Raw genomic sequence first — 267,466 nt, forward strand, 5'->3', positions numbered from 1 at the left:
GTATTTCCGTAGAAGAGACATGCGAAGTCTTTTTTCCAGGCCGAGGTAAGCAAATTTGCTCTTTTTTGTATGATTTCGATTTTCAAATTTAATTTTGATTTTAATTTAAAATTATGATTGTATTGCTACTTACCGGAAAGAGCCCCGATGAGTAGCGAGAAGGAGTTTCAGCAAATATTACTTCTGCAATGAAGCGATGTTTGTCGACTACTTAGAATTCCAGGGTCAAATGCAGTACGGTGTACGAGGTTAGTATAGCATACTAACCTCGTACTAGTGTGAGTGGCCTGCGCCATGCACCCGGCTTGGACCGGGGCACTCGGCACGTAGCCGTTTCGTTGCATCGGTGATTGATTATGCGGATACTGTTTGCTCGGGCCAAATGCAAGGCACAGGCCAGAAATCAAAATTTGTTATGAATCAGTGACAGTGGGTTTGAATTTGTTTATGCAGATTTCAAGTATTGATGGCAGCCGTCTGTTTCGAGGAGTTTTGGCATTTCAAAAAAAAATTAATTTCTCCTCGTACACAGACAGCTCGTGATCGTGTAGACAGCTCAGCTGGCAGCCGTCTGTTTCGAGGAGGTTTTAAACATGTTTAAAAAATCTTGTATTATCACACAACTGTTTTGCAAGATGACTGATGTAGACCCCAATTTCCCTTTCTATATTTTTCTCTTTTTTATAGAGTAGACAGCATTAAAGATGGTGAATTCCAGATCCAGCAACAGCACATCTCCGGATGAAAGTCCAGATGACGGCAGCACAGCCTATCGTGGTTGCGTCTCAAAGAGCATTAACGTAAAACACTACTAGTCTACATTCATTTATTTTTATTTTTTAAATTTCTAGGAAATTAATTATTTTATGATTTTCATGATATCTTGCATTTTGACATATAGGTGCCCTTTTTTGGCTTTGCCCCAAAACAAAAATATGTTCCGCCGCGCCCGAAGATATACAGTATACTAAGATAGAGATGTTCACTGTTTAGAGTGTCTGCAGGAAAGACAGATTATTTGAGAAAGAGATGTAATTGATATAGGGCCAAGCCGGAATATGAATAAGTAGAAATGGACAGCTGAAAGAATTAGCTGAAATTTTTGCTGAGTTAGGGTGACCAATATTGCTCAAAATTTGATATTCCATTTTTAGGTATTATTTGATACATAGAAGCAATGTGTACTAGCAGTTTTGATATATATTACCCTCTTCGTCAGATTCTCACTTTCATAATGAACATGTATGCACTACTCCTCTCCCTTCTGTACATGGAACATTCCAGGAATAATTTCCAAATTGAAGGCCTACATTGCCATTGTTGCATATGAAACATAAAAAAAATTGTAAATGACTTATAAATATCCCCTATACAACAACTAATCCAAATTATTTTTTTATTTCTTAAATTCAATTTTTAAGAGCAATCAGTACCTCAGCTACAAACTGATATATATTTATTTGTTAAACTTCTGCCCAGATAATAATTTAATGGAGAAGAATTGCAGGTGTAGATTTTATAGAATTAAGTAAAGACGGGATTCACTCAGTCATGAGGCAGACAAAGTCCACAGCACTTGCCTATCAATAACTGGGTAGTTTGAAAAACTAGTTTCACGATATTAATGCTTCTTGGCTGTTGAGTTGAGCTGAATGGTCGCATTCGCTGAAGAAGTACAGTTAACATTATGCATATCTTTGCTCAAACAGCAGATCCTGCTAGAATTGACTTCAGGTGGGTGTTTCATAAAGCTCTTCGTAAGTTAAGAGTGACTTTAAGAACGACTGGTGAACCTTTCTTACGCGCTTAACCATCGCCAATTAATATACCAATTATCACAAGAAAGGATCACCAGTCGTTCTTAAAGCCGCTCTTACAAACAGCTTTATGAAACACCCACAAGGACTTTTGCGACCAGATAAATCTGTTTGACTTGATTAACATGTTCGGAATAATCTGATCTCAAAAGTTGTTCGACTTGTGTGATTATTTGACTTATGGAAGGTCAACTTAGGCAGTGTTACCTATATTTTGAATTATTCTTTTTTGTTGTTGTTGCGTTCAAGTACTTTATTAGGTTGTTGATAAATTGAAAACTCCATTAAAAGTCAATTCTATTATCTCTTGCCTTTCAGGTAACGGGTGTATTGCACATCGTTGCTGGAGCTCTGTGTATCGTATTTGGTATTTCTGCCATCATTCTCAAAGCCTTTGTCTCATACCTTGGCATTCCTATTTGGGTAGGGTTGGTGGTAAGTCTACAAAGATAATGAAAATGTGGATTCAGATTTTTTTTAATGATCTGTTGAAAATTGTTTATTTTTTAATTGAATCAAATTTAAATGTACATGTAGGCCTATATGTTGGACATGTAACACTATTCTTTGACATAAAACATCTGGGTCACGTAACACAAAGGGTAGTGATTAATTGTACGCTTGATTTCCACAATTGATTGTACATTGTAGTCAATGGAATCAATCGTAGAAAAATGTTCTACGATCATTGCTAAGCTTTGTGTTACGGGCCCCTGATGTTAGATATCATAGATGATACACAAGCATTTCTAGATTGATTAAGTATTTTAAGTACCGGTAATTTTTTTACACTTTGTGTAGTCAACTCAGGACTGCTTCCACTTAAAAGGATATTTCCCGAATTCTGGAAAATCTAGAAATCCAATTTAACCAATAACAAGTTTCAATATTCATGTTATTTTACAGAATTATTTGCTTCATTATGTAGCACAAAAATGTTCTGCTCAGGCTCCGCACTTGCATAGGTGAGTGTGTCCATATATTAGGTAGTGTGCGTGAACCAAAATAGGTCCTAAATTCTGTGATTTTTGGTCAGTATACCTAGTTCAGGCTCATTGTAGTACTGTACTGTCCAATTTTTTGTTTGAAATCAAACTTAAAGTGGTACTTCAGGCTGAAAATAATATGATTTGAACCAATAAACAAAAAATCAGACTAAAAAAACTGAAAATTTCATCAAAGTCGGACAAGGAATAGCAAAGTTATGACATTTCAAAGATTTGCGCTATTTCGGTAAAACAGTTCTATGTACGTCTTCATGAATATTCAGTGAGCAAACTGATGATCGTATCCCCAATTGTTCTTTTGTGTTTTGTTATATGAAATAATGTTTATTCAAATTTCATCCTTAAGAATCAATAGGCCTAAAATTTGATTGGCAAGTGATTTATTGCATGAGATATTCATTACTGCAACTTATTTTATTATGAAATATTTATGATTTGTTTAATAACACAAGAAAAGGAAAGTGGGGATGTGACATCATCAGCCCACCTTATGAATATTCATGATGCAGTGCATATTACTGTTTAAACAAAATATTGCCAAATTTAAAATTCAATAACTCCATTATTTGTTAACAGATTTTTTGATGTTATTTTCAGGATTTTGCTCGTAGAATTTTACTCTGTTTATTGAGATATAATTATATTCAGCCCGGAGTACCCCTTTAAGAGATTCAGGAAATGCTACTGAATTTGTGGAAATTTGGCAAGATTTCAGGTTCAGGGAATTTGTTTTTGAGCTGGTTCAGGCTTTTTTCAATCCAATCAGTCCCATTATTTTGATTGATATCTAGCCATCCTCCAATTAATTTTTCAGATCTTCATAGTAACTGGTTCATTTGGTGTGGCTAATTACTACAAGCCTGCGAGCAAGAAAATTGTAAGTTCTCCATTTTTCACTCTTGGGCAATTCCATAAAATATGTACATCCAACCCCCTATATGTGGGACCTTCATGAATTTTTTTGTTCTTTCAACAGTCTGTAATGTTCTCTAATTGACCATGACTTGGTCAGTTTATGAAGTAAAGTAAGACTTGAGAAAAATGGGGGTCGGACGTACAAAAAGGTTGTTCATTTTATGGAATTGCCCCGAAGATACCATTATACAATTGAAGCAAATTAATTGCATCCCCCCTTCAATATCTTATAATCACTGCATGCATACACTATTCAGAGTGTGTGTCTGTCGAGTATGAAATCAAATGCTAAAGTTTCACTTCAATTAAATCATATTTAACTTCATTGTCTTTCACATTTTACCAAAATTAGAGATAAAAGAGCAAGATCCATTATTTAAAGAACGAAGTGCATTTTGAATTATTAAAAAAATCTGTAAAAATTGTAAGCAAGCATGATTTTTCATAATCAGTCAGTGAATAGTCCAAAGTTTTAAATTCTCTGGCCCGTATTCTGAAGTCAGTTTTAACTTAGACCATGGTCTAACTCTGTGCTAAAATTATTGGAAGCCAAAAGTGTCAACATTTTTATTAAGTTTTATATTTTTTATGTTTACTGTGCTCTATCCTGATTCATCGATGGTGAAGACAATAATCTATTTATACTTCCTACACCATTATGAATGATTTAAGAGCCAAATGAGGTGAACTATTATACCTCGACTGTTAGGGATTTATGTATCAATTGGCTGTCCATACTTAAACCACAACTTTAAACCTGAGTTTAAGTTAAACCCGACTTCAGAATACGGGCTTCTTTGTCTCAGTTGTATGGGAGTGGCCAGATTTACGTCACACTCACTCTCGGCAGTCACCCTTACCCTATCCCTCCACTTTGCTTGATTCAGTACATCCTCCATCCTCAAACCAACCTTTCTACTCTCCTCTTCCTTGAACCACCCACTTCAGACTAAGAGGCCCATATTCTAAAGTCTGGCTTAACTTGCATTAGGCCATGGGATACATGTAACTCTACTAAAATTATGGGAAGCCAAAAATGTCAAAATTGTGTTTATATTTCATTACTATTATTATTAATATTTATGATTATTATTAGGCAAAATGAAGATGTCTCAGTTGTATGGGAGTTGTCAGATTTACGTCACACTCTTGGCAGCTTGATTAAGTGCATCCTCCATCTTGAAACCAACCTTTCTACTCTCCTCTTCCTTGAACCACCCACTTCAGACTAAGAGGCCCATATTCTAAAGTCTGGCTTAACTTGCATTAGCCCATGGGATAACTCTACTAAAATTATGGGAAGCCAAAAATGTCAAAATTGTGTTTATATTTCATTATTATTATTATTATCATCATTATTATTAGGCAAAATGCAGATAACAGATAACAATTTAGAGAACAAAGAATTAACAGTACACAATAGAAAATAACCAGTAGAATGCCAGGGGCAGAAATTGTTAACTGAATAACTCTTGCAATAAGCCTTCTGCCCCACTTCCAGCGGTTATTAAAGGTCAAGTCCACCACAGCAAAATGTTGATTTGAATAAATAGAGAAATATCAAGCAAGTATAACACTGAAAATTTCATCAAAATCGGATGTAAAATAAGAAAGTTATGACATTTTAAAGTTTCGCTTATTTTTCACAAAACGGTGATATGCACCACTCAGTAACATGCAAATGAGTCGGTCGATGATGTCCATCACTCACTATTTCTTTAGTTTTTTATTGTTTGAATTATACAATATTTCATTTATTACAGATTTGACCATAGGGACCGACTTGACTGAATCATATAGTATTAAACAATGCTAATTCCACATGTTCAGGGAGGAATTAATCACCTTTTCACTTGACAATGAGGAGAAAATTAGAATATTTCATATCTCATATAATAAAATACAAAGAAATAGTGAGTGGATGACGTCATCAGTCTCCTCATTTGCCTACCGACCAGGATGTGCATATAACTGTCTTGTGAAATTAAGCAAAAATTTAAAATGTCATTTACTTCCTTATTTTACATCCGATTTTGATAAAATTTTCAGTGCTATGCTTGTTGGATTTTTCTCTTTTTATTCAAATCAAATTTTTGTTGGGGTGGACTTGTCCTTTAACATAGAATCATATACATACATGATTTAAATATTGAAATTTTATTGTAAAACATTTATGCTTTTTAATTTGTTTCCCCCTGTGCTTTAGTGACGAAGAAAACTATTTTGAGTTAACTATTGTTTTCAGAAAGCTATGAATGACCGGAGTAAGAGATTAGCTGAGAAATCAAACCTATACTGTTAAAGATTTGTGTCATAATTGGATGTCCATAGTTGCACATCTTTAGACCAGAGTTGAAATTAAACCCAAATTCAGAATATGGGCCAAAAGCTCTTCTCAAAACATGGCCATCAATCCTTCAGCAGCATATGCTCAGTTGTGACTACACCGTTATTCTAGAATTCTCTTCTATTTCTCAGAGATGCCATGTCCAAAGACTCGGCTATGTGTGAGATTTTCCATGACTTGGCGTGAGGTCACATGCATTGTACATAATGTGTATGGGGATAGGATGTCATACTTGCGTTAGAAAGAGATTTGGGGGGATGAGCAAGAGTCCCAAAGGCTGGAGTCTCACGCCTTATGCATGAGACTCGGCATGTCTGATTTCTAGTATGTGAAACAAAGAACTACCCTAAATCCTGTAACTATTTGTTTCTTGTCTATATTTTATTGTCCAGATGAAGTACTACATGGTGATGTCCACCGTCTCTTCAGTATTTTCCTTCTCGTTTTTGATAGCATTTGCCATTTTCTTGCATAACGAGGGCGGTTATTGGGAAAGGTTTGAATGCCATCCTATTGCGAGGTCCATCTGCAACAGTCCAGAAGTAAGTATTGGATGAAATGGTTCCCCTCAAATGATGGGTAAAGGACACACATGGGTAATTCAAACCCCCATTCACTCACATGTTAAATCACAGCTCATCAAGAAGTCATCAAAAATCAATCCCTCAATAGATTCTGTTTGAAATTACTGACATTAATCACAATGAACAGTACAGCAAAACCAGATACGATAATCGGTTATTTGTCCAGCTCAAACAAAAGTTGAAGGGCCTGATATAAGACTAACCATAATTTTGGTCAGTTCACAGCAAGAAAAACCACAACTGCAGTGTCAATAATAATAGATAAAAAATAAAATACAAACATGCAGTCTAGCTTCTCCAAAGGCCCTAATTATTAAAGAGTATGAACATAGAATTATTGTAATCATTTATAATTTTGATAAAAAAAATTTTTGTCTATTTTTGATGAATTATTTTTTTAATCAATAAATTCATGTGATCTTTACTTACGCCTGTCCAAAATGCATAACTCATATCTGCCCTATAGTAGTTGTTACACTGTATGGCAAGCCAAAAACAGAAAAGGATTTCTTGATTATTAAAAGGGAATCCAACCCAAATAAAAAGTTGCTTTCAGAGGAAAAAGAACAATCATACAAGTTTATAGGTGAAAGTTTACATAATATCAGACAAAGAATAAGAAATTTATGAATTTTTAAAAGTTTCAAATATTGATAATCACAATACCCATGGATACTTCAAATTAGCCGCATATGTAATGTCATGATGATGTAAGGCAAGGACTACTCTTCCATGTACTCCAATACATAAAATGGCTAAAATGTCATTAAAAAAAAAGTTTTACTTAACCCTAAATAGACTGGGCTATTTTGACACCGAAGAAGACTGGGGGGAGGCTGAATCATCCCCCCTTATGATCGCGATTGTGATTGTCACTCGCGTTACCCATGGTATAATCTACAAAACTATAAGATCAAATTCTGCGAAAATTGTCATTGCTAATAAATTTGTGCTGATTTATGCGTAAAATTGAAATTTTGCTCTAATTAACTAAATAATGCCCCTAAAATGCTTATTTTTGCTTCTGAGACTCTATAGGAATCTGATCAAATGTACTTTAAAGATATCACATTTATTTTCTTACGTATTTTATTGTTTTCTAAATTTCTTTGTTTTTCAATTTTTTGTTTTTATTGTTTTTTCTATGAAAATTGCGGAGACTTGATTTTTACTATAAACAAGATGAAATTAATTGATTTGAATCAGTAAAAGGAAAAATAATGATACATTAAAGAATTTTGGCTGAAAAAAATATTTGCATTGGATCATAACACAAATTCACATCTTTGAGCAATCTGGGTCTGCATGCACTTACAATGTACAAATGTTGCATAATTTTAGAACTGCGTACCCGGGGGTCACAAATTGGGTTTCAAAAGTTGCTTGAGACTTAACCCTAAATAGACTGGGCTATTTCGACGCCTAAGAAGACTAGGGGGGGGGGGGCTGATTCAGCCCCCCTTATGATCTCGGCCGTCGATTGCGCAATCGCGACGAAAATTGGCACGCGCGTTACCCATGGCATTATCTACAAAACCATAATATCAAATTCTGCGAAAATCTCATTTCTCATTTATTATGCTAATTTATGCGTAAAATCATCAGTTTGCTATAATTAACAAAATAATGCCCCTAAAATGCTAATTTTTGTTTCATGTACTCTTTATAGGCATCTGATCAAATTTATTTTTAAAACATGTCAACATCACATTTATTTTCTTATGTATTTTTTTGCTTTCTTAATTTCTTATGTATATCTTTGTTTTTCAACTTGTAGTTTTTTATTGTTTTTTCAATGGAAATTGTCAGGGACTTTGTTTTGACCATAAACGTGATAAAGTTAATTGATTTTAAGCAGAAGCAGTAAAGGAAAAATAATGATACATTTTATGAATTTTGGCTAAAAACACTATTTGCATTGGATTTGTACACAAATTCATGTTTTTTAGCAATTTTGGGTCTGCACTTACAAAATGTTGCATAATTTCGGAACCGCGTACCCGGGGGTCACAATTTTGGTCTCAAAATTTGCGCGAGACTTAAGAGTAAAAAGTCAGCGAGCGACGCGCTCAAAAAATTTCGCGCAGCGGATTTATCGGGAAAAATGTCGGGGGGGGGGGGGCTGAATCAGCCCCCCAGTCTTCTTAGGGTTAAAAGTAAAAAGTCATAAAGAATTTGCGCAGCAGATTTATCAGGAAAAATGTTGAGGGGGCGGATTCAGCCCCCCCAGTCTTATTAGGGTTAAGAAATAGGATTAAATGAGAATATGGCTTGCCATATGTAAGACTTTTTCCCTTTTTTCAGTGAAAATCATGGATTCTGTTGCATATTACCTATTAGTAAAAAGAATGAACATAAATACTTGGATTACATATACATTATTTGTTGCTCTATCTGGAAAGCCTCTGGCAAGCTTTAACCCAACATAGCCTGGGCTATTTTGACATTGCATAGGGTTGAGGCAAAAACAGCCCCCACCTAAGATATCGGCCGTTAATAGCGCAATTACAACAAAAATTGGCACGCATGTCACACATGATGTAATCTCCACAATTGTACCAAAATTGTTAACATATACTGTATTTTTGATTAATTTATTATACTAATTAATGCATAAAATCAGTATTTGGCTGTAAATCCTTAAACATTAACCCCAAAACTGCTAGATTCTGGTCTGGACACTCTTGTTAGGATTCTTAAATTTTCAATTTCTCATGTCTTTTACTGATTTTTAATTTCTTATGTATTTCTTTGTTTTTAAATCTATATTCTTCATTGTTTTTTCTATGGAAATCTTCGGCAAAGCTATTTCTGTCATAAATAACATGAAATCTATTGCTTTTAATCAGTAAAAATGAGTATAATCACACATTTATGAAGTTTGGCTACATACAGGATTTGCATTGGATTTGTACATGAAATCATGTTTTTTTAGCAATTTGGGGTCTGACATGCACTTACAAAATGTTACGTTACTCCGGAACCCCTTACCACGCAGTCAAGCTTAGCTTATAGTGGCAACCCCTGCAACCTTCTAACAATCGATATATATTATTAGAAAATGCAATTATGTTCAATGTTTTGCTTGTCAGTTATACGTATATTATTATTGTATTTTCTTTATTAATGTGTTTATGAAAAAGTGTTGCAGAAACCAATAAATGAAAAATGAAAATGAATGAACTTGGTCTAAAAAAAGTTTGGTCTCATGAAACGTTGCAGCGGGTAGGGTTAAGGCTGTCAAGAGCTACCAGTGACGGATCTAAGGGGGGGGTGGTTAGGGGTTTAAACCCCACCTCGGGCTCCCTAAAAAACAATAATAAAAAAGGAGTGTGGGGTCAAACTCCAACACCTCTTCCGTGTTTACAAGAGTTGCACAAGCAGAACAGTGGCGGATCTACGGGGGGGGGGGGGGGGGGGGGGAGGGTTGGACTCATTACGTCCCAGCTCATCATTATTCGGTCAAACCCCCGTCCTAGCAAAAAGCTAGATCGCCACTGGCACCCAATGAATGTTTTGGTCAAACCTTGAATAAATCAGTAAACAATGTACCAGTTTTCATAGACTTCTATAACTGACATGGCGTAACAAAGCTCCATAACAATTTTGTGTACAAAGTAAATATAAGTATATGAGGCATCAACGAACGCTGTGGAGGCGAGCGACTGCAAATGTTAGACCAAAAAATAGGACCAATCATATTCTTTTAAGCAGTTGGTGCAAATAAAATCAATTGAGCCAAAAACAATGGCCCAAATTCACAAAGGTGGTTTTTAAAACCCTCGGTTGAACCCATGGTTTATGCAGATTTCCTGTATAAATTACACTTATTTACTGCGTTATGTCCAATGCTGATGCACGCTTTTGTCACAGTGTGCCAAATTGACGCCTGTTGCCATGGTTAAGTGCGCTATTTTATTTATGAGTCCACAGTTTGAAGAGTGGACTCATTAATTCAAAACAATGGACTCGTGAATAAAATAGCGTACTTAACCATGGCAACAGGCGTCAATATGGCGCACTGACAAAAGCACGCATCAGCATTGGACATGTTTTAATATACGCGGTAAATAAGCGTAATTTATACAGGAAATCTGCATAAACCATGGGTTCAACAGATGGTTTTAAAAACCACCTTTGTGAATTGGTGCCATTATGTCCAAAGCTTCACAGAAATACTTACGATAGCATTCAACCTGTCAGTAGTGGTAGAAGTATTTTTTTTAAACACTTTTAGAATTATAGCAGGGGTTATTTATTTTCCTTCCTCGTATTGTCTTTCTTTTTTGTTTGTTCTTATGCACAGGCAACAAAAATATTACTTGACAAACAAACTCTAAAAAGTGGATTAAAATAAAATCTCATCATTATATCATTCTTGTATTCAATATTTCTTTCAGTGGACACGGTACCTGATAGATGCAGTCTTGATCTTGATCTTTGTACTAGAGGCTGTCTGCAGCGTGACTTCAGCCTGCCTCAGCTGTTATAAAAATTGTGATTGTTACCGACATGGCCTGGAAATGTGCAAGACATGCAAAATGTGCAATTTGGCCCAACTTTGCAGAAAGTGCCAGGAGGATCCGGGAAATTCAAATATTGTGAGTATGGCCCGTATTTTCAAGTCTGGTTTAACTTAGGGTCTTTTAAAAAATTTGGGAAGCTGAAAATGTTTAAAACGTATTTACGTTGTACATTTTTTATGCTTACTGTGTTGTTTCTAAGTGCTTCAATCCTGAAGATAAGCATTGTGGCCCAGTGGATTAGTCTTCTGACTTTGAAACAGAGGGTCGTGGGTTCGAATCCCAGCCATGGCGTAATTTCCTTCAGCAAGAAATTTATCCACATTGTGCTGCACTCAAACCAGGTGAGGTGCATGGGTACCCGGCAGGATCAATTCCTTGAATGCATGAGCGCTGAAAGGCAGCTCGAGCTAAAGATGGCGCTATATAAATGCCTATTATTATTATGAATATTATAGTTATTATTCCCAGACAGTTAAATGGTTTTCATGGCAAATATGCTGATAAATTGAGTCACTTCTTTTTGAGATATTTGTCATGTTTTGCTGCCCGTAGTTAAACCACTCATTTATACCAGAGTTTAAATTGAATCAGTGTTCAGAATGCGGGCCCCCTGTGTCTGACATATTCTGTTACTTGCACATTTAATAGCTGACGATTGAACATTTGTTGTGTCAATTACAATACAGAATGTTTGACATATTAAGTATATTTATGTGATATATAGATTTTCACGTGCCTAGAATATTCATATATAGAATTACCTAGCATGAAATGAAATGAAATAGTAACATCTTTAAGTAGAATCCTGCTCATTGTGTTTCAAAGCAGCATTTTCACATTGGTTCTGTCGCAAGGAACTATAATTCAATTGCAAGTCTACTTTCGGACCCTAAATCAATCATATGTCTTGTAATCTATTGTACATTATTTTGTAATATATTGTAAATTTGCGATTGATTGCAGACCTGCTCCTTGCAACTAGTAGTGTAATCTCATTTGCTACAGATAAAATTGATCTATTGTAAAATTGCAACAGAATACTTGCAATTTTGTGGATTAACAATATGGTGCGCCATCTATCGGTTGCAGCGAACAGGCCAATATTCGCGGTCGACATTGCACGCAGGCAGCGCACAGTGCTAGTGTGCTGTAATGTGACTGTGATGCTTCTAAAATGAAAACTGTATGGCAAGAATTCACCAAAAACTCTAAATTTCGAACAGAAATAAGTGGTCAAATTTCTCTCCCACCTCATGGACCCTAGTAAACAGCATATCCAGTCGAGCCGCATCGGCCAGCGCTGAATAATCGCATGCATGCATTCACTTTAGAACAAGCGTGCGCAACAGATGTCAACTTTTTCCCATTGTGTGTTACGAATTTCGGCCTGTCCGCTGCAAGCGATAGATTGCACACTGTATTGTGAATCCACCGAATTGATTAAAATATTTTCTTTCACCACCCCCTATGATGAAATGTGGGTATTAGAAATGAGAAGAGACAGCCATAAAATTCCTGATGTTTTCCAGTTTATTTTATGTTATGTCCTGTTTTACTGATGATGTTCACCGTCTTTCAAATATTTTGTAATGTTTTCTTTTAACTTTTTTTAACTTGATAATTTCTAGGTATATTATGCTGTTAATATGGGTGACATGCCAATGATGACACTACCCAATGATAACCAGTCTACTGGCCCCATCTATATTGCAGGTAAAAGTTCAATCTTATATCGGGTGATTGCAATTGATTTAAATTTTAGTGTGGTCTATGGAAAGTTAATATTGCCATAATTTTTAGGTTTATTATGCTGTTAACATGAGAGACACAGCAGTGAAACAAAAAGTACACTGAGAAAGATTACAATCAATTTATTCTTTGAAAGCACTGAGCATCACTGATAAAGTAGTAGCTTATGCTAAAGCCAGGGTAATATCATTTGCCGTTTGTATTCTTTGGCTAGAAGTCGCTATATAAATCATGGTATATTATTATGATTTTTATCATTGTTCACAGGTGAGTCACCTGACTCCTCTGCTCAGCCAGGTCAATTCATGTACCTTTCTCCGAGCCCCCAACAGCAGAATTTCATGGCCTTTCCAGCAGCGGCACCACAGAACCAACCAATACCCAAGTTGCCACCACCCCCGCAGCAACAAGAACAATCCCAGCAACAGCCACAACCATTTGAACATCATCAAGTGCAACAACTACCTGAACAACCCTTACCCCTACAACATCAAGTGCAACAATCACCTCTACAGCATCAGCAACAAGTACTTTTGATACCTCAGACATCAGGTGTTAACCTCCAGCAGGGTGGTGCCCCATCAGGACAGGCCGGCTTCGTCCAGGTCCAAGCCCCAAGGCAGATGCAGCCTCTAGCATTTGCTCCAACCCAGCAACTCCCACAGCTGCAACCAGCCGGAATGGCACCGCAGGTGAGTGGCTCTTCGCAGGTTGGTTTCTTCCAGGTGCGAGGTCCAGGAGGGCAGGTGCAGATGGTCCCAGCCCCTTTCATGTACCCCCAGGTCATGATGGCTCCGGCACCTCGGCAACCTACAGCTGGTGCAGAACAGGTTAGACAGGAACTGGGTCAGCAGGAACCTGTTCAGCAGGAACAGATTCAGCAGGAACTGGTTCAGCAGCCAACAGCACCCTCTAATTCTGCTGAAGCAAATGTTGAGGAAGAGAAGGTGGCTGAATGAGACAGTTGCCCCAAGGGAATCATCCTCAGGGATGTTAGGATGTCAGTTTTTCAGCTAAAGCCTGAATTCACACCTAGGCAACGTAATTTAAGCCCTAGAAAAACAGATGCGTGAGGGTGTGTGTGTGTAAAAAGTGATTCCAAAAAGTGATTCCTTCGAGGTGATTTCCGGGAATTTATGTCAACTTTAAGTGGCATCTTTAATGTCAGGTAAAATTCTCTGTTGATTAGTGCCTATTGAAAAGCAGCTGCTTTCATCTGAAAAATCAAGTAACTGAAATTATAAGTAATCATTTTTGAAATAGTACTTCATGAGATATATATTTTTTTATACTATGTAATTTTATATCTAGGGAACATTTCAGTTCTTTAAAAGTCACATAGCTTAATATCTTCTATTTTTTATGGATTATATCTGTAATTTGGTTATCTGGGCTACATGACACAAAGCATAGCAATTGATCGTAGAAAAAATGGGCACGTCATTGTCTAGTGGTTCTGACTTTCGCCTTTCAAACAGAGGGTTGTAGTTTCAAATCCTAGCCATGGCGTGATTTCCTTCAGCAAGAAATCTATCCACACTGTGCTGCACTCGACCCAGGTGAGGTGAATGGGTACCCGACAGGAATAATTCCTGGAAAGCACGAGCGCTGAAAGGCAGCTTGAGCTTAAGCTGGGGTAATGATAATAATGATAACAATGGGTCTCGGAATAGATTGATTCTAGATAGATGGCGCTATACATATGCCTATTATTATTATTATTATTTACAAATTTTCATGATTGATTGCATTTATGTCAATGTATTATCAATCGTTAAAATCAGTAAATTACTATCAGTCGCTTAGCTTTTTGTTATGAGGACCCAGATTGAACTCATTAATATTTAAGAATATTGAAAATAATATGGGAATCTTTTTATTCAGTACTGTGAGGTAATTTTTAAAGCTCACCCAATGATCACCAATGTCTCATATGTGATGGTTAGTTTCATGCAATTATTCATTATAAAATTGTAATAGTGTTGACCTTGTCTCATTGTTATAGAGAGACAAAATATATAGGCTTTATATTTCGCACACATTTTTTATATTGAGCTTTCAGAACATTATGGCAGTTCACTTTTTTAAGATATTGATTATTTTTTCATTCCTTCATTCTTTCATTTAGTCTTTGTTTCTTTCTCTGCTTTCATTCTTTCTCTTATTCATTAGATCAATCATTCAACCAGTCATTCATTCATTCATTCATCCATTCATTCATTCTTTCATTCACTTATCCATTCATTCATTCAACCAGTCATTCCTCCCTTCATTCATTTCAATTTATTCATCAATTTGTTAACCAATCTCTTTTCTTTGATTGTTTAGTTCACTATATGTTCATACAAACAGGTGAACCTTTGTAAAGTAGTTTTAAAAAATGATTGAGGGAGATTCATGTGTTGCCATGAATAAGATTTTACAAAATGATTTGACCCTGCTGGAACACAAATTAATTATGGTTATAGGATATGCGCTCCCAACTGGGAAAAAAGTTAGATTATAAGAAGTGTTATCAGGGCCCCGTCTTACAAAGAGTTATGATTGATCCAATCAGCCACGACTATGGAAAGCCAGCTACGCCAACATCTTAAATGCATGTTTGTCCAAAATGTTTTCTAGATAAGATGTAGATTCATACATTCTTTGTTTTCTTGAATATTAACTGTGCTTCTCTTCGTTTACAAAGGACATATACTGTAGTTGAGATTGATTGAATCAATCGCAACTGTAAAACGAGACCCACTTATGCGTAGTGTCTTGTTTGTCTTGCAAACAGCTTTGAGAAGCAACTCCCTGGTCATTTTATTCTGTCTTTTGTAGATGATATTTATTCATTCAGCTCATGTTTTATGAGAAAACTTAGCACTAAGCAACTTACCATGATATGTGTCTTGCTCTTAGCATGCATTGCTTTGCCTGCCTGTGTACTTGTTGTTTATTTTATGAAATTTACTTCAATAGCAATCTTAGAATAAACTTTTTTTTTTTGTTATTGTAAGAAATCAAATTGCATACTTTAAAAGATTTTTATGAAATATGTTTCCAGTCAGTTAGGTAGATGACTTGTTTGGGAATATTTATAATGCCATCTCTATTCCTCTGATATTTGCTTTTAAGTGATTGGTTGATATTATTCACTCTTTCAATTATTTGTTTTTATTATTGATAAATATCTATTACATGTATTGATATTGTTTTATTGAAATTTAATATGTAGTCGTAAATTTATTCATTCTGATTGTTCTGATCGATTTTATATTTATAGCCTATATTTTTATGTTCATTTGTATTTATTTATTTTTGTTTATTATTTGTTTATTTATTTATTTGATTCTCCTTTCTGCCCATACATTATACATTTTTACTGATAAGTCATTTGACAGATATGATTTATTTATGGTTTTTATAATTCTGTTTAGGTTTTGTTCAAATCTGTAAACATTTTTATTTTCTGCTGTAACTAGTACCAAAGTTTTTTTAATACTTGTTTAATTTTACTTTATTGTATTCATATCAACTGGATGTGGCCTAAATTCTTTTTATTTCTATTTATGTTGTGCATTACTACTACTAGCATACCATTGGTATGCCAATGGGGTAAAACTTGCAGCATTGTGCAACGAAAAGAGGCCATGCGTTTCCATGCCAACGGACAGGATCCATGATTCTTGTAATCTTGCCATTTTCGTAACTACTGTATAATCCTTTATTTTGAGTGGCTTCTGAGCCCAATTAGCATGAGATTAATTTATTCGGAAAGATATAATATTGAATCATCCACAATAAATCACAAAATATTGGATTAATGAGAAATTCTTGTGTGGAATTATTATTTAAAGGAAAGAACTTCTTGTGTTGAAGTATTATTTTAAGAAAAGAACTTATTGTGTGGAAGTGTTATTTAAAGGAAAGAATGCTTGTGTTTAAGTATTATTTAAAGGAAAGAACTTCTTGTGTGGAAGTATTATTTAAAGGAAATAAATTATTGTGTGGACCATCCCCCTCCCCCACCTCAAATTTAGGGGGGACAGGTCCCCCGCTTCCGCCGCCTATGTGTGGAAGTATCATTTAAAGGAAAGAAATGCTTGTGTGAATATTATTTTAAGGAAAGAAATGCTTGTGTGAATATTATTTTAAGGAAAGAAATGCTTGTGTGGAAGTATCATTTAAAGGAAAGAAATGCTTGTGTGAAAGTATTATTTAAAGGAAAGAAATTCTTGTGTGGAAGTATTATTTAAAGAAAAGAAATGCTTGTGTGAAAGTATTATTTAAAGGAAATAAATGCTTGTGTGAAAGTATTATTTAAAGGAAAGAAATTCTTGTGTGGAAGTATCAGTTACAGGAAATAAATGCTTGTTTGGAAGTATAATTTAAAGGAAAGAAATGCTTGTGTGTAAGTATTATTTAAAGGAAAGAAATTCTTGTGTGGAAGTATCATTTAAAGGAAAGAAATGCTTGCGTGTAAGTATTATTTAAAGGAAAGAAATTCTTGTGTATAAGTATTATTTAAAGAAAAGAAATGCTTGTGTGAAAGTATTATTTAAAGGAAATAAATGCTTGTGTGAAAGTATTATTTAAAGGAAAGAAATTCTTGTGTGGAAGTATAATTTAAAGGAAAGAAATGCTTGTGTGGAAGTATCATTTAAAGGAAAGAAATTCTTGTGTATAAGTAATATTTAAAGGAAAGAAATTCTTGTGTGGAAGTATATTATTTAAAGGAAAGAAAGCTTGTGTGGAAGTATTATTTGAATTAAGAGAAGCAAAGCGACCAACACCGTTTGTATGCCGGTGTGTATGTATCTCTTATTGACTGTGTGTTACAAATGGCCAGTCTTATAGGGGAAGATCACCCTGACAAAAAAAAATATTGCAATAACAGCAGAAAAAAAAAATTTGCGAAGGTTTTAGGAAAATCAATCAAAGGTTATTAGAATTTATTAATTTGTGACATCATAAGCGAAAAGCTTCCTATACAGTGTGAATTTAAAAAAAAATCAAGAAATGTTATTTTCTAAAAAAACAACAACAAAGAATGACGGGTGTTTATTGTACATTCAGTATATCAACAGACAAATAATTTAACACCCGTTCCTGTAAAAAAAGGTGATAGTCATGAAACATGAAATTGCTTGTTTGGAAGTATAATTTAAAGGAAAGAAATGCTTGTGTGGATGTATTATTTAAAGGAAAGAAATGCTTGTGTGGAAGTATTATTTAAAGGAAAGAAATGCTTGTGTGGAAGTATTATTTAAAGGAAAGAAATGTTTGTGTGGAAGTATTTAAAGGAAAGAAATGCTTGTGTGTAAGTATTATTTAAAGGGAAGAACTTCTTGTGTTGAAGGATTATTTAAAGGAAAGAACTTATTGTGTGGAAGTGTTATTTAAAGGAAAGAATACTTGTGTTTAAGTATTATTTAAAGGAAAGAACTTCTTGGGTGGAAGTATTATTTAAAGGAAAGAAATTATTGTGTGGACCATCCCCCTCCCCCCACCTCAAATTTAGGGGGGGACAGGTCCCCCCGTCCCCCCGCTTTCGCCGCCTATGTGTGGAAGTATCATTTAAATGCTTGTGTGTAAGTATTATTTAAAGGAAAGAAATTCTTGTGTGGAAGTATATTATTTAAAGGAAAGAAAGCTTGTGTGGAAGTATTATTTGAATTAAGAGAAGCAAAGCGACCAACACCGTGTGTATGCCGGTGTGTATGTACATGTATCTCTTATTGACTGTGTGCATGTTACAAATGGCCAGTCTTATAGGGGAAGATCACCCTGACAAAAAAAAAATATTGCAATAACAGCAGAAAAAAAAATTTGCGAAGGTTTTAGGAAAATCAATCAAAGGTTATTAGAATTTATTAATTTGTGACATCATAAGCGAAAAGCTTCCTATACAGTGTGAATTAAAAAAAAAATCAAGAAATGTTATTTTCTAAAAAAACAACAACAAAGAATGACGGGTGTTTATTGTACATTCAGTATATCAACAGATAAATAATTTAACACCCGTTCCTGTAAAAAAAAAAAGGTGATAGTCATCATGAAACATGAAATTGTAGCTGCTGCTCGTTTATGACGTCACAAATAATAAAAACTTAAAATTCTAATAGCTTTCTTATTCTTTAATGGAATTTCCTCAAACCTTCACCATTTTTCCCCAATACTTTTTCCTGGTATATTTACGACAAACCTTTCGCCAGCTAAGGGTGAACTTCCCCTAAAACATCCCTTTCGAGATTACTATTGTTGAGATTATACTATGAAGTTAGCCTATGATTTTATTTGCATAAAGAGAGGAAAAGTACCTATTTTGATACGTGGTAACGTGATTGCAATGTGAGTAGTGGTGAGTAGTGAATTAGTATGTTATCATCAAAGTGAGCCGATGCAGTATTACACGACAACAAAATGACTAAAATATATTCTGGGGGGGGGGGGCTAAATTTATCATCAGAACATGTAAAAACAACATGCTATGCTTTAGATGCTACATTTTTATCATAGCCCCTCGGGAAAAGGGACAGACAAAACCCACAAATTCCTGATTATCGAGGAAATGACAAATGAGAGAGCTTTAATTGTCCTTGCCATTTCATAATCATGGACCGACAAAGAGATCGACATCCATCGGTTAATTAATTAATTTACTGACATGCGACTGTCTTTGTCCTGAGAATAAAATGCTTCCCATGTTTTTCTATAGTGCTTTGGTTATATAGCATGGTGCACCTCAAAATGGCCAGGGGTTGAAAGAAGCGGTCTTCGATGAGACATTGATATTGATGGCCGTATGCATAAATTTTTCACAGGGGGGAGGGGGCAGCATGTAGAAACTTTATAAAAAAAACTCGAAAGCGAAGCGATCGAAGTTGTCATTGGGGAGTTTTTGCATTTTGTCATGTGAAATTGAAGGATTTCGTGCATACTTTTGGTGAATTTTGTGAAATTTCAGTAAAAACAGTAATTTTCAAAATTTCTGGGTGGGGAGTGCCCCCCTGCCCCCCCCCCCCCGCTGCGTACAGCCTTGTTGATATTGAACAAATTGCAAAATGCAAAGAAGATGATCCATCACAATAAATATCGCAGAAGATAAATGAAGTCCCAAAGTTAACAATAGAAATGAAATCCATGTCATTTCCAGCTAAATATGCAGAGTTGTAGACTCTAGGTATATTACGTGCACATGCAACAGTAAAAAATGGGGGTTCGTTTGCTTGCTTTCAAACTAAACTGGGTTCCAAAGAAACTGATCAAACTTTATAAGGGCACTGCACAAATTCCACGCAGTAAATAAACAATATTTTTACACAGCTAGGCTAGCATCAATAACAAAAAAACAATTTTGCTTTATAAATGTATTTATTAATTTATACTGAGTTTTATTCCGAGGTTGTCATTTTTTCAATTAATCTACTTATAACGACAATCCTTCTCTTGCAAACTGTTAATGTTATGTTTTTTTATTGGTAGTAGATCATATCATCAGCGGGAATGTGCCGGTAAGCAGGGGATAATCTGAACACAGTGTTTGTATGTGTGTGGCTGAATGAGGTATACGCACACAACTAGTGTTCAGATTATCACCCGCGTACCAGGACATCGCCGGGGATCAGCATCCAACCAAATACATTATATTTATAGGTTTCCAAGGAAGTAACCGTGATGGGGGGAAAAAAAATCACATTATCAGGGGGGGGGGGGGGGTACCATGTTCTTCTTTTTCGGGGAGGGGTTACCTTAATTTGACGTCATATTTTTTAAAAATCTCATTAGAGGTACACTGCCCAGACCTCTCCTATTTGATCATCTACTCATTTTTCTCCCTCTTTAATTGATCTTCCTTTCTCCTCCACTTTTTCACTACTTGGCCAAATCATACGGGCGCCGGGACCCCCGTGGTGCCATTCCCGCCGTTAACTAAAGTCTTTATAAAGCAGGGGTCCTGATGATAACCAGGGGCCCGTTTCACAAAGAGCTGTGATTGATCCGATCAATATCAAGTATGGAAATACATCAATGTCATAATTTTTCGGCAGGAAATTTTTCACAATGCCTGTTTGTAAACAAAAAGAGTATACTGAATTGTCAAGAAAATGGTGAATGTATGAATAAAAATCATATTTAGACAACATTTTGACCAAGCATGCTCAATTATGTTGCTGGCTTCCTTTGTGGTTGATCGGATTAATCGCAAATCTTTGCAAGACGGAGACAGACTTTGTAATATGGTGCAGAGTTAGAATTGTGATGGAATTTTTTTTTTCATTTTGTTGCTCTCGTTGTTGTTTTGGGTGGGTCTGCCTATGTACAGCTGCTGGCAAAAGCATTCCGTGAATTATTATTTTTTTTCCCTGTCATCAATCTACTTACAACAGCATTTGGGGAAAGTCGACGCACATCTCATTTCGCCTGAAGATGGTGCAGGCGGATTTTACAAGTAAAAATAATTCATTTCCCTTCCGTTCTTGGAGGGGGGGGGGGGGGGGGGGGAACCGCCCACCTAATTGCATAAAATGAACAGAAATGTTTTAAAGGGGAGCTGATTAGTTCACACATGAAAATGACATTTCATTGATTTTTTACAATTTGCTATGTAGGAATGCTGCTCGCATTTTATGACGTCACAAATTAAATAATTAAAATTCTTATCACTTTTTAATTCTTTGATGGATTTATCTCAAAACTTCGGCAATATAATTTATTATTTTTCTCTGCTATTTTTACAATAAACTTTTTGTCAGGGGGGACTTTCCCTTTAAACACACTTTTGCACAGTGCACATTTTTGGTACTGTAGAGGGATGGTGTAGGGAGGAATCTAATTCTTCTTCGATCTTCTTCTTCTTTTTGGAACTTCGACAGTAATCCCCCCACCTCTGAGTATGAGCTGAGACTCCCCCCCCCCCCCCCCCCCGTGATGTGCAACTCTTCGGGATCGGAAGATGATGTTTCTGTATCACAGAGGCCGGCACAGAGATAATAATGTGTTTTCGCCCAGCGTCGTACGACGCTATCAACGACGTAGAACGATCTCTTGGTTCGTGCGTCCGTCGCGCTCAACTCTCGCTTGTAAGCAGTTTCGCAAATCGCTGATCGCGGCCGGATCGTTTTGAAGCTTTCAGCTATCAGTGCAGTGTAGTCAGAGTAGAGTACAACATGTGCATATGCACGCGATGGGCGAATGTTTACATCGGCTCAGCTTGCTCACTCTACAAGCGATCTGATTGGCTGTTGACGGCTGTTGACAAATCCTACGTTCTAATGCGGACGCCCGCTAATTTGCGGAAGAACCGTCCGTGATTTGAGCTCAAGATCGCTTGGGCCTCTGTTTCCATGGAAGTTGGCAATTTTTGCACACGACCCTTACGTTCTACGTCGTACGACGCTGGGCGAAAACCAGCTACTATCTTATTTTGAGGGATATTAATTTTATCCACTTCTGCGTTCACGTATATTGAAGCTCCCGAAATTCTGCATTTTTAAGAGCGCCCTCTTTCGTTTCAATTAAGAAAGCAATTAGCAGTGCAGCAGTTCGCGTATCGATGGTGAAGGGAAGCCATACGCCCGGCCTGGCAGATGTTTGTCAACATTATTTTATCTATTTCTCCCGTTCCTCAACCAGGATGATTGATATTTATGTTTGGTAATTTTGCATGGGAATCTGATGTCATGATATCTCCAATAATCCAAGGTAAGTCTCGGAGTATCGAGCTGATGAGAGTGAGACTGAGTGTCACTGAGCTGCCGGGAGTGCCAGAGGCAGAGTGAGAGCACGTACCGTAATAGACAGGAATAACCGTCGTTTCTGGGGATTTATTCAACAATTTCTGACATTTTACTGTAATCCCCATTTACCGACGGTAGGGTGTACGTGTGGGCTCGCATGTGTTCTCATTCCCTCCCTTTTGTCAATTCACAGTCCAAAGTTTGATGTAATTTTACAGTTACACATCGAATTTACAATCTAAGGATGTTTAAACAACAAACTTTTAAACCTTGACATTTCGATGTTGAAATACTTTAAACGATATAGATGAAAAAGGCATGAAAAATATACTTTACCGATGTTTAATTGGGTTGAACACGATAAAAATGGTCAAAATGGCAGCCAAACTATAAAATATTTACAAACGAACGTCAACAATCACGAATGTGATATCGATATTGCTTTCGATATTACGAAACCGAAGATAAACGATACTAGCTATACTAGTACTAGTACTACTACTAGTTATAATCGCGATATATCGATTCGAGACATTAAGTTAATAACGATAATGACGTCATTCAAGATGGCAACTTGCAAGAAAAACCGTCAGGTCAGGTGAAAATGTCTTAGATGACAGATTTCTCAATCATCCAGAGGATTTTTTTCAATAACTCCGGCCCAAGGTATGCAATTACTTAAGTTATTTATATTTCCCTGATAATGGAAACCATGAAACTTTCAATTTTGCTTAAAAAACAGTTTTAAATCGCGATCTATAAAACGCTAGTTCACTATACGTTGGCTGTAGGTACGGGGCCCCATCCCCTTCAGTCTATGTATGGTGAGTGGAGCCAACGTAGTTCAGCGGAACAACCAAAATACAGAGACTGAAGCTTTTGGTCTAGTACCGTAAGGGCACTAGTACGCGGGCCGGAGCCCAGACGCTCAGTGTGCAAACGGGCATTCAGGTGAGAGTACCGTGAAGTTTGGTCAAAATAATTTTGATAATAAATAATTAAAACAGAAATTAAGCACTTACCACGATTGTATGGATGATAGTCTAACGAGTGGCAGTTTCCTGACATCGAGGCACAGACTGGAACCTCAAAAAACGATCAGTTCTGTCGCGGTGGCTCTCCTTCTTTCAAAATTCATAGCAAAATGGCCGTTCGAGAGGGTGTAGGGCGCATGCGCGAATTTGACAAAGTCTATATGCGCTAGTGCTATACTAGCCTCGGTCTCGATCGGCCATTTTGTGTTGAATTCTGAAAGAGGAGAGCTACCGCGACAGAACTGATCGTTTTTTGAGGTTCCAGTCTGTGCCTCGATGTCAGGAAACTGCCACTCGTTAGACTATCATCCATACAATCGTGGTAAGTGCTTAATTTCTGTTTTAATTATTTATTATCAAAATTATTTTGACCAAACTTCACGGTACTCTCACCTGAATGCCCGTTTGCACACTGAGCGTCTGGGCTCCGGCCCGCTACGCGGGCCGGAGCTCTCTGGGTTAGTATTCAACCCGTTTGGAGAGTTTCCTCAAATATATAGAAATATAGAATTTACCTGAATTTCAGACCCATCTTATTTCCAAGAGCAAATGCTGGTTATTCTTTTTCCGTTATTTTTTTATTTAACCAGTTGACTGTGTGCGCGGGCGATCGAATTATACGGCGACGGATTTTGGTACTAGGGCCTAGTATTCAACCCGTCGGCACTAGTATAGTATTCAACCTAGCGATGAAAGATGGCCCTGTCTCTCAATCTGCCCTTGTCCCATCCGACTATGGACTAGACCATTTGAGATGAGATCAAACAGGGAATTAATCAAAGCCAGAGACTTACATAGATCTAGATCTAATTTAGCAATCTAAACCCTTTTGAGATTTGCTATCAATCCTCACTAGGTTGAATACTAGTACCATTCAGTGCAAAAGGCCATCGCCGCATAATTCGATCCTCCGCGCATACAGTCGACAGATTGACAAAGAAAATATCGACAACAGATTACCCTGAAAATAACAAAGGTGTGAAATTAAGATAAATTCCCTATTTCTAAATATTTTGGGGAATATGTCAAAATCTTTGAATTATGCCGGGTTGAATACTAGTACCCATACGGTAATAGCTAATACTAACCTCGCAATACGTGTGAGGGGAGTGAGAGTGGCCTACTAGTGGATCGACATGGTCGACGTCGGCGAGTGACGAGTGTGTATTAATGGTACGGTACCCATTTGTTGTGTGTCCGGACGATCAATTTTAGAAAGTCATTTGGAAAAAAATTACAAGTGAAGTTTCATCAGTTTTTAGTACAAAAATTTTAGGAAAGATACGTTACCGATGAGTTATTCCCCGGGTTATTCCTTATTTATTAAATTTTCTGCCGGAGAGGAAAAAATGGCAGCCGTCAACGAGTTGTGCTTTTAACAGTTAGTTTTATCAAGGCTTTCCGATTAAAATATTTTCGATATCCTGGCCAATCAATGCGAGCGACAAGTTCCGAACGCACGCACATCTACAACTTTTTTACAAGCGCAAAGCAGCGGCACAAATCGCGATATATAGCGACTGGTAAATACGTCTGTAAGGATGATGACGTCATCAAAGATGGCAACTTACGTTGACCAATGAAAGGATCGAAGATGACGATGTTTCGATCATCATTTGAAAGGAATTAGCGGTAACTGCGGTCTAAGGTACGATATCTCATTATCTCTGAATTTTAAACATTTTTTCGTAAATATGGATGTGATTTCTTTTTCATAATGTGACATTTTATGTACCAAAAAATTGATCGGAAAATCGGGTTTCCGCCGAATGTTAGATCTAACGTTACTGCTAATACGTTGTCTGTACGTACGGGCCTCCAAGCTCTTCAGTCTATACTATTGGTGAGTGAGCCAACGCAGTTCAGCGGAACAACCAAAATACAGAGACTGAAGCTTTTGGTCTATACGATACCCAGACTGGAACCTCAAAAAAACGAAAAGTTCTCTCCTACCTAGCCAGGAGGCTTCTAGAGAGTAAAAATCATTTACTAACGTAGGCTTACTCTTATTTAATGAAGCCAGGTCTTTCTTCTCATTTACCTACACGAAGGACCCCAAAACCTGAAACTTTCACCCCCGAAATTTCCTTCTAAAAGATCTAGCCCTAAATCATGTACATGGGATAAAACTTCATTTCCGACATTTCTACGCTCTCGTTGTTATTTTTAAACAAGAATTCATTTTAAAAATGAGAAAAATATTGTGAAAAGACGGAAGAGACTTGCCCGATGTTTACGCCGCCATCTTGTTTCCTATTGTTCTTCGCCAACGTTACAGACGCGTGCGTTGCGTAACGTTGGCGAAGAACAATAGGAAACAAGATGGTATTCTCGGAGGATCTGTTTTCTCACCGATACTACACAGGTAAGCAAATTTTGATTACTTCTTGCTTTTCCGTCAAAATCTTATGAAGTAGTGTCGATATTACATCGTATGCGTGAGTTTGTAGAATCTATCGCTACATGCACAAAGTCAATTGAATTCCAGGTAGTTTCGGAGTGTCGAATGCGCCAGCCAATACGATCGTGTTACTATAACGTATCACTAATCAGAACCGCAATGCATCATGGGATCGAAAAGGGGGCCTTTAGCTAGCTCTGCGCACGTGCAGAGCTAGCTAACGGCCCCCTTTTCGATCCCATGATGCATTGCGATTCTGATTAGCGACAAACCTTTATGATGAACTGAAAAGGGTAACACGAACGTGGTTGGCTGGCGCTTCATATGGCTCAAGCTGCAAAAGAAACATGGCAACGATCGAACGATCTCAGTCACATCATCACTTGAAAAACTTGTATATTTATGGATATTTCGAGGGTAATTGGTGAGATTCAAAATGAGACTTGTGTACTTTTGTGATGAGTTACAATCATGTCTTACACTACGCAATACAAATCAAATGGATATACGTTATACTGGAAAGAAATTTTCGGGTATCAAGTATTGATTTTTCTACCCGAGGCTTCCGGGCGGGACCCGGGTACCCGGGTTTAGCATACTAACCTCGCAATACGTGTGAGTGCACAAAGTCTTGAGCCCAAACTTATGTCACTCGACTCACAGTATTGCGAGGTTAGTATCACTATCAGGTAGGGGGCCCGATAGACCAAAAGCTTCAGTCTCTTGTTATATTGGTTGTTCTGCTGAACTCCATTGGCTCCACTCACCAATTACAGAGACCGAAGTTCTAACTCGATCTGTGCAGGGACTCAATGGCCATATGTTTAATGTATAAAGTTCGGATAAACCAGGCCAGGGAAGTGGGAGTTGCGCGACACGCGACAGCCGAAGTACATGTAAGTCACTGGTTTTTGTCTCATCTGCATAGCAGAGTGAGACTAATAGGCGCCGCTTTTCCGACGGCGGCGGCGTCAACACCAAATCTTAACCGAAGGTTAATTTTTTGAAATGACAGCATAACTTAGAAAGTATATGTACCTAGTTCATGAAACTTGGCCATAAGGTTAATCAAGTATTACTGAACATCCTGCCTGAGTTTCATGTCACATGACCAAGATCAAAGGTCATTTAGGGTCAATGAACTTAGACCATGTTGGGGGAATCAACATCAAAATCTTAACCTAAGGTTAAGTTTTTGAAATGTCATCATAACTTAGAAAATAAATGGACCTAGTTCATGAAACTGGGACATAAGGTTAATAAAGTATTACTGAACATCCTGCATGAGTTTCACGTCACATGACCAAGGTCAAAGGTCATTTAGGGTCAATGAACTTTGGCCATGTTGGAGGTAATTCTTAAATTGCTGTCATAAGTTTAAAAGTTTATGGATCAGTTTATGAATTGTGGGCATAGGGGTAATCAAGTATCACTGACAAATCTTTCAGGGTTCCCAGCCCATCAGGGAAGTCAGGGAAAATTATTTTTCTTTTTTCCAGTCAGGGAAAAATCGGGGAATTTGATATAAAAAATTACCTTAAATCAGGGAAAAATGCCTCAAATAAGGGAAAAATAAGGGAATTTTTAAAGCCCCAAAAGTCAATAGCATGTTAGTCAGTCAGACTCTGTTATATTTTGTTGCATATATCAAAACAATTTGGATGACTGGTTATGGTGGTACACTACTAATTAGTTTTACATTCATTGTTTTTATACTGAAAATACATGTAATTCACTGCAACAACTTAAAAAAACATGCGAAACTGGGAATGGATTTAAATAATTATAAGGGAATTTTAAAACTTTATCAAGGAAAAAAAAGGGATTTTTGTTTTCTTGAAAAGCTGGGAACCCTGACCTTTGGTCACATGATCAAGGTCAAATGTCATTTATTGTCAATGAACGTCGTATCTTATTATATGAATGGTGTTTTTTGTGAATAATTATTTTATAGTAGTTTTCAAAGTCAGCACTGCTGCTATATTGTATCGTGTATAAATGCAGATGAGACTGCCAGAGGCACTCCACTTTTTTTTTTTTTAATTTAATTGGGTGAAAGAAAGAACTGCAGTTGCTTTGCAGCAAACAATTATTTCATGAGAAAGTCTTTTAAATTAAGGTACTTAAATGTCACCATAATACGGTATCACACATGTAGATCTGGTAAAAAATGTCAACTTACATGCATCTTTGTGTAATCATGAAGTCTTAGCTCAAAACCGATAATTCTAATAATCACTAACACAGAAAAGCATATGTGGGACAGTGCATTATTGCTTAGAAAACTAGGGACATTTGATGGAATTCTGTGCCTATTTTGCTCATTTCTCATCAATTACACATTTTCTTCCAGGGTCATTTTATTGGATTCTGTTTGAACTCATTTTGATTCCTTTTTAACAACTGGCATTTACTGTACCTTAAATACTTTTTATCGAAGATTGAATGTAAATAAATGTGAATTGAACCCGGAGGGGCCACTTCCATTGACGAGTGGATACCATGCGTGAACACGGGGTCTTGAAAAGCACCCTGAACACATATTTTCCATATTCTGAGAATGCACCCCTTAACAAGTATTGGCGTGTGAAACCCTACCCTTAACAAGTATTGGAAACAAATACTATTGGCAAGTATTCCCAGAATTGAGCCCCTAAACAAGTACAGCGATGTTTTTTCATACCGGGTATTCTAAAAATGCACCCCTTAACAAGTATTGGAAACAAAACAATACTCTTGGCAAGTATTCCCTGAAATGAACCCCTAAACAAGTACAGCGATATTTATTGTTATGTCACGGGTCCGTCGGTCGTCGGTTTTACCTTTACACACCATTATTTTGGTTTAGTACGGCCCCACCTTCCACACCTCGCGCAAATCGGACTCTAAACACGTAGTGTTGGGACAAAAAGGACATCCTTTATAAAACATTTTGATTTTGTTTTATCATCCCCGCATATTTGACCCTAAACACTTATATTTTTCCGAGCGAAATAGATACCCTTTTTTCAATAATTTTGAGTTTTGACACCCTTATCACGTTACGTAGGTAACGTGCCCTATCTTGAAAAAGACATCCTTTTTACGTGTTTTTTTGGTCGCGCATGGTATCCACTCGTCAATGTAAAGTGCCCCCCCCCCCCCCCCCCGGGAATTGAATTGATTTGGGTGTGACATGTACAGTGTGCAAATGAGTGAGTCATGGATGAGAGCATGGAAGGAGAAAATGTTCTTTTGAAATATGTCACAAGTATAATCGGTGCTTGTCCATGAAAAGCGGGCATTTGGATACCGAATACAAAGTTCTGAGTGGGTTTTAATAAGCCAATACAGAGTGCTAGCATTTTTGGTCAAGAAATAGTATTAAATACTGATTAAATTTTCGTAATCATGAATATTTTGGTCACGTATCATTTTGTTGCCACAATATAACCATTCTTGAATTATTATAATCGCATGATTTTTATAATGTTGTAAAATCGCCCAGCACTTATAATTGAAATTTATTTCACTCTTTTGTCCAGGTCTAAAAAATGGACGATCTTGCATGGAGAACAGAAGATAATTGAATGAGATCCAATTTGAAAGAAAGGGAGAAAAGGACATCCGGATTGCTGTCTTCAAAGTACTACCAGTTAGATATAATTGATTCACTGGAAAGGATAAAAAAGTGTCTCTTAATGCCCAGTTCATCCACTTTGCTTCCTGTCTGTAATGGAATAAGTTGGAAAGGAAACGACTACAAGAATTATGAATATTGTACTTAACTTGACCCACGCCCATTGGAAATGTAATCATAGTCTGGACTTATCAGCATAATTTATGAGGTTTAGTGCGGGTCAGTGTCCAGTTCGAGATGGCAAGTGAATTTGTAGCATGAGTAAGACTACAATACCATCACCCCATTCAGAGTGATTCTTAATCAAATTTAGATAACCCCTGCTGACGGAGGCTAAATTGTGGCGGTGCGGGCACCCATCGCTTTCCAGCGGATTCTATTCAAATTGGGCTGTCCTCTCATCCTTGGAATCCTCGCAAGAAGTTTATTTGAATTTCAGCGATATGGAAGCAAAGGTCTGATATTTAGTGCACGTACATGTATGTACCCAACCTGCCTGGAATACCCTACATGTATCCAATTTATCTCCTATTGCATGAGGATTTTTTAAAAGATGAATAGGCCACGGAGTGCTCAATAAAACGTTGCATTGCTCCATAAACCGGAAATATCTACATCTCACGTTGGAGATCAGCAATTTGTGTTTCATCAATTTGTGCTCGAAAAGGATTGTGTTTTGAGATGGGACAAGCCTGGCTATGATGGGATGAGAGATGTGCATTGCTACTAAACTGAGCTCTCTCTCTCTCTCCTCACTTCAGCTAATGGGTGCTGTGGAGCGTTTGATTAGAGAGATGTAACAATGTGCGGAGAAGGCTGTGATTACCGATGAATGATGACAGCATATCTTGACGATTCAATCCCAAGGGAACGCAGCTATTGCCGTGCATGACATCATCCGAAGAAAGCAATACTTTAATCGTCAGATGAAAATCTTTGGTACCCTAGTGATTACCCGTAGAAATTAGCCATTAATGCAATGCACTTGCATAATTCAGATTTGTACACGTATGGTGAACTAAGCAATGCATAAATTTGCATTTCAGGATTTTTATCAATAAACTTGCTGCAATTGCAAGAGGATGCATCATACAAATAATATTTACTGAAATGACTATTTATCTTGGCCGATGATTAGATGCTCGTTATGGATCCTGATGGTGCTAGAGATAACTTCCTCACCCGTCTCAACAAATCCCTTGAAGTTGGGTGGCAGTGTAAACTCAACCAAGATGGTCGTCTCTACTATTTGAAGTAAGTATTCAATAGCTACACTGTAGTTAATGATAGAAATTTAGATTTTATTTACTTGTTTGAATATTTCTATGAGTGCAGTGTACATGACTACATGTTCTGTGATTTTTTTTCTATTTTCTTTTTTATTCTACACTATAGTGTGTACATGTATGTATAATTATTGAATATTGAAGGTTTTTTTTTTAAGATTGATATTTCAAAAATATGAAATAATGAATTAATATCATTCAATTCAATTTTTCTTTTCAATTCAATTCAAAATGGTCTTTGCGGCAAAAGCGGAATTGCAAAATGTTACATTTCAAACAAATCATCAATAACAAGGTAAAAATAACTTAGTTCTACGAACAAATTTGAATGTAGACATAGTACATAAACATGTATATCATAAATAAATTTAAAATTGATATTCTAAAAATATGAAATAATGAATAATGAATTAATAGCATTGATATTTAAAAAAGAATGAAGTACATGTAATAGATTAATATCATTGATCTTAAAAAAATATGAAATAATGAATTAATATCATCTGAATTTTTTTTTTTGAAATGTGCAGTATACACTCTATTTCATTTTGGTTTGGATAATATTGCATGTTTATGTTTCCATTTGAGAGGCACACATGCAATCAAGATCCACATTTCTTAGTATATTTTGTCCCTGTCTTTGAGAAGTGCTGCACACTGCAACATCATGATTTCAGTGCCCAAACTGCAGTGCAGGATACACTGTACAGTACAATTAAAAAATGAACTTAAATAATGTATGTGTACATATACATGTAGGCCTGCTGGTGAATGTACACCCCCTCCCCCTTGTTAAAAAGATAATAGATCTTTGAGTCGTCTTTATATCATTCAATCGTCTTGATTTAACCTTCAATTCATTTCAGCAAACATTTGAAATAATTTAAGCTTTAATAAGTTCCTGGAATAGCACTTTTCTATTCCATATACATGTACATGTACAAACTGCAGTATTGGTAATATACATGTTTGTGTAGGCCTATATACCAAAGATTTGGCGGTATAGTGTCTGGAAGGGCAGACTACAAATCCCCCTATTCAAGAAGCCCCCACTTGGTGGACCTATTGTTCCAGCCTCAGTTCAAATCACTGAATGGGTGTATTGTGCTTTCATTTGAATGAATACAAAAATGGGAAAGGACAGTGCATACATGTACTAGGAGGGGGCAGATAAAAGAATCCCTGATTTCAGACTGAATGAATGAGTTCTTACTCCTAATAGAATGGCTTCAAATCAGCGCAACCAAAAAGGGATGCCATTGTTGAGCTTTCATACTAAACAAATGAAAATGATTTTGGGGGGGAAGAAGTTTAGAAATTGTCAGAGATGAGTGAAGTAGATAATATCACATCAGTGATAGATGAATGATACATGTTTATCTCAATTGATGACATTCCGTGTGGATATTGTGGTTTTGAACTTTTGAACTTGATTTTTCAGGTCAGTTCGGTGGGTAGGAGGGTAGTAGCAAGATTAAGTCTTTTTTGTGACAAGAGGGACCATATATATTAGAGGGAGGGGGGGATACAATTATGAAATCAAAATGTTTCCTTTCTTTCCATTATTTTCTCGCTTTCTTTCAGTGAAAAGAATGTACATATATACTGAAGGAAAGGCTCTGTTTCAGTGAAGTGATTTATAAATGTCTGTCCCTAGCTAGGCCCATAATTGTTTCAAGGCGTAAACTTTAAATAATGAATTTAGTCCTGAAATTGCATTTTGAAGGTTGTTTAGTAATTCATTAATTCATAGTAGAATCATATAGGTGTAGAGCTCTAATATTCTAATAAAAATTCAATAAACATAGGCAAAACAAAACGGAAAGTATACTTTCATGATCTAAAAAAGCAGATTCATCCATGTAATTTCTATCTGAGTTGACAATTCGAACATCAATTTAAATTAACCTCCACTTCAAGTACTTATGCATGTACGTGTATCTGAAATTACAGTTTAGAAAATCCATTCGTTTACACACACGAAAGTTAATAAGAAATGCAAGAGTAATGAAGCAGTTCAGGATATTTGAGTAATAAAACCAAGAAACCCACATTAAGTACCTTTTTATGTATTGTAATAAGAGTTTGTGTATTAAAACATATTAAGTGGATTATTGCGATTGACTGCCCTTCTGTGGCATTGAATCCACTGATTAATGATGAATGATAGAACATCAATTGTAGGAATAATATATTTTAGAATTATTATTCTTTAATATGGTGATACACATGTCTGTTTTTTTTTAAACTTTGATAACAATTTTAATAATTCTGAAATGGAATACTTTTATGCAGTACCTACTTTTAAATTGGTTTACAGAATGTAAACAATGTAGACATGTGTGCAAATGTGTAGAATTTACATAGAATACATCATACTAACATGTAGTAGGCCTAGATACATTCATGAAGTAACCATGTTGTAATGAATGTTTTCTTTATTTTCCAGTCACAACAATGAAACATCACATTGGATTCCCCCTCGTTCTAATTGGTGTCAGGTTGGGGATCTCCCGTATGGATGGGAGAGCGCTCGTGATAAGAATGGAAAAGAATATTACGTCAAGTAAGTACAGGATGCATTAGTTTCATTTCCTATGATACACGTTTTTTGTTTTTCTTCTAATATTTCTGTGTCATGTGAAATGGCAATGAAAAATGCGTGCATCCAGCATACTGTACATGTACATTCATTTTCATAACAATTAACATTTCTGTTAATATGAATGAATACATGTACATGGGCTATCGTTTAATATTAAAGCCAGTAACCAGAAAAACTTGCTGGTTATTCCTTCATTTCTTTCCGGCTATAATTCCTAGAGATAGAAACCGTGCAAAATCAAGAAGATAACCAATTCTTCTCTGACGTACATGTACCTCCTATGAAAATTTGAAATTGAAATTGCCTGCTTCATAAGTATTTTAAAATACCTCTGAAAATATTTTCAGTCAGTAGTCCACTCATTTGTCAACCTATAGATCAGTCTTTCACTTTTTCAAATGAATAACTGAATAAAATATATACAAAGTAGGGCTGTGTCACGTCTGAAATTTGTCTTTGCAGATTTTGTCGGAAATCAGTATTCCAAAAGATTGATGTCAGAAATTAAAACATGTACATGTGATATAAAAAAATCCTAGATTTTCATGTTCCTAACAATGAAATGAGCTATTATAATTTCTATGTACATGTAGCAAAATTGATTTTCGATAATTTCTGTAACCAAGGATGTCAAACGATTCCAGGATGTTCAAAGTAATGAGCAAAACAAGCATGGCATTCTTTGGGTTTCTACTGTAATCATGATAGAATATCAGTGGTTTTCAGCAACTCTGGTTTCTTCTTTTCTTTATTTCCAGTGTTTAGTTTGTACATAAAGTATGCACATGTGTCAAAACTCATGGTACAGTGTTGTGGTGAATAATCAATAATGACTTTTATCATAAGCCTCTCTTTCTCTAAAAATCCTCTCTCATTGCTGGTTTTATTTCACAAGATTTACAACATTGTACAAGTGTTTAAATGTAAACGTACAACTCAAAAAATCTGATGGGTACAAAGCTTGTTCAGACAGTACCGGGTACTTCATCTTTATGCATGGGGTAAACTGAAGGTAATGAAGACTTTGTTTGCCAGTTCCAATATTTGGGCAGTCACCGTTGGGCGATTTCAGAAGAAAACCCACAACCAGAAAGTACAGTTCTTTTGAAGCCCTACTTTATTTGCTAACTCTTTCCTTAATAAAACTCCATGTTTGAATTAACAACAAATTGTAAAGAGCTGTTTGCAAGTCTACACATCTGTCATTGCCCATCTTGGTTTTCAGTCCCATGATTTTTTGGCAGAAACTAATAAATATATTGTGATTACATGTAGTTGGCTTTAATATAAAATAAGAAATAACCATTCAAATACTTCTAACTTTGTTGCGAACTTCTTCAATTTTATGCACCATAAATAGGCAGGAGGACAACAGTATTTAAGAATAAACAAAATCTGGCTCCGTCCAATGACAAATTAAGTTGTATTTGATACTGTACATCATCATTTATGTGTATGTACATGTATGAAAAATAATGCATGAAGATTTTTTGGATAGTCTTTGGTCAATATAACAGCTGATATCAGTTTTTCGTAACTTGGCAAAATACTGGGTTCTGTCATTTTTGTAGGATTATGTCCAGATTTAGTTCTAGGTTTATATTATAAACAGGTCAAATCAAATAGTTGCTTGTTTTCAGTCAATAAAACACCATTGTTAGAACCTTTCCCTTGCATCAGTAAGCAAATGAAAACTAAAAAGGTGGTTTCAGACCGCCTCGAAGTTTGTCAGTTCCAGGTATTTTCTGATCGGGAAATTTACCCCGATCAGAAAATACCAGGTAATATGGGCAATGTGAAAACAAATTACGCTTAATCTCCCCGAAAGGAAATACCCACTAAATAGTAGGTACTTGTCAGAATTACGAGAACTTTTGCGGGGATTTTTCCAAGGTCGCAGGTATTTTGGCAATGTGAAAGCAATTTACGAGAACTTTTAGCCCAGCGTGTAGTTGGGCGGGGGCGCCGTGGTTGGCTGCTGAACTAGTGATTTTGAATCTCGCGCCTTGCCTGCTTATCAGACCATACTGCGCGTGCTCGTAACTTCAGGAACTTATCTTGAAGGGTATGTTTTGGGCGGTGTGAATGCAGGAATAATTAATGGGTATTTTTTAGCCTATAAAAGTTCTCGTAATTTAACAGGGATTCTTGTGATCGAGGCGGTTTGAAACCACCTAAAGATACAGTGTAACAACTACAGGCATTACCACAAGTATAAAAACTAGTACAAATTTGCGTTCCATTGAACTCTTGAAAACATGGAGATGAGTTGGGGAATATGTGGGGGCAGGGCGGGGCGGGGCGGGGCTTTGATTTGGATGGGGTTTATGTAAGTAGAGTTGCATGTACATGTAGGGTGGAGTTACGATGGGCTGGGTTAGGTGGGGATGGGGTGGCCTTAGTTTTGGTTTAGGTGGGGATGCAGTCGTGTCAGGGTGGGATGGGAAGGGTGGAGTTGGTGTCAGGCTGGGGTGGGGTGGGGTGGTGTTGTGTTGGAAATTCAAGAGCAAAGAATGCACATCTATCATGCAGGCTTACCAGTATCAGCTGTTACACATATGTATATAGGTACTTTTACCGTTCCCTATAGCAGCGAAAAAAATACACGGGAGCGCTGAGCGATATCGCTCCCGTAAGCTTTGAAATCGTGCTCGCAAACCCATTAGAGAGAGCGATCGGGGGAAAAATCGCTCCTTAAAAAACACTGGCTCGTACGTCCGCTGTCTTCCCTTGTGCAGCGTACATAGAGGTGGATAACGACCGCGCGTGTTGTATTTCGCTATGTGCAATACAATGCAATCGCCGCACTCTAATGTCAGCTTCATGTACGGCGCCATATTGGCAGTTCGGGACCTGCACGCGCTGCTGCTGCTGCTGCGAACCGGCTTTAGCTCGAACGCCATTTATCCTTAGTCCCAAAGTAATTACTGTTGGTAAGAACCCTGTCCAATCTTTGCAAAAGTTTCGATGAATTACCAGTGGATATTTTTCCGTTATTCGAATATCGATATTCATTTTCATAGTCCTGGAATTGCATTGCTATTTTTATTTCAATCACAATGTCAGTCCGAACTTGGGTCCTTTTTTGTTTACCCTCGTTGTTTGTGTAGGCCCACGTATAGCGATACGTGTAGTGAAATAGACACTGCGTGCGCATGCATGTGTGTAGCTGCATAGGCGAATGCATTTGAGTTGCACATCGCATCGGTCACCGGATATTTCTCGGAGTTGGTTCATGATTTCTGAATTGTTTGCTTGAACAATTCTGTGAAAAAATAATGAACCATGAGTGAAAAACTGTCGGCTAGACGAACACATAAGTTCAGGTAGGAATATGAGGAACAATTTCCCTGTTAATTGGGACTGTACTATAATTAGTATAGATGTAGACTAGACACTTTTAATAGTAAACTAAAAGAAATAGTACAGATGGCACATTAAACAAATGGCATTATGGCAATCTTTACTTTTGCTGGTTAAAGAAATAGTATGGATGGCAAGTTAAAACACAACAAACAATACTTCAGATTCAACATACATGTGTAAAATGATTTTTTTTTTTTTTTTTAAATGGCTCTAGCAAATAAAAAAATGGCTCTCGGAAATTGAAAAACGGCTCCCATAAATTTGTGACCAGTTAGAAAAATGGCTCCTGCAAAAAAAAAAGATTTGTCCCCTGCCCTATAGTACATGTATGTTGGCCTACACCACACATATATCCTCCATATACATTCAGTAGGCCTCTATACTTCAGAAGCCAAGTCCAAACTTTGTGCAAATGCTAATCCCAAATGCTAATCCCAAGATAATAGAATTAAAAAAGAGGAACTCATACTGAGCTAAGATACATATAGGTCTACTCAGGGAGGCCTATCTCCCTCATTATTAAGATTATTACCCGGGGGGGCCACTTCCATTGACGAGTGGATACCATGCGCGACCACGGGGTCTCGAAAAGCACCCTAAACACGTATTTTCCATGTTCTTTACAAGTATTGGCGTCTGAAACCCCACCCTTAACAAGTATTGGAAACAAAACTATACTCTTGGCAAGTATTCCCTGAAATGAACCCCTAAACAAGTATATTTTATTGTTGTGTCACGGGTACGTCGGTCGTCGGTTTTACCTAATTTACACACCATTTGGTTTAGTAAGGTCCCACCTTCCTCACCTCGCGCAAATCGGGACTCTAAACACGTAGTGTTGGGGCAAAAAGGAAATCCTTTATACAACATTTTAATTTTGTTTTATCATCCCCACAAATGTGACCCTAAACACCTAGCTTTCCTAGCGAAATAGATACCCTTTTTTCATTATTTTTGTGTTTTTGACACCCTTATCACGTTACGTACGTAACGTGCCCTATCTTGAAAAAGACATCCTTTTTACGTGTTTTCTTGGTCGCGCATGGTATCCACTCGTCAATGTAAGTGGCCCCCCCGGGGATTATTACAAGTGTCTTCTTTGTAGGGAGATTAAAACTTTGCACATTATCTTGTGCATGATACTCATTTTAAGTGTAAAGTACAAAAGAGAAATTAACAATAGGCTTTCAATAAAGCGAATTAAAGACAGGATCTACATTGTAGGTGATACATCCCACATATTTTTTGAACTTGAAAGTACATGTTTATAGTTGTGTCTGTGCAAGTTTTTTGTGAAACTAAGATATATTTATAACCCCCCCCAAAAAAAAAAAACGGTGCTAAGATCATTGTGAAGATCATTTGGTACATAACAACAATATGTACATGGACATCTTTTTCACAAGGAAATGTTTTACACTTTCCCTTTATCTGTTGGTTTTTGATAGATTAATGAAGTTCATTTCCTTTGTTGACCTGACCACTACATGAAGGTCATGTTGATTGCAAGATGTTGTATTTTTAAAACATTTTTAAAAATGTATCTAGGTTTTAATTGTTTGGTTTGAAACAAACTCTTGTTATCCACATTGTTTTCTTTGCTCCATGTAATTGTGAAATTGTTCTCATATTGGTCTTGTATATGTTGGCAAATTATATGAATGGTGTGTGAAACAGTAATTATGCTTCTTGGACATGTACACATATGTAGGTGGTACCCTTGGGACTCCATGAAAAAAAAGGTTTTAGGCTTGAAAGACTAATCTCTTGTGTTTGTATACAGACAGAGAAAAGCAAATTGAAAGATTTTTTTGTATGGGACTTTGGATAGTGAGCGATTATCATAATCCACACCCTACTAAATACTTTCATCGATTGTTACACCTCTCCCGGTCTTGAAAGAAAAGAAGAATAGCCTTGCTTGTGTCTGACTTCAAGTGCTAAGCCTGAAACCATAAGATTTCATCTTTTGCAATGTTCACACTTGTGGAGAAATGGATGAAGAATCAATGCAATATATACATAACATGTTTTTATTGGAAGTGTGTGAAAATATACTGTAGCTCACGGGTTTGATGAGATATGCTGGCAGGTTTATGCATAAATTTACGCATTATACATGAACATGTACATGTGCTTTTAACTGCTGTTGGTAATTTTTCCCCCCTATTTTTACCAAAATCTTTTTGCAGCATGTGCATTTTTCTGATCTGAATAATTTGCTGGGTTGCATACATTTTGGGAAACAGGTATTGAATACTGTAGTTCCCTTTAATATACAATCTTGATATCTTTCTGGTGACAATCAAGCTACATAACGTGCACTCGAGTTTTCTTGTGAAAATTGTTGGCACAAAACACAGTTTGTACTTTCCAGCTATAGGGCTCATTCACCTTGAAATGTGCCAGAAAATCCAGGGATTCACACAACATTGGTTCTCATAATACCAAAGCCAGGATACAATATGCCCGCATTATGCTGATTATCTACGATGAGCATATTCTATTCCCCCTTTGTCATCCTCAGAGCTTGTTTGTTCGTTTGATCACAGTACTATTATTAAAAAAATTGAAAAACTGACTGTGGTGAATACCTGCATGTCTCAAAAAGAGCTTATTTTCCCTGGTATTTTGTGGGTTTTATTTCTTAGTTCAAGTTCAGTGTTGCGTTTGGTTCACAGTCGTTGAGCAGCAATGATAAATGTCATGGATCTTGATATTGTATCAACTATTTTCCCTTGTTATTTCATGCATTATGATGGGAAAAATTACAGTTGCATAATGTTTGGCAGTTGTTTTGGGGTAAAAGATTCTATCCAATTCTCGCTACCCCAAATAGGAACGAAAATCTCATAATGCGCGAGATGAGATAATTTTCACTCCGTCGGGTCGTCATCACCACTTCCGGTTCAGAGTTATGCTCGCGCGAGGTTCGCGATACTGAGTTTTCCACCACACTGAAATCGATGCCAATCAGCGTAATATGTACAGATTATAATACTTTTTATCTAATTTGGTCAGTTTTGATTCCATTTGAATTATAAATTTAGAAAAATGTATATTTCACGTGAAAATGTGAAAGAGAGGGTTGTGATCACGAACTTTCCGAGCGAAAGCGACGTTGTGTTGTTGTGCATGACGGCACTGTTGATCTGAATGGCAAAACAGTGCATTGGACTTCCGATCAGGAAGTTGTAATACCGAAAAGCTATCCCATAATGCAATGCGCGTTACAGGGATTTTCCCGGATCTCGGCGAAATCGCTATTTGGGGGAGCGAGAATTCAATGCCTTTAATAATACATGTAGTACTAAAGACAAGCAGAACTTTATGAAAAATAATAGCAAATTTGTGTTCTACAAAGTTTTTATTTCAATATACAAAGTACAAGATACATTACAATTGGAAAGGAAATTACTGGAGGGTTTACATGTAAGTGCAATCTCTTTTATGAAGTGAACACTTGACTTTATCAACAATTTTTTTTCTGCAATATTAAATAAAAGAAAAAAAAGAAGAAATAGTTAAAAAAATAAAATTTTGTCTGGTGCTCTAGTCTATGTACATTCATACGAGGTGTAGTAATTTTTTCTATATTGGTCACAAAAGGGCCGTCTGCACCAGCCCGAGTTTTCAAATTAGCGCGCTATTTCTGATCCGGCAAATTATCCCGATCTGAACAATCGAGAGATTATTTGTAATGGAGACGCAATTATCGCGTTAGTTCGCAGGATTAATCTCGAGATTGCAATCCCAAGTCAACTTGGGATTATTTGCAAAATAGCACGCTATTTTACGAATTATCCCGCTAATTCGCAGGTGCAGACGCACCCGGGATTACTTATTTGCGGCATCTGACCATAAGGCATCAATGCCTCGCTCGAGCAAGAATCGCTCTTCTTGCGATGGTGGAGACGGGGTTTCTTGAATCTCGAGATTAATCTCGAAGAGGGCCGATCGGGCTAAAATCTCTAGATTTAGCAAGCTTGGGCTGGTGCAGCACCGCCTAAAGTTTTGTGTACATGTATGGTAGGGGGTCCTAAAGCTGCGCGGGTCCTAAAGCTACGCACCACTCATCGCGCATGCAGTTTTTATGGCAAATGCGCACTCTGTGTGTGGAACTGTGACTGCAGAGTGACGAACGATTCCTATTCAATTTTTTCAACAGAGGCTGCAGTAAATCTCTAAATGCAGAGAAAATCAACAACTGTTTGGAATTTTGGAGTTATATTCGCTTTAATTTCATTTTATCCTATAATAATATGAATATATTTTAGAAATTGAGGCACAGGAAATACTATTTTTGCATGATAAATCGAGTGCTTAGCTTTAGGACCCCTTCTACATCGGGCGGCGAAATCAAGAGGTGTTCGGAAAACACGGCGGGATTTTCGAATTAGTGAGTTTTGCGATATTTTCTTCTTGGTTAACAATCTTTAGAATGTTTGCCACAAATTAGTGAAAGATAATTTGTTGAAATATCAGAATTGGGATACTTTTTATTGTTTGAAAACAAAGTGCGTAGCTTTAGGTCCCCCCATCATACACAGTGAATGCAACTTTGTGATTCCCAAATGATTATGTAGATGGTAGTGAGAATGCAGTCATTTATAGGCCTACATATCTGTGGCCCTAATCCCTATAATTTCAAGCATTTTTTTTAAATGAAAAGCTTATGAAGAATCACAGTCTTTGCACCTTAATGCAGCCTTGCTTATATTTTCTGTGAAAAATTTGGTGACGTTGAATGTGTTTACATGTACAAAACTTTTATTCCATTTTATATCAATGATCCTTTTTGTTAACAGTGTTTCTTTGAATTTTGTGGATAAATTTCCTTTTGTCAGGTCTGAACTGCTCTTTCTGATCTGAATACGTTTTCTATCAGGTGTGAGATGCCTCTCCACACCGTCTCACCTGCGCTGGGGTGAAGTGACAGCCCATAGTGTTAAAAGTTAAGGTCATCTGGCCAGGGACCCCCCACAGAGTGTCAAAAATTGGTTGCAAATTCATGTAGAACCGCCCTCGGGGAGCCGGTGTCGCACAATCTAAAATGCCTGCATGTTAATCATTCACAGCTACTTGACTAGGGATGGGAGAGAAAGAGATAAAGAGAGCTAGACAGATAGAGAGAACGAGATAGATAAATGTAGAATTAGAGACGGACAGAGAGAGGGCCAGAGTGAGAGAGTGGGAGAGAGAGATATATAGACCCCTTTCTCATTACAATCCTAAAAGTACATGTACCAGTTCAGGAAACCAGTTTGGAAGATCACTTTGCTAGCATTCCTATCTGATTGCCATGGTTTTCGAAACCACTTATAAACCCTATCTTAAGGACGTTCCACAGTTATGTTTGTGCGCATCATGGTCTGCGCATATTCTACACTCTGCGCGCTGACGTCACAATGGATGAACTTGTGATTTAATCAGCTGTAGGTAATGTGAGCTGATTTTTCTCCTTATCTGCACTAACTGCAGATCTGATGTGTTATTTTATGAAGCTAATAAACTGGAAATATTCCATGGACCATTTTTTTTTTATTCCTCTACAATTTCAAAATACTTTTCTCTGTAGTGCTGCAAAGTATGATGAATATGACCCCGAGTATGAATAAATGAAAAAGTGGTTCAGAATTTTTCTTCACATAGATACGAAGCTTTTGGTGCGTTTTGGGGGTGTTTTAAGAAGCACATTTGCTCTAATAAGAGTGCTGATAGTTTGAAAACAAGCACATAAACCCACATTTTTTAATGTTTGCACTTCTTAGGTATACCTTCCTCTACAACTTTGCAAAGTTTGGTGAAAATAAAGTGCATTATTTCTGTTACTTCTCCAGTTTGTTATTGAAATTTGAAATTTTTTAGGTTGAGTATCTTTCTTGCAATTTCTAAGAACGGAGAGTGTTCTTATAGACTTAAATGAGCAAACAATTGACAGCAATATAGATAGATTATCCATCTCACGGATACAATTATTAATCATATTGCAAAATTTGATGAAATTTTCATGGTTTTGACTGAGTAATAGAGCTTTAAACTCAATGTTGTGATCTCGTGAGGTCTTAAAATGCCAAATTCGTTTGGATGTGCAATTCTTAAGAACATCCATTTTGGGTTAAATTTTAAGCTCTATAGCAAAAAATCATGCACATGGACCCATGTTAATTTTTGCATATTCGGAATATTCAGGTGCTAAAGTATATATGTGCAAAGTATGATGAAAACGACATGGATTTTCAATATTTGGGAGCAAGACTGCGGAACCACTCGCATTTTAGACGGTATTAATAGACTTTTGCTTGTTTCCAGCGCATTTTGGGCTGTTTCAAGCCAACTCGCAATACTTTGGACACTGATAATTTGAAAACGAGCACATGGACCCCATAGTTTAAATGTCTTAACTTCTTCAGAATATATTCCTCTACAAATCTATAGAGTATGATGAAAATGACATGGATTTTGAATGTTAGGGAGCAGGACTAAAAATAACCATTCGTATTTTAGACATTTTGGACGGTATTATACTTTTGCCAGTTTTGGGCGCATTATAGACTGTTTCAAGCCAACTCGCAACAGTTTAGACACTAATAGCTTAGAAACGAGCACATGGATCCCATGTTTTTAATATTTTAACGTCATCAGAATATATTCCTCCGTAAATGTAGAGAGTATGATGAAAATGACATTGATTTTGAATGCTAGGGAGCAGAACTACGGAACTATTCGCATTTTAGACGGTATTATTAGACTTTTGCACGTTTTCGGCGCATTTTAGGTGGATTTCAATATTTTCAAGCCAACTCGCAACATTTTGGACACTGATAGTTTAAAAACGAGCACATGGACCCCATATTTTAATATTTTAACGTCATCAGAATATATTCCTCTACAAATCTAGAGAGTAAGATGAAAATGACATGGATTTTGAATGTTTGGGAGCAGAACTACGGAACCATTCGTATTTTAGAAATTTTGGACGGTATTATCAGACTTTTCTTATTTTCGGCGCATTTTGGGCTGTTTCAAGCCAACTCGCAACAGTTTATACACTAGTAGCTTAGAAACGAGCACATGGATCCCATGTTTTTAATATTTTAACGTCATCAGAATATATTCCTCCGTAAATGTAGAGAGTATGATGAAAATGACATGGATTTTGAATGCTAGGGAGCAGAACTACGGAACTATTCGCATTTTAGACGGTATTATTATATAGACTTTTGCACGTTTTCGGCGCACTTTAGGTGGATTTCAATACTTTCAAGCCAACTCGCAACACTTTGGACACTGATATTTTAAAAACAAACACACGGACCCCATATTTTTAATATTTTAATGCCTTTAGAATATATTCCTCTACAAATCTACAGGGGTATGATGAAAATGACATGGATTTTGAATGTTTTGGAGCGAAATATGGAACCATTTGCATTTTAGAGGGTATTAAGAGAATTTTGCATGTTTCGGCGCTTTTTAGGCGATTTTCAAGCCAACTTGCAACACTTGGGACACTCATAGTTAAAAAACGAGCACATGGACCCCATATTTGTAACTTCCCTACACCTTTGGTATGCATTCCTCTACAATTTAGCCGAATTTGATGAAAATGACATGGATTTTGAAAAAAGTGCAGCTTACAAAATACTTTTTTTATTTTTGAGTAGATTCACGTCTTTGAAGATTTTTTTTTTCCGAGTTTTTGCACCATTCTTGCCAAATGAGGGCGCTGCTGACTCCAAATAGATATAGTTTTACTAATTAAAAGACTTTCTCTTACTTTGGTATACACTTTGTTATATATCTTGAAAATTTGATGAAGTTTGATGCGGTATCCAATGAGTAAAGGTGATTTAAACTCATTTGGTGAATTCGTGAGGTCTAAGAGAGGCATAATTCTCTTGATTGCGCAAGATTGCATATCATTCAAATACGGCGACTTTGAAGACCCGTAGAAAAAAAATAAGCACATGAACCTGTGTTATTTTTTGCATTTTCATAATGCATAGATACCAAAGCAACTCTCTGCAAAATTTTGTGAAAATGACATGGACTTCATTTTAACTGTGGAACGTCCTTAACTGAGCTATTTCAGACTAACATAATTATACTGGTCGCATATACGCGCAATCAACGGCCGAGATCTAGGGTGAGGGTTAACCCTAACCCCCTCAGATCTCGGCCGTTGATTGCGCAATCGTCGCAAAAATTTGCATGGCGTAGAGACGGATGTAACTGCAAGACTGTGCGTGGAGTAGCGCGCCCAACATGTGCGAAGATTGCTCTACGAAGAACGGTTGTGTCCTCATCACCTTTCAAAATAGTATAACGAGGCAAAGCGGTCACAAACTGGTTTGAAAGATCGCTTCAGAGACTGCTTTTATAGTTCCCATTACACATTAAACTACATGTAGTATCAACTAAACTGGTTTCATCTAAACTACATGTAGTTTTAAAACTGTAATGAGAATGGGGTCATAGAGAGGGAAAGAGAGAAAGAGGAACAAACGGACACCGACAAACAGGAGTAGGAGAAGTCAGGTGTTTCAGCGTGACATAATTATTTGTTTTAATATAAAGCAGAAAGTTCAAGGCTATACAAATCTCTGTTGAGAACAGTGAGAATGTGCTAATGGACTCTGAAAATCAGTGAAGTGGTGTTCCTCGTTAAAAAGAAGCATTTTCAGAGAAAACAAAATTGTAATTATATGAGAGAAAATGGATGGGTAAGGAGATGAATAGCTTTTAGCGATTAAAGGAAAATGTTGTACTGCTTGATAAGTTTCTGTTTCCAAAGGAATGAGTGGTGCTGAGATGACCTTTTTAAGTACATTGACCCCAAACAACAGAGAAATTGTAGATTTTTATCAAACAAAGGAGGCTTTAAAAACTTTACAGCAATTTCAATGATACCATAAATTGTTTATATTTTTTAAAAATATAAAATCAAGTGAAAATTTTGTTGTGAAAAAAAGAACAACGATTGCAGCGCTAGGATTGGTTTTCATTCTTGAAGGGGGTGAGAGTTGATGTAGGCAGACATCAAAGAGACAAAACTGCAATACAAATTTACAAAATAGCCGCTATGAATTATGTCATTTAAAGTTTGAGTTACATATAGAAAAAAGTTTATATTGATATAAAATGAGAAGTAGGCCTACATTTCATATATATCAAAGAGAGCGAATGATAAAAAAAATGCATACAAATTTACAAAATAGCCAAGTAAATTGCTACTGTTAAAAAAAGGGAGAATAAAAATGTTTACTCTATGAAATAAAAAGTATGCCTATGTTCCAAATACGGAAGAGACAAAAGAAAAAATATAACATACAAAGAAAAAAAAGATAGCTGCTATTATACAGATATTGCCTACCTAGAGTTTGAATATAACATTTCCTCTCCCCGACTGAGTTATATTTTTCCCAAGGGATTATATTTTGCCCGAAGCGTGCAGCGCTGAGGGAAAATATTCTCCCGAGGGAAAAATATAACTTCGGAGGGGAGTTGAAATGTTATTTATTAAAACGATAGACCAGGCAATATCTGTTATATTGTATAGTCTATGTGGATTCGCCATCAGAGATTGCATTCATCATCTGGCTCCAACCCGAAATTCTTGCTACAGCTCTGATCCATCTACGTCATAATAGAAAATATTTTGAAAATGCATCAAGCGCGTTCTTCATGCAATCGACGCGTTAACACTAGCGCGTACATCAAACTACCTGATTACGCAACTTGTAAGCAGCGAGTGACGTCACCTTAGTGAATATAACGCTGCAATTGACAATACAACGCAGTTATATTCACCGAGGTGACGTCAAAACCTAGAATATAACAAATGCGATCCTCGCAGCAATGGTCACGTGTTGGCGTATTGACCTATCACTGATTCGAATCTACATAACCTATGTAATATAAATTGCTATTGAGTTTAATATACAGTAAAAAAAGGAAAAAAAAAAAGCTTATTCTATGGAAAAGTAGGCCTACATGTACATTTCACAAATCAAAGAGACAAAAGGGTATTAAAAAAAACAAATTTACAAAATTATGGCTATAAATTGCTACTGAGTTTATAGAAAAAGAAGAAAAAATATGCTTATTCTGAAATAAGGGAAATTAGGCCCAAATTTCACATAGAAGAGAGATAAAAAATACTAATTTCCAAAATAGATGCTATAAATTGCTATCTAGTTTAGAGTATAGAAAACGAAGGGGAAAATTATTTCTCCCTGTCTGTGGGGTGAAAGAAAGGAAGGGGGGGGGGTGGGAGCAGAGCGAGGGTTCCCTATCCCCATTGAAGAATGGAGAACTTTGACATTTTCAACACAATGGCATTAATGTTCCCTATTCATTGTATGAAAATGAAGGTTTTTGAGCACCGCAGGGTGTTTCTTGAAAACGATTATATGCAGGTACGAAGACCATTATGTACTGAACATCGGCAAGTGTACAGGAAAACTGGAAAATTGGGGTTTGCTGAAATCATGCCTCGTTATAACTTCTTCAAGTGGTATCTCCGGTTGCTCATTGGTTTTCCAATGTCTTTTTTAGGGGGGGATAAAATTAATGTCCTTTTTTGCACCCTTTCAAAATGGCACTCCGGGCGTATGCCTCCTTGTCTCTCACTTCCTCTTGCCCCCCCCCCCCCCTATCCACTCCCCCAACTTATTACACTGTACATGCAGTTTTTGTCATGTTTTGGAGAGTGACAAGTCCTTTGTCCTTAAGAATATGAATAAAAACATAACATACATGTATTTCTCAACTGGTGTATTGTCCTCACACAATGGAAGGTGCAAGGAAAAAGGCACCCAGAATCCTTGGGAAGGTGACTCGCGCAACCCAGGCCTTTTATTTCTTGACACTTTGGAAGTGAGAAAATTCCAAAGTTGACTCCTGTATTCTAGTAGGGCCTGGTATACAGTCTCCTCCACTATCTCCCACTGTTCATTAACATCATTTGACTGTAATTACTCGACAAACGAACCACTGGCACCGCCCATCCTGCTCTAAAACGAAGCTGGATATTCCAGCTGAAAACGTCTTCAAGAACCTCTTAATCAGAAGGAAAGGTGGATAATTGTTTCTTCGTGAGTTGGTTCAGAATCCAATTATGGCTCATTACGGGAACAGGGAATAGGTGTGTCGTTGGATGGACGGGATGGATCTAGTGACCCAGTTATCGGTAGAGACGGAAACTGTCTACTTGCAATGGATTTATATTCTGGAAACATTGTTGTTTGCTCTAATGGTCATCTTGTTTGTAGATTTAAACTGGCAAGTGTGACAATTCTTTGATGATATTTTTTAACACCTCTATTACGGTAAAATTGAGTACACAAAATTCTGCTGCATCTTCTTATCTTCTCTTTTGTCATCCAACCCCCCCTGTCCAATCAGTACAGATACATGTACAACTTTAATAGTCAAATAGTTCATATTCTATTTTCAAGTTCTACTTTCAATTTGGTGTATGATTTGTAATATGATCTGTCACATGGATCTTGTGTGACGACAGAATGTGACATACAATCTGGTACTTGATATTTGAACTTGAATGCATCAAATGAATGTTCATGTACCAGTAATTTTGAATTTGACATTATTTAGTAGATGTAATATTTGCTTTATATGTTTCACCATGCATAACAAAAATAAACTGACAATATAAAAACATTAATAGTGTATTAAACATTGATAATGATACATACATGTAGAATGAACTAAGCATAGACAATGTCTGGAGCACAGAGTCCCTTAAATATTGAACATCTATAGCTATATTAATTTGAACTAAAACATGACTCGAAATAAGCATTCATAAAACAAAACTAAATCAAAACAAAAACTAAAATAATGCTCCTATGGCATGTTAAAATCATTTGCAATATGTTACTATGTACATGTACATACTTTTATCAGAATTGTGAATTCAATCCTGAAATAAATGAGAAGCTTTCAACAAGCTTGTGTATGTGTAATTCAGTGACCCTATTTAATCAGTTCTGTCATAATATTTCTGGAATATTAACCTACCAGGAGAAGTCAGGAAACTACAGTCTGACATTAATTATGTATGGATTTATTGATTTTAATATGCATGTACATGTATGCATCACATACAATTATTATAATAGTATGCATTTATATAGTGCAAAAAACTATTTCTATATATTCTATTGCGCTGAGCTACTGAGATGCCTACTACTAGAATAAATAGGTTTTTGATCATAGCCATATTCAGGGTTTTTTCCAGGGGGGGGGGGGGCAAGATGCATATTTTTTTTAAGGAACTCAAAAGCGAGAAGACAAAACGACCAAGCTTGTCATGGAGCATTTTGCATTTTCTAAAATGAAATTAGAAGGTACTGTGCAATTTTTGTTTGTGCATTTTTTGAAAATATCCAGTAAAATAGTGGAAGTTTTCAAAGTTTCTGGGGAAGGGGTAACTGGTCCACTGCCACCTCACCCCCCCCCCATGTGTTGCCATGTATTGTGCCTATCTTCTCAAACTTTTTATAAGGAGATTTTGTAAGTAGCTCCGAACTAGCCTCAGAAGATATACATGTATTTCACTTTTTCCTCTAATAGCTACGTATGTAGACTGCATTCATCCATTCAAATATTTTATTTCTTGATTGTGGCTTGTGCACTTTTATTATAAATTGACCTATACATGGATTGAATTTGTTTGTTTTTATTTGCACAATTTATGAAAGAGTTTATATAAAAAGCATCAAGAATTTCCACAATACATGGATATATTGTAGGAGATTTAGATTGCTCCTTGGAGATTCTGTACCATTTGTCTTCTCAAACCTGATAAGATGGCATAAAAACTTCATGTTCTTTTATTCAATATATTGAATATTTATTTTCCCTAGCTATTAAAAAGGAGAATGACACCCTTGGAACAGTAGAATATATGAAAACAGAAAAAAAGAATAATATCAATGAAAGTTTTAGAACAATTGGACAAACAATAAAGTTATGAGCATTTGAATTAATGTTGAAATCACAATGCTATGTAGCATTGTTGTTCCATTGCAATTCCGACCGAGATTTGTGATGTCCTAGAAGTACAAGTCTCACCTTTGTACATTGAAAATATACTCGAAAATCCATTTTACTCATTCTAATGATCTATAGTAAAACCCCTTTGCCTGTGGTATGTTTTATAGACCCTGTATTATATGTCCTCCAGTAGAAAGAAATATGGATAGACTTTAAGTTTATAACAGTGGCAGTTTACATGTAAAAATATATAATTTAGAAAAGAAATCTGGGGAGTGGTACAAGTGTGACATCACACATACTGATCCAATTGTAAATGGGAGTTAAGTGGTCTCAACATATTCAAGTAAAGCTCATAACTTTAACTGTATCTGTTCAATTTTTCTAAAACTTTCATTGATTTATGATTATTAAAAAAAAATCACACACAAATATGTTCCCAGGGTTTCATTCTCCTCAATCCAACCAATTCTATTGAATTCAACCAATCATGCCAATAAGAAGTATGTAATTCTTTCCCATTTTGTCATTTTGAACAGTCACAGGACATGCATAACAACAAGAGAAGACCCTTTTGACCTGGAGGAAGCGCCCCCTGAACAGAGGGATGTGGTCCTGGTCAGGGATGCCGCCCTGGGGTTCGGTTTCATCGCGGGCAGCGAGAGGCCGGTCGTCATACGATCCGTCACCGAAGGTAGGTATCTCTCCCATGATATTCACATTTGGTAGTAAATAGAATTGTATCAGGAAGGCGTGGATGGTGTTTTCAGAAATCCACAGACTGTTTTTATGAATAACATGTACTATGTGAAATAATTGGTGACCCCTTTATAGTGCTTTGTGAGATTTCCACCCATTCAAAAGTCAAAAGTTGAAATATACATTAAATCTTCGTAGTTTACAATTTTCATTTACAAACGGCTGATTCATGCCATTCATTTATCAAAATACTCAATTATTTATCAAAAGGAAAACTTTGTAATACTGACATACTCAAGTACATTTATTTTATTCTTTGAACAAGAAAATGGCTTCAAACAATTAAAATTCATAGACACAGAAAACACATAGATACAAAATGGAAGATGAGGGATCTTTACAGTTGCATGGGAGTCAAGAAGATGGCTTTGAAATTAAAATATTTGTTTCAGAATTGTATGCTTGTTTTGCTCAAATGAAAATCAGAGCTGAACTATTAAATGAAAATGTGATTTAGATATATTTTCCCACTGTTAGCCTTGTCAATGGAAATACTGGATGAGAAAGAGGAAAAAACTATATGTACATTTTGTAGAGGACTTTCTCATAAAGTTGTCGGTAGCGTTCTAGGGGAGATTGCAGAGTTTTATCAAAATTGTGCTGTTAAATGAAATGGAAGCTGGCAAGTTTGATTCGATTGGATTATTTGTGGAGTGCCAGGCTTGTCATCCGATGCAAGATTTATGCGTGCACTTTCATGCTAATTGGGCTTGTTCATGATACACCGTCTTATTCTGACAGCTTTCACACGATTGATCCTTTTGTATATATTTATTCTAACCGTGCTGTTGGATAATGTAGATATTGGAAGGAAACAATAGTGTTGAAAAATAAAGCATTTACATTTGCATTATTGATATATGACAAAGGGAGGGGGATGTTTACATTTACATTTACTTAAAATCAAATTAAAGGAAAATAATGATACAAAGTTTTTCTGTTATTATCATCTGTAATTATGCAAGGAAAATAACATTCAAAGAAATGGATTCAGTATCATACACGTACTACATTGCAATGTTCCCCCTTGTATTAAAGAATGATGGGAAAACTTGATTTCTTTGATTGAAGTTTTGAAATGTCTTTGTGAAGGCCAAAATGAACGCGGTAATATGTGAATGATCTCCCTGTTTTAAGTTCATTTTTACACTTGCATAACCACTGAAACACATCCTCCATGATCATTTCAATTTTAATAGTTGAAATTATCCATACCGTTTCAGTTTGCTCATGATATACTGTAAACACTCGTGTGAAAGGTCTCACACTGTTATACCATACTCCCTTGTTATTTTATTCAAAGTCATCGTAGATGAAAAGCCTGCACGTGATGTGTGCATGATTTGAACAATTTATGAAGTCGAGGGCTTACGTGTGCATTACTTTCATCTGACAAAATTTAGCTTATTGAGCATGTGGCTTACATTTCATTTCTAAACTTATTTGCTTGATATCTATCTGTTCATGTTCTTACTGCATGCTTCTTGTATATTAGCTTTTACAGTTTACTGAATTATGAGATTTCTCTATTAAAGAGAAATGTTTCATCTGATACTTTGATGACTCTAAAAGGGATTTTTTTTTTGCTCTATCTTTTACTTTTTATCTTCTTTTACTTTTTTTAAAACTTTACTTTAATTGGTTCCTTGAGCACAATAAGTAACTTTTGTTGGATGATGAGGATGGAGGTGGTGATGATGATGATGATGATCAGCGTGCGACACTGGCACCAGTCCAACGGTCCCTGACCTGTTAAAAATTGCTGTTGGGCTAGTAACTTTTCAGAAATAGCCAGATTTTCTGGTCCGACATATGGCGACATGTATATCGAACTGATATAAATCATATTTTCTTCTATAGAAATGTCTCTGGCATCTTAAAGAATGGCTCTATAAAATTGTGAAATGGCTCTCATGTTGTGTGTACATGTATGTGTACACTGTTTGTAATAAAAGCATGGACAGCAAAATAAATGCAAAGTCTTTTTTAATGTTTTTATTTTGGGGGATCAGCAAATGAGCAAAATTTAGGTTTAGACTGGTCAGTGAAAATTTGAAAAAACTGGGTATCTACTGGTCAGACATGATCAGGTTGGACTGGTAGAAAAAAAGGTTTAATAGTGTGGACTGTGGAGCCGTGTGATGATGATGGTGAATGATAAAGAGGATGATGATAAGGATTATGATGATGATATTGATGATAATGATGGTGATGGTGAATATATTTATTGATGATGATGATGGTGGTGATGATAATGAGGATGATATTGATGATAATGGTGACGATGATATTGATGATGATGAGGATGATGATGATGATGATGATGATATTGATGATGATGATGTTGGTGATGGTGATGATATTGATGATATTAATTGATGATGATGATGATGATGATATTGATGATGATGGTGATGATGGTGATGATGATGATGATATTGATGATGATGATATTGATGATGATGATGATGATGATGGTGATGATGATGATGAGGATGATGATAGTGATGATAATGGTGATGATGATATTGATGATGATGATGATGGTGGTGATGATGATGATGATATTAATTGATGATGATGATGATGATGGTGGTGATGATGATATTGATGATGAGGATGATGATGGTGATGATGATGATGATATTGATGATGATGATGATGATGGTGATGTGATGGTGATGATGATGATGATGAGGATTATGATAGTGATGATAATGGTGATGATGATATTGATGATGATGATGATGGTGATGATGATGATGATGATGAGGATGATGATGATGATGGTGATGGTGATGATGATGATGGTGATGATGTTGATGACGATGATGAATGAATGAATAAAAACAAAAAAAAGCCAAGATATGATGTGACTGATAATTGATTAGTTTCTGGATTACTCTTGAAAAAAAGGTGCTTTTTAATAGCCAATATTGCATTTCAATATACATGTAGGTTTCAGGTACAAGATATGAATTTTATTCTGAAACCCAAACCTGCATTTACATGTATATGGTCTGTAAACAGATATCTTTTAGTTTTACTCTCTTATTGAAATTGCTGCGATAATTCAATGATGTATTTTGCATTGATCATCATTTGTGTGCATATGTGTACAAGGACAAAGAGGTGTGAAACAGAAATTGTGAATATCTAATAGAAACAAAGTGATCATTTCCTTTTCTGACATTGATACCCCTTTCATAAACCCGTCCTCCAATTAGCCGCCTAAGAGTAATGCGGATAATTCAATAAAAATTGCGTTCACAAACTCCGAAAATAATCCGCATTATTTTTACGAGCGCCGTCCTGAAAAAGGCGTATAATCGTCATGACAACTGCACACACCCCCTCCGATGCGGTTGTGTTGGAAAAGGGTGGCCTTGTGACCGCACCATGGCAATTATCCGTATTATTTGAAAATGCGTTCTTAAAGTCAAAATCTGGTCCCGAGATGCCGCTATTATGTGGATAATTGCAGCATCAAAATAATGCGGATAACTCTGGTCCTCCTCCGATTTTACAACCAAATTATGCTGCTATTAGCCGAATAATTGGGTTTATGAAAGGGGTATGAGAGGACTACAATGTAAATTATAATGTGAATGTTATCTCAGTACATCTTTGTTCATGTACATTTGAGGTAGATCCTTTTATCCATGTTTCTTGGTCTGGCCTGTCATTAGATATACAGTGTACAGATATGTACATTGTACAAAGAAAAAAAGTGAGATATATTTGCTGTGAATGTTGTGTTGCATTTTATGTTCATGTGCACGTACAGTATGTGAATATCGTGAAACAAAAAGTATGAACAATGTTTCTTTTCATATTTCAGGAACAATAAGTTACTGTACTTGTATTTTTAATTTGTTTTATCATATTGTAGGAGATTCCTTATGTGTAACTTTTTTGGGTTTCTTTGTTAAATTCAAAATTAATTTCCAGCTACTTGTAATTATGTTTGTAATTTCTGTGTCTGGTTTTTCCCCCACTGGAATTGGGACAGAAAGCCTTGTCAGGTCATCGTCAATAAAGCATAACTATTGTTTTTGTTCCTGTGTTCCAGTGGTTACATATATACATATTGTTTTGAGTTCGAGATGAGGGGTGGTTCAAGGAGGAGGGGATGGCCAAACTAAAAGAAGACAAGGAAGAGGCAAGTGAAGGTGGATCTCGAGTAGGAGGGTTGAATTGAAGATGGAGGATGCACAGAGTGGAGGGAGTGGGTATTAAAAGGCGATTGCTGCAAGTGTGAGGTGCATTCCCCCCTCCCCCCTTGTTCACAGTGACAAAACCAGATTTAAAACTTTTGAATTGATGATGATGCTTTGTACGTTGTCCTGTATTTTTTTTTGTCAATAGATAAAAGTAAAGAATAATAATTATTTTTGACATCATTGATCATTTCTAGGTGGACCCTCAATTGGTAAACTGCTTCCTGGTGATGAGATACTGAAAGTGAATGGAGAGGATGTTAAGAACAGTGATCGTCAGTACATCATTGATAAGATCAGGTGAGAGCATCCATGGTTTAAGAAACATTTTCTTTTAATAATAAAGCGTGAAGGGAGATTGAAACTCTAGGGAAATATCCATTTCAATGAGATGAGAGGACATGATGATGAAAAGAAAGGTCCATCAAAATCAAACATTTAATGATGAAGTTATTGAAGTTCGGAACGTGTTTGTTAGCAGTCCTCATATTGGCGATGTTGCTATTTTTTATTCAGTATGGGAGTTTAGTTGTGCACTATGTTAAATAGTAAATAAAATATGTTTTCTCCATTATCTCTAGATTCTACTTGTCTTCTTGTGAATTTACCATATTAGTTGTGTGAAATGCATTTACCCTCTGAAATATCTTTGAGCTATTAAAGGAGGCAAGCTGTACCGTGAGAGAAAGAATTTAAAGAAAATCTAAAATTTGAGAGTTATTCATTTTACTAAGTACTACAATTTACCTGCTACTGTGAAGCAACATTGTCAATTTGAGGATTGTAATGGACTTACTTCTCTCTATCCTAGTTATTTTCATTTTAATTCATATTTCCCTCAGGGTTTCATTTGTACATTCAATAGTGATACTTTATTGGAAAAAGGGCAGGGTATATATTTTTTTTCAGATATGAATTCGATCATATGCTCTCCTTCATTTCCAAAGGTCAGACCTTGCATTCGTCCTCATAGATCATCTTGATTAATGTGTTCGAGATCAATGTAGGCCTGTGTGATTAGGTATCAATGTATTGATTATGTCGGCATGTGGAAAAAATATGGTATGCATAAATTTACTCGCCGATGTGGAGGTTTCACATCATATAATGGCTCTGTGCATTAATTCGGTTCTTTTGTTGGGCGGAATCAACAGGTGATCGAGACTTTATAGAGAGCATTCAATCCTTGATGTGCTCCCGGCAGAAATAATCGGCTCGCACAATTTCATTTGTTCTGTTCCTTATGCAAGGAATCTGCATCCTGGGCATCGTGGGTATTATGAAATCTCTTAAATTACCATGGCAACCATTGATTTCAGTAACAAGGAGTAGTCGGTAATGAATCAGCATTGTACCTTTTAATGATGTACATTGCTGGGTGTCACAATATCTTTTAAAGGTTAATTGCTCCTTGCTGCCTTTTCTTGCAGTGCGGATTTGCAAAATGAAAGTCACAATGTATGTGTGATTTGTGTGGTATTCACTTGGTCTTCATGCTGATTATGTGGAAATATTGGTGGTGATTTTTTACCTGATTGCTAAGAAAGCATGAATACTTGTAAGCAAGCAACCAGAGGACCGACGGCTTAAGGTCCTCTCCGAAGGACCTGGTACTGAGGATTAATGCCTTTAATACCAAAGGGCACTAGCGCACCAAGTGAGAATCGAACCCGGGTCACCGGAATACGAGTCCCCCGCTCTACCGACTGAGCTATCGCGCCTCCTGATTGTCTAAATTCTCAGATCATAAACACCATTATTGCATTGAAAAACCCACTTGGTCTACTTTCAATTGGTCCAGTTACCTCCTAATCCAACCATTACTTTATAGTGTGATATTCATTTTGGCTATTCCAAGTCTATTTCCCAGTTGGTCTAATTTCCACTTTACTTTTTTTTTCATTTTGTTTATGATTTGGTTTATAAACAGATCTAATCGGGGGAGATATGGGTACATAGCATAACTCGAAATCAGACAAAATGGTAGATAGGCTGATTCGCAATTACGGTAGTAGTGGTTTAGTAGACATACTAGTTGTAGATGAAGTAGGATTAGTTCATACTCTATAGGGGATGAGAGAATGGAAAGTACACCATGTCCAAATTATCATTATCAATGTTATCTCACGTAATCTACATGTTGTACATGTATATACAACACATGTATGTTCTTAATTACCGAGTTTACATGTGATCGGCTTTTGCATCGGCTCGCGGTTCTGATCCAGCGTTGTATTTATTATGACGTATATTGTTGGTGCTCGTATCATTTCAGGTTTTTGCCACGCGAGCCGATTCTGTAAACGCGGTGCAAGATAAACCAAAATCCAATTCTGCATCGGCTTTTGGTTCTGAACCAAAAGCCGATCACATGTAAACACGGTAAATATTTGCTTGTGGAACATCAAAGCACCGTATCAAAATGTTACTTTTTTACCACCAAGTTCATCAGTATCAATGCCAGGTAGTGTTGTTATCGGTAAGAAAATTCTCTGTCGATATATCGCTAAAAATATCTTACCGATGTCAATAACTGTGGACAAAAGAACATAATCAATATGCATTTTTTATGCATTGATAAAATATTAGCGATGTCACAATACTCGTGTTGGTTAAAATTTGTATCTGCCATTGTACCAAGAATGCTTTAAGATCCGCGTTCATCGAATGTAAATGATTACATAACATCTTTTAACAAACATATTTAGCATAGGGTCTAAATACATCCTCACCTCTCATGTTATTAGCATTATTTTAGGGTTGGATAAAGTTTTATCAATAATTTGGGGGCTTTTTGGACATTGTTCTGAGCAGTCAATGACTTTCGCCTATCTGCCATTTTGATATCGTGCTGTACATCTTCAAACATAGAGGGCAGCAAGCAACACGCAGTTGTGTGCTGCCTTCTATGTTGTATGTTAGTTCGTACTTGTTTTTTGTCGCTAAAATTGAGCTTCCCCTTTTGAATGTTTTCGATACAATCGAGTGGATTCGAGTGCAGTCAAGATGTTTGGATTGTCATGATTATAGCAAAGTGAGATCATGTTTTGTGGCTAGTAAGTAAGTATTCGTATGTTGTTCAGATTTTGGAGTAATTTCTGTTGCCGTTCTTCGTTTTTTGGGGAAAAATACATTTTCCATGATTTTCCGTTTGGAAAGACACTTTCAAAAGGCCGTTTCCGTGAATTCTGTATGTTTTCCGCAATCGCGGAAAATCACTGTCATGTCCCTACATAATAGCGGGTATTAATGACAGCGAGAAAAAGATTATCAATATTGCTATTAAAGTGGCAAAAAACATGCGATTATCGACAAGACTAGCGATAAAGAGGTTTTCAATAACAGCACTAATGCCAGGAGATTATTCCCTTGTTTTCTGACCTTCTTTTGAAATAGATTTTTCTTGCCTTTTTCATATTTTATTGAGTATCGGAAAAGGTCAAATTTGATATGATGATGGGAAGGTTGTCTGTGAATCTTAACACCACTTTATTCTTGCCTTTAAGTCAAAAGAGAGTGAATTGATAATAGAAAGCTTTCACAGAGTATTCTAATCTTCCAATTTAAAATAAGCCCCCCTAAAAAAAAAACCAATCGTTTGGGAGTACACCTAATGTACAGTAACATTTTCTAAAGTAGGGTTGACCAGTCTGTTTGTTTTGATTTATTTTTTCATACACACATTTATAGACAGACATAGGGACAGTGATTTTCCGTTTTACTGGTAAATAAAACGGAATTTTCCGTTTGGTTCTTGTACTTTTCATGTAAAAATTCAACGAATTCGCCTTTGCAAAACGGAATTCAGGTTTTTGCTGTGTACACTTTCAGTGACAAAACAGAATTTCCATTTTTAGATCGAGTTGAAACGGAATTGCAGATTTTCAGAAACGGAAAAGACCATTTTTTGAAATGGAAAATCACTGTCTCTACAGACAGACAGATTAGATAGATAGATAGATAAATGGTATCTATTAAAATTCTCCACATATTGCAGTTTAATAACATACTGTGAATTACAAAGTTAAAAATACAAATTTACATTTCATTGATTACGTTTTACAATACCATGTTCAAGTGTGCAAAGTAGATAATAATACTGTATACTGGTACTGTATACCATTGATCTTGTGATACAATTAAAACTATTAAAATACCATTCATACATAATTGTATATTGTCAGGATCAAGAAAGATTTGTGGAAAGGAGAAGGCAAGGAAAGAGTTCAGAGTTAGAGAAGTTAGATAGAAAAAAGAAAAAAACAAACATTTGTGAGGGTAAGATTGATCCTGACAAGAACATGTGACAAATACATAAAAAGAAAGGGCAAGTACTTTACAAGCAATTGACATGACAAATAATCCTAACAGTAATATACAATACAAAAAGCATAATCATTTTAAGGGTTTTTATTGTACAAACGGATCAGATCAGGGATTGGGCTGTCCCACATATGTTTAGTTTTACGTCTTTGTTTGTATATCTTTCTTGTCTTTCGTAAATTTATTGTTTGCAATCATTGAGGAATGAAATGTTCAAACTGAACTGTATATAATGATGTCTTTTTGAAGAAGGCAACACTCAGATCATTTCAACGTTTTTCTAATTTTTGTAATTTTGACAGAGTAAGAGCAGTAGTGTAACAATCATAATCATTTCTAAAGATAATTCTTAAGGCACGTTTTTGAATTCTTTCTAAACATAGTCTTTGGGCAATTGTGAGACCTCCGCTCCAAACTGGAGCAGCATATTCAAGTATTGGGCGAATATACATGTAGCAAAGGAAAAATTGTAACTAAATCCTCACAAGAAAGACTGTATTTTATTATAAAAGTGCGGAGCATATATAGTTTTGCATTTGCTCTCTTTTCAATGTCAGAAATATGTGCTTCCCACTTTAAATCATTCTGGATTGTAACACCAAGTAATTTCACTTGGGTCACAAGTACACAATTATCAAGGTTAAGTGGATAGTGGTTAACTGGATCTTTAGAGTCTAAACAGATGTCCATTTTGATACACTTTTTAGGATTTAATTGCATTTTATTGGATTCAGCCCATTTAGACAGGCATGTTACTGCTTCTTGCATGTTTGATTTACACCATGAAAATGATATTAATATATCTGAAGCTATAGCTACAGAAGTATTTTTATGTCTTCTGCAGCTACATTTTAAGTATTTTCAGTGTAACCAAACAATTTTTTTTAGGGGGGGGGGGGCTTCACTTACATGGCATTTTATTTATGGCACAGAGGCATGATGGTTGGACCATTTATCACGTTGATGAAATTGTTAGTGTGAGGAGGAGACGAAACCTGATTCTTGTCTTGGTACATCTTTCCAGCTGATCTGTAATGCCAGAGTTCCGCGAAGTAAAGCAAGCTACTGAAAACAAGGTTTTGGTGAAGGAGTTGTCAGGAAGTTTTTCAAGCCAAGGTCACATAAACTCCCATGATGGACCATTAATTTTTTTTTCTCATGGTGGCCCATTTTAATATAGACAAAATATTGGATTTGTTTGCATAAATGCTTGAAATTTCCCTTTGACTGAGACTCAGCATTCAGTCTGTTGCCTGCTGTGAGGGAGACCTCGTGCTTCAAAGAATTCTTGTTATCGGAACATTCACAGAAAATACATGTACTCTCACTACTCCACTTTCTTTCGAGGGGTTAGTCCTGAGACGAAAAAAGAAGAAGAAAGATTTGACTTTGTGTGCAAATAATATCTATATGGTACATCTTCTTTTTTTTTACACAGTCACATGTTCTCCATAAACATAGTTTGCCAAATCTCTCCACTGCTCAGGTGTGAATTGCCGGCCATAAGAACATTAAGATTGTTTGAACAATGACTTGGGTTTTATGCACAATTTGATTCTGCATTTTTATTCTAACATCTTGTCATACTAATGGAAAAAAAAGATACATCTCCTTCCAGCACTTGTCTGAAGAAGCTCTTTATCTTTCTGCACCCTCATAGATTGAAATTGGATGTGTTTATATTGCTCTGGGAGAAAAGAGTTAACCATCCCTTGTGTCTTTAATGCTGTTAAAATGTCTGTTTCTCCCTCTTTTCATCCCCCACAGATACTCAACGGATGAAATTGCTCTTTCTGTTATTCAGCCCTACATCGACAAAACGGGCCTGAAGTCATCGTTCCTGAGCGCTACCAAGAAGCAGAAGCTGAAAGCCAAGCCCCCTCGTGTACGATTTGCTGACAATGTCAACACGTTTCCTTCCAGTACGGTAAGTGCTTTGTATCACATTGAGATATCTTCATGAATCTTGAGAAAAATCCAATCAGTCTTTGTATCACGAGTACACTCTGACTAGTGTGCAAATGTACAGACCTTTTGCTTTTGGTTTTGCTTAGTGCATAATGCAGAGTCTGAAGTAGTGAGACTAAACTCACCCATGTTCTGTGACTGCTTCTGCACAAACAGAGTTTGGAGTCTAGTCTTCATCCTTGACATGTATGGTATAATTTGTTAAAGTGTTTGATAGCAGTCTGTGATTAGAGACTAACACTCTGGCTCCAAGGTCCCTCTAATGGATCATCTCTCCTCACTTTACTTCAGCGCTAAGCTCATGGGAGCATTTCATGAAATCAAATAGTAGTGCCATTTCCACTGACAACTGTTATAATCTACTGAAACCCTTGCATCTGATGGGCTGAGTGCAAGTTAGACAGTGAAAATCAGTGACTAATGTCATCATGAAATGCTCTCCTGAATTCATTAATTTGTCACTGTCTTCGATTGAAGATGTTATGAGTTGGTTTGTGCCTGGGTATTTCTTGTCACCAGACTCCTCAAGTATCCTATTTTTCATCATAGATGTAACACATGAGTTGCAATTATGATGTTCTTGTGATTGTATGCAAATACATTTTTCATTTGTAATATCACATCTTGCAAACAGTCATACAATATACACTTAACATAGATACACTATAGGCACAGCTTGATTATGTTGCGGTGTGGAAGTTATCCATCCACTGTGGTAAATATTTCTTCTTTCAACTTCTTGTTTTTCATCTTGTCAGCTTTTCTTATTTCTTTTTGATTGTCACCTTTCAGTTTTAAAAGAGGGAAACGCCTACAGTACTTTCATTTTGGTTAATGAAAACACTTTTCTGCGAAAAGGGGGTCAATTAAAATGTTGATCACTTCTCTAGCTAGGCCTTCCCTTTTCTAAGTGGCATCTAGGTAGTAATAACAGAAGCACTGTATCTGTAAAGTGATATGAAGAGACATCGTTCTCTCAGATGTGGTGAACAGCATATTATGTAAAAGCAGAATAATTTATAATACATGTATCTATCCTGGCTTGTTGCTGTTGATAATAGGATCTATTTTGTTAAGAATATTACATCAAAAAGTATTAAGGATTCAATGTCGGTTTTAAGAAAAAAATAAGCCTTTATCTATTGCACGTCAACCTTTGATCAAATGTCTAGGATCTGTTCATTAAATATGACATTGTTGCTCTGGGATCACATTGAAATATGTTTTCACAGGAAGAGAGGAGCTTTTGTATCCTTGCTTTGATAGATATGGGTTGTTTTGTTGAATGTTTGCTGGGGATTGGCAATGAGAATCTATTTGTTATGGATCTTAAGGACAGAATACTGAGAATAGACCATTGTTATGGTGAGCTTGATGGGAAATTTATATTTGTTTAGCTACTGTAGCATGAAAATATTTTCATAAATTAAAACAGGCTTCAAGGACAAATTCTATTTCATGAATGTCTTAATATGAATTTAATGTTTACACCAAAACATATTTTGAATAATTTCAGTATTTCTCTCTTCAAGGCATGATAAAACTGTATTGTTGAGTGCTCTTTAATATTAAAACTGTTTGTCTCATCGTTATGCAGTAACTAAGCATTCTTGGAATGTGTTATCAACTCAAATAAATTCACATCAAATAAGTTTAAATTTGTTACTTTTAGTATGATTTTGGTTGATAAATGATTTCCTTTTGATTTTTGCTAACTGCTGAACTGCATCTCTCTTTGTCTGTCTGTGTCTCTCTCTCTCTCTCTTTCTCTCTGTCTCTCTTTGAGCTCAAACCGCCATTTGATTTCTCACTTTCACAGCGTTACACTTAGTACAATATAAGATTCATAAGGAAATTGTTTTTTATCTCATAAAATATCTGTAATTGAAGATGATATCAGGAGTATTCATTGACCATCCTACTTCTTGTGCCTTTAAAGGGAAGTCCAACCTGTACCGAATTGAATTGATTTATTGTCAAATGAATGGAAAATCGGTGCTTACTGGTGATAACAAAATACAAGTACAAATAAAATAAACAAATAATGACAAAAATATCCAATCATAACAGCAAAACATCTTATCATATCACGTAAAATAGATTTCAGGTTTACTTTATAATAGGCCTACATTTTTTTTTAATTATGACAGCACAAAATTTAAATATTCAAGTGTACATGTACATGTATTAAATACATACTTGTAAATTAATCATTCTTATCTGTGAACTGTTCATTCCTAGTGTTATTAGTACATGTACTATGGCTTCCCTTCATGTATACAAAGGCCCATTATTTTTTTGATATAAAGGGGTTTTGCCATTGTACCATAGAGCTATTACATTGAATGACTAAATCTCAAAAAAGTTGAGGGCTCAAAATGTCTGCAAAATAGTAATTTGTTTATTTTGTGAATTGATACAACCCTGTACATGACTAAGAGTGGCCATGCCACTTTTTCACAGTTCTATGTATATGTACGTGTAACTCTCAAATTAAAATCAATTTATGTAGTGCTACATGTACATGTATGTGATTAGAAATTTGACAGGTTTACATTTCTGAACTGTCCTTTTCTAGAGTTGCTGTCTGTTTAACTTCGGGTATCAGATTTCCCTTTCATAGTGTATAAATGTGACGTTAATGAGATGATTTATATAACACTGGCAGATCCAGGGGGGGAGGGGGCACAGCCGTCCCGTGCTCCCCCTCTTTTGAGAAGCAATATTAAAATTTGTAATGTAAAAATGCCATTTAACAGAAGTGTGCCCCCCTTTTTTTGCTTGTCAAATTTTTCCTCGGACAAATGTGCCCTCTCCCCTTTTGGAAAATCCTGGATCCGCCCCTGATTTATAATATTCTCTTTTTGTGTGTCTTCAATTCTGTGAGTGTCTGTTGTTATTTTATTTTATGTGGTCTCATTAAGTTTCACATCCTTGTACATGTACATGCAGGTCAAGTTCAAAACAATGTTTGTTCCAGCCTATTTTGGGTGGTGACACAACATTTCCTCCGCCGACAATTGCTCCTGGCTTTATTTTGTCTATTAAAGATACAGGGTTAGGGTTAGTGTTGAAATAGGATCTTAAATGTTAATAGGTTTAGGGTTAGCCTCTTGTCGAGGCCCTGGCGGCTGCATCCCGAGCGAAGCGAGGGATTTCCTAATTCGCGAAGGCTGGTGCGAGCCAGAGCCTCTTGACATCTGAGCTGAATTATATTCATAAGGAACGTCTTCCTAATGAATATATGTATGAGTCATGATATTACTGGTCACCTATAGTAAACCAATAAAATGTCAAAGCTGTTTCGTCCGGGGTTCAGAATACTAATAGTAGTCCACTATTCTGCAGGGGATTCATTTAATTGCGGGACACTAAAGGGGATATAACCAGCAAAATGCTACAAGTAGTGGTACTACTTCTACTACTACTGGCCGTAACAGACCCATCACCGCCCCGAAACTTCCCGGGAGATACTGGTCAGCCGCTGGTCAGACTCGAGTCAAGGGGAAGCAACTCTGCTCCAGCATTCCCTCACTGCACAGCGGAGATCGATAATCGACGCATAGTGGAATCGCATGAAATATTACATTTTTCCCATATCCTGTGGGTAGATTTACAAAAACATCTCGTCCTTTCAGTGCAGATTGAATTTCATCGACTTGCAAATCCTTAAATCGGTCAATATTCAGCAATTTAGAGGCATATTCAATGCTCTTTGATATTTCGTCGTCACTCTTCGCCAAGAATCCACGGGTCGCCATTCAAGATGAGCTCATGAATATTCAATATGATGTCACAGTGGCCCGCGCTCTCATTGGATGATTTTCACCGACCAGTTCTTGGTTGGAAACAAAAACAAAAGAAAGTCGGTGAAATTCGGCTCAGATGTCAAGAGGCCCTGTCTCGCGGCGCTCTGCTTCGCTATATCCCTTGCAAAGCCATGTTCGCTCGGAAAGCAGCCGACAGGGCCTCGACAAGAGGCTAGTTTAGGGTTAGGTTTAGGATAGGGTATACATGTAGTTTTAAATCCAGGGTTGCAGTTGGTCATTCCATTTAAATACGTGGAATTTGATCAGAGCAATTGTCACCGGAGCAAATATCATGGTTCCATTTTGAGCACTCTTGATCAAAAGTTGGGAATCATGATCATACATGTACAATGCATTTCGGTAGAATGTTTCTAATAATTCAAATACTGTACGGACCTTGTCAAGGAATAACTTAAAAACAGACAGAGTACAAGATAGAAGAATACCCCATGAATTGTCTGTATAAGCTGTCACCCTGGACGATTTTAGCCAGAGTATGCCAACATATGTTTGGCAAGCTGTTAATACCATATATCAATTAATCCTATTTCTAGTTTATCAAGAAATCACTTTGTGTTTTTAGCAAATGGCAATTCTTTTTTATATTGATATCAAGAAATATCTAGATAGAAATGGCTAATCATGTATCATGTCGGCATACATACACAACAGGTATAAAACAGAAACTTGGCATGATTTTGCTGGATAGTATGTTGTCTAAATTTGTCCCAGTGTGATAGTCCCTTCTGAAGGTATTTCTTGATGTGTTCAAGTCAGGCAATAGATTATTATTCATTTATATATTTATCTGTTTATTTATTGATTGATTGATTGAATCATTCATTTATCCATCCATCCATCCATTCATTTGATTGTTTATTGTTAGTATTTATTTTATTTCATTCTAATTTTTTTTTTTGGGGGGGGTCGTCTTTTCACAACCAACTGCATCAACGTTGGATAAGCTTTAACATTGCAGTGAGTGGGGATTTTCGGGGGATCTTTTTTTATTTATTTTTATTTATTTATTAATTTCGGTGGCAAAATCATTTGAGCCCTTGAGTTATTTTTTTTTCCCTGATGCAAGTACAGGCAATTGAATTTCAATGGCATTTTCTTTGACCCTGTACTATGTCTGCTCTTTAAAGATTCCTGATATATTTTTATATCTGAGAAAGATCTTCATACATGTACATGTGCAATTATGGGATCACTGCACCTTTCAGGTGCTCCATGGCATGCTTCCATTCATGCTGGAGATACAGTTCCCGACGTTCGGATCATTATTCATGCCTGGGAAATCAATGCCTTTCAAGAGGTTACCCTTATTTATCTATCTTATTTCTCTTATAGCCAAAGATGCCGCCCAGTCTGGTGTACTTACCAAATGTCCTCAAGGTGTACCTAGAGAATGGCCAAACCAAATCGTTCAAGTATGATGACTCCACGACTGTTAAGGTATGATTGTAATTTAAAAAAGATTTACGGTGTGATTAAAGAGAGAATTCGTAATATAATTAAAGAGAATTCACAATGTGATTATTAGAAAAGAATTCATAAGCTAGTTCAAATTAATTAAAGAGAATTCTACTTTAAATGTCCTCAAGTTTTATCGAGAGAATGGACAAACCAAATCGTTCAAGTATGATGACTCCACGACTGTTAAGGTATGATTGTAATTAAAAAGAGGTTTACGGTGTGATTAAAGAGATAATTCGATATGATTATTAAAAGAGAATTCACAATGTGATTAAAAGGAATTCATGGTGTAATAAAAAAAAAATCATAGTGCACTTACAGAGAATTCACTATCAAATTATAAGGAAATCTACTTACCAAACTTCCTTTAAGGTTTATAAATCTAAAAAATGGCCAGCCCAAATAGTTCAAGTATGATGACTCCACAACTGTTAAGGATATGTTTCTAATCAAAGAGATGTCACAGTGTGATTGAAGAGAATCATAACTGAAGATAATTCACAAAGAAATTAAAGGGAATTCATGATTTTATTTAAAATAATTCACTTTACGATTAAAGAGAATAAACAATCAAATTAAAGAGAATTCAGATAGTGTTTTTAAAGAGAGTCCATGTTGTAATTAAAAAGGAAATAGAAAAGACACCTGAATTTGGATAAAGTCATGTCACTGGTCTCTTGAATATTTCCTGTTTTCTTTCTTGTTTGATGATACCATACAGGAGGTGCTGGTCAATCTGAAGGAGAAGCTGGGACTCAAAAGCCTGGAATACTTCTCATTGGTCGTCGAGGATGTGCGAGTTTTGTCACAACATAAATTCATTATCCTTCAAGAACATGAGGCCCTCAGACAGGTTTGTCCTTATAATTGACTTGTTCATAATTAGCCTATTTAAAAAAAAATGAGCTGAAATATCCACAGATACAATTATATACAGTGCGTATCAAAAAAAGTCCTGTAAAATTATACATTTATAATATCCTGAAGATTTTTCCACATTTTAACATTGGTACAGACCCATTTAAGCAAATGACGATATAACTGTCGAAAAATATTTCCGCTTGAGTGAGCACCACTTACTTTTGAAAAGTTAGTGAAAAATGATTTGCGCAGAACTTTGAAATAGTTATGCGAATAAAAGTAGACCTTAATCATGTTAATCATGAAGAACACGTGGAATTTAGCTAGTAAAATTGATTTGAAGATATCTTTTACCTTTTTAAATTTGTTTCCTTGCCCAAAACACTTCGAAGAGTGCATTGCGCCCCACCCCACTCCCCACGCACCGAGGCCATCGTGACGATATTTGCTTTACACTGAGCTGTCATTTACATGAAATGGCTTAGGCTTGATTTTCATTTTGTTAAAGGACAAGTCCACCCCAACAAAAAGTTGATTTGAAAAAAAGGAGAAAAATCCAACAAGCAAAACACTGAAAACTTCATCAAAATCGGATGTAAAATAAGAAAGTTATGACATTTCAAAGTTTCGCTTAATTTCACAAAACAGTTATATGTACATCCTGGTCGTTATGCAAATTAGCAGACTGATGACGTCACCCACTCACTATTTCTTTTGTATTTTATTATATAAAATATGAAATATTCTTATTTTCTCCTCCTTGTCAAATGAAACAAAATTGCATTTCTCCCTGAACATGTAGAATTACCATTATTTTAACAGTTTATGGTTAAGTTAAGTTGGTCCTTATTGTCATATCTGTAAAAATTGAAATATTGTATAATTCAAACAATAAAAAACAAAAGAAATAGCGAGTGATGGACATCTTCGACTCTCTCATTTGCATATTGCTGAGTTGTGCATTTAACTGTTTTGTGAAATATAAGCAAAACTTAAAAATGTCATAGCTTTCTTCTGTTACATCCGATTTCGATGAAATTTGCAGCATTATGTTTGTTTGATTTTACTCTATCGATTCAAATCAACAATTTTCTGGGGTGGACTTGACCTTTAATCATTGTCAAGCTTGGAAAAAGTGTGGAGAAACAATAATTAAATGAAAAACGAAATGTAAACCCACTTTAAATGATAAAAACTTAGTGAAAAAATGCTGTAAATGTCTGATATAAACTTTTGTTCAGATTCAGGTATGTCCTCAGATCCAGCTGGCACAAAAAGGGTAAAGGTTGTGCTAACTAAGTGTTGAAATTTCAATTGGGTGGCAAAATTGTAACAAAATGCTTGAATGTATCCGTTTTATTTCATTTGACTAAAATTGCAAGGGAAATGTATGAGAAATGTTTCGCAGGGTAAGTTTGATTTCGCCCTTTCCCCTTGACACAGCGTGAAAACAAGCATTTCTGCGCAAACAGATTTCTGCGAGCTTTACAAAAATGGACAGTGCTCACTCAAGTGTAACATTCTGTCAAAACTTTTACTTTCATTGGATAGATGAGACCCAAACCCAAGAATATATGTGAAAAAATTACCCACATGTTGTATATTTTTTAATTCCCAGGGCTTTTTCAAAGTGTAAACTTTTTTTTGATATGCACTGTATAATGATATAATTAGATTTAATTATTTCATTAAATGAAATAATACACAAGTAATTAGCTTATATCAAAGAGCAACTCTTCCGCTATATACTGTCAAAGTGCATAATACTAAAGTGAAACCCAATTAAACAGTAGAAACAAGAATTATTTTAAAGCCTGATTGTAGGTTTGGGTAAATCCCCTAAAAGTGAATGTCACCATTCAAATTCATTACAATTCCATTAGAAATGGAAGTGTATACACCTTAAACATTCATGATGTGGAGGATATGAAATAAAAATGTGTCTTACAAGTTAATTATTGTGAGTTTACCTGAAAATTAATTTCCTCATCCCAATGGGCGTCCTTGATGCCATAATTACACTAAGATTGGTCTGTTATTTGTGGAAATGTCATGGCATAGTGGTTTTGACTCTCGCTCTTCAAGTTGAAGGTGGTGGGTTATGGGTCGGAATCCTATAGATTTTAGGCTTTAATTCCTTAAGACAATGTGAATGGGTACTACCTGGTAGGATTTATTCTTTGAATGCTTCAGCGCCTTCAGCTCGGTTACAGCCAGGGTAATACTTGTTTGATCAATACCGAGTTTTAAGCTCAGTATGATATATTCATATGTAGTAGCTGTCCTATATAAATGGATCGATTAGTATGATTATAACTTTGATTACACTCTGTTATGACCAGATTGCAGAGAGACCGGGTAGTCAGAACTGGAAGTGCCACCTCAGGATAACCTACATTCCTTGTGATGCCTATGATCTGCTCAATGAAGATACCCAGGCCTTTGAATACTTCTACCAGCAGGTAAAGTCCATTTGAATTCTACATCAGTGGGGGCAGGAATGGGGTTGGGGGTGTTGAAGCCTGGAGGGAGGGGGGGAGGGAGGGATGGGCAAAGAGACCGGGTAGTCAGAACTGGAAGGATCACCTACATTCCCTGTTATGCATAACAGGGTTCCCAGCCGATCAGGGAAATCGGGGAAAATTATTTTACTTTTTTCCAATCAGGGAAAAAAATCAAGGACTTTAATAAAAAATAACTAAAATCAGGGGAAAATGCCTCAGATGAGGGAAATCAGGGAATTTTGATCAGCCCAAAAGTTGAAAGCACCGTAGTCAGTCAGCCTCTGTTATATTTCAAAACAACATCCATTGAATGATTGGTTATCATTGTACTAATTAGTTTTACATTATTATTTTTATACTGAAAATACATTCAATTCACTGCAACAACTTAGAAAACATGCGAAACTGGAAATGGGTTTAAATAATTATCAGGGAATTTTCAGACTTCATCAGGGAATTTTGTTTTCTTGAAAAGCTGAGAACCTGGGGGCCGTTTCATAAAGCTGTTCGTAAGTTAAGAGCGACTTTAAGAACGACTGGTGAACCTTTCTTACGCGCTTAAACCATAGCCAATGAATATACCATTTACCACAAGAAAGGATCACCAGTCGTTCTTAAAGTCGCTCTTAACTTACGAACAGCTTTATGAAACACCCACCTGGCATAAGATCTTCTCATCAAAGATGCACAGGCCTTTGAATACTTCTACCAACAGGTAAAGTCCATTCTAATTCTACATCAGTGGGGCTAGGGAGTTGGGTTGGGGTTGTTGAAGCCTGGAGGGAGGGGGGGGGGGGTGGGATGGGGCAAAAAGACTGGGTAATCAGAACTGGAAGGATCACCTACATTCCATGTGATGCCTATGATCTTCTTAATGAAGATACCCAGGCCTTGGAATACTTCTACCAACAGGTAAGGTCCATTTGAATTCTATATCAGTGGAGGTGAGAATGGGGTCGGGGGCGATGGAGCCTTGTAGTAAGGGTACGGGGCAGAGGAACCAGGTAGTCAGAACTGGAAGTGGCACTTGGGTATCATTTTCATGTACGTATATGTACCTTGTGATCTTCTCAATGTAGATACCCAGGCCTTTGAATACTTCTACCAACAGGTAAGGTTCGTTTGAATTCTACATCAGTGGAGGTGAGAATGGGGTTGGGGGTGTTGAAGCCTGTAGGTGGGGGGTGGGGATGGGGCAAAAAGACCAGGTAATCAGAACTGGAAGGATCACCTACATTCCCTGTTATGCTTATGATCTTCTCAATAAAGATACCCAGGCCTTGGAATACTTCTACCAACAGGTAAGGTCCATTTCCCGGGGGGGGGGGGGGGGGGGCACTCCCATTGACGAGTGGATACCATGCGCGACCAAGGGGTCTCGAAAAGCACCCTAAACACTTATTTTCCATATTCTGAAAATGCACCCCTTAACAAGTATTGGTGTGTGAAACCCTACCCTTAACAAGTATTGGAAATAAAACAATACTATTGGCAAGTTTTCCCTGAATTGAACCACTAAACAAGTACAGCGATATTTCAATTGTTATGTCACGGACGTCGGTCGTCGGTTTTACCTTTACCTAAAATGGGTTTAATACAGCCCCACCTCCCACACCTTGCGCAAATCGTACTCTAAACATGTACTGTTGACTCTTATGGCAAAAAGTACATCCTTTATAAAACATTTTAGTCTTGATTTTTTATACCCTTGCAAATTTGACCCTAAACACGTAGCTTTCCTAGCGAAAATAGATACCCTTTTTTCATTATTTTAGTGTTTTTGACACCCTTATTACGTTACGTACGTAACGTGCCCTATCTTGAAAAAGACATCCTTTTTACGTGTTTTTGGGGTCGCGCATGGTATCCACTCGTCAATGTAAGTGGCCCCCCCCCCCCTGGGTCTATTTGAATTCTACGTCAGTGGGGCTTGGGTATTGGGTCGGGGGCAGTGGAGCCTTGTAGTAAGGGTACGGGGCAGAGGAACCAGGTAGTCAGAACTGGAAGTGGCACTTGGGTATCATTTTCATGTACGTACATGTACCTTGTGATCTTCTCAATGAAGATACCCAGGCCTTTGAATACTTCTACCAGCAGGTAAAGACCATTTTAATTCTATATTAGTGGGGGCGGGGCAATGTGAGGATAAGAATGGCGATGGCCAATGGTGTTGAAGTCTCAAGTGGGGATGGACCGATTGGAAAGGGGTCCAATGGTGATGAAGTCGGTGGGGGGGGGGGGGCTGGGGTGGGGATGGCTAGAAATTAGGCAGGGGTAGGGGGGTGTGACCCGTCTGAAATTACCATGATATCTGTGAGCATGTGAACATCTCTTTATTTTTTTTTTACTTTATTTTTTTTTCTGTTGGGGAGGGGGGGGGGTTGGTTTCATAAATAGCACTGTCCATAGATGCAAGCAAGAAAAAAGTAATAAAGCAATGTTTAGATGAGTGTGGAATCAGCAAAAGCAATACCATAAGAATTTCAAATAATCCATCAATTGATCTACATATACAGTAATGTTCATGTATATCAAACCATAAAATACTTGCAATTCATTAGTGATGTGAGAGGAAGCACTTCACTTCAAAGACAGTTGTATATATGATATTATTTAAAATGATTGCAAATGTCTATTAATTAAAAGAAGAGTGTTCTTAATGTCTCATTAAATCTTTGGGCCCCTGGTAGAAAAGTGGTATACGTGCATTTTAGATCTGTTACCAGCACTTGAAGTTGCACAATGATTGTTGCAATAGCAATGTGTAAAAGTCCTAGAGATGCAAAGATAGGTAATTTAGTAATCTGAAGATTTTCCAAGGTTTGAATTTTTCCTTTTAAAAAAAGACAAAGAAAGATTGTTTCAGAAAACACTTATGTGAAAGATGCTATCTAATTTGATATGTATTTATACATGTATATGGGTACAGTTTGTAATTAAAATCCTGTAAGTGAAAAATTTTGTCTCAAATTATTGGTTATTTTACAGTTACTTTTACTCTTAAAAAATACTTCTGAAGGTTGGAATGGGATGGAAATATTCACATCCAATCCTCGTATAAGTAGCTTTGAATGATAATGGTTAAATATGTTATTTATGATGATCAGAGTACGAACAGCTTTTATTAAGAAACACAATATAAAAGAGAGGGGATGCTCAATCTGATTTAGCAATCAAATCCAATTTTCACAAACAGTCAATCAGAAACTACATTAGATGGACATGAACTTTCGCTACACTTCTGTCAGATTTGAATTTTTGAATTCTAGTAATTCACATCGATTGAACGTTTGCCAAAGCTTTAGACGAACCCTAATACGTGATGTGCATGTACAGTACATTAACTTCACTGAAGTGGGGTTTTCCCTTAACGATAGCAGGGGTTTTCCCCTCCTGTTGACTAACCAAGGCTCCCTCAAGTGGGTTGATGTCCTCTGACTATATGATGAAGATTCTGTGGTATTTTAGAGTGATTAAGAAGATCAATGATAAAGCCATAGGGTAGGATGAAGCCTCATTCAGGTATGTCACCAAGTTTAGCAATATTTGGCGATGTTCAGGCATGTTCAGACTAATTGTACTACTTACGCTTATGATCGTGGAATATAGTATGCTTTAAGTCTCAATTAAGGGTCCAAAGTTGCATGGACAGGCTCATGAAAACATATTATGATGTTATAATGATCCATGATGATGTCATAATCATTACATTATGATGTCATTATACCATGAAATGATTGACGATCGTCATCATTCATTCTGTGTTCAACAAATGGAAAGTAAGTCATGATCAAATCTGAACTTGCTTTTAGTAATACTATCCCACAAAGTTTCAACGGAAACATATGTCTTCATCAGGCGGTCGTATAGGTAGATGCTGGGTTTTTGAGACATCTCTGTTTTTTGCTTTTTGTTCTAATTTGAGCTAACATTTAGAAACATTTCGATTGGCCCAAAGTTTTTTTCACCTAGCGAACAAACAATGCTTGCCTCTCCACAATGAATTTTTTTAGCCTCTCTTGAAAAATTCGACTTCACTTTATCTCTTAGCTTGTTCTCGACGCCATGTGTGAACGAACCTTAACTTCTCTTTTTCTTTCCTTTTCAGTGCTGCAATGATGTCATTGAGGAGAGGTATTCCTCAGAGATGAAACCAGAGATGGCGATGCGGCTAGCTTCCCTTCATATTCACCAGCATTACTTAGCCAGCAAGCAATCCACCAAAGTCAATCTCAAAGTCATTGAGTAAGTTTTGAAAATTGAAGGGATTTTCCCACCGGCTTCTTGAGATGTAATTATAAGCAGCCAAATTATAATGGTGTTCTTTAAAGGTAAAAGAAAGTAGTTGAAGCAAACAATTATTTCATGAGAAAGTCTTTGAAATAAAGGTTAATTGTCACCATACTATCATAGATCTGGTACATTAATATAAACTTATCTTCGTAAATTCATTAATCTTGGCTCAAAACTGATAATTCGGATGATCACTAACACAGAAAAGCATATGTGGGACAGTGTATTAATATTGCTTGGAAAAATACCAGACTTTCGACGGAATTCCATGTGTTTTATTGCTAATTTCTCAGCAATTACACATCGTCTTTCAGGGCCATTTGGCACATATTTTTTTATTTATAGATGCAAACACTTCGTAATTTTATTGGATTCTGTTCGTTACCACCACTGGTATTTATCTTTAATACATGTATATTGCAATTCAGTATTATTTCCTAATCCTCATCATCGTCATCCTCCCCTTCATACCCCCAATCACCCCCACTATTAATTTGTGAGAATTTAAGGGATTTACTCAATAGACTTGACTGAATTATTTGCTAAGAAGCAGCTAAATAAAAACATTGTTTGATATATCACGTTTCACCTGTGTTATATCTGAATCCTCTCCATCGTCATTTTCCTTTATCATAACCCCTCTCCCCATATTTCCCCCTGACTTGTTCAGAGGAAAAGACATGGTTTCTTTCCTTGATACTTTTGTATGTTTAAGGTTTTTTTTTTTTTTTTTTTGGGGGGGTCAAAAATTGAGAGAGAAAATGTGAGATTTTTATCATCTCAGATATTCCATCCTCTCTTTGTAACTTGCAGGAAAGAAGACGGCCTTGATATATTTCTACCCAGGAACATTCTATCTCAATGGAAAGCCAAAGAACTCAGGAAGATGATCTCACAGTACATGAAGCAGAACCAAAACCTAACTGCCCCGGGACAGAAGGTAAGATGTAATATTAATATTCCACTTGTATGTAGCATTTGATATGTCAGAGTGACTTCTCTATGGGCTTGTATTACCAGGTACTGGGATCTTGACATGCCCGCACACAATGTATGCACTTTTTCTAATCCCTTGTGAGAAATTCAACAAAAGTTTCAAGACTCGATAGCTAGGTATTCTGCATAAGTAGGCTTTGGCATCCTACCGGGTACCCATTTAACACCTGGGTGGAGAGTTATAAATTGTGGATTGACGCATTACATCAAACCCTCATTGCAGAGGCGACCGCACTAGCTAAGGGCTTTGGTGCTGTCGTATACCCCGATAACAAAATCCTTGTTGGAGGAACCAAGATATTTCATTCCCAAGTGCTATCAACCCTGAATCGCCCGATAATCCCTCTTATGTAACGTTTCTCCTCCGCAGGCATAAGCCCTCGGGTTAGACTATAAACAACAGTTGCAATAGTACTTACATGTAAGAGCAGCTCTGCCTGTAGTAGGCCTTTTGGAATTAAGTCATTGTTTTCATAGGCATATTGTATTTTGAAATTCAATGATTTTTGTTTTCAATTTCGAACGAAGAAAATCTGCCCCGAAATAAAGAAACTATTAAACAGAAATAAAAATGACTGCATGCAATGGCGAGCGAGTTTGCTCAAATCGACGCGCTGCATATGTAATTGCGGTTTAGTTTTTTTCGGACCCATCGAGGTCAAGAAACACATATTTAGATACTTCAATAACTGGCCCGGGGTGATTTAGGTTTTCCATGGTTCGTAACAGGGGTTTGCCTTCTTTAACGATGGTTTTTCCTCATTCGACTCATAGGTATTGCTCAAATGCAATTTACGACAAATATGTATTTGGATTCACACAACTGCTTTCATGATCATAAGCCAATCAATACCGAGAGTGTCACCAAAATTGCCAGTGAATGACGAATCGCCAAAGCTCCTTTCTAAGACAGAGCTCACAAGTATAGTCCAATGAAAGATTTCTTCGTGTAGTGTGGTGTCCGTGGGAATATGAATATTGTAATAAATATCTTTACTAGCCTGCATCCGTTTATTGCAAGAGAGATTTACCGATTGCCATTGTTTGAGAATTTTGTTCGGAAGTTGAGGTGTGATTCCTGGACCTTTTTCGTTTATCTTTGCATTAATTGCTAATAATCAGCTACTGGTATGAACTGTTTACTAGTAGAAGTTGTCACATGATTGGCAAATTAGTTATCAAATCTTGCAATTGTAATTCTCATTGTGAACCAGAAGTTCCCGGATGTAGCACACAGTGTGAATTAGAAATTATACTTCTTGTTCAGTGATGCGCAACCCAACAACTACTTGTACCAGCGCTAGTCTAGTCGCATCCGCTTTCTCTTCTTACATTTCGAGGAGGAATCATGGTAAAACTTGCTATTTGTAATAACCTTCTTGCTGTATTTTATTCTTATCTTCAAGCTACAATACATGTAAGTTACTGGGTCAGCGTGAACTACATCCGGGAATTTATGGTTATTGTCAATTGATAATAAGCTGTATGAAATGAGACCTAGGTATAACACAGGAAGCAACATATTGACCTGTATTTATATCATTGTCGATACATATCGTAGCCGATGTGGATAACTGAAAACATTCATGAAAGATTCAAAGGAGTGCCTTGCATGTGCTTGTTTATGATTATATATCATTGTGGGATTTTAAAGTTGTCATGTTCGTTTCTAACCACAGCATCTGACGGAATTGCAGGCCAAACTACACTACCTCAAGATCTTTGGAACTCTTAAATCAGTCGGGACCAGGACATTCCACACAACTTTACTGGTAGGTTGTGATCTGAGATTTTGAAATTCTCTCTTTACCCTAATTTTGCTCATAATGGTCATGTATGAAAGGCTTTTTTTTTTTTTTTTTACTGAATAAAATTCAAATTATCACCTCGCATTTATTCTAACAATGCAGGATTTTCCTGATATAAACCAGCAGTCCGATGCTACCGTGATCATAGGACCGCACTGTGACATCAGCCTGCTGGCGAAGACCGGTGATCGGGCCCCGGTCCTGGAATTCAATCAAGTGACCCGGATTCTTCTGACCGTGGAGTGCGGGACCGAGGAAGGGGTTCACAGACTGGAGCTGCATCAGAAAAGTGGACAGGTAAAATTATTCATTCCAAAAGTAGATGACAATAGTTCAGAAATTGCTGGGATTTGAAGACACAAGCAGTGTGCATGAGAGCAATTATTCTGACTCTTGTCTTTTAATCAGAATGTTTTGTATTTGAAACCCAGTGCTAATTACCTCCAACAATAAATTTATCCAAAGTATGTTTCACTCAACCTAGATGAGGTCAATGGATACCTGGCAGAATTCCTTTCCTTGAAAAGTTTGCATGTTGGAAAGGCTGCTGTGCTAAAACTGGGTAATTTCTTAGAGCCTTCAGGAAGCGCATATATCGTGATGTACTATACAAGAACTGTATCATCATTATTATCATTCACATACAGTAGTTATGGCACTTAAACCCATGAAGAACTGATGAGATTTTCAATTTTGCACTATGCACACTCTTGCAGTGTGCTGCCGGCTTGAATGTTCGTAGCATCTCTAATAGTCAGAACAGCTATGTTATTTGAATTATTTTACTAAAAAATAGCCATAATAAATACTACCAGAATCGGTCTTCCATGGAGCTTTTCATGGAAATTTTGTTTCGCTATTACTACTGGTCTTGTCTTGAACATTGAATTAACATGAATGATATTTCAAAAGTAAACTTGGCGCAATGTATTAAGTCTGCCACCAGACTGAATTTTGTTACTATTTTACTGATTGCACCTACAGTGTTGACTTATTCGCTGTATTACATTTTTCTAACCATATTTGTGATGATATGTATAGAGCACAATAATAATAATAATGATATTGATGCACCTGCTTCTAAGCGCTGCATTCTATTAGCCTAGCTTTAGCACACAGCACCAGGTGCTCAAGCATTCTAGGGATTCCTCCCTAATGGGTACCCAACACTACCACCTGGATGGAGAGTGGCAATTGCAAATAAATGCTTTGCCAAAGAACACAAGTGCTGTACACTACAACAGATGGAGATTTAGGTAGACTTACTGTTTATCATCAATGTTATTTTTTTTTGTAGTATCATGTTTAATGATGCATGCATGCTTTGAATTGTCGTTTTTACAGCCTATTGTGTTCCTGATGCCAAGCGAAGATGCCCAACAGATGGCATCCTTTATCAACGGCTACTATAGGCTATTGGTGAACAGGAATAGAACCCTGCTGACAGAAACTAGTATATGGCTGCCCCCTGCAAAAGCAGAAGGTAATTTTACATCTGAACTCCTTGAATATTACCTTGATGAGAAATTTGTACATGTAGTGCTTTTGAATTACAGTGCACTGCAGATTGATCTTGTTATTAATCAGTGAACTATGTAATCCCAATTCGTTCATTTGTTTCTCAATGAAAATGTGGAGAGAACTTTTTCTTTACACTGCACTACAAAATGAATTATTTTGCGATCATTGAAAGCAGTAAAAAAAATTTGCACAAAGCAAATGATTTCATAATCCTTATTATTTATTTATTATTTATTATTTGTCTTTTCTTCCACAAAGCTCCTCCATACTATGGGAAACACCACGTATCTATCGCCAGATGGAACTACCCTGATGACATTGTGTCAGAGGTCGTAACGGAAGAGACCGATAACGTTGATTCATCTGAGTTTGAGAAGGCACCGAAGAGAAGGAAAACGAAAGAAGGGGAGCAGTGGGTTGACCTTTCAGCAGGACCCCCTGCATATGAAGCTGATCCAAACTATAATAGAAAGTAAGTTTTGGGGAGGAGGAGGGGGATGCAGATGTGGATGTAAACAATGATGGTGAAGGTGATGGTGATGATGATGGTGATGATGATGATGATGATGATGAGGATGAGGATGATGATGGCAATGATGATGAGGTTGATGATGATGATGGTGATGATGATGGTGATGATTGATGATGATGATGATGATGAGGTTGATGATGATGATGATGATGATGATGATGGTGATGATTGATGATGATGATGATGATGAGGTTGATGATGATGATGATGAGGTTGATGATGATGATGGTAATGATTGATGGTGGTGGTGGTGGTGGTGATGATGATGATGATGATGATGATGATGATGATGATGATGATGATGATGAATAAGAAGAGCGTGAAAAGGAAAGAGAAGGTATGGGAGAGGAGGATGAGTAGGAGAGGGAAGCAGAGGAGGATGAAGACAATTACGATGATCCTCACATTGCTAGTGGTGCGTCGATGATTGGTAGGGGGAAGAGGCGGAGGAGGAAGGAAAGAGGGAGGATGGTTGCTATTATTGTAGTAAATAATGCAGCTGCTGCTGCTGATGATGGCTATCATTTCAAATGTACATATAGCAGTGATATAAACAAGTCTAAAGCATAATAAATATGCCAATCCTCATTTCCTCTAACTATGCTCAACTAACAATTATGTCTAACTAATCATATTATGTCCACCTGATAACAGGCGCAGTGATTATCCCACCCCCCTCCTTCCTAACCAAGTGGTAAGAGTCTTAACCAGTATTATTTAGACTGTCTTCTTGTTTTCTTTCTCCTTTGTATTTCCAGCTTGACCAAGAGTGATCGACTTCAAAACATACCTGAATCTGCAGAGGAACATGATAATGATGAAAATGCTGGTGAAACTGTTCATGCGGAAGATGAGACAGATACGGCAGAGCCTGAGGTATCGCCATCCGCGCTGGACGACTCCTCTCCTCTTTCAGAAGACAGCCAGTTCTCTGAGGAGAAGGCCGACAGCGAAAAAGAGGAGGAGATTCTGTCCCTCTTGAGTAGTGGAACCTCAAGTCCCGAGAGTGATGGTAGCCTCTCTATCTCTAGTGGTGCTTCTGCAATTGACAGTAACAGGAAAAATGAAACAAAACCAAAAAAGTTTGGGAATGCCAAGAAGAGAGACAGGTCGCTCACAGAAGGAATCAGTAAAAAGATCTTTAGATCGATCACCGGCATGAAGTTCAATGTGAAAGACACTGTGGCATCCAATGACTCTGAAAATGTAACTGCCACTGAAGTGAAATTTATTAGCTCATCTCCTAGCCCGGATAGAAGTCTGGAAAGTGAAAGCGATTCATTGCATTCTGTTGAAGATAATCCTATGATGGAAGAAGGTAACGAGGAAAGGCCAAACTCCAGATTAAGAGCAAGGGATTCCATTTTGATACAGCACCGGAAGATTAGTCCCAGGTTGCAAAGACGTAGGGATAGTGAAGATAGTCAAGGGTCTTCTGAGGACACAGTGGATCACTCTAAGAGCTTTGACAGTGACATTATTGATTTGACAAACATTGGCGATTTTGATTTTGATTCAGACCTTTCACCCTCAAAGAGTTATGATGCCTATGAAGATGTCTTTTTGGATGATGTGGACTCAAGTGGAGTCCATAAAGTGGAGTTCCACGTCGGTTCTGAGGCTGATGATATATCTCCTAGTGTTGAAGATGACAGTGACTTGCTACCCTTGGGAAATGAAAGCGATGTCGAACTGGACTTACCAGGATTCAATGATGATGATGGTGATGAAGTTGAGAAGGAAGGGAGTGAGATGGATGATCAGAGAGCAGATAAGCAGGAAGAGGAGGGAGATGATGAAGATGATATACCAGTATCAGTCATAGATACAAGCTCTCCAGAATCTTTGTTAACATCACCAATGGAAACCTCTGATGAAGCACATGGCATGCAGATAGCAGCCCTGGTGGCACTAAATGCCAGTCTTGAAGAACCTAAGGAGTCGCTCCAAGCATCGGCAAGGAGTCCTGATAACGAATGCGAGTCAGACTCTGGAAATGAGACGATTTCTTCGGAGATTGACACAAATAATACAGAGCATGCCAGCATTTTCCAGTCACCTAGAGACTATGCACCATTTGATACTCCATCAAGTTTGAATCATTCAGTAGTTTTAGTGGAGCCTGAATTGAACAGTACTATTTCCCTCAAGGATGAGGAGACCCATGAGCAGTACGGTTGTGCAGCGGGCTGTGCAACTAGCTCAGATACTGAAAGTACTTCGACCCTGCACGGTAGCAGTCCAAACCTTAGTGCTATTGATGTTCATTTGGGAGAGGACAGGGCCCCTTCAGTACAGCATCAGAGCATTGATGATGTCCTCCCTTCACTTGCAGCAACGGAAACAAGTGCAGGGATAGGGGGCTATGTGGACGACATTGAGGCGCTCATCGCTACTTTAGTTGTGCAACCTCCCCCGCTTATGGATAGTGGAGAGATTGATGAAGAACTTCTTCAGGCTATCCTCCCACCTCCACCATTAGAAGGGTTCGATGAAGGTACTATAGATAATGTGTTACCAAAGATGAGTCTGGGAGACAGTATTGATGAAGGTGACAAGAGCAAGATAGACATGCTCACAGACAAGTCAAATGAAGGTGTTGCTCAAGAAGTAGAAGCCCCCGGGGAACTCGCAACTTTACTGGGTTTGTTAAAAATGCCTTCATCAGATGAACAGGATGCACCAGAAGTACTTGATACCAGTGTTCAATCCAACGCAGAGATAAACCTGAGCTTATCACTTCCTGATTTGAAAGACTCTGAACAAATAGAGGAAGGGGATATTGTCCTTCCAAGCAATGGATATGATAATGACCAGGACAAAGGCCTTGAGTCAGATATAGGAGACCTTGAGGAAGAAGCTGGTCTTAAAGAACTCTTAGAGCTCACCTTGTCAAATGCCTTGAGTGATATTCATCGTACAGAACAAGGCAAGTCTGTTGAAGAAGAGACTCCTGAAGATCTGACCCATTTGGAATTCGATAATGGTGAGGATTTAACGAATGAGATTGGGAACTGTAATGAAGCCGAAGAAAGTGAAGATGATGTTACTCCAAGGCTTGCTTGCTCAAGTCTAGATCATGCTGGAAGTGATGAGGATGAAGAGGTTCAATATGATAGTTACGGGTGTTTGAGAGGCCATGGTTCTCCAGAGCACAAGGTTGCAAGCATCCTAGATGCTATAATTTCCAACGGCATATCTCCAAGTGCATCAAGCTCATCAAACCTATCGACCCCTAGTTATGACAGACCGTTGAATTCTCCTCTCGACTTGGACTCAAAGCCTCGCGGTATTCAACAGAGCAAGCTGCAGGGGAGTGTGGACAGTGGATTCCACCAGCCAGACCAAGACCAGATTTCAGTGACCTCCCCATCTGAAACATCTTTAGCTGGTGTAGAAAACCATTTCTCTGGAGTCTTAGATGCTCAAAGTACAGCCAATGTTAACACAGGAAATGGGCCTGAAGTTCAGGCATGCCTAGAAAGTATTATATCAATGGTGGATGAAAGTGAACCACAGAAGCCTGCAGTCAGACCAAAGATAATGGGTGGCAAGCCGAGTGTACCTCCCAAACCGCCTAAACCTGCAAGGCCCAAGGATCTTCAACTCAAGCTGAAGAATCCTGCTCCTCAGCCACCCCAGCCACCTCCTCGGAGGCGGTACAAAGCTCCAAGTATTGCAGCCAAAGCTTCCAGGTTTGAAAGCACCAATATATATACATCTCATGTGAAAAGGAGTCCTGAAAGATTTGCCACTCTCCCAAAGTCCTTCGCCATTCCACCAGAAACAAACGTTGATATTGATCATTCTGTACAACCAGATGTGACAAGACTTCAATCTGATGGCGACACTTGTAATGTTGAAGTCAATGGGGATGTGCCAGAAATCCAGAAGAGTGGCAAACCTGTGACACGCAGTCATACTTTTTCAGAGTCTTCTCCGACAAAGGATTCTGGTAAACTGGTTCCACATCGAAAAGCCCCTCCGGCTCCCCTACCCAAACCAAAGATAACTGCAACTGCATCAACTGCTACTTCGGAGAAATCTTCTCCCCGATTTTCCAAAAGGAGTTCATCTGCAACTAACTCACCATCATTAAACAAGAGGCAGTCTTTCACAGGTTCATTGTCTAAATTATTTACACCAAATAAAAGTAAAACCTGGGGGCAGTTCAAAGATGCACTCCCATTCAAGCAAGGTTCATTCAAGGGAAATTCCGGCAGTAGTCGCTCCAAATCAAAGTCTAGGAAACCACTGAAGGCTCTTTGGCCATCAGCTACATGTGACAACCCAGGGGATATTGGTAATACGATGAAGGAAGTGTCAGATAATGATAGCAACACAGAGAAAGTTGGTCGGGGCATCTTTCAGAGGTCTGAGTCAGTGGAGTTCTGCACAAAACCAGATTACAGCTTGGAAGTACGAGCCAGGTCTTTCTCAATGAACATGATGAAAAGCAATAGCGAGGATTCAACTTCGGAGTCTGATATGGAAACTCCAAAGGGATCGCCTGACCTCAGACAGGGTGGTACCCTAAAGGGACGTCCATCATCTTTGATAAGCCTGACTGACAGCTACCCTCCACCTTTCTACCATCCCAGGAGACCGCCTCCACCTAGACCCTCCAATCCTCCCGTCCTCAAGGCAGCAAGTCTGAGCAAACTTTCAACCAAAATGTACATCCAGACTGGACCGATCTCACCAATACCAGCTTCCTCTCCTGTTACATCCCCCGAGCCTGTACCGAGTCCTGATAGCTGCTGTGATACAGACACTGAAGTCTCGTCTCCAACACCACCTCCCCTGCCAATGACAAACCCTCCAGACTTCCCCAAAGCGGAAGAGAACAGTTCAGACGTTGATAATCAGTACTGCAATGGGAATAACAATGAGAACTTTATAATGGATATCGAAAGCAGAGACTACTCTGGGGAACTGGCCATCAGCCGGGCCATTCAGGACATTGAACTTCTTGCTGATGACATGAGGGACAGCATCTCCAGAGTGGAGTGTCAGCCAAATGCACGGCAGTTCCGACAGTCAAAGGACAGCCTGTTGTCAGAGGTGCGGGAGTTCACCAGCAACACCAAAATGGTGGTGAGTGCAGCAGGTCAGCCGGGACAGCAGCTCAAGGACTGTACCAACAGCAGCATGCACACCTTGGCTAGGCTATGCTCCGCTACTCAGGCCTCCATGGACGTGATGTCTTCGCCTTCCCAAGCAAAGAACCTTGGCAAAAAGGTAAGGTTTGGTTTCAGATCGACACCTGTACCCTATCCAAATCCCCCAAATGGACTACTGACTTCATTCCTCTTCCTTTCCATGACTTCATTAACCCCTCGAGTCTTTTAGATTTTGTACAAATAGCTAGTAGAATTCAAACTTCTGTATGTGGCCATTCCTACACATAAACCTAAATAATAAATGATATCATCTTGTGAACATGCTGATTAAGTAACAAATCATGAAAGTTCCCCCGAATAAATCAACCTACCAACATCTTATTCAGGTTAATCGATTTAAGTTCAAATTTTAATGGGTCCATAGAAAGCAATGCAGAACATTTCACAAGGCTTTGTGACTAAACAATCACAAAATTTTTTACTTCCTGGAATATAAGTGTTCCTATATACAAAGTGCTATAAAGTCTTTGAAATGAATAGTTGTAAATTTTTATCTTAAATGTAAATTGTGAAATCACGGTCTTTTCCAAAATGACAGAACATTTAATGTATTTTGTGAGTATTCATAATGATCATGTCAGTTTTGAAATTGGGTAACCATGACTCAAAATCTAGAACGAAGTCCCAAATGCTCTTCTGTACTGCCAAAAAGTAAGTTACGACTGATTTGCAGTGTTCTGCTTCATTTAATTTCACCTCTCTCTGCAATTTGGCTCCTTATCAAGGCACAAACTTAAGAATATTTTCCACTTGTTTTTTTTTTTTTTTTTTTTTTGGGGGGGAGGGCCTTACCGCTAGATCTACGCTTTAATAATAATTCATGCACATCTAGGCCCATTAGAGCCACCATACTCTTCTCAGATTTGAGTTTAAAGATTATTTATATTTGAATTAGTCAATCATTTGATTTTAGTTAGGTGTGCCCCTGTTGTAATTTACAAGTCTAAGCAAAGTAGCAGACAGTAATATGTCCAGCAGTTATTTAGTATTTTTCCTCAACCACACAGCTTAATTGAAAGAATCTGGGAGTATCATCGCACAGTGGAACAGCATTTAGATTTTTTTTACCCAAGGGAGCCAAGGAAATTTTAGAAAATTTCAACCTTATGCTGTAAATGGTGGGATTGCTATTATGGATTAAAGGGTCATTCGATCTCAACCATAACAGGAATGAGGGCACAGAGCTGCCAGTTGTACTGAATTTCAGTAATTAGTATGCAGATTTCTGTATTACTAAAATACTGATTTTCGGCTTTAGGAATACTGAAATGTTCTCGCTCAGGTTGGCAGCTCTGGGGGCAGCACAGTGGTCTTTACCCCAACATTTTACACCATTTGTATGGAATGCGCCAAGATGATGATATAAAATATTCATGAAATCTTGTCACTCTTTAAATTCCATAATTTTGTCCTTTTTAGGTAAATATAAAAATGTCACACTTTTCTTCCCTCCATCTCAATTTGATTTATTGACCTCAATTTATAGGCAGGTTTCTCCTGTAGATTTATTATTGTTTTGATTCATATATATATATTTTGCATATCGATTTAATTACTTCAAACCTACAGCTCTGAAAGGATTCTTAGAATTCAAACATGTGAAAAGGTAAACCTTATCAGTGATTAGTCATCAATAATAAAATAAAATATATATCTGTTGCTTATGCAGCATGAGCACAAAGCAAAAATTGCTAATTGTTGAATGAATACACAAGATCCTCAAAAGATAAAAACATTTTGCCATTTGTTATGTGGAATGCTCATTCACAAATCATGCATATTATTTCAATCACTTTGTAACATTCTAAATGTTCGATAAGCATGCACTTTTATTTTAAGATAAATCTGCATTTAAATAGTGCTGTCACATAATGTCATAATGAATTATACACGTGTAGCATTATCACGGCATAGTGAAAGGTTATTGTATTTTGTTTTGGACTTGAAGTTTGTGGGGTGTTGATATTGTTTTTAAGCCCAAAGCCTGAATGAATTCATGTCATGTTAAATACTTCACATTGTAGTTTCATCGTGTTTGTCGAGTAATCTATTTTCATTGGCCTGTATTCGGAAGTCGGGTTTAACTTAGACCATGGTCTAACTCTGTGCTAAAAGTATGGGAAGCCAAACGTTTCAAAATTTTGTTTGCAGGGAATGCTTCTCATGTTAACTGTGCTCTTCACTAATTATTAATGGTGAAGACTATTGTCATACTTATCCTTCCCAGGCAGTTGATAATGTTTTGGGAGTCAAATGAGCTGATACATTGAACCTCTACTGTTATAGATTTATGTCACAACTGGCTTTCCATAGTTAAACCACAACTTAAAACCAGAGTTTAAATTTAACCGGACTTCAGAATAAGGGCCATTGATATTACGTCCAGAGTTCATTTGACCTTGCATCCAGATAAATATAGAAATACATCTTATATATCAGTAGAGATTTTCTTATTTTAGCTGTTCACATTGTTTTTAGTTTCAATTTCAATGGGAGTTGTATAATGTTGATTTCTTGAGTTTGTAGTGAGCATTTACAGAAATGAGTAATTTCATATATGTTTATGTCAATGTGGTATCGCAAAATTGAGTTTAAAATCATATTTCTTTTTTTATATTTACAATGCCTTCATTCAGTCAATCAAAGCAATCAATAACAAAATCAATCAATCAATCTACATAATACCAATCAATCATTCGATCGAATCGATCCATCCATACATCCATTTATTATAAAAGCACCAACATTAGGTATTATTCATTGGGTCATAGGCATTATTCAAGCACATTCCAATTTATAAGTTCTCCATTCCATTCTCAACTTCCCTGTTAATAAGTTAGCTAGGAAGAAGCAGTAAAATTGCTCCTGCCTGACGATGGGCCTTTTCACACGATAATCTTGAATCATCATTGTATTGATGATTCCAATTCGTCTTTAGAATCATCGTACCATTGGTGACTTGTCAATCAAACCCAATCAAAGCACTGCATCGCAAAAAGAAACTACGATGAGTGCATGACAATTATATTATCTACGGAAGTGCTTGAAAGGTCACTTACGCTCCGCCCCTCAAAAGATGATTTAGAGGTCAACCCTTTCATACGTAAAATCCGTACTGTAATTGGAGTGAAACTTAACTGGAATTCACCTCCGTAGTAGAATTTGAATTTGTAATTGTGATTAGCGTTTCTGATTCTAGTTTGGTTTTACACGTGCTAAAAATTTGTCATTAGAATTATTTTTCACTGGAATCATTCAAATTACTGTACGATTTTGATACCGTGTGAAAAGGTGGTATGACAATGCTTTTAAAACAGACTTCGCATGAAAATTGTGCTTTGGGTTATGTGACATGATTGCATGAATATAAATGACTCTTGAATGATGAATTGATGAGTTGCGCTTGTTAAGAAATCAATTTTTAGTGGAAACTGATGTTGTTGACTCATGGAATATCCAGGACCGTCCATCTCCAATAAAGGGGAAAATAAAGTCCATATGCTAAGGAAATGTTAATTCGCCATTTATAACACTGGGTTGATGTAAAGTAGGTCACTTCCACTCTTCTTTTTTCATTGAGTATATTTCCAGGAATAAATGGAGAGTACACATATAGTTGATTTAATGTATCCTTTTAGTTTTGTTTTTGTTTAGATATGCTCTTTTTAAAAATATGCACCAGTTAGTTTGTTTTTTTCTTATTTTTTTAATTGATTTTATTTAATGTAATTTAATATTAATATTAAAAAAAAACAATTTATTCATTACTTTCATTTTTGTTTTATCCATCCATCCATCATTTTTTAAAAATTTGTTTATTTATTCATTTATTTATTTATCTATCTATTTTTTTTTTTATTTTTTTTTTTTTGGGGGGGGGGACAATTCACACCAAAATGATAGTGGAAACTATGTGTGGTTGAGTGGTCTGAAGCACCTGAGTGTCTAAGGTTTGAGGTTCATTTCCCAGCACTGCACTATTGCCCTTTAACTCTATAAGAGCCGGCTTATTTGGACCCCTCTCACTGCCAGGGGGGGGGGGATGGGGGAGAGCGGCGTGGTTGAAACATTTTGCGTGGGGGTTAAGAAGCCATGTTATCCCTATTGTTCTTTTATTGCACACGGACATGTAAAGGCATGTAAGCTATCAATCTTGCACATTATTATGACAGCATGCATTCTAATGAGATGACTTCATTTCTGCTTGCAGGTGGAAGACGTGGCCAGGAATTTTGCCGCTACCCTTGCAGCAGCCAGCGAGGCTCATGGGAAGCCTCTGAGTGATCCCAGGATGCAACAGCTGCTCCGAAAAGCCCAGACGATGGCCGCTCTGCTATCCGCCCTCATGAGAAGTCTGCGAATGCTTCAACACTGACAGCAGCACAAGTGGGGGAGTGTTTTCATGAAAAGTTTGTCAGTGATTTTCACCGACTAATTTGCTCTTAGCCAATCAGATTCAAGGATTTGCAGTAGATTTTTCCATGAAATGCTCCCCCCCCCTCCCCCCCCCCGATGTTGTTGGAAATCTCTGTTGCATCATGGACCTATTATCCATGGTGGCATCAAAATTTAATTCTGTATAATCTCCCATGTCTGATAATTTCATTTGTCCTAGAAAAGTTGGATTATAAAAGATTATCATCCAACATTTCTATTTTTAAAGAGAATGGTTTTTATGAGCAGTTGTTCTTTGAGAAAGGTGCTGTTTCTTTTATTTCGTTTTTTTTTTTTCACCCTTAACATTTCTTTCTTTTAAAAGAAAATCTGTATTCACATTACTGAGTCACTTTTATTCAGATTATTATTTGGATGCAGATTAATTTTGATATTATGAGTCCTATTCTTACAAATGTGTTTTAAAGTAGATGGTCTTTTAAAGAAATGGTCTTTATGAACAGCTGTTCTTTCAAAATTGGTGCTTTTGCCTCTTATTTCTGATTGCATTTTTTTTTTACTTCACAGTGTATCTTTCTTTTAAAAGAAATTCCTTTTTCAGAATACTACGTCACTGTTATTCAGTATATGATTTGGGTGCTGGCTTTTGTTTTTTTATAACTATTATCTTTTAGATCATGTTTTACAATAACTTCAAGTTAATGATCTTCTTGGTCATTGGCTGTTTATTCAGTCACAAAACATTGTGTACAGAAATAGATTTAGAGTTTTTATTTTTGACGTGTAAGGTTTGTGTAGATAAAGGATAAAACATATTTTGAATATCGAGAAAAATCATTGAGATTCCTAGTAAACAGTTACCCAGCGCTGGACGCTTTTCAAGCATACTTCAATTCCGATTTGCACGATTCAAGTTAGCATTTCTTATTTGTTGAGCAAATAAGACCTAGACATGGCGTCCCCTATACGAGGCAAGATATTCTATCATTGTTTAGTGATCAGCCTCAACAGGGCAAGCACTCGTATGGGACGTATGACATTGTCCCATGTATTTATTTTCTCGTAAGTTGACTGGCAGGTTTTACTTGTTTAGTCTACTCTGCAGCCACCTCTTAAGAGTGATAGAGGCTGGGTAGAATGGTTAAGCTTGATAGGGTAATTTATTGTCACTGGAAGTTCATGATTTGAAATGGATTTGGAATGCAAAGGCATTACCAGTGAAATCTTTGCGATAATGGTTACAAACACCCTTATTTTCAGATGAAAAATGAAAGGTCACAAGAAAGGATAAGTTAAAATACTTAAGTTTAGTAAAAGGAAATCCAGTGTCCGGGGTAATAATATATCTGTAGAGTGCTTAGAAACTTTTTTTCCAATGTGATAAGTGCTATGTAAAAACTGAAAATTCTTTTCATTATCATTAATATAGTAGAAACGTAAATATAAAAACAATCATGTTTACAATTAGAATGCTTTCAAATGATTAAGTATATTGCAGTCAAGGCAGCATACACTAATGCCCTTTGACCTCTGACCTGGTATCAGTGGTTTAGAATCACTAATGATGGTCGTGAGGTAGAGATGTTTCCTACTGAATATTAGGTCATTGGTTCAATACTGCGATGGTGCGCTGACCGATATCGAAACGCCTTAGAAAAGGAATGTTTACAATTTAGAATAGTTTCAAATAATTATATTTATTGAGATCCAGACGGCATAGGTTTGCGCCCTCACCTGTACGGAAAAGAAACTCGGTGTCAGAGCAACGTTTTGTCTACATTCATGATGGATGAAACAAAATTGCTCGTAAATTAAGTCACTTCTTGAAAATGCTGCTTTGGTAATATGTTGCATCAAGACGATAAATTTGGCAAATAGGTTTTTAATCAAATTTAGATAAAAAGATTAGTCAGAAGAAGCCATTGTTCTCCTATTTTTCCTATTGTCATGTGTCATGTGCTGGATTTTTCATAACTGTTGAAGAAAAAATCACATTTTTTTTCTCACAAGATATTTATTTCATTATAATGGGTCAACATGCAGACATATCAATATCATAGTGATAATTCTAACATTTCAAATAAGTCATAATGTTTTTCTATCAACTTAAAAAAAATAGACAGTATATCATATAAATAGGAGAAATTGTAGCTAGACATATCTTTCATTCAAGTTACAGATCGCACTTTATTTGTGTACCTTGACTTTCATTCTTGTTTTGTTGCATGCATTCTTTGATGTGATAAATTTATTCCTTCAAAATTTCTATGTGGCATTTTCACCTTGGAAAATTATTTTCTCTCTTCAAAGTTCAGCACCTTGGATACTGTATTTATCATCAATGTGTGTTTTTTTTTGCCCCCCATATTTGCATGCCTTCATTTCAGAAATCATAAGACACATAATATAGTTCATTGTTAGTTTTATTTGAATTTATTAGTTCTCATTAAATATATTGAATTTTATTATGTAACATATTGCAGAGCCAAAGCCTTACTTTATTTGAATTCCCTGTGAATATGTTTTTGATTGATTTTTACCCAATAGGCTGCGAGTTATTTGCTTCTAGGCTGCTTTTCAAACACTTACGTGCAAGATTTCCTATGTACATTTACCCATAAAAAGTGCAAGTCTTTTTCTATTTATTTCTAGAAATGTAGAGCTTATTTTTATATGTTAATTTCTCTTTTTATAATCATCTTTTCAGATTGTTTAGAATGATCTGGATGTTTGTGATTAGCAAGCGCATACCAAATTATTTAAAGGGGAAACTTACCCTGGCAAGACTATTCATTATGAGGTTCAGATGGTTTTCAAAAAATAATGTAAGCTTTAAGTGTGCACAAATGTTATGTTTCTTACAAAATACAGAATTTGGAATCATCATGAACATGCATTTTTTTATCAAAACCAAAACTGAACAAGTTTTGCATATGTACATGCATTTCTATTCAAAATCAAAATGGAATAGTTTTGCATACAAATGTAATATATTGAAGCCATGGTCACATCATTCATTACTCTGTAAAAGAGATGCATTCAGCCATGTCATTTATTTATGTTTTCAGGGGTGCTAGTTTTGGTGAGTGTTTTTACAGCATTTGTTTAATTTTTAATGCATGATCATGTATTACATTACTACTAAATAATGTGTGATTACAGAGTTTTGAAATGTAACTGACCAAATCTGGCCAAATTGACCCATTCTTGTATGAAATACCATGAATTCAAAATGACCGAATGAAATAAAAGATTAATAAGAGTGAGTACTTTTTTTCTTTTAGATAGGGTTGTTATATACTCCTAGCTTTATAGTTTTATCTTGGTGTTACTGGTTTATGATTTGAAAAATACACTTTGAATTATGTACAATGACTTCAGTTGCAACTTTTATTTTGAACGATATTATGTTTTAGTCCTAACGGCTGAAACAAAGCATGGTTTGGCTTGCTCAAATGCAATATTCTTTTTTTATTATCTTAAAATATTTTGGTGGATCAGCAAATGAATTTCCTCAATTTTTGTAAAATCCTCCATTTGGGGGATGTCTGCTATTATTTAGATTTCTGTAAATTGGAATATTGAATATCAGAGATGAGTCGTAAATATGAATTTCAGTTATTGTACAAATCAAATATTATGCCTGTATAAATTTGCTGTGATATGTTAATGTTGTGTTTGCTCAAATTGTATTCTGTATTTAGATTTGCATTGTGTCTTATCTGTAAATTTTGTTTGAGTGTATCCAGCAAAAGGCTGAAATTTTTTGTTCTGTTAATGATAAAGTGATTATTATGTTGTTGGAATTCAAAATGAAATATTACGTCAAGATGAAATATTGCTGATATGGCATGTGTTGTTGCATGGGGTAAGGTCACAAATTTGATACTTAATGCATTGCAATTGACCTTTCTTTATAATTCTCCCCCTCGAGCACAACATTTAATTCAGATTTCATGGTGCATTGGGTTAAATTTAGGTTGAGGTATGTCAATACACATTAGCATTGGCTTCAGGGTTAAGAATAATTCTATTTTAAGAAATTATCCTAGGAGTATTTTTTAATACCAGAACAACCATTTTTTCTGAATAAAGTCCAAGAATATATACTCTATTGCCAATCATAGGGGGGGGGGGTTATCAGGGGGAATGGTGCTCAAATTTTTACCCCCTAGTTTTGGTCAAATCCTTTCAATTTAAACTCCCTAGATTGTTATAGATTGGCAAGTGTGAACAGATATGGAGAGTGCCAGAAAGAAGGTCCAGCTTGCCAAATCGAAATCCTATCCAGTCATTGATAGTCAGGGCTTAGATTGTATTCCATGCAATCAAGCTGGCTTGTTGTGTAAATGTGAAATCAAATGCATTCTGTGTGAATTCTGCATAAATTCTCGTCCGTTGATAAAAGCTGTAATTCATGGAAACTTTGAGAGGCTTTTTGGATTACATCATTAACATCAAAATTTATTCATGTACAAACATATAGACAGATTTATCCTTTCAGATATGTGAGTGTTGGCATTTCTGTTGTACTCACATATACATAAATTAAACCAAAATGAGAAGATAAACGACATTGATGAAAATATCCTTATATAATATCATCTCCATTTACATTAATCACTTCCAGTATTCCTAACACATCGGCCTGAAAGAAAGAAAAAAGTAAATTTATCATATAAATCTAATAAATTAATTATTTCCCCCTCTGTCTCTTTGCTTTAATATAGGCCGTTCTGATGAGAAGGGGGATATTCCAGGGATAACCCCATTGCCATTCCTTTTTTCCACAGAGTATGCTAGAGTTTCACTCGGATGGTGTGGTATCTTTCTTAAAAACATTCTTTTAGAGCGAAAGCTCAACATTGTAAAATGGCATAGTAGGTGTGTAAAATATATTTTTATATGAGAAGGTTCATGCTGTACAAATAGTATGCTAGGTTCCTGGTTAAAACTGTGTGATACAATATAAATATCAAGAGAAATTCAAGTTCTTTTGTGTTCAAATGGGTCTTTCTTGTACTACTACATTTAAGCATTGTAAGCTATCTTGTGATAGACAGTGTTTGTAAATTGCAGATTATGTGTGTATAAGATACATGTATACTTATTTAATGTTTTGTTGCTTGTGTGCCTTCGGTAATATTGTATGTATAGAGGCTATTCCGTCCAGGGTTTGTGCTGTAACATTTTTAGACAAAAAATTGAAGATATTCAGAAGGAATTGTAGTCGGATTTAGGAGAGTATTGCATAATTTTGTAGCAAATAGTGTCGTTGTCACAGTGATCATGGCTATTCAGTCTGTCATCATGTGGCTACTTGTTTCACTTGTAGATTAATTTTGTGTTTGCTATGATGAAGATTTAATATGTTGGAGAACAGAGTTTTTAGGCTGTAGAGTATAGCTAGAATGAAGTATTTTCACTTATGTGTGGTAATCAAATGCTCACCAGCTAGCATATGTGATACTGTAAAACTATAATGGCCATTATTCTTTATGTCACATTCCTATATGATACCATAAAAATTTGTGTTAATTAATATCCGTAATTAAGGAAGGAAGTCTGCCACAAGGCAGTTTAAGATTTGAAACCAAATTTTGTCGACATTCCAAGATCACATCGAAACTTGCTATCATTAATTCTTACTTTTCATTTTCAAAATCATTATTGAACAGTTACTAACAAAACTTCTATGGCTAAGTGTGTTTTTTCCAAATATTTTTACATTTTTAAGCAGTGGTTTTGATCCTCAAATTTTGCAAAGCCTGCTATGATATGTATATAATTTAAGCAGAGAAAATCATGTTGAAGTAAACAAGTCTTTTTTATATAATAAATGGTAAAATCATCTCAAGGTGGTATCTGTTAAATGACTTTGCACTGTTAGTTTGTGATATGGTATGTGATATGAAAATATGAGTGAGACGTTTGGAAGTGAACTTGTATATAGGGTGTTGCATTGCACGTGCTTCATAGTATGGCGCACTGAGAAAGGGGGAGGAGAAAGAGAGATAGAGGGTAGGAAGAGGAGGCGACGGAATGAGGGGGGGGGGGGGTGAAAGAGAGATAAAACGGGGTTGAGAGAGGGAAAGAGATAGGGGATGAGAGGGGAGGGATTGTCTTAAAAATCAATATACATTAATGTCGACCCGTCTCAACACGTCACTCTTGCCCCTCATTCTCCACTTTTTTTTCCATACTCATAAAGTCGCTTCAGGAAAATTCAATCATCAGCAGTTATTCCTTAGTTGTAACATGGACCTACTACACATGGTTGTAACAAAAGCTGAGCTCATATATCGAAATATTAGCCGCCATTATGTGTCCTTTCTCAAATAACCCAAGTTCATTCAATAAAATATATCCAAAGTACAATATTGACACTTTGCACTAGATGTCCGTCAATAATTCCGTCTTAAACATCCCTGAATAAATGCACATTATTTACCCCTCCACCGTGTCTACAACTGAACGACATTTTGATAAAAGGCGATCATGTCACACGACAAACAATCAAAATAACTGACGACTCCATGACAACGACCAAGCTTTGCTGGTTTTCATATGTTGCTGATACACTATATCATTACATTATCACACACCAGAGTTTCATATCAAGCTTCATTAATCGACAGTATAATCATGATAATTGGACCTACATTTCCATATTTCACGTAATGCTATATATTTCTAAATGGACTTCTTCTTGATAAAGGTAAGGAAAGTATTTGCTATTCATAAGTTTGGAAATTTCCTTTAACCAGCATCAATGAAAAGATTGAATGTCAAACTTACCCCCAAAAATTGTAAATTACAAATGAAATTGAGAGAAATTGCGATATCGGAAATTCTAGCTTTGTAAGGCGGCACAATACATGAATGAAGTGGATCCGATTCTGCTTAATTAATCAAGTTGTTTCAACGGAAATGCATTTGTATGATATTCACACCAGATAAAGTAGTAATTGTACATTCTGTTCAACCCTTGATGAAACTGTCGAAAATTTATTGTTTATATGACATCTGCAGGATCTGGTTCGGAAAGTATAGGGAGACCTAGAAGAGAATGTTTAAAAGCTGCAAGCTTGTATTACAATTAATTTTAAAACTGTTCTTTTTTAATTACATCTGAGTATAATAAAACTTTAAATACACTTATTATTTTGGTAAGATTTGCGAACTATAGAAATTAAATTGGTTCTTGCCTCATGCCATCCTCATCAAGGTAAGGGATTATTCTTTTGTGAAAACTTTAAAAAAAAATATTTTGAAAGATACAGGTCAAACTTTATCAATCTTCTCGACTAATGCCGTATATTGGTAATGTTGTTTTGGAATCTTTATCTGGTTCTCTATTTACACATTTTGTTATTATATTTCATTAACAAGAATATTCCTTTTTCTTGTTTCTTTATTTGCTACAATATTATTTATTTACTTTATATATCTAGTATTTGTCTATTTCTGGTATTTATTCATTTATTGATATATTTATTAATCTATTATTTTTTTTTTTTGGGGGGGGTTGGATGTGAGTGTTTGGTTCCCCCTTTAATTTCCTTTAGGCATAAATTATAACATAACTTACATACATTGGCGGTGGAAGCCAAACATTTTAGGGGGGGACCACAAAAAAATTTTGACAGGCAAAAAAAAAAAAAAAAAAGTTATCAACAAAAATTTAGGGGGGGGTTCGTCCCCCCACCTAAAATTTAGGGGGGACACGTCCCCCCCCCCCCGCTTCCGCCGCCTATGCTTACATACCTCTCTATCATGTCTATGTTTAATGGCTATATTAGACGTTTTAGAGAACATCTTTTACCCCTGGTTTTCTTTGGTCATTATTTTCAGATGCTTCTCCTTCAAATAAAGTGGATGGAAGGCTGTTTGATTCACGTATCCAACAAAACAATATAGGAAAGTAAATTAATATGGTGACGTTTTGTTCCTCGTTTTGCCGAGTTCTGTTCAGGTCGTGCCAAAAATGACTCATGCAAGTCGTAAGTGGACCTATAGGTATTCCTCGAATAGGATGTTAAACTGAGTGTCTACAGGTTTCTTAATCAAGAAGTTTGATAAGACCCTAGCGACCCCCCCCCCCTTCCAAGCAACAAGGTGAAGAAGCATCGACAGGAAATTTTCAATGTGAAAGTGTCGCGTGATCTTAATCAAAAAGTGGAATAAATAGATTGGACGTCCTCTTTTCTGGGCAATAAGGTGAAACAAGTATCGACGGTGAATTCGTAGTACGAGAGTGTCACATGATCTTTCCAATAAGCTTGAATGATTGAAATCATTTTACAGGGAAGATAAATCAAAACATGGAAACCAATCGTTGAAAATGAAGTTTGAAAGCAGTGTACATCTGTAGAGAATGGTCCTTTCAAAAGACAGTTCGAATGGTTTCGATCATGTCAGGGATAGTGCCAAGTTTACGCACGCACCCGGGTCATGTTGGTGATACGATGGAACTTCTTGCGTTTGTAGACCTGGCTTCGAACGACATCAAGTTGGCCCTTGACAGGCCGACAAGGTCAAAGAGGAAAGTCAACCACCGGAAGTATCTCAATAAACATATCACCTGTCAAGTGGAAGATGGCAAGAAAGAGAAAAGGCAAGATATTGACCTGCACAACACGGTAGATGGTGTAGATGTTTGTAAGACTACGAAGACAAGTACCCCTGCCCCAAAAGCAGCTCCATCATCTCCATATTCCCATATCACCACCAGAGCTGTTCAGTGTAAAACACGTCAAAGACAAACGCTGAGGTCCGGACCGCAAATTCGGTCTCTTGCTGCGCTCTTCGATGTGAAAGTGTTGGATAAACGAAGCTCAAGCGCTGGCGAACGGACAGGAAAGGATTCACAGGATCGCCGCAAGGTTCCCCTTTGCTCTCGAAACTTACCATCGTCATTTTTCTCAGAGCCGAAACCGAGAATCTCGACGTCCGACTCTTCAGACATGAGTGGCATTCAAATATGCGATGGCCCAGTAGGATCGGGGCCGTCTTGCTCGCTGTCGCCGTCATCGTCGTCGCTGTCGTCGACGTCGGAAACATCTGCAGCGCTCGACTGGCTCCTCCCGACGACGGACTTTCATGAGATGATTGACTACTGGCCCGACGCCGTCAATGAAGGTAGTGAAGGGTCAGACGTAGCCGGGGGAGATGAGCGGGTGTTTGCAGATTGCCAAAGGCAACCAACTTACCATTCTAACTCTTCTACTGCAACTATGGAGGTATCTCCTGTTACTTCAACCAATTTATTTTCTGAGAATCGGCCTTATTTTGATGACGGTTATGGCACGTACTACCCTTGTCATCATCATCATCCTCCTCCTCATCGGCAACCCCATCTTGACATTCCCCAATCCGTATCCGACCCAATGTTGCGATGTCAGTACCAAGACCGTGGTACTATCCCGACTGTGCCTTTGGATTCCCTTGGTACCCATCTGCCTACAAACAATAACTTCATCAGACATGACTTTAATAGCGCACCCTTGCCGACATTTCCAGAGGCATTCGCACCTCAAGTAAGCCCGATCGAACATTGGTCCAATCGATCTAATTGTTCTTCTACCAAGCCATTGATTCCTTTTGATCATAGTAATCTTTCAGGTTTAACCTTAGATTCCATCTACACGTCATTATAGAATGTTTTGGCACTCATCTGTCGAAATAAACTTTAGGAAATACTGCATCGTATGCGAAATTGATATTTTTGCCATTCATCATGGGTGCCTAGATCAAGTAAATGCAAATCATAAGTCAATGGCCCGTATTTTAGGTAAACCACGACTGTGATTTTAAGCATAAATTTAATTTTGTAGGACTGATTAATGCAAATTATAAATCATGTACTACATATTAGGGAGTTTTCGAAGGATCCAAGAACAGAGAAAATGCACTGACTGTCAAATGCCCGTCATGACAAAAAACTCCAAACAAAAACAAAACAGAAGTCTTTGTCGAAAATTGGTGAATCAAATTAGCAGTATAGTCCTTGATTCTTAATGAACGACATGTTTGCAATTTATCTTCAGCTCTGAAACTTATAGGACAAACCTGCTGTTCCATTTCACCAATTTTCGACAAAAACCTTTACTTTGTTCTTGAATCCTCCGTACGTAGCCGCTGCATGGCGAAAACTCCCTATTTCTTTTTTGACACAAACGTTAAATTGTTGAATTAATCCCTAGAATCCAAGTTTCAATTATAAAAAAGGGAAAATACAAATCAAATTTGCTTCTACTAATGTAATATTGACCACGTACTGTAAAAACTGACACCAGTTGGTGTTAATAGTGGACCACACCTTGAGGTGTTAAAATTATACCCTAGAGATTGAACATAAGAGTGTAAATGTAACAACCAAATGTGTTATAATAACACCTATAGGTCTTAAACTAACACTGCCAATTTAACACCGGTGTAAAATAACTGGTGTGGTCCTCTATGTACACCGGTTAACACCACAGTTTTTGCTGTGCGATAATAATCACATACTTGATGACGCGTTTGCATATTGTGAATGGAGAATTATAGGCCTATTGGAACTTCGAATGTTCTGGGGGGCGTTTGGACTATTTGGACATTTTAACCAACAATTACAATAGAAACAGTGCTTCTCAGCAAATAAAAAATCAAGGAAAGCTGTCTGATCTGACAACCTGTCGGACGAAAAAAAAAATGTCGAAAGGCTTTCTTTAGGATTTTCATAAAGGCATGGGAAATATCTAGGAACAGCATTATGACCCCACTCTACATCATTCCTGTTCTATCGCATTCGATGTTCAATTATGATCCTTCAGAGCCCATTGAGAAAGCATTATGTGCGTGCTTATGTCACCTTCTCATTTGGAATATAAACATCCATTCAAATATAATTGTGCAAATGAAACGTAAGTGTATGTTTTCAATGAGACATGGGTGTCGATTTGTGTTCATGGTTGGGGTGATGACAATAGCATACTTTTTTCCGTTGGGGGGGGGGGGAGAGACGCGTAAACATTTCCAATGAAACTGGAAAGCGAGTGAGCGAAGTGACCGAGCTTGCCATTTGGGTGCTTTAGCATTTTCTAAAGTGAAATTGAAGGATTTCATGCTTTTTCATTTATAGTTAATTTTGTGAATATTTTCAGTTAAACATGTTAATCTTTTTTTTTTTTTGGGGGGGGGGTATTTATTTATTTATTCAGTTTTATTTAAAAACAGGGTAGTCCTTTCAGAGCCCAAAGGCCTGCTTTACAAAAGAGCCCTGTAGACATAGAAAGATTTACAAAATAAATGAAATACAATCAATATAAAGTAAAATACAGTACACAATCAAAATTACATGACATATCAATGCTATCACATTAAATGAATCAAAACAAAAATTAAAAACCTAGATTAAAATCAAAAGACAGTTTAAAAGACGAAGAAAATCATAGAAATAAAGGAAATTACTTCAAAAACATGTGACTAAAATTCAACTAAGTAAAATTAATAAATAAGTTATAAAATTGACAATTTAAAAGACAATGAAAATTATTAATATAAAATGGCATAAAGCAGATAGCACACAAGGAGAAAAAAAAACAAGTATCACTAGTACAAAAACAAAAAGGAAAAAGTCACGATAACATCAAAACAAAAACAAAATAAATTAACCTCATGGCAAAAGACATTATAAATAGGACCAGTGCATGAGTTAAAACAATAAAGAGAGTGGCCTGATTTTATTTTTAAACATTTGGAGTGAAGTTGCCGTGCGTATATGAGTCGGTAGATTATTATAGATATTTGGGGCGATGTAAGATCGCTTTTTAAATTCTGTCCTAGGTTTCGGAATAGATAATGGATTTAGGGTGGAATGACGAGTAACATAAAAGAGTGGTCGTTTACAGGCAAAATTATTGAGTATTTTGAATACGAAAATAGAGTAGTGGTAGTTGATTCGAGTTTCTTGGGCAACAAATTTTCAGTACTTTCCAAGAATGTTGTATTTTGATTTGACATTTTTGGATTTTGTTGCGATAAAATTCCCTTTTCAACTTCGTGTTTAAAATATTCACTTTATTTCGGAAATACTTATATTTTCCACAAAGTTCATTGATTTCCTGACCTGTTTTTATTGATTTCTTCAGTTTGTCAAACTTTCTTTTATAACAATCATGGTCCCTCGACTCTTGACTTTCCAATATAGTTTATTCCGCTTCTGTGTCAGGCTTTCATTTATATAAATATGCTTTGACTTACTCGATGACTTTCGCAGGTTGAATCTAGCCTTGTAGATGGAGTCTCTCTTCCGATAGTTCGTGAATTTTACGATGACGTCCCGATGTTGTTTGCGAGACTTCTTTCCTTTGTTGTTTGGGTTCCCGAGTCGGTGGCATCTGTCGACGTCGCTTTCATTGATGGTTACACCGAGGTCCTCTTTACATATGTTCACTATTTTCCTCTCCACGTCCTCGTCTTGCATCTCGTTGATACCGGCAAAGATTAGGCAGTTTCTTCGAGAGTACTGCTCTGCTTCGTCCATGGCGTCCTCGACGACATCTACTCGTTTTTCCAGCAACGCCATTTTGTCGTTGGCGTTGTCGATGTGAAATTTCAACGACTCTCTCACTTCCGATCTCAGAGATTCACATATCTCATCCTCTAACTGCCCCTCTGACCCCCCCCCCCCCCCCCCCGGCTGCGTATGGCCATGGGATGACTGACCCAACTTTTGTTCCCTGTGAGGGATTTTTTGTTAGTTTGAGGGGGAACTGCAATTGCGTAATGAGTCTAACATTTTTCGAGGGCCAGACATGACGCAATAGGCCAACTTTAATAATAATAATTAAAAAAAGCCTGCGAGCAAACAAAATTTTTGACCTTTTAATGCAAAAATCTGATTTTGTAACAGATTTTGACATAATATCTAAAGTCCTTAAGATTACAGTTTTATGTACAAGTTAGCTTTATTTATACAACGAGACTATGTACTATACGTACTTGTACGAGATCAATGCGAACGCGAAGCGCGAGCTGTTTTTTTTTTATTATTGACCTGAAAATGAGTCATTTTGAGAATTTTTGGTCGGTTTTCAGGGTTATTACTCTTTTATGGAGTCTTTTAAGGCCCTGTCACATCGTTCCATGCAAGCCTTGCGGGTGAGTTGCGGGCAGATATTTTCCAGCACGCAACAAAATTTCTGCGGGCAAACATGAATTTTCACAAGTTCTGCGTGCGATCTACTGTCGACTTGCGTGCATTGCGTGTGACCTGCGGGCGAGGCACGTGCAAGCTTCCATGTAAGTTGCGGGCGACATACGTGCCCTGCGTGTTATCTACTGCCAACCTGCGTGTTATCTACCGCCAACCTGATTGTAAGATGCGTGCAAGGTGCAAGCATTGGGCAATCATCATTTTTCAAGTAATTCCTACGAGTAAACATGCCTCGTGCTGAGACCATTGCCGATCGAATCGATACCGACCGCGAGGTCGACGACTCGGAGGCCACAGACAGGGGAGTCGTGAGACCTTTTCCAGTGGGGGTCGAGGAGGGGGCGGGAGGGGTGGAGCACGGAAATAAAAGGAAGAAGGGCCATTGGAAAGTTCTTATTATGCTTATTTTCAGAACTAGCGCGAAAATCGACCGCTCAAGTTTTTACATCATTTCGATCCAAGCCAAAAAGTTTTGAGCATGTTCAGAACTTTTCTGCGGGCAACTCAGACTTGCGTGCTTCTCTGCGGGCAACATGCGTGTGAGATGCTTTCCAGATACTGTCAATGCGGGCGACCTGCGGGTAGCAAAAGTAGTTACCCGCAAGTCGCCCGCAAGGCTTGCACGGAACGATGTGACAGGGCCTTTAAATTTTAATTCTCATTCCTGTTATATGTTCTCCATCTACTTTACATCATAAATTGGGATAAAGAATACTGACATACAAATTAAGTGACATTCAAAAGGGTGGTAAAATAAACGGGGCACGTATACACACCAAGCGCTTGGTTGTGGGGAGGGGTAAATTTTAAAAAGATAATATCATATATTAAAAATATTACCATGTTATTCTATTTCATCCTGGATTTGTAAAAAAAATCTCTATCTATCTGCTTCTAATGATATTTGAAGGAATGTTTTCATACAATAACAATATACATTAGTAAATTCAGAGAGAAAAAAATTGGCCATGATGCGTATATACGACAATCAATGTTACCATTGATAACACACGCCATTCCCTCACCTGGAATGAGAAGATATATCCCCCACCCCATGAATGAGCCCCTTATCATTATTATTTACTACGATGATAGTAATAATAATAATGATACTACTACTATGAACATACTTGTTATATGATTCATTATATTAAAATATATTCGACCTTAAATTATGGGGGGGGGGAGGGTGATAACACAGGCCACCCCCACCTGAAATATCGGGGGGGGGGGTATACACCCCCCCCCCTCGATCGACACCCATGCAATGAGACGACATGCTAAATATTTTTTGTTGCAAGGGGGGTATTTTACACTTCGTCAAACCCGTGCCAAATCCATAAACACATGTGTACTTTATGCATACGAAGGAGCCCCCAAAATTTTGCAATCTTATCCATCATTGCCTCTTTTCAGAGAATTTGGCAACGCTCAATATGTGCCTCAACACCTCTAATTTATATAGAACTATGTAATTGAATCCCTTCAAAGGACGCTTGGTCGCTTTGCTCTCTCTGCATGTATTCTTGATCATTAACGATTTTTGTTTTTGTTGGCCCTATAATGGAAAAAAAAATCGTACCTCTATGTTTCTTGTGCCATTTTCCTGGATTGAAGTATCATCACTATAACTTCACCCACAAAGGTATATTTCAGCAGTAAGAGTAAGAGGGGGCGGGGTAGGGAAGCTGTATTCCATCGTCATTTTCAACGAACGCAATAAAAGTAAAATTATCATTGATTCTGAAACCAGGGAGTTACAAAACTAGAAAAGAGAAACTCACGAGAAGGGTCAGGTGTTTGATATTTTCACATCTGAATAATTTCTAGTGACATCTGACTATAGAAAACAGATATTTATGACTACAATGCAGTAAGAAATGTGACGAGACAATGAGTTGCAAACATCTGACTATACTCATGTAGTCATATTAACTAAATTTTTTTTTAGAGGGAAGGTCTTGCCTGAAATGCCCCTAACATGTCTTATTCATGTTATTTCCTAGAAAGTTCTCCATTTGCTATAATCATTTTATTAACCCCCCCCCCCCAAAAAAAAGGAGAAAATATATGTATGATAGTGGCTCCTATCAGTAACGCAATGATCCTATAAGAAAGTGAGGGGCATGCGGAGTGTGTGACAAAATTTCTTAAACGTCCCCAGTGAGAGAAGCCGATCATATCTTACTTTTCCCCCCCAAAATCCCTCCTTTTTTACCCTTTTCCTTTTCTTAAACGTGGCACTTTTTCTTTTCTACCCCCCCTTTTTTTTTGGGGGGGGGGGGCATTGGTCTCCCCTCAAGCCCTCCATCTGTACGTCAGGGGTATCTACAATATTGCTTATCTGTTTAGTTTTACAGCTGTTAAGTTTTTCTAGAAACCTGTTAAACTTTTATTTGGTATTATGTGTGATGAAGCTTAACTTGATAGGGGTCTCGACGGTTGGATTGACACTTCTTATGAATCAAATTATAATTTATTTACTCACTTTACCGTCACCAGGGGTTATTCGGTTTGTCGTTTTTGATGACTAAGGAATGAATGTTTTCCTTCCCCCTCTTAATGAACTTCATGTGTCGTTCCTCTCTTTAACCCATTGGCCACTGGATTCTGTAAATTCCCATAGGCTTTTGTAAAGGATCTATGCGGGTCCAGTTGGAAACGGATTAAGCCAATCTCTTAAAGCATCAACGCCAAATAATTGCGGATTTGATAAATCGACCTCAACTGGATCCATGCGTGGAAGAAGTTGGCATGCCCCGTTATTATCCCCAATAAGTGATCTACGAAGATGTTGCAAAAATTATTTTTCGGGAGGAGGAACGTTATTTCAAAGCCACCGCGAGAGAAACGCGCCTGAGCGATATCCTAGACTAAAATAGACATGGCCTGATGGTTTGGGTCAAGTAAAAAGTTCAAAGTCACCGGCCGCCCGGATCCATGTTAGATTAGACCAATTAAATCTTTATGATCTTTATCATCATCAGCTTGATACTTAAGAATGGCTGCTGGTGATTTATCTTCGCCACCATCAACCTTTTTATTGACCGTGTCGTTATAGCAGGGACCCAACATGCTGATAATAGCAGAGGTGTCGATCCTGGGGGGGGGGGGCAGGGGGGGGGGGCGATCGCCCCACCAATGAAAATATTGGGGGGGGGGGGGCAAACATATCGTTTTGCCCCCCCCCCCAATAATTCCGCATGTGCAAAAATAAAATAAGATTGTAATGTTACATAGAAATCAGCAAGCGAGATTGAGATACACAACTCGTTCTTCATTTAAAATCGCGTGCTCAAAATGTCCGTTTTTCCAATTGGAATGTAAAAATTTTCAGCTCGCGCTTCGCGCTCGCATGCTATCTTGAGCAAAAACCCATACTTTTCATGATTAAATAGGTGAATAGAATGTCCCGTTTTCAGTTCTAAACCTCAAAAGAACTCCTGCTTCGATTTGCAATAATCTTTTGTTGGATATACATGTATATCTTGTTCTTTTATTAAAAACGTCCATTAAGCTGTCATTTTTTAAAGATCGAAATATCAAAATTTTCGGCTCGCGGTTCGCATGATATCTTGAGCTAAAACCCATACTTTTGGGGATCGAGTGTTTCATGAAGGTTATTTTAAGTGATATTTCATCGACAAATCTACTCTTGGTCAATCAGATATGAAGTTTTTTTTTTTAAATAAATAATAACAGTTATGAATGAAAACTGACATTGTTTCTCTTAATGCTCGGCTGAACAACATAAACAATGTTCTATTAATTATTGAACCATCAAGCCCAAACAGCCAACCATGCATTCTATGAAGTTTGCTTTGAAGAAATTATTTGACTCTGAAAGAACTCCTCGTGATATTCATGTCAATGATCCATGCAAGTATGAAATTACTATAAACAAATTATAACACATGTCATTGGAAAATTATCCTCTTTTCACTTTTTAATTATTTTTTTTTTGCAGACAATAAGGACCATAAATCTATGGATGCAAAAAAGATGCGATCAGGATAGTGCGTTCATGGTTGTTTTAAATTTGACCGCAAGTGGCCCGCGCTTGACGGTTGATTCAATTAGGCATGACCCTACTGTTTTAGGGAGCAAGAGGATAGAGGGTAGCCCCGTTCGGTGGCGTTCAGGAAACCCTGGGATTAGGTCCAGGTCCTCTTTAGATCTCTATCGGACGGACGTTAGGTCCTAGAGCTCTGCTGGACAGTCTGTACATAATTTCTCTCATACACGCTTATATACCATTTCTCTTGCTTTCTTTATTTTTCTCTCCTTCTCCTCCAAATCGCTCACTCTTTTTCTTCTCTTTCAGTGTATGCTTTCATTCTCTTATCTTTCTCATATCAACTCGCCCTGTAACTATGGTAACCAATATTTATTATTATTATTATTATTCCACATCTCCTATCTTACTAATTTTTCGAAAAACCCTTTCTATCTTCCCATTGTGTATCAGCTCCATCTCTCTCCATTTTGTATATAAGATCATGAGCATTATAAAGTAGCACTCTCTCTCTCTCTCTCTCTCTCCTTCTTTCTGTCCCCCTGACAGAAGTCTTTTTATTTTTTCTAATTTTGGGGAGTAATCCCCCCCCTCCCATTTTAAGTAAGGACGTCTTTTTCATGTAAAAAAAAAATCAAACCACTTCATATGCCACAATCTCGATTGTGAAATCTCATGGTTCATGTCGTGTGATCTGATGGGTCATGTGGTCTAGCGGCTAGAGCATCGGATGGTGCGAGTTCGAATCCTTGCTTTGCCATTGTCTCCACATTTATTGGAAAAAAAAGGCCCGAGAGTAGTTTCCGTCATCTATATAAAATCAGTCACCAAGACTGATTAACTTAGAGTAAAATGTAATCGACTCATACAGGATTAACAGAACCAGATTAAATTTGGTATCCATTATATTCCCATTTTGATCACCCCCTCTCACTAGTCTTTACTCAAATCTTTATCATAATGCCCAGTACCACACTCCTAATTTGATTAACCTCCATTTTCAATTTCCATGGGTCTGAGAACAATCTTTAAAGAGTTCAAAGTAGCTTTGAGTAGATGCCTTGTAACAGGTGTATATATTTAAATGGGAAGAGGGTATGTTGTTAGATTTCTAAACAACTCCAGAGTTGGCGAAAATATGAGCCGACAAACTATTGATTAAAAATCAAATTAATTTTACATTCCATTCTTGTTTACCCAACATTTGGTCGAGTCATATGTTAACCGACTTATAAATTGGTAAAAACATTTCTTGGAGTTGTAGAGGCAGGCTTCCTTTACCCAATATTTGATTAGTGAGATACGTATCATGTTCATGATTACAATGACTACAAAAATAGGTGAAATTCTTACAAAATCAGCAAACACATGGCGCTCGCATTAGATGACTATGGTGAGATATGCGTGCTCTTTGTGAAATCCTAAAAATAGTCCTTAAAATTTCCCTGTTTTGGGTCAATGTATACAAAAATATACAAAACTTTCAGCTCGCGCTAGCAATGTTTGTTTAATTATACAGGTACGTATCATGATTACAAAATATTGCTGATATTGTCCCTTTTTTAGCACTGAATATCAACAATTTTCAGCTCGCGCTCGTATTATTTGATCGGTGAGATACAATATCGGTTTAATGGCACAGTCCTTAAAATGTCTCCATTAGATCAGTAGGCCTATACCTGGAAATTAAGGGCGCTTCGTGCTCCCACTAAGTGACTCAAAATTGTTGCTGGTGCCCCCCATGCCGTGACCCACGGTGCGCCACTGGCTGTTCCTTTAACATAATCACCCTTATTTATACACGTGCATCGATACGCACTCCCTGGTTTCACTGAGTGGCATGCATGGCCGTACGCAGCAAGACAGGGGGGGGGGGGGGGGCAGGGGGCAGTTGCTCCCCAGATAATTTGATCATTTTTTTACTGGAATTTTTTACCAAAAGTCAAATGTTTGCATGAACTCCTTGAATTTCACTTTATACAAAAGTGCCCCCAAGAAAAACTCTGGCGCCTCGCTCCCCCACTTTTTAGTTTCTTTAAAAAAAATTATGCGCTTTGTAACCCACGATTTTTTTTGCGTACAGCCATTATCACTAAAATAACATTGTGATATTGTACCCCCACCCCATTACAAAATAAAGAAAATGAATATGAGTCTTGATTGCCGAATTATCCAATAAGAAGTTCATTTTATGATTACGAATGACCATCAAATTATGACGAAAAACTGTTGTATTGTTTTAGAATAAACAAAACAAAACAAAACCTTGGAGATTAAAGTATCAGCGAGCAGGGATTTTCCCCCACCCTTGCATAAGTATATAGGGGCGCGACAGCAGTTTACAAGCGAAGATGTCTGCATATCTAACCGCAAACTGGGATATAATAAGAGAGAAGTCAAAACGAAATAGACCTACTTATATAGCAATGATCATACTTGCTGATAACACCGAGGTGCGATCTAATAGGAAATGATACAAATCGCTCTTAACGACTGTTTGTACAACAGATGCATTATTTCGTATAATTGCTTTAGATATCGACGGAAAGAAAGGCGGCTGATTTTTAATGACATACAGCTTTCTTGAACACGCTGAAGTTGTTGAATAAATGATATTAACCTAAGATCTTGTCTGGGATGGTAATGTGTCGAAGAAAATGTCTGCAACGATGAGAAATATGAAGTCATTAACCCCTCTGAGTCCTCAACACACTTTGTTGACAGTGTGCTTATTGAAAATTATCAATAATGATTCCCCGATTACAAATCATTTAATTGATTTGAAATTTAAACCTATTTTACTACCCGTCGGAATTGGGGTGATTATTTTGCAAATGTAAAGGTAATCTGAACTTCTGCAACGTAGCAGAAATAAGACAAATTGTCTCCCCGTTCGACAGACTGTTTGAAAATGCATTACATTCTGTCAAGACCCCATCTGTACGCCACTGATATACACACTTAATGTTGGGCAACATACTGTCCACTGTGTTTGGTAATGTATGTTGGCTAAATATATATATATATATATATATATAAAAACAAAGGAAGAGGGCCCCTTGCACAACGTGTATTGCAGCGCGTCATGTTCTACGTATAGGCGTAAATAAATCAAGCATTAACGCTAGACGTAGCTTCCAAGTATCTCTTTTATTGCGAGCTTTCGGCCAGGAGGGCCTTCATCAGGCCTATAATGCATTGAAACAAACAAAATAGAACAAAACCATACAAATAAGATCGTAATAACAACAAAGTAAATAATGTGTAACAAAGGGTACAGAACAGAACTGTAACCCTTCTGTTCTGTACTCAACCCCCTCTGTTGTTATTTTTTGTTATCTTAGTGTAATCCTTCTGTTCTGTACCCTTTGTTATATATATATATATATATATATATATATATTCTGGGCAATTATTATCCTATAATATTGAGCAAATTTATTACCCAATAATTTTTTTTTTATGACTCAATTTGGGCAGATTTTAACCAATAGTTATGTGGACAGCCTTGTTGCCCAGGGTTGGTTAAAAGTTGGGCATTTTTGCCCAACTATTTTAAGAGTGAAGTGATACACCCTAAAAATTTTTTTCTCAAAATAACAAATATGCAACCCCAAAATATTGGCCAATTAACGGAGTGCTTGTATAGACTCTAACATTTTTACCAATCGATTTTAAAAGTGTATTCAAATATTTGTACTGACCTTCCATGATTGTTGTGATGATTTTGTAATGTGTAACAAATGTATTTCTGCTTCTATTATTTCATAAATGACATGAAATGAAAAAAGAGAAAAAAACTCAAATCAATGATTATTTTCTTTAAATGCTTGTTACTCATATATTGCCAATAATAGTGTCAAAAGTATAACTCTTGTTACATCGGGCCAACCCCAAAAGCCAACCCGTAGTAAAATTTTTGTTTCACTTTGTTGAAATTCTTGTAATTTTGTATTTCGCAATTCATCCGAAATCTTAATATGACATATTGATTGCCGGGACACTAACTAATCCTATCTGTACATAAATACGTACAGGGTCTTCTATTTATTGTAACATGTCTATAGGGCGGATAGTCCTTAAGACAATTACGCTTGGAAACAAAATATTAGACGAAAATTGACACTTAATGGAAAGAAAGATACTCCACGCCTTTACGACAGTACGTTTCTGATGATTGTGCAGTATGGAACATGATTATTTTAGAAAGATTATTATGTATTGTGAGGTAATGGGGATTGAGCTATCAAGTGTCGAGTTGAGATTAAAGATATACCCATGCTAGAAGCTACGGGTTTGTAATCGCCGGACACAGCGCACTACATCCATCAACGCCCCCGTCAGTCACCGCAGGCAACTCATCACCATCACACCTTCTTATCCTTAACGGAAGCAATGGCGTAACGACAAGCGGGGGGGGGGGGGGGGGGTGGGGGGGGGGGCACGGAGATCAGCCCCAACAAATTTACCAAATAAAAACGATGTTTTTAGTGTTTTCTCTTGTAGATTAATAAAAACTGAAACATCTTTACGTTTTACAACGAGCAATCAGGAAAAATAATTAAGTAAAAAGGAAAAGTAAAGTTAGAATTAAAATCAAAAGTAAAGTAAAAGTGAAAGTGAAAGTAGAAAAATAGAGATAAAAGTAAAACTAACAGTAAGAAGAAATTAAAAGTAAAAAGAAAACTGCATCTAAGATAAATTAAAAGTAAATATAAATAAAGTAATAGTAAAAGAAAGGGTAAAAAGCAGAAGTAAAAATTGAAAGCAAAGTAATATAAAGGATAAAAGTAGAATTAAAAATTAAGAGTAAATGTAATATAAAGCATACAAGTAGAATTTAAAATCAAAAGTAAAAGCAGAAATAAAATTAAAAGTAAAGGATAAAGTATAAAGGAACGGAAAGCAAAGCAAACTAATGGTAGATAAGTAAAATTGGTAGAATGTGTAAAACTTAAAGTGAGGTAATTGCCAAAAAATAAAAATATTTAAGGGTGAAAGTTGAAATAAAAGTGAACAAGAGAACAAGGAAAAACTCACAAGCACCCCTCAACGAGCCTGCACATATTGTATTTTTCGTAAAGAAGGAGTGGGGGGGGGGGGCTACAGAATCGCCATTTGGTATGGGCAAAACCCCTTCATTATACATATTGTTCGAATCAATCTAAATATTGTAATCGAACATGACAAATTTACTAAAATTATTGTTCTTAACAAATATGATCTCCTACCAAATTAATGTAACATTCACAATCGTCATAAGCAGAATGCTTTAAAAAACGACAGTTATAATTTGCAGTACATAGCACGTAATTATATGTATATATATATTTTTTTACATTTAAACATAAATTAAATCGGCTGATTAAAGTTTAGCTTGAATGTAATTTCATTCCCATATTCTGTGCTTAAAATATAACATTATAAGTATTACAGGGTGTGACAAGAATGTCAAAACATAGATGTATTAATTTGGCAAATAAGCTTGTCATTTGGTTATTCTCGCAAAACAAATACATTTACGTTGAGTCACAACGTGGCAGCTGGCACACTTCATATTTTTGGGTAATGAAACACCTTAGTGCATTAATTCTGATTGAACGTAACGGATCCAAGTGCGCATGAAGAGCGAAGTATTGAGGGACCAACTATATGGAATTATGTTTGCCACTTGAAGAAAAAATGATTCTGAAATAATAAACGTTTACAATACGACACAAGTTTGACGCTGACCCGCCAGGACATGATCTGGCCAACCTAAAGAGGAGACAGAATTTGGAGCTGATTAGACTGCGTTCAGAAGCATCCCTAAGTATCAATAAGATATATAAGATTACCAGCGTGATCCTGCAATGAGGACAATGTAGATATACATTTAGGCCGAATTTATTGAGAGTTGATTTACTCAAAACTTGCGACCAAAGTGAGATTAGTCTGCAGATTCAAACCCTTACACGGATGGAGACGGAACAAATCCTATTTTTTCTGCAGACGTTTTTCAACCTTTCATGATTCTGCATCAATGTGAAGCATGCAATACAAGACTAGTGGGATTGTATCGTTAGTTTGAGTTTTGTACTCTGGTATATATACTGCCCTCAACCGTGAGCCATACGAAATCGTCCATCGAATCAATTCCAGACTTGTTATCAACGAGAACGGGTGCACAGTGGTTTACCCTCAGATAAATGTTCTATAAATACGGTTTGCATACAATCACGACAATGTTCAAGTGTATTTGATCAACGTTTTTAGCTCAGGATTTCTAAATTAAGGACAAAATGTTTGGATGAACTTGATATATTATTTTGTTTTTAATCGTCTCGTCAATCTTTCTTTTGCGATTGTGCTCATATTTTGGGATATTTGTCTACCCGTATTTAGACTGAAAGTGGAGTGATCAAAGAAAAATATCTTCTGCTGGTTTAACTTTAGATCTTGTACTTTGGAATTGCTGATATTTTTCTTTTATCAGAGACAGATTAATTGGATAACAATGCTGATATATAAATCTGATCAGGCCTACATCGATTCGGAGTTTCGAGTCGACGACCGAGCCCGGCTAGAAGTAGGAGAAATCCCCACCGTCTCTGACGCCGTTTGCCTCCACTGCCGGAAAAGCAAGAGGAAATTCCGAAAAGTTTTTTCTTATCTGCGCTCTCACCTGAAGTGGAAGAGGGGGAAGCAGACATCTTCTTCGATGCCGATGTCGACGACGGCGACGGATATGGGCGATAAGAAAGTTGTCCTCTTCGATCTCGGGGGTGTGATCGTTACCCCACCCCAAAGGGCGCTCTTGAAGTACTGCGAGGAAGCTGGACTGCCCAGGTAAACGATTGGGAAGATCCTCATTTCTAAATTGGAAAGGAAAATGTGATAGGGGCTGGATGGGGGAACTTAGAGCAAGTTAAGGGGAGGGGGGGGGGCTGAAGTGATGGAGGGTGCAGTTGCGTACGTGAAAAACTACTTCAGGAGGGGGTAAAACTATTCTGACAACTAACAAACAGAAAAGATATCATCGAATTTCTGTTGTCGGGGGGGGGGGGTGGAGACACTCTGCTTCTTGCTTTGGAAAGGGGATTAGATTAGTAATGTCAGATATTGGCCCACTGATGTGGAAGATCTATAGCTAAACACCAATATTGAATGTAGAAATGAAAAGTTAGCAACGGGGATGATGAGATGTGAAGGGGGGGGGGGGTGCTGCTGCTTAGAATCGCAAGTACTTTAAGGGAGCAATCTCTTTGCCGCCTGCCAAATGAAAAGTGATATAAATAAAGATATTAAAAACACTAACTATCCTATTAAAAGTATGCTCTTAATTCTTTCGAATAAATACATGGAATCAATATGTTAATTTCGTAAAACTGCACAAGTATATTGGCCCCATCCATGCATGTTTTTCCTGGTCGGCTATATTTAAGCCACTGGCCTTTATAATCATCATGATCATAATAACATTCTTTTAGTATAGAAGTCATTCCGTAAGATGACCAATAACTTGTCCCAACCACATCAAACCATATACAGCATGTACGCATGGAATAACATGATATTCGCTTCTCCTTCTCATGGCTTGATGGTATTTCGTAAATTCAAGAAGTTATTGTTTTATTGTTTTTATTATCATAGTTTTTATTATCCAAGGTTTCATCTAGTAATAATAGATGAATAGTGGTAGTCATAAATGACCATTCAATGACCGCGATGAATCTAGCGCGAGTTTCGTGCACAATTCTTGCTGGTATTTTATGTAAGCGAAACAATTTTACGATTGAAAGTATGTAATAAGTCATTATTTTTGATATCCTAGAAATTGAGAACTTACAGTCAAATACTGACTGAAAAGTATTGTGTAGATAAATTCAATACTTAAAATGCCCCTATTTGCATGTAGTTTATACTCTGTAGATAATGGGCAATGATGCTCAAGCGTTATTTAGCTGTTAAGTTTCTGCTTTTTAAAGGCAATGTTGTGTATCTACTCTAAAGATTAAGTTCTTCCAAATATCAGATGGAAAAAGAAAATCAGTCTACATTTTAGTAGTGTTTCACTTTTGGGGGAATGTTTAACACTTTCAAAAGTTGGAAGCAAAATTTACGTAAATTGATCTCTCGGTATAATATATTTTTCAAGATGATTTTTTTCCCGTCATTTTAGTACTTCATGCCTCGTATAATTGATAGAACATACATAATATACCTTGCTCGATCCTCGGTAAATGTTGAAGAATTGAAAGATTCAATTAAAAAAAATATCTCATGCATTCGATAAATCAGATTATCGACGGTGTCTTTATACAAGACGTATTAAGTATGATAGGTTAACAGAACGGTGCAAAAGATCAAAGTAAATTACATTTGCAATCATAATTGCAAAAATTAGATACATCAGAACAAAAACAATATATATATATACATAAAAATCATACATAAATGAAGATACGTCCCCCACCCGACATCTTGTGTTTTTTTTTTAAGCGCTGAATATAGTCCGACTCCAAGTAAAAGTAGCGAAAGTTAACCATCGGGGTCTGTTGCCTAAAAGAAAAATATATTTATACGAAAATTAACAAGATAATGTGCAATTAGGTCTTCCGTTACAAATTCTGGATACATTTTATTCCATTGTATTGTTTAAACATTCATTAACAGTGAACTTTTGAGGAAGTCCTCCTTCAGGCTCTCATTTAATAATAATAATAATGATAATAGCTTGATTTATAAAGCGCTTTTTGCCTGAGGATACAAAGCGCTGCTATTATTACCCCGGCTCTTAGTGCATGCATGCAAGGAATTACTCCTGCCGGGTACCCATTCACCTCACCTGGGTCGAGTGCAGCACAGTGTGAATAAATTTCTTGCTGAAGGAAAATACGGCAATGGCTGGGATTCGAACCCACGACTCTCTGATTCAAAGGCGAGAGTCAGAACCATTAGACCACGGCGCACCCATAAATGTACACATTGACAATGTGTACAGAGTAAAAACGCTGTTTATTTTTTTAATACAAAATCGTTTACTACACATGCTATAATGATCATTACAGTATAGTTGTTAAAACAGTTTAAACAAATGTTTAAAATCTTATTAAGTTAATTTTTCAATATTTAATTCTCAATAAATTAAGCATGGTTAAAAATGTTAAACAACAACTTAACTGTACAAGCCTACCTGGGAGGAGGGTGACTAATATAAGAATATGAATAAATGTAATGTAAAATATATCAAATTTATGGCGGGATTCGAACCGAAGACCTCGTGATTCGCACAGTCGGGTTACACGGTACCTATCAGCAAATTTTATGGCTGCGGGCGGGTGTGTGTGGGTGGGGAGTGTTGGGGGGGGGGCTTTGTCTGTCCAAGATTTTAAATATGAAAAGAACTACACCAACACCCCACGACATCTATTCCTGAGAGTCAATTGAAAATAGGAAGACATGGTATAGAATAGTTGGGACATGGTGGAGGGGTGAAGAAAATTACTGACCCGAAAATAAGGTGTGCTTATAATATCCATACCTCTATGGGCGGAAGACTATAGGCGCCACCACGCATGTTCAAAGAAAAAAAAGCAGACAGAAATGAAGGACGAAGGTTCATGAATAAAATGCGTAAGGGGGAAAGAAAGAAAGAAAGAAAGAAAGAAAGAAAGAAAGAAAGAAAGAAAGAAAGAAAGAAAGAAAGAAAGAAAGAAAGAAAGAAAGAAAGAAAGAAAGAAAGAAAGAAAGAAAGAAAGAAAGAAAGAAAGAAAGAAAGAAAGAAAGAAAGAAAGAAAGAAAGAAAGAAAGAAAGAAAGAAAGAAAGAAAGAAAGAAAGAAAGAAAGAAAGAAAGAGAGATAGTGGGAAAAAGAAGGGTGAGAAGAGGGGGGAGAAGAGGGAGGGAGGGGGGCAAACAAAAAAGAAGAAAACAGAAGAAGAAAGCGAAAGAGAAGGGGTGGGGAGGTGAAAGTGGTAAGAGAGAGAGAGAGGGGGGGGGGGGAAGGGGAGAGGGTGATGGCGGTGGGAGGGGGCAAGCCTAGGCGTAAGGGCATATGAGGACAGTGGTTCACAACTTCAAATTCCTAAGAGTGGTGGGTAAATAAATAAAAAAAGTGGGAAAATATCCCAGATGAATGCGGCTATGCATGTTGGCCTAGAACTGGTTTTTAGTGTTACCACGTGTCGCTACTCGTTGCACATACACTTGCCATACCTTTAAGGTACAGGTTGGCGCGGTGAAAGATCGAAGATGAACTACTTTAACTTTATTCCATTCCCCTGGTAATTGAGTACATCATTATGCATTTATCTGGCATTCAAAATCCTGTACCTAGCCACATTTGCCATTTGTCATGTATTAAACTACTTCCAACTTCATATTTATGTCATTCCATTCATGACATTCAAATGAAGAATTGAACATTTGTTTGACAGCACACCTATCCATGACCGCGACCCAGATAAATGTTCCATGTTCTGGATAACGTAACTTCCGTATAACGATGCTGTATGGTGTCTGTAACGTATCAGGTCCAAGTTTTCTTTTTGCCTGGAGTTATAGAATTTTGAGTGACCCAGACTTACTTTTTATACTAAAGAAAGTTGTGATTGCTATGTATCACAATATACCAAGAGCATTGTGATGGTTTTTTGTGTGTTTGATGTGATTTATGTAACGTGTATCTAAATATATATATCTTTAAAAAATGTCATAAGAACGTTGATATTTAATTCTTAACTTCAAATATTTGAAATTTATTTTTTCTGTTCAAATTAGTTCATATTAAGTGCCAAAAGTATTAATTCTTGATCTGTGTACAGATATAGGAAGTTGATCTACTTTAGTTTAGATTCTCAATTTATTCCATGGCGTAACATACCTTTCGCATTTGTGCCGTCTTTCCTTTTGTTATAATCTGATAATTCTTTAATCTACATGTGACTTGTCAAGTTTTAGTTGTGTTATTTCGAAAACAAAATATGTATAATGGTTAACCTCGTCAGTTATTGTCCGTGACAAAAAGGACTAAAGAAAAAATGAACCTTTAGAATTATATCGTTTTATCCCTCTACATGTCGGTCGCACTGTATGATAAAAGATATTAACGAGGAGATTAAATGATCAACATAGATTAGCGAAGGTCCGAGGGCCAAAAGTACCCACTTCGTTGTCAATTCTGAATGGCACTCTTGTAAGCTCTACATTTTGATATATATAGTTCTTTGTCGCGGATAGGAATTGAAAGAAAAGTGAAATACACATGATTAAGTTTTAGGGGAGTTTTTTTTATGTAAGTCTTTAAATAAAGATTAAAAGAGCTTTTAACCAGAGAGAAAATAAGATAGGAGTGGATTAGAAAAAAATGAAAACAGACTAAATTAAACAAAACGAAGTTGGAAAATTGTCACCTGTTTTGATTCTCCTTAATATCTCCATGGACCTATAGGTCCATGATATCTCTAAACCTACACGCCGCATTGAAAAATTGTTCCGAAACAATAATCTTCTAAATTTAGAAGTCACAAGCACGGGAGTTCCGATAGATTTATGATATCCACAAGACATTTTTATGATAGCATCTAGGTATTTTTTCTCTCCATTTCTCTTCCTCCCATAAGTCTTTTATTTTTATCATTTTTTATTGATTTAACATAAATTTCATGGGAGGTAGAATATAGGGTCCTTTATAAGGTAAACTGCCACTTATCAGGTATCAAGCCGGAGTTGCCGGTTCCTTAACTTAACTATGAAAGAGGAGGCTCTCAAATACGTTTCCATAGCAACCTATATGACAACAAAACAAATCAGGAGACAAAACAGAGCAGAAATATATAGATTTCAATGATAATGTGACAGACTTCAAGCATGGTGAGGCTGAGGCAAATAAATGAATGAAAGTTCTCGCAATTCAAGTTCTCGTTAACAAAATACACGATTACCTAGCTGCTAAAATTATGTTGCATTAGAGTCTTCTGTAATTTCTTTTTAAGAGTAAGATTTTTGCGCTATAAGTAATGAGACTAGGTTTAAAGACTAGGCTCTTGCATTCATTCCAAAGCAATGTATAGTTATTACGAACCATTGTTCTTTGTGAAAACATAATTATATCTTGTATAATACTATGTCCAGTTAATCTGTTAATGGTCAAGACGCTGACCACTATCACACCTTGATCATCTGTATACTGAAAAATACTAAAGTTGCTCGTCCCATACACACTTGTTTATCACTGCCAGTGCTATAGTAATATTATTTATGCTATCGGTACACTATAGAATAAAGTATGATTACAAATCTTGTTTACCGACATAATCGTGAGCTTCAAAGATTGACGTCATAATAAGTCATACTGCTCGTAACTTGGTAGCTATTCTATTTCAAAAGATAAACAAAATCAAGATCATTACATTAAATATAGTTATACATCACTTCACGAAGAATACAGACAGATAGCTAAGTTCGCCATGCATCCAATCATACAATAATCATCGCCATTATCTCTTCGCTAATTTTAGCTGCTAAAATCGACAAATCAAGTACTGTCAATGATATCATGAAGTGATATATACCCCTACTGTATTGTTCTCCTTCCTGTATTAATCACTGATTTTTCAAAAGATTAACAACTCCGAGGGGCTTCTTGTTAACTTTATCGACTTCCTAAAATCTCCCCTTTCCTCTCACGTTTCTCATACATCCCTAACATAGCATTCATCACATAAGATTCAATAGATGAATTTCGTTTCCCGCCAACTTGAAGCCAAAAAAACCGCGCACGTGAACGGGATGCGCAGATGGATAGAGAGTGTTTTACTCGCCCGGAGCATAATTTTTGGATAATTGTTTTTCGCGCTCCCTGGGAATATTTCCAAACAGGATTACTGGGAGGGGTGAATGGATGAAATCATATTCGTCATATCAGTTTCCTCTGAGGTCTCTTTCGTCGTAGTCCCCAGATATTGGAAGACGCGCTGGCTTTCAACAGTTCTTGTCGGTTTTGAATGGTTTCGTAAAGGCTAAAGGATCCACTCAACAAACTCAACCACCAACCAACTGCGATTCGATTTGAATTATTGACAAGTACTTTTACATTCAAAATAATAAAAGTGAGAAGATTATAATCAATTATTTAACTAGAATAAACGGTCACTCGGCACCAACACTAAATAGTCTGGATTCTAGTAAAATTAAATATAATCCCTTTTTTCAGAAATCGTCGTCTTTTCATACGATTTTGATTACAATTATAATCTCTGCTTATCAAATTGACACCGTCCTTGCACCTGTATTTTCAATAAACTTGTGTTAAGCTTCTGTTGTCAATATGATGGGATTATCATTACGCTCGTTGTACTGGGAAGTTATTATACCATTGTACTGACATGATTCAATAAATTATTTATGGCAATCCCAAGCATTGATCGAAAATGAATATGATAATGTGAAAGTTAACGAAATATGAAAAGGGGAAACCAATGTGTCTGTTTATACACCCACCTTTAAATGTGTGAATGTACACTGTCGCAAAAGTTTCGTCTGTAAACCGATGGGATTTAATTTGAGGTTTAAGTGTTAGATATTGAGAAGGGTTTTTTATCACTGTTTCATTTTTATTATTTTTTCTCATTTTGTTTCACTCGTTTAGCTTGTTTCCATTTTTCCTACTCCCTCTCATATTTTACCAATAGCTGTTCTTCGTCTCCCTTTCTCCCCATCCCTCTTTTATCGTGTACTGTATGATCAGTATCCTGTGACATAAAAATATACAATGCGATTTAATCGTAACTCAAAGCATGGCAAGTTACAATCAGTTGACATCAATGATGGTAAATTGCCAATTCGCCCACTGCCAACTCGTCCACTCACCACATGGTCTACCTCATTTAGTCTAATGCCATTCCGTCCATCAACATTTCGTCTAACAACCATTTGGTCCAATAACCATTTGGTCCAATCATCATTTCGTCTAATCACCATTTCGTCTATTACCGTTTTGTCTGATAACCAGTTGGTCTAATACCCACTTTGTTTTCATTCATTTTGCAAAATTAACACTTTATTTGATTAGACCAAATTGTATATGGACTAAATGGCTATTGGACCAACTGGTTATTAGACGGGATGGCATTAGACTAAATCAAAGATCATCAGACCATGTGGTGAGTAGACGAACTGATGATAGACAAAATGGTAGAAGACGCGTTGGCAATTGGATGAATTGGCATTAAACATTGGAAATAAACATCAATGAATATATCCCTCATCATGTTTCGTCCTCATTCCCCTCTCCCTCTATATCTTTATCCTTTTTTTTTCTCGATCTCCTTTTCAACATCATCTGTTTATATGTACCTCTCTGTTTGTTATTCTCTTCGAAATTTTCTGTGTCTGTTTGATCTCTACATCTCTTCATTTTCCATCTCTCCCAATATTCTCTCGATTTCCCTGTATTTTACATGTTTTACTAAATATAACCACGTGATGTGAAATTGGTGTCACGTGTTTGCTTTACGGCATCAAACAAACAAACTATGAACTGTTTTTTATTATAAAAAAAAGAGGTTTTGTTTTCGATTTTTTTTTTGGCGACACTCCCCCTCAAGAAATCCAAAAAACTAACACCACCATTATACATGCCATGTGCTTGCTAATAATGATCGTCCAAGCCCACATTCATTATACGTGAGTCGAAAAGAGTTTGTCTCGTCACAACAGTGAATGGGACTTTGAGATAAACTTGTAAATAAACCACGGTATGACACCCCCCTCCCCCAAATTACGATTTTTGGCAAACCGATTCGATTTAATTCATAAAGGAAACACAAGTATCCATTCAGATCAATAATATCCGTCACGTTCTAACATCATTGAGAGACGCAGGATTAATCAATTTTAAACTTCTGCATGCTTGTCCGTCTATAATTTTATTGAAGACCTGTTCGTTTTCAGGGGGGGGGGGTGGTGGGCCCGGGAGGGGGGAGGGTGGGTGGCCATTTCATGCCTGTAAATCATTTAATTCAATTCCTCGTTTATCTATACAATTCCCGACATTCAAGGATTACCATAGAAACAAAACAATAATTCAACAGAAACAGAGCACAGCAATAACAGGACAAAACAAATTATCGAATCCAACATAATCATGATAATATAGGTGGCTATGACATACTATATATCATAATCATTCATGGGGACGGGGGTCGGGAGATCATAGGGGTCAGATAATTCAGTAACTATTCAGTAATTATCAAATATTTCATTTAAATATAGTTATTTTGAAATAGGTAAACCTAAACGCAGTGATTATTTTATTCAACTTTGCTTTCTGTACTAATTGAACTTACACTGTGAATTTAACACCAAATGGAAAATAACTGGTGTGGTGCTCTATGTACTCCGGTTTACACCTAGACAACTTTTGCTGAGTGAGCGTGCTCTCGTTATTTAAATAATACATTAATCCTAATTCAATGGGAGTTAACAAAATTCAATTTGTCAGTAATTGGATCAGCTATACGACGCCCTTATCATGCTTATAAAAAGAAGTTCAAACCTGCCCTTTTTTAATCTCCGGTCACTATAGTAACCAGGGCCCCGTCTTACAAAGAGTTGCGATTGATCTGATCAACCTCAACTATAGAAAGCCAGCAAAGCCCACATCTTAAATGCATGTTAGTTCAAAATGTTTTGCAGATATGATGTCTAATATAGAATTAATCGTTTTCTTGACAGTTTGGTGTGTTCGCCTGTGTTTACCGAGGACATTTTGCAAATTTCCTGTAGACAAATATGACACTGATGAATTTCCATAGAGTTACGATTAATTGGATCAATCGCAACTGTCTGTTAGACAGGCCCTGATTTTTTTTTTCTGTGTCTCGCAGCAAGGGTGTTCTAAAGGGTCGAATATTTTGCTGAGTAAGAGATCTTATTTTTATTGACACATGAATATTGAACTATAAATGGCACTGAAGAAGTCGCAAAAAATCTTTATCTAATATTCTCATTCTTTATTGACATATATATGAATATTAAACTAAAATGGCACTTAGTCTGGGTTATAATTGAGCAAGGTGCCACTCGGAGGAGGAGAAATTTTCATTTAGTGCTCCTTTTTTACGCTCAATATGATATATGAGGTAAACAGGCTGTATCATGATAATTAATCCGTGAGGGCGCTTTTTTCAAAATGTCCGCCAAATTTTCAGAAAATTTGAATTTTCGTACATAGATTTTGACATAAACAATCAATTGCCACAAAATTAGTGTTATATAAAAGACAAATAAATTCCCTACAATTTGGTACTATTTATAGGGTAATAAGTAGGTCATTTGACTGAGATTTTAAGTAGAAAACTGAATTTTTTTAAAATAATTTTTTCCCAAAATTGAAAATTTTGGAAATGCATGATTTTACATAATACTAAGAAAAAATGAAGCAATTACCTTGAAATATATCAGAAAACTTCATTGATATACTGTTATCATGTTGATGAAAGGACAACTCTGTATCATTCTTTTTAGCAAATTTATAAGATGTCAAACGTGAATACTCAAATTTCAGGAATTTCCGCATTTCCGGAAACTAATATGTATAATTACAATAGCAATCATTGTTGCAATGATGATTCAAGATTCACGTGTGAAAAGGCCCTAAGTCTACGGAAATGCATACAAAAAGCGACATTCTGAAATTATAATTATTACCCGGACTAACTGAAGATGATGTGTAATATGTTAATGAGGATATCCGAAAAATTTGTCAAATTAGATTTGATCAACCAAATATACAAACAAATATAATGGATATCATAATTTCATATTTTTCTTTTCATTTGAAGTACTGGTTGTCATTTGTGTAAAGAGCTGCACCAATATTGCTAGTTTATAAGAGTTATATAGATATGAAATTGCTACCATTCATTATGTCGGTGACAAACAAAAATTGGAATTAATATATATTGAATTATGAATTTAGCCTATAACCCCCCTCCCCCCTCACGCACGTACGCCAATATACGAGCGAATTATTCTGTCATCACGGTCATGCGGCCAGTTTGTACGATAGGAATGAAGGCATTAATTTGGTGGTCAAGTTTCTGACGTTCATGGTTGTTTTTAATTCTAACACCTGCTTTCTTATTGGCTTCAATACAAGAATACTGTTCTTTTGATGATGATGGGTCATCGCAAATGGACGCTGTAATCAATAAAACTTGTATAACCAGCCTGTCTAAGATTATGATATAAGTTATTCCATATTTCAATGGGTCGTGATCTGTAGGCAGACCTTATCCCTTATCTTGATGGTCATACTTCGGACTTTTGTTTCAATCTGCTGGTATTTGGTTTTATTTTTTTAAATTATACCACATCATACTCTCTCGAGGCCGAGCCTCCGAGGATAAGGGTTATTCAAATTTGAACTTTGTGTTACAAAACAAGCGTTAGTCTTAATACGCGTTGAAGAATTTCTATATAGATAATTAATAAAATTTGCCCGATATTCATGTTATCAAGCGGGATCCCCTCGAGATACTTTATATTTTAAATCTTTCAATAGGAAGAGAGAATTTTGACAAATTGATCAATGAAACTTGTATGAATGGTGATCTATTACACCAGTAGCATAATGAGTCAAATATTTTCAGGGACGACACATGGCATATGGAGCAACATTTCTAAAAAGATGAGCTGCGTGAAAACGAAGCGAGCGAGCGAAAAAAAATAATTTATAATGCGAAAATATTACTTTGATAGATATCTAAATAACAAAAATAAATAAAACATCTCACCCTTTTTCCTTTCTCGTCTTTCTTTTTCTCCCTTTTTCTTAGTCGTGAAAATTTTGTGAGTCAATGCCCAAGCAGCCCTTCTGTAAGCCAGTAATCTACACTCTCAGGACAATCCAGTCAAATTTGAATAAGCCCCTATCTTCCAATTTATTCATAAAAACTTGACCGAAGTTAAGACAAAATGTACTACGTTTTAACTAAAAAAATGACTAGATTATTGAGGTGTTAGCCCATCTGAAGATTAGACCAAGCGGTTATATACCAAGAGTGCCCCCTCTGAAGTGCCCCCTCTAACGAAATAAATTTAACAAAAAAAAAGTTATTTGGGAGTTTAAATCTTTTAAGATTTTGGACAATATTATTCCATTGACGTTGCAATGTGAGAACTGTTTTGTAGCTATTAACCCCCCCCCATCACTTCATGTCCATCTCCATCTAACTTACCCCCTTACATTCTATTTGAATAATAATATATTAATATTTAAGATGGTTAAAACGAGATGTTTTAGGTCATTATAATGGTTGGTTGTATTATAGTTGTTACTTTCTTTCTATACCTGTTTAAACTTTGTTTTTATCACCAAGGAAACTCTTAACTTTGAGATGGATCAAACAGAGTTAGGTTTCCTGCACAGCAAAATACAGTTAGTGGTTCAGAAACTCGTGGACCACAATCGGGTTTATATCAGGAAAGTTATACCCCGCTCCTAGGGGTTGAATCTTATTATGATGAAGTGAGATTCGAATCTCTCTAGACATGCTAGATCCGCTTAGCAACCACCTCGCGACTGATAGGGTACATAACATGTACCACGTGATGCCTTTAATAAATGAACACAGTGAATAGAGGTAGGGGGGATGGGTCGAGGTAACACAAATTTCAGTAAAGACCCTAAATGTAAAACTTCACTATCACATGCACTCGGTGCACTGCAAAAACACTGGTGTTAATTTAACACCCGCCCGGAATTAAGTCCACACCAGAGAAGTGTTAAACAACACTAGTTTGGTTTTGGTCTAACACCAGATAGATGTAAACTTATACAACACCAAAAACAGCATCGGTTTGATTGCAAACTGGTGTTGTTTCAATAGTTCTCTGGTGTGGACATAATAAATTCCGGTGTTATATCGACACCAGAGTTTTGCAGTGTGGCGATCCCGGGTCTTTTTGGGAGCCATAAGAAACATTTTTAGTGGATAATGCTGTGCATATACGCAACTGGAGACATCTTTTCTCTCTCTTTTTTTGCTTGTCAAAAGTTTTCTGAACAAAAATGCCCCCCGCGGCTGTGAGAGGGGTCCAAATAACCCGGCTCTTTTAGGGTTAAGAGTATTTATGTTTGAGCCATACAATTATGTCATGATCGTTTTCAAAGTTATCATTTTATTTAGGGTAAGCATACACTCTGAAATAACTTTCCAAAAAAACATTTTTAAATCATGAGCTTGTGACCCTCTTACAAAACTGTTTCAAACATTATTGTGAATATGATTCATATGAAAGGCATTTATTTTTATTCATGATATTAATTAATACTGGATTTAGCTGCTTATAACGACAATCAGAAGAAAATTGATAAATGGCATAAGACGAATCTTCGAATATTTATTTTTTATTAGAATATAATATCATTTGGATTCCAAATGTTTAGTGCATTAAGGTACAAGGTTGGCCAATCTATACCCTTACATGGCCAAAATGCTTTATTCTAAAGATATAACATAGGCCTATTAAAACGCAATGTTCAAAACCCGTCTGAGTGTGGGTGGAATAAACCTACTTGAATCGTAATACCGACGTATTTTGGCCCCACAACGGTCGTTCAAATTGTTAAATGTTCAAAAGAAAACAACTTTATACTCACAATCACTCAAATTACCCGAAACATCAATTAAATCTATAAATCTAGCATTTTTATCTTGATAATGGATCATCATACCCCACCAATCATGAAAGTACTTCACTAAAATCTATACGGTTCTGTTGTATTTGGGCCTTTTAATGACTAAGAGTCACACCGGATAAAATTCCCTTGAGTTAACAACAATAACAGGTAGTAAATGTCGTGATAAACAACCACAGGTTACATACTGGTCTTCGCTGAACACCAAACACTGAAACATATATTATATTATTTCATAATTTTAGTTGAGACACCTGCGCCTGCTGCCTTGCTCAGGCTTAAATTGCTCCCCCAGCGTACCTTTTCCCCTTCCTATAATCATGATAGTAAATCAGCGCGATGCAAACACTCTAAAAATTTGAATGAAGAAAATAACATTGGCTGAATTGATACAGTTACACCAATGTAACCGACCCCAAACCGACCGATAGTCATTGATAGGCTAATAGCGTAATAGATTTGATCGGTCTGGAGCCGGTTTCGCCGGTGTGGCTGTAACCGTATGACGGATAATAACAGTGATTGAAACCGAACTTCGGAAGGCAGAATATTATTTGTTAAAATGTCTGCATCATATCTGCGGAATCAAAATCAGACGGATTTCGAAACGAGATGTGACCGGCAACCCAAACTATTTATTGTTCCTCTTCATAAAAAAAAGGTAATTCGTTCAAAAATTCGGTACGTGCACCTGTCGAAATGTGGCTTGTTTTATTATGATGGCATATACAACATAATTCTTGTTGCCAGTCAAGTTTGCGGAGAGAACGATTAATTCATTGGAGATGTTATTAAGTTGTTTGAAATTCAGTAGGGCAGTTATCTGACACAAGTTTGAACGGAAACATAACGACGCCAAACAAAGCATGTTATAATATTTAGTATCACAAAAGCAATAGAACACTAGATAGCAATTCGACTTAACAACTTATTCGCCATACTCGGTTCATATTGAACACTTTTTTCGTACGTATTTATGGTTCAATAATTAGACTTTCTTTCTTATAAGATTTAGTAGTATGATAATGATTTCTTAGTTCGAAAAAAAACTTTTTTCTCAAACTTACATACCGACTACGCCTATATTATTTCTTTTTTTTTAAGAATGGACTGTAGTCGCATGCTAGCCCAGGGTCGGATCGGAGTTGTCAAAATGTCAATGCATTATAAGATTTGCACATTCTAAATGGTTCAAAGGCACATTCATGCCAAGACGTAATCTTCCACACACTCATAAAAAAAGAAAAAAAAAATCAGCGGATTCAGTAGCATCAGACTCGGGACTATCCCACAGCCTCTAGGGTTTAAACATATTCTTACAAATTGCCGCCTAAAGTGCCTTCAAGTTATCTCCTAAGGTCTATAATTAGGACGGAAATTAGGACGATCCCAAACTTTCACTTTTCACGATGCGCTCCTGATCGTGTATAATCTTGAGCGAATGTGACATTTATGTGACTGGTTGTGACACAATTCGTACAAAACAAACAGTTTTCAATTTCCGGTGACTCAAGAGTCAAGATGAACGGTGCTTGTCCGAGCTTCTCGGCACATGAACCCATATGATCCGTCAAAATTCAAACCTCTTCCAAATGTTGGATTTTTTTTTAATGATGTATAATAAGAGTTTAAATGCATGAAAGGTTTGTATACATGTTGTATTCAATTCAATAAAATTATTGAGGTGACGATCTTATTTTTACCCCCCGATGGTGACTCAGTATAGTATGTTATATGGTTTATGTTATGACTTGTATGATCATGATAATATTGTAGTCCGGTGGGGGGGGGGTGGCATTGCTCTATGGTTACTTATAGATTTGATTTTACCTTTTCAATTCACCCGCTATGCTTTGAAGTGTCTGTTTATGACATTTTTTTGAACTGATATTAATATCTATTTTTTTTCTCAAGTTGCAATATATGATGCAGGGTTTTGTACTCATGTGTGGCTGCACCTATAATACATGGGAATTGTAGTGTGTTATGTTACCAAATATTGCTGTGTTACCAAATAAGATATAAATAATATATATTCATCAGATAAGAATAATAAATATTGATAAGAATGTTTAAGGCCATGTACATACGATTACAAAGAAACAACTTCATGCCTTTAAAGCGTTAAAAGGTCAATGGTGTTTTTGTACAAGAGCTTACTAAAACCTACTGAATTTGGCGTATCTCCAGTTTGGAGAACTTGTTCTCATTATTTCCACTATATAATGTGGATTTAATCATTACTATTCCCCCTTGGACTTTTCACTAATATCCGCTGTCCGAAATGTCGTAATGCCACATGCATTTCCAATTTGGTTCTGTGCTTATTGTCTCCTGGTCTTTCCTCGGATGTGTTCAAGGGGTAGATCGTACACAATCCCACCCTGTAAATGATTCCGTCAATTCGTATCTCACATAGAAGTTTAAAGAGTCACAATGTAATTATCAATGATTATATACAATCCACACTAATGGAGTGTTGCAAGAAACATGCAATCAATTGCAAGTCCATTTCAGGGCTCCGTCTTACAAAGAGCTTCGATTGATCTGATCAATCTCAACTATGGAAAGCCAGCAAAGTCAACATCTAAAATGCATGTTTATTTCAGATTATTTTCTAGATATGATGCATGTTACATAAATTCATTGTTTTCTTGTCAATTTGGGGTGTTCGCCTTTGCTTACAAAGGACAGTTGGCAAATTTCATGTAGAAAAAACGTATAACACCGATGGATTTCCATAGAGTTACGATTGATTGGATAAATCATAACTCTTTGCATGTAAGACGGGGCCCTGGTCTCAAAATCAATCATACTTCTTACCATTAATTGCAAATTCGCAATTGATTGCTGGTCTGTTTCTTTTATCGATAACTATTAACTGATTTGCTCTGACTAGTTAAAATTGCTCTATCACTGGTAAATCTGCAACTGAAATTTGTAATTGATTGCAAATATTTTCTGGCAACACCCCCAAAGGTTAATTCACGCAATTTCTAAAGATGCCCCCCCAAAAAAAAAAAAAAAAAAAAAATCTACGGGTGCTCTTGCCTTTGATACTCACATGACGCCGATGTGGGAAACACGAAAAGTGATTTTTATCAGGAATACCTAGAAAAGTTTTTCTATCTTATTCGAATAATCGAAGTGATACGGTACATTATGAAAAGAAAGGCCCAATCGTTCCTAGAAATCTTAAGACTTTGTAGGATATAAGCCAATTTCAGATTAAGATTTATACAAAATAAAATACAATCCAATTGATACACATGATACACTTTTAAATACTTTGAACAACATAGCATGTAAAGCGTTCCTTGAAATTAAGATGGGATACTCAGCAATGGGGAAAAGGGCAATACTTGAAAATTTGTTCTAATATTTTTTTCAAATCAATCTAACGAACGCTACTACAACCATTTTGATCAAAATTTAGGGGAAAAGGCAATGAAAATCATATAGACAAACTCCAATTCTGGTTGATAAATTTATAAAAATCAATCAACTTATTGTTTAATATCTATTAGAATTTTAGTTGATGTTACTCATTTTTATCTAGTATTCACCAAATGATTTTTTACCTTGAACAATTCGTTTAAAGATTTTGATCTACCCTCATTTTCAGAGTTACTTTGTTTCGATTTAGAGGGAAAACTGTTCGGGAATAAAATTCGATACATTGATGCATATTATCATGCATAAATCAATTTGTGATTTATTGAGGAGTCTTGTCAAATTTAAGAAACAAGGTCCAGGTTCAGTGTCCGAAGCAAAGGTATATGCGATGCACCGTGGCATACATTACTGTCCAGACAAAGGTCTTTTTTGACATATTCATTCAATTCGCTGTAACTACTACCGTTTTCTGGAAAATAATTGGATCCACTATTATCAAGGTTTGAAGCTCCTTGGTATTATCATTCGAATAAAAGTCTATTTAATTTTGTTTATTCGTTTATTGCAAAACTACAATGCGTGAAGGTTTTATGTCAATTTTATCTAAGTTTTGGATCTGCTTTAACATAGAAAATTATCTGTACTTTCAGTGAATTGTCATGAAATGCCGCAGATTCCCATTCATTTGTAATATGATAAACCATATTTTTCCCTGCCATTCATTGATCTTATCAAGATTGGACAGTATTATCCGGTTATTTAATTGCGATAATTTTCGAGGACATATTTTGTCGGTCAGAGGTATTAATGGATGAAAAAAATAATCCCGAGCTCAAAGATTGTTAGTGTATGTGTTTACATGTGCGTGAAATATCTTTTGATACTGTTTGGTGTATGGAGAATGGGGCGAGCTGAGGCGAAAATGCCATTACAAAAGACAAATTAATCAAATTTTATGTCTTTTGTCAATAGACAAATCTTTGGTCTTTCAATTTCCTTTTATATCATTGGTAAATTAATTGAAAATCTAAAAAAAAAAAACATTTTTGGGGATATACATATATCTATAGGCGTAGTGCAGCAGTCGCAAAAATGTATAAGCAAAAATTGAAAGTGCAAAGAGTGACAAAAAATTGATCATAGGATTATATTTATGTCAAATAGGTGTCAACATGTCAGTTTTAAAATGACTGAAAGCAAAAGATTGATTGATAAACGTTCCTTTAGTTTTGGAGATTATCCAAGTTGTACCTTGCCAGTGCATTTATAGACTCTGCGGATGTTTTCTTGCTCTAATCCATTTGCACCGGACATTTTTAATGCAAGCCTGTGAGTAGAAAGATAATACCCTTTTTACACAGGATTTTCTTAGCCCCGGACTATCGCTAACCCCGTACTATCCTTAACCCCGTACTATTTTTTTTCCTTTTCACACATGCCAAATTGTTTTTGCTAACCCCGGATAAGGATTGCTTGCTTTTCACACACGAAACTCGCTAACCCCGGACTAGTGGTAGCTCATTCACTCGTACATTTTTACACACGCTAAAATGTCCTTAACCCCGTACTATAGGTGGGGCTAAACTGCCATTTAGCCCCACCTATAGTACGGGGTTAAGCTTAGCCCACTTTCGTTTTACACTAGCGATCTTAACCCCGTACTATCGCTCTTAGCACCGCAATTGCTGGGATAACCCTGCTTTTCTGCAGGGCCAAATAATCCCGTACTAAAGGTGGGGTTAGCCCACTTTGCAAAAATGCTGTGTAAAAAGAAAGTGGGCTAAGCTTAACCCCGTACTATAGGTGGGGCTAAATGGCAATTTAGCCCCACCTATAGTACGGGGTTAAGGAAATTTTAGCCTGTGTAAAAAGGGTATTTGACTACTTAACTTTGTACTCTTCAGAAATGAGAAATGATGTAATGGACATGATAGAATAAAATGAATTGACAGAAGATACTAAAAGGAACAAGGGGAGAAGAACATACGAAGGAAGAAGGAGACGGATAAAGGAGAGTTGGTGGTCATGAAGTAGAAGAAGAAGGGTCTTTTCGAGGGAGACAAAAGAGAGATGGGGGGGGGGACATCTCCCCATTTTTTTTTTAATTAGAGGGGGCATCATCATTCGCCCCCTCCACTTTTGGGGTCAAACCTATACCTGAAAACTTGAAAAACACTCTCAACTTGTTGTTTTGTTCACTTTGAATTCGGGAAAAGCTCACAAAATGTCATCTTGACATTAAATCGCGCTTGTTGGCTATTTTGTTGGCACAGTGCGTTGATAAAGCATATTTTTCGATGGCAACAAATCAATATAGTGATTTTCTTTCTTCGTCTCTTTCATTGTGACGAGGACATTACAATAATGATTATCATAATTGTACATTCTTATTGCGCAATTTCTATATGTATGTCATGTATGCACTCAACTGCGCATTACAATACTTAAAAACGTGAAATAGTAATAAGATAAGTTAACAAAAAGTAGCCTACCAAGCCTACGATAGGAAGAAGGGAGAGGTGATACCAGACTTTAAAATATATTTAAGCACTGCTTTGCCCTCATTCTCTTAATTTCCCCGTTGTTTTACCAAAAGGCCGTCTCCGTGTTTTCACGGTTGAAGAACGTGGGTTGGATTTTGAGGAGTGATGTGGAAATTTTGTGGGCCGTCCCACCACTTATGCCATTTCCGCGCCAATTACGGAACCGGCATGAGTAGTCGAAATCCTCAATTTCATCGATCAATGTACAAGGACTTGTAGTGAGTGAATGGCTTATGGGAGGGGACTTGGGGGAGGGGCGTAGGGGATATTTCGAACTAACGGCTGAAAGTTCAACATCATTTTTACTCCATTGAAAATGTACTAAATAACGATTTTTCCCGAATCCCCATGCATAACTCTAAAACATTTTCACCATATTAACCTTCACTTTTTTGACTATTTTTTTATTACATTCAGAATTATTTTTCGCATACCCTTTTTTTCTGCAATGCATAGTCAATTCCCCGAAATATTCACATATGGCTTTGCCATTAATATTCGTGCCAGTTCTACCTGTTGTTCATGTTCAAGTTTTATTTTTCATTTCCACCATTAACATTATAAACAAATACAAATCAAACATACATAAACAAATACAAATTAAAAAACATTTGTAAAATAGTTTTATCAAAATCTCGTCTGGAAGTGAGGAGATCCACTAAAAAAACATTGCTCGGAGAGCGTGGATCCCCTAAGATAATATATATCAAACAATGAAAAAATGGGGACTCGTTCGCATGTGTACAGAAATGGGGAAAACAAATTGATGAGTACTGGCGAGAAATAATAATAAGATAACAGATATACGGGACGATACTAAAAACGCAAAAGAAAACAAAGACATGACGAAGAATAGAGGGGAGAGAGAAGGAATAAAGTACTGAAGGGGAGCGAGAGAGGAAGAGATTAGTACGGAGGGGGGAGAGGGAGAGAGACACACACACGTTCACAGATGGATATGTAGAGAGAAATGGGGAGAAGGGGAGAGAGAGCGGGGGGAACAAGAACGAAAGTGCAAACGTGGATCAAAGAATGTGACTTGACAGCGTGCTTAGACGTAACTAAAAATATACAAACTAATTAATTACTTTGGTAAGACAGTAACATAAATATTTTTAGTTTTCTCTTAAAGGAGTGGATGGTGGGGACCTGTTGAATATCTATATGGAGGGAAGAGCAAAACGAGTTCTTAGCATAGGTAGATGAAAGTTATCTGGTAGGATACCTATGATAATTGTTAATCTGAAAAAAAAAACATATCATGAAATGCAGAAGGAATCATATTGTTCTTATACATATACATAATTACTGTCCTAGCTGAAATTGGTATCAGTCTTGATTTTTTAAAATTTTATAATCAAGGAAAAGCGGATCAGTGTGAGAACGGGGATGTGAGAATGAAATAATACGAAGGGCTTTCTTTTGTAATTATGATAATATTGGCGTGTATTGCCCCAAACAAGGATCCCATAGTATGGTAATAATAAGAGAAGAATATAATGTAAGTAGAGAAGTAACAGGAATAAATGTTTTTAAGCTATTTATGATACCTATATTACGAGATATTGTCTTACAAATATTATCAATATGGCATTTCCAGGAAGAGAGTTTGTTTTTATGAACAGAATGATGAATGTTGGATGTTGCATGGTATTGTGCCACTTCTTTGAAATTGAGAATATTTTTTTTCATATACAAATAAGAATAAATCGAGTAGAATCAAAATGGGAGATATGGTTGAAAGTTTAAGAGCTGATTTCGATATTAAAATTTCCAATTGTTTTCTTAAACATATTTGCCGATGGATGGCAGAAAAATAACAACAAGCCGATGAAAATTCTTCAACAGAAGAAATGGGGCGGACAAGGGATTTTTTTGCAAGGGATGTGAGGGAATGGAAGAAAAGGGGATGGGGATTCGTTGAGTTACCGATTGAAAAATAACGTTTATTAATAAAAGAAGAATAAGCTTTGTTTAATCAATTTTAAGTAGACCGACCGTGGGGGTCCTGTCTCAAGTCAAGACTGAACACAGAAAGAGAGAGAGAGAATAAAAAGAAAAGGGATAATCAGAAACTAGACTTGTCTGAGGTTGTAATGATCAATTCTAATGTCATGATTGTTATTGATGGAGAGTAGTTTTTATTTTATTGTCAAGTTGTCAGTCGATCTCATCACAAACCCGCATGGTTCGCGACGGTCTTTTTGTAATACCTTGAGTCGAGCGCAGCGGTGGCTTTAGGGGTAACGAAACACAAAATGCAAACTAATCGTCACCAATAACAGAAAATCCACCAAGTCATTGTGTTTAACTTACGAGACAATTTACTTATCAATCACTTGTCATGTGTCATAGATACAGAAAATCAGCATCTTTTTGTGAACGATATATCAGAGTGATATCATTCTCAAGTCAACGCCATTTTGGGGGGCTACAGTCACCCCAATGAAACCGACCGATGGAATGTCATTGGAAACATGCTGGAAATAACCCGATAGCTTCGATCGGTTTGGAGTGGTTTTGCAGGTGTAACTGAGCAATAGATTTGCATAAGCAAGCTTTGAAGACAATGCATGAGGGTGTTGCCAGCTCGAGGAAATATTCGGCTGCAAGGCTGCATGGTCTCCCCCATCGGGCACTCGGTTCCTATTCATCGTCTCCGAGGGACCTTTCTTTATACTCCCAGGCATGCCAGGTAGGTGTTTCATAAAGCTGTTCGTCAGTTACAAGCGACTTTACGAACGACTGGTGATCATTTCATGTGGTAAATTATACATACCAGATTTTCATTAGTGTTGATTTAGTTCCTATCACCAGTCGTTCATAAAGTCACTCGTAATTAAGTTACGAACAGCTTTATCAAACACCTATCTGGTAGAATCCTGGCCAGGTTTCCGTCATAGAACTAACTATCATGACTACTATGTTTGATTGCATTGACTATAATAATTCTGCAGACAACGGTATAACAGTAATGTACGCGCACTCAATCGCCAAGTTTTGTGTTACAAGGCGCCGGGAATTTGATTAATTTTCTTAAGTTTGAATATGTTTCAAACAAGAATATTGCGTTGAAGTTCAAATGGAAATAATCTCAACAATGAATGACGGATAAACAAATTGTAGGAACGTTTTTAAACGGAAAAGAACAAAATCATACAAACATAAACACAAACAAGAAATAAACAAAAACACAAACACAAACAAAAATCGATATGGGAAACAAACAAAAGTTAAGGTAAAAGAAAAAAAATCAAGGCAGAGACCAGACAATGGTTCTCCAAAATAAGGTCTTAATCATTCAAATTGACACTAATCAAAACGCTAGTGTCCTATCATGTATTTTGCAGGACAATTGGGACTCATAAACAACATTCACGGAGCCTTACTATAATAACCATAAATCCACTCTTTCATCTTCTTCCGGGTCCGAGACCCGGGTCTGAGAGCGGGAATTTTTACATGGTGACACCACATTTATGCTATTGTGTGTCAATGTAATAAAAATGAATGAGTCAAATGTAATTATAAAATGATGATGACGACATATTAAGACATGTGATGACACATGCTTTTTTTTAATGTATAAATCAAAGCAGTGACATCAATCTTATAAATTTCGGTGCATGATTTATGTACCTGCTTTTCACTTACACCAAGGAGTTACCAGCATGCTGGTAACTCCTTGCTTACACCCTAATTACAGATATTTATTGGTGAACGACCTTTACCTTTTCATTATGGGGGGCCCGTGGGGGGGGTCGGGTATGGTATGATTAATGTCATACTGAGAGATGTTTTACGACAAAGCATGTAGGGGACATGTTTGTCATCACGCACGTGTGTTGCAGCGTGGCGCGGGGCTTTACAAACACGTGTGTCACCATGCATGAGTTAATTGGCTCTGTGCTTTTTCACATGGCGATGATGGGTCATCTGAACTGTAGTGACCCGAATCAATTAGAGTATGATGCATCCTCATGTCTGCAGCTGACCAAGGTGACAGGACCCTGGGCCTGGAGGTCATTGATTAGCAACAGGTCTTCAGAGTCCTAGGCACCTGCGCTGGGTCTCGAATCCCCACCCTTCTCATATTTTTTTCATCCCGGGTAACCACTTTAGCTCATATGATTTGTTCTTCCAACGTTCCCCTGCAACCACTGGCAGACGTCTTCTGGAACGCAGATAATCTAATGTCAAAAGCCCTTCAGGACAAAGCAGTCTTTGTCGAAAATCGGTCAATAAAAACAGTAGTGTCGTCCTGGAATCTGGACAAACGACATAATTATTTGCAATTTATCATCCAGTCAGAATCTTAAGGCGATCTGCTTTCCCGGTCCACCAACTTTCGACAAAAACCTCTAAACTGTCCATTGTGATTTGACTTGCACTTTCAAGAGATTTACCATGATGCAGAATCCGTTCCCGTTGCGATTGCGAAGACTGTCTAATTAAACTTCTTCATTTTTATATGGCGGGCATCTGACAAGAAGGCAGGATGTATGAGTCGGCCGGATATCGAACCCACGACCTCCCATTCATGAAGCGGACGCTCTACCACTGAGCCACTGCACCTCTCTGTCATATCAAGGAGTTAACTCCTTGGTCATATCCAGTGCATCTACCGCTCCCTACCCAGGTGTCAAAATGGATGTCTCGGCGCATGGTCGCCGCGAAAAACAGGAATCTTGGATGAACATGGTTCCAGAATTTTCGCACTGTGACGCAGAATCAATCCTAGCACGCAGCAAATGCTTTGAAAATGCAAGTAAAAATCACATTTTAAACCTGGGAGGCCTTTGTCGAAAATTGATGAATCTGACTCGGAACAGCACTTTCGTCCAACGTTTCAGAGCTGACGAAAAATTGCAAATATATTGTTTGTCCAGAGTCACGGACGAAACTGCTGTTTCGATTCACCGACCTTCGACAAAGACTCCATTGTTATGAAGGGCATTCGACAATAGATTTTATCCCATCCCAAGGGAGTGGGAAATGCCTAGGCGTTGTTTGAAATAAAGACTGAATCCGATTGCAAGTAACCACAGACTGCACTCAGGGATATCCTTCGGCATGTTCAGATTTCGATGCCCAGACAAATTTAATACTTTTTAGGTAAACCATATTTGATGATATATGAGCTGTTGCAGTCTCCTCTTTGTGCCATAAACATCGCTTTATGTCAAGATTAACATTCCCAAAGGGTCACTCTAATTAATGGCACTTGTATTAATAAGGGAAAAATGCATTTTGGGTCATGTTGGATGACTAATGTCTACAGAAACAGAAGGGTCAAAGCGGATTTACTGCGCACTAAACCATCTTCCATCTACCATTGTGCAATGGAAAGGTTTAAAAGACCCCTGAGGATGGGGTATATTGATGATTATACTCATATTTTGCGTAAACAACAGATTATCATTTTTTCAAGTTATTCATCCTGTAACTAACGAGATCTAGTTAGCTCCTTCGTCTATTTTCTCGGCGTCACTGTTCAAAAAAAAAAAAAAACATTATTGGGTAGGACATTTAACAATTATTTCGAGGGGAGTCTAACTTGGAAGCCGAAAGGTCGATTTGTTTTCGAATTCGTTCGAAAATAAGCGACGTAGCAAAATGGATTTATCCTTACTTTTCATCTTTATATTGGGATATGTTATGGCGATGATTGTTGTTTGGCTTATATGGTTAGAAACTAGGCGGTGGTGGAGGGTCTGAATTATCGAAAACATCCTTTCATATCATGACAGTTGTAGTCTTGATCATGTTGATGCTCTAAATGCTCTGATATTGATACGTTGTTCCAAATAGCTCGAATTTGTACGGGCTTGTTGGTCGGAATGGTCGTAAACATAGATCGTAATGTATAGTTGTTGACTCTATGATAAGCGGGTTACACTTCTTTTTGATGTCGTAAGAGACCGGGGCGAACACGAATGGGAGGTCGTATTGACAACGTATTGGGTATGATTACGTATATTTAGGACTTTTTGCGTCTTCTTACAGTCGTAATGTTCGCATGTTGATACGCTGTTCGATATAACTAAGATTTGAACGGGCTGTTGGTCGTAATGGTCGTATACACCGATCGTGTCACTTAGCATTGTATCGTAATATTCAACGTGTAATATAATCATTATTTCGTTAGTCTGATAGCAGGGTCACTCACCGACATGTCGTCGTGATTCGACCAATATGTCGATATCATTTTCTATAACTTTTCAGTTACAGGAGCAAGCTGGCCTCTGGAATATCATCATAATTGCATTTTGGCGCATACTTTTCGCTTTATTTCATCACCTTAATGAGTGAAAAGGAAGGAGGTTTATTCAGCCAATATCCGTTATAGTGATAGAGAATCAAAGCTGTATGCTCTTCCCAAGGCCGTGTCAGTCTGGATAATGAGTATTAAAAACATCAATATCGCAGCAGTGTGACCCTGGATGAATAATCTATGATGAGACTCTTCTGGCATTTTCTTTCTTTCTTTTTATTAAAGAAAAGGGATAACCAATGTGTGTGATGTTGCCTTGAACTGATACACATAATGGCTAAGAGTCATGACAAATCACAGTAGATTGCTTACTGTTCTGGTTTGATGATATCATTCTCCTTAGCCTCTCAATCTTTGTTTGATATCATATTCTCAAAAACAAACAAACAAACAAACAAAGAGCCAGCAAAACAGTTCATATTCCTGCATTTTGTTTGAAAATGTTAATACTTTTGTACAAACATTTTTTTTAACAACCTAGTCCTCCGTCATGTCTTTCAGAAACCTGGGCCCCGTCTTACAAAGAGTTGCGATTGATCCGATCAAAAAACAACTATGGAAAGCAATCAGCGCAAACATCTAAAATACACGACAATGTTTGTTCAAAATGTTTTCTAAATAAAATATGATGTATACCCTTACATCCATCATTGTCATGACAATAATTTGTGCTTTCTCTTTGTTTACCAAGGACATTGTGCATTTTTTAATTAGAATAAATTATTGCATTGATGGACTTTCACAGTTGAGGTTGATTAGATTAATCTTAACTTTTTGTAAGACGGGTCCTTAGAACCATACGTTTTTTCAATATATTTGGAATGGGGATATTTGATGGATGGTTGCTGATTTGTCTTGCCCATAACTGCATGAGCGTGGTATCAACAGATATTGCCATCGATAATCTAAATGAATTATTGGTTGCGGCTGACAATAAGTATTTTGGGAAAGAGGGAGAGAGAGAGAGAGAGGGAGACCTCAATATTATTTGGCGAATGATTTATTGTTCGTTTTCCCTTTTCGCCATTTTTTATGAATTGATTATTTTATCATAAAGCCTATCCTTGATTTTGGTAAATCCACCCAAAAGTGCATGTACTACTCGACTTTTTCATTACTAGATATATTTATTGCATGACCCCCAAAACGGTTGTGGTACGAAGGGTGTAAAAATTATAGTTACCGATTTTAAATCAGAATTTAATTTGACCATAGATATTTGTGAAAGGAGATACCTCAAAATTTTTTATCAAATGCTTTAATGTACGTCTTCATTTCATCAGGGTTTTTTTGCCACGAATTGGTCTTTCATCTTAAAACGCCGTCCGGGAACAACGAGGGAAAGGGTCAAATCAAAGAGCGGGAAGACCCTACTTTACTCAGTTTCGTTTTCGACAATTCGGGTCGATGGGGCCGAAATTTAAGCATTACAACAAGAAAGTAGAGAAAATGTTGATTACATTTCATATGATATTTCGATAAACATGATAAAAGGAATTCGCTTCTGGTTTCCATACAGTGTGGCACTGACAACTGAGTGGTCAGCGCCAGCGACACTGACCGCTGAGTAATACTGAGTATTCGGGCCACATGGACGTGAGGGCGCCCCGCGCGCCTCGCTGCGTCCTTGCATCGCTATCTGATTGTGTGGTCGTGTCATCATCACCCATGTATAATCTTGAAATAATGTCGGGGACACCCCAAACCCCACGGGCCGTGAGGGTTAAATAACCTGACGTTGCATATAATTTTAATTTTTCATCCTATGACTGTGCATGACCTAGGACGTTGGGGATGATATGTAACCCCCAAACTTTCCACATAGAAATCAAAAGCCCTGTTAAAAGAATATATAGAGCATCACCGATAGAGGGCGTTGAATTACCTCTTAGGAAATATACACATTTAAACATTATAAAAGAAAAGATAACAGAATACCTGTGACTGCACATTTTAATAATTTTAATATCAGAATATGCAATATTATTCACACGGTTGTACCTTTACCAAATTTTCAGAGAGTAGTAACTCTCTTTCAATGCATTCATTAGAATGGACAATTCTAAAACATTCTTCGAGTTTCATTCGAAACTTGACATGATAACATTAATTTGATATTTATTTCCTTCATAATCAATGAAATTTGAGAGTAACATTTATGGCATTGCATATGAATTTCACAAACCTCATTTTTTTTCTTACTTTATCTTCAGGAATTTCATCTTTAACGTGATATCGCAAGGTCGGGCAAACAACACATTCGGTCGCCTTGAGACGGGGGAACTCACAGTTACTCAGGTAAACACGGACATAGAACACTTCATTGTTAAAAATACAAATATATACAGTTTGTTACAGGGGACCCGGATATTTTTAAATGGAGACGGGGAGGGGGGTTGATCATGCAAAAAAAATACAATCAGATGGTTATTTTAACGTTTTTCGTACACGTCTATTGAAAAAAAGTGGCGAGCCCTGCGTTCATTGCTCAACTATTAATTCTTTATATTTTTTTCTTGTACTTTGTGATTGCTTAAACGCATAAGATTGGACAGTGCCCCTGTAAGTGAAAAGGAATATGAGGGGAAATTTTTTGCCAGTAAGTAGGACAATTTTTCGTCTATAATTGTTGAAAAGTGAAAAATACCTACATTTTCGGTCATGTATTCTGTCAAATATTAGTGATTTCCTTAAAAGAAAATTGTAAAAAATTACCACACTCTTGATTTGTTTTCATTAAAGAAATAACTATCATTAATTGTCTCTGGTTAATATATTGTCTATTTTAAAAACCCAGACTAACGATGGCAATTACTTGAAACCTATACCGCTGCTTAACGATATTTTTGTTTCGCCTGAACGAAGTTTGGCAGAAACCAAGTAATCTCTTTTCCGGTTAGTCTGTTGCACTGTTGGTCTGTCAGTCTGTTACAAAAATTTTAAGTTTTTGTTCAACTTGTTCCCATCTCTTTATTTCTGCACCAATTATGTTCACACTTGGTACATATGATTCTTGGGTAATATTACCTGTGTGTCCATGAGAATGATGGGGTCAAAGGTCATCTAGGGGTCAAAATGTCAAATGATATGAGATTACGTCCATCCTTTTTTGATATTTTTATTCAACTTGCTCTCATTTCTTTATTTCTGCATCAATTGTGTTTGTACTTGGTACAGATTAATGATCCTTTGGTAATACTACATGTGTGGTGTTCAGGATGATGGGGGCAAAGGTCATCTAATGCTCAAAAGGTCAAATTTTTGTTCACTTTGTTCTCATTCCTTTATTTCTGCATCAATTGTGTTTACACTTGGTACAAAATCCTTGGTTAATATCACATGGGTGTGTTCATAAGGGTGATAAGGTCAAAGGTGATCTAGGGGGTCAAAAGATCGTATTGCATATTTTATTGATCGCGAAATCAGGCGAGACTCGTGGTTGACGAACCAACCTGTTTTTTTTAATCTACCAAATAAAATTGTCAAGTCGTACGCCGATATTGATCGACACGTACAACATTTCATTGCGTGCTACTATGAAGCAGTTTACTCATAATCTTTTAGTTTTCCTAAATCCATGACATTAATGTGACTCTATGATAAAGCCTAAAAGGGATTCCGTGTTACCCCCTTCGGGAGGAAGAGCTGGTATAGTTTCGGTTGCTCCAAACTCCTCTGCCTAGACCTACAATAGGAACCGAATAAGTATGTGTCAAAATGCAACATGGGTAAATCGGATAACCAAAAGGGGAGGAAGAAATGAATAATTTACACCAAAAAAAAAACATAATCATTTAATAGTCAAAGAAAGGTTTTATTCTCGATGGAGGGAGGTTAATTAATTTCCAACATCCTGAAACACACAACGTCGGTGAGATATGCACGGGCCTTTATTTAAAGAAGAAAATGCACTGAATATTAAAAAAGCTATTGACACATTAAAAGAATCGACCACCTTGGAACAAAACTCTGGCAAGAAAATATAAGGACACTCCAAAATGAATTCTAAAGTAAGCTAGTTTACGATGGAGGGTAACATTTTATAGCAAATTACTCTATTTAGTCCAAGTTTAGCCGAATTATTTGTTTTTGACCTTGCTTTCTCTCCCATCTACTTTCTCCTAGTTTGCGACCGAGTTCGAGCAGGAATGCAGGCGGGTAGCCGAGGAGCAGGGTTTGGTGATACCGGATAGGTTCAGTGCAACCGAGATGATCCACTTCAAAGATCCGGATCTTATTCCGGAGATGCTCAACGCTGTAGCCGTACTCAAAGAACACGGTACGATATCAGGCAATATTTTGTGTTATAATATGGTGATATGGATCCTAATTAAATAATTGGCTGAAAATCATCATGTGACAAATCATTTATTTTCAGCTGACAGGAAAATTTGCTAATGACTGGTAGTTCTATTGACCAGTATTTTTTTTTTAATGAGGGAGGTTTATAAAAGAACAAGGATGCACATCACTATCTTATTATAAATAAATGATATGGATCCTAATCACATGATTGACTGAATCTTATCACGTGACAAGGCATTTTAATATTTTAAGCTAACATGCGATATTGCTAATGACTTTTACTAATGTCCAGTTCTGTTGCCCGGTCGGGGTTTATTAAAAACAAGGATACACATTACCATCTAACACACACCATTTTGCTTTGGCACATACACTTTTTACCTTAAGAATTAAGAGTACCTCGTTTGTATAATTCTTACTAATAACCTCGATGTTATGTGCTATTCAAAATTCAAATTCAAATTCAAATTTGAATTTAAACCCACACCAAACACTAAAGGGAGATTGATACATTATATTGGACGTTCATTGAATAGGAGAAAATTTATTTCTCGTTATAAATCGGGGGTAACTTGTTTTGCACAATAGATAAACTATAGGACCAACTCGACAACCCCATAATGAGGCATAACAACAGCAACAACAGATTAGCAGTCATACTAAGCCCAAAATAACCCTAATGTCAATGTATTCAATGCATGCATATACCCTAGTAATTAATTTGTCAGGTCTTGTCAAATAAATGTCAAATTTGAACAGATCTGAACCGAGCGCGCGGAGGCAAATATTACAGGAAAGGGTATATTTTAGGACAGGAGGAAACGAGCATACCAGAGCTTGTTGCTATAACCATGATAACAGTAAAGTTATAGACCATTCCATAGGCTACAGTGACTACGCATTTTATTTGTTCATTTCGTTTGCAGGTACTCTGTAATTACCGTAGGAAATACATGATTGGACATAACCTTCAACACTTTTTTCCTTGTAAAAACACCTCTTAATTTCATGACAACTCCAATTTAAATTGACGTTTCGCTGGCTTGGATCTCGGATTAGTGTCCTCTGCATCTGTGCAGTGCGTTGTAGGGCGAATTTTATTTGATTGTATATGAAAGACAGACCCCCCGCGAAATGGTTTGTGTTTCATATATTTTATGCTGAATAAAATGATATTATTGAACATTATCATAGATAACTCTGAGATATACCACGTAAAAGAGGCAATGTCATTGCAATTCTACATCACTACGTAGTGCCGAAATTTAGAGCAGTTTACAGCACATAAAAGGATTGATTTTAACATTTGGAATTAAACAAAAAAACGTTTGTTTTTTTTTACTGGAAGGTGTACTTTTTATTTTCGTTCTATGGCGTTTTTAATAGACAGTAAACATAAAAATATTTTTGACTGAGTTTCAAAATTGATTGGAAAGTGGAGGGTCGTCTTACAAACGCCCATAACTTGATCAACAAAATCGCTCATATCAATTCGCACCTTATAAGCCTATACAACTTTTGCACTGTCTCTGAATACATACACAGGATTTCTTTCAAACTATTCAAACGTTCAAATTGAAGTTATTTCCTTTCCATTCTGTATGATAATCTAAAATACATTTCAAATAGAATTTAAAGGTTTCGTTATAATTCAACCCTATTTCTGAAATCACATTATATTGAAATTAAATCATGGAACTGCTGCTGAAAAAAAAATATTTGCTAATCCTGAAATGGTACGAACTTTCATTCTGCTTGGCTTCTTAAAAACACATACAGCGGGAAATTTAAGCGGTTTTTAGAAAGGATGATTTCCTGATAAGAACATCCAATTATCTGGACTAAAAATAAAGTTAACCCTATTTGAACTATTAACTGGATGACGTAGTTGAGTCCGCGGGAGGTTAATTTGATTACGTATTTCTTTCTTATGATGTCATACGTTCCATCTTCGACCATTGCGTTTCTGCTTTCGTCACTCCAGAAACAAAAAAATCGTTATCATATACTATCGAGATGCAAATCTCAAAGAAAGGAAAAAGGACTCTCTCTGTCATCTGTCATCGAGATTGTATCGAATCAAATTAGAATCTTGACGCAAGATTTCATTATAGTGCAATGTGGAGGGATAAATTCTGCTTTTACGTCATTTGATCTTTTCAATTATCACTCATTATCAATTGAAATCATTAAGGAAATTATTGAATTGAAATCGTTTTAAAACACTTTTGAATGTATAACAAACTGTTAAAGATAAGTTGTTTGAAGAAGACGGTTTATCCAGTTTATCTAGGATTAAGCTACTTTAAAGATTTTGATTGGCACTCCCGGCACATCCCGGGGCGATGCCAAAGCTGTTTGATATGGGGGAGGCGTGTGTAGGGGGGGGGGCGACCCTAAAAAGAATTATATCTCAATTAAATTAACAGCGGTGACAAATTTTGATAATTTCCTCTCTTTGATATAATTTTTTTTCTTACTTCTATTTTCCTCCATTCTTTAAACTCTTCACTATATACTGTCATGCTACGGTATATTCTTAAAAAGAGAAAAGAATCGGTATTATGTTATGCCCCAGGAAAATTATTGGATTATTTTTCCCATTTCCATTGTGTCCCTGATCGGTAAATCACTGAAAATTGAAGAAAGGTTGTTTTTGTTGATACTGCTCACTTTGTTTTACGACCCACCACTATCAGTACATCTTAATAAACACCTATTCTTACATCGACGATAGTTCAAATAGGGTGGAGCAATGATTACCAGTCATTTGAAGCAATACATTCCCTAACGTGTCAGCATTTCCATGATTTTTCGAACATTTGATGACTCAGTTGACAAAAGCGTCACGCCTTCTCTGGCGCTTGAACACTTGGCGGTTTCATTACCCTAAATTCCAAATAAAACGTCTAAGGGCACTAATTAACAATCCCTTGGTAGTTCCTTAATACGACAACCGACGCGCATAGTATACCTTGTTAATAATCTCTTAGTAACACCTGAACACCAACAAAAATACACCAATTATCAGAATGAGTTCTCACTTTTTTAGGAGTGCATGTTGAAATTATTGAGGTTAGGTTCAGATGACTCTGGCTCGGGTTAATTAGGGGTTCTCTAATTCGAGACCCAGCTGTATGGAGGTTGTTGTCAGTAATGATTAATGAAGCACGGCTTCTTCTTCTGATACTATATTTGTTGGTATTCATATTTCAGATACTGATTAAAAAAATAGATCTTCGGTCAAGAAAACTGCTAGATTTATATACAAATTACGCCTATAGCTATACTATAGTAGCGAATACAGCCAATTCCACACTCAATTGCACGGATAAATTTCATGCATGAGCGCGCTCGTTTGGATCGGGTTTGGACACGAAATTACGAAGGGATCACAGTGTATTCACAGTGTGGAACACAAAAGTGAAATCACCTTCACACTGTAAATCTGAACATTTCAACAGTGTGAATCGCATATTCACATCGTCGACCATGTGAGCACACTCTGAACAGTCACACTGGCGAGGTGTCCACAGTGTGAAAACGTCTCCACACTGTGAAATATGAGCATTTTAACAGTGGGAATAATAATTTTCACATAGTCCACAGTGTAAACACAATGTGATTATACTGTGTGACACTGTTTTTTCCAGCGGGGATAGTTTAGTATTTTTGTGTGTTTGCCAGTTAGTCGTAAAAATATAAGTAAGTGAAACTGCTGAAGGTTTTATTTTGTTGTTAGACTTTTCCTGTGATAACTTCACATCAGTAGACCTAATAATCGACCTTTTCTCATTCATAAACCACGCAACCAGTGACTTTAATAAGCAGACGACATTTTACAACGCATCACCACAATATCGATTAAGATATGTATCGACTTTATCGATAGTTTTAATATTTCATATTCCACAATTCATTATAAATACATTATAAACGAATAAATTAAAATTGATCAATTTAAACAGATGGTATTTTGAATATTATTATGCAATTATTATCATATTATTATTCATGATTCATGGTTAACTGTAAAGACATCAAACTAAAGATCTTGCAATATAAACAAGGAAATCTTATTATTATGTGCCGTTTTTTTCTCTTTCAACAGGTATTAAGACATGCGCCCTCACAAACAATTACATTGATAATACGTCGAACCGAGCTTATGCAGCAGGCGGATTAACCGCGTTTACCCTCTACTTTGACGAATTTGTGGAATCGTGTCGGTTAGGTGTCCGAAAACCGGACCCGAGCATATTTCAGGAGGCCCTGTCGAGACTTGGCGCCGAAGCAAACCAGGTATGCAATATATATATATATACATATATACCTAAAATTCCCCGCTGCCCCTATTTTTCTGTGTGTGTGTGGCGTGTGTGTCTCTCTCTCTTTCTTTATCTATTTGTCTATGTGTCTTTCTGACTCATCCTTCCTCTCCCCCTGGTTTAAAAAAAAAAATCACCTCTCGTCCTACTTTACTTTTACCGCTTTCTTCTACTTCTTTGCATCTCTCCTTCTCTCTGTATTAATCGTAAGCACTTATATTTCTTTGTAGTATTCTTCATAAAAGAAGAAGTGCCCGGTAAAAAAAGATGTGATTGAAACTTTATTTAGCGAGTAATTATTTAGGGAATTCGAGAAATCACGATTTTCCTTCTCAAACGTGGATTTAAAAAGCATTTACATTGAAACTAAGTCAAATGTATTGTATCTAAATGAATGATTATTCCTCTTTATTTGGGAATGGGTATTTTCTCAATACATATAAACAAAACAAATGTCTCTAGTCTATGAAATACGAAATCTAGATTAGGCTTGGTTTGCGCTTTATTTCTCCGATTACTCCGATTTCAGCATTCAGATGTCGGTCAAATGTATAAACCTACATGTGTTAACCATAACGCATACAAGATGTATGACCTACAAGTTCAATCGAGCCGAATGTAATGAATACTTGTTTCAAAGATCAAATGACGACACCTATAAGTGACCATAATAAAGTGTAAATCACCTCGTACACTGTGTTGCCAATTTAGTGTCACTGGAAAAGAGAAAAGGATTCCCATAGGTATTTCGTGAGAAGTATTTCAAGTGACAGTTGTCCTATTTCAGTCGTTTCTGATAAAATATAGTCCAAATAGATTTATAGAAAGAACAATGTGTAATTTTGTTCTATTCACATAATTTTGTAAAGGAGATATTTTTTAAGACTGGACGGTCCTGACCAGGCGATTTGGGAGAGGACGAGTAAGGTCAAATTGGCCACGCCCTGTCAGAGATGCTGTTGCCATGGGTACCCCGCCACCAAATACTCTTAAATCTGAGGCATGCTTGTTATTATATAATGTTCACGAATTTCTCCTTTTAGCAGTCCATATGAATTCAAGCTCTAAATCTTTATAGAAGTCAAATATCCCTCAACTTTACATTAATCACTTATTCATTTTCTGTCTTCTACGAAAAAAAGTACATTATTGTCACGATGAGCGATAAGGATTCTGGTAATTCTGATAATAGGGTGAGAAATAGGATTTTTCCCCCCCAGAAATCCGAGTATTTGGATTTGATATTAGGCTAAATAATTTGGTTCTTCTATTATTCGAAAATATCTAAATACAAGCGGAAAATATCAACATTGTTGATGAGTAAACTAGAAGTTTCATAATATCACGAAAAAATAATAAGCAGATATATACAGCATAATACGCAAAAAGTGTATATAGTGAACTGTGTACGTCAAACACGCATTGAATATACAGTATAGCCTATAAGGCGGCCTACCTGTCAACATTGTTATAGCGTACAAATTTGTTTTATTTACGTACATGTAAAACCTGACAAACACACAATCTACTAGTACAAAAATTTCATGAACATATCAACTACGGACAGGGATAATGTACAATATTATTTTCGAAGTTGTGACACCTCCCTTCTGACTCTTGAAAAGCTAAACATGCTCAAGGAGTATCAAATTCAAACCACTTTTAATATTTATTGGCATGAGAGGAAACAGAACTAGATTGTTAACTCAATGTTTGTTTTGGCAGCCTTTGTTAGCATATTACTTATATTACTATTTCTGATTATGTTTCAGATAGCAGCTTCGTTTTCGTCTCGTAACTACTAGTGATATAGACATAGCAGGGAAAGTAATTCTGCACTTTTTGGGGCACTTTCAAATGAAAATCAGCGTTTTATGAAGAATAATCAGAGCCCCGTCTATGACATAATTTTTTCTTTGGGAAGTTTACACAAAGACCTGTGAAAACAAAAAGAAGCATACTTGATTATCAAGAAAACTGTGAATGTATGAATTTACATCATATCTAAAAAAAAAACTGAACAAAAATTATTTTAATTGACGTTGCTGGCTTTCCAGCAATGAAGAAAAGGGCGAGATTATGTTTCAGATAGCAGCTTCGTTTTCGTCTCGTAACTACTAGTGATATAGACATAGCAGGGAAAGTAATTCTGCACTTTTTGGGGCACTTTCAAATGAAAATCAGCGTTTTATGAAGAATAATCAGAGCCCCGTCTATGACATAATTTTTTCTTTGGGAAGTTTACACAAAGACCTGTGAAAACAAAAAGAAGCATACTTGATTATCAAGAAAACTGTGAATGTATGAATTTACATCATATCTAAAAAAAAAACTGAACAAAAATTATTTTAATTGACGTTGCTGGCTTTCCAGCAATGAAGAAAAGGGCGAGATGGAAAAAGTAAGGGAGAAAGAAGGGAAAAAAAGGGGGAAGAAGAGAAAGAGAAAAATAAATTAAAAAAACAAAAGAAAGGAAGGAAGAAAGAAAGAAAGAAAGAAAGGAAGAAAGAAAGAAAGAGAGAAAGAAAGAAATGGACATTGTTTTTTCGCCTTTGATTGAATTTCAATATTATTCTTATTACTATAGGCTGTTTTCTTGGACGATTCTGAAGTGAACACTAAGGCAGCCGAAGCTCTGGGGATGTCCACCATCTTGGTCGATGAATCGAAAAGTGCTCTAGAACAGCTCAAAATCATGACTGGAATTGATGTGAGTTTACAAAGCGTTATAGCGTTATTCACAATTATATTTATCGATAATTAAGGATACATGGGCGTGTAGGCGCTCAAAAGGGTGTGTGTGTGTGGTGGGGTGGATTAAAGGAAAAGTCCATCAACAAAAAGTTGATTCCAATAAAACGAGAAAAGACATTTTAAAGTTTCGCTTAATTTCACAAAACAGTTATATTAACATCCTTGTCAGTATGCAAATGATGAGACTGATGAGATCACTCACTATTTCTTTTTGTATTTTATTATGTGAAATATGAAATTTTCCAGTTTTCTCCCTGTTGTCAAGTGAAACAACGATTAATTCCTCCCTGAACGTGTGCAATTAGCATTGTTTAATACTATATTGTTCAATCAAGTTGGTCCATATTTTCCAATCTGTAAAAAATTAAATATTGTATAATTCAAACAATTAAAAACAAAAGAAATAGTGAGTGATGGACATCATCAACTGTCTCATTAGCATGTCACTGAGTTGTGCATATCACTGTTTTGTGAAAAATAAGCGAAACTTTAAAATGTCATAACTTTCTTATTTTACCTCCGATTTTGATGAAATTTTCAGCACAATGCATGTTTGATTTTTCTCTATTTATGCAAGTCAACATTTTTGTGGGGTGGACTTGACCTTTAAGTGATGGGTGTATGGGCGCGTGTGTGTGAGTTTGGGTTTGTGTGAGGGGATAATGTGAGAGTTTCGGGGTGTATGCGTGGGTGTGCTTGAGGGCAAATGAGGGTGTGTGTGACGCCGAAGGATGAATATATGTGTATAGTTATCTAGTATAGTTATCTAGCGTCATATACACTCTGGAGGATGGGGTGCTGGTTTGGCGCTTTGGGTGCTTGTGGAGTGCATTGCTGCCCTTTTGGAGAACTATTTGTTTTTTCTTAGTGAAATTTTAACTTGAATCAAGATGCCGTCGCTATTTAGGTTCCTATATAGAGTGTTGAATTGTCACTTTGTCATCAGAGTGTGGAAACTGCTGTTTTAAATATTTATATGTATTTTGCATCGTGATATTGTAACTTTATATGTTTTTTAACCTTGTTAAATCAGGACATTGATGTAAAACAGCAATTCAGTTGATCTTTTTATCCTGTATAAATATTTTCTAATAAATAAATAAATAAATATATTTATATATATATATATGAGAGAGGGCATAACGATGCGTGTCTGCGTGAGGATGAGTGCGATCATGGTGTGTGTGTGTGTGTGTGTGGTTGATTGTGTGAGGGAATATATTAGGGTATGTGTATGAGTGTGCGTAAGGGTGTGTGCGTGAGGGTTAACGAGGGTGGGTGTGTGCGTGTGACGATTAGTTAGGTTAGTGTGTAAGGGTGTGTGTGGTGCTTAGGGTGAATGGGGTGCGTGGGTATGTGTATGAGTACATGTATATTAATGCTCGGATTGTCGATCTGTAAACTTAAACATAATGTATGATCTATGACATTGTATTAACGTATAGCCACAGTCACAACAGACGAAACCGATTTTAAAACCGTCCGATGATGCGCCATTCGAAATAACTGTGTAATTCTCATCCAAAGCACACATTATTTGTTTAAAACTACCAATAATTTGATAAAACTTTAACCAATTGTTGTGTGGAAAGTATGCCTGTCCAACATTAAGAGCGAAGGCGTGACAGTCACATAACTCGTATTCAATCGCCAGAACAAAATAGATATGTATCTAACATGTCACTGACACATACAAAGAGGGGAAAACCCCTAAATCATGTTGACCTCTCCCAGCTGTCTGGCACTTTGGCGACCATGTCAATATCAATCGTCATTTTCTTTTCCCCAGGTCTTCAAGCAAGCCGGACCTATCACCGTTGATCCCGAAGAAGTCACACACAGTTACGTCACAACGAGGGTAAGACCGGCCATTAATGCTATGACAAAGCACATTCTCGTAAAATAGTGTTACAGAAAGATCGATCTAAGCCTGGGGAGTGTTGCATGGAGGGCCTTGTCAGTGATGATTAGCTCTGAGCCAATCAGATGCAAGGTTTTCAGTAGCTTATCACGGCGCCAGAGGAAAAAAATCGCTGGCTATATGTCTCATGAAATCCACCCCGGGTTAGAAGGGTTATTCAGCTAATAAAAAAATATTGTTCAGCTTAGCCATCTCAATAATTCATTGTTTTTTGTCATGTTTATGAGAATGATGAAGAAAACATGTATCAAGCTATTTCCTACCATGATTCATGACGCCTAGGCAAACGGATAAAGATCAACATTAATAAGAATAGACTAATCCTTGTTGGCCTACATAGTTTTTTTTAGAAACATGAGACGATAATCCGTGGGACCTGTTTGCGCTAAAAATTACAATCAAACGCAAACCCTTAAATCAAACTCATCTTAATTTTCAACAAACCAGGGGCGCGTGTTACAGTGAGCTGAGCTTGATTTTATACATAGATGGGATTAAACACAACTCATTGTGAGATGCGTCCCTATGCAGAAATAAATGCCAGTAAGCCATATCTATCTGAATGTGTTTCCTCTCATTTATTATTCTTAAAATCAATAGAAGATTAAAACCCCAAATCGTTGTCATCTTGATCACGGGCGAGGTCATATACTTGGTATCAGAATGATAGCAACATTCTTTTAGGTTTAATCGTTAATCTCAAAATATACATCAAGCTGGAACGTATACAAAATATTGCTTTGGATTTAAATAAATCATTTATTTTGTTCGGACCCTTCTCACTCTGCATAACACAGGGTCTGGCTTTCATTATTAACATCTATTACCATCCAAGATATTATCACCCAATATCGTGTTACACATCTAGTTAACCAGATTGATTTTTCTTTTTTTTTTTACATTGTTTTAATAAACCTCTCTGGGGTGATAATTCTGACTAATGAAATAAAACATTATATATTCGTTTCCGGGCGAGATAAAGATCGGTCCATTTTTATGCAGTTTTCTCGGAGGGAAACCGCATCCTCTTAAGCGGTTGAACGTGAACTTTTAGCCCAGTAAACTTGGGGTCTTTACTTGTCCCCAGAGACGACACATTTTTCTTTATTCACAGTGCTTATTATTATTTATATTATCGCTATGCAGTAGCTGTTTTAATATAATTATCACTGGTTAAAAGGCAAGTCAGTTTGACCCCCTACATAGAGATTATTGAGATCGAGAAAAATATATTTGTTTTTGTTTCTTTGTCACAATATCAAATAGTTCGTCATCAGTTACCAACTGCTATTCCCCTATATGGTGCATAATTATCCAACTAACTAGTTATACGGCATGAAAATATATGATTCACATAATTATTAATCATGAAAATGGTTTTATCTTTTCGTTTCAAACAATTTCAGTCGCTGTCATTATGAGATTCTTACAAGCGCAAACTTTTTCGATCCAATATAAAAGAAGATAATGGTAGGTCATTGGCCTAATTGAAAAAAAAAAAGGTTTAAGGGTTCGGTCGCCTCTATGTTAATCAATTTGTCCGATTTTTCTAGAAAATACGACCTGAAGTATCAGTGTTACCTTTATTCTCTTGAAATCAGTCATTTTATGTCACTTTGTTTAAATCTTTGAATTATTTCTGTTTTAATTCACATCTCTTTATGAGATTAAAACATCGTTATAAACAGACGATTAAGCTTCAAACGACTTTCGTCGTTCCTAAAATCGGACTCGGACAGTAATTCGATTAGATAGAGAGGTTTAAGAGGAAGGAAACAATCAAATCAGAATGGGAAAGGTTGATGGACATTAAATGTCTAGTTTAATAGGGTAGGTAAACCCTTGATATATGACAGACGGATTGGGATAACTGAGAGAAGCTTGAATAGTTAAAAAAAAAGGTGAATCGACCGCACGACCCAGAACGTTCAAGAAATATTGGTACATACATTGCAAACTAATCTTCTATGCGAAAACATTAAGGTTTGTGATTTGATGAATATCTGTCAATATCTGGTCAGGTGGTATCGATATATTTTCTGTGTTTTTCATATTTGTGAGTAGTTATTAGTTATAATTATGAACATCATTTATCCCACCATAATAAACAACTATTTATGATCCAATAGCCCTTGAGAACAGAAGGGTAACGTTACCTGTTGTGGTGTACATTAACTGTATTGATGAAGGTCAATACATTATGTGGTCAAGGTGGTTACAAATTATACAGTGTTCATCTCATCAAAATGTGCAAGTATACACGCGATCAGTTTACAAACTTACAATATTAATATATTACAACGTCTTTATTTACTAGATAAACTAATGGCCTAGTATTTATCAAGGGCCATGAAATGTGGTTTTGCTTTTTCATGCCATGCCACACGTGCTCCCATGTTCAACCCTTTCAATCAGTGATTGTCCAACTCTTATGTAACTCGTAATTATCATGTTAATGATAAGGGTCGGCAGTCGGTGATTGAGTGAAATTGAAACAAAGCCGAAGAAGGGTCAGAAAACCCTGTGCGTAATTTATAGCGTATCTGAGATTATGAATCACGTGTATCATCATGTGGCGATACTGTTCTTTGACATGTTGATTGCTCATCATTACATTGGTCGATCGGGCGCCAATACGGGGCATGCAGCTGAAAATACAGCTGTTTGGGCATCTCCAGAGACTTTTTAATTAAAAAAATTAGACGCTAACGTAATCGGCAGGATTTGGCTCAAATAACATTTTGCTAGTCATTATACTAGTTCTGCAATAAATCAAAGGAGAGAGAGAGGAGAGACTGAGATGTTAAAAAATAGAGAGTGAGACATGGAGGGGGAGGGAAGAGAATTGGACTTATTAATATTCAAATAATCACGTGATAATTGTCGTTGAGGAAAAATGTGAGCAATTATTAATTCTTTCATAGCTTCTTTAAAGATTGTCGTGAAAGTTGAAACGATAGAAAATACTGCGTATGATGTTGGCAATTGGGAGTTTACCATTACCAGTCTATAGTCGAGAAATATATTTATTCGAATGATGTGACTATATCATGGATATGAAACGCATGGTCAAAATAAAAAAAATTGACCCTGATATTCAAATAGAAGAGGATTTGACGAATGACAAAATAATTACCATGTCTGCAGCGGTGCCCGTGTTTAAAGTGGTGATAAGTAGAGAAAAGCAGCTTCTGATGTATTTTGGTGAAAATTCAGGCCTTGTCGATAATACACAAAGAATCCACCGGGATAGAAATTTACAATAAAGTTCTTAATATCACACTCCGCATGCTCCGTGCAAAACCCTAATAGCAACATAAGTTCATTTTTATAGACGTCAAGTTTTTATTCTCTCACTTTATCTCATATTTTGTGTTGTTTTTTCAGAGTAAAGTTCGGTTTCATTTCGCTGAGCTTGGAAACGGGCCTCCTGTGCTTCTGTGCCACGACTTTGAAGAAGACTGGGAGGCATGGCGAAGTCAGGTAACTTTGATGAAATAATCCAGATGATAGTAATCCAGATTAAACAAGTCAAAACCAGACATACATAAAAGCAGCACCAGATTCAACTAGTTCAAACCAGTTCAAACAAAACATACCTATAATCAACACCAGATTTATCAGATTAAACCAAACCAGTTCAAACCAGAACAAACTGCACCAAACCAGGCATTTATACCGAAACAACAACACCAGATTAAACCAGTTCAAACATTTTCAAGCCAAACAATACCAGACCAAACCAGTCATCTATTTACACCTAATCAATACCATATCAAACCCGTTCAATCGTGTTCGAGCCAGACAAAACCGGACCAAACCATGCATCTACTTATGCTGTAATCAACACCAGATTAAACCAGTTCGAACCAGTTCAAGCCAGACCTAACCAGACCATTAGTCTTAAGAATTACACAACAGTAGTTTAAACCAAATCAGACAATAATTTCAAGACGTCGCAGTAATCAAATAATTGGTAACATTTTGAGTACAAATAAAATAAATATCAATCTTTTCATTTTGGCAACATTTAATATACTTTTAGGCCTGCCGCAATATAGATATTACTCGCAATGTAATGAGGAATATTGAGGTACACTGTGCGAGCTTATTCAGATTGTTCCAAACCGTTCTCATTCAGAGGTTTCTCAGCATCTTGGAATTGTATAACCCCATGTTATTCCAAGGTTAAGATTAAGTTTAAAGATCTGTGCCGGTCATTGAAACACAAATCTGTGAAAACTCAATCGAACTAACCAAGGGTTTGCAGCTAAAAAAAACCTGGAATTTCTGAATAAAATTGCCGGCGGTCCTGGGCATATAGCATCGACAGAGCTTGATCCTCAGGCTGAGTTAGAAATCAGAGAGGATATGCAATTTGAACTTGGGAGAAACAATTACCGGAAAAGTGGTTTCTTCTCTACGTCATATTTAAGAACTTAACAGCGAGACTTCGAATCTGTAAGATATGGAACACAGATAAGGTTTAGATGATAACCATATTTCACCACGGGTGTTGACATATCGAGAAAAAATAATGGGGTTTGTGGTAGGAAAGTGCTTCTCAGTGCCATTAAGCAGGGTTCTTGCTTACTATTCAAAAAATGATAACCATTTAATTCTTGAGGGCCCCCTTTTTTTTGGGGGGGTGTATAGCAAACATTTCCTCTCGATAAGCCCTTCACTATGGTTTATTCTGAATTGACCAATGTATTAAACTAAACTTTATTTTTTAGCGTCAATGACTTCAGATCTGTTTCATTTTAAATGTAATGGATCGTTTCATTTTCATTTCAGTTTGAGAGGGCATTTGCTGCCTTTAACATTATTCATTCAACTTTTCAGTTTAGCATTATTGGCACACTTTGGGTATCTTTACCACCCCAAATTTGTGTAACAGTTCTGAAAAAGGAGGGAATTGGTTTAGATGATACAAAATATTAGTTGATAGACAGAGATAGATAGATAGATGGATAGAAAGGGTTCTAGATGGATATACCATTCTACCTCCATGGATAGACAAACAGATAGGTAGAATATGATGAGAAGAGAGATATGAGGGTAGATATATATATATATATATATACATGTATATATATATATTTTTTTTTATATATATACAATTTAGATGAGCAAGGACCTAAACATTGCGTGGGTGCTTCAGTGAGTAATATATTGGCGAAGAAGCTCAAAAAGCATTGAAGCTAGCCATTATGCCATTATGTCTTTTACATCTTCAGATACCTGAAGAAGGCCCAACTAAATGGCCAAAAGCTTGTACTAATAAAAGTTGAAGAAATCCAGGCTACGTCTCTAGCTTCAATGCTTTTTGAGCTTCTTCGCCAATATATATATATATATATATATATATATATATAACCTATATGTGTGTGTGTTTTATATATAGAGAGAGAGAGGGGGGAGGGGGAGAGGGAGAGACCGAGAGGACCATATACGATGGACAGATGGAGAGAAACCAAGAAGTTCGAGAGAGATGAAAAATAATTCTTCTTTTGTGTTCGACTGTTATTAGTGCATTTTAAATAAAATTTCATCCTATTTTTTTTAATCTCGGCAATCACAGATGCCAGAACTCGCCATAGCAGGGTTTCGAGCCATTGCCTTGGATTTGAAAGGATTTGGAGAAAGCAGCAAGCCATCGGGTGGGTATATCTATAAAAAAATAGAACTCAATAGGGATAGACAGATAAAAATAGATAGATAGATAGGTGCTTAATAAGCCACAAACAAACAAAAAGTAATAATTAAAACCGAATTCATAGATATTCAAAGAGACGCGTAAAGAGGAAAATATTTTTAAAAGAGATAATTGAAGAAAAAAAATAGTATAATATACAGAGTGACCTTTCTGCGTAGTCCTCATTAATGACATGCGATTGTGTTTTAATGAATTACATGTGTTTATAGTGTTATGATATGAAATATGATATGAAGTATTTCTTTAATTTTGAATAGCGATCCATTTTTTCTTTACCTTTTCAGATGCAGAGCAGTACACATTGAAAATCTTATGTCGGGTAAGTTTTCACTGTATTGTTGTAAACATTTTTTTAACGGTATGATGGTATTCCCCAATGTCCCATTCTGGGGCCCGTTCTCTTCGTCATCAAAATTACAGTCTCATCTGAAGCAAATAAATATGCCTCCATCAAAGTTTTTTTAAAAGAAAATTCTCTGAATTTTGATGACGTCTATATGGTTCCTGTTTTAAAACTTATTTTATCACCAATGTCTGAAAAGGAGTTGGGGCTATATTGCTGTCCGTCAACCAAGCTTGAGAGCTAATCGAAACTAGCCACGGAAACTGGCGTCACACCAATACTCTTCTATTCTGAAAATTCTGTTGACATGTTGACAAGCATTATCGTTGCCAAACTTAAGTGACCGGTAGCCATTTTCTCTTTTGTAAAAGACCTCGCGCGTTAACATATGCGGGTATATAAATAAAAATTTATGGGGGGGGGAATAAATTTATGGAAAAAAGTCTGAGAGCGAGAGATAGATAAATAGGGAGAGAGTGAGTGAGAGAGGGAGAGAAAGAGAGGGAGAGAGCGAGAAAAAAAGACAGAAAGAGAGAAAGCAAGAAAGAGGATGGAGTGGAGGTGGTGGGGATTTGATTTGATTTGATTTGATTTGAATTTATTTACCAATATAAAAACAATACATATAAAATTACAACAAAATATAATACATGATAAAAATAACATTGGATGGATCGCCCTACTCAGCTGAGCCATTACAGCACAACTGTTCTGCCGAGGGGTCCAGATATATTAAATAAACATGAAATTCATATTACAAAAATAAATTCATTAACAAATTTGTGTAACATAAAGGCAATATCAGCTAAAGGGAGAAAGAACAGCGACCCCACCCCATCCCACCCTACAGTAAAAATCGAGTACCTAACCCCTCCCACCACCCACCCAAAAGTGCCCAAAGTTATATGTTTGAACTTTGGTTTAAAGGGAAATAGTTTTCAGGATTTGGTCATTAAGTGTCCTATTGAATGTATTATAATTGGGAGATAATTTTATAGAAGGAGGTAAAGAATTAAATTGCGAGGCCCCACGGTATGAAAACATTCGACGACACGATTCAGTACGTGGCTTTGGTAAAGATAAGTTTCCACTTGAGCGTAAGGAATAGTTGTAATAAATAGTATTAAAATAATCTTTTAAGTAAGGGGCACTGAGATCATGAATTATTTTGAAAACCATGGAGTTTATATGTTTTTGTCGACGACATTCCAAAGATTCCCAATTTAATATTTGGTGAATATTACAGTTCGATATATGTTTGAATGGACTTATCCCAAGTATTATTCTTCCAGCTCTGTTTTGCAACTTTTGCAATTGTGTAACACATTTTTTGTTACTAGAATCGTACACTACATCAGCATAGTCAAAAATAGGAAGAATAATTGATTGGTAGATACATTTCAAGCTATCCTTATTAAAACTGTGTCGAAGACGGCCCAAAAAACTTACGAGTTTGCTTACCTTTTCAGTCAAGTATTCAATATGTTTGTCCCATTTTAACTGCTGATCAATAACCACTCCAAGATATTTAGCACTTTCTTTCGATTGAATTAACTTTCCCTGTATACTTATTTGAAGTGGGGAACACTTATTTAACATAGTGCGGGATCCAATCAACAAACATTCTGTTTTATCAAAGTTTAAACTCAACTTATTAGAACACATCCATTTATAAATATGGTTTAAATGTGTGTTCAGTATATCTTCGATATTTCTAACATTTTTATGGGAAAAATAAAGGACAGTATCATCTGCGTAAAGATGGATAGTACATCGATCGACATTTTCTATGATGTCGTTAATATATATAGTAAAGAGCAGTGGCCCTAAGATTGAGCCCTGAGGCACACCGTATCATTATTTATGTACCGAATGCATTATTTCGAAATATGATTATATTTTCTTGACAAACCGAATGATTTACTTGTGTTTTCCCTAACATGGCATCGGGTAACAATTTGGCCTAGATGCAAACTTCACGTACTCTTATTTTACATAGGGTTCATTGGGTATACTATACAGTATGGAGTTACCGTCCATTGGCAAAGATTAATAAAATACCGAATTACTACAGGACCCCGGAAACTGAATAACCTTAAACCTTATTCATATCTGTCGTGGATATGTGGACAGGTAGAAGGGGTGGTGGGAATGTGCATTTATGTGTTGAGGTTGTAAGAGAAAAAAAAGTGGACAGAAGGAGAAAGGGAGAGCAGAATGACAGACAGACAGACATATACAGACAGACATACATCATTATGAACTCTCTCCTTGCCAGTGTCCATGTGATCAATGATATATCAATGATATTTCATTGATACAGACGCCATAAATATTAACGACAATTTTTTATTTGTTTTCACCGCAGGATATATCCGAGTTCTTGGATGCGCTGGTAAGAAACATTACATTTGTTTTCAAGACATTGCCGTTTGTATTTCTTCCTGCCCTCACCAAGCTTGCCCGTTTTTACGTAACAGGCCATGAAATCACATTGTATCGCATGTTGTCACATGTTAACCATGAGGTTGTGTTTCAGTGGTTACTGGTCATGCTGGTAGCAATTAGAATAAATGGCTATCATCCTTGCATGATCTCTTGTCTAAAACAGAAAACAGCGTAGTTCATCTTTTACAGGGACTCTGTGACATTGTTTTTAATCTGCTGACCATTGTATGTCAGACCATGGACCTACTAGCAAAGGTCCATGGTCAGATCAAGAAGTCGTTAAACCTCCTTGATCAGGTACATGTATATTATTTCAAGAGACCAAAGATGTGTAACCCAATTCTAAGAGCAAAGAGATAAATATCATTTTTGTTAAAGAAAGTTTGAAAATTACTTGAAATCAGTGTGTCGAATGAAATAATGAGTGGAAACCATTTTTCTAAAAATGTTCTAATGAAAGTATCAAGATACTTTCAAAGCTTCCCTCTTATCACGATTGTGTAACATTGTATATATGCCGTGAATATTGTACACATGTATAATGAAATATATTATCTTTCAACTAATAGTATTACGAAAGTCTGTATTGAGTATTGAAACTAGAACATATTTTTGACATGAAGAATTTGAAATATTCAAAGAAATAGTAACCACTCTTTTTTATGCACACACTGCATGTAAAGCACGGTGAAGTTTTTTTCACATATCTTTATATGGGGCATTTTAGTGAAATATTGAAATATATCTTTTAAATAGGCGTAGCTTAACAGTTAAATGAAAGAAAATCACATTCCAGAAGATTACTGTCAAAGTTGTAAGAATGTATCGCTTAATCCATTCATTTTGCACAGTGCTCTTCGCGTTAATCTGTCTGATTTGTAGACGTTAAATACGCCAGTAAAAGTATTATCAAACATTATACAGGGATCTTCCCTTTTTTTTCGTTGGGCAGCGCGGGAGGGGTGGGGGTCAATATGGAACTATATCATCAGATCATGAAGATTAATATTTCATCTACATTCTACGTTTCTTTGGCCACATTTTTAGACAAGTAAAAGTCTAAAGTATCAGTAAGAAGGTAAAAAGGATTACGTTCGTCCGACTAATCTCGTGTTAATCCCCCATCTTTGCCCCAAAGGGAATCGCCCAGGTCACCCTCATCGGTCAAGGCATGGGGGCGGCATTCGCTTGGACATTCGCAAACCACAACACAGATAGAGTTCGGTGAGTATATTATATTCCGCGCTTTCAGCTCATGCTTTTTGGGAAATAAATTGGGGACAGTTTTATGTATGTAAAATTCATATGGACATTGTGTTAAAAACATATCAAAATCAAAATCAGTATGAATATCACAGCAATATCCAGTTGATATAATAAATACATTCGTCTATTATCAATATATCACTGGCGAACAGATAGGGGCCTTGGGGCCATCCCCCCAAAAAAAGTTTTCACGAACAAGAGAAAAAGGGGAGAAAGTAAGGAAAAGGAGAGGGAATGGATGATATGCTAGTATGATATAATTTCCTGTCAAAATACATCACAACGGTAGATTATGTTATTAAAAGGATTTTTTGCTCACTCGCTTCGCTAACTCGTAGTTTTATAGACATTTTGCCACGTACGCGATGTCCGGCCCCTTACGTTTTGGCTCATTACACTACTGATGGATAAAGTTAGGTATTTGTGAATTTTCGTTTAAAAAAATAGTATAGGTTTTCAGCACTGACCAAATTGTCAATTCCTCTTGATCATTAAAATCCTTTGTTTTGATTGGCTGAGAAGCCGTGAAGGAGTGAACAATTGCTTACAACATGTGTAAGCACCATTAACATGTCCCATTTAGATTAACCATGGACCTATAGGTCCATGGATTAACCCCCTCCCCCGAACCATGGACCTATTACGAAATAATAGGTCCATGCCCGAACCATGGCACTGGGAAGTGGGGGTGCTGAAGCTGCATGTTTTAGTCACCTTAGGCGCGGCAGCACCCCTTGAAAATCTGGTATATAGGTATGCTGAATAGCACAAATTTAACCAAATCCCCTTCATTTTGTTATTCCTTTTTTTTTGGCTTGTCAAATTTAAATCAGCACTCCCTTATAAGTCGTTCCCAGGGCCTCTCACAAGCCCTAGCATTAATTTCCCAGCAGATAGCTCAAATGAAAAGGTTTGCAAGTCTCGGTTTCACTTTTTATCTTAGACTAAAGTTGTATGTGAACAGTAAATACAATGTATTTAAACGAACGTCTTTATTTTGATGGGCCCCATTCATTTTTTGCATCAACCGGTTACAGGAAAACCAAACTCCAATTTATTATTTTTTTGAATTTTTATTCTAGATTCAAGATTCCTATTTATTCAGATTTATTATTAATTTATATATTAATACAAACCCCATACATGCTTTTATTCACCTTACCAAAGCACATTTTTAAAATTTGTAAATATGTATACAAAAAAAGAAATAGAAATGCTAAGAATTTGATTCTTGTCACGTTGATGAGAACTGTCGGAGATTAAGACAAATAACAAAAGTCGAAAATTCCCGTGGATTACACAATCATGTCAGAAATTTTAGCTATCGGCAATGACTTTCAAAATCATGACTTTAAACTTTATGCATGTTATGTGGACCACATTGTAAATAAAAGCCCCTTACTTCACGTACTTATATACTTTCGTCATCCTAAAGTAAATATTTATAAATCATAGCTTACAAAGATTTCATTCTTGCCGCTTAAATGATGATAATTCTCTTAGATCGTAGAATATAACAGAAAAGGAAAGACTGCGTGGTATTACGTATGTCACAGATTTTAACTGGAAGAGTAATAGGATTAACAAAAAGATCTTTTCTAAAGTTTTTAAATCTTTATATTTGGAAGACATTGTGAATTCTAAACCCCCCTGTGTGGTTTCGTTTGCGTCGAAAATGAAACATGGGAACAAAAAGGGGAGTTTATCCATCATAAAATGGGATAAATGTGCTTTGATTCCATCTATGCAATACAACACAAAAATATTTCATACGTCTTTGACATGTGCATTTCATTTATTTACATCAAATCTCCAAGGCCTGTTATTTTTTTTTATCCCGGCGAGACTGGATATATTTCGAGTAATGCAAACCTACAGCTATCCGTATAGCCTATATGTCTTTTTAAATCCTGATATTGAAATAATTACGCCACAGATTTGTGTCGCCTTTGGAGGCTTTTGAACCTCCTCATCACGCACGATCCTCTTACGATCAAAAGCAATGTTTGAGTTATGCTACAGTGAGTACAGTTACACCAAAGAAACTGACACCAAACCGATAGATAGTATATCATTGGAAATAACGTTATAGCTTTGATCGGCCTGGCGCGGGTTTCCCTGATGTGACTGGGGCACTATCAATGTAGGCCTTCAGTGACTGCTAGCACTGAAAGGCGATTGGTATAATATATTCCTCTGTGTGAAAGGCTTTGGAAGTGGTACTTCAATTAATTTTAGAGACAAGTACAATTTGTACGACCTCGGAAAGTCCCTAGGAAAAAAAAAATTAAGAGTGTTAAATTTTGATTGTTGATCCCCCACCCCGCCCACCTCCATCCAATGCTGTAGAGGCAGTAGAGCTGCACAGAGATATGATAAATGTTGAATTTAATTTTTGTTGTTGATTATTACGTTGTAGAGCCGTTGCCGGAATCAACACATCTCCCTCTATCGTCCTTCCCGAAACATTGTGCGGTGGCCAAATCAAGAGAATGGGGTCTCTTCGTGATTTCATCAGATTTCGCCAATCAGTAAGTACAAAAAATATACACAAATAACGATGATAATTATAAGGAGTAAAAGAGATAGAAAATATAGGATAATTGTTAAAAAGTAGTTAGACAGACACGTATACATAAAGAGTTAGATATATGGATGGATAGATAGATAGATAGATAGATAGATAGATAGATAGATAGATAGATAGATAGATAGATAGATAGATAGATAGATAGATAGATAGATAGATAGATAGATAGATAGATAGATAGATATATAGATAGATAGATAGATAGAGAGATAGAGAGATTTTAAGTCATACATTGTGCCAAATGACATGTTTCCTTTATCATATACCTCGTCATGAGGGAATATTTGGAGGGAAACTGTAGATCGTACATGCATGCATCCAACTGTTATTTTTGTTATTCCAGGTAAAAGACAACAACAACAACAATCAAGATGTGGAGATGGAACAATTCTACAGAATAGCCACCTACCATTCTAGCGATGATACTGTAAGTTATATTCTCAAAGAAATTCTTTTCTTCGTCATATTCACACATTATTTATAATATTTCATCATTTTACTCTTCTTCTTCTTCCTTTTCTTCTTCGTCTCCCCCTCCTCCTCCTTCATCTTTTTTTTTTTTTCTTCTTCTCTTTCTTCTCCTTCTTGATCTTCTTCTTCTTATTAGTATTATTATTATTACTATTATTATTATTATTATTGTTGTTGTTGTTATCAATATTTCTATAGTTATTATTATTTCCCACTTACTATCAATGATTTTTTTTTCATTCATGTATACTCCTCTCACATTTGCAAGCCTCGAATATACAAGTATTCTCTGGAGAAATAATAGATAAAATAATAAAATCTTTTAATGTATAGTGATATAACGGCTACATAACAATAATTTTATCGAAATGCGAACAATAATATCTAATTAAAAACATTGTTATTTATTTCATCATCTAACTAGAATTATTTTGGTTACTTATTTTATTTGGCTCAGAATCCGACCAACTTAAAGAGAGAGCATTGCCATCTTGGTATTGAAATTACAGGTAAGGAAAACGTATTTAAAGTCAGTGGACCGTATTTGTGGTCGCCCGAGTATATTTACAACTGGAAGGCAAAATATATTCATTCGAGCCAACACTTTTTTTTTTTATATAGCTGATTGACAAAATGTAAATGTATGAATACAATTGTCCATCTAACACTGATTCTGTGGGGGGTAATTACTAACCTTTCTTTTCCCAAATTGGAAAGAAATATCACCAAGTTTGGAACTATATTTGAATGGCGGAAGGATTAGGGCTATTTAACTGTTTCGGGTGATGAATTTGATCCCTCAGGAGATGTATTCATAAATGCCGATTTATTTTTAAAATGAGCGAGTCGAGGGACCCTCTTCTGGTCAGAATGATATGGATTGTCAGATATATATCCTATCCACTGGTTGTAGACATTTGACCCCAAATTCCATCCTTATTTTATGATTATATTTTAAGTGCCACTTTAACACACGAGACGTTGGGAAATGTTTTAGGCTCGTGAAACCCTGTGGTGTGACTATGGAATACCAAATGTTAAAAAATCATTTACAGTCAATGTTCAACACAACTGAAATACACAGCTATAGCAATTATGACTACAACAGTTTCCTGCACAATACATTTTAATTCTCAATTTAAACTACACACGTATCATCCAATGTCGTATAGAATGTACAAATGAATAACGAATAAAACAATGAATGTAAAAACATGTAATTTGTGTATATCGAAAAAAGCGTAAAATCCAGAAAGCAGGTGCTTATGTCGGGATACGCCTGAACAAAATGAATGTAGTAAATAGATGCAATATAAAGTAAAAAAAATGGACATGCTTGGCTTACATAATAAAACAGCTTTTCTTGTTTATAGGGTTTAAATTTCTTTGTACAGTAAGTAGAGTTTTTCGGCCTCATTTACCAAATTATACAAGCATAGATAATAGCTTCATCAAATAATGGCAAAAATTAACCGTAAATACATAGATTTTTTTTAAAAATATGAACAAAGTAGAACAAGGGCGAGGCTTAAGTATGAAATGAGAAAAGTGGAACTAATAAGAAACGCAAAACACACCTTCCCCGTTTATCAAGATTGGAGATATATAGAACTTGTTACAAAGCATCGTTCAATAAAATCGTTTTTTTCTTTTCTTGATTAAGCACCGCTTCTCCTAATTAATGAAAAGTTTTACCGTTTCTTTTTTTTATTCCTTCAAGATCTAGACCTGTCAACGAGGACATCGATGTCCATGAACTGTCTCTGTTTCGAAGCAGAAAAACGAGCCAAGAAATTTTGTAGTTATCACCAGAGCATTAAAGCAAAATCTCAACCAAGGTAAGTTGCACATCCCTTAAAAAAACATCTATTGTTGGCGAGGAGTTTTTCGAAGTGTTTTTGCACGTATTGTTTAGTCTGAATAGATATACAATGCATAAACACAATAAGATATTAAAAGTCGATTACAATGTAATCTTTTTAATAGAAGAACGACAAAAGAATTAGACATTAATACAATGTTGTAAGCAAAAACTATCGCAATGAAATCAAAATGCAGAGGACAACTATTATAAGCAACAAAAAACAAAAAAACAAATAAAAAAATGCTTGAGCCATAGCAGCCAAATAGGGATGGACAACACAAAAGCTAATTACTTGGGTCTGTACAGTTAAAAAAAGGGCACGTTGTGTAAGCCTGTCACTGTAGCAAGAAGTTATTTAATCTTTTTGCTAATTGTTAAAACTTTTAAACAACTTGATTAAAAAGATTAAACAGTTGTTTAAAAGGTTTAAACAGTAGATTAAAAAAGTTTAAACAGTAGTTGTTAGAGTGACGGGCTTAAACAACATGCTTATTTTTTCAAACAGCGTTTTTACAGTGTAAGAAAAATTGTGACGTCACAAATCATCAGTGCGGGGATAAAACGTAAACAAATATCAACGTACAAATTAGTTTTATACAGATAACTGCACAAATAAGACATAAACGATGAATGCATGACGTCATGCATGTTCGAGGGTGAGTGGCGACCTAGGAGGATGGACGAATTGTACTCGTTTTGGTAAAGGAAACAAAATCACGTAATACGACAACCTTGAGACTAATCTAATATTGTTCATGTTGTTAATTAGTGTTTCGGCATACGCCCATGTTTTTTTTTCCAATAACACTCCTCTTGATTTGGGGATATCTATTATACTATAGATCTAATGATTTGCTTGTAAAATTATGACGTGCATCACAAGTCGAACGGACATCCATAATCCGCGCTTTTGTAAGCCAATGAACATATTGGATGTTACCAGGTCAAAAGGTTGTCCCAGGGTATTTAGAGATGTCGGGAAGTCGAGAGGGGGGGCGAGGTCAAACTAACCTAAGGGCGTCGTCATAGTCCCACTGCCCGTGTTTCTTTTCTTTTATACTCTCCTTCTCTCTTTATTCACTTTTATCCAGCTGTCTCTATCCTCCTTCTTTTCTTCCTACCTTTTTCATAACTTGAAAATTTATGAGGGTGGGGTCCCTCCCTGCCCCACCCCCTCTTGTGCCGCCCCGACAACGTGTAGTTCCTATGCAGGGATTCATTGATTCCATGTTTTGTTTTTCTTCATACAAACAAAACCAGGGTCCCGTTTCATGACGACTTCACAAAAGCACAATTTCTATACCAAATTTACTATCAGCCAATCAAATTGAATGCTTTCAGTAGCTTTTAACTATCATTGCAAAATTTTTGTTATAACAATTTTTATTCCATCAAAACTGCTTCCATGCAGTCAGGACAAATATCTGATGAAGGTGTTTTCACCTTTAGTTTCGAATCACTTGTATAATCAATGCCATTTCCATTTTTTACGATCGCCAGGGGAGCTAATTGGTTCAGGAACAACACGGCCAATTGGGAGTGGAACCGGCGACTTTACGGCCGAATGGTAAGATCAGAAACACGATTAATATACCCAGGGAGTGTTGCATGAAAGTTTTTGTTAGTGATTTTCACTGAAGAGTGTGCTCTCAGCCAATCAAATGCAAGGATTCGCAGTAGCTTGGTGATAAGTACTGACAAAACTCTTTCATGAAAACGCTCTCCAGATATGAGGATTAATACAAGAGTGTGAAGCAAAGTTTATGCATAGAAATATGATCAATAAGATGTGGGGATGACAGCACACCTCCTTAAAAAACCCACATGCAGAATAAATTGAGGGAGGTGAGAAAAATAATTATTTAACACACCCATCGTAGGATGGGCAGTGGAGGTGAGGGGGGCAGGATATTACCCCTCCTTACTCCCAAACAATCCTAATAGGCGCATACAAGCAGGGGGAAATCGTCACCAAGCAAAGAACAAATAATTATTTGTATGTTTGCCTGGTTACAACCGCAATCCAATCTAGGGACGTTGAAAGAGGTTTTGGCTAATTTGACTCTGATTTGTCTCATAGACAGGTTGTAAAAATTAAATCTTTATACAATTTTGCGTTAAAGCGGGTTGCTTATTCATTCATTAACGTTATTCATTACTTCATCTTTTCATTTTTTAATTGATTAATCAATTAATTAGTCATTTCATTCATTAATTCATCCATTCATTTTGTTATTTCATTGGTTTTCTGTTTTTATTTTATTCTATTTTTTCTATCTTTATTTCTTTCTTCATCTTTCTCTTCCTTCCTTTCTTTCTTTATTGCCTATTCGTTTATCAATGAATCGATTACTTAATAAAATATACATTTATTAGAATAATGTATTCATTGTGCATTTATTTATTACTTCACGTATTCATTAATTCGTTTGTTTATTGGTTCATGACTGTGTGTATTTACTAATTTTTTTTTTAATTCCTATCTGCACTCCGGTGTTGATTTAGTACCAGCCCAGAATCCATATATGTCCACACCAGAGAAGTATTGAAACAACACCAGTTTGGAATCAAACCGATGCTGTTTTAATACTAATTGGTGTTGTATAAACACCTATATGGTGTTAGACCAAAACGAAATTGGTGTTGTTTAACACTTCTCTGGTGTTGACATATATAGATTCCGTGCTGGTGTTATATCAACACCAGAGTTTTTGCAGTGTGTCTGCCATTTCTAGAAGTGCTTTTTCGCTGTTTGATTTATATTTTTTTACTTTCCTCCATGATCGATGATGTTGTCTTTCCATCATTTAATTTCAATTCAACCCTATTTTGTTCTTCAATGATAATAACAATTCATCAAGCTTTTTTTTAACTGTTTTTTTTTTTATGGATTCACTGAGAAGCTCAAATCACAGTTTTTTAAGTGATTACTCCAAATATTATCCTTTTATTTATAATAGTTATGAAATATTTAAATACAAATAGTACAAAGGCCAGGTCCTTTTGAACTTGAGTTTCATACCCAGGTCAAGTTTAAGGGGGGGGGGGAATAAACACACATGCGTGTACATGTCTGCAAAAAAAAAATAATAAAAAGCCTGAATAAGCAGGACTTTCTTGGATATTAAGACTTAATGTCACCCATGAGATTGAACAGATTTCATCTAATAATTTCCTTTTGGAAATTGCTAATTTATGTTATACGAGTCGCCTGGGTCATGTGGGTGGTCGGCTGGCATGTCACACGTACGGTATAGCCACACTGGGAAACCGATTCCATACCGATCAAATCTATCACGTTATTACCAAAGGCATACTATCGATCGGTTTGATATCGGTATCGTTTGTGTGACTGTCGATAGCCTATACAACTACAGGATCTGAGCTGTTCAATAAAATTATATGCCACGAGAAATGGTTCGCTCACTCTGTATCTATTTTGTTTACACACTGCAAAACTCCGGTGTTGATTTAACACGAGCTCGGAATCTATATAATATGTCCACACCAGAGAAGTATTGAAACGACACCAGTTTGGAATCAAACCGATGCTGTTTTAATACTAATTGGTGTTGTATAAACACCTATCTGGTGTTAGACCAACACAAAACTGGTGTTGTTTAACACTTCTCTGGTGTGGACATATAAATTCCAGGCTGGTGTTAAATCAACACCGGAGTTTTTACAGTGTATTTTCCATGTTATTATATTTATCATGTTAAACACCGCATGACACATCGTTACACACAATTACACTGAATCGGTTACAAAGTATAGGATGTTACGATTACATTTTGCTCCGATGACAATTGCTCCGATGGAAAATCTGCACGATAAGAAAAAACATAAAATCTAACCTCCATTCCTCCAAAACTAATAAACACAAATTCTTTACATTTTTCTGAACCCCAAAACTCCATTACAATCCTAACTCTAACCCTATGCCCTCTGATATTAAGACTGGAGCAAAATGTCGAAGGAGTAAATGTCGTGACACCCATCCTAAATTCTGTCATATAAATATTCCGGATGTCAATCAGATTCAAATAGACTTTAATATCAAGCGATTTTTCTCTTAACTTTTCATTTTCATATCAGCTCATCATTCCATCTTTGGTCGTGACATCAGGTCAAGGGTCACCAAAGAATATCCCGGACGTCAGTGAACTACAGAAATGGGTGAGTCAGAGATTTATGAAAAATCTTAATTCTCATTGAAAAAAATAGTCATAAAAACGCCTTTTTATCAAGAATCTATTGAGATTTATTATGTTCTGATAAAAATATACATAATTATGAGGCGCCGAATGTACCAATATTATATAGAACAATTATTTGTTATATAATCATTATTTATTAAATAATAACTATTATTTATATATAATTTACATTTTATTTGTAAATAACTACTATTATATAAAATATCATTTCTAATTATTTATATATAATTCCAAGTAATACTTCATTATTTGTAAATAATAATAGTTCGACATTCCATTATTTATAAATAATGATTATTTGTTTTTCATTATTTATAAATAATGATTATTTGTTTTTCATTATTTATAAATAATGATTATTTGTTTTTCATTATTTATAAATAATGATTATTTGTTTTTCATTATTTACAAATAATGATTATTTGTTTTTCATTATTTATAAATAATGATTATTTGTTTTTCATTATTTATAAATAATGATTATTTGTTTTTCATTATTTACAAATAATGATTATTTGTTTTTCATTATTTATAAATAATTTGTTGAGTTTTCCATTATTTATAAATAATGATTATTTGTTAAATAATGAAAACGTCTACTTCATTATTTATAAATAATTTTTTCGAGCGCACCATTATTCTCATTATTTATAAATAATCATTATTTAATGTTCGAGTTTTCCATTATTTATAAATAAAGATTATTTGTTAAATAATGAAATATCTACTTCATTATTTATAAATAATAATTTTGTTTCAATATCCCATTATTTATAAATAATCATTATTTATAAACAATTTTTACAGTTTGCCATTATATACAAATAATCATTATTTATATACAAATAACCATTATTTATTAAATAATGCCATTATTTATTAAATAATGCCATTATTTATTAAATAATGGAAAACTCGCTATAACATGCAAATGTGGGACCGCCCATGATATGAATATTCATGATGTGATTTCCTTTTTCGTGATTTTTCTTCACAAATTTTTGTCCATTTCCTCTTCATAATGACATTTCTTGAAGCAATTTTCTAGGGATATGGTCTGATTGTAATATTCTTCATTTTCTATATAACTTCGTCTTCGTAGAAATATCAAAAAGTGTAATTTTATACGATTTTTCCTACAGTTCACAATCCCCATAGGCGCGCGTGTATCGTAGGGACAACCGGTGAATCGACGGGGTGCTCTTCATCGAAATACTACGTTGGTTGGTCCCCGGAAGTGGCGGGCGGAATTTAGCCCGAATCCTCGATGGAAGTCGATCAAGTGCATATGAGCTGAGAGAGTGAAATATCAGTGTACTTGTACAGGCCCTTCTACTTTTTATAAATATTTCTTGTTGCTTTTTTTGTTAAGTTAATTTTTCCTGGTGTAGAGATACCGGTAAGTTTCAGTTCTAATAATGCACTTCAAATACATTTTGGAGTGTCTGTTTGAGGCGTTGCGCGTTTGGGGCGATTTCACCCTGGCCCCAAAATGCTCGCAATTAACGACAATACGGGGGCATGATGACCCCTAAATTTTTAAAAACTTATTTTTCTATTGAAAATTATCACAAAATTCACCAAAAGTGTGCACGAAAGCCTTCGTATTTCACTTTTAAAACGAAAAAAAGTGCCCAAAATGACAAGCTTGGTCGCTTCGCTGTGTCGCTTTCAACTTGAGAACATTTACGCGTCTGCTTCCCCCCCCCCCTCCTCCGAAAGAAATTCTGTATACGGCCATGCTCTAAAGAGCCTGGCACATTGATTTATGTATACTTCATTTTCATTATTTTTATCTCATTATCATCATGGCCTTACGCAGAATTTTTTCCAGGGGGGCCGGGGCCGGAGCATGACACGCGTAAACTTTCTCCAAAAAATCTTGAAAGCGAGACAGCCACGGGACCAAGCCAAAATGACAAGCTTGGTCGCTTCGCTGTCTCGCTTTCAACTTGAGAACGTTTACGCGCGTCTGCCCCCACCCCCGAAAGAAATTCTGTGAACGGCCATGCTCAAAAGAGCATATGGCACATTGATTTATATGTACTTTTCATTTTCATTATTTTTATCACATTATCATCATGGCTAGCTTACACAGAATTTTTACCGGGGGGGGGGGGGGGGGAGCATACAGCTAGGACGCGCGTAAAGTTTCTCAAAAAAATCTTGAAAGCGAGACAGCGACGCGACCAGAATTTCTTTCGGGGGGTGGGGGCAGACGCGCGTAAACGTTCTCAAGTTGAAAGCGAGACGGCGAAGCGACCAAGCTTGTCATTTTGGCTTGGTCCCATGGCTGTCTCGCTTTCAAGATTTTTTTGAGAAAGTTTACGCGCGTCATGCTCCGGCCCCGGCCCCCCTGGAAAAAATTATGCGCAAGGCCATGATGATAATGAGATAAAAATAATGAAAATGAAGTATACATAAATCAATGTGCCAGGCTCTTTAGAGCATGGCCGTATACAGAATTTCTTTCGGAGGAGGGGGGGGGGGGAAGCAGACGCGTAAATGTTCTCAAGTTGAAAGCGACACAGCGAAGCGACCAAGCTTGTCATTTTGGGCACTTTTTTTCGTTTTAAAAGTGAAATACGAAGGCTTTCGTGCACACTTTTGGTGAATTTTGTGATAATTTTCAATAGAAAAATAAGTTTTTAAAAATTTAGGGGTCATCATGCCCCCGTATTGTCGTTGCGAGCATTTTGGGGCCAGGGTGAAATCGCCCCAAACGCGCAACGCCTCAAACAGACACTCCAAAATGTATTTGAAGTGCATTATTAGAACTGAAACTTACCGGTATCTCTACACCAGGAAAAATTAACTTAACAAAAAAAGCAACAAGAAATATTTATAAAAAGTAGAAGGGCCTGTACAAGTACACTGATATTTCACTCTCTCAGCTCATATGCACTTGATCGACTTCCATCGAGGATTCGGGCTAAATTCCGCCCGCCACTTCCGGGGACCAACCAACGTAGTATTTCGATGAAGAGCACCCCGTCGATTCACCGGTTGTCCCTACGATACACGCGCGCCTATGGGGATTGTGAACTGTAGGAAAAATCGTATAAAATTACACTTTTTGATATTTCTACGAAGACGAAGTTATATAGAAAATGAAGAATATTACAATCAGACCATATCCCTAGAAAATTGCTTCAAGAAATGTCATTATGAAGAGGAAATGGACAAAAATTTGTGAAGAAAAATCACGAAAAAGGAAATCGCATCATGAATATTCATATCATGGGCGGTCCCACATTTGCATGTTATAGCGAGTTTTCCATTATTTAATAAATAATGGCATTATTTAATAAATAATGGCATTATTTAATAAATAATGGTTATTTGTATATAAATAATGATTATTTGTATATAATGGCAAACTGTAAAAATTGTTTATAAATAATGATTATTTATAAATAATGGGATATTGAAACAAAATTATTATTTATAAATAATGAAGTAGATATTTCATTATTTAACAAATAATCTTTATTTATAAATAATGGAAAACTCGAACATTAAATAATGATTATTTATAAATAATGAGAATAATGGTGCGCTCGAAAAAATTATTTATAAATAATGAAGTAGACGTTTTCATTATTTAACAAATAATCATTATTTATAAATAATGGAAAACTCAACAAATTATTTATAAATAATGAAAAACAAATAATCATTATTTGTAAATAATGAAAAACAAATAATCATTATTTATAAATAATGAAAAACAAATAATCATTATTTATAAATAATGAAAAACAAATAATCATTATTTGTAAATAATGAAAAACAAATAATCATTATTTATAAATAATGAAAAACAAATAATCATTATTTATAAATAATGAAAAACAAATAATCATTATTTATAAATAATGAAAAACAAATAATCATTATTTATAAATAATGGAATGTCGAACTATTATTATTTACAAATAATGAAGTATTACTTGGAATTATATATAAATAATTAGAAATGATATTTTATATAATAGTAGTTATTTACAAATAAAATGTAAATTATATATAAATAATAGTTATTATTTAATAAATAATGATTATATAACAAATAATTGTTCTATATAATATTGGTACATTCGGCGCCTCATACATAATCACAGTTTTATCATTAACGTTTCATTTTGGTCAACAAATAATAAGGAAATTGCGAAATACAGTGCATTTCGATAACACTGGAAATTGATGTACCGCAAGTCGTCTCAATTAAAAGAAACATGGGAATTAAAAGAAACAAAAAATTGTAAAGATAATAAATTGGTACCCGGGAGGATACGAAATCATTCAAATTAAAAATTCAAATTGTTTTATACTCTCAGTAAAACCTTTACATTAAAACAAAAATACAAAGTTAAAATACATGTATTACATATCGGTGTACAAGACAGTCTAAAAATTGCATTGTGGTTCAGGATCGTACTAAGGGGTAGCAGCCAAAAAGGAAAAAAATCCTTATATTTAGGCCGACCCATTAATAAATATAATACTTTTCATTCTATTTTTTTGTCCCTTCCACAGGTCCCCGACATTGAACATAGCCATATTTCAGGCTGCGAGATCAAAACAGTCCCAGAACGGTAAGACCAGCTCGAATACAATAGTATATTATGTCAGTTCAGTTGTTTTATCAAAAGTACAAATATTATAATTATGATTTTGGTAGTGATATACCAATGTGCCCGCTATATTCATGATATTGGTCTTGTGGCATATAATGGTTCACCAGATGTATTCCACGAGTTGGGGAATATTGCAAAAATTGGACCTAACGATTGGAATATATTTGGTCTCCGTTGAAGAAAAGCAATTCGGTTTTTGATGATCATTTATCATTAGATCGTGCAATATGGCTCGGTATTGCACAACAAATTCTGTCCGTAAGCCTACATTGGTATATAAAATTTTGGTACAAACGGCGACTCACAGAAATTGTCAGATACGGCGAATCTTGCAACATGCTCTGATAATGCACAGGCAAATCATGAAAAACGTAACAATGCACTGCTAAAAGAACCTATATTTGGAGATACTGATTACTGAAGAATATTAAATATTAACGATATTAAATTTTGTGACAGGCTTTGAGGAAAGGTTGAGGAACTAGCAAAGCCTGATTGAGATTTTACTTAGCAAATTGTCATCTTGGGAAAAATACTTAATTCATAAGGAAACCTACAAACAGAGTTTTCACTGATTAACAAAACAGAGGGATTCTTGTTATTACACGAGGCAGAAATTGAATGTTCAAAGTGATAATGATTTGAATTTGATTAAAATTAAATGGTTAATTGATTTGATTCAATTTTAGATCAAATAATTAATGTCAACATGATCTGGAAGATACGTACATGCACATTTCTTGTAAATTTATGAAGGTGTATCAAACATTTTGGATATTGATATATAATTTCGATGTAAACTAATTTTTGCCACCCTTTTTTGTCACCAGATCCTCAGAACTTAACCGAATTCTTCGTAAATGGCTCTTTACGAATCACGCAGGCGAACATACACCTCTAATGCCAATGTCAGTTGACTGACATTCCCGACAGTAACCACAAGATGGCGTCCTTCAAATGAAGGAGAAAAAAACTATTGACCAATTTGGCATGGAATATTAAATTGCCATAAACAATGAACCAGAGAATGTCTTTGGATTGAAAGAAATTACGAGAGACCTACCTCATCTTGAAGGATAATTGATTTGGAGAAAAATATCAGATTCAGTCGTTGCCTCAAGATGGCGCCCTACTCAAAGTGGAGATCAAACTATTGACCAATCAGGCATGGAATATTAAACTCTATGCAGAGTTTCCCCGACTCACCCGAGAATGTCTCTGGATTGGAGGAAATAACAGAGAGCCAAGTCATGTCGAGGGTCAACTCATTCTTAGGGAAACGATCAGATTTAATTGTCGTCATAAGATGGCGCCCTACTCATCAAGGGGAACAAAGTCCATTGACCACTTTGGCATGGAATATCAAAATACCATAGTCATGGTTTTCTGATCCTTTAGAGTAAATCTTTTGATCGAAAGAAATTAAAAAGAGCTTGGATGATAATATATTTTGAGGAAACGATCAGGCTCAGTCGTTGCAAAAAGATGGCGCCCTGACCATAGAGATGGGTAAAATACCCTCGCGCTATTGGCCGTTTTGGCATGGAATATCAACATGATCAAAATGCCACAGACATGGTTTCCTGATCCGTGAATATCTTTTGATTGAAAGAAATTACCAAAAGATCAATGGTCTCGAATCTGAATAGGCCTACATCAAACCGGAAATGGAACAAATCAGAAGAGGATCAAACCGGAAGCGGATCAAACTGGAAGCGGATCAAACCGGAAGTGGATCAAACCGGAAGTGGATCAAACCGTGTGAATTCAAACTAGGAGCGGATTTAACACAAAATTGTGAAGGAAATTTTTTCTTGATAACTTTTCTGAGTACAAAGCTCGACCCAATCTGATGATAGTGTGTATTGTATAACGAAGTGTCATGATGTTAGAAAGGGAGAGAAAAGGTATATTCCTGAATCTCCTTCATATAATGAACGTCTTGTAGGTTCAGAACAGGGTAGGCCTTTATTTTAGGGGAGCCTTTGTAAAGAAAATGTGTCAAAAATAGTAAATCTTACATGTCCGAGAAATGCAGAAAAGCCTATGACATCGGACATTGTGATTTAAAACTAATATAGAAATTGTAAATTGTAAAATAAAATACTTTTGTCAAGTCGTTTGTAAATTTTTTCGATATGAATATTCTGAATTGCAAAATTCTATTTTTTTTTATAGGCAGAGTATATTAATAATATCACTTCGAAAGAGATGCCCTTTAGAGCAGAGGGGGTTATCTTACAGAGTGAGACTTAAAAGAGGAAAGACGCTTGATGATCACCCATGACGCTTTTTGCTTATTGAGATGGTTGGCAACCATTACTGCATTAATTGTGATTAATACTAACTTAATGCAATCTGTACATGTCTGTATAATATGTATAATTATCAGTACATAATAAAAAATAATGATGTATGAATTGTGTATATGTATATTCTCAGGAAAATGTGATTGATTTCATAATTTTTTTGTGATATAACAATAACAACATCCGTCTAGCAAAAGTGATTATTTTAAAATGTTATTTCTTTACGTTAGACGTAGACGCATAAATCCTATCGCCTTAGGCCATTTTGGCCTCAGAGATCTTACTCAGGGCTTAACAAAAATAACCAAAAACAATTATCCTGATTTTTGTACGAATCAACATTCAGAGTAAAAGTGGAATTTATTCACACGTCCGTTTCTTCCTTGGTTTAATAAACTTTAAATGATCTGTATAACTGCAGAGAACCAAACAGGAGATATTGATATTTTGTCTCTTTTCTAATGGCACATCGCCCTCTACGGTTGAAGTAAGCAAATGCAGTAAACCCCTTTAATCCTCCATGAATACTTCGCAGTTCCCAATATATTAAATGATAAAAAAAATTGAACTTGGCTTGGAAACAAATTCGTTTCTGACAGAATTTTCAAGCATAATCCACCCTCAAATTTCAAAAGTTGATTTTTGGCTAAACAGATCGTAAAATTAAGCCACTGCCCCTTTATTCGATTCTAATTTGAAATGGACATTTTTAACTTCCTTTTCAATAAATTTTCTCTCTGTTATATCGAAAATGCACATATTTCTGCTAGACAGTATTATAATATATACATTATGTAAATCTGCTTTTAACCAGGGATATTATGATTATTCCATAAATTTCTGTCGATTCAGAGAAAGTTTTTATTTCATGTAAATGTTTTCATTCTACTCATATAACCATGATAACGCTCTATCCAAGCGAGTCTCGGAACACTATTTAATATTGCAAATTGTTTGTATATTTTGTGTAACACAATACTAACAAATTTAGTCGGAATTTATATGCGTTTTACATATTGCAAATCTATTTTCTTATAAACTTTCAAAGCGAGTTGAATTCAATATATATTTATACAAATCAGACGCGCACATCCCCCCTTTTTTTTTTTGGGGGGGGGGGGGTTGGGGGCAGGACATTTCGGTTGACTTATTTTTCCAGTTTGTTGATCAAACTAGAACCAAATTCAATGAAAAAAAATCTGTTCTGTTTCGATAGAGGGCGCTACATGAGATCATTTACTCAACACTCATCTGCAAAAGAGATAATTTTTTATTCTGTTCAGGGGAAAATGATCATCTTTTACAAAGTCTGCTTTATTTGTCGATTGATTATACATTTTTTTCTCTGCTCTCACATTGTTATGTAAAAGAAATTGGGCAGTTATATTTACTTTGTAATAATTCTGAAAATTTGTCTGTAATCTCGTTGATATGAATATATTTCTCTGTTTCATTTACATGCACAAAACATTGATTTATATAAATCGATTTGAAAGAGGAAGAAAATAAAATATTATTTAAAAAATCCTTTTCTTGCGAAGTCGCTAGTTATTTTTTCGCGCACTATAGCTTGTCATTTTTATACTTTACAGTTGTAGTATTTTTTTTTTTCATTTTTGACATTATCTCTTTTATCTTGCTTATTTTATGTTAACCGTTTGTGGAATATCAGTATTACTGCAGAAAAAATGTTTGGTTTGATCAACATTTTAAGAATTGTTTGGTTGCTGTGAAGTGTGAACAGTATCTGTACATATAAACTTGTGATTTCGATTAAAGTATAGTTTGTTTAGTGATTTATGGATTTAAATGTACAACATCGACTAAACTAATAAATTGTGAATTTAATAAAAATGAAAGTAGTAGTATGTTCAGTTGATTGTTATTGAATCGTTTATTATTGTTATTGGTGTGCATGTCTCATGAGTATTTAGAAATCTAAATGTCGGTTCCACCTCAACAAGTATAGATTTGAATAAATTGACTAAACTGATTTCACATAAAGGAGAATGAAAACCTTGAAACAAGTTAGCTTGTGTCAAATAATTATACATCACTTATAAAGATACAAGTTCTGTGATGTCACACAAGTCATGTACAACCCCCTCCCCCATTAGACAATGAAAATATACCTCAAAACATGACTATTGCTCATTCTAATAATATGACAAACAATATGAAATCATGAAGTTATGAAACATCAATTACATCATGTACATGCAATCTCATGAGAAGAACATGTGGGCCCGTAACACAAAGGTTAGCTGTTAATCACTAATTTGAAAGGACGGTTCCGATTGGTTCCTAATCAGTCTACAGAGCAAAATTGGAATTCAACGACGATCTTGATAGGCCATTTCATTTAGCAATAATCTCTAAATTTTGTGCTATACGGAGCCATGGACTTTTGATAGAACTTGGATGCAATAATATTTAATGGCATTACATAATTTCTTTTTATGAACACGAGGAGGCGCCCTTCGATAAAGAAGAATGAAAAGGCAATAGGAGAGATAAGTCAAAAAAATCATATAATGTTTTTCTTTTTCAGATGGGGGGGGGGGGTGGGCTGGTAGCACTGAGAGAACCTTGATTCTGGTCCAATGATGGTAGGGGAGAGCCCGCTCCCGGAACTGGGCCCACCTGCCAACCTCGCCCCCATGAGAGATGATCATGTTCTCAAGTTCGAACGAGACGAGTGATACCACATGCTTCGTGGCACCTCCAAAAGTTTATTGCACCCGGAGTCATAGTCGTTAAAGGGCATTTTCACCGTAAATTCGTCTTGATTTTAATTAAAAAGAAAATGAATAAATGTATTCATGAATAAAATGAATGAATAAATAAATTAATTTTTAAAAATAGAATAGACACCAATTAAAATAGACAAAAGTGTTAAAAGTAGTTATTACATTAAATAGAAACAGATTGTCGCCTTACCTCTATCAGTTAGCTTTGAATTTTGCACAATGCATTCCGATAGATGAATATGATCATCAGATACATTGATGTGGGGGGGGGGGGGGCTAATGAAGTGTCAACGCTCTGGCATATAGAACTAAGATCATGATATACAATTCTGTCAAAATCCTGATGTTCACTCTAATTGAAAGAAGTTACAGTGACCTACATTTTAACCACAACATTGGGAATGTTTCCAAAAAGCAGCGTAAATAAGATAAAAGGTAAGATGGTGTGATGTCGACACAATTATGTTCTATTACGAATTGTCGCCAGACTTGAATATTGATAAAATTTTGTTTGTGCACGTCCTGTCGGTGCAAAAGGCACATTTATATTTCATCTTATTTGAGTATTTTGGAAGGGAATCAAAATGATTTGGTATCTCTTGCCCATTGCATGCAGATACCTGCCAAAACAAATCGATGCGGATTTGAAATCACTCAAAATTTACATGATTGATGGCACATTAGCTCATGATTCTCGATATAAGGTATCGCCAAATGAGAAAATTTTCATTACAAAATCAAATTAAAAACATATGTTTTAAGGAAGGATTTGTTCATTTCTGAATATTGACTAAAAGCCACCTTGTACCTTACAATTGGTCTGTGACTCGATATTGGAATAGAACGTAGTCAATTTGATTCTAATATTGAGACATGGAATAGCTTACTGTGAAGTGTTCTTAGTCATCGTACAAATACCTATGTTCAAATATGTGACAATGCTATAATCCTAATTAGAATAAAAGCGAATTACGTCATAGCTATCGTACGATTGGCTATATACAATTTTAAACTGATTTGGCCTTTACTCCAAAATAAAGGTTTGCAATTATCCAAAATTGTTATATTAGTATACCTTCGGTTAATGTTGGCCTGAAATAAAGATACTTTTCATTCACGTTGTCACAAAATGAGCAAAGTGCAATTTGTTCTAAAATCGGATCGCGGATCAGTCGTAAGGTGTGTGGTGGCCTTTATGTCGCGCCAGATTGTAAATTGCTCAAGGCATTTTTCAAGAAATCTTAGAGGAAATTTAAAAGAATTGAACTGAAAAGTTTATAGGTGTGTTTGAATATTTGGTGATTGGTTCATGTTAAGGCTCAAGCTGCATATAACATGTATTATACCACGACGTAATTCATGTTCATCCGTTCACTGATTTGTTGTAAGTTTGTAAGCGCTGCTCTATCTCGGAGAGTACGTGGATGATTCATTGCTAAGTAATAATCCCAAACGGTTGGGTCATTCAAATTTTAATCCACCTGTGAGACTTCTGATAAACGTGAAGACGAAACGCAAGGAAGCAAGGGGAAGAGGAGGGAAGGGGGAAGGGGGGCTCGAGACAGATAGAAAATTTTGTGGCGAGGCAGCTAGAAAAACGGCGTCTAAGGGGGGTCAACTAAAAAAAGAGAAAACGATGTAGATGAAGACTAGTTGAAACAGAAAGAGAGAAAGAGAGAGAGAGAGAGAAAAAGGGAGGTGCATGGAGCGAGACAGACAGAGCTTTAGGGAGGGGGAGAGAGGGGCGTGTGCCTATAAGAGGAATTGCAATTTCTAGAGGAAGGTTGGGGTAAATGCATCAGGGGAAAAAAGAAGTTAGGCCTACATTTAGATATTACAATAATAATATTCACGAATTGTGTTATAGGACCCCTAATGATAACGGTGAAAATATTTTAAAACAATGGCAGGAAATAGAGGGGCATATGAGGCCCCCATAATCAATGAATAGACGGAGGGCCGAAAGATGGCAGAATGGGCTTTGGAGAGGGGAAAGGGGTGATGGTATAAGGGTGTAAAAAATGTAGGTCGTCATCGGGAGGAAAAGGGAGATTAATTCGACCATGACCGCGTTGACCGTCAGCAAGAAAGCAGGTCGCGGGTACGTGGCTATCATTGCGGTTACTGTCAGGCAACTGACCAAATTTGCCGTGTGACCGATGCTGTCTGAGGCCTTCTTATCATGTAGTGACTTTGAACACGGTCTTCGTAAAAAGAAAAGGTTTACCCCCAAATTTGGAAGAAATTGGAACAAAGAAGTTTCAAATTTTATTACAATATAATTTATAATGAAAAAGTTTAATAAAATCACGATGAATGAAGTGAAGATATTAGCAACTAATCGGGTGACTCTGATCTTCGAAACTGTTTAGACTATTGAAACTATATCCCCCTGAGTATTATTGTGAAAACAGAATATAGTCAATGGTTAATGATACTTTTTTGTACTTGAAAAACCCCCGTTATATATATATACATGCAAAATAAAGCAAAATTGTGAGAAAAACCAGTCAATAGTACAGGCGCTAAATCTAATCATATCTATAAGAATGCTTTGCAACTGCTCGGTTATGCTGAGACCAGAGTCTAAGTTATTTGCAGTAGAAAATTGAAAATGTAATTGGCCAATTTGCATCTCACAGAAAAAAATGCTATTGAGGTAATGATATAGATGAGTGAATTATCAAAAGAAATTGAAAATCGTAAATTATCTTTTAATCCTAAATAGACTGGGCTATTTTGATGCCTAACTGAGAAGACGGGGGAAGGGGGGCTGATTCAGCCCCCTCCTTATTTTTTACTTTTATTTTTAAACAAGTGCACACCTAGTTACCAATAATGCACATAGTATTTCCATTTATTTGAAAGCAGGATAAATGAGCAATGCAGATTAAATGCCTTGCTCATGGGCATAGGTGCCGCGGCCGGGGATCGAACCCCGGACTTTACATGTATAGCCAGGCGCCTTAGACCACTCGGCCACGGCACCACCTTTATGATCTCGGCCGTCGATCGCGCTATCGCGACGAAAATTGGCACGCGCGTTTCCCATGCATTATCCACAAAACTATAAGATCAAATTTTATGAAAAAATCTCATTGCTAATTGTTTATGCTAATTTATGCGTAAAATCAAAAGTTTGCTCTAATTAACTAAATAATGCCCCTAAAATGGTAATTTTGGTTCACAGACTCTTGATAGGAATCTGACCAAATGATTTTTTTTAATTCAACATCACATTTGTTTTCTTATGCATGTTATTGTTTTCTAAATTTCTTATGTATTTCTTTGTTTTTCGACTTTTTGTTTTCTACTGTTTTTTCAATGGAAATTGTCGGAGACTTTATTTTGACCATAATTAAGATGAAATTAGTTGATTTTAGTCAGTAAAAGGAAAAATAATGATCCATTTATAAATTTTGGCTAAAAACACTATTTGCGTTGGATTTGTACATGAATTCACGTTTTTGAGCAATTTTGGGTCTGCATGCACTTACGAAATGTTACTAAATAATAGTAATAATAACGATAACGAGTTTTAAGGGGTACTCCGGGCAAAGAAAAAAATTGTATGATTTGAAAACATAATGAAAAATGGAACTAACAAAACAGTTAAAATTTTGTCGAAATCAGGCAAGGAATAAATTTATGAAATTTCAAAGCTTTCCCCATGAATTTATGCAATGAGCAAGCTGATGATATCATATCCCCACTTATTATTTTGTATTTGATTACATTAAAATATATTTATTCGAATTTTGTCCAACAAGAATGAAAAAAAAATGGATTGATAAAATGATTCAATGGATTGATAAAATGATTATATTGCTGGAACATAATTGTTACAATGGAGAAACATGAGATACACATGTATGAAAATATGAAATAATAATGATTTTATGTAATAACACAGGAAAGTGGGGGACATTACACAATCAGCCACCTAGTTCATATTCATGACGACGTGCATCTAAATGATTTCACAGAAAAATAGCTTAACTTTTAAATTCAATAACTATGAGATTTTGACAAAATTTTCAGCTTTTCGTTCAGCGAATCCTGCTCTATTTATCAACATATAATTCTTTTCAGCCCGGAGTACCATTTAATGGACATGTAAATCCTTTTGACTAAATCCAGAACATCTTTATTATCAAATGTGCAGGGCTGGATGTGAAACATTGCATAATCCATCAAAGACAATAACTCTATATCCGTTATATATTATCAATGAATTATTTAGTCGATGGTAAATTTATAATGCAAGAAAGGGGGAGATGTGGGCGGATTTCATAAACTATAAAGATAAGGAAGATGACTATCAAACCTTTTTTGATAGATAATTTCCTTAGCGATGTCTGCCAGACCACAACATACTACAAAACAAATATCTGGCTTGCGTATCGTACGTCCAAATTTCTCTGAAACGTTGGGAATAAGCCCGATGCAATACGATGCAAACCTTACGCAATGCCTTAATGTAATGACCGAAAAATTCATTGCCAACTTGTTTTTTTTTAGAGAAATTTTGCGCAAAGCGTTCCAATATCCTGGCTACCGGCATGTTTCAATGAGTGGCTAATGTATTTCGGAAACCATTGGGGGAGGAACGGGGGCCTCCATCAAAGAGGGGAGGCAACCACCATTTTCCCACACTCTTTCTCATTAATTAGGACAAGCCCGGCAAAGCCATACCCATCGCCAGTGCGATTCTTAAAAACAAAAAAGGCGGGCCGGGAAATTGCCCTATTTATTGCAAATAAAACGAACTTACTTCGTTCATGAGAACAATCTGTCATTAGGAAGAATTCCTGCTTCATTTCAATTCCAAAATGGTTATGAAAATAAGTTAATGATTCCCAAACGGGCATAAACGGGAAAGGGGGGTGCACCCATCCCTCCTTTTCTTATTGTTTTGTGGTGTCATTGGCATTTGATAGCCTAGAGGTGGCCCCCCTTAGTCGGAAATGAGATAATTTGTCGTGCCGAATTCGGTCAGCTTGCGGAAGGCTGGTAATATACAGCGCGGATAGCCTCATCAGCGCGTCTTCACTCGCTTCCTGCACCGTGTGACACGGGGCTTCGCTTCGGGACTAGAGGGGCTCTGGGCTGTGAATACATTTATTATGGTGCCTTGCTATTCATTTCAAAATTGTTAACTTATAGATAATCATAATAAACACTGATTTGACTGACTTTCGTTTAGATATATTTTGCGACTATCAAAATGGATGTGTTGTGTTGGGAAGGAGAAAAATAAATTAAACAGAATGGTGAAAGTTTGAAAGAAATCAGACAAGCAATAAGAAAGTTATAGCTGCTTTAAAATTGAGATCACTAATACTATGTAGATTTCAAATTGGCAACTGAGTAAGTAAATTATGACAAGGGGCAAGGACAACTTTCCCATAGGCCATGTACTTTATTATCAGGGATTTGTGGTTTTCTCCTAAGTACCCATTCCCCTGGGGCAGTAATCTAAATATAACCCAGGTAGTATATTGTTTTATGTCCTCATGAAAGAAAAATATAATTTGAAATAAAACTTTTGGGAAAAATGACATTGTAGCCATAATATGTATTGGAGTACATGGAAGAGTAGTCCTTGCCTTACATCACTATGACATCCCATATGCGGCCAATTTGAAGTCTCCATGGGTATAGTGATTACCAATATTTACAACATTAAAAAATTCATAACTTTCTTGTTTTTTGTCCAATATTGTTCAAACTTTCACCAATCAACTTGTCTAATTTTTCTTTTCCTTATAAAAACAAGTTTTTGTTTGGGTTGGATTCCCCTTTAAGTCCTAATGAAACGATGATGATTACGAAGACACCAATGCCAATCATTTCAATGTTAATAAGGACATGATTATGACAGTGATATTGTAAGTCTTAATGTAGCAATAATGTTAATGATAGAGATTACCAAGATACCAATAGCAATGACTACGATGGTATGATTATGACAATGATATTGGCAGCAATGAACAATGATGATGACAGTCACCATCAGGATTACCGTAATCATAATATCCTTCATCATCATCGTTTTGTCATCGGAGTCAAATTATCATCATTTTCAGTAAAACATCATGCTGATATGACTGCATGTACTAACAAAAATCATGATTGTAAATCAACACGATCAATGCAAATGTTTGGAAAGTAAAAATACTGAGTTTGAAGAGATAGAGGTTGGAGATTGTGTCACGATCATTAATAAACTGATGGGTCTTAAAAGATAGTGAGGATAACAACATGATGTTCAATTGGTATGGTAAAGAAGAGGTCTACCAAAACAAATAGTTAATTTGAATGAAGTAAAATTATAAAAATGAAAATCTATTCAAAGTTCAATGTAAAAGAGGACAGTTTCACACTAGAAACCAAAATGTTATATGAGCGATTGAAAGTTTGGAGTTTTCCGAATCATGCAAATTACTGTTGCATTTACCACTTAAATGGCTTGATCGAAGTAATCCAACACTTAAATGATTGAGATATATGCAAATTTGAATATTACATTTGGAAAAGTTTGACACTATTCCAACCTTCCAATCGCTCGTATAAAAATTCAAACAATTCATGTTTTAGCGGGACTGTGTGACATTTTAAAAGATCGCTTAGTTTTCACAAAATAGTTAATATGCATGCATATTGTAATGATTCCATGAATAATTGTTGATTTCACTCTATATGTATATATAATGTATTCTGTTTTTACTTTATTATATGTTACATACATTGAATTGCTATAATGTTGAGTTTGTTAAACTGCAGGGCGCCTTTGGAAAGCAGTTTTGCATAACTGAACAGGCCTACCCTGCAGTATAAAATAAAGAAAACCAATAAATAGATAAATCACAGTGATATACAAATTAATATAATAATTTTCCTCTTTTATCTATCGCTTTGACGTGTCGTGTGGTCCAGTGGTTACAGCATTGGACTCATAATCGCAAGGTGGTGAGTTCGAATCCCAACTCTGCCATTGTCGCCACTTTGATAAAAAGGCCCGAGAGTGATATATGTCGTCTATAACATCAGCCACTTTGACTGATTAACCTAGACGTAAAATGTTTCCTAGGTAATTGGTTATATACCAGCTTGGCGTTTACCAGGAAAATGCTGTCCTGCCGAGTTCCTGCGGGAGTACTGTTAGCATAAACAGAAACAGAAATAGAAAACTTAATACGACTGACGAAGTCTCTCAGCGATTTACAGATGAATCAGGAAGTCGATGATGTCATACACTCAATATTTCTTTTGTATTTTGATCATATGAAATAAAACAAATATTTCAAGCCTTGCAGATAATTATGGCAATGAGGAAACGGTTCATTGACTCATAATGTAAAATGTCATAACTATCTCATATTACAACAGATTTTGATGAACTATTTAGCGTTCAGCGTTCCATACTTCTTTGAGTTTTTTTCTTTTCATTCTTCTTCCTTGTGGTGGCCTTTCCCTTTCAATGCTCTGTGATGGAAATTGCTATCTAAATTAAAAAATCTTTCAAAACCATACGAACAAACAACAATTAAACATTGAGGCAAACATGTAACTAAAGTTGAGATTGGAATTTTGATTTCTTTTCAGTTGGATGGTTCGAAATCTATTAACACTTTTTACAAGGTGTTTCAAGAGCAAACAAAAAATATATATTTCATGATTTATTTAAACATTTTTCTATCACTACGATTCTTTAAAATGTGCCCCTTAATATATTGAGTCCCAATTTAGGGGGATGCATGATTTAATCATGGCTATTTAATTACAAATGATACAACCAATTAATCAGATTTGTTGAAGGACTATTGAAAATCATTGCCAAGAAAATAGCGTACTATTGCTAAATTGGCATGCAAAACATGTTAAGTTCTAATAATATCCCGTACTTCATGACATTTAGTATGACTAGAAAGCATATTGTCTATATCTCAGCGTTAATTTCAACATCAGGTGCTTGATATTGGTTCAGATAATTAATCATGTCCAGTCCTCTATTTGTCACAGAATACCCATCTTGAAGATTGAGAATGTATACACACATATTGCATTCACCTTGTTTGGGACACGGGAACATGGAAGAGAAGTTTTGTCTACTCTTTGGGAAAAAATGTATCAAGTCAGTGAGGAAATCGTATAATTATGTAGTTGTTACATCCTTCTCGCATAAAATCAGATATCTTAGACCATGTAGACCCTACAGCACAAATATAACTAGCCAGTCCTTTGGATAAGATGTTAATAGTGCAATGGTCTTGGTTACCTTCGTTTTTTTTATCGGATTGATTGTACAGTTTTATAAAAGGGGGAGGGGCATTTTGCTATAACCAAGTGAACTATCCGTCGGTAAAATAAAAATCAAATATTCATCTTTGAATCGTATTCGGAATATTTTTTTATCTTGATGTTGACATTAATGAAAAAAAGAAGATTATTATTGGATATGATATCGCTAACAGAAGCACAAAACTTGTTAATTTAATCCTTAATTATGCTCAATTTACTGTATATAAGAATTATGTCAAAGAATGTCAACGATGCAATGGCAATATACGTCTGCTCAAACTTAAATTGAACAGATAAAATAAATAAGGGCATTCATAAAAATACTGTTTCGATTTCGAAACTTGACCTGTCAACTATACATCTGTCATCTGTCACAGATCATCCGCACTGTGTCATTGTTGCATTATAAATCTAGGAAATTTTCAATAATGATATCAATGCTGGCTTTTTAGATCCAATCCAGTTTATAAATGTGGAGTGTCTAGGGCGGCGGAACGAATTTTCGTGGGGGGGGGGGGGGCAAAAAGGGCACTTATATGTCAAAATGGTCCAAACGGATACTTTCCCTATGAGATCATCATCTGCGTGAAGTAGTTGAGTGTTTGTTGTATTTAAGTTGAGCAAAGCCTTTCCGAATTGGTTTCTGATGATTAATATATATCATCCAAAGGACTGGCTAGTTACCATCGCACCCAATTTCTTGAAATATATACATGTATATTCAAGCTTTATTTTATCCGCGTAGCGAGCGAGCGAGTTGGTCAAAAATATCCAACTTTTAACCAACCCTATAGGCAACATACTGTCCACACAACTATTGGTCCAAATTGGGTAATAAAAACTAATAATTGGGTAATGAATTTGCTCAATTGGATAATAATTGCCCAAAATATATATATATATTTACCAACACAGTGAGCAGTATGTTGCCCAACATTTTAAGTGTGTAGGGGTTCGATGCGACTATAAAAATACTACATTTTAAAGATATAACAAAATACTCTCTCAATATTTATTCTTAACGTTGACACTCCCCAGGGAGTGGAGGATGTGCACACATTGTGTGCGGGAATGACTGATTGAATCCGATGACCGGGGTAATAATATATCTGTAAAGCGCTTAGACACGTCGTTCCGATGTATTTGCGCTATATAAAAAACGGATTATTATTATTATTATTATTAAAATGCATATACCCTAAATAGTATTTTTAAAATTGTAAAATTATGGAAAGTGTCTAACAAAAACCCACAAGCCCATTAAACTCTTTTCCCTTTCTTACCGGAAATGTGACAACGTTTGCACCTGTTAATAGGCTATACCGATTAGAAACAAAAATGTTTGAAGACTTCGACCAAATGCCCACGGTCTATGTCATGAGTTGACATTCATTTTCGCAATCTAATTTCTGAAACTGGCAGTTGAGGCACGAAATGCCAATTATCGTTTCCTTTCCGAATATTCAGATTTGTCTCTGAGAGTATCAATATTATGCTATAGGCCTTTCCTATATGAGGTACATTTAGGGATATACCGTAGTTCATAGTATGATTATGATGATGGTCATAATACAAAAGCATATAAATAAACGCATGTGGTGTAAGGGTCGGCGCTGCAACCCCCAACCCCCTTCGACATATTAAAACCTGCCTTTTATTGCCAACTTCTTTCCAATTCCACCGAAATTGCGCAACAGATTCTTTGTTATTATTATTACGCAAAACATCCTCACTATCAGCTCGGTCGCATCGCTTCCTCGCCTACTCCTTCTTGTCCATCCATTTTGCCCCCTATGTTCCTGCAACGACCATGAACGTATGGAAAGGATTTCACGGCCGAAGGATGATTGTTTAGTTATAACAACCCTTTTTGTATTTCAATGATATGTTTCTATGCATCTTATCGAAATATTGAGGTGCACGTGAAAATGAAAATATCTCGTTATTGTCCTTCAAGAATGCAAATCTCTTTTACCGCATTGAGAATTTTTTTAATGGCTATACGACGTATGAATATACGTTTGGATCATGGAGCTATAGCTACATGGATATATGACGTATGGATAATAGGATATGTGGATATATGACGCATGAATATACGACGTACGGGTATAAGACCTATGCATAAGCGTTGTATGGATACTGGACGTATAGACGTAGGGCTTTTTGATATAAGACATTTTGGATATAGGACGTATAGATACAGAACATATACGGATATAAGACGTATGGATATAGGAGTAGGACGCATTGATATAGGAAATATGGGCACTGGACGTATGGATATACGTCGTATGGGCATAGGGCGTATGGATATAGGACGTTTGGGTACAACGTTAGGACATATGAATATACGTCGTATGGGTACAAGGTATATGACGTATGGCTATATAGAATTGTTTTGCGTCTTGAAAGGTTTTACTCAAATTCGTCGTTTGGAATATTGACAGGACACTGCGTCAGTCATTTCGTGTGTGATCGCAAATACGTATCGTATCATAAGTGATATTAAGTCCCAAATGTGCCTTAGTCATTTCGTGTATGATCGCAAATACGTATAGTATCATTGGTGATATTAAGTCTCAAATGGATATAAACAAGTAGGTTTAAAAGTGGCAAGTATGGTATAGTTTGTAAACACGAAAAATATGAAATAGTTCACATTAATCTCAATGAAATGAATCCATTAATCAGTCAGCCGATCAGTATTTTTTTGTATTGATTTTGTCGCTGTTCTTTTTTCCACAAGGATTTTCATCAGCATGTCAGTGTCACCCCAGCCTGCCTTCCTATCTTATGTTTTCTTTCCATTCTTACCACTTCCCTCTCCTTTTCAAATTCAAGTTTACCTTTCTTTCCCCCCTTTTTGACACCGATGTAAGTTTATGTTTCTAGCTCCGATAATGCCACTATACCGCAAAACACATGTCCCATAACAAACGGAGATGCACGATGAAGGATAGATTTGGATCACGTCCAATCCAGATATCAGACGGACTGATATGAAAAATCGAGACAAATCACAACTTTCTATCTAAAATGTAAAATATGTGAGCTTACGCAACTGAAGTTAGTTGTCTTCCCTTGTTTTGATCAACCAATTAGGGTGGGGGTAAACTTGTTTTAACCCAAAAAGGACTGGGCTATTTGAGATGTATTGAGGACTGGGGGGCATGATGCCCCCCCCCCCTTCTGATCTCGGCCGCCTTTCGTGCGATCGCGCCGAAATTTGGCACGCACATTCTTTACCACATAAACTACAAGCCAGCATTAAAAAAAAAATCAGAAAATTATTATTTTTGATTAATTATGAATGAAATATGCAAATCTATTCGTGAAAAACATTATTTGCATATTTAACACCCAATTTCACTTCAAATTTTCTTTTTTTTCCAGATGTAATCTTTTTAATCTAATATAAGGTTTCCACAAAGAAAAGTTGCAAAAGCCAGTTTTCCTTATGTATTTCTTTGTTTTTAGAATTTCTTATGTATATCCTTGTTTCTTATTGTTTTTTTCAATGGAAATTATTACAGACCATTTAACAATTAAATTAAACCCTGAATTAATTAAGGAGACTAATTAGAACGAAAAATAATCACCCTTTTATCAATTTCATCTCCCATAGACTTTGTACACAAAGTATAAAAATGAGCCATTTTCGGCATGACATGGTTTCGTAAAAAGTCATGTGGCGTCGTGTACCCGTATGTCACGAATTTGGTCTCAAACGTTGCGCGAGACTTAAAAAAAAGTCGTAAAATTTTGCGGCGCTTTTATTTTGCGTTTCGGAAATATCACGCGAAGCGATGAGGGGGGAGGCATCATGGCCCACCAGTCCTTTTAGGAGTAAGGGCCCGATATTGTAGTTAATAACAATTTTCGTATAAGATATACGTCGTTTATTGATACATGTATTTCATTTTTATATACATGATATAAAAAGTTAATGAATATTCGTAAGATTAAAGAATGTAAATTTTACAATAACTGTAACACAAAATGCAGAATTGATTTTTTTTTTATACTAAATTTCATGATAGTACACTTGCTTTTGTCGTGTCTTGTTTGTATCGTTGACGACTTAATGGACAATGTGATAACGGAAATCATAAACTTAAATTAAATAAAATAGCTTGATATATAACAAAATATGATTCAACTGATCCGGTTGCATGTTTAATTTTGTGCACATTATTGTTACTGATATTGTACTTAAATGCACTAAATTATATTACCTACCAATATAACAACCAACCTAATATTCTTTCTCTTTTATGAACAAGGGTTCAAGCCGGTGTGTTAAACACTGAGGCAACGCAACATTCTCCTTCATGCTTTCATTTTATAAACATCATTAAGCAAAAAAAATATTAAAAGAATCCAGCTATTCTAGTTCATGGTTTGATAACGACAGTTAGTGTGTTTCCCCTTAAATGATTCAAGATAGACATGATTCTTGATATTTGTTTTAAGTCAGGAAATCTTTTCCACAACATGATCTAGACGAAGTAAAAAAATAAATTAAGCAAGTATGGAAACAATAACGTCAGGCATGGTATCTCATGTTTCATCAAAGTTATTTGAAAATGCTCACGAAATTTTGATAAATTCATAGATATGTGAAAATAATAGATAGGATAACTCTCTGGAGCAAAAAAGACCATTAATGTGTGGCAACGGTCGAGAAGGAGATTGCATGTGTTGGAAGATTGTAAGCGCTTGCATCATGGAAACATCATGGGTATGATGTATGTTCTTGCAGAAGGATTTCCAATCTGTATTTCATGTGAAGTTTACTTTCGAAAACAAAGTCTGTTCCCAAGTGAGCCCTTTGAAAACAACTTGAAGCTTTAGGTATAGCAAGCAGTTGCGACTTCCTCCCAGCGCAGCGCAGGAAGGTGAGTCGGCACGGCGCTTCCCCTTCAGACGGCTTGAACACCTACCCACGCACCCCCACCGATTATTCTATACACGCACATTATCCACCCACTTACTCCCCAGCGCAGCGTGATTCTATGTACCGTACGTGCATACTCGACAGTCGTATACTCGTAGACACGGTTGAAAAACAAAACGGCAGTGCCTGTTACATTTTACATGCCTAACATTGCATATGATGACAATATCTTGAAAATTATGAATCCATATGTCAAGTCCAACCCATTAGAAAGAAACAAATGTGTATAGGCCAATATAGCACTGGCCTTTTCATCATAAACGGATGTAAAGTATTGAAAATAATCTATAACATTTTAAAACTTTGTTAAAACTGCGTATCAAAAGGTTTTTATTCTTAACATTCATCCTTATTAAATTTGTGGTCCTGATATTGGTAGTCATGTCAATAAGTTGTAAATATTGTGATTCTTGATGATTCATAATAAAAACATATATTTATTAATGCATAATGGATGTGCAAATGAGCGATTCGGTGGCCGCCTACAAATGGTTATTCTGCATTTTATCAGCTTTTGACATATCAAATACTTGATTTTTTTGTAGATTTTATGACAAGTTGTTGAGTGATTCCTCATTATTACAAAAGTGGATCAATATATTTATGGAGCAATAAGATTATATTTTCTTTTTATATTAAAGGAGGAAAACTGGAATTCTTAGTGAAAAACTGACTTATTTCGTATTTCATATGAGAAAATTCAATTTTTAGTCGTAAAGCATGTAAGATCTATCGGTTTTCCTTGTATTAAATCATTGTTGTAGAACTCCACGTCTTAAATACTAATCATGCTAATGATAAGAGGAAGGGAAATTGTTAATTTGAATTTTAAATTGTACGGCGATGATATGTCATATGGTCAATGGACTGATGTTTGTTTCTTTAAATTTACTAAATTGCCAATGATAACAAACCTATTTGTGGTTTTTATACATTCATTCCTTCACCAAATACATGCAGTTAAATTAATAACAATTTACAAAAAAAATTACTTTAAAATCCGTTTCTACCACGTTTACATATTCGGCATCAGTTGTTTGTTCTACAAGACTCTATCAATAACTCAACCGTAAGGTTTTCCTCTTTACATGTTAGTCAACATATGGATAGCATTTGTTAAAATCTGTCAATTTTTGTTTGGAACATTAGTGTTAGTCTTTGGCACGCGGACCTTTTGAAATTAAAGTCGCGATGGAATGATTAAAACTAAATGAGGTAGTATGGGCTATCATGAATGCTTTACAACATATTGAGCACACAAAAATGCAATTTATTGTAATTGGATAGAATATTTCCTTTTTTTAATTCATCTTTTTAATGTATTGGTATACATAAAACTATTAACAGACGCCTTCTGATAAAGTCAAGCAAAACTTGGCTCTGAGATGAAATTAAACAATTATGAGAGATGATAAAAAGGGTGTGGCAGGGAATTTTCGAAGGGGAGGTGGTATCTTCAGACCACTTTTCGACAGTACAAAATTTCCACTAAAATAGCCTGGTGTAACTCTAACATACAACTCTTAAAAAAAGGATTAATGTGTGAATATATCAGTGCAATGTTATTGAAGAGCCCAATTAATATCCCCCCTCTTAATGACACAGTCATACCAAGGTAACAGAAGGTAACAGACTCCAGACCGATCAAAGCTAAAACGTTAATTCGAATGCCATATTATCAGTCGAATTGGAATCGCCTTTGTAAATGTGACTGTGCAGCATTAAATATGACAGGATCCTACATGGTTCTGTACCATATGCTTCAAATATGAGACGCCCCTGAAAAAATGATATGCTGCGCCTTATCTTCCCTCTCCCCACTCCCTCCCATGCCAAAGCTATGTAGGCCCATAGATGTGCTGCGCTAATTACAGGCACAAAGGGAAGAGGTGCCAAACACCATCTAATGAATACTTCCTAACTGGTGGTGTCTATAAATTGCTGTCTCACCCTCGAATATTCCCCATTTTCTAACTTGAGGTGCATTAGTTCCAGTCTTTCTAAGCGCCCCGGCGAGGACATACCCCGAATTGAAATTATCTGTATCTTGGAGCGTGCCCACTGGGACATCAAAACACCAATCATACCTCGATTTATTATGTAAGTACTTCTTCGTTTGATTTCTTAACTTTGAGAGCTTGCTTCTTCATAATAGCAAAAAATACACGCTTAGAAATGTTAGAACCTTCGTTTGTCCCGTATTTCGAACCTTTTAAGGTTCTTCAAAGAGGCAAATGTGGTCTAATCAGTCCTTTAGAACAATTCCTGGTTCTACAAGGATTATGATTAGGGTTCTCTTTTTAAGCTTTGGGGATCTTGATAATGAAATTAGTCAATTGCACCCCAGAGGTTGCATAATAAAACTTAAATAATTCCTCGTCGAATCTAAAACTGCTCTAAAGGACTAAATAAAATCTCGCAAGGTTCCAAATAAAGGACAAAAAAAGATTTAAACTTTTTAAATAAGATTGTATATGCGTTTTACCATGGACCTCTTAATTTCATGGTTTTACAGTGTGAAGTGCTCCTTGGAGAAATTTTAAGAACTAAAGATTGTTTAACTTTGCAGTTGAGACAAATCCACGGAAATTGTCGAAGATTTACGTGTAGTGTTTCTTATTGCAGTGGTCAAGAAAAATCTAACGAGAATAAAAACGTAGATTGCAACTGTCCAAAAAGAGGAAACCAAGGGAGCAAAGGGGGGGGGGGGGGGGGAGGTAGCAGTCCGACAGAAATGGAAATAGTATTGCGTAATATACATTATTTTGATGTTGGTAATGAAAAGCGACAAGCGAGGCCCTCCTTTCCGGTTGCCATCTCAAAAAAGATTAACAAATAATTTGACAGGAATTAATTCAAATAATTAAGTTAATCCTACATCATGTTGAGTGTTGTATAGGAGATATGCTTTTAAATTACATTGGCGCCACGATTCTGACAAACGTCAATACCTATATAGTTCCCACTGCCACGATTTGCGCCACGATTGAAAGGATGTTCTTAATCGTGGAGTACTCGTAGTGATCGTATCATATTGTATGAGGTCGGTCGTGGCAATGGTATTGATCGTAGTTTTTTTTTTCTAATTGTCGCGATCCGTAATACCTAGTTTCCACTATCACGATTTGCGCCATGATTGAAACGGTGATCTTAATTTTGGAGTAGACCTAGTGATCGTATCAAATCGTATCATATCATATCGGATTAGTCATGGCAATCGTATTGATCGTAGAAATATTCTGAATAGTTCAACAATTTTCGCGATCAGTCACGAAAGGCCAATCATGGCGCTCGTAAAGGATTTCATGACGGTGAGAACGAGGTATCAAGCACAACCCAAAGTGGGGTGGGGTAGTGATATTTATAAGTTTAAACTTAGTGATGAGAAACCAAATAAATTGGTATCAGAATTCGATGAATGGATATATTGGTTGGAGGTGCAAAAAAAATACACTGCATGATATTTGTTTTCTAGAAATTTCCGATCAGTCTCCAATTGTTTGTTCGAGAGAAGTTACATTAAATGAGTTACCATCTCTGGATAGTTATATTTGATTTAGCATCTTCAGGGGCATAATGAGACAATTTTTCGGGGGATGCGTGTTGGACATGAAAACTTGCAAATGAACGAAGCGATCAGTGAGGGAAAAAGTGTTTTATTTTATTAGTAATTAATTAAAATACATATTGGTTGTAAAAAGTATAATCGGTCAGATTTATGAGGACATCATGTGAAAAGTTTGATGTTGAAAATGCTGAAAGGGTCAGGGGTAGCAACCCCCATCGTCCAGCACTATACACAATCACGCATGTGGTACATTTTTCTTATGTACATTTGTATGTGCTTTAATATTGTAATATAGTGACATTGTAATTAACAATTCCGTTGATTTTCTTATGAAAATAATCAATCTTTGAAACACACAGCGAATTATGAATATCACGCGCCAAGTAAGAACCATATCGTTATCATTGATATGGCGAATTCAGGATTTACGGGGTGGGGGAACAATGTCCGCCGACCAAACTAATAATCAACAGAAAGATTCCGGAAAATATGGGCACATGCCCACTTGTAAATACTGAAAACAATTATTTTTTAGACATTGAATATTTTAAGTTACCGGTGTGATTTCTGTAAATAGTTCTACCGTTTCCCGATGGGTGACGAAATTTTGATGACACGAATGTTATCTGTGCCTTTGACACGTCATCCCGCACTAAGCCTGTGTGTTAAGTGACTAATATAAAATTAAAATATGCATGCATGAATTATGCACACACACACCCTCACACTGGATGGCTGGCCGTGACGTGTCAATGAAGGATTCAAGTTTTTATCTCTCCGATTTCCAAATATGGCTATGAGTTCCTCTTGGCTTTAAGCCACCGCATCAGTCGGTTCCAGTTCGGTCGCTTAACCGATTAATGTCGAATGATATTCGGAGGGATGGGGTGAGATGGGAACACTATTATGGCCTTCATAAAAACAAACAGATTTGTTGACTTATTGCTCAAGATAAAATGATAAATCAGAATTCCTTACAAGTGGGCAAATGGTAGAAGGAATCTAGAATTCCCCAAGGGTCGTGATATGTTGGGCAGGGATGACCGCCACTTCAAATTTTCAAGAAGTGAAACAAAAAGAGAAAAAAAAATGATAAGAAAATAGAATAGAGATTAAAAAAAGCATCAAAGAGAGAAGTTTGGGAGCATATAGTCATCTTGCGCCCCCTCCACATCACAATAAAATATCCTGCTGCCGCCCCTTGATAGGCCTATATAAATCATATGCCAAAGATATCAGCAAAATGGATGCCCTTCTGCATTATCAATATGTAACGATAGCTTCATTATAATATGGAAACATAGAGTACTAATTCATTTATATCTATATAAGAATAGTTTGTTCATTTTAAATAAAGACTTTATTATTAATTCATGAAATTAATTAACTTTTTTTTTAATAGATTGTGACAAAAAATTTGTATTCGAAGTCATCAAGACGGAATTTGACGAATTTTATGCTAAATTGGTTGAAATTGATCTCCATGCATGTACTTTATTCTTTATTAAGTCTTATAAATGCATTAAATTTATTATTCGGCGTTTCCAAGTTAAGCTAGTTACCATAATAAAAAAAACAAGTGGGAGTCTTAAACTTTAATGCATTTCCTATTGCGATTTTCACCCTGCTTGGCAACCTTTTCAAGAAGTGTAAAAACGTTTCATTGTGTTGTCAAAACCAATGCAAATCTGTTTACAAACAAATAAAGTAAGATAATCCAGTAGGGTACTTAAGATAGGAGGTAAGATGTCGTTAATTTGATGCACTAAAATCCCTGAGTGGCAAAATAATGACCTTCATTCAAATTGAATAACGATTTTGACCTTCTGGTCGGAAAACTCTTGACGTCCGTGACTTTCAACATTACTTATAGACACCTGTAAATCATGTTTAAAACCTGTGTAAAATTGCAAACGACAGCTAGACTCCATGCCTGCTCGAGGCTTGCTTGAAGTCCCCCGACCCGTTTTAAAGACCCCTTCCTATCATTACTAATCATAGTTTCTTCTTCCCTTTCTTCCTGCCAATTGCACTAGTGGGGATGCTCTGGCAATGTCGATACTCGATTTGCACGTAATCACAATAATATAGTCTAAACACGTACAGATGACTGATTAACTATTTAACATCTTGGATGGAATCGGTAAGCCCTCAAACTGAACTAGTACGCATAAAATTTTTATTATTTTTCTGCTAATATTAAAATGAATTTTGTTTGGATTGCCAAATTTTCACTTATATCTCTCAAAATCCTTAATCTAACTGAAGACGCCATTATAATAAAAAATGAAATGAAATAAAATGAAATAAAAATGAGATAAATAAATTAATAAATAAAAAATAAGATATGAATGCAAATAGGAATAACAATAAAATAACGGATTGAAATAAATGAAAACTTGAAATAATAATAAACAAATGAATACAAAATAAAAAAAGACCAAATCATAATACATATTTCGTTTTGTAAACCCAGCTAAGTGATCTGGTAATGGGACGGAAGTCTGAAAAGAGTTAAGATAAGAAAAAGCAAAAGAACAACAAAAAACTATGCTCATGAAAACGACGCACCCAAACACAAAACGCATTTCGTATACTTGTTATCCGTGCCAAAAAGTGACGAATAGACTTTGGTGAATGTATGAGCGCTAAATATCAAGTTCCTCCATTTGGAGACGGAAACATTGATTTACTGGCTGTGGATGTCAAGGTTTTCCGCCAGTGAGGGGTGAGTCGCTTTGGGGGGGGGGGGGAGGCCATTAACACATTATTTCCAAGTTCACCCGATTTATGGTGTATCATTTGTATTTCCGCTCCGACAGCCTCCCACATCCGGTGTTTCGTTGAAACGCTTTAGTCATATAGGCTAGAGTTCGCATAAGTCCGCCAAAATTTCAACCTGCTAGAAACAGAACCCTCAATAATTATGATAGTCCTATATTCGTCAAATCGAGCATCTTATGATTATCAACACACAACAAATTCAATTTGAATTATTCATGAAAAGTTTTTTTTTATTATGGTGTCAAATTATGTTACAAAGGTTAAGCATGGAAAATGACAATGAATTATTTTTTGTCAATTGATATGATAAAGTTAAAAAGACATATGCCAGTCAAAATTAGCCTTTCGCATTTACATTAATTGAGTCTTTCACAAGTGTCTATTCTTTATAATGCTTTCTTAACGATCGGAAAATGAGGAAATGTATTCAACAAACTAGTTCCTACCCCTGAAGCGATATTGTAACTCATTCTTCGGATCTTTCGTCACTCAAGAATTGAGGAATCGAATGTGTAACTTCTAAAATGAAGTCTTTTTCCATTCTGAAAGATATCTCAGTCTTCAAGAAACTGGAACTGAATACATATAATTTTGTCACGTGCTTGCACAGTACAATATTGGTATGTAACCTTTGAATTATGTGTTGTACATTATCAAAACACACAATCTACCTCTAAAAAATCAGCCTTCCAAACCGACATTGTAGAACACTCCTTGCATAATTCTCCAGTCATATCAACGGTATCGATTTCAAATCGACCGATAGTATGTCATCAGAAATAACGTAATCAATTTTGTCGGTCTGGGATCGGTTTCGCTGTGTGACTCTATCCTTATCTTTTTATCAGTCTCCTTAACCCATAACCGATCCATAACGTTACCCATCCCATTGGTATTCATGACCCTTGAAGGAACCAAACACCGGAAGAATGTTGTTTGGTCCCTTCCTTGGAAGACAAAGGGGTTATCACTCCTAGATCCCCAGGCATCCAAGACCGAAGGGAAGGGTGTCACCTACAGGAGAACCATCAAGGTTCCTGTAACACAATGCTCTGCAACCAATCGCCAAAACGACAATGACCAATCCGCTTCATCGTTGCCTTCGCGGTTTGTTCAAAACACATCCCATAAGCCAATCAGAATTAGCCTTTCACATTTACGATTGATTGAAAAGTTCTGTGCTACTGGGGCCAGTATACATCGGGTTAGTCATCGAGTGCATGCTTCCTGTTCTTCCTGGATCGCAATAGTTTGGAAGGGGGTACCGCGAAGTCAGGACCGCGCACAGGTTGTATTAGATCGAAATCTTTTCCCCCACTTGATCATTCATAGGCGCGGCCATCAATAGGAATACTACGGCTATATGTTCTCTTCTTGTAGGTTTATATATCTTCAATCAGCTCTGGTATTGACTGGGTTCTTTTGCTTTGGGTGACGCATTGCTTATCAGTCCTAACATCTAGGATTTACTAAACAACTTGGCTTCGCACTCTTTTCATTTTGGGTCGACTTTTATTGAAGTCCAGAAGATCTTCGATTCGAAGGTTTAAGAATGCTTTTATACTGATGTTTTGCTTCTGTGGACGTTGATGGGCAAACCTCTAAAGGCCATCTTTGATCTTTACACCTGATAGGAACCCGAATGCTGTTGTTGATCGAGGCTCTACAGAGCGATTACTTTGAACTTGGAGAAATTTCTAGATTTTCTAAAACGGTAGTGAATACGTCAAAACACAGATGTGTACCAGAATATTCAAATTCTTGTTTCCCATTTGTATCGTTGGTTAAGTTTGATTTATAGTCTGACAAATTAATATTTGCATATCTGCTGCTTGGACCAATGTCTCCTTTGTAGAATCCAGTGATGGACTCCTTTTAATTAAACATTAAACGCAATTTATATTTCTGCCTCTTGTCATGACTTGCATATTTATTCTTTTTGAATTCCACAGAACTTGTGAAGTCCACAACATACCAGGTTTCAAGATGACTAAGGAAGAAGCTGCAACCGAAGAGACCAAGACAGAAACCAAGACAGAGGCCGCCCCAGAAGCCCCGTAAGTTACAACTAATATATTCCGTTCATTCTCTTTTGGTATCCCCATGGTTCTTACATTAGGCCTGTATTATCATAATCTATATCCACGCACTTCATGGCTCTAGCAACATCATTTTTTAATGGATATTGAATAAGTTAAGTAGAAGGATTGCTACGTTCCGTATTGCTCTAATGTTATTGTTTATGGAATCTGTCGTCTTAGAACTATTACACTTCGATAATAGACATGACATAATCATCTGCTTGTTGTTAACTACATATGTGCTCATTAGGTTATGGAAAATTATTTTTATTTATTATGAAAAAGGTTGTTCAACGCTAATACAGACGAAAATCGAAAACTTGTAGAATGCTTAACATGTTTTACAAAAGCTTATTTTCATCTTTAGTTGTTCTTTCTGTGGAACTTAATCAAATAGATTTTTTTTTTATCATAACCTTTTTACTTAACCAACGCTTATGACATATGAAACATGTGAAGAAACCAACAATTTCTCACTGACTCTCATTCCCCATTTGCCTAAAAAAAGACATCATCACATTCTTCCCCTCCTCTGTGTGTAAGTGACTCGATCAGTTCCTTCAATGTTTCTTGTGCCGCATCATACTTATTAGGAATATCCTCCCGTAAGTTGGCGTAGACCCTGATGCGATAATGCATGTTTCCTTCCTATCAAGTCAACTCGACTGATCGCCAGTCAAATCTCGTTAAAGTCTCGTTTCTATGTCTCTTCCGGTAAAGAGGTTCACGTCCAATCAGTCATGTCAATGACGAAAGCAAAGGCCACGGCTCGTTCCCTAATTTCTAATCTTTTCAAGAAAAAAATGAGAAAAGGATTGATGTTACCTCATGACGTTATCCGACTTTGCCTAGCAGGAATCAATAAAATTGAAGAGCCCAAACTTTTTCAGTCCTAATCACCAATAAATATTATCAATTTTTTTTTATTTTCAAAAATATTCATGAGGACCTTCATGAATTTTCATTTCACTTACAACAGTAACAATATACGCAATACAACATTACATTTCTACATTTCCTATTTTTTGTCAACAAAATGCTTATTATTTAAGTCATTATTGAGATGATGCCTGCAATCCAAGTGTTCCACCTAAATTTGTGTTTTCATTTCAAAATTAATTTGTTAAATATATGCAATTTGCCGCCATCTAAAACCCCACAAGATGTACAGATTAGTTGCACAAATTAATTCATTCTGAATTGGTTGACAGAGACGTGGGACTAGTTGAAATTTGTCAAATGAGGGGTATTTACAGAGCGACCAAAATTAGAACAGAAACGGAAACGCGCAGACGTCAAGGACCACGCCCTACAGCGATCATTCACCACGCCTCCTCACTCTAAGATCCCGAAAAACATGAAGCTTATGCGTCATGAGGCTTTGGAATTTGATGATAAACCGTATTGCTCACTTATTCTCTGGAAAAGGAACTTCGAGGGGAGAATTCGTATTTATTTTCCTTTGGTTTTCAAAAGTTGAACAGTATCATCATGGTTGTTTGTCTTCCTTGTCACAGACCAAAGACGGAACCTGAGAGCAAGGTCGAAGAAGGACAGGCAAGCGGAGAGGGCGCTGCCGAAGAAGGAAAGGATGGTGAATCAAAACTAGAGGGAAAGACTAGCTCGACGTCAACGAGGAAGAAGAAGTGGTTGCCATGGCAGAGAAGAGAAGGAAACAGTGTTAAGGGAGCAGGTACGGGAGCCGAGCCTGCAAACAGTTCAGGTAGTTGTATTCCCCCTATCCCATCTTCTTTGTGTGTGTACATCTTTGGTTTATTTTTTACATGATTTTTATGTCGTTTTGATACCCTGAATCAAATCTAACTTAATCTATTGGTTAAACTTAGTAATTGTTGTTTAACAACACATAGTATTTTTATAGACTCTCGCAAACAGCTAAAATGCATACAATACAAAAGAGAAGTGGAATTAATTATATTGATTCCTCCAAATAAAAGAGATTCACACTACGTTCATTCTCATAATATAGTTTCGCACAGACAAGCTTGGTTTTTCCAATTAGAATGATTAGATTTTTTCTGTAGCCTATTTGTTATTGGTAAAATAGAAGGGGCAGAGTTTAGGTATTGATAATATGAAATAGAATGTGTAACATATATCGATAAAAAAATCATAGCACCAGTAAAGAGTGTGGAGCACTGTTTGAATTGCAGGAGATCTTTAACGATAAATAAGACAAGAGGAAAAGACACCAGGATGAAGGTGCGTTAGAAACCCTGAAGGAAGAACGTAGCGTTAGCAATAACTTTAGCCCCACCAACGTGGCAGGTGCTTCCCTTATAACAATCCCCCTGGCGACACTGTCAGCTCCGGCATGGCCCCACCAATTAGAGCCACCCACTATCCTGTGTGCGCAGCTGTCAAAGTTGGCCACATCAGTCCTTGGTTTCATATCCGACACCTTGATCTTCCCCAGTCATTCTGTTGTGCCCCTTTGACGATTCAACTATAATCTTGGGACTGGAACTAGGTCTGAGGACCACCCTTTTCGCACAATAAGTCACACAGCTCCAGTTCTTACACCTACATGCAACCTCCCTTGCAAAATTATCATAACTATGAAAAGTTTGTAACGAGCATAGTCAATACCAACTTATAATTATGTATGCAGTTAGATTTGGATGGCGCTTCACCCCCCCAAAAAAAAAAAAAAATACGACCATGAAAAAGAAGGAGAAAAAGAAAGAGGGAAGGGTGGAATACTATTTTATTTTTATATTATGTCAAAATCTATCACAAATCTGGATTTTTGTAATCGCACGCAACTTAAAAAAGAAAATTCCCGATACGCCATATCTGGCCCCTCAGTTTTTTTGGGCTCATTACACCACTGAGTATATTGAAATTGTTTAGGTTTCCTCCAGGACTTCGTTCGTTGTTCTCGCCGGAAATACTGTTTTTCTGGGGGCGTTGACGAACGTAAAGGCAATATAACTATTACAAAAATCTCTCACCTTCTCATGTGCCTTCCGCAGAGGAGAGGCAGCCCACCGAGGCCGAGGTCGACGCCGAGCTCCAGAAGCGAGTTCAAGACCTGGAACAGCAGAAGGCTGATATGCAGAGGAGACTCGGGCTACTCAGGAAGATCTGTGACTTGTCGAAGGAGGTCGGTGACATGAAGGGCGAGATTGATTCAATCAAGGTCAATGTTGTGAGGCCGGACGAGGTAGAGACCAAAGTACCGGACGAAGGTCAGTGAGATGGTAAATACCCATTTGCTTTTGCTTCTTAGATTCCTTATTAAGTTACTTATTTATTAGTTCACCATGTGTTCGGGGGAGCTTTTCATGGAACAGGTAGTCAGCGATTTTCACTGAGAACTGTTACAAGCTACAGCAATTCTTGCAACTGATTGGCTCAGAACAAGCTCGTCAGTGAGAATCAATGACAAAATGCATCAAGAAAAACTCCCGCAATCCCGTTTGTCCATCCACTCCATTTCGTCACAAGTTTGTCCTACCTATTGTTTTCATGTAAATTGTCAGTCTATCAGGGTTACCATTAACCTTCACTTGAAATACTTCTATTTTCAATTAATGGACCAGTTTACTAAATGTTTATATTCATGGTGTTTTTAGCCTTGGGGCCAACAGTAACCAACTGGGTCCAGATTCATTAAGCATGAATAGGTCTATGTAGTTTTCACCTAATTACATTGACTACAATACACAATTGGGTGATGATTCTACATTTTTGTATGAATTTGGGCCCGGTATTCCAGTAACATTCTGTTAAAGATTAAACTCTAGCAATTGACATACTGTATGCAGACATTGACAATTCTTGCTATGTCTGAAGTCAATATAGAATTATAGTTGCAGTTGGCGGAATCGATCCAATTTCAATCTAATTCTTTTAATCAAAAAAATATATTATTATTGTGCTATTTGTTGGCTGGATTAGGATTTAATGCACATTAGTTTGAGACGTCATGACTTGCAATTAGGCCTACTTCAAATGCACAGACAGAAGTGATACAAATATAATTATTTGATTCAATTAATTAACTAAAATTTATCATGATGTTTGAAGTCAGGTCTGTAGTCCTATTGTTGAAAACGTGATGTAGCATTTTCATTTCCAACGAACACAACCCAAATTAGAAGCATGGTTTTTGTTCTTCTGACCCATATCCACCACCTTCATTATTTGCAAATTTATCCATAAACTAAAACATTTTCCATAGTCCTAGTCCTCTTAGTGCACAATTATTTTATTCTTTTAATACTTATATCAGATTCATTCTGATATGCGTTTGTAAAATCTGAAGTATTTGATGGCTAAATCAGAAGAATTAGAATCTCAAGCTAACTCAGATTTGGCCTTCGATGGCTCCGAAACTGAACAACTTGTTATTGTCAAAGTATTGTTATCAACCGTCCTTTTGTAATTTCTATTTTTGAAACAGCCGAAATAATTCATATAACGTAAAGTGGAATAACGATGGGGAGTATTATGTTAACAGGAAGAAGAGATTATATTTGTATCCTTCGAGGCCTGGTTTACATTGAAATTGCAAAAGACTATAATGCAAGAACAAATTGGAAATCTTGACTTTGAAAAACACAGCTCTTTCTATTTGCGAGTCGGGCTAATTCCTTGATAAGAATTTCATGATCATATGCCAAAATGGAATAATTATTATTAAGACAACAGAAGGGGATCACACCTTGATTTCAGAAATAAACATTATTTAAAAAATGTTCATCCTTAATCGTTTCCACTTAAGAAAATCCGTTGTCCTTTTCTGGCGCCACACAGATCATATAACTATATGTATCTATTATTGAATCACTTTTATCATCAATCATCATCAATATTATCATCCTTTAGAAACTTATCAGCAGTCTCATGCCGCACACCCTTGCACGTAATAATTTTTTCTTTGGTACATCTTGAGTTTGATTGCCCTTTAAGACTCATTTAATTTTTAGGGGTACTTAAGAAGAAAATCGGATTTCGGACCTTATGGATCATTTATTTCAGCTTTGGAAACCTTTAACCTTCTTTACAGGAAAAGGATTCAAGTTCAGTTGATTTTCACCAGGTTATACACACGTTACTAGAAGGGTAAACCCTTAAGGGCGTTTTGTGTGTTCTTTTTTGCCCCTAGGGGTGGTAGGAAAACGTCTGTTTCTCGACATCCCTTAATAAGTGGCTGACTCATGTCCGCCCCAACACACCCGATGACCTAGGGCAAAGACACTCCGCACGCAACCCCCTCGAAGCAAAACAACTTTACTCTTTTAGAAACTCTAAGTTTTAAACTTATGAGTTTTATCTTAGCTTACGGCCGATCAAAATGCATTTGTATTCGGCCTTGCAGGATACTTATAGGGCATTTAAAGTTACAAAATTCATGGGGTTGTCATGGCTTTGGTATTTGACTACGTGGTTTCTTAAAGAAATAATAAGTTTGGAGATTTACGATCCACCCTTAATGTGAGAAAGAATCGAAATGATCATGATATACATCGAATTGAATTGTCAAAAATATTAGATAACCAAATCATTTCAGTGATTAAAGAGTGAAATGTCACGAACACATTTAGGAATGGCGATAAACGTTATCGATGATTAACGCGTTTGTGGAATGAATTTGAATTTGTGACGGGGAATGTGAATAGAATGTTGCGAGCGTCTTATAACAAGTTCTCAATTAATTTATATTTTGGTTGTGTGTTACAGGTAATGGGACAACCAAGCCGTTTGCGTTTCAACAGTAACTGATGAAACAACCAGATAGGCAAAGAGAATTAGACTAAAACTGAACTCAAAACAAGAAATATAGATTTATATTCGGCATGTCTTCAGTATGTAAGGCAATATGTTGATGATCAGGTCTTCATGTTGCTTGGAGGGATTAATGTTCTCAAGGGGGCCATGACCACGTGCAGAATGCGTCATCATACATCCATCGACGGATCAGATCATACTCGGTTTAATCTCCGTCCTGCGTACATTGCAGAGATAACGGAAAATCAACCGAACTGTCTTCCATGAATGAAAAACAACCTACACCAGCATCTTTCGACAGCTAACAGTTCAACCTGAGATCGTTGCGAAGACCCCGTGAAGCCTTCCTATCCTTTATATCCAAGATAATCTCTTAATGTCTCGACCGCAGCCACGAATGTCAATTTCAACAAGCAACAAGCAGCAAAGTGCAATGTTTCAGCAAGATCGCAATAATCGTTTCAGAACTATCCCCTTCAATCCCGAGTATAGAATGGCGATATGCATGATGAGTGTGGCAAGTGTACAACGGTTGCAAGAACTTTCCGGATGCCTATATCGCACAGAACGAGAGCGCCTATATTATCGTATCAATCTGTCTTTCTATAGATGATAGTTCAATCTATTCTTTCTGTCGTCGTCTGTTTCGCATTATATAGGTATTGAGGTAGTTTTGATGAGTAGTTTAGTAACTCGTATCGACCGTCGAATGGCCTAGTTAAAGCAGCAGTCCTCTCAGTTGGGTCTTCAAAAATCGTTTGAGGTTTCTATGACATCGGCGACGCAATAAAGGAAATACATGCACTTGATGTCATATCGACAGTGTTTAGTCAATTAACGTGGGGTAATCGGTTTAAAAACGCTGTTAGTTTCTTGTATAATTCTTTGTGGAATGACACTTATTTTCACGTGATTTGGTAATGATGGATCTTAAAGCTGCTGTAAGCCTGCCATAAAAAGCATAAATTTACGTCCTTTTTGTATAATAGCGATTTTTGTATAACGTTTCTTAGGGAGATATTAGTCCCTTATATTATGTTCACATAGCCAGCGTATGGATGCATGAGTTATATTTAGAAGGGAAAACTTTTGATTAGTACAAAGCTGCAGAAATATAGATAATCATTTGTTGTGGGTGTAATCTTGTATTTTAAGTATGTATTGACAAATGATTAGGATAAAGATCAAATGAAAAGTTTTGACATACAAACTCCTTTAAACAATCCGCTGGACATCTAATTCGGTGAAGATCTCATTGATGTAACGCAGTCAACAAGATTTGTGTGAACTTCGGGATGTTCACCGACTTAGATATGCAGCTGTGTCGTGAAAGCGATCGACCCCTGGTCTGACCACTCTAAAAGCCTTCTCTCTACAACGATGCAGAAAGCTAACAAAGCCGGGCAAAAGTGCAATATTATGGACTGAAACATCGAAACCATGCTAAGTATTCACTCTATTGATAGAAATAGTGTTTAGAAATAGCTATAAGAATATAATTATATACATTTCGGTGCGCATGTTAAGTATATGCACACACATATTATGTATATCATATATTTGTATTATAATATTTGTCACGTTAATTGTAACGCACCCTTTCTAATCTTGTACAGAGCTCACTATATATAAAGGACCCTTTTTCAATTTTCACAAAAAATGATTTTTTTTTTCTTAGAATGGGATTTCGCTTGCTATGCCATTCAAAATGACGTCCAGTATTTAAATGGCGCAGGTAAATGTGACATCTGCCATGTCTGTTCAGCGCATGTTCACCAGATCAAAATGTTTGGACACCACTTTGTTACTACATGGCAATACGAGTCCCAAGAGTATTTAAGTTATTCAAATTTATGTTCGCGTTCATGATGATGTAGTATAAGGTATATATAGTATTGCTCATTGTATTCATTTCTTTCTGTTTCGTTGATACCTAATAAATTGTTTACTTTATTTCAGTTATATGCATGACACCAATTTTCCTTCTTAAAATGTAAAACAATATATTATTGATAAGGAGTAGACCGGAACACTATACTGCCGTACTTTGGCAAAAGGAAGCAAGTTATAAAAGTATAATTTGTTGTAAATGAGGAATGTGTGTTCGTCATTTACATAGGCGTTGATGCAATTAAACAGCATTATTTCTTCAATATCTTTCCACAGAACAATCACTTCTTCCCAAAATTTTGCCTGAACGTGCAACATACAAAGGGTGTTTCAGAAACACCAATAACTCAAATTTGACTGATGTGTCACTTGCTTCCTTTTGCCACAGTTGGGCAGTATAGTGGAGCAGTGGGGGCATCATAGGCCTACATTTTTGGACTCAAGCATGGAAAGCCTAAGGGCCGTTTCCGTTTCGTTAGCAGATCTGACAGGAAAAAAAAAACATCAGTGAGTGTCCCTTCTTTGCATGCGAGCGCACGCATTCCACCTTGGTGATTTTCATGACATAATTCAGACAAAAAGCGTGGATTCCCTTAAAGACCCAGACCGAAGCTAAATGTGATGTTGGAATGGAAACTCTTTAAGCTACAGAAAAAAATATTTTGTGCATATTAATCGGTTTGATTCACAAAACCTCAAATTAACGTCATGGTCTTAAGGCCGGTGAAAATCACAACAGAACCTATTTTCGAAGTCCCGTTCGAAGGCCGGTAATTGGGGCTATTCTTTGGCAAAATTCTCATCTGGCAAGACGTAAAAATGCATAAACCTTGCAGTATTCGGTAGTTATATTTTCGATTGGTATGTGATTTGTCAAATTCATTTTGAGGTCCGGTCTCTTCACAAGTTCTTTCTTGGTATTAATGATTCAATTCTTGATAATTAAATTCATTATATCGAACACTGGCGTAGACAGGTCTTCATACCGGTGGGGGTGTCATTATCGGCCAGCTGCACTTATGATTTTATAGTTACGAATGTGTGTGTGTAGGGGGGTGTGGTTGTACATCGGAGGACAGAATACATAATGATGTATCTGTGCCTTACATTGTATTCCGTTGATTTTCCGTCCTCGGAGTGCAAAATGAAGGGTGTGGGTAGGGGAGTGGGTGTGAGTGTACACGTGTGTATTTTTGGTGAGGGTGCTCATGTGTGTGTGTGTGTGTGTTTGCGTGTTGGTGCATTTCACCAGGGAAAATTTAAGATTACGATCGTATTAAACCAGACAAGAAAATAAGACAAAATACTTATGACTATATAGGCCAATATGTCTTTATTCTTGCATGGCTCTTTTTTGGCTAGAAATAAAATTATGCAATTTGATGAACAATCTGGCCAAGTATTTTTGTTGGGGATTTGATTTGTTCGCCATAAAACTAGACTCCGTTCTTGTTCAGAATGGCGGCACATGTATAACCTCCGTACACTAATATTATGGTTTAAAGCATCCACTTTCTCCTCCATTTCCCATCGTAGCTCCTTGGCCAACTGGTTTCAATAGGGAAATTGGAACAACTGATTCCAATTGAAACCAGTTGCCAATTGGTTCCAGTTAAATTAAATTAATTAGAATTTGTACTAACTATTGCTCATGCCAAGAAAGAAGCAGTGTTATATGTCTAGTAATACCAATGTAAAGGGCATTGATAAAATAGAGTTTCATATGTATATATTTATATGAAAGATCTTCAAATGAATGTATTTGTATTTGATGTCATTTGGTAACAGTTAGTGGTGTACTAATTATCTTATAATATGTTTTAATTATAATCTAAAAAATTTATGAATATGGTTTTCACTGCTAAGCATTCTAAACACTTATCTGAAACAAGTATGGTACTTGAAATGGAAAAGAATTAAATAGATACATTGTAAATGATGATGAATCACATAAAACATTAATCTGTGCACATTGACAGATAATATGCAAATTAACTGGTTTCAATTGGAATCAGTTGGGTAACTGGAAAATTTAACCAATTGGAAGTCATTTCCAGTTACCCAACTGGTTTCAGTTTTATTTCCAGTTACCCAACTGGTTCCAATTATAATAAATTTCCAGTTACTCACCTTTCCAGTTAGAAGTCACCTCCAGTTACCCAATTGGTTCCAGTTAGGATTTCCAGATACCTAACTGGTTCCAGTTAAGATTTCCAGTTACCCAACTGGTTCCAGTTAGGATTTCCAGTTACCCAACTGGTTTCAATTGGTTTCAACTGGAAATTGTTGTATTCCAGTTAAAACCAATTGAAACCAGTTGGAAATTCAACTAGTTTCGATTTGATTTTGGTCCTGGGTTACTTTATCAAAATTAATTTTCTGCTTTTGAGAACTTCTTGGATGTTCAGGGATGACAGCAAAGTAATTTCATCCTGAGACTTGTAGGACAGATCCCACCTATCCAAATCCTTTTTGATTCACGACCCTTCATTGGTCCTGGGCCATTGAATCATTATTTTGGGTGTATTGTTGAGTAGAAACCTCATGTGGCTCAAATTCGTTCATATCCCATAAGTAAATTTTAAGTGTGTCCCTTCTCGCCTCCCGATTTTTGTTTCACGTTTCTGAGGCCGCCCGTATCCATGGGGGGGGGGGGTGCCAATGATATTCCATTCATTTTAGCAAGATATTATTCAGTTGCCAAGGACCTACTCTCGTTGTCATAATTGACCAACACCAAGGGGATGAATTACACAATCTTGAACGTTGTAACTAATATCATCTCAACAAGATGAACGCAGTCTGGGGCCCGTTTCATAAAGAGTTACAACTGTTGTAACTTTCCCATTATGGCAACTACCATGCATGGTAACCTTGATTTTGATTGGCTGCTGAGCCATGTTGCCATGGTTGTTGTCATTGTCATAATGGCAAAGTTACAACAGTTGTAAGTCCTTTTTGAAACGGGCCCCTGATCTTAGAGTTTCAAGAAAGCATGTGATTTTCAGTAACGCCTTCCTCTCGTTCTACGCAGTAGTACGTTGATGAGCTATAGTACCATTGACGAAAAACTCGGGACTCGGTGCTAAAGTTTAAAGGTGATCGAACATCCGCCTCCATGTATTTCTCTGTAATCATGACAATTTTTGGGGGTAATCAGTAATGATCTTCCTTCTTCTGATAACAAAAAATGTCGTTAAACAATTAAGTGCTAAATGTAAAAATTCCCTTTGTTAGACCAATTCAATCATTCAAATTGTCAAATTTCTTTTTTATTTCATCAGATTGTATGTGGAAACAAGTGAGGATGTCTTATTGGCTAGAGATAATGTCAAAATTTCTCTAAGTGTATCTGATCATCCCCTCCTCCTCTTCTTCTTCTCCCCCTTTTCTCCTTCTTTTTACTTTTTTCTTATTTTTTTCTCTTCTTCTTCATTTCATTTATTTTCTTCGCTTTTCAGGGGTTCGCTTACTACAGCTTTTCCCCCCTCATAATTTGGCAAAGTCCCCATTTTCTTTGAACATGTATAGGCCAAATTTTTATAGATTCTGTACTGACATAACGTGCTTAGTTTATTTTTCAATTTAGGCCTACATTGCAGATGACTTGGTTCATGTCTTGTGTCCCCAGAGAATGGTTGCTACCGAGCCTGATCCTCCTCTTCCTCCCACGGCTCCGGCCCAGCTCTTTGTCCTCACCCCCCCCCCCCCCCTGCTTCATCTACTTCTCCCTCCCCGTCTCCTCCTCCTCCTCTTCTTCTTCTTCACCATCCCCACTGCCCTCCTCCTTCTTCTCCCCGTTTACATCCTCCCCAATGAAGAGATCCTTGACGATAAGGCATGTTAGGAGTCCGGCATCGTAGATGATGCCACAAACGTTGCATATGAAATTCCAGCTACTGAGGTTGGGATGCCTTTCTGGATTTAACCGGGGAATAATCATTTAAAAACACGTTTATTTAACGATTCATTACTTAACCTATAGTATCTTGAAATACTGGATGTTTTATCTATGTTCCTTGCCATGTTCTATCCAATCTAAATGAATTTCTTGAGTTCACCCCTCCCCCATCTTGTCCGTTATATTTTCTAAACATCGTTTACAATAGGGAGTTTTCGATTCCATGGCGCACGACGGATTCAAGAACTTCGAAAATATTATTTATTGTCAAATGCCCTTCAAGACAATGAACAACCAAAAAGTCTTTTTCGAAAATTGGTAAATTAAAACAGCAGTTTCGTCCTGGACTCTTGACAAATGACATAATTTGCAATACTTCGACAGCTCCGAAACTTAGGAAGAGCTGCTCATCAATTTTCGACAAAGACCTCCCAGCTGTTCATTGTCATTTGACTGACATTTTTAGTACATTTACTGTGTTTTTTAATCCATCCGTCGTTCGTCGTGCAACCTACTAACAATATCACGGTGATCATCATCATCACCACTACCATTTTAAAGGCCACCATCACCAATATCATCGTCATTGGGTGATTTCAAGTTCAGTGCTGCCCTTTTGGTGTTGGTGTTAGGTCAATTTTTACACGAGTATAACACCAAACATAAAATGGTCCTGAAAAGTCACTCACTAGTTTGTGAGATGTCCATAATGTGATCTGGATCAGTTTTACAAACACAGAATAGATTTTGGAGCTAGGGGAAGCAATCCAACTTTCAACACTAACACCAACACAAATGCCAACACCAGACTTGAAATCGCCCATTATCAGTGTACGCTTATCGATAATCAACCTCCTCCCCCTCTTCCACACACCTTCTGGAGGATGACCTCCCGCTCCTTCTTGGACGACCACGGCACTCTCCTCATCGACGTGCGTATATTTCCGTGTCCCCATTAGAGCATCGTGGACCGTCTGGGGGCCAGCCCGGTAAGCACCGAGGAAGGGGTTCCGGAGGAAGGTCCAGAGCTGCGAGATGAAATACATAGCAGCAATCTCATCGACGGATACGGCAACTCTGACCCGCGCCCTGATGTTTTCGCGTCGTCGTCTCGTGATGGCATTTCCTGGCTGGCTACTAGGAGTTCTGATGCTAACCTCATCTAGGGTGTAAAAAGTTTTTAAAGTTTGGTTAAAAGCAAAGTTCAATATACAGCCTATACATAGCCAATACAGCCAATATACAGCCATTTACAGCCTATTACGAGAAATCGCTTTACAGAGAAGGATATCTTTTAAAATCTAAGTTGGATATGAAACAACTACGCAATCGGACTTAGAGAGAAGATAGTACGCCTAAAGTGAAGGTAGAAGGCACCATGAAGAAAAGAGGCAAAGACAATGAGAGTGAAATGGAGAGAGGGCCCCCAGCTTTGAACGTCGGTGCCTTAACCACTAGACCACAGAGACGGGTTAGTGGCTAGGGCAGATCGGATCAATCGGATCGGGGTCGCTTTAGCCACTAATCTGTCTCTGTGGTCTAGTGGTTAAGGCACCGGCGTTCAAAGCTGGGAGCCCGGGTTCGATTCCCGGCAGAGACATTTTTTCGGCATCACCAATTTTTCAAAAGGGTAGATAGTTCTGGGGAACCTTGATTTAAGCTACGCTTACCATTGTTCTCTTCATCCATTTCTTTCACACATTTCTTTCACGCCCTCAAGACCTCTTTTCACCAGGACAATTACATATTTTATTCGCATTATACCCACAGGCCTCCAACTTCATTGCACTCCCGGTCTCGGTACGCTCACACCTGAACTTCGCAAACGATGGAACCAGACCTTACATGGAGCTTCAGTTCGACTAAGTAACATCCTCTCTGAACAGTGTATTGCTTCTCTTGATTCTTTTTCAGCTGACATCAGTAGCCTGGAAGACGAACTACGTTCTTGCTGTACCCAAACCCAATGGCTTCAGTATAATGATGAAAATGAATCTGATCTATCTAAACACAGGTCTCTCATCACTGAACGCAGGAACAAGAAAATAGGCAACCTCACAAAGAAGCGACAACGGTCAAACAGATTTAGACGACATACCAACAACAATGATGCATCCCCCCATTTGGTTGTTAATCTCTCATCCTCCCCTCTCTCCCAAGCAGAAACCTCTCTTCTCTCTAAAGGTCTCAAGTTTTGCCCCACGCCACCAGAAGTTGAACAGATAGCTCTCAGCCAAGACCTCTCTACATTTTATCGCAGGATACGCCTCAAAGAGTTCTTTTTAGATGCACCCCCTTCTGATCCCGAGCCCTTCTACAAGAAAAGCACATGGATTCCACCTAAGAATAGAGTTCCTTCCCTTGAAACTTACATCCAAGCTGTCTCATCCCAAGTTCGCTCCACAGATCACCCTCGACACCAGAGCACATGACAACCTTCCTCGAGAAGAACGCCAGGCTCTCTCATCACTCAAAAACAAGTCCGACATCATCATCAATCCTGCAGACAAAGGATCAGCCGTCGTTGTTATGGACCGCCAGCAGTACATCGATGAAGCCATGAAACATCTCAATAATCGATCTCACTATGCACTCCTCGATTCTGACCCTACTTGTAATTTCTCCCTACAGATACAATCGACACTGAATGACATGAAAGAACGCAAGCATCTCTCTGAGAAGGCCCACAAATTTCTCTCCCCTACTAATGCTAAACCTGCCCGCTTCTATCTCCTCCCGAAGATCCACAAACCTGGCAACCCCGGTCGACCCATCCTCTCAGGAAATGGTTCCTCAACAGAGAACACCTCCCTTTTTGTTGATTACCACATTAAGCCCCTTGTCTCACGTGCACCCTCTTACATCCACGACACTCCAGACTTTCTCAGGAAACTAAATGACATCAAGGACCAGATACCCGAGACTGCGATCATCGGCACTTTCGATGTTTCTTCACTTTACACCAGCATTCCCCACGACGAAGGTATCCAAGCATCATGTGAAGCCTTGGCCGCCAGTGGCCATTCCAGTCCCCCCATATGCGATATCAAATCTCTGATGTCTCATGTACTAACAAAAAACAACTTCACATTCATGGGCAAGCACTACCTACAGATATTCGGTCCAGCAATGGGCACCCGGATGGCTCCTTCATTCGCCTGTCTCTTCATGACCAAGCTGGAACAGCAGATGTTAGATTCAGCCCCCTGTCGCCCATGGATTTGGTGGCGTTACATAGACGACATTTTCTTCATCTGGACCAGGGATGAAGACAGCCTCCATACATTCATTGACCACATCAATTCCTTCCACAGGACCATCAAATTCACTTCTGATTTCTCCCAACAGGAAACCCACTTCCTTGATGTTACAGTCCAGAAAAAGTCTAATGGTATCACCACTACCCTATACTCTAAACCCACAGATACCCACCAGTACCTCCACTCATCCAGCTGCCACCCACGTCACTGCAAAACCGGCATCGCTTACAGTCAAGCCCTCAGACTTCGCCGTATCTGCTCCGAGGACCCTGATTTTTCCTTCCATGCCAGGAATTTGCAGAAACATCTCTGTGCCAGGGGCCACGGGGCCAGGGCAGTCCAACTGGCAATTAACAAAGTTCGTTCTCTCCCCAGATCTGAAGTTCTTAAACCAAAAAGTGACAAGGAGACCACCAACAGAATACCGCTTGTGACCACCTTCCATCCCAATCTACCCCCTCTCCGCAAAATCCTGTGTGATAACCACCACATTTTACACACTTCTGATCGTCTCCAACAGGCCGTTCCCGATACTCCCCTTCTAGCATACCGACGCCCACCGAATCTCAGGGACCTCATTGTTCGTGCTGAAGTGCCCTCCCTCACTAACCATTCTTCTCCCATACAGCATGGCACCTTCAAATGCACCAGCAACAGGTGCATCATATGTGAAATACACCTTCACGAGGGCGATACTTTCACCAGCAACTCTACCAGCCTGTCTCACCAAATCAAGGGCAACATCACATGCACTACCACTAATGTTGTATATCTCATCACTTGCAGAGTTTGTAGGGTACAATACATAGGGGAAACCAAGACCACACTCAAGAAACGATTCTACGGGCACAGATCCACCGTCAACACAGCAAAGCTGGACACTCCAGTTGGCCGCCATTTTAACCTCCCCAACCACTCCATCACTGACATGATGCTACAGGGCATCGAATCTTTAGGTACCCGTCCTGACTCAGTCCGTACTAGCAGGGAGAAGCTCTGGATGAGACGACTTCGCACCACCCAACCTCATGGCCTGAACATCCAAGAGGGGAACGACTGATTATTCTTTCCTATCCACTTTCAATTTATATATACATATCATTTTTCCCCTCAGCTCTTTTGAATAGTTACAATACATTATAGTTTCTTCCTCTACTTTCCTCCCATATCTCATACAAGCTCAGCTCCAATTTTTCCTCCCTTATTCAGGCGATATAATAATTATTATATGTATATATATTTGTTTTTTCTCCACTCACCTCTTTTAAATTTACCTTATTTGCTTATTTACATGTATACTATGGTTTCTTCATAATACACCCCCTCTCTTCTATATTTGCTTTTACCTTTTTAGGCAATTTGCTTCCTCTTTTTCACATATACAGTTTTTTTTTTTTTTTTTTTTTTTCTTCCCTACTATATATAGTCTTATATTTTTTCCCGTCACACCTAGCGGATTACAATATCAGTTACACCATATGAGTATTTATATTTTTTCATATACATTTCTTTTTTGGATATATTTATATACATATCACTTATAGATACATATTTACACTTACCTTCTTCTCTTAGTTTGTTTATTGCTTTATCATATATACTTATATGTCTTTTGCACATTATCAGTTGTTCCCCATTCTTTTCCTTTTTTTTCCCCCACTCTTATGCACCAGTTTATTATGCCTTTCTTTGTAACCTGTTTGACCCACCTCTCACTAATTCTCTTGTTATTCATCCCATTATCACTGTTTTGTTCCAGATCCTGTTTGATGTTGCCTGCCTCATTATCTTAATCCCTCTTGGCTTGAGGTCTTTTACTGGCCTTACTTACACTAACTTCCCTTTGTGTCTGCCTACTCCTTTTCTTTCATCCCCTTCACTAACCTGATTGGTCTTCTCTACTCACTAATGCCCCTTTTGTCTCCTTGTTTCTAGTGTTGCTGTAGCTTGTTTGTGGTCTATATATTATGGTTGTTCCACTTTATATGTTTGTCATTTTGCCTCCGACGAAGATTCTGCTAGGATCGAAAGCTTAGGCCCCTTTTTGACTTTCTAATTTACTCCATTGGCTCTCTTTTATTAGATAAGCAGTTTTCAGCAGCTTCTTTTTGCCACAATATTTAAATAAAAGAGTTGCCAAATCTGTTGTACATCATGTATAACCTCACACACATATATATATATTTATGACTTATAAGAAAGAGACACATATCTCACCAACAAATGAATGCGAGCGCGAAGCGCGAGCTCAATTTTTTTAGTTTACTGACCTGAAAACAGGAAAAAGGTACCGTCCTGTTTGTAGTAACTCATGAGGAGGATACATATCTCACTACACAGATAATGCGAGTGCCGAGAGCGAGCTGAAATTTCTTTATATTCTGTCCTGAGAGTTTGATATTCTAAGCATTTTTGGTAACAATGATTAAGATGGGTATCTAAAAGAACAATAGATGCGAGCGCGAAGCGCGAGCTGAACATTTTGATATTTCGATCTGAAAAAAATGACAGTTAAATGGACGTTTTTGATTAAGAACAAGGTATATATCCAACAAAAGATTATTGCAAATCGAAGCGGGAGTTCTTTTGAGGTTTAGAACTGAAAACGGGACATTCTATTCACCTAAGTATTTAATCATGAAAAGTATGGGTTTTTTGCTATAGAAATGATACGAGCGCGAAGCGCGAGCTGAAAATTTTTATATTCCTATCTGAAAAGCGGACATTTTGAGCACGATTTTAAACAAAGAACGAGTTGTGTATCTCAATCTCACTTGCTGATTTCTGTGTAACATGCGGAATTATTGGGGGGGGGGGGGCAAAACGATATGTTTGCCCCCAAAAAATATTTTCATTGGTGGGGATCGACGCCTCTGCTATGACAAATCTATTACAATTAGAGGGTTAGCATTGATATATTCCTTGAACAATATACCTGAAGGTATTCATTTCGTCTACTCATGGAAAAAATTGAATAACCATTAAAATTTAAAATTCATTAATATTATACTACCGGCTCTAAAGAAAAAAAAAATGTTATTCTCTACCCTTTCTTATTCGTGTCAATTTTTCACATCAGTCACTTTTAATGATTATGGGCATCACATTAGACACATAAAAGGGGATATAGATCTGAATATCTCTGCTGCTGAAATAATAATATAAATAAGTCAGGATGTTTCCCGTCCTACATGTACCGTTTTGCTCTTGGAGAAGCATTTTCGGATTCCTGTCCAACAGAAGCAGGAATCGGTGGCATCGGGGTGATCCTCAGACTCCCCCAAAGTTGAAGAATGGTTTTTGGATCTAGCACAACCCATAATTTTGAAAGCAAGCAAAATAATTCTGAAAGAATGTGCGAATTTCGCTCAATAACTACGTACCAAATCGGTATGTCGCAAGAGAAATGATCTCAATAAGTGTACACGCAGCATAGTGATTGGTTGCCACAGCTTCAGATCTGACAACTTGGAGGACAAAAATGATGATGAAACACTCCTCAGGTTTGGATGTGCGCGCATCCCTCCTTTTATTTACCGTGTTTACACTTAATCGGCTTTTGCATCGGGGCCGTTTCATAAAGAGTTACAACTGTTGTAACTTTGGCATTATGGCAACTTCCATGGAAAAAGGGCTCAGCAGCCAATTAAAATCAAGGTTACCATGGTAGTTGTCATAATGACAAAGTTAACAGTTGTAACTCTTTATGAAACGAGCCCCTGGTCAGTATGCAAATGAGGGGACTGATGACATTACCCAGTCACTATTTCTTTTGTGTTTCATTGTATGATATATGAAATATTTGAATTGTCTCATTATGCAACAAATAGTAATAATAATAATTAACATTATTTGTATATATAGCGCTTATCACAAAACATGTCTCTAACCGCTTAGGAAAAAAATAGAAAGAGGGAAGGAATTTCAGGGAAATAAAGTAATTGTATTATAGTTCACATTAGACTATAGACAGTTGAGGGGCTTCCCATGCGAAGGGAAAGGCTATTTAACAAAAAAAGTAGGTATTTAACATGGATTTGGGATTTGAATTTCTCTGTTGAATCTGCTTGTTTTATACTTTGTGGTAGATTGTTCCAGAGATGAGGGGATGCGGAAAAAAAAAGATCGTGAACCATAAGACTGGGTATAGGTGACAGAAACTATTATTCCTCTTTGAACATCATATGGAATTACCATTGTTTTAATATTTTGTGGTTCAGCCAGATTGGTTATTATTGTCAAATTTATTAAAATTGAAATATCGTATAATTCCAGAAAAAAAAGGAATAGTGAATGAGGACATCATCGACTCTCTCATTTGCATATCCCCCAGATGTGCATATAACTGTTTGTTGTAACCTAAAATATAGCATATCATAACTTTCTCATTTTACATCCGATTTTGATTATTAAAAAAAAAAAATCAGCGTTGTGCTTGCTTGATTTTTCTCTATCGATTCAAATCAACATTTTTTTTTTTTGGGGGGGTGGACTTGACCTTCAATGTAGGCAGTGAATCTTGTTAAAAAAACTATATAGATAAATAAAACAATGTGTATCATACTGCAAAATGCCTACAGGAAATTGAAATACAGCATTTCAACTATTTTCTGTATAATTATTTATTATTTATGAAAGGGTTGATTTTCCTATTCAATAATGGACTTTTCATTAAATCGGTCATGGTCCATCGTTCTCTTCTTTTGCTTCATGTGTATAATATTTGTTTTCAATTTGGGAAAATACACGAATACAACGGACACTGTACTAAGTGCACCCACACACACATGTATTAAATTGAATTCAGAATTTATTGGTATAAATAAGCTATAATGCATTCTCTTTTAATAGAGAATTTTCACTTATCATCATTTAACAGTCAATATAAAATTTGTAAACATTGCAATTCATTTTTTTATGATGGCAACATCAGGCACAAAGAACAATATAATAAAAAATTATATTTTCATATGAGTATCAGCAAAATACATGCATGACTGAGTGGAAATGCATGGTGGGACTAATTTTACTTCCTATACAACTCAAGTACCGATAAGCCGAAAAATACATAATTCATTAGCATCATTTTTATCTCTTCATAATATATAGATTTATATTTATTCCAAGTTTTCAGATAGCAAAGTGATTATCATGAAAGCTCCAACTATCGCCCATATACTTCTCAATAACGCACTCTTTAAGAAAATACAGCCATTTCAGCGTAGAAAGAATAAAAATGGAATGGTACAAATCCAGAGGAACAGAAATGTTTGGTGTTCACTCTCATTTCTGACTTCACAAACGTGATCTGAATAATCGAGTAAACTTATGGGACATTTAAAAGTACAATCATATGAATTTGTCACGTTTGCTATTCGACCAATAAAAATATTTAGTGCATTTCCTGGAAGTATTTCCATGTTGAACTGTATGACACATAAAATTTGATAAATTACTTTACAGAAATTCGTATAAAAGTTCCTTACCTATTTTCTCAGTATTATAAGTTAATAGGGGGCGCTGTTACATTTCATGGGGGAGTTCAACTTAACCGAATTTATCTATGGCAAATAACGTACATAAATCTATATACAGTCGGAAACGAATAAACAATGAAATCATGAAAGGGGTACTTTATGCTGAAAATATAGATAGGTCTAATATTTAGTTTCATTAGTAGAAAAGCTATTGCATTTCAAAGTTAAGAATATTTAAAAAACACACACACAACATATGCATGCCCTTGTGAAAATACTGGCTGACAATAAAACGTCCCCACTTTCCCTTTTCTTATTCTATTACATGAAACCATATTTTCATTTCATATTTTCATAATGAGCGTAAAATATATATCACTGTTAATGAAATAAAACCCTGCATGCATGCTATTCACTCACTTTGCTTACGATAGCCAGCTTGCCCATGCATCCCTTCTATTTGCACTTGATTATATTCAAATCAATTCAATTAAATTATTTTATTTCATTTCCATTATATAAATCAATAGATAAATTACATCAAATAACAATAATAACAAATAATTAGGCAATTAATACATGAGCATATAACAAGAAAGAAAAAAAGGAAAAGAGTAAAAAGGTAAAGATCAGACGGAACTGTCACACAAGGCTTCCATCGTGAATGATACCTTTCTTACGCGCTTAACCATCGCCAATCATGAATGAATATACCATTTACCACAAGAAATGATCACCAGTCGTTCTTAAAGTCGCTCTTAACTTACGAACAGCTTTATGAAACACCCACCGGGTATAGAGAAAGAAAGAAGTGAGGAGTAAGAAAGGAGGATAAAACATAAAAGACAACGATACGGAGAACAAGATAAAAAGATAAGGAAAATATATATACAGTGGTGCTCAAAAGTTAGTGAACCCCATCAGAAAATAAACATATTTAAAGTGTGCAAGTTCTGCCATGTTTTAGATATTTAATTGTCAAGTCAGGTGATAGAATATTACATTCAATAAAGTTTGTTTCTCTGTGCTCACCGAACATTGTATTTTTGTTGTTGTCTATACATTCAACTCTCAACACGAACATGATGAAGGAGTGCATTTTATTGTGGGGTTCACTAACCTTTGAGCACAACTGTATATGAATTATGTCTATTTTCCATTATCATTATCTTATTTTGCGTGATGTTAACGTTATTGTGAATGGGATTTAACAATAAATGCAGAAGCTCTACTGCTAAACAGTTTCACAGTGATGACCTTACACAAACAATGCTACTTTTATATTGGTGGAGTATATAGTTATTATTTGCTGACAAAATAGAGAATTGAACTGCACCGAATACCAGTCAATAAATAGAATAGCAAGTAGAATTTAGATGAACTTTCAGGAATGACACTAATAGGGAGTTTTTCCCCTGCGACGTATTGGGGATTCAAGGACACAATAAATGTATTGAAAATGCCCATCAAATGACAGGTCTTTGTCGAAAATCGGAAAACCGGAATAGGAGTTTTAGAGCTGAAAAAATGCAAATAGTTATGTCGTTTGTCCAAAGTCAAGGACTAAACAGCTGTTCTGATTCACCAATTGAGGACGAATAATTCTTGGTTGTTCTTTGTCATGAAGAACATCTGGCAACGCATTTTATCTGTTCTTGAGTCCTTCGTAAGTCGCTGTGTGAAATTTCTGTGTTGATTTACTGACAGAGGTTGACCCAAATTTAATGACACCGTGATGTTTGCCTATATATTGACTTGAAATGGAGATCGAGCATTAATCATATTAATAGGGAACCGCCAGCTGCGCGTGTCCAGTCGATGGACTTGATACAAGTGAGAAAGAAATTTGAGCCTCATGCATTTGGCTTTTGAGGCTCTTCGTTAATAATAATAATAATTAGACTTTTATATCGCGCCAAATCCACTCTGTAGAGTGCTCAAGGCGTTCTCTTGTGCTTATTGTTCTAAAAGTGGACACCATATACTGGCGTACATGGGCATTTAAAATGTACCCATAATTAAGAATTCCCTTTATATATACCCTTTACTAAAATTTGTAATATTTTCATCCACCTATAATGCTTTGAATATCATATTTCCACGAATGTGTAAAAGATATAGGCCTATAAACCTTTACATGTCAGTATAGGCCTACATTTTCAAAACATACCCTTTCCCACTGATTTTGGCAATTTCGATACCGTTTTTTACCATGCTCATTATTCTGCGTGTATCGCTCCACCGCGGTGCACTGTTTTGATATTTCAAAAGGGCAAAAATCTAGAGGTGATCGGAAAGTGAAGTTCGATTTATGATTTTTTTTTAAATTATTATCAATTGGTATTGATATTGCTTTTTCAATTAAAATTATCAAGTTTGTGAATGAACACATGCCGATTTTTAATTCACAGGTATTCAAAAAAGTAGTTAAAGGCCCAATCTCGGTCGCCTTTAGCTTCGGCCTCCCTCGCCTGCCTTGCTTCGCACATTTTCACCGCTGTGAAGCATTTTATGAAGTCTTTACCGAGAGCATCGCAGATTGTGTCATCGTTGGTCAAAGCAGTGAGGGCGTCCTCCATATTTGTTGGGAAGTTAGCTGTCTTTGGCAGAATGTCGGCTTCTTTATAGGCATTACCAGTGACATGTGGTGGAGGTTTGAGCTTGTTGACGATGCCATCCACACCAGCTGCAACTGTTGCAGCCAGGGATAGGTATGGGTTGCATCCTGCTGCCCCAGCGCGATGTTCAATGTACGTTCCATCTGGACCGTTTATTTGTACACGGAGATCACACGTACGGTTGTCGAAACCCCAGGTAGCGTTGACTGGAGCAAATGTATGTGGTACGACCCTGGAGAGACAGTTGACGGTTGGAGCCATAAGAACTTCGATTGCTGGAGCATGAGCCAAGATTCCTGCGATCCAGTATTGACCTATTTCAGAAATGGACAATGGATCGTGTGCATCGTAAAGGAGAGGTACCTTCTCGTCGTTGTCCCAGAGAGAATGATTAAAATGACCGGATGAACCAGATTTGTTGGGATAAGGCTTTGTCATGAAAGAGGCCATGTAGCCATTGAGGATGGCAATTTCTTTGATAGACGTTTTGTAGGTGTGGGCGGTATCAGCAGCACGTATTCCAAAGGCAGGTTTGTAGGAGATCTCGAGTTGACCCGGTCCGTACTCATTCTCTACATGCTCAAGATCTACACCAACCTTGGGAAGATACTCCATGAACTTGACAAGGAGGTCATGGTATGGAGTATCGCGAATTGCAGAATGCACGTTTTTATCCTCGTTTAGCGGTTTCTTCGTTTTCTTATCAACCACGTAGAATTCATGTTCGTGGGCCGAGAGGAGAGATATACCAAGTTTTCTCAGTTTCTCCAACTGCCTGCGAGCTACAACTCTTGGATGCCCTCCTACTTCAGACCCTTTCCAGGTTGGTTCGATCAGGATTCGACCTGTGTTTCAGAACAATAATGAAAAATATCACATCAGCATTGAATTCATATTCAAGAGACGTTGTTTCTAAATCAACTAATTAGGATCCAATGAAAAATATAAATCGAAAAAGAATCAAAATATACGGTAATGACTTGAGCATTCAATCGACCAATGACGTGATTCAGTGCCGCTGGTGCCGCCCTCACTCATTCACGAACCTAAATATAATATTTCCCCTTCTTGCGCTACGAAGCTTGTTTTGTTCGCAACCTTCCGGATTTGAAATTACTTGCCCGACTCTTGGCATTAGTCAGATAAAATAGATGCGCCTAAATACCAAGAATAATTTTATTTCAAGATTCAAGAAATTCACTTCATTTTCATCCTTATACATCAAATAAATGTACAAATCAAATGATTAAAATCATCTACATAAGAATTATTAAAAATATACAATAATGTATATACAAAATAAACAAAAGGGGTCCCAGGATACTTCCTTGTGGAATACCGTCAAAAAACAAAATGGGCCAACAAACATAGAGGGCAGCAACAAAATATTGGCGCCTTCTAGCTTTAATAGTTTAATAACAAAAATGTAAATTGTTATATATAAAAAGAATTGTAAGAGCAATTACATTCATTTATTTAGTTATTTCCTCTTTAAGGATATTCATAGCATAGAATGATTAAGAATATTCCAGAATGCCTACACCTATTTAAAGGCTGAGGAATGTTGTTATTTCTGAATAGAATAAGGCAGACAATAGAGCTTCCTAGTAGCAGTAAAAAGAACAGTAGGCTTAGCTATGTTGTTTACATTTGTTAATTTCACTGAGGGCATTCAAGAGGCTTCTAAATTTAGACTGCTTTAGAAATGGGCAGAATGTTCTTTTTGTAGACAATACTAGAAACTCTAGAATAGTGAATAATTTGTATATAAGCTGGCAGTTTCTTCAAAGATATCAGATAACATCACATCAGATCAGAATTCAGAGTTTCACGCCAGACTTTATGTCAGAGCATAGCTTATTTCCACCTGGAATATTGATCTTCTGTGGAATTATTTGCACGTCATCAATTAACTGTTTGCAGTTACTTTGGGAAAGGTATTCTCAGTTCTCATCAAGATCGTCAACCTAATTTAATGCATGCTTTTCAACCCATGGATTGCTGAAATTGACTGTTAATCATCATCAACATCGTCTTCACGGTCATTTCAACTTGTAACAGTGACTCTTGTTATTCATCGTGCTTCAACATCAATTTAATCATCGCCAGCATTGTGGACATTAATTGAAGGAACCTTTGCCAGCCAACCTGGATATTATCTTTTGGAATAAATTCAGAACTGTCACTTCAAGAGATGTAAGATAAATATTTATTTATGTTTTGTTAGTTTATGGTTGTTATATTTCCTGTAATAAAAGAAAAGGAAATCAAATTTAAAAGTAAATGTTTATTGTTATTTGTTGCAGTATCGTAACAAAATCATTGTTTGTTTATCTATTTTTCTATCTATCAATATTCAATTATACTTTATATCGCTTTATATTTATTCCGTAAAACACAAGATTACTATTAAACACGGTTTATATCAAAGTCCTGGGGGTGATTAAAAAAAACAAATCGTAATTGAAAAAGAGTCTGTCAAAGGTGCAGTAAAGAAGAGGACATTTTTGGCCTACATTCTTCGTCTAGGCAATACTAAAATATATATTGCTCGATACGCCGAAATTTGACAAATTCCTCATAATTATATAGGCTTAGGTACAAATCTTGCCGTGCAATATCGTGATGCATTGTACACAGTAGCGTACCGTGACTCGGAGGAGACAAAGCATTGGGGGGGCAAAGCATTGTTCACAGACAATGCACTGCCCCCCCAGTGCTTTGTCTCCTGCGGTTCACGGTACGCTACTGATTGTACAGTCAAATAATTATGCTCTTCAAAATATTACCTGTGCGTTCCAACCATGGAAGAACCTGAAAGGTTTCAAATATAGGAAACATGACAGCATCACCATAACCTATTTCCTCTGCATATCCAGTATCTGATACGAGTTCATTCATCTGGATATCAACGGATAGATGAGTGAGAGAGAAATTGAGTCCCTTGGTTACTTTTTCCTTAAAGTGTTTAGCCAGAACAAGCTTGGATCTTGCGATGCCATTGGTGTCCGTCTGCTCGAAGCGGATAGCCAAGAGGTTTGCCTCTTTGATAATGGCAAGGATTTTATCCAGATTCATTCCTGATGCAGGGGATGATTCCTACCTGTTAAAATGCAGGAATGGAAAGAATGACAATCGAAATTTAGTAACGGAACCTGGATGTATAATGATCGAGGGGCAGTTTTAACGAAATCATGGTTTGCGCGCGCGACGACGCTATATTATACCGTCGCGATTATCAGACGGAATATAGAACAAGTCAGTGTTACTTGTAAGAAGGAAGGGAAAGGGGAAAGGATAAATAAAAGACGAAAGAGCCAAAGGGAAATAGATCTCGAGGAAAGGGGAAGGATCAAGAGGGAAGGAAAATATAATAAAGGGTGTATATTCTTACATGCCAAGACCTTTAAGTTGAAAAACACAAAGAAATTGCGGAAGACTTGATAAAACTATGATCGTATTCGGGGGGGGGGGGCTAACCAGTCCGCCACTTTCTGGTTACATAAAGTATAGAATGTCCAACTTTGGGTCGAAGGATACAGAATTTTCAGCTTGCGCTTCGCGCTCGCATAAAATTTTTGTTAGATACTCATCATGTTCATGATTACCAAAAATGCTTACTCGAATGTCCAATTTTTAAAACAGAATATAAAAAAATTTCAGCTCACGCTTTTCGCTCGCATCAATTGTTTAGATAGACAATCATCCTGTTCATGGTCACAAAATGTGCTGAGAATGACAAGTTTTCGGTCGGAATATGAAAAAATGTTCAGCTCGCGTTTCGCGCTCGCAACTATTGCTAAGTAGATGTCCATCCTGTTCATGGTTACCAAAAGTGCTTAGAATGTCAAAATTTAAGGTGAGAATCTCAATTTTTTCAGCTCGCGCAATTGTTTAAATAGATACCCATCCTGTTCAAGGTTACAAAAATTGCTTAGAATGTCCAGTTTCGGATCGGAAATTCAGAAATTGTCAGCTCGCGCTTCGCGATCACATAAAATGCTGAGATAGATAAAGTGACGATCCTGTTCATGGTTAGATAAAGTGCTTAGAATGTCCAACTTTGGCTCGGAATATCAATAATTTTAAGCTCGCGCTCGCATAAAACGAGTTAGATACCCATCTCATTGTTGATCACCAAAAGTACTTATAGATTTTCCAAATTTAAGGTCAGAATATCAACTTTTTCAGCTCGCGTTTCGCGCTCGCATCAATATTGTTTAGATATACGTGTACCCATGATGTTCACGGTTGCAAAAAAAGTGCTTAGAATGTCCGATCGGGAATCATATAGATAAAACGAGTTAGATACCCATCTCATTGTTGATCACCAAAAGTACTTATAGATTTTCCAAATTTAAGGTCAGAATATCAACTTTTTCAGCTCGCGTTTCGCGCTCGCATCAATATTGTTTAGATATACCTGTACCCATGATGTTCACGGTTGCAAAAGAGTGCTTAGAATGTCCGATCGGGAAACATATAGATGAAAATTTCCCCTTCCCCTATTGGCAAAAGCTGGATCCGCCCCTGGTAAAGAAATTACAGCTCCCTCACACATAATTTTAGTAGGGCCTACCACTCTGATGAAAAGTTAAATCAAACTAGTCGCATTTATTTTCTATTAAAAAAGTAGTATTACAGCATATTCATAAATATTTGTTTCATTCTTCGATCGTCTTTTTTCACGTGATTATGAAATGAGATAATTCAACATGCATTTAAGGCGCCAAAACTCTAAACAAATATTGGGTAAAAATGCTCCATGTGAGGGTAATTATGCGTCCAACCAACATTAGGCATTTTTATTCATCCAGTGTGATGAAAATTTTGCCCATTCTAAAGTAATTACTGCTTATTTTTTAACCTTACTGGACAATATGTTTCCCGCATTGGGTAAAATACTGCCCTTAATTTGTTGGACACATAATTACCCTCGTGCTGGTTAAAATTTTTACATAATATTTTTTACAGGGTATGATTGCATGGCCAGGGGCGCCATTTTCCGAATAATTCACAGGGGCGCCAAAATTAGGTCGGGTCCCCCGGGGCGCTACATCCTGGAGATGCGCCTACCAACAAACACAATGTTGTTTTAAAAAAACACAGTATTTATTTATTTATTTATTAAACAATTTTTCAATAGGGTGCCCTTTCAGCAAAAGCTGGTATCAAAACGGGCCCTAAAAGCATAAAAACAAAACATGTATATACAAGTGATAAAAACATACAAGGTAAAAACATTATATAAATCATACATAAAGAACACAGAAGGCATGCAAAATTCGAGTCATTAAAATATTTGTAACACAGGAACCATTGACATTTTAACATTTGCTGGTCATTATATATGATTTGAGTTCTTTTTTTAAAACTGGAAAGGGTGGGTAGGGATTTTAAATGAAGGGGCAAGGAATTGAACATTGATATTGAGGAAATAATGAAGTATTCAGTAATTGCAATTTGGGACATCGAGTTGTAGATTGGAGGCAGATCTTGTATTTAAGTTATGTATTTTGGATACTAATTTAAAGTTATCATTAAAGAAATCGGAAGAAAAATTATTCAAACTCTTAAAATTTTATATAAATATACATCGAAAATACATTACTATTTGGGGATAGGAGAACCATTCAAGTTTCTTGAATAACTGATCAGACGGGGTGAGGACGTTAGCTTTGAGTATTATTCTGGCAGCAACGTTTCTGAAGTTTTATTATTTGATTCGTTTGTGTGATAAATCGTAAACCCCATACTTCACAACAATAGTCAATCTGAATTTGGATTAGACAGTTATAGATTAGTTTTGCCGTGGTAACATCAATGAATGGATTAGCCCTTTTCAGTATAGCGAGAGCAGCACATACTCTTTTTTACTAACGTGTTCTACATGATCATGCCAAAGAAGTTTATCGTCTATTATGACACCTAAACACTTAGTACAGTGAACCTTCTTTATTACTTTACCATCAAACGTAATAGAAATATCTGAATCTGATTTATTATATTTGTTCATTCTTTGTCTTGACCCCAGTATTCATTGAGAATTAACTTATCTAATTTTAACCATTGCTTTAAAGCATTTACATCAGTATGAAGTGAAAAGCGACAACGTGACTGCCGTTTGGTCCACGGATATGAAGATTGCTGTTCGAGTGAAACAGACTAATGGAATATCTCCATTAGACATGTTAAAAAGAAAAAAGTGTCGTTTCAATTCCAAATTCAATTAATCTAAATCACATCAGACTATTGATACATAACATAAGTGAACAGAAAAGTGCACTAGGCCAACCATTGACAACTCTCCAACTCACCATTTGCCTTCAAAACGCACAGTACAGGACACAGGTCAATTATCTGTTCCTCTGTGTGTCAAAGAAGTGTGACCGGATGTTAATATCACACTGGGGGCACAAATAAATACATACATACATTACATAAATACAAACATAAATACAACAGAAATTAGAAATGATACAGATATTCACGATTGCCTAAAGATATTCCTGCAAGGTTAGTCATGGGTTATTCATGCCCTCAATCTCCCCTCTTTCACCAGGAACCAACCAATCGCCAGGATAACACCCCCTCCCCCCCCCCCCCAGTCCCGGGGGCCAGTCAAATATATTGCTGTACACGCGCGTGACAAAAAAAAAAACGCGTATAAAAGGGCGTTTTTCAGCTTTGGACGCGGGCCGCGCGTGCACTCGTTAAGGGTATCAAAAACACCGATTTTCAAAAAAGGGGTAGTTTTGAAATACTGGGGTGGTATTCTGAGATCCATTTTATCTCAGATAAAATAAAATATTTTATCTCCGTTAAAATCAGTGAGATAAAATACCCTTAAAATCTCTCCGAATTGGTATTCTGAGAACAATTTTATCTCCATTTTATCTCTGTAAGACACACCTACTTTTTAATCAATGTCCAATTAGAAACGCGCTTTTATAGCTCTCTCATATCACTCAACCAATGGAAATCCATTCCGCTAGGAGGTGTGGCGAAGGAGTGAGATTGCGTCAATTTATTGACTTCAATACGCTTGCACTATACGCCTGCGCGTCTTTACATAGATTTCTTTTTAACAAAAATGGCAATACTCTCATCTTTTTTTCGAAGTCTATATCGCATCTTTTCAAGCATCATTTCAAAGACGATATTAGTCGAGAAAAGTCTTATGAAATACTTCCTGATTGTACAGGAATAACGTTAAGGTGTTGTTCTCAATAAATATATAATTTTTCTTCATTTTCATGTCACCATTTGGAGTAAATTCACCTAGAAAGAATGATGAAATCAACGTCGCGGAGATAAAATAGCCCCGACCCTCTTTTAAGTTTATTCTATTTTTTCTTCAAAGTAACGTGGGCGCAAGCACATCATTCGCGTTGCAATGGCCAGATACGCGATGGGTATGTCTACGCAGGCATTGTTCTGTTGCGTATCATCTATAGATACGCAAGATAAAATTTATATGCAAGATAAAATTGAAAATTTTATCTGAGAGATAAAATGTCATCTCAGAATACCAATTTCATTTTAAGAGATAAAATAAAATATTTTAAAGATAAAATGACCTCAGAATACCGCCCCTGGTCAATCGCAGGGTCAAACGTATTTAGGGTATGTTTTTTTCCGAAGCTTTTCCCCCGGGGTCATATTCTGGCGACAACTTGTTTAGGGACTTATTTTTCAAACAGAGAAAAACTCGTTTAGCGGGTGTTTGGAAATAATTTGGCCACGCGTGTGACGTGTGTACAGCAATAATTTTGACTGCCCCCCCCCCCCCGGGCCCCGAGTGCTATCTCTGACTGAGTTATGAACAAACTAAAAAAAATCATCACTTATGAAATTACATTTAATGTTTTTTGTTTCCCATAGCAAACCCAGCAATCAAATTCAGTCACTTCCAGGTATCTACAGAGTTTCCTTCTTGGAACTTTTTTCTTAAAAAAAAAACATATCTCTTACTACCCTTGATATAATTATTTCGTAAAGTTTCTTTCAATGGACTGAATTACATTCTGAACGGCCTGAACTTTCCTTTGTATGTATAGTCTTTGCATTGTTTTATCCTTCTGTTCGGTTGTTCGTTTTTTTTTTTTTTTTTTACCTCGGGGATTTACATACAAAGACATTCTTCTGCACATGGGTTTCCTGCATGCCATCAACTGCCGAATAGCTCTGCATACGGGAGGATAAAAAAAATTGTGTCCGCCTTTGCCCCACTCCGGGTTAAAAAATCCTAGTGCCATATACCACTGTCCATAGGTTTGTATACAGAAAATAACTGGATGACTTTTTTGTTTTCCAAATTATTCATTTTGTTTCCTTTCACTTTTTATTACATAAAGATATCACAATGACATTCAGCTTTTGACTATATATTTTTTGTAAAAATTTTCGGCTTATTTGGTGCAGATTCTATCTCTACATGTATTCAGAATGATGTGTTACAGTATTTTAAGAAGAACAATTTAGGCCATATAAGAGCCAAACAAAGACATTATCATAAATCCTAGAGCTGCAGGCCTCTATCCATTTTATTATAGCACTGAATAATCATTGCCTCCTTTGTATGTTGTCACAATGTTTTACTTATGTATGTTTTTCATGTTTTTATTGAGAGTGTAAATAAATTGAATTGAATTGACGGGCTTTTACACTCCGATTTTTTTTCCTTTCCATTTTGCGACTCGGCGACACGGTCTACACAGGCTGGCGCCATATTCAATTTTCAACGTACCTCAGTCTTGACTGATGTTCAACGACCTATTAATCCTTTTTGTGACATTTGATTAGCATTTATTTTTCCTGGAATGAACGAGGTTAATTAAGAGGTGAGCGACTATGTATGATTTATTAACAGTTGCCTTATCATGTAATTGTCAACGCTCTATGAGTGACCGTGCGTGTGACTACTGACTGACTCGTTGACATTGACTGAGCCTGAGCTAACCCGGCCCAGCCCCAGGCCCAGGGTCAGGGAGCTCCGGCCCGCTTCGCTTCGCGCGCCGGAGCCCAGGCGGGGCCGATTGCACGAATGGGTCTTTGCAAGAACCGTCTTTCGTGTCGCCCATAGACCTTATCGCAAATAGATTCACGCAAAGCAAAGGATCATGGGATCGAAAAGGGAGCAATACTATTACTATTTACTACTAGCGCTGCTATTGTCCGGATGCGACCATGCGAACGCAAGCAGCCGACAATAAAGTGTACGATTTCCATAAAAAGGCATAACTTAAGCCTAAGGACCATAGGCATAGGCATAGACATAGTGTAGGAAAGGATGGGGGGGTCGAGTGTCCCAACACTTTATATTTTTGAAGCCTTCTTTTTTGTCTTTGGATTACACACTACACAGGGCTCCACACTAACCCATTTTTTCTACTGGTCCAACCTATTCATGTCGGACCAGTAGATACCCAGTTTTTCAAATTTTTACTGGTCCGAACCTAAAATCTACTGGTCCCCCAAAATAAAGAAAACATTTAAAAAACTAAAGAAGGAAAGGAAGGAAGGAAAAAAGAAGGAACGAAAATAAAGAAAGAAAGAAAAGAAAAAAAGAAATGAAGGAAAGAAATGAAGCAAGCAATACAGAAAGAAAGAACAAATCCAGTAAGTAGTAAAGGAAAGAAAGAAGGTCAAAATAAAGAAAGAGAGGAAGGAAGGATTGAAAGAAGGAAGAAAGGAATTAAGGAAGAAATAAAGGAAAGGTAAAATGATAGATAGAAGGAAAGAAATAAAGGAAGGGAAGGAAAGAAGCAAGCAATATAAAAAAAAGAGAAAAGAATAGATGAAAGGAAGAAAAAAGAAAGACTGAGAGACAAAGAAAGGAAGGAATGAAATAATAAAGGAGAGAAAGGAAGCAAGCAGTCAAAAAAAGAAAGGAAAGGTAAAAGGATAGATTTAACAAAGGGAAAAAGGAAAGAACAAGACATATATAAGAAAGGAATGAATGTAAGAAAGAGAGAAAGGGTTGGAAGAAGGAAGAAATAAAAAACAAGAAAGGGTAAATAAATGATGGATGGAAGGAAGAAAGAAACAAAGAAAGTAACAAAGAATGAAGGAAAGAAAAGGGTAAAAAGAAGGAAAGAAAGGAATGAGAGAAGAGATGAATATAGGATGGATGGACTCAAGAATTAAAGAAAGAAAAATATCAAAAAGAAAGAAAGGAAGGAAGGAAGAGAAAAAAGAAATATAAAAATATATTTTTGAAAGGAAAGAAAGAACAAATTAAAGAAAAAAGGGAAATTAAAAAAGTAAGACAGTAACAAAAAAAATGAAAGAAAAGAGGGAAGAAACAAAGAAAGATTGAAAAGAAAGAAGGAAAGAAAGATAGGAAGAAAACAGAGGAAGAAAGCTAAAACTATCATCAAATAATTTATCAGTTTCTTTTTGGCTCAATTAAAATAACTACGAAAGAAAGTCAGAAACCAAGTGTATCAACACACACATAAATGCATATGTGGGGCTATTATGTATTCAGAAGATATCACCCGAAACCCGATCTGTTTGAACAAAAAAAGGAGTGAAAATTTCTCCTTTTACTGCTTACAAATGACAGAGTTACTCAAATTTTTAGGAAATATGGACATTATAAGAGCCTTTCATGAGTATGAACCGTGAATTTTTACAGTTCTGTGAGAAATTTCTGCCAGAGTTTAGCCAAGCTTCGTTCGCGCAGCCAGTAGAGAATTTACCACGTGGGTTGTGTGGCTGGCTACATGTACACTGTATGCTACTCTAGTGTGTGTATTCTGTGTGTGAATGACAGATTTTAACGGGGGGAAATAGTTTGCAGTGAATTTGACAATTTCTGGAAAAGTTATTGGCCCAACAGTGGATTTTATTAGTGGTCATGTCGGACCCTTAAATATTGCTATTTTTTTAAAAATTACTGGCCCGAAAATGATATTTTTTACTGGTCATGTCGGACCAGTAAATCTTCCTATTTCTGAAAATCTACTGGCCCAACAGTGATTTTTACCGGTCTGGGACCGTCGGACCGCCGCTAGTGTCGAGCCCTGGATTACACTAAAAATACAAATTCAATAGTTGTTTGTAATCATCTTCTATTTTCTCTATAATATTTCCTGATATTTTTTACTAAAAATTGATAAAACTTCCCTTGTAAATTTTTCCAAATGACTTTCTTAATCTTATTTCTTAGTTTCTAAAATTGATCGTCCGGACACACAACAACTGAATATATACTACTACATGTACGATCGACGCCCGCCATGCCCGCAGCCAACATTTTGCTAACTTCCAGTATGTAAACGCCTCGTCATATTTGTTCCAGAGTCTAACATCACTTTTCTTAATTATGGGTGGCAGATATTGATGGGCTGTCCATAGCTGCAAGAATTACCACAGATTTTATGAAGAAAAAGGCAATTTTGTTTCATTTTCGCGCACTGTGTGTATTCTAAGCTTTGCCTTTGCAGCTGTGACTGTGCAAAGTGCGGTTGTCTGCACATACTGCGGGCGCTCTCAGCCCATGCCAGGGACAGTGTACGTCGGCGAGGCAATGGAGGAAAGTCCCGGAATTCCAAGGAAAACAAAATGATGATCAATAAAACAAACTTGATTACTTTATTCTAGTATATGTTAGTAATATATCAATCGATTGTCAAGAATACATGTTTCATATAATTATCTCAATCATGATTTTATTCAGATATTATAACCGAGCTGTGTTTTCTTTTTCTCTTCACAGATACATAATTATTGCATGTAATTCAGGATCATGGCCGTTTTTTTTATTAGTGGCCTAGCTGGTCCCAAGATTTTATAATACTGCAAAGACAAAAAAATGAAAAATATAAAAAATGTGAGAATAGATGAAAGCATAATGAGAGCAAAATAAAGTTAAAAAAATGAAATGAGGAAGGTGATCTGTGAGAGAAGTAATTAGTGACTGAATGCGATGAAATTAATTGAAGATGCAAATGTTGAAATGATATTTGTTTTTTAATACTAAATAGGTTCATTATTGCGGACTGAAATAATCGCTAGAGGGTATTCATTTGTCTCGTAATCTACTTTGGTCAACAAGGAAATTTGTGATCACTCTCGCAAAAAGTGTTCACTAGCTTTCTAGGAAATTCGTGATCACTCTCGCAAAAACACTAGCTTACAAGTTCACAAGCTTTCGAGTGCCGCTGCAACTCTTTATCAAGTGACAAAAATTATCTGATAACGTAGTCTATTTATACCAATCCCCAGGACCGTACGCACGAACGCGGGAACAATAGGTTGGCACTGATCCGTTGTGTGATTGGTCGGGCGTTTCACCAATCAGTGCGTCGATGTACGGTGCGGCCGGTGTTTATATATGCAAATAAGCCTGAGGTATAATATGCAAATACGCCGCGAGTGGGATGTCTGGTTGCGAACCATCCGACAGCACAATACCCTCTATTCCGTTCCCAGCCCCGAGCGAGGGACCGCTCAGCTAGTCAACCCCCACCCACGGGAAACTAGCGAGCCCGCCAATTTTGTCGTATTTGCATATTGCCGACTCGCGGCGTATTTGCATATACCTCAGTCTTATTTGCATACGGATCACCGGCCGCACCGTACATCGACGCACTGATTGGTGAACGCCCGACCAATCACACAACGGATCAATGCCAACCTATTGTTCCCGCGTTCGTGCGTACGGTCCTGGGGATTGGTATAAATAGACTACGTTATCAGATAATTTTCTTCACTTGATAAAGAGTTGCAGCGGCACTCGAAAGCTCGTGAACTTGTCAGCTAGTGAACACTTTTTGCGAGAGTGATCACAAATTTCCTAGAAAGCTAGTGAACACCCCCCTACCTCCCTGATAACCCCCCCCCCCCCTATTTTGTAATGATCAAACTCAAAAGTCCGATTTGCAAAGGACTATATTTCCCCCAAAATAACAAAAACTAGCTAAATTTACTAGTTGTGGGTCATTCCATCTGGATTCACCCAGTGGTTGCACCCGACCCTCTCAGTTTTTGTTGTAAATTGGTACAAATTTGGTATTTGTTGTAAAGAGGCAGCGAAAAGGATACCTGCTGGTTAGCTAGATACAATATTATCTGTCCAATTGATCATCCATCTCTAGCATCATCATTATAAAGAATGTATCCAATGCTGATGCTTCAAGGATCTCAAGGGTGTTTTCACTTTGGGGGAGTACAGCTGACTAGAAAGCAGGACATTGCAGTTCCCAGCAGTTTTCTAATAATGAGTTATTACCGGTATATATTGCCCAACATAAAAATGCCTAAACAGATACCTATTCATGAGCATAAATGTTTAATATTTCATTTGTTAACTGATGAGCTTAATTTCTTTTCATCTGTTTGCATACTGTAACTTAAGATTGGAAGAAATCATATATCATAGGACTGGTAAACACTTTACTAACATGAATATCAGTATGTGGGACCAGAGTGAAATTTCAGATCAGATACTTGGTATCTTTGGAAGAGTTTTAAAAGGTGAAGGAATAAAATATCATCATTGGTTTTAACATATTTTATCAATATTATACTCATAATTAACATACACGAAAATCAAGTTAAAAAATTATTTGTCCGGGAGTCAAACTCAAGGTCAAAGTTTAGGTCAAAGGTCATGACCTTTTGAATCGCTGTAATACATTATTTGATGCATGTGTTGGATTCCTCTCTGAATTTCCTTTTGAATGGTACCAGTTTCGTGAAAATTGGTCAACACGTTACGACGCAATGGCCATTGAAAGTCGAAGGTCACGCCCATTTTTGTCAAAACAAGGAGAAAAGGGCGGGCCGTAGCGCGAGAACCGACGGACCGATTTGATTAATTTGTTTTGTTTTGTGCTTGGGCCATGGGGAATTTAATGTGTACCAAATTACAACGAATTCTGAGAGGGTCGGGTGCAAAATTGCACATTCATTGGGTGAATTGGCATGGAATAAAATATAATATATCATGGCCTACATTATGATTCTCATCAATATTCTGTAATGGAAAAATAGCCTCAGGCTTTCTTCGGATCGCCGACGTTCTCTTCTAAAGTTGATCGGCATTGACTCGCAATCACCATGCTCACTTTTCCCACAAAATCTACCCAAATTTAGCCCCAGAAAACATGGAAAATACGGTGAGCTTCGAGTTCATACTTCCACTGTGCAATCATGATACAAAGATTGTTCTATAAATCCACATTCAAGTATCCAAAATAATTTCAATACGAAGAAATCAGACTATTAAAAAAGCCTGGATTTTGAGTGACACTACACAAAACACATGGCGTTGTATGGCTTCCCGAAAGCCGATTCTGCGTTTGCTCCCTTTTCATTCCCGTGATCCTTTGCGGTGACATACGCCCTCACGCGACGAACGCTATTTGCGATAAGGTCTATTTATTAATTATGATGCACCATGTGATGTGAAACACATTTTCTTCCCTGCAAACTTTTTTTATTCATCCGTTAAAGTGAACAAGATCTTACAAAATGATGTGATATCAATTATCATGAAATTGTATTTGTATAAAAATTGATTTAAATTAAGGTCTATAGACTATGCTTGCTAGCTAACAAATTTCATTTGTTTATCATACATTTCAGAAATATCCCGCATACAGCGCATCATAAAAGATGGGCGACACAAAAGACATTCCTTGGAAAGACCCTTTCGTGCAATCGGCCCCAGGACTCGTCCGTGTAATTAGGCAGAGTGTACTCTCCAAAAATGGGTAGAGTCTATTCTAGCCTTGACATGCTTGAGGACTCCATGATCATATTTTTTAATGATTTTGATATTGTCATTTGATCACGGAGCCTTGAACCCCCTCCCATATTATAAGAGACACAGTTAATAAAAAGATAGAAATCACGTAAAATGAGAGGTTTCTTACCAGACCGATCTCGTGTAGATCCCTCGATCCATTCGTATACACCGCACATACAATAGGCTTGACCCTTGAACCGCTTCGTTATGACGTACATGTACGTAGCTTCGATAAGCAATGTTACAAAATGCCGTTTTGAAGAGCAATTAATAGATAAAAATTATTATTTAACAAATAATAACATTTATAACTTACTTGATTATAATTATTATAAATAATTATTGTTACAATAATGATGATTATATCATTAAGTTTTAAATTTTAAAATTAATTAAGTTTCAAATTGGGGGTATTTGTTGAATTACCATCATATCTCCGTAAGTCAGTGTATTGGTCTAGTTCATAAAACGTTTACATAAGAGTCACCAAGTATCACTGAACATCTTGTGCGAGTTTCAGGTCACATGACCAAATTCCAAGGTCACTTAAGGTCATTGAACTTTGGCCATTTTAGAGGTAATTATTAGATTGCTGTCATAACCTTCAAATTTTATAGATATAGTGTATAAAATGTCAATGAACGTAGTATTGTATCATTATATGAATGGTGTTTTTTGTTAGTAATTATTTTATAGTAGTTTCCAAAGTCAGCACTGCTGCTATATTGAATCGCGTGATGCAGGTGAGACAGCCAGAGGCATTCCACTTGTTAACCTTTTTATTAACATATTTTTTGCACCTTCATATGCATCAGGCGTATGATTTACGTGATCTTCAAAGATGGATCTTTGAAGACATATGTCTCTTATATGTATATGGGAGCTGGTTCAAGGCTGCGTGATCAAATGACAAAATCAAAATCATAAAAAATATGATCACGGAGTCCTCAAGGCTAGGTAGAATCACTCTAGGCAACACCCCTATACTTACCTGTGTTGAGAAACTGGGACTCCACTCACATGCATTTGGGCCGCCCTAACTTAGAACTAAACATTAATATCACAAATTTTTTTTATTCGCTTGGTTAATAAACCCTACTGAATAAATTAATAATGTTTAATCGGTACTCACCGGTTCTTTTGTTGAATTATCTGCAAATTTCCCACGTTTTTGTCCCAATTCTCGTGACAAGCCTTGTCGCGATCGCGGTAGACAGCTATACGTCCATGTTTATTTATAATTGTTTTAATGACGCGGAGAAATCGTTCTAAAGGCCTTTTGGCCTGTGCTCAAGGCGTTCTTTCTGTTTTTTTTATATTGAAGATAGATCGAAATCACACACTCTTCCAAATGATTCCGACCTATATAGAATTAGGGCCGTCGCTAAATAAAGGGGAGGCGCAACATCCCCTCCCACTACTCTGGGTATTGTCGGTGAATGTGCGTGGTCGTGGGGGGCCGGGGGATGAGGAAAAGCGGTGAGAGCAGAAAAAAAATATAAGGGAAATGAGGATAGAAAAAAGGGTAGAGAAAGAAGAAAAGAGAACAAAAAAGAGTAAGAAAAAAAAAGGAAAATAAAAGGGAGGAGAAAAGTGGTGGGGTAGGCGAGATTTTATATGTGTAGGTAAAGGCGGATCCAGGGGGGTTTAGGCATTTTAGGAGTCAAAGGGTAGGCCCTATCAAAATTTTATGCTCGCATAAATCGGTTGATTTCATATCCATTTTGTTCTTGATTGCAAAAATTGCTTAGAAATAGAATATCAAATTATCAGGACAGATGTATTTTTTCAGCTTGCACGTAGAGCTGGCATTATTTGATCGGTTCACAGCTTCACAGCAATATATCAAACATTTCGGCCCGCATGAATTATAGATACTCACTATATTGTTTAATGGATACATGTAGGTCTAGATCAGGTGAAATTACCGCTATCACACTGATACTGTTTTGAAAGTTAAAGGGGAAGTTCACCGTGATAAAAAGATTGTTGTGAAAATAAATAAAGAAAAATCATTTTAAAATATCGGTGAAGGTTTTATTTGAAAAATTGGAAAATTTTGAATGCTTGATTTGTGCCCGGGATTTGTGACGTCATAAACGAGCATGCAGTTGCTCTATATTTTATGTGATATAAAATGCCTAAAATTACCATTTTTAATGGTCCGTCATGACTCACCTTTTTCTTTTTAGAACAGGTATGAAGTTATCTATTGATATACTGAAGGTACAATAAAAGTCATTATCATGTACAGTGTATTTTTAGAAAATGACATTTCATTTACTTTTTTACCATAATTATATCCGATATGAAGGAAAGCTGCTCGCATAGGCCTACGCCGTCACAAATAAAAAAAACTTCAAATGTTCACCTTTTTTTAAAGGTCAAGTCCACCCCAGAAAAAAGTTTATTTGAATAAATAGAGAAAAATTAAACTAGCAAAACCCTGAAAATTTCATCAAAATCGGATGTAAAATAAGAAAGTTATGACACTTTATTATTATAACACAAGTTATTCACAAAACAGTGATATGCACAACTAAAATGAGAAAGTCGATGGTGTCCCTTACTATTAAACTATTTCTTTTGTTTTTTATTGTTTGAATTATACAATATTTCATTGTTTATAGATTTGACAATATAAGGACCAACTTGACTGAATCATATAGTATTAAAGTACACACCCAAAGAATCAAAAGTATTTTATAATGACTTTTTGTGGTCATCATTGTAAAGGGGAAGTATTACTAATCAGATATATAACTTCACTTTTTAAAATAGTGATTAGAGTTTGCAGAAATCAGCTCTCAAAAATGACTTATTTTCATGGCATATTTCTGCCTTTAACAGTCCTTCGCCGAGCTCCAGCTGAGTGACGTCACACCAAGAGCAGTGAGCAGCTGAGCTGACAGCAGCCCATTGAAGACGATCTTTCCAATCAGCGTTTTTTGCTCTTGAATTGTTTATTCCTCACAAGATTGGTCTTAGTATATAGATAAAAGTTTGAATTTTCTGAACAGTAAAATTAAATGCGCATTTAACATATTTTGGTAACCGATATTTAGCTTAGAAACAGATAATTTTTTTAAAGAAATATATGTGAATAAACAAAGCATATTTTCACTTAGAAATCACACTTGTGTCACATTGATATTATAATCAATAAAAAGCATAGATATTCTTCTTCACGACTGAACAAAAATTATGAAATTTCATTACGTAGCAAAGTCAAGGAACCCTAAAAAACACGGCAATATCCATCGCGAAATGATTGAAATTGCAGTTGAATTGCCGGAGCAGTATGAGGCAACAGCGGCGAATGGACTTTGTTTCATATACCATTAAAAACCCGGAAATGAGAGGCAAAGGGTCTGTGGCCAAACCTGTAAGGCCTTTGTTTTGATGAGTGCGGGGACCCTGGTTCGAACCTTTGACTCTGGGATTTTTTTAAAATTATTATATTCCTACCCAGCTCTTTTTATTTTCATGTGAGATTTTATTCAGACCTGCATTTATTTTATTAAATCTTACTTCTTAATTGCTGCTTTTGATTTTCAAGTTCTTGATTAGATTCTACACTTATTTGGGCAGGGATGGGAGGGGTAGAGGATGAGTTAAAAGTCAAGTCCACATCAACTAAAAATTATTTGAATAGAGTAATTTCCCTTGTTTTTTGTTTTTTTTACTCAAAACAGTTATATACACAAAACAATGATATGCAAATTAGAGTTATGTCACATCACATTCATTTCAATTTTTTTGGCATTTTATTATTTAAATTTGAATCAAAGTTTTTATGAAATTTTCTGCAATATTTTATTATTTTTCTTTAAATTCAAATGAATTTTGGTTGGGTTGACTTCTCCTTTACTCTTCACATGGATTGCATAGCGATATTTATCCAGAAACAAAATTGTCTTAAAATATGGAAACCAGTAATTGGACACATGTTCACTTTCCTTTCATCCAGGCCACTTCCTCACATCCACCAGGCTTACCGTCTTATAACAAACATGATGAACCATCACACAACTGCAAACAACATTCACAGTGCTTCACAATAAATATTTCACTTTTGTTCATACATGCAATGAATATCATGGAAAACAAATAAAAGGCGTACCCATATTCAAATATCGTTTAAAAGGACAAATGTATTATATCTTTCGAGAAAAAATTGTGACATTATATACACGACACTTAACTTTCAGCAATCAGCATGTTATAGAACTGATACAGAGTTGCTAACAAAATATAACTATGGGGCATTGCAAGAAACTTATGTTCAAAGCGTAAGTCTCAAATTCAAATTCAAGCGTAATAAGGTCGAGTTGCACGTGCAATTCAACTAAATGTTTGTGTTTAATCAAAGGACTTACCCTTGATTTGGGACGTGTGATTGAGTAGAAAATTTCTCACAAAATGCCCTAGTTACATAAAAATTGTTCTTTCGTTTTAAATTGTGTGTTCTTATTTTTGACAAGCTGTATTCCTGTCCAATTCAATATTATAGTCCTCTCCCAAACTGCTCTAAGTTGATGTTTCCAAGATCAATGAAGATAAATTTCCTCCTCCAGGAAAGCAGAGTGAAGAAAAAATGACCACATGTCCATATCAGAATCTCCCAGATTGAAGTAGTAAGCAGAGACCATAGTCAGCAAGTGTGCAGATCTGTATGTAGGAGAGAGAAAAAAAGAGAAATAGTCTAAATCAAAGTATGAATTTTATTATGTTGATGATTAAGAAGGACTACAAGAAATACTGTCTGCAACAGCCTCAATATTTTTGAACAAATTGGTTAATAAATGTACTACAGGCTACGGTAGGAAGTATGTACACTAGTAGGAAGCCTACCAGACATTTTTAGTTTGACTTTATTAATCAGTTTATATTCTAGTTTTGGTGCACAGATTATCATCATCATCTGATACAGGAATAAGTCGGTGCAGTGGCATGTAATTCCCGGTCGACGACAAATAATAGTAGGTTTAGACTGAAAAGTTCCACTCAGAGCACCAGTGCTCTACCTCAAGTGATGCTCGTGTAAGCTCCACTCCACTTCACTATCACTTGAGCTGTGCTCTCTGGGTCATTACAAAGAGTGCATTTATCATCATTGTTGAAAGAAACACCAGACTCTAATTTCGGTCAGGAATCAGGGTAACCACTGCAGTGCTGAAATTTTGTCTGGCTTCATGACATCGAGGAGGCGCGATAGCTCAGTCGGTAGAGCGGGGGAATCGTATTCTGGTGACCTGGGTTCGATTCACACTTGGTGCGCTAGTGCCCTTTGGTAAGGCATTAATCCTCATTACCAGGTCCTTCGGAGAGGACCTTAAGCCGTCGGTCCTCTGGTTGCTTGCTTACAAGCATTCATGCTTTCTTAGCAATCAGGTAAAAAAATCCCCACCAATCAATCAATCAATCAATCAAATCAATCAATCAATAATTCCAAGAAATAAAAATAGCTTAATTAAACATTCCTCTGAAACGGCAGATTTTTCAGTCTAACCATAGAGCTATAGCTCTATGGTCTAACCAAGCCAAGCCATTGCCTGGCCAGTTTATTTAGAAATCTGACTGAAGAAAAAATCTGCCGCAAAACCTTCTTAAAAGACTTTACGTAGTCATGCCATTGATGGTATTGGAAGTACAGCATGAAATAATGCATGATTCTAAAATTATATTAGATCTGTATCTGTCATCTAACCTGAATGCATCGTCAGTCAGACGCCAGAACAAGTACAATTTCCAAACATGCTTACCTATGACGCCTTTTGTGGATGGATCAAACAGCAACATCGGCTCCCCTGCAGTCCCGGCCCAGCGGCAAGTAGTGAATGGCCCGCTACAGCTTCCAAGAGTTTTTCAATAAACACTGACTCACTCACTCACTCAGTCAGTCACTGACTGACTGGAGCAACACAACGACGCCTGTCCAGTGGACAAAATTGGTCTTAACAGTTCCCAATTCATTAAAAACGGGCGAGGTAACACAGTTCTGGTTCACTTTTGGTCTGAAGTTGTTGAAAACAGAAATCGGATACCACATTACATGAAGAAAACGGTAAATTCGGAAGATATTGAACAGGTCAGTAAGGTGAGGCACAGAGGGATGATGAGCTCGTTGATTGTGTGACGTCATTATTCTCGACTGTTTTCTAGTGCGCGAATTTCGGTCTGGGGGGCTGAGAAGGGTCTCTAATAATTTCATTTCTTGCATTTCCACGACATCTATAAGACTTTTTAGTGACATATTTGTGTATAAAAAGACAAGACCTTTCCATCCATATATAATTTGTCTATAATCATCACTTTCGTGAATTTTCTTTGTGTGTGTACTTTAAACAATGCTCATTCCACATGTTCAGGGAGGAATTAATCGTTGTTTCACTTGACAATGAGGAGAAAAATAGAATATTCCCTATTTCATATAATAAAATACAAAAGAAATAGTGAGTGGATGAAGTCAGTTCATTTGCATACCCACCAGGATGTTCATATAACTGTTTTGTGAAATTAAGCAAAACTTTAAAATGTCATAACTTTCTTATTTTCAATCCGATTTTGATGAAATTTTCAGTGTTACGCTTGTTGGATTTTTCTCATTTTATTCATGTCAACTTTTTGTTGGGGTGGACTTGACCTTTAACTATTTTTTTTGGTGGGAGTTGATTTTCCTCAAACGCCTACCAAAAAATTTTTTATTATTTATTTTTTCTGCTTTTTTCATAATAAACTTTAAATGAATTCAACCTTGCACTACTTAATTTTTTCAAAGACAAAATAACAAATATATCATATTTTTTCTTTATAAATAGAGTACAAAGGTGTTAAAATCTTCTTTTTCACCCAAAAGCCAGGGGAATTATATGCGTCACATGTCTGATAATTTATTTCTTGCTTGTTTCATCAAATTTTACAGATTCAGACTAGACCGTCACTAGAAAGTCTTCCTTTGCTTCAGTGACTGTGACACCTGCATCACACCAACTCAGCTCAACCTCATCCTCGAACTCAACGAGAAATTTCTAGCTCATCTCAACTTAATTGAGATAAGAAAAAAGGTGAGCAATAATAACATAACACATGCATTCATGACATTACTGCCAGGTTTTTATTAGATTAAGGAAAGAAAAGTACTTTGTTGTTTATTTCGCCTTCGTGATAAGCTAAATGGAAAAGTTACAAATCAAACCCAGTTACAGTACATGTACATCATTATTTATTTTTTATCAATTTAATTTTGCTTTAATTCATGCAGGCCTATGCTTGACATTTTGAGGAAAATTCCCCCAGTGACATTTGCGGAAGCTCCGTCAGATCAGCTCAACTCACCTGCGGCGGAATCACTGATATTTAAGTCAATTTACATTGTGCTTGTACATGTATGCCAATGCCAACCAGACTTAAACGTGGTGAGCAAGCCATAATGGAAAAGGAATATACCTCCCCCCCCAAAAAAAAAAAATGATAATAATAAAAAAACAATAAAAAAAACAATGGAATATTTCTAATGATCTATTGTCTAAAGTTGTAAGTGCATGTTCTGATTGACCTATAAATCATTGCAGCTATGTACATTCATGAGTTCATGATATTTTCAGCTCAAGAACTTAATAGATATTATAAAACTCTATTTTCATGCTTTATTCTGTCTTCATATTGAAGTATGATATACATGTACAAGATATTACTAATTTTTTGCAATTGATTCATAAATTCATTTTTGCGTTAATTCAGGCTACGCACCAGATTTTAATTTGCTTTCTACGGTACTCCAATCACCCTTGTCTACTGCAGCAACTCTCAGCTCAGCTCACTAGCTCCCTAACACTAACAGATGATCAAGAATTCAAGCTTTTGTAACTATGAACAGATCAAATGAAGGTGAGCAAAAAAATAATAGAAAAATGGGATAAAATTCTTTTAACTTTCTATGTTATGTTCTGATTGACAAAGACACCGTTTCAACCCTGAATTCATATTCAGCTCCGAGTCAGCCTAGTCAAAGAACTGATACAAATTCATGATTTTTTTCTGTCTTAAATGGAGACTGAATGGAAATGCAATTTACTATGACTTAATTACTTTATATTAAATATATTTTTGCTCAAATCAGCCTAACGCCCATCGATTTGGATGCCTCTACCACCAGTGCCAATTACCCTGGCCCATCACCTCCACCACATTACTGCGGCAGCTCCGGCCATCAGATCAGGGCACCGTAGCATGAAGCTAATCAATCGATCATAGGGCTAATTTTTGTCTTGCCTGCATAGCAGAGCGAGACTACGCCGCTTTTCAGACGGCGGCAACAATGAAATCTTTACTAAGGTTAAGTATTTGAAATGTCATGACTTTTGAATGTATATGGATCTACAGAAGCGGATCTAGAGGGGGGGTTGGGGGGGTTGCAACCCCCCAAAAAAAAAAATCCGGGGACCATTTTTTAAAATCTTATCTTTTTTTTTAAACTTGTAATTTTATTTTATTCTATTTCTATGTATTTATTTTTCAAAAATTTTCCCTACTGTGGGAGGGGGGACACCCCCCTCCCACACCCTCCCCCCTCGCTCGCTCCGCTCGCTTGGACTCGGTCGCTACGCTCCCTCGCATACCACCCCAACCCCCCCCCCTTTATAAAAAGCTGGATCCGCCCCTGATCTATATGGATCTAGTTCAAGAAACTAGGACATGAGAGCAATCAAGTATCACTGATCGCCTTAAGTGAGTTTCAGGTCACATGATTATTGTCAAAGGTCGTTTAGGGTCAATGAACTTTAACCATGTTCGATTATTTGTTAAAAATGCCTTCATAACATTGAAACTTTATGGATCTAGACTACACTATGAAACTTGGACATGTAAAGGGTAATCAAATATCATTTTACACAAGTCTTAGGTCATGCGGTCAAGGTCAAAGGTCAATAAACCTTTTATTATCATAAGAATGTTGTTTTTGTCAACAATTATTCATCTTAGTTGTTTTAAAATTCAGCACTGCTGTTATATGGATTGTGTAATGCAGGCAAGACTGCCAGAGGCATTCCACTTGTTATGATTAATCATACATAATATTCAATGCAATCATTCATAGAAATCAGCCCCATTATCAATTGCTAAGGTTTGTGTTATGGGCCCTGATCATCAGCTCAGCTCACCTGTAAAGCTCAGACGCGTAGCAACCAGATCGATCAGAACAAGTCAAGGTAAGCAAAAATTATAAATATGAAAATATTATATCCGTTGCTTGTGTTTAAAAAGCTACATACATTTAGGCGCCAATCAGTTGGAGAATTGAGTTGAACTATTTAATCGACCAATTAAATAATATATTCCAATATAATTATACATGGCTCTGTCCCTGTAGTGGCTCTGTCTTCTTCCCATCTAACTTAGCCAGTGTGATATGCAGCTAAGGAAAGGCTGTATTAAGTCATATTTGATGAGCTTTGACCCCAAAAATAAACAAATAATATATTTTCTCTCAGACATTAAAAGTTTGTTCCTAATTCGGCTTCATAGTTAAGCTTTTGGTAGCTTTTAAAAGTGCTGAAATTGTACGAAAAGTTACTGTCAGGTAAGGTGTCATGTTGGCATCTATTTTATTTAATGATAGTCTTCAATTTGTCAATCTCATGTGTAGGCCTTCCCATGCGTAGTCAGTTAATATACACAGCAGATCAAGTAAATTTACTGTGAATATCACAAAGCATAAACTTTTGTCAGGTAGGTGATCTTTCAAATGTATTAAACTGAAGAAATTATTTTTAGTGTGGTATTGTGCAGGTACCACATTATCATAAAATTGTGCAGTTACCACATTTGTTTTGGTTTAAGATTTTTGTTTTTGATGCTGTTTTTAATTAATGAGGCCACTCTTCAAACAGTGGACTAATTAATAAAATAGCATACTTAACCATGGCAACAGGCGTGAATTTAGCGCACTGTGACAAAAGCGTGCATCAGCATTGGAAGTTTTTAATATACGTGGTAAATAAGCGTAATTTATACAGGAAATTTGCATAAACCGTGTGTTCAACCAATGGTTTTAACAATCACCCTTGTGAATTCGGGCCAATATGTTTTTAAACTTCTTTTTGCAATGTAGGCATAGTTATAATCTTATACAATCTTTTTTGTTTTGACAGGATGTCTCCATGAAGAGGATCAGATCAAGAATGTCAACAAATGAAAGTCTGAATGTGGTTTCAAATGAAAGGTGAGTTTCCTATGAATTCTTTGTGAGAATGAAATATTAAATCAAAATTTCATTATTAAAGAACGAGGCCTGAGTCATAATTTTGTGATATTTCGGCGAATACTTGTGGACAGATAAAATAAAGCCTGATGAAACATGGAAGAAATTCTTTCAGCAAAGACTGAAAAAATTACCAATTTGATAAGTAATTTCCTTTTCTTTATGACCAGCCACCCCCAGACCAACTAAATATATATGTTGCAAGGGAATGTTCTCTGAAAAAAGCCAAAATAATATTTGGTTTTCAAAAAAAAAAAAATAGCCTTCTTGATAGAGTATTCTTCTTCATACTGTCAAACAAGTTCTAAAGTTCAAGAGAAGAAACCTAGAGTTTCTTTGACACAAGTTTTTTTGCAGACTGCTAGGAAGTTTCATTTAGATCGCACAGTGTGCACCTCTCATGCTTGAGTGAACTCCAAAATTGAAACGGTTTTTCCTTATTTTGTAAAGGTCTTGCTTAGTTTCTTCTGGATTCAGTCATACTTGTGTAGGTTATTGTTGATCAATTTTTATCATTTTAAAGCTTAGGATGTGCTTATTTAAACTCAATGAAATTCTGAAAATTCAATTTGGGCAACTTATTGTTGGTTTTGGGGAGGCTGTCACATATTATGGGCAGGTGTGGGCGTGCTGTGGTCTAGTGGTTCTGGCTCTCACCTTTCAAACAGGGTCATGGGTTCGAATCCTAGCCATGGCGTGTTTTCCTTCAGCAAGAAATTTATCCACACTGTGCTGCACTTGACCCAGGTGAGGTGAATGGGTACCTGGCAGGATTAATTCCTTGAATACATGAGCACTGAAAGGCAGCTCGAACTAAGGCCAGGGTAATAATAATAATAACAATGCGCCTCGGAATAGATTGTTTCCAGATAGATGGCACTATACAAGTGCCTATTATTGTTATCAAACTTTCACAAGATATCAAACTTCAATCTTTTGGTCAACCAAGTAGAACTAAGGAAATGAGATTACTGAGCAGAATATCTCTCAGTTAATTGACTTGTTATTGTTTACAGTACATGTATATCATCCTATTAGATGTTATATTGTTGCATTATTTTGCAGGCGTGGCTTTATTAATCTGTCTATTTACAACTTGTAATTACTCCAATGGATACTTGGAATTATAGCACCATCTCGGGGCGAGAAACAAAGAAACCGATTTAGTCTTTAATCAAATATGATTTAGATTAACTCACATAAATAGTAGGCGCATGAATCAGAGATTCAATATTGGAACCATAACAACAAACTTGTGGTTTTGAAGCCCTTTGATAAAAGTTTGTATTAATTATTTAATTGATTAAATCCATTATTAAAAAAAAAACTATAGATCCAAAACCACCTTTGTGAATTCATTCAGGCTAATAATATATCTTGAACTGTAGCCTGTAAATGTTGCAATTCTAAAGTAGCAACCTTTTGTTTTAATTTCTCTGATTTAAATTCCACATGAAGAACCTTGCTTGAACATGATAAAGTGTAATTTCCCCTACCAGTTAGCACTTGCAGCACTTGGTGAAACTTTTTTGCATATTATCATCTGAACTACGTGTATTTTATTCCAATAACTTCTCATATATTCATAATATTGTGGTACACAATGTTGTTTGGGAATTATTGCCATTTGTGAATTGTAAGTATTGACTAGATATCAGAGTAGAGATTGTATCTTTCTTTTTTTTAGCTTTTAAATCCATGCATTTAAAATGGCAATTCTGGTCTATCAACATTGAACTTTTTATCTCAAATCTGAAGTGAGTTGAAAAAGTGTCATTAAAAAAGAGAAATGAAATTGAAGGGAGAAGAGAAGGATATAAAAATCAATATTTTTAGAGAAAAAACTGACAGTCAATATTTATATTCTAATTATAAAAATGCCTCCCAATGTTCTCTTGTTTGAAGATCAATTTATGCTCAAATAAGAGTAATAGGATAATTCTACAGCACACTATGGCCCATATTCTGAAGTGGGGTTTATTAAAATCATGGGAAGCCAAACGTGTCAAAATTTTGTTTTCATTGTATGCTTCTTACATGTATGTTGACTGTGCTGTTTCCTAATAATTCTTCAATGGTGAAGATAACTATCTTATTTAGAGACAGTGATTTTCCATTTCAAAAAATGGTCTTCCATTTTATGAAAATCTGTAGTTCCATTTCAACTTGATCTAAAAATGGAAATTCTGTTTGTCACTCAAAATGTACATAGCAAAAACCTGAATTCCGTTTTGCAAAGGTGAATTCCATGAATTTTTACATGAAAAAGTATAAGAACCAAACAGAATTTCCGTTTTATTTACCGGTAAAACAAAAAATCACTGTCCCTACATATTATCCTTCCAAGACAGATAAGAATGATTTGAGAGTCAAATGAACTGATACATTGAACGTCTATTGTTAGAGGTATTATGTCGCAAAACAACTTTAGACCAGAGTTTAAATTAAATTTGACTTCAGAACACGGGCCATAGTATACTGTGTTCTAGAATTATCCTATTCCTCTAATGAAACAAGAGTACAATAGTAGTTTTTTAATAAAAAAATAAATATGATTCTGTTGGTTTTGTAAAATAGTATTAACCTCTTCTCTCTTCAATTTCCCCAATGAAACTTGAGGAAAGTTGGAATAATCTTTATGATTTATTTTGTGATATTTAGGAAAAATATCATTAGGAAAAATCTACTGCAAAGGATAGCTCTTCAAATGCCTTTGCAGTGTAACAAATAACACCCAAAACTGTTGGGAGGACAATTTATCTGTATAGTCCCATACATGCCCATCTGTGTGTAATTACAAGTGATCCCCATCTGAAGAATATGAAGTTAGCATTTTTATAATACTTTCTCAGACCTGCCAACCAGTACGTTTTAGCCGTATTTAGTACGTTTTTTTTAAAACTAAATCGTAATTTATTGAGAAAAATAATCTCTATATGTCTCTATTTCATAAAACGTGCACGAATATGGTTATTAGATCAATGTAATTTCAGGTAACTTGTTTTTTTTTTCAATCATTTTGTTCAAACCAGGGTGAAGATATACACATGTTTTAATGTTTTTTTTTTCATCTGCAAGAGCAGTGCGCATTTTAGCTTGCATGCAGCTTGAGCGCTGCGATGAGCGAGTGTGCCAAGCATTTTATTATGAAATACACTTTTTGGGGGAAAAATACAGTTTTTTTAATCACAGAATACAGTTTTTCATTCCCAGAGGTTGGCAGGTCTGCTTTCTTATTAAGAGCAAATACCTGATCTTACTTGCATCCTGATCATAATTTTACTATCACCAGCTTTCAATTCAAACTGAGAACTAAACTTATCTTAATTACGTTTGTCTCTGCAGCAAGCACAGAGTGCTATTCATGAGAGCAAAAACCCTGAAATCATCAAGAGTTCACCTGGCAGAAATGGCCCTACAGGAAGCAGAGAATATGGAGCTTGATTATGAGGAGGTCATTGTCATGCTGGACGATGAACTCGACAAACCCGGGTCAAAGGTCAAGAAAATGCCCAGAAATATGCCACCGGAATCAGTGGTAAGTTGAGCAATGTTTAGGATTGTTATATAGTGTTATAGTTATAGTGTTTAAAAATGCTAATAGTATGCACATGTATACTAATGGACTGAGCACGAACAGGGCTTTTCATTTAATCACGACCGCTGACTTGTTTCTTATATCCTTGAATGGCATGCCTAAAACTTTTCCTTTAGGCTTGTCAGACATAGCAAAGACTACTGTTAAAATGAGGATACAATCCGCATCATGCTTTTAGTGAATTAGATACATCGCTATGTGGGATACCTAGAATACATTAGCATGACTGATCACCTGCCAGTGTCATTCGCATAATATCAACAATTTTGATGCTCTTACCAAAAAAATTCAACATCACAAATTTAGAAGTTCCACGAATCTAATAATGGAAGCGTCTTATAATACTTAGTGTATGAAATCAGTCTCTTTACCGTATTTGTAGGCATTTTTTTATTAAATTGTTTTAAGGATTGGACATTTAGTGGACACATTTGGGAAGATAATCATTATGTCAATACAATACATAGTGAACCTGAATACATACAACACGTTTAAGCTTGACAAGTTTCCAGAGTTTAATTTCAATAATGAAATCGAAATTGATATAACATTTGAAAAAGAACTGCAGAATTATGATGCACCCTGAATATACCTAATAAATCACATTTTCACCTACTTTATTAAAAATATGAATAAGTGTGTGGTGAAGATCGAACTCTTCAAATTAAAAAAAATGTGAAGCATTGTGAGGTAAATTTTGCTCATTTTCCTTCCAAAAGCATTGTCTGCTAGGTCTAATTACCCCTGTTTCATATGCAGAGGGCTGCAGGGGTAGCTGCGGTCATCAGGGGATGAATGAACATTCGCTTAAAGGAGAATGAAACCCTTGAAACCAGCTGAATCCATATCAAAGAGAAAAATCAAAGAAACTTATTGTTGAAAGTTTGAGGAAGATTGAATGAATAATAAGAAAGTTATGAGCATTTGAATATTGAGATCACTAATGCCATGTAGATCCTCCCATTGGCAATGCGACCAAGATCTGTGATGTCACACACGTACAACTCCCTCATTGCTTTAGTACTTATTTCACTTATATTCTCACTTATATAGAATCTATCACAAGGTGAGGTGTTCTCTTTATGAGAGGACAAGTACAGAGGTTTCACAACATTATATCATTGATGAATCGTTTGTCATATGATTAGAATGAGCAAAAAGAGATGTTTTGGGGTATATTTTCAGTGTCCAAAAGGGGAGAGTTGTTCATCTGTGACATCATAGATCTTGGTTGCGTTGCCAATGGGAGGATCTCCATAGCATTAGTGATCTCGACATTCAAATGCTCACAACTCTTCTATTGCTAGTCCTATTTTACTCAAACTTTTGTTGATCTTATTCTTAGATTTTTCTGCTTTCACAAAAGCTAACTTGCTCCAAGAGTTTCATTCTCCTTTAAAGGGAGCGTGAAGTAGCAACTCGCGGTACTTTGGAGCTTGGCCTGGCTCGGGTAACTTCTCAGGAATCTCTGTACATTATTTGTTTTTATAAAACGATTTCAATGGTGTAGTCGATGGTGAGCATGGATGCAAGTCACATGATCTTTAGTCTAGCCGTGCATTTTTTGTGTAGCACTGCATTTTCAGTGCATCATTTTTCCATTTCGCGTTAGACTGAGATGCCACCTGGAATATGTGTTCTTTCGAGGTAAAGGTTCTGGTGGGTGTTTGTAAAGCTGTTCGTATAAAGTTAAGAGGGACTTTAAGAACGACTGGTGATCCTTGTGGTAAATGGTACATTCATTGGTGATGATTTAGTGCATAAGAAAGGTTCACCAGTTGCTCTTAACTTATGAACAGCTTTATGAAACGGCCCCCAGGTTGTGGCAAGGATTTGATGCGCTTTAATACTTAGGTGTGCATACTAAATACACAGGTCTGTGATGTCAGAATAGGAAGCAGATGTGACATCTTCGTCTTTGCAATCCTATAAGATTTGAAGGATTCGAACAATGTTACTTAACACTACTAATTAATTCCGCTGACCCTTTGTATAAAACAATTATGCACATTTTTTTCAAAATTTGTGATGATAGTGGCGATGCAGGCCTCTCGGGTATTATACAAAAGCACTCCTCGTGAGCGCCTCAGGCTTGTTGCATATTGTAAATACCCTCAATTGTACTGCTCCACCACAACACTCATTGATTTTCATTATTTGTTAATATCAGAATGGGTTGGCAGTATTAAATGGTAAAATTGATAGTGGAGAATTTGAATCCTTCCAATTTTTTAAGGATTGCACAGAGAAAGAGATCAAGTCTGCTTTCCATTACATGACATCACATGGATATCTACTATGTGTGTCTAAAAGCATATCAAAATCGTTGCCATAATCTTTTCTTTGAATAAATCAATAATTGCATTTTTCAGATGGTGTCTCAGTTTTTACATGCTATGGGAAAAATATGCACCCAGACTGCACAGAACACAACACTAAAAGCACCCCCTGGCAGAAGGCAGGTCTATTTTCCAGTATAAAAAAAAAATGGCTTTACTAGGGTTACCATATTGTCGGCATTCATCTGAACCGTCGTATTGATCAGTCAATTTTTGGTTTTTTTTTCAGAAAGTCAAGTATTCTATACATAATTAAAGTTGTAGACAGCAATTTATTTTTGTTTCTGAGATATGTGGAGATTTTTACAGCGATGCCATAAACAATTTTGAAAGAAATGCGCAAATCCCATTGCAAATGTAATTACTGTAGCAAAGCAAATGACACCTGCGTGCACTTACATGTACATGTAAATGCGCAGTCAGCCAAACCATCGTATCTGCACTGCATTGACTTTGCATGTGAAAGAGCGATACAACTTTTTGCTTGAAACGTGCACTGTCACTCTGCCAAAGTGTTGCACAGATATTTCAGCTTGAATAGCTGTATGACAAAGTGCTATTAGGATTATTTCTGCAAATTAAGAACAAGGTACATGTACATGTACAAGGCTTGAACTAGCATTTGGAATATCGAGAACTTTTTATCATTTCTCTTAAGAGGCTATATTGCTCTGCAACATCTGGGGCCCGTAACACAAAGCTTAGCAATGATCGTAGAACATTTTTCTACGATTGATTGTACAATGAAGCGTGAAAATCAAGCGTACGATCAATCGCTAACCTTTGTGTCACGGAACCCAGGTCTCTATTTTGACAAATGCTCAAAATGTGTGCATGATTTCAGTTGATTATGTATCTATATGCAAACTTGGGGCTATTCTGATGGCAGAAGTTTAAGAGGATTTCTGGCTATTGTAGTTACATGTAATTTGTAAAAAAGTATTTTCAAAGCATTTAATATAGCACTTGTCATACTATCATCGATCACTTCACTTCATACTCTTTTTTGTTGTTGTCATTTCTGCTTTAGCCGTTACTAGTATACCAAAGGAGAGAATGCTGGAAGAGGAACATACGGATTCTGACCGACTAGTCATCTTGCCAAACATCAAGGACCTGTCAACTTTTCAACGGAAGCTAAGGAGACGGTGAAGACTTTGGTTGAATGTAAGTCAACAGCATGCATTTTATCTGATCTGTTCACCATTCAAGCTTCCCGCTGTACAGCGAGGAGGCACGATACATAGCATTCATTACAACTTTTTGCGCAACAATTCTTCCATTTCTCCTTTTAAAAAATATGTAAATATTTTCACAATTATAAAGTGATTTTTAGGTAATCATTGTTGTGTAATGATAAAGCTGAGGTCCCCTTTTTTGGATGTTGGAAGGAAATTAAAGCATTCTGAAAGTAGCCTCTTCAAACTTTTTGATTTCCATTTTGCTGGGCAATTGTGCGACTGTCCATAATGTATCTGATACATAAGTTTTTACGTCACACTTTATTTACGTCCACGTTTGTTCTTAATTCAAAAGCAAAACTTAAATGTGATATCACACAACATATCCAGAGATTTTGATTTTTTAATACCATTTTTCATTGCATTTAACTCAGGCATAAAACATTTGTAGCGCAGAGACAAAGATCCATAAATGTTTTTGTGTACAGTAAAGAAGGAGTGATAATTTATAAAACATAGCCAAGTCACATCATTCCTACTATGATTAACAGAAACCTACCTCCATCCAAATAGAATGGAAGAAGAGTAAATGACATGTCTGTAAAGAGGGGGGGGGGGGGGGGGGTGTTTCACACACATCTAGGCTGCATGTGTAAAATGCTGTAAATATAAGTCTTTTATTTGTCCCAGTGCAAACTTAATTTATTTCCTATGTACATGTATCACCACAGTATAATAAATGTTTTTTAAAATGAAATGTTTATAATTTTTTGTTCTTTCACTTTACACTTGCAGTCATGTCACTCAGTGTACAACATGGATCCACCCCTATCTGGTGTTAACCATCTTCAAAGCATCTAGGAGAGAGATAGTCAATCAGAGACAAGGACGTTACTCCAATCTTGAAATCATCATGTACACACAACGTCTGGTGTGAACAGTTGTTGGTCTTTGCGTGAAGTATGATCAACATAAGAATGGCTTTGACACCAAACTCTTCATATACACCATCCATTTTGTGTTAATAATGTATTCATGATAAAGACAGTGTACAGGGATTGGATCTTGACACCTGTCATTATCTACACTCTGGTGTTAGCCCTATTTAAATGGGCTATTTCAGATCAAGTTTTTACTGATATAGAGTGTAGATGATGTTTGGTGTTAAGCATTTGGCTATGTGGAAATTTACTCCCATGAATGTCTGGAATATGGTTAACCCTTGGTTAATTGGGGGGGGGGGGTACATCAGACTTAATGAACCAGATGTCAGTTTAAATGTTTATGTCAATTATTGAAAGCATTTTTATTATCAAATATGTGGCTTGCATATGCATTCACTCATGAACCCATTTTGATATGTATTTTATGATGACTTTAGTGTAGAAGCAGGTCCAAGCTATTATTTCTTTGCTGATAATTCAGTGATAGTTTTAGGAGATATTAGTGGAATTATTTGTGTTGATATGGTGCCGACTATTCTACAAAAGTGGATCCAAAGGTTTTCCAGAGTTTTTCCCTATTGAGTTTTATCTCTGGTTTTTTACCCTGGATCTACTTGTCATAGAACTAGTCGATGGGGGGGGGGGGGTTGATGGGTTTGGAGGTGGGGGTCTTAGCCTGATAAGTCCAAATTGCAAAAAAAAATTGATTTTGCAGCGACATCACCTACTTTTATTTCTAAAGTCTGTGCATCTTTTGAGACCAAATATGCGATACCTGGGTACGCAGGTCCACAGTAAAGGCATGTTAGACCCCAAATTGGTCAGAAGGAAAAAAAATCACATATTTTAATTGTTAATTGGAGAAAAGGGGCATTTCAAATGCACAGATATTGTGTATTTGAAGTTACTAATGTTGAACCTATTTGTTTATGCCTATCAGCCATTTATGTCAGAATATGAAGTCAATCGGTGTACAGTGTCTGACAAATACGTGTAGTTTTGAGGGGGTATATGCTCTAATATTCCTGAAAATATTGTAGAAATGTTTGTTAGGGAATGAATTTTATACCTCCACACACTGTAGGTGGCTTCTGGAGGCATTATGTTTTAGGTTGTTTGTCTGTCATGTTTTTATACTTGCAATAAATCGCAAGATTCGCCTGACAAATTACTTTCAAACTTGCTAGTGACGATAATCTGTTTACTTTCGGGAGGGGGGGGGGATCAAGGTCACAAAGGTCATTATATACCTTTGAAATCTTATTCTCACGATAATTGAAAAACTATGATATGCTTTTCACACTGTACTTTTTTTCTAAAGTGTTGGGCTAAGGGGGAGCGGGCCTTAGCCCCACCAATTTCCCGGGGTTGAGCTTAGCCCACTTCGTTTTCACACTACGTTTTAGCAAAGAAAAGCAGGGTTAGCCGGCTTATGTGGTGCTAGCATCACAATTGCGGTGCTAAGAGATGTAGTGTGAAAGGAAACTAGGCTAAGGAAAAGTGGGGCTAAGCAATAGCCAATCACAGAAGTCGAAATTGCATGTTATTCACGTTCTGTATGGTAAAGTCATCAATATTCATGAGCTGTGGGATAGTCCGGGGTTAAGGCGTTATCCCCATCTAAGCAGATAGAATGGGGTTAAGAAAGACAGTGTGAATCCAAAAAGAGATAGTATGGGGTTAAGGATAGTCCGGGGTTAAGGATAGTATGGGGTTAAGGTAATGCAATGTGAAAAGCATATGAGAGATCAACTGCGAACTTGGCTGATCTTGTACATATATTGAAAGGGCAATGGTCTGACAAGACTGTGGGGTCTGGAGGTCAAAGTTCACAGAGGTCACGATGTACCTGAAAACATCATTTTCTTGTGAAAACCTAAGAACCGTTTATGGGTTGCAGTTGCAAACATAGCTCATGAATAGATAGTAGGGTCATGAGGTTCAAAGGTGACATGGGTCATTATGAATAGTAATTTCTTATTCTCCCAATAAATGTCAAATGTTGGGGTCATGAGGACAAAGTATTTTTTTAGATACATTCTTGTCGCATTTCTTAAGAACTGTTTAAAAACATTTCCTGTATAGGCTCATGTATGCGTATATGTGAGAGGGTGTTCTTAATTAGATTTTAGGGTCACAAGGTCAAGGGGACAAAGGATACAGAGGTCATTATTTCAAAATATTAGAAGGTGCTTGTGTAATATATTCTAGATCTGGAAATAGCGGAGGCTTAAATTGGACTGTGTGTAGTAGAGAATCCATCCATTTCTTTCAAATATTTCATAGTCCCACTACTCTTGTTCCAGTCATGTGGGGGTATATTTTTATTCAGAAAAAAAATCTACCATATAGAGTGTTAGAAAGTGTTTTTTAATAGATATCAAGGGTTACAACTGTTGTAACTTTTCCATTATGGCAACTACCATGGTAACCTTGATTCTGATTGGCTGCTGAGCACTGCGACCATGGTAGTTGCCATTATGGTAAAGTTACAACAGTTGTAAGTCCTTTATGAAACAGGCCACAGATCATTTTGAAGTCATGAGAGGTTTAAGAAACTAGCAAAACAATTCTTGGAAGTGTTTCACAAATAATTAAACTGACTAAAAGTCATGCTTAAGTATTAATTTGCACATGATAAATTGCATTCTTACTGATTAATACATGTATGTAGTACAGCATATCCTCTGATTCTGATCCAACCAGTGATCTGTTATTTTCCACACACTGGAAATTTAAGAGCAATTTTAGTCACACTTTATTCTTTGTGAAACGCCCCTTTGATTTTTCTCTTTATGTCACGTGTTCTAAGGACAGTGATGTTCTGTTTACCAGTATAAAACCAAAATGCTCATTCTGTTTTGTTTGTTTACTTTTCCTGTACAAAATTCTTTGAATTTACCGTTGAAAAATGGAATTCATTTTTGGGGGGGCTGTGTACATTTTCTATGACAAAATAGAATTTACATTTTAGATCAAGTTTAAAACGGAGTTACAGGTTTTCAGAAACGGAAAAGACCATTTTTTTAAAAACTGAAAATCACTGTTCCTATAAATGTAATGTCAGATAGCTTGGACCTGCTGTGTATCTATAATGTACGATTATCTGTACTGTATACTTGCTTTGTATTAATGATTTTATTTTTATTTCTTGAAAACAATGTAAGACCAGCAGCCGAGAAGATTCATTCAAGTTGGAGGACCATAGCAGTTGATCTTCATGATTGATGGAGTAACCCTGATTCCTCACAAACATGGCTTGCTGTCTGGTTTGAGCTGGGATCTTCCTGCCAGAATCACAAAATATGTGATGTCACTACCAAGAGATCTATTTTCAGTGTGCAGAGGAGGGCACTTGACACTGCTGTGCATGGTATACAACATCTATAATGTAAGTGCTTTATCAATGATTTTAATGATATTTTGTGTAGCCTAGAGTATGTGAGACAATGCAATCAGTTTTCCAGTAATTATTCCCGAGGGTAACAATCAATTTGGAAATATTGGGCAGCAGTATTTACCCATATTGGGCTTTTTATCCACATTTTGAGACAACTCTTCAAATTCATAGCATTCTATTTCATCTTTAGAATGATGTTCTTTTAATGAAAATCTATCAAAACAATACAATTTTTTAATGCAATTTGATAAATTTGTAGGGATTAAAAAAAAACTCCTCTACAATACAATGTTTGCATTATCTGTTGATCCATTATTTGCCGCCTTTCTTTATATACCTTTCTGTTCTATCTGCTTAAGCTGCTGCTCTAAATTCATCTTTGTTTCACATTGTCACAACAAATATCTGCCATGACTGATATAATAATGTACTAAGACAAAGAAATCATTTAAAGGAAATATACATGTATATATTTACAGATTTTGATCTCATTACTTTTATAATTAATTGCAAAGCCCAGATTGAGCAGTGTGAATTATTTTGCAATAAATGTATTCCTTATTTCTGTACATATTAATTTTTCGGACAGACTAATTTTACTTTTTTTTTAATGTTTGGTCCGATCCCCATTCACCATAAACCTTTTTTTTTTTGGGGGGGGGGGGGAAATGCCGAGTGTGTATTCATTATGTAAACACAGAATGCGAGAGATTTAGCCAGACCTGTGTTGGATGATAATGATATTGTGATGAAGGTGGCTTCTCAATATTGGTTCGTCTGTCAAAAAACAAAAATATAAAAAACAAAGACAAAAACTTTTGTCTTTTCTTCTCCACTTCAGATAAAAAAATTAACTCATTTTCATGAGGATTGTGTGCTTCAATGGTATTCCCACAATGTGTAAAGGTAAAAAATGTTCCTTCAATCAGTGCAATACAAGTAAGTGTGGAATCTAGTTTTAGAAGTGCAATGTCAAATTTTGATTTCTCTCTGTCAGCAAGTGTTATTTGCTTTTCAAGAGTCTTGCCCACTGTTGTGTTTCTAGTTGACTATATTGACAATATTTTGTTTTGGGCCTTTTGCACATTTGTCAGATATATTTGATGGAGCAGTTTAGCCAAGATGGCTTTGGGGCTTAGTGGCAGTGATCAAGTTTGATCAAGGACCTGTTTGCACTCCAAACTAAAGAAGAGATGAACTGTTGACCTATGTTTGAGGAGAGCGCTGCTGACTTCCGGAGTTATGTTTCAATTGCATGTGACATTTTGTATTTGGTGTTTGAAGATTTGGTAATGTTGTGATAATCCTCAAGTACTCTCTGACCAAGAGGAATGGTGTTCTTTTCAACCTAGGTGTTGGTATCCAGTGCTCTTCAAAACATGCAAGTTGCATATTATCTGTTAGAAATTCAAATGGGGATATCTTATGAGGGGTCTGTTCCTTTGATTGTTTTACTAATACATTGTGCCTTACAGGTGGTCTGAATGATAATATTTGTATTGTTTGGTAGACATTACAGCATTCTAAGTTTATTGCCATCTGGAATTCATCCACAGTTCAGTCTGTAGGTGAGCAGTGATCCACCGGATTGTCAACCTTCTAAATTTTCATTTTTCCATTCTTTCCATGTTTATTCAGTCATTGTATTGTCTGGTAGTTTTTCCTCAGGAAACATTTTAAGTCTGTGTGTATGAGAAATTCATTTATTCACTTCAAATTCATCTCAAAAGAGGTTGCTGTATCTGGGAAGGCATTTGATAGAACTAGGAATACATGTATCTGACTTGGTTGATCTGGCCGTCTTTCAAATTTACATTGTCTCTCTCCTGGGCTTTGAAAACTTTGTTTGGTCCAAATCATAGCTGCTATTTTGACAAACCTGAAAAGTTGGTTCAAATCAAGCATTACCTACTTTGGTCATAGAGGATTGTGACATTGCCTACGGGAATCAGCCAAGGTAGGATGACTCTTCAAGACCTGAGAGTTGTGACTGGTGGTCAATGAAAGATGCTTGTACCTTGTAGAGCCTCATCAGCACGCACATGGTGCCATCACCCTCCAGGAACTGGAGCGAATGATTCTTTGAGACTTGACCATGGTATGGTATTCAATTAAAGAGGATTGTTGTAGCTTGAATATCCTCAGAAGCATTCTCACATGGATTGATAATTGTGGCAGGGACGGAGGGGCCCCCTAGCATAACCCAGTTTTGATGGAGTGTAATTGGATGACTTCTACTAGATTGTTACAATGGTTTCTGACGTCTGTCTGGTATGAGTTTGGAAAATTCTATTTGGTGCTGTCCTTGAAGTTTGACATTTCTTCTGGAAGATTGTTACAGTTGTCATTCGCTGTTGCCTAAAGAAATAGATTCCTACTTCAAGTCTGAAAGGAGCTGTGGAAATTTTTATTTGGTGCTGTTTCTGAAATTCCTTCTTAATCATCTTTTGGCTGAAGAATGTGTTTCCTATATCCATTCTGGAAGGAGTTTTGGACAGTTTATCAGATGCTGTTTCATGAATTTGACATTGCACTTCACTACTAGGGAACATGCATTGTACCGTGATGATTGATGGTGCATTGTGGGATATAAAGTGCACTTCCTTAGGACGAGTCGATCTTGAGGGTTCGACCTGTTAGATCTAGATTCACATATATCTTGTCATTCTAAATGCAATAGCTTTGTCTCTCAAAATTTTGTGGAAGAAGTGATGGATGCATACGCAAACCAAATCATTTGGTTCCTTTATGATGGTGAATAAATGAAGGGGAAACAATGAAAACGAAAGAAAAGAAACAATCAAATTGTTGTTTTCTCTGTTGGTTTATTTCTAAATATTAACTAAAATTGCAGTGTTTATTGAAGTTCATATAAACACAATTGTATTATGTACAGAAAAACGGTGCATTTATTTGCGAAATTGTTCTAATATTTCCCATCTGCTCAGGCTGTTGCTCATTTTAAAATAATCCCCCCCCCAAAAAAAAAAAAAATTATAATAAATAAATAAAATAAAATAAAACAAAGTATTAAAATAAATGAATGAAAGAAGAATAACAAATGAAAATAAGTAAATAAAAAAATAAGTGCAAAAAAGACAATGATGAAATGATACAATTTTGATTGAAAATGAAAAATATCAGGATAATTATTAGTAATACAGTATAATGAAATGATTTAGAACATTTTAATATCAGTCATGTATTTAAATGTTGAAATGATGTGAAATGAAGGAAGGCAGATATAGGGAGCATTTCATGGAGAGTTTTGTCTGATTTTCACTAATTAGCTCTCAGCCAATCAGATGAAAGTCACTGACAGAAATATACATAAAGTGCTCCCTGAGATGGACAGTACAGGGAGGTATATGGAGAGAGATCACAATTAAAGGATTAACTGGTAAAGCTGTCAAAGAAGAGGGGGGGGGGGGCAGGCAATGAGGAAGGGGATTAAAGGGAATAGGATGGTTTTGTTCTTGGGTGAATAAGGAGACTACAATGGAGATAAACAGACCGATTCATATGGCAAGAAAGAGAAAAGGGAGGGATTGGGGAGAAGGGGAGGGGTTGGAAAATCAATGCATTGTCTCTCATACACTTGGCTGCACAAAGTATCATTGAAATTGTAATTAAAGCACCTACATTATGGATATTGTATGTCATGCATGGCAGTGTCCAGTGTCCCGCCCTGTACACTTAAAAATAGGACGATTGGTAGTGACGTCATGTATTGTGTGATTTTGTCAAGGAGACCCAGCTCAGATCAGGCTGCTGGCTATTTTGTGAGGATTAGGGTTTGCTCCTTCAAATCAAGGTCAGTTGCTATGGTAACTTCTAACTTGGATGGATCTTCTTGGCTGCTGGTCATATTTTTTTGACATTTTTTTTGGAATAATTTTTGAATAAATCCCTTGGAACAAAAAATCTGGCTTTTCATTTGTACACATTGAGTATCTGGAGTGTAGCTCAGAAAAGGACTTGCCCCACCCCTTTAGTTATCATCTATCCCTGCCCCTTTTTTCATCTGCTTTAATCTCCCCCACCCCCTTTATTTATTGTGATCTCCCCCACTCTCTTTATTGTGATCTCTGCCCCTTTTGTTATCTGTTGTAATCTCCCCCGCCCCCTTCATCTTATTGTGATCTCCCCCGCCCTTATTATCTCTTGTGATCCCACCCCTTTTGTTATATATTGTGACTTCTCCGCCCATTTTGCAAGCCAAAGCCGACATTATTCCTGTAATACGTAGCTTTTAGGTTTGTAGTGGGCACTGTACAATGTGTAGTTGGTATCAAAATATAGAAGGCGGACATACAAATCACTGCATAATTACCATGATTTTCAAATTTTGACAAGGCGAAGATGAAACTTTCACGTATGCCTTCAGTAAAGTGATTTTCATATAATTTGTTTCAGTGATAAAATGGAAGCGCTGTTAGAATGCCAAGTTTTTAATTCATTTTTTTTTAAATTTGTATATCATTTTAGTTTATCATCATTAACCTCACATTTGGGACCATATAAGGTACTTTGAAGGTAATGTTATGTTTTGGCTTGCAACAGGTCAGGATAATCCCCCTCCCCCATTGAGATTTGCGCATTAATAAAACTACCCCCCGAGTAGTGGACACTATTCACAAAAATCCTCTTGAATGGCATGCTTACTACCAGTTTCACGGAATTGGCAATTTTTATGTGGTTCTAACAATAATTTCATTTAATGTGCAAGTCTCAGTAAGACATCCTCCCTCCCCCATCCCATATTTAGGACCGAGTAAAATGTTGCAAAATGGATTGATATTGAGGGTCATATTTGTCCTCCTTTTAAAAAATTAGATTATAATACCATGGCAACCATTACTGGGCTGTTATTGTGAAATGAAAAATTTCAATATCCATCAAAATAAGTAACTTCAGTCATTTTTAAAGTTTTTTCATAATCCAAAATATAAATTAAAGGAAAAACTTTATTGACCCACTTTGCAACATTCGGAGTTTTCAGTTGAACGAGGGGATATTTTATTTTTAAAGAGTGAACCTCACAAAATGCAATTTTGTTTGAATAATTTTGATTTGAAAAAAAATAAATTGAAAATAACTGACAATGTGATGCAGTTTGTTACACATTTAATTTGTATTCTCGAATAATTATCAATGCATTTCACAGAGGCGCTATAATTTACAAAGCAAGAATGAATAGGCCTTTTACTGTGGATATAGAGCCTACATGTAGGTTGGATAAAGTTTTCAAGTGTTTCTTTCACAAGAAGTTTTGAAAGATTAAAAAAATGTTTGTTTTTGTAAGCGATTGTTTGATCAGGTTTATTTGCATTTCGTAAAGTTCACTCTTTTCCCCACACATCCAAGGGGAAGGCGGGGGAGAAGAGAAGACCAGGACGAAGGGAAAATGAGGACTAGAAAGAAAGGGGTTGGAGAGAGTGAGTGAGAAAGGTGATAGAAGATAAAAGATCAACATCAATCGGATGAGAACAGTTTGAGTTATTAAGAAGAGGTGAAATGAACGAGAGAGGAGATGAGAAATACAAGAGAGAGTTCGAGATAACCCGGATGTGAATGGAGGGGGGGGGGGGGTTGTTGGTAAATAATTTTGTTGTTGTAATAACAATAATATGTTAAAGTTTAAATTTGAAATTCATGTCTCGAAAAATCAATGGCCGAAATAAATGCCAGAGAGCGTTTGAGATAACCCGCATGTGAATGAGGGGGGGGGGGGGTAGTTGGTGAAGAATTATTACGGTTGCTATTGTTGAAATGATAAAGTTGGATTTGAAATACATATCAGATAGAACAAAATGAATAACCGTTTAATCATTAAGATAGTTGAGAGGAAAATCTAATAATAAAGAGAGAATTGGAAAAGCATAGTATGTCGAGAGAGAAATTGGGAAAATTAGCAAAGGAGGAAGATGCGAAGTTATGAATGCAAATTAACAGAGACAAGCATAGAGAATGAAGTAAAAAGAGATAAAGGGATGTGAATATGATTCAAGAGAAATATCGAGTAATAAAGAAGGAAATTAAAAAGTGTAAAGTTTAGTGATGAAAAAATACAAAAATTTGAAGGGAGAGAGTGAGAAACAGAGAGAGAGGGGGAGAGAGGGTGTTGGGGAGGGGAGGGGTAATCGACGGGTACGAGAATAAATACAAGTAGCCAAAAAGAGGATGTAACACGATCTTTTACTTCATGTTAATAAAATGGTGATATGGATCCCAATCAAATGACTAGCAGATATCGATCACGTGACCAATCATTTGTTTAAAGTAACATGAAATTTTGCTGATGACTGGTTCTAATCACTAGTTCTGTTGTCCAGTCATGGTTTTTAGATGAGGACGGCTTATCAAATAACAAGTATCCATATCACTAAACTATTTTATAAAACATAATACACATCAGTTTGCTCAGGCATTACAATAGCAGACAATGTTTGACATGGAACATTCAACAGTTAAGTATTTTTCTGAAGGCTTTTATCATAATTATGGGCTGTTTTACAATCAGGGTAACTCATTTGACAAAAGTAAGCTGCTTAGAATTTCCTTAAATTATACTTAGGCATATACGGCCACTTTCCTTGTCGGGGTTCATCTTTTAATTACAAGTTATGTCAAGTGCTTAAATTTTCGCAGAGGACACATTTGGACCGTTGGACGGAAAAT

The 267,466-nt window shown here is 36.4% G+C and overlaps 7 protein-coding genes across 29 annotated transcripts in view; 6 read left to right on the forward strand and 1 right to left on the reverse strand.

Annotated features, from left to right (window-relative positions):
- LOC129261136 (uncharacterized) overlaps positions 1 to 16,757 on the forward strand; it is an 18,160-nt gene extending 1,403 nt beyond the window's left edge. For 2 of the 6 annotated variants that reach the window (XM_064099173.1, XM_064099175.1), the window contains exons 2-9: positions 688 to 800; positions 2,136 to 2,252; positions 2,724 to 2,782; positions 3,639 to 3,701; positions 6,479 to 6,628; positions 11,071 to 11,271; positions 12,825 to 12,909; positions 13,213 to 16,757. In XM_064099173.1, coding sequence (XP_063955243.1) covers positions 6,479 to 6,628; positions 11,071 to 11,271; positions 12,825 to 12,909; positions 13,213 to 13,904 — 1,128 coding nt within the window. In that variant the 5' untranslated portion in view covers positions 688 to 800; positions 2,136 to 2,252; positions 2,724 to 2,782; positions 3,639 to 3,701 and the 3' untranslated portion in view covers positions 13,905 to 16,757. The remainder of the gene's footprint in view (positions 1 to 687; positions 801 to 2,135; positions 2,253 to 2,723; positions 2,783 to 3,638; positions 3,702 to 6,478; positions 6,629 to 11,070; positions 11,272 to 12,824; positions 12,910 to 13,212) is intronic. The other 4 variants (XM_064099170.1, XM_064099172.1, XM_064099174.1 and 1 more) reach the window with 3 other exon arrangements.
- Positions 16,758 to 22,071: 5,314 nt separating this feature from the next.
- On the forward strand, positions 22,072 to 94,512 carry LOC129261306 (uncharacterized). Its single transcript, XM_064099176.1, has 17 exons — positions 22,072 to 22,635; positions 29,630 to 30,978; positions 33,460 to 33,576; positions 50,544 to 50,698; positions 55,181 to 55,283; positions 61,074 to 61,233; positions 66,437 to 66,541; positions 67,284 to 67,415; positions 69,766 to 69,885; positions 74,036 to 74,172; positions 75,034 to 75,160; positions 76,896 to 76,988; positions 77,127 to 77,321; positions 78,369 to 78,507; positions 78,804 to 79,017; positions 79,836 to 84,318; positions 88,471 to 94,512. Exons 2-17 carry the CDS (start codon positions 30,863 to 30,865, stop codon positions 88,633 to 88,635), a joined length of 6,561 nt encoding a protein of 2,186 aa, XP_063955246.1. The 5' UTR covers positions 22,072 to 22,635; positions 29,630 to 30,862; the 3' UTR covers positions 88,636 to 94,512.
- A 701-nt stretch (positions 94,513 to 95,213) lies between these two features.
- On the forward strand, positions 95,214 to 100,072 carry LOC135154150 (uncharacterized). Its single transcript, XM_064099433.1, has 2 exons — positions 95,214 to 95,373; positions 96,510 to 100,072. Exon 2 carries the CDS (start codon positions 97,058 to 97,060, stop codon positions 98,312 to 98,314), a length of 1,257 nt encoding a protein of 418 aa, XP_063955503.1. The 5' UTR covers positions 95,214 to 95,373; positions 96,510 to 97,057; the 3' UTR covers positions 98,315 to 100,072.
- A 2,011-nt stretch (positions 100,073 to 102,083) lies between these two features.
- Positions 102,084 to 178,822, forward strand: LOC129261305 (bifunctional epoxide hydrolase 2-like). The gene is made up of 20 exons (XM_064099543.1): positions 102,084 to 102,164; positions 112,392 to 112,699; positions 139,984 to 140,068; positions 141,896 to 142,049; positions 146,187 to 146,377; positions 148,991 to 149,113; positions 150,947 to 151,015; positions 154,466 to 154,561; positions 156,663 to 156,741; positions 157,082 to 157,116; positions 159,509 to 159,535; positions 160,727 to 160,812; positions 163,274 to 163,385; positions 163,788 to 163,871; positions 164,373 to 164,424; positions 165,636 to 165,753; positions 167,280 to 167,346; positions 169,878 to 169,958; positions 174,539 to 174,597; positions 175,470 to 178,822. The coding sequence occupies exons 1-20, from the start codon at positions 102,084 to 102,086 to the stop codon at positions 175,558 to 175,560; spliced, it is 1,998 nt and encodes a 665-aa protein (XP_063955613.1). The 3' UTR covers positions 175,561 to 178,822.
- A 15,990-nt stretch (positions 178,823 to 194,812) lies between these two features.
- Positions 194,813 to 209,114, forward strand: LOC129261134 (uncharacterized). Of its 12 annotated transcripts, none has more exons than XM_054899186.2 (5): positions 194,813 to 195,062; positions 201,267 to 201,371; positions 202,913 to 203,118; positions 204,392 to 204,619; positions 207,105 to 209,114. In XM_054899186.2, the coding sequence occupies exons 2-4, from the start codon at positions 201,301 to 201,303 to the stop codon at positions 204,613 to 204,615; spliced, it is 501 nt and encodes a 166-aa protein (XP_054755161.1). In that variant the 5' UTR covers positions 194,813 to 195,062; positions 201,267 to 201,300; the 3' UTR covers positions 204,616 to 204,619; positions 207,105 to 209,114. The 12 variants fall into 12 exon arrangements, with proteins under 12 accessions (XP_054755161.1, XP_054755160.1, XP_063955257.1 ...); XM_054899185.2 differs by having other exon boundaries at positions 204,392 to 204,607; XM_064099187.1 differs by lacking the exon at positions 194,813 to 195,062 and adding an exon at positions 200,435 to 200,602.
- A 12,165-nt stretch (positions 209,115 to 221,279) lies between these two features.
- LOC129261304 (lengsin-like) lies at positions 221,280 to 227,397 on the reverse strand. The gene is made up of 2 exons (XM_064099434.1): positions 227,088 to 227,397; positions 221,280 to 225,143 (listed from the first exon to the last, which is right to left on the reverse strand). Exons 1-2 carry the CDS (start codon positions 227,374 to 227,376, stop codon positions 224,086 to 224,088), a joined length of 1,347 nt encoding a protein of 448 aa, XP_063955504.1. The 5' UTR covers positions 227,377 to 227,397; the 3' UTR covers positions 221,280 to 224,085.
- Positions 227,398 to 244,756: 17,359 nt separating this feature from the next.
- On the forward strand, positions 244,757 to 264,791 carry LOC129260124 (syntaxin-binding protein 4-like). 7 transcript variants are annotated; one of them, XM_064099189.1, is made up of 9 exons: positions 244,757 to 245,150; positions 245,985 to 246,126; positions 246,324 to 246,477; positions 246,803 to 246,949; positions 247,182 to 248,271; positions 249,214 to 249,284; positions 252,669 to 252,861; positions 256,291 to 256,427; positions 257,237 to 264,791. In XM_064099189.1, exons 6-8 carry the CDS (start codon positions 249,223 to 249,225, stop codon positions 256,351 to 256,353), a joined length of 318 nt encoding a protein of 105 aa, XP_063955259.1. In that variant the 5' UTR covers positions 244,757 to 245,150; positions 245,985 to 246,126; positions 246,324 to 246,477; positions 246,803 to 246,949; positions 247,182 to 248,271; positions 249,214 to 249,222; the 3' UTR covers positions 256,354 to 256,427; positions 257,237 to 264,791. The 7 variants fall into 7 exon arrangements, 6 of the variants coding, with proteins under 6 accessions (XP_063955259.1, XP_063955258.1, XP_063955260.1 ...); XM_064099188.1 differs by having other exon boundaries at positions 245,141 to 245,159; XM_064099190.1 differs by lacking the exon at positions 244,757 to 245,150 and having other exon boundaries at positions 245,980 to 246,126; positions 247,182 to 247,396; positions 248,160 to 248,271.
- The last annotated feature ends 2,675 nt before the right edge of the window (positions 264,792 to 267,466 follow it).

This window comes from Lytechinus pictus, chromosome 5 (genome assembly GCF_037042905.1).
Source record: "Lytechinus pictus isolate F3 Inbred chromosome 5, Lp3.0, whole genome shotgun sequence".
NCBI classification, from domain to species: domain Eukaryota; kingdom Metazoa; phylum Echinodermata; class Echinoidea; order Temnopleuroida; family Toxopneustidae; genus Lytechinus; species Lytechinus pictus.

What these genes read in the sequence shown, in the direction of transcription:
- LOC129261306 (XM_064099176.1), top strand. Translation starts at nt 30,863, where the DNA reads ATGCTCGTTATGGATCCTGATGGTGCTAGAGATAACTTCCTCACCCGT. An exon ending in CATACGATCCGTCACCGAAG is followed by an intron (nt 50,699 to 55,180) that starts GTAGGTATCTCT and finishes GATCATTTCTAG; the next exon opens with GTGGACCCTCAATTGGTAAA. An exon ending in TAACTGCCCCGGGACAGAAG is followed by an intron (nt 75,161 to 76,895) that starts GTAAGATGTAAT and finishes TTCTAACCACAG; the next exon opens with CATCTGACGGAATTGCAGGC.
- LOC135154150 (XM_064099433.1), top strand. Translation starts at nt 97,058, where the DNA reads ATGGTTTCGATCATGTCAGGGATAGTGCCAAGTTTACGCACGCACCCG.
- LOC129261305 (XM_064099543.1), top strand. Translation starts at nt 102,084, where the DNA reads ATGCCTCGTGCTGAGACCATTGCCGATCGAATCGATACCGACCGCGAG. An exon ending in CATTGAAAATCTTATGTCGG is followed by an intron (nt 157,117 to 159,508) that starts GTAAGTTTTCAC and finishes TTTTCACCGCAG; the next exon opens with GATATATCCGAGTTCTTGGA. An exon ending in ACCATTCTAGCGATGATACT is followed by an intron (nt 163,872 to 164,372) that starts GTAAGTTATATT and finishes TATTTGGCTCAG; the next exon opens with AATCCGACCAACTTAAAGAG.
- LOC129261134 (XM_054899185.2), top strand. Translation starts at nt 201,301, where the DNA reads ATGACTAAGGAAGAAGCTGCAACCGAAGAGACCAAGACAGAAACCAAG. An exon ending in GAGGCCGCCCCAGAAGCCCC is followed by an intron (nt 201,372 to 202,912) that starts GTAAGTTACAAC and finishes TCCTTGTCACAG; the next exon opens with ACCAAAGACGGAACCTGAGA. An exon ending in GACCAAAGTACCGGACGAAG is followed by an intron (nt 204,608 to 207,104) that starts GTCAGTGAGATG and finishes TGTGTGTTACAG; the next exon opens with GTAATGGGACAACCAAGCCG.
- LOC129261304 (XM_064099434.1), bottom strand. Translation starts at nt 227,376, where the DNA reads ATGAATCTGGATAAAATCCTTGCCATTATCAAAGAGGCAAACCTCTTG. An exon ending in TCCATGGTTGGAACGCACAG is followed by an intron (nt 225,144 to 227,087) that starts GTAATATTTTGA and finishes TCTGAAACACAG; the next exon opens with GTCGAATCCTGATCGAACCA.
- LOC129260124 (XM_064099189.1), top strand. Translation starts at nt 249,223, where the DNA reads ATGAAGAGGATCAGATCAAGAATGTCAACAAATGAAAGTCTGAATGTG. An exon ending in AATGTGGTTTCAAATGAAAG is followed by an intron (nt 249,285 to 252,668) that starts GTGAGTTTCCTA and finishes TTGTCTCTGCAG; the next exon opens with CAAGCACAGAGTGCTATTCA. An exon ending in ATATGCCACCGGAATCAGTG is followed by an intron (nt 252,862 to 256,290) that starts GTAAGTTGAGCA and finishes TTTCTGCTTTAG; the next exon opens with CCGTTACTAGTATACCAAAG.